Source organism: Cyprinodon tularosa, unplaced genomic scaffold, assembly GCF_016077235.1.
Source record: "Cyprinodon tularosa strain WSP-4 unplaced genomic scaffold, ASM1607723v1 ctg478, whole genome shotgun sequence".
Taxonomy (NCBI): domain Eukaryota; kingdom Metazoa; phylum Chordata; class Actinopteri; order Cyprinodontiformes; family Cyprinodontidae; genus Cyprinodon; species Cyprinodon tularosa.
The window spans coordinates 295,417-570,453 of NW_024039205.1; the positions used below are offsets into that span (position 1 = coordinate 295,417).

The following is a 275,037-nucleotide window of genomic DNA, read 5'->3' on the forward strand; positions in this document are numbered from 1 at the left end:
AATTGAAATTAGTTGATTAAATGAATACAACTTTAGGTAATATAGAGCAATTCTGTGTGCGGTATGCAGATGGAAGAAACCGCAAACATCAGTGAGAATGGTAAACATCTGGCATTAATATTGTTTTGATGGAGGCGATGGCATAAACAGACAAATATAACACATTTTCAATGTGAAGCAGAATCTGCAATGTCATTTTTTACTATGTTCATTGCAGTTCTTATATGAGTAGAATAGCTAACGCAAGCTCTTTTATTTTGAAGGGACAAACCGGATGTAGCGCGGCTTAGCCTCTCTGACCTGACAGTGTTGGGGTTTTGCGGGTGCTGAACGCGGTGGACAGCAGCAGAGCGGATAAAAATCTGCAAAGGTAGGCTTTAATACCCTTTTTGCTGCTGCACTGCTACGGCATCATTATTCACATCTGAATAAGAAACGTTACATTCACTCTGCACATTTTGATTGATCTAAAATCAAAATGAAATGATTCAGATAAAACCGCTGGCATGGAAACGTTTTTGCCCTGACAGCTGTTCCCATTGTGGAAAAGGAGCAGATATGTAAGCGGTGAGATGCGTGTTTAGGATCCCAGAATGAATGAATAAATGAAAGCTGTAATGGATCTCTGCTTGAGCTCAGGGCCTGCCTTGTTCTGTCCTGCAATAAAAAAAGGCGTTCCAAGCCATCCTATGGTTTGGAAATGGATCTTAAAGGGTCGCAGCCAAGACTGATATGAAATTAGATTAAATGCATTATGAAATTAGACTAATGTTATGGGGTTAAAATGTGTGCATGCAGTTAATGGCAGATCATACTAATATTTCACAAGATCTTTTTGTTTAAAGGGTTTTTTTACACATTAGACACATTGAGCCATATGGAGTGTTCATGTGATGTGGTAAACATTTAGTAAAGCATGTCTTATTGCATAGGATACAAATCAATAATACATTTAGCAATATGTTTATAATGGGGCATGCTTAGAGGTTGGCAAAGAGGGATACAAACTAGATAGTTGAGGGAGAAAATGGCTTTTAAAACGTGCCAGAAAAAGATAAATTAAACTGTACACTAATGCATCTGTTGGGTCAGCTGAGTCAGTGATTCAGAGTTGATTGATGTTTAAAAGTACAAAGACTCAGAGTTTTCACATGGGGTTCATGGGAATTTGTTGCTGAATCTGAGCACAAGACATGATGGTATCTCTTAATTCACAAGCAGGTTTTTTTTTTCTTTTATCTCACACTTGAATGTGTCTGAATGCACCTCAGCATCAGCAGTCTGCATATCCAATCTGACCAAATTCAAACATTAGAGGAATGAGTGGCTGGACCTTTGAACAGGAACAAAAGGAAGCCCCAGAGGCAGAAAGTGCAAAGCAAAGCTGCACCAAATGCACTAATGAAAAAACCCAACAATCTGAAATAAGACATCTCGCCTAAAAGCAGCATAAAGCGTTCCTCAAACAGAAGCAGTTGATGTACTGAATTCACCTGCATACTGCATAGGCAAGAAATAAAACATCCTCCACATCCTGCCTGCTCTCCTCACTGCTTTCTGTTTTAGGAGTAAGACTGAGTGAAAAATGAAGGGATTGCTATTTATAGCGCCCACTTCTCTCATCTGCATCCCCGTGCTTCCTAGAAGAAGGAGGAGGAATGTGATTGGAGGGAAAAAAGGAGGAAAATGCCATCTAAGGCTACTGTGCGGCAGGATAGCAGCTGACTAATACACTCACTGTCTCCTTGCATTAATCAGTAATCACTGTTTCACAAACACTGACATGCTGGTAAAGGATGTATCAGAGGAAAATCTTTATATTACACTTATAAATGTACACTATAACCAGATGAGGTACAGCAGAAAATTTTGGTGGAAGATGCAAACACTAGCAGGTGTTTTTAGGTCAGGCATTTACTGGATATTATATATATTCACAGTAAGGAGGTTAAGAGTCTTGGTTGGAGTTCTACATTGATTTTTGGCCTCCATGTATCAGAAAAAAAGACTTAAAGTGCAAAAAATCTAAAATTTGAAATGTATTTTAGCATTTAAAACTTAGTTGTTTATTCTTGTCCTACTTCAAACTAAACGTTAAGACAGTGCTTCCGCAGTGCTGCTAAAGTCCCTATCTTACATACCCAGGGGCGGAGCTAGATGGGGGGCCAGGGGGGCCATTGCCACCCTTAGCCAATCATTGGCCACCCCTACCATTTTTTCCCCTCAAATACAGACAGTGGCAGCAGTAATACTCTGAAGGGGAATGTTCAAATTTATTAAACATTTAAATTTTTCATATATTAACAACTACTTGACAACAGAAACACTGTGGTTAATTCTGCACATCAATATACAAACATTAAAGATGATAAATACAGAATTCATGCTCTTTTCAGAATTTTTTTTTTAATTATTTGGGGTAAAGATAAAATGATATGCCTCTGCAAGTCATCTGGGAGTCTTCAGTGAAACCATAGATAAATAACTACTTTAATAATAAACAAAAAATCCATTAAATGTGGATATTAGTAGATTTTAATATATATTTTTTGCAGAATGATTATTGATAAAAGTAGGTAATGACAATGTAAAATATGTTCACCCCAGAACTCAAATTTGAGCGAATTTTGTCAACTGTGCCTTTTATTTACACAGCATAGATGTTTAAATATATTCCTCTATTTGTTAGCAAAGGCTGCAGGAAAGTATAGTTTGTCTTTATTTAAAAATATGGATGTTGTGTTCGTTCCTGTTGATACAGTGTAGATTGACCCCGAGGTTCTGGTGTCTGTGGGCCACCCCTCAATGTATATTGGTTATTGACTGGCCACCCCATTAGGATTTTCTGGCTACGCCTCTGGACATACCTGCTTTTTGCTTCAATACAAATTAAGTTCAAAGTGGAATTGTGTTTTAAAGATGGACCCTATCCATCCACAACCCATCTAAGCTACATAACTGATGAATCCAAATATGGTTGATTCACTGGTGTTTAGTCCTAAAACATTTAAACAAATTAATCAATTATTAAAATAATCATCAACTAATTAAGTAATCAATTAATAATTAACTGGAGTGTAAAGACTATATAACATGCCTTACCTGAAAGAGCAAACCAATGTCAATATGCTCTATTCAGAACTCCTGGTAAAAAAAAACCTTCTTTAAGTAACCTTTTCCTATTCGATTATTAATCGATTAACCGAAAAAATAATCAACAGATTAGTCGATTTGCAAAATAATTGTTAGTTGCAGCCCTAGTACCGTTATTACTGCAGCCTTCCCCCAAAGACTATTTACATAGTACACAGTGTCACGCTTAAACTTTGATCTAAATCATCTTTAGACGGTATAAATTTTGATAATACTTTCTTTTCGAACTGTACAGGAATCCCCAAAACACATTTTTTGTTTTTTTGATTTGCCTGATGTTAATTTTCTAGAATATTCCTGAGTCCATCGCTAATGAAAATGCAAGCTTTGTCCATAAAAGCTGAGTTAAGGCCAGAAAAGCAATTTATTTAAACACACCCTAGTCCTGATGCTTAAAGGAGTGGCTGGACAAATACAGGTTCAGTACAACAGAGTCAATGAGATGAGTAAATGGGTCTAGTTTGTTTGATTAAAAATACCTTTTGAAAACAAAACAAAAAAAAATGTAAACTAATATTTCAGTTTTAAGAATGAATTCTTTATTGTTTGACGCAATATTATATGATCTTGAAGGCACTTTTTTTTCAAAACTGTAAGCAGAAATTCAATTTAATCAACTAAAAAAGGCTTTAAATAGTTGGTCTTTGTAATTATCTATGTGATGTGTTCTGTTTCCTGAAGTTACTGAAATAAATTGTTTCAAAAATATTTAAATTTGCTGAGATGTTCTTGTATTTAGCCAGGTTTCTCTGAAGCTTGATCAAATATTAGTGAGCATCTACAGGTTTACTAGGGTTGTAGAAAATCCACAATAGATTTCAAGCTCATCCTCAGTATTATTCTTTGTAACATTTAAAGTCTCCTATCTAGCCTGACGTGGTCCTACTCAATTCTTGTCAGAATATGAGTCTGATACTGCTCCATAGAGATGTGATTATGGGGCGTGTTTTGAACGAACCAGGAAAAAAAATGCCTCTGCACTCAATTGGATAGACCTACAACCAATAAGAGCAACGGAGTGCGTGACGTATGTTAAGTGACGCATAGTTGTTGTCAACAAAAATCAAAGCGTGCAGTTTCACGCCTAGAATAAGATGGGCCTTGATCGCGTTTCTCTGTTCCTCTTTTAAAATTAATTTGCTGTCGATATCTTCTAGAACAGACCTAATAGCAGAATCTACTCACCCCAACTCTCCAGCGGCAGCCATTGTTGTTGTCACCCATGCGCGCTCTGGTGACGTGGTTGATTACGTTACTGTTGATCATCTGTCCATCATCGTATAAAGCCCGCCCTGACAATTTGATTGGCCTGCCAGATATTGTGCTAGCATACTCGCGCTACTGTTGAGCAATGCCAGACCGAACTTCCTGACCTCAAACGTTGTGGGCGGGACTAAGTTCGGAATGGCACCCAGGCTATCTCCTATCCATCCTTACAAGCCCCAAATTCATCACATTAACAATAAAAACTGAATGAGAAACATATAGTTGTACTGTACAGTTTGCAAAGTGTAAACAAGTTCCTGTACTAAATTATGTTTTGTGTCTTAGAGGAGTTTTAGAAAGCCTGTTAGACATACTATGAATTAAAAAGTTGAAGGACACAGAACTGACAGGAGATCAGATGGTGGAGGACGGCAAGATAATGCAGAGGGCAAAGTCAAGAGGCAGATCCAGGTTCAGTCCACAGTAGATTCCAAAGACAGGTCAGGTAGAAAGGTCAGAGAGGGGCAGGCAGGCTCAAGGTTCCGAAGACAGAAATGGGTCAGAATCAGGCAATCAGAACACAATAAGTGATTCTAGAAATGCTCTCACACGAAAGGCTCAATAATAATCTGGCACTGATGGCTGGGACCTAGTAGTTTAAGTAGAAGCAGGAGCAGGTGGATCGGATTAGCAGTGATGAGAAAACCGGGCAGAGTTAGACAGGTGAATGGAATGAGCAATTAAACCAGCCATCAGCGCCATCATATTTGTTAGTAAAACAAAATGTAGCAGTAATATGCATGAAAATCTCAATGTTTTGACATTTCCTGTATGTCTGTAACCATAGCTACCCATCAAACTGAGAGGATAGAGACAAATGCAACTGGCCAATCAGTAGACAGATATTTTTTTAGCTCTTTGACAGTTTTTTCTCTAAACTGCAGGCCATCAAACCCCAATACTGAAATAGAGTTGAGTTGCTGATATACAGGCTACTTCATAATACCAGAAGCTCATCATAGCTGAGGGAAATCCTTCCTGATTATACAGGTGGGAGTTTTTCTTTGGAGAACTAAAGTCGAAAACTGAAAATATACATTTTCAAAGGATTTTACAGATCTTTTTTTTTTTTTAAAGTCTTAAATTCTTAGATTTGGAAAGTATTTTTTCATCATCGTATAGAAAACATAACTGTTTATTTCCCATTGACATGTCAATGAGGACAGGGATTAAAGCTACAGTGTGTAATAATTACAGGGATATACAGTCAGAAATGTAATATATTATACATAACTATGTTATTTATCATCATCTACGAGCTCAGCCTTTTAACCTTAATATTTGCGTTGCCTTAGAATTCGTTATTTATAATTACATAGGAGCGGGTCTCACAGCCATGGAGGCAGACATCTTTGAGCTACGACAGCGCAGAGCCAACAAACTAGCGATTGCAAGATCGCCCATTACGCTCGAAAGTAACTACGGCAAGTTGAGAGAGATGAACTGAGACGGTACTGAACAATAGATGGCAGTATTATGCCTGAGAATACTATCTGTAAAATTATCTATGTAAACAAACCTCATCACTTGAGAAGGTAGGTGATGCGGACGTCGTGGAAGACATTTTGTCCCGTAACGCTCGCCGTACTGTTGGGGGGGAGAAGCGGTGGGGGGGAGATGTTCATGTTGCTGCGGTCTGCAGTCTGGACGTTAGATGCCGCTGAAAATTACACACTGTAGCTTTAAAAATTGAAAAAAATAACTCCAGTGTTCACTATTGGTAAACTTCAGCAAAGAGTAACAGTCGCCATATTGAACTTTACTGTGGACAGCAATTGGTTAACAGACTAGTTAACAGCAGTTTCAGTTTATTAAAGCCCTGAGCATTAGTCATTGTTGTTTTAGGGATCGTCTGGTTCTTTTTCAGGGATTTCTTCAATGTGCATCAATCAGGCTTGGTGCTAATAACTGTCACTATCAATTCATGATTTGACAAATGGTCAAGTTTCATACTGTGCGTTGGCTGACTTGAGCTAACTAAAATAAGATGGAATCAAATCTGCAATAGGGTGTAGTACCTTTTTTTAGCATTGAATCACTCATAAATCTGTCACTGATGAAGACATCTCTGCCATGCACAGGAAAGTGTTGAGATGATCTGGGATCAGCCTGGGATTAACTGTATCTGCAGAAACAGCAGCGGATTCTGATGAGCTAAGCCTGACCAAGCAGCAGAAGCTCTATTGGTCCAGGATCAATCCTGTAGGACTTCAATCTCCTTTAGGTGACAGCTTTAGAGGGGAGATCAATGATGACAACATCCTGCTGAGAAACAGCACTTGGTCATAATTGGATTAAGATTTAAAAAAAATAAAATAAAATAAGATAAAATAAAAGGACTTTCTTTGGTTAGAGAGGACAGCATAAAACAATCACACATGACTAAGAAGAGGTTTTAAAGATGCCTGCTTGATTTGTAGAGTGTGAAATAGAAATGTCTCATTTTAATGGTTCATATAAAAATGGAATTATTTAAACGGGAAAAACGAGGTGCTTACTCTAAAGAGAGCTGGTTAAACTTTTTTAGTGATGAAATAGTTTTTTTGCAGATGGATGACTTGTCGGGCTTCTTAGAATAAAAGCTGCGGTTGTTTTTAAATGTTTCTGTGCCCCGATAAAACACGACCCACCTCTTCTTGTCTCTCCTGGCATTCCAGTGATAAGGCATTCAGCAGCGACCGTCAGCGTCCACTTGGCCGTCCAATTCCACTATCATGATCCTGTTTGAGTGTTTGGTTGTGACTTTATTTTGTATGTATTTTTCTATGATTTATTAGCTGTTAACTCTATTATTTAGGTCTTTCTCTCTCAGGTTTATTTCCCTATGTTATTATTATTATTGTGTGATATCTTCCTTGGTTTTTTTTGTACATCTGCAGTTCTCTGGTTAATTAGTTTTCCCTCAGGTATAACCACCGCAATCTAGTAGATTTTGCTCACTATTACCATTTTATTTTCTCCTCAATCTGCCAGTCTGTTGCTTTACCCATTTAAAGTCTCAGTTTGTCTTGGGTTCCTGTGGGATTCTTCTGTTTACTCTTCTGCTGAATTCATGCTCCATGTTTTCTACGATTCCTTCATTCTCCACTACATTACTGGACTCTGTTTTCCTACTGATCCATGCCCAGTCCAGATCCTGTGCTTTCTGTACGGTTTGTTTATTTGCATAACTCAAACACTGCGTCTTACTTCAGTCCTATTTTGCATTAGATTCCCCTCCTAACCAAACATGATATTTAGGGTTTAAAGTCTTCCCCCACATCTTTCCTGGCATTTGGACTAATTGTCTTGCCTTTGCTCACCCCTACAGCACCAAATGACATGGCTGCAGTCACTGTCAAGAATAAAGGGTTATAAAAAAGAACTTTCTGTATAAACCTACACAACCTATTTGTAATTTGCAAACCTTGTAGTGCTGGAAATCTGCCAGTTTTTTATTTTAATTCATTTTATTCAAAAGAATAATCATACCAACACAGTGTAGTTGTGCCTTAAATCTCTTCTTCTTACCCTCTCATAATTGGATTTGGGTTATTAAAGTACTTTGTTTTTCCTCTTCGTCTTATACTCAGAGATGCTGCTTTTAAGTCTTAACTTTACTATAATGTTTTGATTGGTTAAGTCTATATCAAAAACTGTATAAAAAGAAAAACATTTTTTTTTTAAATATTCATTGATCTGAACAGGATATGTGTAACAATAACGTAGGAAAAAAGTTCGTAAAATGCTTTATTTTGTTCACATTTCTTTTAAAATCTAAAACTGCTTCAAAAATTAATGAGAGATCCCGTATTTGTTTCTTTCAATGTGGTTTTACTAGAAGCAAAATGAAACAGCAAAGTAACAACTCAAACCCCATTAACCTCTTAATATCCACCTCATTTTTGTAAATTCTCGCCTATTTTGCACACCCAAATGGAAAAGGAAGTAACTTATGAACTGTAAGCCCAAATTACATGTATGATACATTATTTGAAAGCTAACACTTTCTAGTCTTCTGAATGTATACACGAAAATTGGGTGAGTAAAACACCCAAGTTGCATCAGTTCAAACAAGACTCAAAGTTGGTTTTCTTATTCTGGAAAATAATCTTTTTTGAACAGTAGCTATAAAGACATGTTTGCTTGTTGTGGCTGCTTTGTCATGCTACATATTGACATGCTGCTATATCTGTGTTAATTGTGCTTTGGTGCTCGCTGTGTCCATAAAATGAACTTGGTGGTTGAATTTTGGAGAATCTAAGCTTTGCAACTATGTCTAACATGTCTATATTGGTAAACATTTTATCAGTGTAATTTTCATGTATTCTGAGTTATTTGTGAAAGCTTTAAAATGGGTTTTGAGAGGTTAAAGAGAAATATTTGTTCCTGCTTTTTGTTCTCTTACAGTGCTGAAGCAATACTGCCAAAAAATAATCTGTTGTACGTCCACGATTTTGTTGGGGCATCTCTAAAAATCTCTGGATGAAAGCAAACTGGCCCAACTAAAGGGGTGTATTTAGAACTGAAGCAGCATTAATGGGAATATAGACCATGAACTCATCCAACTTAACAAAAAAATTGTTTCCATCTAAAGAAAAATAAGCAAGATGTCCCAAAGTCAGTATTCTAAAGAACAACGTTTTACTGCAACTACAGCCTACATCTCTGCTAGCTTTGCACATCAAAAGACTAAAAACATTGCCAATATTACTATACCCCATAAGTATAGCAAGACTGAATGGAGAACATGTCTTGTCTTAAAGTCTTACCTGTGGATTATTATGGTGTCTAATAAAGCACTAAAAAAAACAGCACAGAATATTATTTATGCTCTAATCAGTCAGACTCAGAATATATAATAAAGTGTCAAATTGTAACGGTGTATTAAAAAAATCTAATCAGATTATATCACTTTATTGGGAAGCAGAGTTATATTTCTATAGATTAGAATTGAATACTACAGTACAAGAGGTATTTATAAAAGTAGTTGACATTGATGGATCCTTTATTTCTTAAACTAAAACTTTAAGGGGTTAGGTTTAAGATTTTTGCACTTCAAAAACATTCTAAGGCACAGACATGAAAAAATATATATGTATTTGTCAGATAATATGCCTTTAGGACAAGACATTGGGGAAAAAAAGGTTGAAGTAATGTTTTTATCTGAGTAAGAGTTAAAATCAGATTAAATAAAGAGCCATGTTAATTTTTCTTTTACTCTAAAGCTGCATTAGTTTGATGTGATCATTGCAATAAAATACTTAATATTCCATTTTGTGGTTGTGACATGACATCATGTCAATAAAGTCAAAGGGCTATGATTTTTTTTAACAAAGCACTTTGGAATCAGTGATAATATAAATGCATAAACAGTGAAATAAAGATAAATCATTTAAAAAAATCTGTATTGCGTTTGGTCTACATTCAAAAGTCGAACAAAAGCAGCTGCAGCCTAGAAGTACAACAGCATGTTGAGAATATATATGAATTACTTTGCAATTAGTGAGAGAAGCGTCTGAGTGTTCGCTTCTGTAGGAAATTATAGCTTCCAGCTCTCTTCTTCACAGCTTATCACAGTGAGGCAGAGAAAAGGTAACGGTAATCTCTCTGTACGCCACATGCTGAACAGCCACTTCTGCCTGCAAAAGTCTGAAATGCTGTTAGACGACATCCAGACTTGCAGGAGAGACCAATTATTTCTAACCCCCTTTAATCTCTGCTTAGCTTTGATTTTCAAGCCAGCACTTCTGTCCTGAGGAATAATTTACCAGTCTGTACCGCAGGCTGTAGATGTAATGCCAATCAACAAGAAAGTGTTTGGTTTCGATCTCCAGTTAAGTTTGAGCTTCAAGTTTTTTTTCCTGCAAATACAGAGTAAGCTGAATGTCTGTAATTTAAGAGAAAAAGATGCTGAGTCATGTTAATGGAAAGTATTCCTGAAATATTGCTCAATTATTTAGAAAACATGTTTATAGACATTGATTAAAGGGGTTTAAATTTAGTGTGTATTTCTGACTTTAAATGTCTAATTGTCTACTGTCTCTATGACACCATGAGTCGGCTCAATAGGCACTTCAATAAAAGAGTTTAGATGTTGGAATATATGCAGGGCTACAGTAACACAAGTACATAGATTTCTAATAAAGGTGGCCAAAGTAGAAACTAAACACCAAATGCTGAGTGCGATCAAATAGGACCTTGATTCCAGTAAAGTTGTTTCTCAGAAACGTCACTGGCTCATTGTAGATTTGGTTTACTCCTGTTAATGCAGTCGAATGGAAAGAGATGTCCCCTGATTGATTCATCTCACCATTAGTAAAGTGCATAATTTAGAAATAGAAACTGATAAATGTTCCTTTTTTATTTTGTGTTTCCATTTCTTTTTAAAGAATTTTCATTTAGTTAGGGTTAGTAACCTTTCCTACATGCTAACTGAGGCTTATAGAGCCTGAGATGGAGATTCTGGAGTTTTAACCATGCAGTCCCTCTCAGCATTGCATGGCCTGACCTTAAGATGATGGGTCAGATGCCAACTCCTACAAGAATGGACTATTCCTTATTTCACACGCAAAACCGGCCTGTAGCCAGCATTGAGAACACAGAGGTCATGCATTTTCCTTTATGTTTTTTTATTATTATTATTTTCTTTTTTATTCAGAGAAATGTCAAACTATATGATGAAAATTGTTCTGATTTTGATCGGTGTAAAGATCAGCATGCATTATCATTTGTTTAAAAAAAGTAAAGTCCACAATATTATTGCAAGTCATTTGATTCATTTAGTGGGCCAAGCACATGCATGGTGATGATGGTGACAATAATAATAGTAGTAATAATAATTAAATATTAAGAACAACAACAAGAATAATATAGTATAATGATGATAATAATAATAACGCTCACTTCAAATGTTCTAATTTTGTTAGTGCTGGAATTTTTATAATAAACATGTTCATATTCACCTCCTTGATGAGCTTGTGATTTAACTCTCTTCATTAACGTTTCCAAAATATATTTTAAAAAGTCACCATATTAGGATGTTTTTTTGTCGAGTAAGATTTATCGCAATATGGTTACGGCCATGCGTAAAAGTATCCATTCCTTTGTAAATTATACATTTTTTTACCTCATCTTTCATTGAGTCAGTTCCAAAAATATACTCTAGACTGACAGCCTGTTTAAACTCCTCATAGTTTTCATCTTTGCTGATGATGAGCCAGTAAGAAGCATTGAATTACTCTATTGAAGCAGCTTTCTCAGCTGCTGAGTCACTCCTGGTGATGTGCCATTCTTTCCGTCCTTTTATATATATATATATATATATATTTTTTTATTTATTTCCTTTACAGTCTGCATTGTTTAATCTCATTACTACTGAGTGCAGCTGTAATGCATTGCCTCAGAGCCTAGTTTATGTACTAGTATTACCACTTACATAAAAGAAAACTAAAATAAAATATATTAAAAGGCAGTTCCTTGTATTTGTGAAGGATTTCACTTATATAACAGTTTTCTAGCCCCACTGTTCAACTGTATCAACACATTAATTTAACCAGCTCATGATAATCAGGACACTGCTTTAACCAAACAAATGTGAATAATCTCTTTAGGGCCGACTAACTTAGTTAGGATCAGTTAATGCAAACACAAGAAATATTTAATGCATTAAGCTGTAATTCTAACATCTTTCTTTACATCTCGCTGTAGTTTAGTCTGTCAATGGTTGGTTGTTTCACACCTTCATTCACCCATCCTCTGTGCCTCAGTGTGTCAGAGGAGGTTGTTCCATTTTTAACAAGCTCTTCCCTGTTCCTTCGTGTAAGCTGATAGGCTGTGAGGGGGGAGCTGTTGTTTTGTTTCTGCATTATTGTCTGTGAGTTTAACGTTCCTCTGCAGCAGAGCTGAGATAAGAGTCTAAATATAGAGAAGATTGGAGGGTTTCTCAAAAGTTACCGACACTCAGAAACACTCACCTTCATGTGAATGTATTAGTAAAACCCACCACAGCAACAAAACACCTAAAGCTTCCTCGATTCTTATTCCAACTCAAAGAGCAAAGTTTAGTTTTAGTATTTTGTGACAAAGAGGTGTTTCTTGATACTAAAAATTTTTTTTTTTTTTTTCAATTCAATTTTCATTTCCAGCAGTTTGAAGATGACTGGCTTGTTAAGAAATAATGTTTACAATAAAATGATAGCATTCTAAGGTCAAAGTGGACTCTGCCTGCAGTAGGAGGGATATCACACCATGGGTCATAAGGCTTTGTTTTTAAAACATATAAATATAAAAAACATAACCGCGGATGTTTGGGGGACAGTGATTCGCCTACATGTTATGAATGCTGGCGCATGATAAAGAATAAATTATGATCAGTTTAGTTTGTGCCTTCAAGTCCTTTGCCCATAAGAAGACGTTAATTGGATCTAACCTAACAAAATATCTTCAAAACAGCTCCAAATGACACAAAACTAATATGGGTGAGTAGAACATGATGTAATAATGTAAAATCAAGGGCCCAATGTAAAAAAAAACGGCGTTCCCCTTTAAACTCTAAATTGATAAAAAAGAAAACCTCAACAGTTTCAAGAAAGCTTAAAAACTGTTGCCTTTAGGCTGAAGACTCCCTGGGGCCTTTTCTCTGATCAGACTCTTATCTGCATGGCCTGTGTGAAATAAAAAAGTAACTGCTGAAACATTCCATCTGGTAAAGGCATCATTCAAACCTGAGACAACTGGAGCAGTTCTTTTATAAGTAGTGGACTAAAATGCCAGCTGAGAGGTGCAACGGTCTCATGGACATTTATAGGAATTGTTAGATTGCCTCAGAAAGTTGTGAAACTAAATATTAAGCTAAAGTTACCATAATTTTCGGCTCTAATTTTCTGAATATGTGAAGCTGTAGTCACATCTACTTTGATATGGTCTTATAACCTTTACCTTTCACATGCTTGTCTATTATTTTCTTTCTCTTTCTACCTCTCTTTCCTTCTTTTCCTCTGGTCCATGTTGAGTGTGGAATACACCATGTCACCAAACAGCACAGTGACTACCTGTAGCCCTATATAAAGGCTCATTGACTGTTGCAATATTTATTGGACACACCTTGATTTAAATGGTGCGTTTGGTCATATTATTTTCATAGTTTTCCAGGAATGCCATCATTTTTGTCCAGGCCTGATCCACAAGTTTATTTTTTAAATCATTTTGTTGAACAAGAAAAGCAATGTCAGAATTTTGTTCAACCATTTTCATACAGATTTTCCTCAATATTACTAACAATTTTTTTATTTATTTTTTTACATCTATCTACCTTTTTTGCTGTGGTGTGATGTAAGCTACTGTCGATTGGACAATCTATGAGTTTGGTCACTGAGTTTCTCATAAACAGTGAATACTCAAACTTCTCTTCTTTTTCTCTCCACCACAACAACAAGAACCAGTTTCTCTGTTCTTGCGTAGAATGCAACAAGCTTAATACTTACTAACCCATTTTAGTTACATCCAAACATAGGCCTTTAAAAAATAAAGGGCTTGGTCCCTGACACAAATTTGCTTCCTGAGTAATGGCTTCTTCCTCTGACTTTATGTTAATGCAGGACCAAGTCCACGTCCCTCCCAAATAGATTATATTTAAAAAACAAGCCAACCACACAAAAAGAAAAACATTGGACTTCATTAACCACAGAAGAAGGGTCTGTAGCAAAAGTTTTTGTCGTAATATCTTTTTAAAATTTCATTTAAACAAGGGGCACCAACAATGTTGTCCACGTGTGTAGAGGAGATTATTTTTCAGACTACCAAAAAGGAAGTGCTTCTTACAAATAGTTACTTAATCCTCAAAACTGTTTATTAACTATGAACATACTCTGATCTAAAGAAGGTTATACTTTCAAATGAGCCACCATTCCTCCTAAAAAGTCTCAGTTTTTAATACACAAAAATCCTCTGCTAAAAAATATGCAACATAATACATTTAGCATACATTGCAATTAAAGTTCTAGACACTGCGAGAACTGATGTCTGATTATTAATGGGAAATTACTAAACTGAATTCTGGTGTTTAGAGAGCTGGAAGGTAAACCAACTTAGAAGAACATAGAACCAGAAATAAAAGAAAAAACAATATTAAAACCCCAAAAACCCTAAAAAAAAAAGATACAGTCAAGTAATGGTTGGAAAAACAAAAACCAAGGGAACTTGAGACGGTATTTGAATCAGACACGCTGGATTGTGTTACAGTATGAGGGGCGTATACTTGCTGTTTGACCAATAACTCTTAAGTTACAACCATCACATAGGTTGTTGTCAGGGGTGTCTTTGTTGGTGCAGTCATCAGGCTGCAGCTTTAATCAACTGTAACTTAAGATGCATGCATGGAACTTCTTCCTAATAGTTTGTGGAAGAGCTGAATGCAAACATTTGAAAAACCACGTTTCCGTGTGCGTATGAACAGTTGGCCATAATCTTCTGAAGTTTACAAAAATATACATTTCAACTTCTGTGTGTAAATCTCCTAACATGCTCTCTGAACAGTAAATTGTGTTCCTTTTTCTCCCAGACATTTTGACTGATTGTCTCCAAACTTATTCCAATAAAATGCAAAAGCTGTTTTTCCCTGACTCTGCAATGTGCTGCTTTGATTAATATCTGAGTAGCATATGAGCAACCTTTAAACCCAACTAGTTAATCAATGCCACTTCTTCTGCTGAGTCGGACAGGTGCTGCAGGAATCTCAAACCTTAGCCAAACCCAAATGGTGGGAAAATATCTAAAGAAAATGTGTAACAACATAAAACCGCTATCTGCCCTGCTTCCCTGCTATCAGAAATGAACAACTCCAGAGGTTTTCTCTTATTAGGACTTTATTGTGCACTCCACATGACAATCATAGGAACCGGGGACATACACATTTTGCTATGGCTGTAACCAGGTTCAAAATATAGGTTCAAAATGTAAAAAGTAGAATCAAGCACAAGAAATAACCAGTAAAAAGTGGAAGGAAAATTACTGTAAGGTTACTTTAGACTCAAAAACTTAGCTTATTTAAAATATGCTGCTTAAAATGTCCAAAGGTGAGTATTAATGTGGATTTTATTTCATTTACCATGAAGTTAAAAGGTAAAAATATTTTCTTTTTGACCATGGCATCATTGAATGATGAAGAAAGTTTTATTCTGCAATAAGAAAGCATCTCATTATGAAAGATGTAAACATTTTACCAATAGATTTTCGGAATCAAAATGAAAGAAAAACTCAAATACAGTAAAATTAATTAACCCTTCCCCAGGTCTAAAGTATTTGATCAGGCTTGTGTTCTTTTACTTCTTAGAGGATTAGAGAGTGTTTTAAAATGACATCCTATCCTGCTTTGTAAATAACATGATGAATAAACTCTCAGCTATCTTTGAGCTAAATGACTAACAGGAGTTTCAAAGTGCAGCTTTTCTAACTTCCTGTTAAAATGAGCTCTTTTCTGTATTTTTAATAAAAGCTTGACACATCCAACAAATTAAGTTTGTATGGATTATTTTTTCTTAATAAAGATTAAAAATTGTTTTATTAGAGGCTCTACCTGTTTTTTTCTGTTAAACTAAACTGTTACAGTCCATTTATGGTTATTAGCCCATTGATGCCAGTCGATCCTGTCTTAGATTATTGTAACATCCATCAGCCTAAGTTCATCAAGGTTTTTCTCTGTTTTCATTTCCCCCAGATGGCCTCAGCAACAGCGACCTATGGACAGAAAGAGTCTTCAGACCAGAACTTTGATTACATGTTCAAGATCCTCATTATTGGAAACAGCAGTGTAGGAAAAACCTCCTTCTTGTTCCGCTACGCCGACGACTCATTTACACCGGCCTTCGTGAGCACAGTGGGGATTGACTTCAAGGTGAAGACCATCTACAGGAACGATAAGAGGATCAAACTACAGATCTGGGTAAGCCCAAGAAAAAAAGGATGCACAATTTAATCAAAAGAAAAATTCTGTTACAAATTATTTGTTTTAGAATATGTAATATTTGATTAGAGCAGTGAATAGGCTCCCACAGGTTGTATAGAAATGTAACTAAGTCACATGTGTGCCGTCTCACCTTTTCACCTCTACCTGAAAGCAAAAACAGTAAGGCTGAAATCAGAGCTCCACTCAGTGGTGTGTTTAGACCCACTGATCATTTGGTAAACCTATTTATGTGGAGGACTTAACTCTATGGATGATATTTTTAAATATTGTTTCAGTATTTCTCATTACACCAGATAAGAGTTGCACAAAGAAAGCCACACAGCTTGATGCTGCCACCTCCGCAGTTCTCTAAAGTGTTTTTGGAGTTGCAAGATTCTGTCTTTTTCCTCCAAATTCTTATCACTAAATGGTTAGTTTTTGATTTTTCAGAATAAAGGACAGAGCTTTGTCCTTCTGTTCGTTAGCGAAGTCGAAGCTGTCTTTGTTTTTGCAGTGGCATCATGGCTAATTCCTCCCTGTTGGTCATAGATAATTTAATTTGATCAGGTGATATTTTTCTATTTATAGCTCTGTAGGGGGTACTCTTGTCTTGCAGGAAGGTCCTGGGTTTGAATGTTGGCCTTGGGTCTTTCTGAATCAAATTGATATTTTCTTCCTGTGCATGCATGTGTGCTCACTTGGCACTCCGTCTTCGTCCTACATTGCAAAATCATGACTGCCAGGTTAATGGTCTGGCTAAACTGACATAGGGTTGAGTGTGTTTGTGCATGGATGTTTGTTCTGTCTATGCATCTCTGTGTTGTCCTTTGATGAGCTGGTGACCTTTTAATATCGTACCTCTCACCAAATGGCACCTGCAGAAAGATACCAACCCTCCTGTCAAGTGAAGCAGGTATAAAAAATGGATGGGTGGATATTTCTTTTTTCATTTCCCAGTTATTCCCCCCCCTCCCCCTTGCATTTTAGGAAGATCCTGCAAAACCTGTTAAACAATATTCCCTAAATATGCATTCTGTCTGAATTTCTATTATCCTCTCTTCTATCAACAAAGGCTATTTTATGAATGCATCTGTGTTTGCTGGTGATCTGCTCAGAAAGGAAAAATAAAAAGTTTGATGTACACATAAAAGGAAGTTGATTGACTATCCCTGGATAGTAATCCCAGCCAAATAGACAACTTATGATGACTGCCTCTTTTAATCATATTTCAACAGGTTTCTGGTGATTTAGAAACTAAGATCTCATGTTAAATTTCACCATATCAGAGTAGCCTGCTGTGAGGCAAGGCCCTATGTTGCGGTTCAGCTGTGCAAACCGTCCTCTGATTACACACAGATTTTTCACTCAGGTAAAATGGGTAGAGAAGAACAAATTAGTCCAGATATAATGACACAGCAATTTGAGCTGACCTGCCTTCGGGAGCAAATAGAATGTTTTCTCTGGCGTTTGGTTGCATTATATATGTGTTGGTTATAGGGTTGTCACGATACTAAACTTTTCAACTCGATACCGATACTATGGAAAATATTCGATACTCGATACCATTTTCGATACCACAAGGATAAAAACAGACTCCAAAAGTCTACAGAAATATTTTCATTAATAAATAAAATATAATAAATAAACACAATAAAGGTTGTATGCTGTGCATAATATTAAGCAAGCTTGATAAAAAACTTATAAAATTCAAATTAAGTGTTCCTTCCTTGGCTATGCTTTGCACACATAACAGTGACACTAGCCAAACCAGTTAAGAAACAAAAATAATTCTCAGCAGCTGCAGTTCTTACAAAAAAAAAGTCTGAAACTGAAAAGTGCGTAGAATTATTCAATCACACAGTGTTCTGAAAGTGCATTGTTCTCTATTCTGCACTTTAGATGAATGACTGCTTAGGTGCCACTGGTGACGGCACTGTATCAATACTTTTAAAAACGAGTATTGTATCCAGATACAACATTTCAGTATCGATACTTTTTTGAGTTTCGATACTTTTGACAACCCTAGTTGGTTATAAAGGTTCTTGTGCAAATAGATTAGAGGCATTTAGGAGCCTCTTGCAGAGAAAACTGAGGTGAGCTTAAATGCATTAAGCTATTGTTTTTTAAGATTAACAATATGCTGTGATGGTGAACAGAGGATCATAAAGGTGTGTTTCTGCATTTCTCAGGCTGACTTTTTTTAACCATACTTCTCTCCAGCCTAATAATCCCTTACACCAGGCTTCCCCTAACTTGGTCCTCGAGGGCCGCTGTCCTGCAGGTTTTAGAGGTTTCCTTGCTCCAGCACAGCTGCTTTTAATTGAAAGCTGATCAACAGACTTTTGCTCTGCAATCATTGTAATCAGCTGTGCTAAAGCAGGGAAACCTCTAAAACCTGCAGGACAGCGGCCCTCGAGGACCGAGTTTGGGGATGCCTGCCTAACACTATCATCCCTCGTGGGTCTGCAGCTTTTCAAATTCAAAGATCCATTTTACCCTGAGTTCCACTAAGCTTAGTTAGATGCAAATATTATATAGTCTTTTAATTAGATCAGATTTTTCTTGTAGCTGTACCTTCAGTTGCATGGTATCTCACTGAAACAGCACTCTGTGTTCGTTTAGCATGTATAATTGTTTTAACGGGTTTAATGAAATGCTAAATTATTATTATATCGTATCATGTATATTATATCATGTATATTATGGTTACAGAGGGTGTTTTTTATATTCAGTTCTTTATTTTTTTAATACATTAATATCTTAAGGTGTTCTCCTCTCCATGTGTTGGTTAAGGTTTTCCTTTTAATGTTATTTTCTTATGTTTTAGTTCAGTAAGATCCCTTTGGGTCCTGTTTAGGGTCAGCTCCTTTCTCATTGTCTGATCCCTTTACTGTGATACCTCTAAATAAAAACCACTGAAACTAAATGTCTTCAATACTCTCCTCATTAGCAGATAAAACCAGTCTGTATATAATTTAAACTTTATATGACTGCAGCTCTTCTGTTAAGACCGCAGAGGTATGTTAAAGACCATTAATGAATAAACAGCATCACAAAGACAAAGGAACTCAGCAGAAATATCAGCAATAATGCCAACCCACCTAACTTTAGTTTTCTAGCCTTTTTAAAATCTCTGTCTGCTTGTACATTATGATTAGAAACTCTGACAAAGAAACACTGGAGCCATGGGTATGATCCTGCAGCCATGTCTCAGTAAAACATAATACTGTATTCCTGATATTCTTTCTAGGCCCTTGCTAGGGGGGAATTTGTATGACTTGTTTCCTAAACAACTCATAATGACTGATGGAAGAGATGGCTTGAATTTGCTGTTCCTCTCTCTTCTATTTCTATTTCCGGCTCTGAATCCTTGGTGCCTGATTTTCTACTCAGTTGGGAACTGAGAAAGTAGCAAAAGTATTTAAGCTTTAAAGATGAGCTGCTCCTGGGTTTAAATGAGCAACTTGGTTGCCAAAGGTATGCATCATAATGTGCAAAGGTCTAAAGTAATTAAAAAAAAAAAGTCCATCTAGCTGCACATCGTCCAACTACAAAAGTAAAACAAAAAAGGGTTAGCAGAGCTACTGCAAGGTCCAGCCACCTCGAGCAGTGTAATTCTTGAATATATAAATACCCGCCCATTCTGAAAAGAAAAGAATTATAACCTGTTCACCTTCTAGCAGGGTGACATAGATTTCTACCAGTGTAACATCAAAATTGTTTAATAAAGCCATATTCTTGTGTTAGAATAGCCTTTTAAACTCAAGTAAAGTCAGTTTTAATGTGAAACAGAAATGTTCAGAATATATGATTCAGTTTTTGCTTAAAAAAAAGGTTAAACATGCAAACAACTGTCTTTCTCTTTTAACAGTGATGGTTGTAAATGTGTGTTCATTTGTCAAACAAAATCCAAATAAAAGAAGCTGATGTTTGAAAAAAGGAAATGATAAAATGGTGCTTATCATCAGGCTGCCTTTATCCATCCATTTTCTGTCACACTTATATCAAGCAGGGTCGCGAGGGGTGCTGGTGCCCCTGCAGGCGACAGGCGGGGTACTCCCTGGACAGGTCACCAAACAAACATTCACACACACTTACACCTAAGGACATTTTAGAGAAACCAGAGTACCCTGAGAGAACCCATGCATCCTCAGGGAGAACATGCAAACTCCATGCCGTAATCGAACGCGGATCTTCTTGCTGCAAGGTGCTAGTGCTACGTATTGCTCCACTGAGCAGGAGCTGCCTTTAACTAGGGCAAATTACAACATCTATTGTCTAAAAGTTTTTCTATGTCCTACTGTGGCCTTCCTTCTATCTGCTTACATAAGTGTGACTCATATCGAATAATAACAGGCTTCAGTATTTCAAGAATAAAATCTCAAGGACTGTCGACTTTATTAAAACCTAACACATCTAACTAAGGTCCTTTTTAAACCTCCCTCTGTGACAGATGATTTAGTTTGCTGCCTGTATTGTTCAGAAATCTTTTCATTTAGTCTTATTTTATTTATCTTTCATGCACTTTTTGGTCTTTTTATCCCATTTAGCGATAAATGGTCTACAGTATTGCTTTTTTTCATTTCATTGAAATAAACCCATTTAATAGGGCCTGTTGAGGCAGGAGAAAGTTGTCGCCAGCATTAAATCATCATCCTTTTGAAAAACTGATTTATTTGATCTATTTTCAAACACTAAATACTGTATTGATATTGATGCAGTATTTTCACCTCTCAGCTTGCATTCTGCACTCATGAAATGTTCTGCTTATAAGAGGAGTTTATATAACACCACTCTGTGCTACCTACACTTACTATTTAGATATAGTACTAATGCTCTTATCCCCGGATTTCTTATAGTGAAATCCATATCAATGGCGTAACTATCGGTAAGCAGAGACTGCAGTTCCTTAGGGGCCCCTGAACCTCTTAGGGCCCTGTCACTGACACCTTGTTGGCCCCCTACGCAATTGTGGACAAGGACGTAGATGTAATGGTGCCACAAATTCCTCCTAAACCCACCTGATACTACATTAACCGACCAGACCTTATTTATACTAGCCTGACGTAGTCCTACTCAATTCTAGTCAGAATATGAGTCTGATACTGCTCCATAGAGCTGTGATTATGGGGCGTGTTTTGAACGAACCAGGAAAAAAAATGCCTCTGCACTCAATTGGATAGACCTACAACCAATAAGAGCAACGGAGTGTGTGACGTATGTTAAGAGACGCATAGTTGTTGTCAACAAAAATCAAAGCGTGCAGTTTCACGCCTAGAATAAGAAGATGAGCCTTGATCGCGTTTCTCTGTTCCTCTTTTAAAATAAATTTTCTGTCGATATCTTCTAGAACAGACCTAATAGCAGAATCTACACACCTCAACTCTCCAGCGGCAGCCATTGTTGTTGTCACCCAAGCGTGCTTTGGTCACGTGGTTGATTACGTTACTGTTGATCATCTGTCCATCATCGTATAAAGCCCGCCCTGACAATTTGATTGGCCCGCCAGATATTGTGCGAGCATACTCGCGCTATTATTGAGCAATGCCAGACCGAACTTCCCGACCTCAAACGTTGTGGGCGGGACTAAGTTCGGAATGGCACCCAGGCTATTTATGGCGGTGTTCCTAAATTGTAAGTTAACTTACTCCTATGAATCAAAAGCATTTAACACCACAGGATTTATGGCACCATTATTCTAAAGCTGTTAACCACCTTAAACTGTCAGAAGTAGGATTCCCTACAGAAAAATACAGACAATCACTGCAGCATTGACCCGTTTTTCGCACATAGGGACATAAGAGAAATACTATAAGATTTTTTTCTTCACTGCCATTGTGGATGCACACCTACTGTAGGCACAATCTGCACCTCAGAAGAGACTATCTTGATCTTTGCTGAAAAGTTTTTGGAGGAAAGCCTCAATAAATACAATTAAACATTTCAATATGAAGCGTTTACATCTCTAATTAGTTCTTTTAGATATAATGTTTTTCAACACAGGAAGAAGAAATTTATGTAACTCCTTTTATAAACTGGTAGAGTTTTTTTTTTATCTATTTCAGCTTCCTCTTTTCACAGCTTCACTTGCTTATCATCTTATCTAACAATTTGTTAATTTAACATTTAATAAATATTCTCTGTGACCTAACAGAAGAATTGTACTTTGTAATTGTTGTTTCCAGGACACAGCAGGTCAGGAGCGTTACCGCACCATCACCACAGCTTACTACCGAGGAGCCATGGGCTTCATCCTCATGTATGACATCACAAACGAGGACTCCTTCAACGCTGTCCAGGACTGGTACGTTTCCAGATGAAGGACTGAATTTTTCTTCTTCTTTTTTTTTTTTATTGATAAAAGTGTATGGTAACCACTACTTGTTAAAGGGATGTGTGTGGATCAATGAAATGTTATCAGGATAGTCTGGAGATTTGGCTTTTAACAGAATGGATGCATTTTTATGCTTAAATGTTTAAGTTAAAACCATAAAGATCCATTTAGAATAAGGCAACATTTCTTTCATGTCAGTTAAACAGAAACAAATATTTATTCCCAATGTCTGCATTTGATTTTGAATCAGGTCTGATGATTGACTTAGAAAAAAAAGCATAATTTAGAAAGAAAGAAACATTCTGGAAAGAAATTTGTTACTGTTGCAACAAATTTAATCTCATTGAATAAATCGTGCCTCTGTGATGGCAGTTTTTTTACTTTTGTTTTTGCCCTCTTCCGTTGCTTAGACTGAGAGGAAGAATTTGAACCTTTGAATTTGAACAGTAAGCTGGTTGTGTTTGCTCCCAGGTCGACTCAGATTAAGACATATTCGTGGGATAACGCCCAGGTGCTGCTGGTAGGAAACAAATGTGACATGGAGGACGAGAGGGTGGTGAGTGCCGATAGAGGCCGGCAGCTTTCAGAACATCTTGGTAAGTTTAAACTCCTTGCACCGTTTGTGCTGCTCCAATTTTAATTTTAAATATTAGCATGAATAAATCGGATTTGTTAAAGGTGCATCAAAGCTATTATTCACTGAGGGGTTAATAAAGATGAAATAAACAGTGTCAGTGAATTTTTAAAAACAAGAGTTGGTTCCAAGCTCTTAAAATGTGTTAAGATTTTCTTAAATCCGCCCCTAGACAAAATTCATACATAAAGCTTCTGATATAAACACCCCCAATAATTTTGTCTAAATCTATCTAAACAAGCTGAAGAAATTCCAAATTTTTCTGAGCTTTCATTAAGCTTCTGGACTAACTGGTTAAATAAGTTGACCATGAGGCTTTTCTGAAATGTAAGAGTTAATTTAGTTTTATAGTTCTTATTTTGGCACAGACCCAACTTTTAACAGATCAAATTTAACAGGAGTACGATCTTGACCCTTTCTAAAAGCTAAAAGTTGGCCAACTTATTTAATTTCAAAGCCTGTTGTGAACATCAAAGACCTGATAGAACATCAGTTTGAAAGTTTTACACATATGACCCAGACTTGCCCTTAAAGAACAGAAGAGGTGCAAAATCGCCAGTCCAAACCTCTCTAAGAGTTGGTTTAGATGCAGCGGCCACATTTGTATATTGTATACTGGATAAATGATGTAACAAATAAATGTGATTATTATAAAAGAAAAGATCAGGACAATCAAGAACAACCCTAAGACTAAAACTTATAAAAAATGTGAACATACTGACACCAATCCCACTGTGATGGGATTTCACCTCCAAATAGATTGAGAACAAAGAAGCCTCTGCTCACATGTTTATCTGAACAAAAGAAAAAACTATTTTTTCTTAGGGGAGAAGTTTGATGGTTAAGATGGGAAAATGGTTTATCTGTTTTGCAACCACTTGCAAAAACAAAAAACAGAAAAAAGGGAATAGGGCAAGGTGAAGAGTACGGTACCAAGTGTAAAACATGGTGGTAGCATCATTCTAAGGCTCTGCTATGCTAACTGTGATATTGACGTTCCATAAAGATGATGATACATTCAACAATCAGCAAAATGACAATATTAAACACAAAAATGATGTGTAAATTAACCTATAGTGATTTTACAGCTGTTAACCTCCTGGAGGGGGTCCCGACCTCAACCTTTCGCCTGTAGCAGGTTATCAACCTGTTTAAAACAGCTCTACTGTTTCTGAAAAAAAAAAAATATTATTATTTTGCATCATCTTGAAGGCAAACATTTTGTTTTACTAAAAGAATCTCTCTGCCCTTGTTTCTCCTCCAGGTTTTGAGTTCTTTGAGGCCAGTGCTAAGGACAACATCAATGTGAAGCAGACCTTTGAGCGCCTTGTCGATATCATCTGTGAAAAGATGTCAGAGAGTCTGGATGCTGGAGATCCTGCCGTTACAGGCGCCAAACAGGGGCCCCAGCTGGCAGAGCAGCCTGCCCCTCCCCATCAGGACTGTGCATGTTAAAGCTGACTCATTCCCTAATCCCTTTTTTTCCTGCTGTTTCTTTTTTTCCCCAGTACTTCTTTAGTTGGACCCCAGGTCCTTGGATCCTTCCTCCAGCATCCTGTTCACCCCTCTTCCTGCTTTTTTTCTTTTTTGGGGGGCTGATGACCACAAGACAAGGGCTGGGAAGAGTCTGAAATGCTGCAAGCAGGTGGTGTTCCCACATTTTGAATGTGTTTCTGTAAAGTATCTCCAGAAACAGGAGATTTATAGGTGTTTTTATCAGTCCAGGTGTTAATTTGATGCCAAAGCAAGCCCATTATAACCAGTGCATTTATGACTTTTTGCAGCCCAGGCTCTTGTTGGTTCTCTTGATCCTCAGTATGGTTTCACCAGAAGGATTTGACGGCGAGCATCCTCAGAGTGCCATTTAAATCCTTCTAAAGTTTACAGTCGTTTGTTATGAAGAGTTGAAAGCCTTGGATTTGGTGAGCAAGAGGTCAACGGTGGATTAACACATGCTATGATCCATCAGAGAAATATTCAAAACCGGTATATTACATTTTGAGATCCATATCAGTTTTGTTTTGTATTCCCATCTATTTACACATGAAAACACGACCTTTTCCAAAGCTCCTCCAAGCATCTTTTATCCTTTATCCTTTTATTCTATATCTTTTATTCCTTTAGAAATGTTTTATTTTGTATTTTTTTGGCCTTGTTTTCATAACCTAAACCACAGAAAGGGTAAAAAATGAAGAAGCTTTGGTGAGCAGATAAAGAGAGAAGAACCGTATATAAAAGAAGATAATTTTTTATTTCAGTATATTTATTTTAGATGTACATATAAATGTTGTGCAATATAGACATATAATATCTACAGGTATGCACTTCTGAGGAAACATTCTAAAAAGTATGATGTACTGCAAGGTTAGTGTTAGATAAAAAAAAAAGGTGTTTTGTTGTAGGATTGGTTTCTTTGCTCCTCAGGGAGCTACTTTCCCCCCGCTTGTGGCATCTTTCAGGAATTATGCAAATTTCTAAGTTTTCACTTCAGACTGAAAAAGATCAGATCAGAGAGGTAGGCTGAAGAACTGTATGTAGTTTCATTTCTCACTTTTTTATTTTACTGATTGAAATTAAAGGTAACACTACAAGCTCTGTATGGGCTGCATATAACTTGAGTTTAATGGTGGATTTTTAGGATAATTGATGTGAAATATATAGATCTGATCCTAGAGGAAGACATTTGTGCTGTTTATCAGTTGGAAATAAACTCTATACAGGTAGTAAATAGAAAAGTTATTTCCAAGGCACAAACTCATCCAAATTTTCAGTAAGATTGTAAGATCAATGAAAGATTTACTTTGTTCTACAAAGTATATATATAAAAATTTTCTAAAACATTTAGAGATGGATTTTAATAATGAAAAAATTCTCAGTTTTTTCTCATTCTGACTTTATCTTGATCATCTCTGTTGTGACAAAATAGAAGGAGAATAGTGCCGTCTGAGTTTGTTGTGGTTTCACTGTATTTATATGTGAGGTTTTAGGTAATTTTTTGGTTTAAGTCCCACACAGGTTGGACACTACAGCCTGCTGCTTCTGCTCTGGCAATGCTGAACTTACCAGCTTTGCATTTTCGCTTCAAAAAGATTGAACCTAGATAAGTTTAATCAGAAATGTATTTTGTATTCCACACCAACAAGCAGAAGAGTTTAGGAATAAATTATGCGATGCCCTTCACATTTATTGGCACCCCTGGTAAAGACTGATCAGAAGGCATTACTATAAAATACGTTTGAGATTGTTTTAGGGGAGCTTCTTATTATGGTTTAAGATAGAATATGAAGATGAATACATCTACATTTTCTTTTTTTTTCTTGTCTTTATCATATTGAATGTTGGTTGAGTAAAAAACAGTCTTGAGATTTTAATTATGGCTCTTGTAAATCTCAGACCTGCAGCTATTGATTTGGTCAATTTAGGTGATTCTCTAAGTGCTCAATTAAAATTACATATTGCACAATTTAAATAGTCTATTATAATTTCTAATGATTCAAATAGTGCCCAACTTACCGTAGTACTAGCGAATGGAAAAACAAATCATTTTATGAGTCAGTCAGTCATATTTAAAGAGTTATTAGTGCACATTTAGAAAAGGGCTGAAACAGTTAGTCGGATTATTTGTGATTAATCGATTATTGAAATAATCATCATCTAATTTATTAATCAATTAATTGTTATCTGTGAGAATAGAGACTTTAAAATAATCCTTTAGCTGACTTAGAGCACCCACTTAGAGCAGCATTTAAGTTTAAAAAAAAGTTTTCATCTGTCAATATCCTCTATCCAGAACTCCTCAAGTGGAAAAGTTTTAGTTTCACCTGGTTTACTTTTGTAAAAAATCTTCAGTTCATTGTTTTTTTTAAAGTAACTGGTAGTAGAGTTATTAACTGGTAAAAATCAGCTATTTCAGAATTCATTATTTTCCTGGAATATGGAGTGAAGTTAAAGGTTGTTCTTTCTTTAAAGTTTGTAATGTAGGATTATGCTGCTTCTTACAAGTCTGCACCAGGGGTACCAAAAATGGTGAAGCAGTCTGGACAGGTATCAAACACTTGGGATGAGGGTTCAGTTAAAACCTCCATCGGCTTTCTGTCTACATTTGAATTCTTAAGCCTGAACTAAAGTCAGTTCAGCATTTATTGACTGATTTTTGCTTTTACTCACATCTGCAGCGAGGCTTCATCAGCTGCAGTGACTCAAGTGGCTAAAAGCACTTTAAGCGCTTTTTTTTCCTGTGCTTATTAACAAAATGCATCCTGTAATGCAGAGCAGCTCTACTGGACTGTTGGAGGCTAATGTTTAAATGTTGGTGTTTGTCTGTTTTGGAGAAGGTTGAAACTGCTGGAGTCAATACTTTAATGGGCAAACAAATCCTCAAAGTATTTACTCATTTGTTTTGCTTCACTTTTCAAAGCCAAAAATGGTTTTCTAGGATTTTAATTCATCTGATGCTGGATTACTGTAGAACTGGCTGATAGGGGCATTTCATTAGCTCCAAGTTGCAATGAAACAGGTTTTGGCAGAAAAAGAAAAACAAAAATGGGGTTCTCTTAGGAATTTATGGAAGAAAATTACAAAAATTGGGGGGGAAAAAATCATTAAAAAAAGACTTGATGAAGTCAATATTTCTGTTTTATTTTAAGAGCCTCTGAAATGACAGCTGAAGTAACAGAAAATGAATCCCCAGCCAGCGTTTAGTGATTTTTCTCCCTGTGAATATTTTACTTCTTATTGGTTGTGACTGTTCTAAATAAAACCCAAACTGATAAAAATGCTCTCCTTTCTAATACGTCTTCCTCTCCATATAAACCATTACCTGTAAATACTGTACCTCCCAGTCATACACGTAAATTGTGTTGTGCCGACTCAGGCTTGCATCCAAAAAAAAAAACAAACCTAAAAAGAGCCATGTTGTACTGTATCTGCAATCATTTCTTGGCCTACTTGTGAATGAATGTGTCTCTCAGTTATGAAGCAATACACACTCTGCAGCATAAAATACAAGAAAATAAAACCCTTCAAGCTTGGTAGAGGTTGCTGACTATAGATCTTCTACTAGCACGCAGGAACGTGTATGTTTATTTCTTTTTGGTCTTGTAATCACTGCCTCTTCAGATACCTTCAGTTTGGGCCACTAAAATGAGAGAACATGCTGTGGATGTTTTTATCTGTACTTTGTGGTAAAACAATAAAAATAACTGATTTAAAAGTATTTACTTGTTGATTTTACATAAAAACCTGCTTTTATGTTTTCATCGCTGCTTCTTGAAAAGCTTGCTCAGGGAAAATCCAGTTTGAAACCTTCCTCAATTCATGCAGCAGGCTCAACTAACGTAGAAGAAGCTGCTATGGTCAGAGGAGATCATTACGAAACACGTTTACGCCTAAAACACAAAACAGTTATGGAAAAAAATCTGAACACTGCATTTAAAAGGCACATAAAACCTCACAGTGAGAGAGAAAAAAGTGCTAACAGTTTTTTTTGGTTTTGTTTTTTTTAACCCTGTCCTCATTTCTAATTAGAGAGGACAGTGCAGCAGGCATTAATTCAATAACTTCATAAATACAACTAAAAACACAATAAAACACCAATAACATTATTATAAGTCACAAAGAAATCTGCTTATTCTGTTCTGAACATTAATAAGATTGATATCCTGGAAAATATTAAACATATTAAATGTCCAATTACCTGGCTTGTTCATCATAAGTGTTCTAAAGTTTCCATGTTGCTGTACTATAAATGTTTTCAGAATATCAAAGATTTAAAGCAGAAATTGTCGTGTTTATAAAGAAAACCTATTAACTAATCAATTATGCTTTGCCTTGATGTGCAGTTTTTAGCTTAAAGTCATCCAGTAGATGACAATTATGAGTAACCTGACATGACAGTTATCTTAATAAGTTTTATGTTCGGCTTTAGAAGAAACCAAACAACCTCTAAAGCCTTTTGTATATTAAAGTCTGTTTAGTACATTAAAATATGTTTTGTATATTAAAGTCTACAATTCTTTTTTTTATTATGTAATCTATACAGCAAATATTATCTCGCAAAAGAAATCTGAAAATTCGGAAGACAGGAAAATGTTTATCTAATCACATCCAGTCATATAGAGCATTGACTCCAAAAGTTAGGGTGAACCTTGATCAACCAGCATAGTGTCTTCAGATCTACTATAGAAATTATACTAAATTATCAATGTTTATGTTCATAAAGATGAAAAAGCATCACTCAAAAATAGACAAAAAAAACTTTGGCTGTTTGTAATATTATTAAACCCATGGTTAATTGATTTTGTAAAAATGTCTGTGTATTGCACCAATAGTTTGGAGTCATGGGTCTAGTCTGGTACCATTTTGTAGGTCAGAAGCTAAAAAGTTTGGGAAAAATCCAATATAGATGGATTCATTTCAATTCTTTCCAAAAGTTGTTACATTTCAAAATCTATTTTTTCGAGGATGCGCTTTCAGTATCACTTCATCTTAAACTCAAAATTAGCTCAAAATAAAGTAAAGAACTTATCTTTTGATCATGAATCACTGCAAGTAATGAAACACCAATTTAAAAGATTACTAAAAATAATTGTACGTAAAATGGCAATATGCAGCCAAATGCTTCTTTATCAAAATATTTGTAAGTTAAATAATGTTTCCTAACACTCGTTTAATCAAATTGTTCCAACAGGGGTGTTTGACAACCTAATGTTAAACTCAACCAGGGCCCTGCTGTACTGGTGTTATTTCTGCATTCAGCCACCAGGGGGAGTAATACTCCTATCTGAATATAAGGACAGTAGACCAGAGGAGGAAATAATGGGGGTCAAAAGTTTATTATATTGGCTTTTCTATTTAAGGTGTTATAAGATTATCTGAATCAGTTGTATAAGATATTTACCTGAGGTTCAGAAAAAAGTTTAATTTCAAAATATAACTTTATACAGTCTGTAACATAAAGATACAGAAGTTCTGTTTTTTATTTATTTTTTTTTTTTTTTTAACAGCCAACATTGATTTCCAGTTATCTTTGAGATCTGGTCTGTTGATTTTTTTTCTTCTTCTTCAAGGTAAATACCAAAAAAGTTAAAAGACAAACCATTGGAGTTGGTTTTCCAAATTTAAAAATTTCTCTTCCCATTCAGGAAGTTTTTTTTTTCAATTCAAAATGTCAGAATTAGCGTCGAGTTCCAAGCTTTGTTGGGTAGCCCAACAAAGCCTTGTTTTGGCTTAAAAAAAAAAAAAAAAAAAAAGAACATGCAATTTCAAGGTACATAAAACAAAGGCGACAAAAAGAAAGTACTTTAGGTTTTCTAATAGGAGTTCTAGTTTTTAATGAACTAGAATCTGAAAAATTGACAAGATCATTTCTATTTATCAAAGCGATATCTCCCTCTGCTTTGTGATGTACTGATATCAAAAGTATTATGCATATTGAACACATCCAAGGTAATTAATCAGTACGTCAGCAGCAGTGACTGCCTATTTCTCCCCCAATGTCTGGTTTAAGAGTAACAAAACAAATGAAGAGCAAAACCTTTATTGCTGAGCAGCATTTAATTCAAAACACAGCATTAAGCCCAAACTAACTGTAGGCTACAGGTGATAGCAACAGTCTGTGCAACAGCAAAGTTGCAGCTTTCACATTTTTTTATCAGTACACAGAGAAATAAGGACACAGAGTAAAAAAATCAAAACAAAAACATACACGTGTAAAGGTTTATAAGATAAACACATAGAAACATGTTGCCTAGAAGACACAGCTGAGGGCAATGTTCCAGTTTATCCAATACATGCAAATCTTTCTTTACAGAAATACAATATAGTAAATAGATTATATAGTGAGATTATCTCATACAAACCGCAAGTATTTTTTTTTTACTTACAAACACCTCCCTTATGAGGGTTAATTGTGCATATTAATGTAAAAATATCAATTTGGTCCAGCGTCAAGACTAAATACAGCCAATAAACACGTTTAAGGACTAAATATCAAGATTTTTAAAAATAAAGGTGCCCCGCTCATACTATTCAACACATACGAGGTAGAACAGGATTACGAATTAAACTCATTTCTCTTCTTTTTGGCTAAAACAACAAACCAACAAAAAATTCTGTAGACAATAGGGATACAAAGAAATCCTTTTAAAATTAAATTATCCCAGTTCTACATCAATGGCTGAAAACACTGAAAGCTTTCATCAAGTTGTGTTCTACCACGTATGCTTACATTTGATCAGTCTTACACAACATTAGCACTCAGTAAGCACACGAATGTATAGGGCATTACCTGGAATTTGGTTCAGATGGCCACTTCCTGTAAAACCCACCACCCGGCACACAGCCTATGGAAATCTGGTTCAATTAGGAAGAAGGGCTAAAACTGAAGTGATTATACTGAAAAACAGCTCCAGACAATTCGCAAGTATCTCTTAGCCTCGTTTGGCGTTCCTCGCTAAAAAGAGAACCCAACTTCAGACACAAACGACAGAAAAACGGAACCCGGAGCATGAATTAGTGAATATGTTACCATACATTTCTTTGTATATTTACAAGTAGTACATTCACCAATATCTTTAAGTTCAACGTGTAAATTTTTAACGTTGAAACCTTTATAATGAGCTGAAACTGCCTGTATATAAAAGAATGGCAGCTCTCTGATTGGTTCCTTACAGCTGCTTGATTCGCTTATGCATTGGGCCGGCTCTGTACAGACCGGTTGATGTCGCCTGGCAGAGTGGGAGTGGGGGGGCGCATCTGGGCTACATACAGAAGAACCAACAAGAATGAAGTCCTCTGAGCTTCTCCCTCCCTCCCATCAGTGAACCTGGACTTCGTGTGGTAACATCTGGCAGCCGCTGCTGACGTGGGTGAGGACCTTCTGCTTCAGCTGGGCCACCTGCTCTCTCAGCAGGCTCGCGGTCGAAGCCAAGTCGGTGTTCTGGGTCTTCAGCGTCTTCACTTTATCCTCCAGCCTGGAGATCCGCTCCAGTTTGCGCCTCCTACACTTAGAGGCGGCAATCCTGTTTCTCAGCCTCTTCCTCTCGGCTTTGATGCGCTCCTGCGTGTCCATGTCGACCGGAGACAGCGGTGGGCTCTCCCCGAAGCTCTGGACGTCTGGGACCGTTTGAGGCTCCTCCTTCGGCGGCTGAACCCGGGAGAGCTCCGGCTGCAGCGGGGCTGTCCCCAGGTGATGGGAGGGAGGGGGCGGGAACGGTACAGTGTCCGTGGCGTAGTTGACAGTGGTTCCCAGGGGCCCACTGCCGTAGCTGTTAAGGTTAGTGTAGACCGGTAGGTCCGGCTGAACGGTCACCGCCGGGATGTTAGCCCCGAGCTCCAGGCTGCTGTTCGTCTGAGCGGTTCCGTTCAGCTGGTTCTGCTTGTGCAGGTCCTCCAGCGCTTTCACGAAGCCCTCGGCGAACTCCTGCTCGTCAGTCACCGTCTTTGGATAGAGGAACTGGGAGCTGGTTGGTGTGGTGGTGACCAGTCCGTTGGACTGGATGATGAGCCTCTCTAGCTCTGGGGAAGCCAGCTTGAGCAGACCCAAATCCGGGGAGTTGAGGAGGCTCTCGGCGTCGCGGAGATGCGGTTTGAGGTCTGCGTCGTCCACCAGGGTCAGACTGATATCCTTCTTCATCATTATTTCCGAGTGTTCGCCTGTAACCTTAGTCTGTTCCACACTTCTTCAGAGCAGCGTCCTGTCCATAACCTCCCAAAAAATAAGCTGTGGTATTAGATATCTGCGGGCAAATATCTGTCTGATGCCGTCCGATCAATAAACTGAAGCAGAATGTTCGCTTCACGCTCCGCCTCGAGCGTTTTTACACGCTTACGTCCCATTATGTAACGTCACAGCACGCGCATTGGACAGAAATTACGTTTTCCCATAACGTTATTAGTCTAGAGCCAACCACAGCCTGAGCATAAAAAATAGAGGTCTCACTCCGACAATAATTTCAGAATACTCCCCAAATATTCTGTTCTGTGGAACCATTTACCTCTTCAAATTAAATCTGCCGACAGCCTGGATCGTTTTAAATCGCTTCTTAAAACTTATTTTTATTCTTTAGCTTTTAATTGAAGCAGTGTTTCACATTCTGTTTTGTTAATTGGTGTTGTTGTCTTTCCTGTAAAGCACTTTGGTGCAGTGCTATACCTGTAAAGTGCTATATATAAAAAATTGACATTTGACATAGAGAATAACTTTACATTAGAATCACAAGTGTTTTAGTAAAAACTTTCACATACTGAACATTTTGTCTGGTCCAATAGTTATTTCTATAAATCAGTTTCTACTTTTCTTTAGAGGACAATTTTACTATAGTTTAAAATATTATTACTTATTGTCTGGAAACTGAATCAAACAAAGCTTTTCATGTCAAAGGTCCATTAGGGCTGAACGCCAAAAAGGATGAGTGTCAGCACAGCAGCCTAAAACCTGATTTGTTTCAGTGGTTTTGTCGAGAGGAATGGGCCAAAATAAAACCTAAAAGCTTTAAGGTTACAATAAATATTTTAGCCATTTGAAGGCCTACATAAATCTCTATTTTTAAGAGCAAAAGAGAGCTAAAACTGGAAAAATCTGGTCGGATTTAGTATCAAATTGTAGGAAAATTTTGGCTTTTGATTTTCCTGCGTGTATGTAAACTGCATGCCTTGGTCATTTGTAAGCTTATTATCATTCATACTGGTTACCACAAACTTTATATTTTTTTTAATGTCTTACAATTCAAATTTCCTATTCATAGTAAGATTTTTTTTTCATTCTGTTTTAAAAACTCTTTAGAATGACTTTTCTATCACTTTGTTTCTTCCTTGCATAAATAAAGTACCTATCTAATCTAATTTTAGCATTCTGTTCATTTTTTTATCATTTCAGGATGGAATATCTGACAGAATATTTACAAAACTTTTATGTGGGCAGTCAGGGTCACAGTTGGAACAGCATTAGTCTAACTTCTAGTTACTATCTCATTAACATTTTAAAGAGAAATCCTTTTTCTGTTTTAAACCCCTTAAGAAGTCAAAGTCATACACAGATCATATTGCATTCTGAAAAATAACAGAAACTAAAGGCAAGCCTTTTCTATGTACTATTACAGTTCATAAATATTAATGGTTATAACAGCTTTGAAGTATTTATTTGACAAAGTTGTTAACATAGTTTACACTAATGTTTACATACAACATATATATTATTTTGTATTTTACCGTTTTCACAATATCTGCACACAATTCAAACAAAATAGCCTAACTTTACGGTCACTTTATGACATGGGATTTTTTCCAGTTATGCCAAACTATTCATTTATCTTTTTAAATTCATGCTTAAATTGTCTCCTTACTAATGACACTCATTGTAAATAAACTAGCTATATAGGAACTGATGAAAAATAACCCATTACATAGACTACAGGCATGTCTTGAAAACATAAAAATCAGGATGACTCATAACTTTCTGCTTCTGAATGCAGATAGAACAGAAGTTATTATCTTTGGACCTGAGTCTTATAAAAAGATGCCTATTAATCAGTAACTTCTGAGCTGAGAAACTAGTCTGCACCCAGAGTTCTGATGAAAATTAAAAATAGATCAAGTCTCTCCTATCCTAGCTTCTCTTCATTGACTTCCCGTTAAATCTAGAATAGAATTTAAAATCCCCCTTTGCACATATGAAGTGCTAAAAAACAATCTCCATCTTACATCAGACATCAGATTGTTCCTTATGTTCCTAACAGAGCACTTCGCTCTTAATCGGCACGTTGACTTGTGGTCAGAGATGGGAAGTAACGAAGTACAAATACTTCGTTACTGTACTCAAGTAGATTTTTCTGATATTTTTACTTTACTTTACTACTTATTTTTATGGCGACTTTTTACTTCTACTCCTTACATTTTTACACAAATATCTGTACTTTCTACTCCTTACATTTTAAAAAATTGGCTCGTTACTTTAGTTTTGAATCATTTTAATGGAGTTACCGTTATTATTTTTCACGTCATCAATACCAAATTCAATCTAATTGGATGGGAATCTATGTTGCATTTGACGCACCACTACAAGATGAATCGACAGATTCGGCGGTATCCATTTGCGGCAAATCATTGCAGCTTGGTGGCGGTGGCGTTAGCATAGTAGCATGGACGATGAGATGATTGAAAATGAACACAACGGAGATCTAGTCCTATTGGCAGACATCCATTTAAAATGTAGGCAACGGCATGAAAAAAGTGGTTTCTACTTTTACTTTTATATTTTAAGTAAATTTACAAGCCTGTACTTTGTTACTTTTACTTGAGTAAAGAAGTTTAACCAGTACTTCCACTTTCACCAGAGTATTTTTTAACACAAGTATCTGTACTTTTACTCAAGTACGGAAAGTGAGTACTTTTGCCATCTCTGCTTGTGGTTAGTAGCATTTCTAAAAGTATATTTGGAGGCAGATCTTTTAGCCATCAGGCTCTGGTTCCTGTGGAACCAACTACCGGTTTTAGTCCGTAGGCAGACACCTTGTCTATTTTTAAGGCTAGTCCTGTTTCTCTGACTGTGACTAACTGTATTTGCTCTTTTTCAGCCTCTGACATGGGGGTTGGCATGGAGTTGGCTCTACTTCTGTTTGTCTTCTTCTTTCTCCTTGAACCACAGTCGGCCTCGGCAGATGGCCGCTCACACTGAGCCTGGTTCTGCTGGAGGTTTCTCTCTGTTAAAAGGGAGTTTTCCTCTCCACTGTCACTACAAGCAGGCCTGGTGTGAGGGATTGCTGAAGAGTCAATGAGTTGATGCAATCAGCTAGTTTTCCTTTGATAGAAAATTTGAATCAATCTGACTGTATGCTCTTGTTGAATTTTCTCTGTAAAGTGCCTTGAGATAACATGTGTTGTGAACTGGCGCTATATAAATAAACTGAATAGAATTGAAATAAATTAGGATAAAAAATTTTTAAAGTAAGCCGTGCACTAAGCTTGTCCCTAATATTTATATTTCTGTCCTTTACTTTTGGACTATCAGGTTTTTTGTGTGTGTGTTTTCCCAACACAGAAAATATATCAACTGCATAATTTCCAGCTTTTTTTAATTATTACTTTTTATTACTGTAATGTGTAATGTATTTTTACCTTTTATTCTTTGTTAACTTAAGTTATACCGTAATCGAAGTGCGGCACAGAGTGTAGAATGATCTTATGAGGAGTGACGCACATGTCTGTTATAGACAATCTTTTAATAATGTCTCTGTTGCCATGGAAAAGGAAAATAAAGTGAAAACAGTGAGCATGCTCAATGTGGTTTCATGTTACTATGGAAGAAAAAAAAAAGCAACACTTGATTGTTTGACAAATAACACATTAAAAACAATTTGTTGAGCCCAAAAGAAATACATATGAAGTAATTTATTTCAATCCATTCATATATTGCAAAATCACACCACCTGCCATCTTAAGGAACCTCACATAGTTCATTAAAACAAGTTGGCTTAGACAAAATTCTGTATGGAAACCCTGCAGAATGCATTACATCTACAGGCCAATGATGCTAATGCCGAAAAGCTAATTTATAACAGTTTAACTCAAATTCTAAAGTATATTTTTATGAAAAACTTTTAAAATAACTTTGGGAATGAATGTTAGTAATTTCTAGTATTTGCTCTACTTACATCTTAATTAAAACAAATAAAGGAAACACAAATGCTTTCAATGCTTTGACATGTGTGAATGTGACTTATTACACAATAATCTTAAATGTGAACAGCTGCAAACCGTTACATGTCTATGTGGAGAGAGTTTACTTAACAAGAATGCTCATTTCTCTTTTAAAGCTCCAGTTAATCCGTTTTGTTTCTAGACGTCAGCATTCAGGGAAGTTGAACATGAAACTGGTTTGGTTTCAACACTCCGTCTGGTCAGTGCACAACAATATTGTTTTCTCTTTTTTTATATGACGTGGTCTCAGATCCAACAGGTAAAACTGTGTAATGGATTACTATATTTTGTATTTTCCACTCAAGATTTTCCAAGTTTCTGTTTCATAGTTATATAATTTCTAATGCTAGTTTAGAGCAAGAAATGGCATCCTCTTTTAATTTTAGTTTTCATTAACATGGGGAGATCTTAATTTTCATTGGTAAACTTTATTTGGGCACTTCAAACTAAGAGAAGACCTCTGTAAATGCATTGTCTGTGCCATCCAACCCAGATAATCAATATTCATTTGGAAGTATAGAAGGAAGGCTCTTGTTTTCCACCTCTAATTTTCACCCATCAAGCAGATCTGTGCGTCACAGGTAGGCCCCATCCATAGCTGTAAAGCTTTGTGCGGGTGGATCACATGGTACAACCTGTGATGTCATATCTGTGGCGGAAATGGAGGTGGTGTTGTGTGTCTGGGGAAGGGGGGGGGTAACCAACAGGAGAGAGATATTTTTGTCTAAAAGCTGTTTCTCGGAGTAGAGTGGGGGTGCTGAGCCTGCAGGCGGTAGCTGGGAAACCGTGTACTACTATCTCTGTCACACACACACACACACCAAATCTCATTGTTTCCCCTTTTAGATGTACAATAGATGAACATAATACTACATAGATGCACTTAGATATACATAATACATAGATGTACATAATACATAGATGTACATAATACATAGATGTACATAATACATAGATGTGCATAATACAAATAACAGTTTGTATAAAATAGAGAAAAAGACAAATCTTTTAGATTGACAAGCATGAACTTTCTGAATAAATCTTGTGCTAAAATAAATATCTAGTAACACAAACCCCCAAAGGAAAATAAAATATTTTTATCTAAATAATGACTGTTGAAACAGTGAGAGAATAAAGGATGGTTCTGAGATAGGGTGGAAAAAAAAAACTCTCCCTATATATATCTATATATATCTATATATATAGATATAGATATATATAGATATATATAGATATTTAATGGAATTAACTGCTGCCAAAGGTTAAAGAGCCCTTTACTTAATACTTCAGGGTATTTTACTGGGATGTTATGAAGTTGACAAACAAAAACCTTTGTACAAAGGGGTAGCTGAAGAAACATCATGACATATTTTTAGAGGTTGTTAAAAATAACCAAAATATCTACTGAAGTTGGCATATTTGTCCAACTGACTTGGACTTGGATGTATAGTTTGCAGAACCACCTTTTGCTACAACTGCAACTACTGTACAAATATAGCTTTTAGGTCTATGTCATTACCAGCTTTGTACATATATTCAAATGTTTCCCCATTTGTTCTGAGAAAAGGCTCAAGTAGAGTGTTTTTTATTTTTATTTTATTTTTGATTTTTTATTTAAGTCTTGTTGCAAATTCTGAATTTTACTTAGGTCTGGGCCTGCTCTGGCACATTCTAATGCATGAATAGGGTTTAATCTTAACTCTTCCTATTTCAGCTCTTGTGTGCTTTTGGATTTATATAGTTTTGATTTGGTTAATTTATATAGCTCCAATTAACAGGATAAATCATCTCAAGAAACCTTACAGAGATCATTCGATTAGAGTCAGTTTAGTTAAAAATTTACTATCAAAGGAAAACCGGCTGATTGCATTGAGGACTCCCTCCTCTTAAATTAACATATGGCGACAGTAGATATTTGCTAGCATGTGGAATGACTTACATTGACCATGCATACAGCAACAGTGGAGAGGAAAAACTCTCTTTTAGCAGGAAGAAACCTTGAGCAGAAAAGGGCTGGGTATTCAAGGTGACAGAAGCAGAGATACCAAAGAGACATAGAAACAATGATCCATAAAGTGTCCATAAATGTGTTGTTCTGTCTAGGAAAGAAACAGTCAAGCAAACAAGCTTTTGGTCAGTTTTCATGAAAAAAATAATAAAAGGAGCACATACAGTTAGTCACTGTAAAAGCTGGGCTTATAGCCATATCTCAGAGAAACAGGACTAAACACTGAAAAACAGGCCTAACTTTATCATATATTATCCCAGTGGTGGTTGCAGCCAAGCTAATTTGTCCATCAAGGACGATATCGCAGCCAAACAAGAATAGACCAGATGAAGCTACTATGATGAGAAAAATAAGAAAAAACCTAAAGGTTGAACCAAAAATTTTGCAGAATGGGAGAAAAGAGATAGAATGAAGCAGAATGATGAAAAGTGGGCCATACATACTCCAGCCGTCTAAGCCTATAGCAGCATAGTTATAGAGATAGTCCATGATAACCTGAGCCAATTTAACTATAGGCTTTATCAAAACATTTTAAGCTTCAACCTAAAAGTATACAGGGTGTCTGCCTGACAGATTAAAACTAGTAGTTGGTTCCACAGGAAAAGAGCCTGATAACAAAAAGATCCGCCTAAGGATGAACAAGAAGATGAGGAAGGATCAGATCCTTGATATTAGATTGAGCTTGGTTTTTTAGGGCATTATATGTGAGGAGGAGGATTTTAAATTCTGTTCCACATTTAAATGGAAGCCAATAAAAAGAAGCAAGGATAAGAGAGATATGATCTCTCTTTTTAAAATTCTGACAGCAGCATTTTGGATCAGGTAAAGGCTTTTAACTACATTTTGTGAACTTGAAGTAAAAATGCATGCACAAGGCTCAGCATCCTCCCTGGACTAATTTCTAAATTTTTTTTGCAATATTTTAAAAGATGACGGTAGGAAATTAGAGAAAATTGTTGAGCGGAAAATTTTGGGAAAACGGTCCTGATCAAAAATAAGAATTTTTATGTTATTATCTGAGATCAAGTTAATCCCATCCAGATGAAGTGACTGACCTATCAACTTCTGCTTTGTCTATGTAATGGGTTCGTTTCATCAGGACATACAGACAGATATAGCTGAATATCATCAACATAACAGTTGAAATTAATCTCAAACTGTCTGATAACTCTTCCAATTGCTAGCATAAATATAGTAAGAGAATTGGCAGTAGCACTGATCCATGTGGTACACCACAGGTAACCCTGCAGCTTGAGGAAGGTTTATCATCGATATAAACACATCCTAACCCTAAACCAGCCTTGTTCAGTTTCCCTAATTCCTACAAAACAAGTCTTTCTTTTCCACTGAAATCTAACCGGATAAATACAGATACAAGTTTATTATCGACAAAGGTAAGGGAAACAGACCAAGACGTAAACAGGCAGGCTCAGAGATCCAGGAGTCCAAAGTCAGGTCAGGCAAGCAGATCAGAACAGGAACAGGCAGGCTCAGTGGTTGAGATGCAGACCAAGAAATCAGAAATAATCAAATACGCTTAAGCATGTACTACTGGGTTCAGACAGGAACAGGCACGCTCAGTGGTTGAGAGGCAGGATCAGCAAATCAGAAACACAAAGGAACACTAAAACACTCACCACTTGTTAGAGAGAACAGGAATAATCTGTCTAAGATGACTGGATGGAAGCACCTTGAATAGAGTCAGGAGCAGGTGGATCAGATGAGCAGTGATGAGAAACCAGGCAGAGTTAGACAGGTGAATTAAATGAGTAATTAAGCCAGTCATCAGCTTCATGAAGCATGGCACTATTGTCTTTACCTCTTTCAAAACTGAAGAAATTGGCCTTTGTTTCTTGTTTTATTATCAACTTTAAACAAGAAATTACTATTAAAAACCAAATAACTCCTTCTATTCACTACTTCAGAAAAGTAAAGCATGATAAAAATAATTGTTACTTCTAAACTATAGGAATTGTTAGGAGTACTTTCAATTGCTAAGCTAAATTAAATTAGATAATTAAAAGTTAGAATTTAAAAAAGGTGAAGGATGATCTCAGTTCAAGACAGACATTTATTTTAGGCTTTCAACACATTTTTATCAAGGGTGGAGTCACATATGGCAGCTGCTGTATGCAAACAGAATAGACACAAAAAAACAACAAAGCAAAATATTTAGATGTATGGAGTTGAATGGAAGGTGCAGCAGCAACATCCAGCTAACAGTGTTCAGTATGTCATATGACAAAGGAATTCTTTAAATATGAGTCAGCTTTAATTTGTGGAGCACACTAAGATCTCCAGAAGTATTTGTCATCCAGCACTACGAATAAGAGCTGCATGTTCAGACAAATTGTAATGAAGTATAGTCAGGAATGCTTGGCATCTGTTGGAATGAATCAACTTCCACCCTACCCAAAGGAAATGCTTGTTTTGTTTTTTTTATCTGTACTTGATTAAGCAACATGGCACATGGTTTAAAACCCAGTGTGCATCTGTGTGCCTCGCCTAATTTAATTAAAATACATGAGCAGGGTGAATGTGAAATATTCTGGCATGTTATAAAGTACAGGAATCCATCATCTGTTTCTGTAAACTTCTTTAGAAATATTTGGAGGAAAATGAAGCTCACCAAACACCATGCTGTTTTTATTGCTGTGCTGAGACATAGTTTAGTAAATGAGCATGGGTATGATTAGATATCGTAAAACATTAAAAGGCCTTGAAAGCTATTCTCTTAATTACATGTTCAGGCTTGATCTTAAACATAGTTGCAGTACCTGAATAAAAAATAAGTAACTCTAAGGGTACAGAAACAAAACTGAAACCTTTGGTCTTATTTCCTTTGACACGGTCACATTTACACATAAGCTCTGTGGATTCATTGAAATATTTTCCTCTGTTATTTAGTTGGTAAATTGATTAGAGTGGTGCTGCAGCTATTGCAACTTTTTAATTTAGTTTAGAAGGTATGAAAGAAGCTCAACATACATTTGAATGCTAAACTGTATCCCTGATAGTTATTTGACACCCGAGCTTAAACTGCTCTTTTAAAAGCCAATGCTACATTCAAGTTTCCCAAGATGTTGTTTTTTTCTTCCAGACCACCACAGAAGGAATTTCTTCCATAATCTAAACTAATCTTTACATAGATATTAAAACTACTTTTGACTTAAAGAATGCCATTATCAGAACACCTCTGATGTCATCACCCTAATCACAGGCTCCTCTCATGTCTGCGTCCTGAGCCCCCTGCTGTTCACCCTGAAGACACACGACTGCGTTTCCAGGTTTACCACAAATTGCATCGTGAAGTTCACAGACACCAGAGTGGTGGGCCTCATCAGAGAGGACAACGACCAGGACTACAGAGAGGAGGTGGAGCAACTGTTGGAGTGGTGCAAAGACAAAAACCTGATCCTGAATGTGGAGAAAATGAACAGCTCAGCTGTGGAGGTGGTCAGCAGCACCAAATCCCTGGGGGTGCAAATCACAGACAACCTCACCTGGTCTGTAAACACCATTTCACTGGTCAAAGGGTACAGAAGCACTTGTACTTCCTGAGGAGGATGAGGAGAGTCCACCTGCCCACACCCATCCTCTTCACCTTCTACAGAAGCACCATGGAGAGCATTCTGACCAGCTGTCTCACTGTGTGGTGTGGAGGCTGCAGCACTGCAGACTGGAAAAAGGCGAGGAGACTAGTGAGAACTGCAGAGAAGATCATCAGGGCTCCTATTCTCTCCATAAATTTCAATTCATCCCAGCGCTAGGTGTCCCAAGCTTGTAACATTATGAATGACCCCTCACACCCCCACCATGGACTGCTCTCCCTGCTGTCCTCTGGTAAGAGGCTTCGAAGCATCCCCACTGCCATTAGACTGCTGAATGTTGAATAAAATGGAAAAAAAACTGAATGTTGGAAAAACTTTAAATCATATCTCAGTCTTGTTTACATTTGATCACAATGTTTACATTTTATCACTGCAGCACATTAAGAAATGGAAATGTCTGGAGAGCTGAACTGAACCAAATTTTGTTTTGTATACACCCTGTGTGTACAAAATGAAAAATAAAGTTTGTCTAAGTCTAAGTCATTAAATAAGCCCATAAACAGTGGGGGAAGTGAGTATGTAGCAGGCCCGTTTTTTCACTGTAAAAATATTTCTTATCAGGCAAAATACACAAGTTCTGCACCAGAAGCCAGAAATAACTTAAGTGATCCACAAATACACAATATGAATATATATTTGAGTTATTTTAGATAGATGGCATAGGGGAGAAACTTTTAAAATGCAAGATGAAATGTGAACAAATAGGAGAAATATATATAGCAGATGATCTCCAAGAGAGATTCTTATAAGATATTGCACATTGAGAATTAAAGCAAAATACTTTTACTAAAATAATCTTTTCAACTTATTTAGACAAAAGACAGTATTCTTTGTTCATGTCTAATTAATGAATATGTTTGGGGGAAATATCAGGAAATAATTTTTTTTTAAATAGATAGATAAACGCTGAGGTAGAATAACTACGTTTAAAAGAAAATGCCATCTACATGAAGAACAGAGCAGACTATTTTTTTTAGAAGACGAAGGTCTTTCAGTGTTTGCAGCAAGATGCTTCACATCCTCTAGAAGTCTGTCATGGAGCGTGTGATCTCTTCATCCATCATCCTTTTTGGTAAAATCATCAAATCCAATTGCTTAAATGAGCTCAAAAAGAAAAACATCATGAACCAACCTGAGCACACTCTTTTTTAGACATTCATACAAGTGTTTTAGTCAGAGGCTTCTCCAGATTCTCTGTAAATCAGACTCCAACAGGAGATTCATCCTGCCCACAGTGATTAAGACATACATCAAGTTAATTAATACACTACCATATTTCATCAAAGCTGAATTTCCCTTAAATTATCATTTTCTATATTGAAATGAAACAGTTAAGCATATTTCAGCATTTGGTGTTAGCAGTATTCATATACTTAAAAGAGATGAAAAACAAGACTTTTTTGATAATACTCAGACACTGAGCCAGAAAATCTCTCAAATGGCTTTAAAGAAAGTATATTTAGCTATTAGTATGCCTTAATCAATTCACAGCTCTGAAACCGTTTGGGAAGAAATTAAAATAGTTCCTTCAGAAGGTTAAACATTTGGACACAGTTTGTTTTTCTCACCTGAGCAATCACAAATAAAAAAAGGAACAGCAAATGGTATTTTTAATTTTTTTTTAAATCTAGATAAGCACACCCTTTGACACTTTGGAAGCACATCTTTACTTTGATTCAGTGTATTATCAGGATTATCAGAGATTAAAAAAAAAAACTTTCCACATGGAAAAATAAAAATTAGGATACAGAAGCAGTAGAACTTGTGAACTTCCGCAAGGTTCAGGGTTAAAACCTAAGCTATTTATTATTTATGTCAATGGTATGTGAAATAATTGTTTTAAATTGGCCATGTTTATTATGGAAACAGATTAAATTGGTTGAGGGATGGATATAACATAATTTCGGAGAGCAGGAGGACAAGATCCAGATCAGAGATTTTATCTATTTGTATTAAAGCTACATTTAGTAATATTTACAGAGTTTTACTCAAAGAAATGTAATGCATTTCTACATAAATATGTTATATATTATCATCCAAAAACTGTTAGTTTAAATCTTTATGCTTTCATTGCCCTAGAAATTGTTATTTATAATTATATTAGAGTGGTTCTCTCATTTGTGGAAGCAGACAAACTAGAGCTGATAAACTATTGAGTGTAAAGATCACCATTACCCTCGAATGTGACTAAGGCATCAGTAGCTTTACTACATGAATATAATGATAAACTACATATATATAATGATAAACATCATCACTGTTAAACCACAAATGCTACCTGGTCTGCACACTGAGCTGTCAGGGTCTTGGAGGATTAATACATTCAGCCAGAATTCTACGAAGAAGAGCCTATGAAATATGGATAGATGTAATCTATTTGAATCAGACTAGGTTTTGCCTACAGAGTTCAGCAAATATTTACATAGCCTACATTATTTTCAGGACACCACCTAGACAACGGATGATTTAATAACAACATGCGGCTTAGCATGTCATCACAGGTCAGATCAGGAAGAGATATGGAAATAATAAAGCAAGTCTCCTACAGTTAATTTACAGGTCACCTTTAAATGCTCCAGGTCTTTCAAATGTTTAAGAAAATATATATTCCAAAGCATTTTGATTTTTCATGTTGTGAGTAACAAATGTCCTTAGTATATGAAACTTTTTTAAATATAAAATTTTTAAAATGATAATAATTCAAGGGTCATGTGTACTAGATAGAGGACATGGAAAATTGTCTCTTATATTAGGTAAATTTTCGGTGTAAAGTTTCGTATATTCATTTTTTGTCGTTTTCCTATAAATTTTACTGCTTTATAGTTCTTCTTTGAATAAACCTTTTAATAGTCTTTCATTCATTCGTACCTATTCCTTAATATTACACATAATTTACTGACTAATTTCTTTGGATTTTTTAATATTATTGTTTTATATTGACAATGTGTTTCAGTGCTATCAGTAATAAAAATAAGGGATTCTGCAGTCCTAATTAACATAAATCTGTATGTGTTTGTGTCCTTCAAAGCTGCTCCACTGAGCCTAATGACGTGGTTTCAAAGAGTGGGTGAAGTTCCACAGTGACGAAGGATGTTGGAACCCTATGCCGTGACAGACAGATGTCTTGGTGTGTGCAGTGGTGGTTTTTGCACACCTGTACACACAGCAATACACCCCGACAATTTTAAACTCTTAACCACAAAACCTCAGTAGGCCCACGTTTTTTCATTGTTAAACATTTGCTGTTGCAGACAAAACACATGTAGTATTTTCTGAATATTATTTTCCATGTGACTTTTACAATACAATGTTGATGTTTTTTTTGTTGTTTTTTTATCTAATGGCAAAAAAACATGTTACATTGAATATTTGTACATGCTCCAAGAATGTGGAGATTTATTTTAAATATTTGGCTTTACATAATTAGTTTGCTGAGACAAGACGATTTTAGCCATTTTCTCCCCTAAATAACATACTTCACACTACATTTAGCTTTAACATTCAATTTTTTATACAATTACAACTCAGAATACAGAATAAAAAGCCATTCTGTGATGTTGATCACTAGCTCTGTAGTGATCTAATCTAAATGTTAAGAGGCATGCCTCATTAGGCTCAAATGGAGATTTTTATGCATTTTCCTTCAGTATTTGAAACTGAAAAATGTAAATTATATTTGATGGAAAATCTTGATACACTCTCATCAAAACTGAAGTAATTATACTAAATGTGTTACATGAGACCATTTAAACACACCGTTGAAGTTTCAATTATCAATGTCTACAGTACACATTAATGAAGATTTTATTTTGTTAATAGGTAATGGGAAACATTTGGAAAGCATGTAGGAGAAAAACGTGTTGATATGCCACATCCGAACAGAAACCATGCTGCTGCTGCAGTGGCTCAGTGGTTTTTATTACCACCCCAAAGCCTGAAAGTACTGCCTGTGAATGATTGTTTCTGCAACACATGAGAGTCTATGTTGTGTCCCCACAATTCACAAAGTTTCAAGTCAGGTTATCTGAATGCTATAGATTGCTCATAGGTTGCTAAACAACGACCAACAAAACTTTAAAATTACGAGTGTGGGTTATGAGGTTAGCAAGGTAATCGGAAACTTTTATTGTTCATTTTAGCTGTGATTATGCCGTGTGTTACTCCGACGTGTACAAGTGTTTTTTATACCTAATTGCACTAAAAAAGTGTTACCAGGAATAAAATCAAGAATTTTGACATTTTTGTTCTTTTTTTATGAAAACAAAAATAAGAAAAATTTTGCTAAAGCAGAAAGCCTATAAAGTACTGTAAATGACAAAAAAAAAAAACTATTGTTAATGGCATGCTCTTTTAACATTTATTAGCTTGACTGAATAAAATATGTATTTCAGATATCTTATCCCCTTTACGCCCAAATTTATACACATTCACGTATTTATACACAAATACATGCAATTGTATGAATCTGGGCATATATCTATTTAGGTTTTTTGCCTTTAACTAGTTCCCAAATTTAAATTTCAATCTGGTTTGATTAGGAATACCATTATATAAACATATTTTCTAATCATTTATTACATAAACCTTATAAAGTGTTATTTAAAGTATTTGTTTTGGAAGATCTCTTCTAAGGAAAGAATCAGGGAGGAGAAAGCTTAAAGTGATAAACACAGATCTTTCCTTTATAGAGCACACGTTAGATTCTAAGATTTGTTAAGTAAAACCTGCAGAAAATGTTCACAGGAGGGTTTCTTCAATGGCATGACATGTTTGACGGACTAAAGAATTAGTTATCTGAATGGTTTTAACTTGATGATGCTGACCCTGTTAGTCCTTTTAGTCTTTTAAAATCAAGCTGTGCCTGTCATGATTTTGGCGCTGATGCCTGGACTGATTGCTCATTTAATTCACCTGTCTAGCTCTGCCCTGTTTTCTTATCACTGCTCATCTGATCCATCTGTTCCTCCTCTTATTTATACTGCCTGGTTCCAGCCATCAGTGCCAAATTATTCTTGAGCCTTTGTTGTTGATAATTATCAGGCATTTCCTATAGTGTTCTGATTTCCTGATCCTGATCCTTTTCTGTATTTGGACCTCTGAGCCAGCCTGCCCCTGTCTGATCTGTTTGCTGGCCTGTTTTTGGACTCCTGCTAGATTCTTCTGTGGACTGAACCTTGACTACCTCTTGACTTCGCCCTGTGGATTATCCTGCCTTCCTTCGTCTGCTTGGATCTGATCTCCTGTCAACTCTGCAGCTTTCTAGGCTTCTGCATCTGGAACTCTCTGGCAGAGTCCGCTGCGTCTCGTCAGCTTCCCGGCTGGAATGATCCTTGTTCTCTAAGCACGGACTGAACTGTCAAACCATGTTAGAGACTCACGCGTTCATAATCATCCTTTGTCAGATTATCTTGATCACTAACCTGTGTTTCTCTCTTATAGGCGTTCCTGGTAAAAACACCCTAGCTGCTGATATCGTGAATCCACAGCCTGTTAGTTAATGGTAACTTATTTCACTATCTGTCTTACCAGACTGTAGGTCAGCTATATTGACACATCCTATCATTCTGGCCAGGCTAGATTTTATGCATTTTCCCAACAATGGGCGTCAAAGGTTATAAAAAATTCTTCCTCTAAATGCACAGTACAGGCATCTTAAATATGAGATTTCCGATAGATTAAATATAATTCTCATGACTAGCTCTAAATAAAACATTCTCATTTCTAGAGATGCCTTCTGGTGAGGTTGGTTGGTTGGCTGCAGATGAAACACTTCTTCGTAACCCATCTTAGAAAAATAGGTAGAATTTCGTAACCTCGTAAATGATTAAACTTATTTTTATTGTAATCCTTTATTTGTTTACATTTATGTCAAGGAGTTTAGGGAAGCTTTTGTGTTTTGTTTCATTCGTTTTATCAGAATATTGCTTTGTTTTTTCCATCATTTTACTATGTCAAAACTGTTGCTACATTACTTACCTTTTCTGGTACCAAACATTTTTTACCATCATATTATTGTAATCAGCAGATAAAGCATTGAAATACCAGAGGGTTGCGTACATGTATTACAGTGTTTAGTTGATTTTGGCGCAACATGACAGCAGTTGTGTGTTTCAATGATGTGCATTTGTGAGAAGTGAATGGAGAGAGAGCTCCAGAGTATTTGCAGTGGTGTTTTCTAGCAGACAGGGATTAGATGAGCTTCCATAAATATGCTTGGCAGCCTGGTGTTCTCTGTGCCCACCAGTAAAAATAGGCCTTCTTCCCAAGGGAGCGATGACGTCTGCAGCCTGCCTGCATCACCAGCCACAAGTCAGCTTCATCTTCATACTGGAAGAGCGGAGACACAGAGTGTGGGGGGAGCATCAGTGATCGCCATGGTAACATGAGCAGAGTGACGCAGGTAAAAGCAATACAAAGGAGGAGAGGTGGTGATTGGCTGCCTAGAGCAGCGGCGTTTGTATGTGGAAGAGATGTGTGGGTGGAAAAGAGGAGGATGAAAACTCAACAACCCAGCACAGAGATTAGCTCCAGCACTGCATCACAAACAGACACAGATACCAAGAATTTTAGCATTGTTAACTGCTCAGTCAAGAAATTGAAAAATATGGGATTTAGAATATTTGAAGGGGGAATACAGACCATATATCTTTTTGATTTCTGCACAGATACACAGTGTTATGAAAAAGTACTTTCCTCAGAGATTTGTATTGTTTTTGGTGTTTTGTGTCACCTAAATGTTTCTGATCAATAGGAAAGATTTGATTACACAAATGAAGGTAAACAGCAGTTTTCAAAAGATTATTTAAGTTGTTAATGAAAAAAAAATTATGAATATCAACCTAGACCTAGTGTATGAGTAAGTAACTCTTGGTGTGATAAGCTACTGTCATGATCTGCCCCGATAGCTGATCTAATTGCTTACTTCACTCACCTGCCAATCCCTCTTATCCACTGAAGCATGCCTTGTTCCAGTTCCGGCTCAGTGGAGGGAGCCAGTAAAAAGTTCTGCAGTTCTCCTTGTACCATGCCTTGTCTGCCTCTCAACTACTGAGCCCGACTCCTGCCTGTTCATCGGAGGCTGCTGCATCGGGGACAATCTACACTGCAAAAAATAGAAATCTCAATAAGTTATTTTTTCCTAAAATAAGTGTGTTTTTCCTTGATTTGAGCAGGTAAGTAAGACACTTTGCCAATGGAACAAGACAATTTCCTTTTAAAATAAGAAAAAACTATTTTATCGTCTTATTTCAAGTAAATATTATCTAACTATCTTATTTTAAGAGTAAAAATACTCATTCCATTGGCAAATCATCTTATTTACCTGCTCAAATTAAGGCTAAATATACTTAATTTAAGCCATTTTTTACGTATTTCTGGATTGTTTTTGCAGTGTAGGCGGCTCTGTGCCGCATTTCGTTGGCATTGCATCGGCTGGATCCTGCCTCACCTGAGAAGATGGACTGAACTGTTAAACCAGGTAAGTGACTCACTTAGAAAATCATCTCCTGTCAGATTATCGTAGTCACTTTACTTTACAGAGTGTTAGTGGTGGGTGGTGCCCCCTCTTCCCCCTGCGGACTCTGAAGATCCACAGCTCCACGTTTCGTTCTCTGTATTCTGTTTATTTTATTAAATGTTTTGAAACTTCCCACTGTCTGTCTCGGCTGTACACTGGGTTCCTCTGTCCCCTTCAACTGCTCACTTTCATTAATGATCTAATTGTCTTTGTTCCTACATTGGAGAGTTAAAAAAAGACTAATCAAGTTGCTTTATCGTCTAAAGTAGTGATTCCCATGAGGGGGTACTCATGCATTGCAAGGGGTACATGAAAATATTTTATTTCTCAGGTAATAAAATAAAATATGACTTGGATCTGTTCTATTTTGACAACTAAAAGGTAAGTTTGTCTTATATGTTTGAGTTAACCTTCAGCATTGCCCCACTCAAAACCAAGCAGGGTGGAGGTGGAAAACAGCCATTTTCCCAAATCTGAAACAAATTAAAACAAATGAATTGAGTCTGTCAATATTTTTTGTTTAATATTTTTTTCCAAATTCCTCAAATTTAATTGTGATTATTGGGGAGGTACTCAGAGGAACTGCGTTTTTTTAAAAGGCAGATTTATTTTTTATTCAAATTCATATCAATTCCTTACTAACTTCTTGGCAGCACGTGTGTGTGTATATATACACATATATATATATATAAATATATATATATATATATATATATAATTTTTTTTTATTTATTTTTTTTATTTGGAAAGAATAACATTCTAATTAACTGCTCAAGTTAAAAAGATTAAATAGAATACTGATCATTTTATAATCAGTTATTGTACATTCCACCTGGACAATCATCAATACTGTCAAGAAAAAATGGAAATGTCTTGAGAGCTGTACTGAATTAAACATCTTTTTTGTATACATTCTGTGTGCATAAAATGACAATAGAGTCTGTCTAAGTCACAAAATGCCCAAAGGGAAACACAACTCAAAAAAGGTTAGGAACCGCTGGTCTAAAGCACAGGCTTCAAAATTTCCGTGGACAAATTTGTATTTTCTTCCAGTTTCCATGTGATACTTGGGACATATTTTATCCAAAGACGGTGTGGGAGCAGGTGGCCAGTCCCAAAGAACCTTAAAAAACTTTCATTCTACTGTAGATTTACTGGATATTGAGGCTACTCGACCAATGTGAAACAATTCACCTCAAGATATCCACCTTCAAGAAATCAGCTAAAGCATAGCGTCAAGCAAGAACACTATTTCCTCCCATAGTGGCGATTGTTTGTCAAACCAAACATCCAATAAAGTTCCAATAAGCCACTACTTAGGCACTGGGCTCACGTTTTCTTGACGCAGGCAAAAGAACTTGTAGATGTTCAGTTGATTTATTTCCTATATGTTTAGCAACATTACAGAGTTTAAAAATTCCCTTGCTCTGTCACCTCTCTTGCACTGGTAAAAACCCATAGGCCCCTAACCCAAATGCCTGCTGGTCCTTACCAGACTCCTACATTTATAAAAGGTGGCCCGCCCACATTTCTTCCTGTTTTACATAATAAAGAAAGAAAAAAATTATAAAACAACAAAAAATAAATACACAAAATTCAACGATTAACCTATAAATAAAGTCTGTAAACAATACAAAAAATATATAAGTTTAGGAATTAACACAATTCAAATGGATAAAGAAATAAAGAATAAATAGCTCCAACACTACCCTAAAGAACCATTGGTTGGAGGGTAGAACAAGGATTGCCTGACATAATTTAAAATGATTTAAGACAGACCTACATCCTTTAGTACAAAATGCACTACCAAGAACACGCATATAAATATATATATCTCTGTGATTGTTAAAAAGGCATTGAGTTTGCTGCGTTAATATATATTTAGTTTAAATCCGGTCGTAGGGAGCCCCCTTGTGATGAAGAGCGGTGCTGTGCCCTTTGCTTTATTCACTCTAATTGATGCAGTGTTTGATGTTGTGGTCCTGTTTGACATAGGTAATACGAGTGCTTAAACTTAAGCTGAAAGTTAATTATCCTATGCAGAAGGTGAATTGTGATTGTATAAGTATTTGATTAGGACTACGTAAAGTTTCTTTTCTGATTCTATTTGGGTTTTTTGCAAATATATATTGCCTGCTGTATGTCATCTGATCAGAGTAAAGAACTCAGATGTTATTGAAGCATCCTGTCTGTGCTAATTACCAGCAGATATCAGTATCAGATATAGCACCTTTACAATGCTGCATAAACCTCATTGCTTTCGAACAGTGAGACTGAATAATTGCTCTCTGAAAAAAAAAGGAAGAAAAAAGTTTCTTCGCTCTTAATTAGTGGTGAGTTTTTCTTTGCATTGTGCCTTAAATACGGAAGTTTCATTGAGTCACATCAAGGCAAGGCATTGTGAATTTTGTTTTGTTAAACCACTGCTCTTTATTGCGAGATTAAGTAAAGTAAGTGTATATTTAATGTTACTGTGGTATTAAACGTTTTTATTTCAATTTGGCGATAATGTTGAATAAACTTGTGATGGGTTGATAGGTGAATTGTAAGTAGTAATGCTTCATAAAATAACACAAATGCATGTTACCTTTACGATGTGTGAATAACTTAATGAGAAAAAACAGTAGCGTTGCTATAATTAAAGTGTAACCTTAACCCAACTAAACACAATGCATATAATTGTTTATTGATTTATTTTCCATCAAGATTTTATGAACGTTTCTGTTGACTAATGATTGGACTATAATAGTGTTTGTTTATGTCTTATATTTGACCCTTTGCTTTCAGGTTTCAAAATTATACTGAAAGTAACTGAAACTAAACTAAATACGTTCACAGGTTCACAATTGAATTGAAACTTCTTGGAGAAAAACACTCTTTGAAATGTATTTGTTAATTGAAGTGTTTTTTTTTTTTTTTTTTTGCTCTTCTGGTTATTTAATACACTATCCTTAAATTACATTAGTTGGTTTCCATGTTATCCTTTAACCTGAAAGTTTTTCTGTTTGTTAATAAAGTCATTTATCTATTACAATAACTTTAGCCTTTATGAAAAACAAAGAAAGGATTACAGGATACGCTTGTGCTTGTCCTGTTATGGCATGTTTTCTGGAATTATGACATTTCCAGAATTGCTCTGCACAGGAGGCTGCAAATTATCCATCCATCCATTCATTTTCTTTCACACCTATCCCAAGCGGGGTCACGAGGGCTGCTGGTGCCAATCTCCATCTGTCTACAGGCGAGAGGCGGGGTACACCTGCTGCTGCCATCAACACCTTTGTTTATAGATGTTGGAGATCGGCCTGTTTTGTAGTTTAGTCCTGTTTCTCTGACTGTGACTGGCTGGATGTGCTCTCCTAATCCTCTGACATGGGAGTTGGCTCAGAGCTCGTCTGCCTGGCTGTGTGTTTCTTGGACCGGGACTGCCTTTTACAGCTGCTTTTTGTATCTCTGCTTCTGTCTCCTTGAACCCCAGTGGGCCTCAGCAGATGGCCGCTCACACTGAGCCTGGTTCTGCTGGAGGTTTCTTCCAGTTAAAAGGGAGTTTTTCCTCTCCACTGTCGCTACAAGCATGCTTAGTGTGAGGGATTGCGTTCGAGTCAATGAGTTGATGCAATCAACTGGCTTTCCTTAGATAGAAAACTTGTGAATTGCCTTGAGATTATGTGTTGTGAATTGGCGCTATATAAATAAGCTGAAAAAATACACCCCAGAAAGGTCGCTAGTATACTGCAGGGCAACACAGAGAGAAACAGGATAAACAACCATTCACACACACACTGACACCTAAGGACGATTTAGAGAAACCAATTAACCTAGCAGTCATGTTTTTGGACTGTGGGAGGAAGCTGGAGTAACCAGAGAGAACCCACGCATGCTCAGGGAGAACATGCAAACTCCATGCAGAAAGAGCCGGGAAGGAAATCGAATCCGATCTTCTTGCAGCAAAGGCAGCAGTACTACCCACTGCGCCACTGAGCAGCCTGGCGGCAAATTAAATTATATAATTTAAATTACTGAATTTAATTAAATTTATTTGTTTTCACCTTTTTCATTTTAAGTTTTTTTTTTCATGAAGAACAAGAAAAAAAAAGTGTTTACTCTTAAGACATATTCAACTTCATTGTAAAAGAATATTTTTAAAATAAATTCTATAATCGACCCTGCTACCTTTTATTTCCATATTTAAAGTAAAAACTTCAGATTTCTTTATTAAAAAAATACTATTGGAATTTTATTATTGTTTTTCTTTCATTTTCCTTTTAGAGGAATTAAAATTGCTCTATTAAAAAAAACAAAAAAACAATGTTGGGTTTGAAGAACTACTTAGATGCAAGAATACCACAGATTTGCAATTGCTCTGAAATTGATGGACACAAAAATCCCCCAAAACAAAGATATTTTCAGGAAACAAAAGCACTATCACAAAAGTTTTTTTTAATTTTCATGTTCCGAACATAAATTAAAATGATGCATTTTGTTACAAAATCAGAACAAAAGTAAGATTTTTTCCATCTGAAGAATTGAAAATCCTTTTCTTAAAAAAACAAAACAATTTTACCATGCATCATTATGTGAATGTTTAAAAAAAAAAAAAAAAAAAAAAAGTATTTAGCTGAACCCTTACAGCTTAAATTCTGCTATTTTAACTGCTGTCATCATATCAATTGCAAAGGGAAAATGTTCCAACTAAAGACATAAAAAAATGTGAGGAAATACTCATACAACAGATTTTGGGACTGGCTGCTTTGTACTTTTTTAAAACTATCTGAGAAAAAAATATCATAAAAAAAGCCAAAACTAAGTTGTTACAAGATAGGAACAGATTGATCTGTACTTTGATATAAATGGAAAAAGATAAGGTTGCCAACACCGTGTTAAAAATTGCTGACTCATAATTAAAAGAAGAGAAAAAAAATTGTGCACAGCATTTCTTGCAGACCCATTTTCTACAACATCAAACCAAAATCAAACAGCAAAAGGTTAATTGTATCCTCCTGTTTGAAGCAGGGATCACTCAGTTAACAGCATGTTGGCATAAGTGCAGGACTGTTTGTCAGTGTTGGTTCTTCATTCCCTGTGGTTTTCCTGGTTTCTTATCAGATGGCTGCTGTTGACCCCGTCCAGGCCCAGACATCCCTCTGCCACGGCCTCCAAACACACCTGCAGAAGGGACGGCAGACAAAAAGATAACACTTGTTAAAATTCTGGGTTGACAAGGAGTACCGTATTTTCACGACCATAAGGCGCACCGTACTAAAAGGCGCAGTCTCAGTTATGTGTCCCATTTCTGTATTTAACACACACATAAGGCGCACCGGACTATAGGGCGCGTTTTTTATATACAGGTACATGTCCTCTACTACCTTTAAATACCTCTACTGCGTATTTAAAAATACAGCGGGGGCAAAACTGAGTGTGACTGTGCTTTATTCATGTATTTATTACAAAGTATTAATCAAACCTGGGTGCTGGCCGTGAGACAGACACATCGCAGATGACACAGCGCTGTGATCGCTCCTAAATTAACTTAAAATCCTGAAACCTGCCGACGGAATATGTTTGCTTTTATTACCGGTATCCTGGTGCCTGCAGTTTAAATTATTTAGATGAAAAACACCTGCCAGCAGCCGCGGTGAACCTGGAGGCTACCCGGCCTAGAGGCTGCTGATGAAAGGATTTCTACTGTCGGCGCACCGCTGGTATGTGGGGGTCTGAGCGCCTCCGACAGAATTAGATAATCTGGATGAACTGACTGCAATTATTAAGTTTTCAGGTGGACTTTCTCACTTAAAAACATATTAAAACTACTTTATTCCCACTGATCACAGCAAATATAGCTGCAAGATTTAGATTATTTAGATGAAAAAACACCTGCCAGCCACCGCGGTGAAGAGGAGGAGACCCGCCCAGAGGCTGCTGTTGAATTAAGTTTTCAGGGAGAAAAATACAGCGGGAGCAAAGCTGAGTATGATTGTGCTTTATTCATGCATTTATTACAAAGTATTAATCAAACCCATCAAAGTCATCATCCTCTGTTTCTGAATTAAACAGCTGTGCTAAATCAGACATGCCAATTTCCCCTTCTTCGCTGTCAGAGTCACTTTCCGTGCAGCGCGGCTCCTCAGAAATAATGCCGGCTTTTGCGAAAGCTTGAACAACAGAGCCAGCAAACACGTTAGTCCAAGCATCTACAATCCATCCGCAAACAGTGGCGTAACTTGCCCGGCGCTGCCTTCCACTTATCCTGAAACTGTGGTCTCCATCTGTCATCCATCGCTCCCACGCCGCTCGCAGCCTTACTTTGAACGGCCGCTTCACACCGATGTCGAGCGGTTGAAGTTCCTTTGTCAGACCTCCCGGGATAACGGTGAGCACAGCATCCATTTGATTCACCATGTTTTTCTCATCAGCTGTGAGATGGGCACGCATGGAGTCACAGATTAACAGCGATGGTGATGCGTGGAAAAAAACACCTGTTCTCCTCACATACACCTGCCTCAGCTGCGCTTTCATCATCTCCTCATCCATCCAGCCTTTTTCATTTGCCTTAATATCATGTCATCAGAGCGCTGTGTCTGTCTCGCTGTCAGCTCCCAGATCAGCTTCTCTGATTGGTTGATGAGGCGCGTCCAGCAGCAAAACTTAAATTTTTCCATCTCGAGCAGCAGCAGCGCGTTGGCAGATGCTTAAACGCTCCTGCTGCTCAAAACGCGCTGCGGGACCTTTTGCTGCACCTATACGCGCGTCAACCATTGACTTTGCATGTAAACTTGCTGCTTCTGCTGCACCTGCTGGGTACGGTTCACACCGATGTTGAGCGGTTGAACAGCGAGCACAGCGTTAATTTGTTTCCCCATGTTTTTCACATCAGCTGTGAGATGGGCACGCATGGAGTCACAGATTAACAGCGATGGTGATGAGTGGAAAAAAAACACCTGGTCTCCTTACATCCAGCCACTCTTTCATCATCTCCTCAATGAGGTGGTCTCAAAAGTCGCAGTTACAACACACATAAGGCGCACCGCACCAAAGGGCGCACTGCACATTTTGAGGAAAAAAAAAGACGTTTAAGTGCGCCTTATAGTCGTGAAAATACGGTAAAAGGAATCCATTATCGGGCTGCTCTCACAAAATCTACAGTGTGGCCGCAGTGCAACTGCATTGCGGACATGCTGCATAAAAGTCAGTAGCACTGATCGCTGCAACCAGGTTGGTCCAGCTACAGCTCAGGCTGCAAAAATAGCACTTGAGAGAAAAAATATTAACATGGGTTCAAGCACTTTCTGTGAGTTTTAGGGCAAAAACTTTTTATCTGTTCAAAAAAAATAATTTTTTTTCTGTTTTGTTTTTTGTCCTTGTCTCAAGTGGAGGAGTTCAAGTATCTTGGGGTTTTCTTCATGTGTGAGGGGTGGATGGAACCTGAGATCGATAGACAGATCGGTGCGGCGTCGGCAGTGATGCAGTCACGGATTGTTGTGGTGAAGAGGAAGCTGAGTCAGGGGCAAAGCTCTCAACTTACTGATCAATCCACGTTCCCACCCTCACGTAAGGCCATGAGATCTGGGTAATAACCGAACAGACAATATCACAATACAAGCAGTCGAAAGCAGTATCCTTCGCATGATGGCTGGGTTTACCATTCAAGATCAGGTGAGGAGCTCAGTTACCCGGGGAGGAGCTCATAGAGTCGTTGCTCCTCCACATCAAAAGGAGCCAGCTGAGGTGGCTCAGGCATCTACTCTTGATGACTCCTGGTCACCTCCCTCGGGAGGTGTTCAGGCATGCCCTGATGGGAGGAGGCCTCGTGGAAGACCAGGACACGCTGGAGGGATCATGTCTCTGTGCTGGCCTGGTGTCGCCTCAGGGTCCCGTAGAGCAGCTAGGGGAGGTGTGTGTGGATTGGGAAGTCTGGGCATGTATGCTGAGAATGCTGCCTCCACGACCCAATCCCGTATGAATAGGGCTAGGTACCGAACTTCGGTTCTTTTATGGTACTGACCGAAATGCTTCGTTTCTACAGAGTATCGAAACATGCCTTGGTTTTTCGTTACCAAGTTTCGGTGATTGGCTGTAACACTTAACGTGATTGCGTCATCCAGGAAAAATACACAGGTGGTCACGCCTACAGCCAGGGTTCATGTGTATCTGTTGTGAACTGGTTGCAAGCGTCGTGGAACCCCTTTAAAATGCCCCCCAGGTCAAAAGTGTGGCTTCACTTTATTAACACTGATGCTAATAGTGCGCAATGCAATACATCGTGCACGGAAACAATTTAAGAGCAGAAAGTTGCTCGGTGTTTGACTGCAAGAAGAGCGGACCGGCGCGACCATCCTCCTCTCAGCAGCACGTGGGCAGAGCAAAGCCAGAGCGGAGTGAATCATGCTCCTTTCAAACTGGAGCAGCAGGAGCTGCAAAATCACGTCTGCTGCTTCCTTTTTTGCTGCTTGTACCAGCTTCTGACGCGCAGCTGAAGAAGCTTTGCTGCTCTGGCTGCGCGGTCGAAAAGTGGCTCTGACGCACGTTGGGCGGAGCTACTCTATCCTTTATTTGCCTTGCAGCTATATTTGCTGTGATCAGTGGGAATAAAGTAGTTTTATTATGTTTTTAAGTGGGAAAATCCACCTGAAAACGTAATCAGTGCAGTCAGTTCATCCTGCCTTACAATATTTCTTTTTTTTTTTTTTTTTTTTTTTTTTTTTTTCAGTGTCCTGTCTGGCAAGGTGGCAATAAGAATAATTGTCTTGATGCCAAAAGGAGCCCAACAGATTTTACTTTCACAAGTGTAGCGGTATCGCAATTGCCATACCGCTCCACTTGTTTCATGTATATAAATTGCTTTATTATAATTATGCAGGGAGTTTTACAGTTCATATGGACACTGCAATGTAAGTAGAGCAGAAAAACAGAAGAAGAAGAAGGAAAAAGAAAAAGAAAAAAACAGGACAAAAGATGAAAGAAAGAGGAGATAGGAAGGAGACAATGACAAAACATTTTCAGTCTGCTTCAACACCTGTAATGAGATGGAGAAAAAAAAAAAAAAGAAAAAAGAACAGCACAACCAAAAAACATGGTACGAGATATACAATAAAGCAAACACCTTGAAACTATCACTAAAGTAATATTATTAAGTCTGACATGTACTCTGTGTTACCTGAAGATATGAATGTGGGGTTTCTGTTTGGAAGTGAATCTCTAAGTACCTGAAGCCTAGCACCTGTAGTTGTTTGTGAGGGTGAACTTGTGCATGTAAAGTTTTAACCATAGAAAAAAATGCTCAATAGTGGTTGTGGAGAGCCGGAGAGGCACACCCCCCAGAGCACTGAGTCCAGCGCCGGGAGACCCAAAGCCCCAGGCGCCCAAGGGGACCCCAGAAGCGAAGGCACCAAGGCGGGGCCAGCCCCGGAAATCAGACCCCACCAAGGCAGGAGGAGAGACAGCCACGAGGAAGCCCCCCAGCCACCGCCATGCCGGCGCCCCGGGGAGCCGCGGGGACGAGTCCGCGGGCCCCGCCGGCAGCCGGCCACCCCGAAGTAGGGCCGGGCGCCGAACACCAGCCCCCCCACGGCGCCGACCGAAACGCCCCAGCCCCACAGAGCACCGAAACACGCCCCGCCCCCCAGCACCAAGCCCCGGCGACCGGCCGCAACACCCACCGCGACCGCACCACCCAGGAAAACACTAAGACGGCCCCCGCCCCATGCGCATCCGCCGCGAACCGGCCACGAGCGCCGCGGGACCCCCCCCAAAACGCCCCCCCGGCCAAAAGCGCAGCCCCACCCCACCAAGACCGATGCCAACAGCGCGCAACGAAACACACCGCGCACAGAATCAGCCCGAGAGCAGAAAAGCCGCCCGGCGCAAAACCGCAAGAGGAGCAGACCGCAGCCGGCGCAACCACCCCCCCCAGCAGCCCGAGGGGCAGCACAAAGCCAGAGCGGAGCGAACCGCGCCGCCCCCCCACCGGACGATGCCAAAGCAGCCCAGCCACGTCCGCCACCCCCCCCGCAGCCCGCACCAGGCCCCGACACGCGGCCAGAGCAGCTCCGCCGCCCCGGCCCCCCACCACGCGCCGGTCATAGCCACCCCAGGCCCACACCCGCCCCGCAGCCCCACCCGCCGCGATCAGTGGGAACAGAGCAGCCCCGCCATGCCTCCAGGAGGGAAAACCCACCCGAATACCCAGCCAGCGCAGCCAGCCCGCCCAGACCGGCCCCCCAACACTACCCCCGCCGGAGCCGCCCGGACCCCCACACACCAGCGGCGCGCCGCCAGCAGGACCCCCACCCAGCAGGCCCGCCTGCCCCCCGAGAAAACAGACATGCCAAACCCCCCAAAGAAAAAAAGAGAAAAAAAAAAAAAAAAAAAAAAAAAAGGGGCCCCCACAATGCGACAGCGGACACCAGACACCGACCCGCCCGCAACCGCTCCCCCCCACCGAGGAAGAGAAAAAAAAAAAAAAAAATAAAAAAAAATAAAAATAACAAATAAATAGGTAAATAAATAAATTAATTAATAATTACAATTAAAATAAATAGGCAAGAGGAGAAGTGCGAGCGGAAAAACCGGAGCCCAAAACAGGACCCAAGACCCGCACCCCACCATGCCGCGCATCTCCCCCCCTCCCCGAACCGATACCACAGAACCGGCATAGGAAAGAAACACCGCCCAGGAACCGGCATCGTAGCGAAGGCACCGGCACCGACCCCGAAAATCCCCGAACAACACCCAGCCCCACCCCGAAGCGGATCCAGTCCCAGGCCCCAGGGATCCGAGGCCCCAAGGGCACCCCACCCCCAGACAGGAGCCCCAGCAAAGCCCCGGCCGGCCGGGGCCAGCGGAGAGGCCGCCAGGAATGAGCCAGCAGTCCCCCGGGCATCCACCCCCAGCTCCAACAGTGCACCGGTGAGCCCCGACGCCAGCCAGCGGAGGGAGAGCAGGACGGGGGGAATGGGCTCCGCACTTAGCGGAGACTTGAGATGTATTTGGGAGAGGGTGCGGTTGAGACCCCAACCTGGGAAAGAAAAAAAAAAAAACACACCATCTCAATCATGCCTTCCCTCCCTAGTGCCCCCACTCGTACCACAGGAAAAAAAAAAAAAAAAAAAAAAAAAAAAAAAAAAATTTGAATAAAATAATAATAATAATAAATAAAGAAAATAATGCAGACACACATTCACACATAACACTCACATCCAATAATACCAGGACCAAAAACCCGGTGACACCGGTGGTCGGTCCCGGGACTATCGGATGACCCCATAAGTGAACCTAAAATCCGGATGTGAGGGGAGGGGAGCGGCGACACCGCCACACCAACCCATCTCTTTCCTGCTTCAAGCCCGGCCCCCCACCCCGCACACGGACCGGACCACCCCCCGCAAGAGCCCCCCCCGGGACCGGGGCCCACCCATCCCGCGCCGGCCACCCAACCAGAACCGCCCCCCCCCCCGAAAAGAAAAAAAAAACCTTCAACCAGGCACTTCATGCCCCTCCATCCAACCTTCTTTGGGGAGAGCAGAGGTGACAGCCCCGCCACCAGCAGGCCACCTAGGCCCCGCAGCCAGCCCCAGCCAAAACCACGGACCAGGTGGCCCGCTCTTCCTCCAGGCCCCAGACTCCAGGCGGCAGCCGGAGAACAGGGGTGTGAGAAGACCCCGATCCTCACTGCGCCCGCTCGAATGTGGTGTTGTTGCGTGTTGCTCTCAGATGCAATTAAAACTGGGAGTACCAAGAGGGGGTGTCCGGCACACTCCACCCCCCCTCCAGGAGATAGACGGTGCCAGCACACCCTCCCCCTTCGACAACCCTCAACCCTCAACCTGCCTTACAATATTTCTGTCGGAGCCGCTCAGACCCGCTCAGACCCCCACATACCAGCGCTGTCAGTAGGATCCCATTCAACGGGCTTGTTTGTCAGACATGGTAATTTTTCTAAAGGAAAACTGCTAAGTAAAAAGGTCCTCACAATGTAACAGTGAATATTAGACACTGATTTTTTTTTTTTTTATGTAAGAGGAAAAATGTAAATGGAAAAATCAGAGCTTAAAATAAAACTCAAGATTTGTACTTTTTTATGTTGTGTAATCTTCTTTTTCTTCCAATTGATATTATAAAACTGGTATAGAAAAAAGTATTGTTCAGGAACCGGTATCAAAGTGAAGGTACCGGTATTGGTACCGGAACCTAAAATTTTTGAACAATACCCAGCCCTACGTATGAAGCAGAAGAAAATGCATGGATGAATGTTTTGTTTACAATGGACTAGTTAACCCTTACCATCTATGGCCGGGCTTTTCTTATTTGGTTAGCAAAATCCATGAGGACCTTGATGCAGACGTCGCAGCAGTGACAGGTCAAACTTTCTAAATCTTTTCATTGAGCAACACAACCTCTGTTACCAGATCAGCACTACAACCAAGGCTGATGTGAGCATACACATTGATTTAAATGATTTAGGTTCTACATGGCACCTGCACCACAGCTGCAGTGTATTCAGTATCAGCATCAAAAAGAGGACAGAGCATTTTTCAATAAAAAAGGTTCAAGCTGTATATTTAGGGATTAGAAAACAATCAAGAAAAAGAGCTTCTTTTCACCTCGGCCAGGTCCTCCTCTTCCTTTGCCCTGCTGTTTATTCTGCTGGGACCCTCCACGCCCGCGCCCCTTTGACATCACCTCCTCCTTCACCATATCGATGATCTCATCAGGGATTCGGAGGTACTTGATAGTGCTGCCTCTGATGTAGCACTCAGGCATCCTCCAGAACTTGTCTCCATCCTGTGAGAGGGAAATAAGAGTCTTCCTTTATTTCTCAACCACAAACTATCCATCACAAAGAAATTCTGTGTTCTATATCAAGACTATAGTCGACAATGACTATGAGAAAGAGACAAAGCTCAGTAATCCTGAAAACATTTGGAAGTTGGAGACATGAAGATGAAAACAAGATAAGTAAGTTTCTTTTTTTCAAGCCTTTATAGAGGAACTTTGTTTGGTATTTTGAAATAGGTTTAAGTGGGTTCAAAGATTTTTTTCTGTTTCTGTTTACAGACTTAAGATTTTACAAAGATACAGGCAGTTTCTTAAAAGTTAAAATGTGAATAAAATAAAACAAAGTTGCATACAACAGCTGTTCTACTGAAAGAATGTCATGTACCAGTCCTGCACCAAATAATAGCTGGATTTTTTTTTTAAGACGTCAATGTCAAAATACTGAAATCGGCTTTATACATCTCTTTAAGGGTTAACATTTCCCTAACTATATTGATCTTTAAGCAAACACTAAAAAAAAAAAAAAACGATGTCATGGTCAGGTAGTAGTGTAGACTTAAACATATCAAAAAGCAGTGAGTCCAGACAAACTTAACAACCTCTAAAATTTAAGAATCAACTTGTAAAAACCTAACCGTTCTTATTTTAGACATCAGGGCACTGATTGCCACGGATGCAGTGCTTTCTCTATGTTTACATGTGTAAATTTCCTTGATCAAATGATAGTGTTTGGATTAAAACTAATGGTCAGAGGTACTGGTGGCCAAAGTGTACAGCTGTCTCACTTCTCACAGTGCAGCTGTGGCTACAATGTAACTTGCAACCATCAGTGTGAGTGTGTGTGATTGGGTGACTGACTGGATGCAGTGTTGAGCGCGTTGGTCAAGTAACCTGACAACAGCCAGATGCATGTCTCGCTCCGCCTAGCTCCACTCACATACATCTGGGAACCCGCTCATTGAAAGTGATTTCCCCAACCGAATTTATGGTCTGTCCAATCAGGACGCAGGGTGGGTGTGTCTTGGAGTGGAGAAGCGACCGTGAGATTCCAACAACAATGGCAGCTCGCATTGAGGAAGCAAGCGTTAGAATTGATGCTGCTATTTCTTCTGTGTTGTCCAATCTATCTGATATTGTTTAATTAAAAGAACATCAGAGAAAGGCTTTGAAGGCTTTTGTTGGTGGAAACGATGTTTTCGCCCTTCTCCCGACCGGATTTGGCAAGAGCTTGATCTACCAAATGGCTCCTTCTCTCACAGCGTCACGGGTTAGCTTCGGTGTGAGTGGTTGAAATAGCACGTCAATAAAGATGACAGACAAGTGGCTTATCCAATCATATGCAAGGAGTTTTGATAAGGCCCAGCCTTCAGTAAAGGCAATTCCTATGGCGGGTTATTGGTCAAGTCCTCTGACTTGAAAAAAAACGATATACACGTACAGGGCATTTACCATTTAAAATAACAGTTTCTGGATAGAAATCATCAGTTTACTACGATTGCTTATGCGAGTGTGAACATAACTATAGTCCTGTTCTCTTATCTACATAAATTATATGTTTATGACACATTGCTTTACCCTGGACGTGCAGATGACTTCTCTCAGGTTTATATTCATCCAGTTGTCACAGCTCACCAGGTGACCGTTGTAGGTTTCCCCATTCTTAAGCTCTACCAACTAGAACATAAAAGAAAGAGAATTTACCCAGATCTGTCTTGCAAATAACACAAACCGAATGAAAGTCAGCTGAAGACACTGCTGACTTTCATTAATAACATCATCATGTGAATATTCAATCCTCAGAACACAAAATATAGTTAATATGATTACAAAAAGGGCTGATAATTAAGTGAAGTTTGTCTTATACTCCATAGAAACAGCCCAATCCATTGGTTTTTCACAGCCAAAGATGTACATTTATGGATAATCATTAAATGCTGCAGAGGTATTGCTGCACTGTATCTAATTACCATGGGATGATTCTGAGCAGTTTTCAACAGAGACAACGGAAGCTGATGAAAAAGGAAAAAAAGATACAATTAAGAATATTATATGTGTCTGCTGCTTAAAACACAGAGAACGGGTTTTTCCATTAATGCCTAGAGACTCGTGTAAAATACATATTACAAATAAATCTGAAATATAAACTTTATAGAACTACACTTAATATTTATAAAATTGCAGACAGCTCTTTAACAGAAAACCCGCTTCTCCGCTTAACGAAAACCAAACTTAGCTTAAGATGCTAATATAGGCTAGCTGCCGTCTCAACAATTTACTGATTTACACACCAGAAAAGACGGTTACTACGAACTGAACTGAAGCTTTACTTTTTAAATAATCAAAGCAAGCCACCATTCAAACCTCTTTGTTGTTTACTCACCATGATGGTTGATTGGCGTTATATTTTTTCTGTCTCTTGCTTAGTACAACACGATTTTAGCACCTGCAATTCTTCTTCTTCTTTCCTTTGATTGGCGAATTGCAAGCAACTGACATGTGCATACCGCCCCCTACTGTCTTTTCTTGTCGCGTTTGATGGCGGTTGGCAAACAACTTTTCGGTGCGCATTACTGCCACCAACTGGTGGGGAGTCAGAATGGCCCTATTCATAAAGACACATTTATTTATCTATATATCTGTATCTATAATATTACTTTAAAAATACTGAATCCTCCTAATTATTCCTGTTATTTTTAAATATTGAAATAAATATTGATAACATTTTTTTTTACTTTTTCTGCAGAATATATATCAAATCCAATCAAACTTTCTCCTTATTTAGGTCTCTAACCAAATTCTTTCTTCTTTATACTTCTTACAATGCATCACTACTTGTTCTACTGTTTCATCTTGTCCACAAACTTCACATTTGCCTGACACATGTTTCCCTATTTTGAATAGTGTATTATTAAATCCTGTATGCAGAAATCTAAGTCCTGAAATAACTGTTTCCTCTCTTCTGCTTCCTTCTACTATCCTAATTCCTCCGACTTTCCGTTGAATCCTATAAAACCATCTTCCTTTCCTTTCTTCTTCCCATTGTTTTTGCCACCTTTCCTTCATCCTTTGTTTACCGCTCCCGAGAGGAAACGTCTATTGACTGTGTGCAAGAGCATACATGAGCCCATTTCTCCTCATGCACACTGTTTTTAAAAGTTGCTGTTTGTATCGCTCAAGCTTACTTTCCAAAAGAATTTGCAATTTTTCCACTATGTCAGACTCAACACCAGTAACACCAGTGAAAATGGGGACAAGCACATAGGACAGCACTTACGTAAACATCTCACCAGAATGATTGACAATTCGGAGGACCACTTATTTAGATGATCCACCAGGAAAAAGAACCTCCTCCACCATAACTTTAATTTGTGCTCTATGGAAGAGCTATCTCCATGTTTCCATCTTAGCCTCTTTGATTGTCTTACAAGCTTCCACCCTTTTCTTCTTATATTTTAGATTTTCTTCTATCAAATTTGTCAGTAACATTTCAAAGGCTTTATTTCGTTCTTTAATCAGTCTTCTACAATCTTCATTCCACCATGGCACAATTTTTTTCTTTCCTTGGTAAATGGTAAATGGCCTGTACTTATATAGCGCTTTTTCAAGTCAGGAGACTTGACCAAAGCGCTTAACACTACTTTCAGTCATTCACCCATTCACACACACACACACACTCACACCTTAATTGTTGCTTTTGAAACAACTGCAGCATTTAGTATATGTTCCGTTACCTGTTTAGTGCACTCATCAACATTTCCCTTCAGTGTCACTAAATGACTTGCTTGATCACTCACATTTAAAAAAAATTACCAATTAGCTTTATTAAAGCACCATCTTGTAAACTTTATTTCATCTTTTCTAAATAACTTATCTTTAATAATTGTGCTAACTGGAAACTGATCACTTCCTATTGTGGATTCTCTCCACACACCACACTCACAAGAACTAATGATTGAGCTGGATACTAAAGTTAAATCAGGGCATGACACAGCACTTTTATGCATTTTATTTCCTGTCCATTATTAAGAGACATCGATTATTTCTTCCACTATACTACCGTTATTGTCTGCCTGTCTGCTTCACCATAAGCCATTACATGCACTGAAGTCACCATACCAAATTTCTTTTATCTTTATCTTTCTCGAAATTTTATTAAATACCTCACTTTCTAACATTTTGCATGGATTAAAAAAAATTTGAATTCTTATATTTGCCAATTTCTTCTAATTTTTATTTCTACACTGAAACATTCATACTCTCCAGGTACATGATTCTCTTTATACGCCTATCCATCTTTAATGAAGTTTGCACAACCTTCTCCATTGCTGTTCTTATTTTTGTCTTTTCTGATTGAACTGTAACTGGGAATTTTTAAATGTAAAGATGGTTTTAACCTAGTCTACTGGACACATAAAACATCTGTAGGTGTTTCTAATTCATTTAAATATTTTTTAAATTCTTGACCATTTACTATGAGACTTCCACTGAATTGTATGTATGACTTTTTTTTTTTCAATTATTCCTTTTTTCTTGGTAATTTCAAGCTAAACTCAAAGGTTGGTGAATTTGCATCTTTAATGTCAGGAAACCTTCCTGCTGCTTCTACAATTGTTTTAATTTGATGAACTTTTCTTTTTAATGTGCACTGTAAAATTATTAATTGACAAATAGATACCACAAAGTTATCTTTTTTTTTAACCATCATTGTATTTTTATCTACATTACATTACTGCTTACATACATTACATTCATCTGTCGTACTGAAAATGGTTTTCTTCTTTTTACTTTGTGAGTCATTGGTTTTCTGACTTGAATCTTCTTGATATTTTTATTCTCTGTGCTTGTCTTGTTTCCCTGTTTACTATGCATCCACCATATGCTGCACTATGTTCTCCTTCACAATTACAACATGTGTGTGGAAGTGTGGCATTTTTGTCACACTTCCACACACTTTGCACAGCTTTGCTATGTGCTCCGTACTTTGACAAACAAAACACCTTTTTGGATCAGGAATGTATTCTCTAACCCTGAAGTTTATGTAACCAATCTGCACAGACCCTGGAACCACATTCTAAAGAGGTAAAATTATTGCCATAGTGTCTTTAACAACTCCATCTATTTTGTGTTTTGTCCTTGTTGCATCAATAACTCATCCTCCTTTAATTTCTTGTTCGACATCCAATTTCCTTCTCAGTTGCTCTTTTTAGTTTAACTGGATGTAAGGGTTCTCCTTCTTGTTTAAATTCAACTATCCCTTTCTCCTCCTCTTGCCCCTTTGCTCGCTCTCCCAGCACTTGTTTTATCGGGTTTGCATTGGTTTTTGTCATTTTACTTTGTTCCTCTCTTATTTCACTACCATCTGAATAACTTCTACCTCTTTCTTTTCTTGACCTTATTTCTTGTTTTTGTGACTATCTAGACGTCATCCTTACCATTTCCTTTGCACTATTCCCACCTGATGTGGAAGCCATAAAGCTATGTTCAGATTACAGCTTATGCAATCCGTCAAAACTGATCAACTCCTGATTTCCTCTCAGCATCCTCTGCAACGTGCTCACTGAGCTCAGCACTATTTTCTCCTTCGAAATCCTTTGCTTTTATGCTTAATATGTTGTTCCAGCTGGTTAAAATAATGTGTGTATCTTTGTAAATTCTTGCGCAGCTACGTGACAAGAGGACAGTGTTTAGATCTCTGCAGTTCAAATAGCCTCACAAGGTGGACAGTTGTGGTATAATATTTCCAGGATATGTAAATATATACTTTCAGAGCTCTGACATCTACAGACATTCTCTAATAATAATAATAATAATAATAATAATAATTATTATTATTATTATTATTATTATTATTATTATTATCCAAGACAATTGTACATGTCCTGCCTATAAAGTTATGGCACATTAGGGCAGATAATGAATTCAAAATTGCAACCTGCATTTGGCAGATGCCTTAATTTTCTCTCTCTCTCTCTAATTTACTTACTGGACTCTGACAATTAAAGAGTTTTGTCCGTATCTCTAGGATGTACAAACATTTAAGAACATATTAAGAAATTGGACTGGAATAAAGAATAATTCCCAGAATATAAAATATTGGACCAAATTAAACTGTTTAAGATAGCATAAGCACCCAAATAAAATTTCTATATTTGTTATTCAGTGTAAGTAATTAAAGCTTATAGAGCAGAGGAAAGAAGCACCGTTTCAAAACTACAAAATTTTCTATGTTAAATGTTAAAACAAGAGTCTGAATAAGGGCCAACGGCAGCAGTATTTTTAAAGGAATAGTACACCCAAAACATGATTAGCCTTCATTTTCTACTCACCCCCATGCTGAACAACACTCTGGAGTACTTTTTTGATATCTCAAATGCATCTGGAGATCTGGGAGGCTTCTTGCTGTCTGCTGACATTCAAATAATGGAGGTCTATGGTGCCCGAGGCAGAAAGGTCCATAAAAGTCCACAAAAAACGTGTCAATATTTCTCCATACTGCTCGTCCAATGTAATCCAAGTGTCCTGAGTGGGTAGCATCCAGAATTTACTCGAAACGAAGTCATTTAGAACGTTTTAGAGCCTAAACAGTAGTGTATAGGATTTCCTAATAGCGCCCCCATGCGCGCTCACGATTCTACGGAAGCCGGCAGACCAAACCAGCGCATTCAGCTCGGCAAAGAACTCATGCTCTTCCTCATCACTGAAGTCCTCAGACATTTTTCTTTCGTTGTTTCTTTCTTTGCACAGGTAAACAGCACATTTCTTCTTCTACGCTTGCATTATCGGCAGAGCAGACGCTGAATGCGCACTTTCTTCCGGTTTGGTCTGCCGGCTTCCGTAGAATCGTGAGCGCGCATGGGGGCGCTATTAGGAAATCCTATACACTACTGTTTAGAATCTAAAACGTTCTAAATGACTTCGTTTCGAGTAAATTCTGGATGCTACCCACTCAGGACACTTGGATTACATTGGACGAGCAGTATGGAGGAATATTGACACGTTTTTGTGGACTTTTATGGACCTTTCTGTCTCGGGCGCCATGGACCTCCATTATTTGAATGTCAGCAGACAGCAAGAAGCCTCCCAGATCTCCAGATGCATTTGAGATATCAAAAAAGTACTCCAGAGTGTTGTTCAGCATGGGGGTGAGTAGAAAATGAAGGCTAATCATGTTTTGGGTGTACTATTCCTTTAATATATATTTTTTTCTTATTCCTTATCTTTCGTTCGCACTCCAGTACAGTGGGAGGCGGAATAACTAACAAAGGTTGACAAGGCAACCGCTTACCAAAAACAGAAGAAGAAGAATGCGACGTGTTGACGCGGCTTTTGACGTAGCACGTAGACGTAAGGAGGATTTCTCTATTCCTCTGATTGTGGCAGAAGGAGCAGTCAGCTTAGGGGGGCTTTGACTCTCTGTGCGGATCTGCTTCAGTTTACAAACCGAGTTAGTTGAGGATTCTAGGCGACATTTTAGGAAATGGATAACAACAGCCGGACTGTGTTGGTGACAGGTTGGTGTTTCATCTCAATGTTGTTTTAGTAGTTTTGTTTCATGGAGGCTCTGGCAGGGGAATAAAGTAAAGGAAAAGTTGGCGAAGATGACAGCTGCTCTGCCTTAATGGCGTCAGGTTCTCCTGAGCTTCACTTCCACCCTGAACCAAACGCTTTCTTGTTATCTTTGGTTTATACTTGCAGTTATTTACATGCTTCTAGACAGCTGCTGAGTATTTCATTATTGTCTCTTTATAAACGTCCACATTGAACAGGGCAGAATTGTCTACAAATTATTACTGCTGTTTAAAAAAAAAAACTATTAGATCTGTGTTTGTCTAGGTTTACTGTTTCTTAGAGTTTATTTGTCTATAATGCGATACTATTTTTTTTTTAATGACTTTATCTCGATTTTTAAACATTAGTTAGAGAGTGATCTGTGATCTTTATCAATAATAATAGCTGTATTTTATTACTAATTGTCGACATCAAGAAAATATAAACATTTTTTTTGAATGGGCAGTTTTCAAATACATTTCTGGTTGGTCTTATTTTTAACTTTATTTTGATTTTTCAGGGTTTATCTGATGATTTGACCTCTTTATGGCCGGAGAAATCACTCATTAATAAAATTATTATGAGTAAAATATGTCCTGCCATGTTTGTTTTTAACTGCAATATTTTGCCTGACAGTGGAGTTAAGAGGATTAAATCCTCTTAATTTCAAGCAGCTTTTTCTTCCTTTAACATCTGTTCAGTCACTATTCAACAAACTGAAGTATTCTGAAGTTACTACTGATTCTAATAAGTAAAACATACATGTTTTTGATTGTTTTGCAAAGAAATATTGCAATATTTACAGTCCTAATAATTCATTTTCAAACTAGAACCAGACTGAGATTTTGTGTAGTCAGACACAAAAGATTGCAGAGACGTGTCGATTGCCTGGGAACGGTTCCTGCACAATAGCAGGCCGGCTGGCAGCTGCTGGCCCCTCGCTCTGCTCCTTTTCAGCAGCCTGTCAGACAGACTGATCCTTTCTCCACCCAACCCCCAGGGACCCACTGACCCTGGGGTGGGTGGTGGAAAAAGGGGGGTCAGTCATAGATCCCTGTATAAACAAGTCTGAGTGAGTAGTAATTAGCTCTTGAGATGTTTTTCTTAAGTTTTTTATTTAATAATTCAGAGCATTACAAAATAATGATTACCCATAAACTTTAGAAAAGCATATCTAGTTTCCAGTTCATTAAAAGGAAAACACTTTATTTTTAAAATCTTAAGGCCTAAAATATTTTAACGGTAAAATGGTTACGCTTTCCTTCTATAAATTAAATAAAATAATATTTACAAAATCATTTCCCAGTAGTTAATCCTCAAGTAAAGTGTTTTAACTTTTACACAGTGATGATAATAGTCTTAAATGGATAAAATAAACATCGGGTCTCTTGCAGGTTTTGGACCCTTTGGAGAACACACTGTCAACGCCAGCTGGGTAGCAGTGCAGGTATTCCCTTCATCTGTTTGATTTATTGAACATTATTACAATTATTTATTTAATGGTAAATGGACGCGGAAAATGAGAATTGAAAATGGTTTTAATGTTTCCTGCAGAGTCTCTCTTAGTGCGGACATGCAATAACAACACTTGATGCTAGTAAAGTTCTCCATGTTGTATCACAGGTTCTTGTTCACATTTGAAGCTGTTGTATGGCAGACAGTTATGTGACACTTTAATGGCCGTCGCCCGGCCGGCTTCACACTGTGCAGCGCTGTTTGCTGGAGGCTTTATGTGGGGGATGATGGTGGTTGTCAGGGTGTCTAGACGGACTTGATAAGGATATTAGAGCCCAACAAAAGGCTGCATTGAGGCAGGGTCACAGACATGACCTTTTATACTTCTGTGTGTGTGTGTGTTGGGGGTGGTGGGGTGGTTGACTTGACCTAAATGGAGACTGAGGGGGATCGCTGGCTGTGAATTTGACACAGATTTGTCTTCCTTATGAAATTTATGATAAAATCTTTGTTGCTTAGCAGCATTGTTTATGAGTTATGGATACCTTGGGATGGGTAATCTGGGACGGCAGTAACTTTACAAGAATCCTTTCAGAAAGTAAAAAAGATGTGACTGACCTGCATGAAGGTTATCATCAAATAGAAGTTTTTTGTTTTTTTTAAACTGTTTTGTGCTGTAATACCTGGTATTGATATTAAAAAAAAAATTCTGATATATTAAGGCAAAATCATAACATAGATTTTTAGGTTTCTAAGACATGAAGTGATCTTTGATAATATTTCTTCTGATACCTGGAGTCGGAAGAAATATGCCTGGAGATCTATTAATGTTTTATTAGTAACTTTACTGCTTTTTTTTTGGTTCCTGAACCTTATATTTTGTGGTTTAATTGCTCAAAATAACACTGAAAGTGGACAAATAGGGATAGAAAAAGTTTCAGATCTGAATACAAACTAAAGCAGATGGACTTGAGCTAAAGGTAATGGTTTTAAGTTATAGAACACAAAAATCAGTCCAGCTTTCTTGTTTTTAGTTTAGGTTTAATTTTTTTAACCATAGAAATTCAATAAAAGCCTTTCCGTTGGATGTAATCCGAAAAATATCTGCAGTAGCAATCAGACACAAAATCTTAGGCCAGAACACACTGAATTTGATTTTAGTGCTCATTAAAAGTGAACGGGGATGATCACACCTAACTAGGGCTAGACCATAATTCAATAACAATATATATATCGATTGATAGGCTACAATGAAAAGAAAGGAAAACTGCAGCTTTCTATTGCGCCACACGTCTATCTATCATGTAGGCTGATGCTACAGTCATCAGTTCCTCCCAAACAATTGCAAACGTGGACCTAGGCACGCCGTCACTAAGCACCAGTCTCTCAAACCACAACACAGAGCAGGTGAAGATGACGCAGCAGGAGAGGTGGAGGAAATTGTTCCAAAGAAGGGCTTTAGTAGCTCGCCAGTTTGACAATATTTCGGCTATTGCAAGTCATACAAAAAACAAACCACAGTGATTTGTAAAATTTGCAGGGAACTGGCAAAGTCTGATAACACAACAAACTTTTTTTATCATCAAAGCCGCTCACACCCAATGGAGAACGAGCTGTGTCGGCCCCGGCATGGTTCTACGTCATCGGATGAATCTTCAGGAAACAAAGCAGGCAAAGCAAGCTAAACTGGGTTTCCTCCTTTGTGATAAATATGACAAAGCATCCAAGCAACATAAGGACATCACCCATGCAGTAACATGCTTCATAGCGATGAAAACCTTGCTTTATATATATATGAAAATCTGGGCTGCAAGTTTTTCTCTAACCCAGCACTCCTTCATCTGTGCAATGAGTTCAGATAATCATGGTAAAATAAGTTGCAATCTGTGTCTCACTACGCCACACCATCGGAGCTCTGGTCAAGTCGCACATCCAAGTGCTACCTCAGCCTCTCAGTTCACTACATAGACAGAGAATGAAACCAGAGAAATAAGTGTCTAGAATCTTTTAGATAATTATCAATATCGATCAATATGCATTTTTTTATTGAAATGCTTTTTTTGTATATCGTCCAGCCATACATCCACCACAATTTTAGGCAAGGGGGCATAGCTCTGACTGAGATTTTGGTTGTACTACTCAGCAATTCAGCGCCAATTTCATGGTTGTGAAAGGAAGAGAGAGCTGCGGTTACAGAGTAAAACACATCCGCTTTGGGGGTAAATACTAAATAAAATCTGTTAATCGCACAAGGAAAGAATCAGTTTTGGAGTTTATTGTAAGCGGGACGGACTCGTGCAAAAACAATGAATGAAACATTAAAAAAGAATACTTTACCCATGATAAGAGTTTAGGAGGACAGAAAATGGTTAAAATAGTGATGCTCTTTGAGCCCCACAAAAACAACCAGGGACAGAAAGTGGAGTTTATAACTGTCCTCGAAAAAAATAACTTCAGGAGAAGAAAAAACGGAAATAGTAAAACAGTGATCCTGTTTGAGTCTAACAAAAAATGAAATAATGAGGGTCTCAGTGCAGGTAAGCGTGGCATATCTGTCTCATGAAAAAAGAAAGATAAACTTCTCTAATTGCTTTTTGAGAATCACCTCTCTGCCTCAGTCAGCATATTAACCCCCCCACCCCGGCGTTTATTGCTGTTTTTCTTTTCTTTAGATGTAGATCTCTTTAATATAAGCATATGAACATTGTCTGTCTTATCTGGTTTGAGATGCTGAAAGGACTTGCTTTGCTTTATAAAATGTGCTGTTGTTTTTTTTTATTACTCTTCATAATCTGTCCAAGTCAATTGATGAAATGGTTTTAATTTGTTTGGCACAGAGGTGAAGAAAATCTGTGCAGGTCTGCCCACCACTGAGCTGGTGGTGAACTAAGGTCTTTAATTATCAATTTAAATGTTGCCTATGTCAGTGACCATGTGTTGGGTCTAGTTGTTTTTTAAAGTATTTGATTATTATTAAACAATTTGTATCGAGAAGTGTCTGGTGTTAAAATGACTTTTGTTTCAGATCGCTTGTGTTTTCTGCCAATCCTTGAATACATTTTTGGTATTTTTTAGTCTTCTTTTGGCCTGTAGGCCAGAATACATTAAATACATTTATAGTCCTGCTAGACTAGTATGGGTTAAATTGCAACATTAATGTTATGTACTATGAATTTTAATATTCATTTAACTGGGGTGGCTTCTGTTGAACCTGCTTTGCAACACAAAGCATAAAAGATGTTGTAAGGAGAATCGTGTTGGTTGTTCGTTTAGATGAAGATGGCTTTAAATATCAAGAATTGGAACATTACTTTTCTTGAAAGTTCCTCTTTCTTAGACTGTAAGGGTCCAGTTTTATTTATCACAGAACATTGGGTAATGTTTGTACGGTTATAGAACCGCAAACTTTATCGGGATCATGCACAGAAACCAATGTTAACTGAACTAAATGCTAACTTAAGGTGCTAAAAAAGGGCTTAAGATAACCACACATTTAATTGTTTTAGTTTGAAAAGATTACATAATCAGGATTTAATGTACAGCAGTCTAGCCTCAATTTCTGCTCTACACTTATTTTATAATATAATCTGATAAAATTATAAGTAATGATCATTGCTACAACATGACAGCTTCTTTACTGGTAAAATAAATTAATAGTCTTTTTATTCTCACATATATGAAGTTGGATGTAGCTGTTATTGTAAATGGATCCAGAGAAGGCATAATATAATTCATGCTAGTTTTATTTAGTCATAGATGATTTTACTATATTTGCGGATTTTCAGTGAAGGCTTTGCCACTTTTGACATTCACCTTTCATTCATGCAGAAACTAAATAAATATGTTATCTGTAGTTCTTAAGGAAGATCATCAATAATTAGTGTTCTGAGCTTTAAAAGAACTGTTCACTAAGGAACCAGCACCAAATCTGTCATTGATTAAAGTACATCTTTAATAAATTAAGAAAGAAAATTTATTTTCTGGAGGTTTATTTTTTTTTATATATATATAAAATGTCTGCTACCTTGAAAGTCAAATTACCGATGGATAATTTAGGTACAGGGCTTTTGTTTTGCCACAGGATGATTAAAAAAAATCACATTTAGTAATTGATCCCCTTTTAAATTTCTTTAACAGTAAAGCATTTCTTAAATCCTTTTATTTATTTATTTTTTTTTTAGGAAATGAAGAAGCTTGGACTGGGCAATAACATTGACCTGCATGTATACGAGGTTCCTGTGGAATACAAGAAAGTCGAGCTCATGGTTCCAAAGTTTTTGAAACAGTACCAACCACGAGTAAGAACTAAGATAATCATTTACCATCCCACATGACCTGGTTTTTAAAGGTTAAACTTTGTGCTGCATGTGTCTTAAATGTTAGGTTAACTGGTTAAGATTTTATCTGTTCAAATTGAAATACGTTTACCTGCAAATGTGGCCTTGAAACAACATAAACACAGTTAGCTCCAATTATTTCTTGAAGTCATCACAATGATTTGGTTTTGTCATGTATGAAGACAATTTTATGTTTAAGACTAAAGTTATAAGGGTTTAGCAGAGAAGGATGGGAAGCTGTTTCAGTTCTTCTAACAGTGTGTTTGTTGTTCAGCTGGTAGTTCATGTCGGAGTCTCAGGGATGGCCACCACTGTGACACTGGAGAAGTGTGGCAGAAATCACGGCTACAAAGGCCTGGACAACAGCAGCTTCTGTCCGGACTCACAGTGTTGCATTGTGGGAGGCCCAGACTGCATCAACTCAGTTATTGACATGGAGTCAGTCTGCAAGAGAGTAACTGCATCCGGGCTGGGGGTGGCTGTATCCGTGTCCAAAGATGCTGGAAGGTAACTAACTATTTCTTTTCATTTGTTTTCCATAGTTTTTTTTTTTAAAATCTTTTCTTGCTTTTATTCTGTTTAGATAAATGCAAAAAAAAAAAAAAAATTATTTCATCAACAGTATTATCTGTATTCTAATTCTATTCGCTTCACAAACTAGTTTTTGGTAAACTGACTAGATTTAATATGGCTGAGGACATCTGAAGTACGGCTGTGAATTACTTGTTTATTTATTTTTCTTTACAAAAATTGCAATTGGGATTTTCTTACTATTCTTCTCAGGGATAAGCAACAAATATACTCTATAGATATATGTGTTTGCAGAAAAAAAGTCTAATTAAAGCAAGAAATTTTTTCACTGTTAATCTTCACTTTTTTATTAAAATGACTAGCTTGTTGAGCTGGATATCATTTCTTGTTAAACATTAGCCCCATTTACTCTACCCTTTTGAAACTGTAGAGGCAGCAGAAGCAGCTAGTTTACATCCAAGCTAATGGTTGACGCAAAAGGTCCTGCGATGCATTTTGAGCAGCAGGAGAAGTGCATCTTGATGGGTCTGAGCACCTGAATAAGCGGCTCATGAGCTTCCGAGCATCTGACGTGCAGGACGTGTGTCACAAGCATCATTAACTTCTGCTGCTCGATTCGTCACATCAACCAACCAGAGAAGCTGATCTGGGAGCTGGCAGGGAGACAGACAGTGCTGCTAATGCAGATAGCTAGGATCACTCCCCTGAAACAATTTATCAATGCCTAAATTAACTTAAAATGTCGAAACCTGCCGGAAAAATATGTCCGCTTTTATTATTCTGGTGCCTGCAGTTTGGATTACGTACATGAAAAACACCTTCAGGCTGCCTCCAACAGTAGCGGAAATTCCCCAAGAGGCGACCGGTGTAGGTACCAGATTGACTCGGGCTGCCAGATTGACTCGGGGGCCTGCGCCTTTTGATGACGTCACAATACATAATTGTTTTAACGTTTGCACAATTGCGCAAAACATTTTGATTGGTCTGGACAGCTTACTAAAGTAATTATAGCGGGGTGTAGGTTTTATTCGAAAGCGGGATTGCGGTTTGTAAACGGACAATTTTACGAAGAAATTCTCCATGGTCCCTGCGCCTTCCGATGACGTCACCGAATTCGCCATGGGCCTTGCGCCTCCCGATGACATGACATTATGGCAACGCCACTCAAACAAACTACATTGAGCCCGCGGTCTGCATTTGTAACGACAATAAATTCAGGAGAATGAAGCTAAAGGGATACAAAAAATAAACTTGTAATATTACAAAACCAAAAATACTACGAATACAAAGTATATTCAGAGATTAAAGTCCCTCTGATACTGTTTAAGTGACTGAGAAACTGCAGATTTGCCACATTTAAGATGGCGGACGCTCTGACGCATCTCAAAAGGCGCAGGCCCCCGAGTCAATCTGGTACCTACACCGGGCCAAAGGCTGCCATTGACGGCGCACCGCGGGTGTACGGGGGTCTGAGCTGCTCTGACAGCGAAATATTATTTGAAGGATCGTAATCTTAATGAACTAACTGCACAAATAAAATTTTTTAGGTGGACTTTCTCACTTAAAAACATATTAAAACTACTTTTTACCCACTTATAACAGCAAATATAGCTAAGTAAAATATCAAGTAAGTTCACCAAAAGCTGTCTTCTTTGCCTGGCTCTCCACAGGCAACAAAATATCACAATTACAACCAAACTCCCTGAATGTTACGGGCGCCGCCATGTTGATTTGCTTGTTTCCCACTAGAGAGCAGTAGTACCGTAGATTGTCACTAGGAGGCGAGGAACTGTGCCAGTGTGATGTGTAAACAGTCTTAAGGAACTGAGCTCGGTACAGTTCCCTGATCCAAGCTTGGTCTGAACTCAGCATGGATCGGTTTTCAGACGGTGGTGGAAATGGGGCTATTGATTGTAGAGTGCAATTAGCAAACAAGTCTGGTGCCCCTGTGAGTTGGAAATTGCCATTTTCAAAATTGCTAATACAATAAATTCTCTAATCCTAATCTGAAATTAAAGGGAAAACATGTTGCAGTTTAAGATAGGCTAATAGTAGGTTAGTTAATTAATCAGGCATTACAATATTACTACCAATGGGTATCATGAATAGCTTTGAATATTGTTAGGCACTTTACAATTTGATTTAATTTTGAATTTTTGGGCCACAATTAGTTTCAGCATTGATTTAAATGTTTCAATAGGATTTTGTAATTTTGTGTAGGTTTTTTTTTTTTTTTTTTTTTTTTTATTAACTAATGATGCATCTCAGAAATGTACTGATTTTTTTCTTTCATATAAACGACCATGGTAGACCTATATCATTACGGAGGACAATAGCAGAACCATTCGATTACTGTATTGGAATTAAAGTAAAGTGTGTATAGATCTAAATTGTACTGCTTTCCTAAAATCTGTAAATACAAAAGCACTAGCAAACTAACACCGGTGATGCACATATTTACTCTCGCCTGAATTGGGGAGAAAAGAGTTTCTGACAGATTTACCCAATTTCATCTGCTGGGTTGACGTTTTGTTGAATATTTATAGCATAAGTAATGTTTGGCTGATGAATATTATCATCAGCTGAAGTCACAGCACTGCTGGTCTTCTTGAGTTATGAGAACCACAGCGTTTGTTTTTCTTTCCATATGCTAGGGGGCAGTGGCGGCTGGTGAAAAATATATTTGGTGGGGCTGATATAGCCTAGTGTATGTCTCCAACTAATCCGGAATAAGAATTCGATTAAACAATTGGACAATACATACAATTTAACAGTAATGATTTAATTTACTATATAATAACAGTAACAGTGATGATTTGGGTCACTGTGACGGGGTTCTTTGGCCTCCAAGAATCCAGGCTCAGTCGGGTTACCGGTGTTGGTGATTTATTGAGCTCAAAAAATCAAAACAGGGTGCAAAAGAAACTAAACATATACAAGATACTCTGGGCCTCAGCCTCCCACCAGTTACCAGTAATGTAACAAAGAAACAGAAAACAAAAATTGCCGCTTTTCTTCCCACAGTTTAAGCCCCTCACCTCAGGCTCTCTTATTTCTGATTTCTTCTCATTAATCAGTTTTGTCCATATATTACCTCCACAAACAATTGATGTACAAAAACAAATAATTTTTACAACTTAATTCTTTTACACAGATTCATTGACTTATTCAATTACACCAAACTGGGTTTGAACCCAGCAAAGATGCAGCCAGACTGAAGATGACAAGTCCCCATAGCATAAACACGTACACACCCACACCCACCACACACACACACACACCCACACCCCCCACATACCACACACACACACGGCTAACCCCACTGAAATATTAAGTTTGCACCCTCAATACGCCAGCAGGTAACCAGGAACAGCTTGTTTGTTTTAAGTTCATGGAGCTACTGGTCTCAGCGCGAGTGTATTGGTCCTCACAAACACAGTATAACAGGAATGTGTGTGTGGCGCGCAAAGTTAGAGAGGTTGTTTTAAGCGACGAGGTGGATTTGTCACAGTCACAATAACCATGACATGAAATGTTCATATCCTACAACAGGGATGTTCTTCTGGCAAACGGGTAGATAAATAAGGATCTCACCGAATTTGGTGGAAGCTGCATCTCGTTCGTTACATTCGCCATCGTCCCTCTCATTGTCTGCACCTGCGCTTGGGTTCAGAAGCCTGTTAAAGCGCAGTATTTTCAGCGCCCCAATACCATAAAGTTCCGAGACGCTGATTGGCCATTAAATTCACCTAGCAAAAGTACATGATTGACAGATTCTCTGCAAATGTGGGGCTGTCTGATCACAGCCCCCAGAACAGAGACGGTAGGAGTCTGTCTGTGGAAATCCACAAATTAATGACAGTAGATAGGGAAATGTAGTTTATATAATTTGTTTTGCTTATAGGTACACAGTCTAGAGAGTAAAACTGACATTTATGGGTTAATTTCTAAAAATATATTTTACGTTTCTCTCTTCTTATCAGGGAGGGCGGTGCCCCAGCGCCCCCTATGGGCCGGCCGCCACTGCTAGGGGGTTTAGGGCAAACATTTGGATCTCAGCAGCTCAATGCCTGCTGGTAGTCGCTCATGTAGAGGTCCCCCCGGCGGTCACACCCTGAGCAGTTAAGCCTAGCTGGAGAGCAGGATACAAAGATAATTTCTTTGAACTGTGGGGCTACAGAACAACAGCGTGATTACAAGGTCAATGGCGACAGGACTTCATGTCCTAAACTTCTGGCCCACCAGGGAATATTCCTGATAGTCCCATATGCCCATCCGCGACTGTATCAACATAGCAGTAAAGTTATCTACATGATTTACGTTGCATTCCTTCAGTAAGATGTAAATCACACAAAGTTTTAAATCAAAAACGGTGAATCCTTTCAGAGGGTGCTCTGAATCCATATTGAATTCTGAAAAACTTATTTGCCAATTATCCAATTAATCAATTAATATTTGAAGTTTAGCCAGATGGTCATAATGCAATGCCTTATTCATATTGCATTTGAAAACCAATGGCGGGGATTATACAAGCCTATGTGTAACACATTCAAACTGTATGAACATGTGGATTAAAAAGTCTGAAAAGCATTCCCAGTACCTGCCAGGTTGTATGTATTTATGGCTGCAATACTTTTAAACATTTCTATGAAGTTATGAATAAGTTCCCATCTCCTGCTTTTGCACAAATCCACCATAAACAAATTGTATTATCTTATAACCATAATTCTTTGGGATCAAGTAGTTTTGAATTGAATTGAATCTCCTTTGGAATCCATATTGGACCTGATGTTTAAATGCAAAGACCAGGATTTAGCTGCATCTGGAGTTGGAAAACTTTCCATTATTTGAATGTTTTTATTTGCCTTAATATTAATTCAAAATCTGAAGAAGTATAACATCAAATAGTAATATTAGGATGTAAGAAGAAACTCTCCTGCCCTCTGGCAGGCGTTTCAGGTGCCTCCGGACCAGAAACAGCAGACAAAAGAACAGCTTTTTCCCCAGAGCTTTCTCTTTACTGAACTCTGACCCTCACTGATAGACTCTGCTCTCCCTCCTCACACCTACCTGCATTTTGCTATTCTTTTTTTTACAAGACTGTAATGTTCACCTACACTCCTGACTGTTACTATTGTGACAACTTTTTACATGCATCTTGCACTACTCACCTTGACTGAATATTAATTTGCACTGCCGACTACTTTTTCACAGTACCAATTGTTTACATATACATTTGCAATACCGTACTTTAACTGTAATATGCAATTACCTTCCACTGCACTTTAATTTAGATAGCTTCTGTCCAAACTTTATTTATTCATTTTAAAGTAAAAGCCATCTGTATATTATGCTATTGTACATAACTGTAAAAACCCTTTTTATAGTAATATCCACCTTCAATTATATTCGGTACATATCCAGCTGTAAATTTAGCTCATAACACTAGTTATCTATATATTATATTCATAGGACAAATCTATTAGTAAAATTCTGTTTATAATGGTATTCATCTCTATACGTTTTCAGTAGAAACCCATGACCTGTATTTATAGAACCATTATTTATCCTGCACTTGCTGCTATTGCACTTCTGGTTAGACCTAAACTGCATTTCGTTGCCTTGTACCTGTACCTGTGTAATCACAATAAAGTTGAATCTAATCTATCTAATCTAATTAATTAATATATGTATAAGCAAACATACATCTGATTGTCTTACTTTCATATAACACTTAAATTCACTGGAAAAAATGTAAATCTAAATAAAGTAATTTGATCTTAAAATAAGTGCATTTTTTCTCTGCTGCCAGTTTGCAGTCCACAGCCCATTATTCAGCTACTCCTCCTCGTCTGCAGCAGAGTAACACAGAGGTCTGGCGCAGTTTTCTAGGATTATATTAGGGCTGCAACTAACTGTTCTTTTGCAAATCGATTAATCTGTCTTTTTTTTTTTTTTATAATTAATCGATTAATAATCCGATAGCTAAAGATTTCTTAAAGAAGATTTTGTACGAAATACCAAGAGAAACAAAAACCTTTCCACTTGAGTTCTAGATAGAGCATACTGACAGATGAAAAATATTTTCATCTAAAATGCTGAATGTTTGCAAATTTTTATATAATTGTAGTATAATTTCTGCTCAAGGTGTGTTCCTCTATCAGCTAGAGGCATGTTTTAGAGTCTCTATTCTCCAGTTATTGATTAATTGATTACTAAATTAGTTGACAGTTATTTGAGTAATCGATTAACAATGATTAATCCAGTAAATTGTTTCAGCCCTAAATTATATGATAAAAATAGCAACATATTGCCTTTGTTACTGTATCAAGATAAATTGTATCTAAAAACATATTGTGATACATATCATAGTCAGATACATTATTTAGTCATTTTAAAGGATTGGGCAGAAGTATAAACCATCCATCTCTCATACCGTGGCATCATTTTTATGACTTTTTATTTTATCAAGTCTTAACTTTAACTAAATAACTAAAAATGAGCAAAACTATTTAATTTATTCTATTTTTTCTCTTTAAGCAGGCTTTATGAAACTTTATGTTGGATGAAGATGCTCTTTATTGCCTAAAGCTTTATCTAATGACTTTGGACATTAATTGGGTCTGATGCTTTCATGGTCAAATAGTATAAGGTTGCCAGAGTCCAGAGATTTGATAAAACATTTAAAGGCCTAAAGAATGAGGGATCAAGGTCAATTCAAGATAGAAAGGAGTCTAGCTCTTTGAAAGGAAAGTGTTTCATACTGCTTTAAATTATGTTACTCATGTTCTGTGAGAAACGTAAAATCTGATCCAGTTGTATATTTTAAATAATTATTGTAACATTTAAAGTGTGTTCAGCCTTCCAGTTGTTTTTGTTCTGGTTTGCTGGATTAAATCCCTATATTTATGCTGTTTTATGCAGATATCTCTGTGACTTCACCTACTACACATCTCTGTACCTGAGCCACGGTCGCTCTGCCTTCATTCACGTGCCTCCTCTCGGAAAGCCTTACAGCGGGGAGGAACTGGCCCGTGCGCTGCAGGCCATCATCAGGGAGATGCTGGAGCTCCTGGACCAGGCTGAGGAGAAGATTCACTGCCAGCAGCACATTCACTAAGTGACATCAGACCAGCCTCTCCAGCCCCTGCCACACAAGACAAATTGCACTTGACCACAAGTAGCCAAAACTTCTCTTTATTGTTTTTTCTTTTTTTTTCTTGGACATATTGAACTTCTGAGACATGGCTTTTTTGTAGCATTTAAATGTTTTTTTATGATTAGGTTGTGTGATTCTGAATTTCATAGATCTTCTTCCGTTAGAGTTGCAGACTGAAAGCAATTTTTGGTCACATTTATCTTTTATCCTGTTAAACTTCCTGGTTTCGGAAGTTTTATCAATATGAAAAATATCCACTAAGGAATTACATGTAAAGAGTCTCCACCGTGACGTTAAAAGCGATCTAAACACCCAAATGTGACTTCTATTAATGCACCTTATAGGGTTAGGGTTACTGTGATGACTATAGAAGGCACATTAGGGAAAATGTAGCATCAGAACTTCTTTACGTTTCCACGTTGCTTCATCCCAGTATGTTGAAGGTAGCAGGTGTTTACACCTAAATGATTAGACGTTCATGTACATAATATATGGTTTAAGTAGAAATGTTTAGCTGTAAGCTTCTTCTTCCTTCACTCCTTTGACTCTAAACTCGTCAGTCTTTCCTTTTTGATGTTTAATTGTTTCTGGGTCAGTTTTCTTTATAAGAAGTTGTGAATTTACCTTCCTTTACAAAGGTTATTTAAATCAGGGAACGGGTTGGTTCCAGCTCAGACTTCCCCAGTTTGTTGGCCCAGTTCTGACCGAAAAAATAAGTAAATAATTCTACCCCACTGAGATCTGGCCTTGGGCTGTGCAATGTAATTTTACAGATCTCGCTCAGTGGAATCTGCCTGAAAGTTTTATCCTGATGATTTTTTTCTTTTTTCTTTGTATGGCTGCACAGCTGTTGAGAAAATATTAAAGCTTTTATATTTCCTGACAGATTAAAACAAAAGGGTTTATCTTAAGGTGTAATAAACGGATAAGGTTCTGGGGGAAAGTACTTGCTCTCTTAAAGGTGTAGTGGAGGATTTTTGTGAATTTTTGAAAAGACCCACCCTCTTAAACCCATTTCTCCTTGTGCACACTGTTTAAAAGTTGCTGTTTGCAACTTTTAAACAAACAAAAAAAAAAAGATTTACAATTTTTCCACTATGTCAAAAATTATGGAAAATAAGGGAAAATGGGGACGAGCACATCAACAGAGCATATCACCAGAACGGTGGACAATTAGGAGGAATACTTATTTTGATTATGAAAAAGAAACTCCTCCACTATACCTTTACAAATTCCTGCTTTTTTGTTCCCCTTCAGAGTTTCAGATTATCAAATTAACTTTAATTAGAGATAATCTAAGTAATGAAAAGAAAATTGGAAGTATCGTTTCATTATTAGTAAAAACAAGCTACCCTGTGTAAAGTGAGTGGAAGATACTTTTTTACTTAGGTCCAGGTTTTTTTGGAAATCTTTTTCGTTTTAAAAATTAGATAATCTTATAAAGGGTTTGGGTGGCACATAGGTTAGTGGTAGAGCAGGCAAACCGAATGCAGATGCTACGGTCATTAATGGGTTACATTTTTTTTCTGTATCCTTCCCTCCTCGCTTCAACTCTTCCTGATCAGCTAATAAAGGGTTTAATGCATTAGTACTACAAAACCCATGAAAAAAAAACAGCATTTATTCTTGATCTATCTCTACAATAATACAATTCATTTGATATTCTGAAACATTTAGGCATGACAAAAAAGCAAGAAATTGAACACTCCCCTGCATCTGGCTGTATTAAAGAATCAAAACCCTTTTAATTACATTTGTATGCAGGAAAGTGAGGTGGTTTTAGATCTGTATTATGGAATAATCAAATTACTCAAGGATGCTGTATGATCAGGTAATTTGTTTCAATTAAACTGTGCAAAGATGCTTATGGATGTAAACTGAATTCACCAAAAAAAATCTTAATCTGTTTAGAGAAAATAAATTAAGTCAAATGTTTTTTTTTCTCATAGTAGTGCAGCCATTAGTTTTGCTCCAAATTTTCTGATGTCCTCCTCAGTAAGTCAGAAATATTGTTGTTACCGATTTTAAGAGAGAAACTGATTTACTGAGGTTAAATGCAGAGTTTTCAGTCTGAACTGGGCCTTTTTTATTTCTGTTGCACTTTCTGATTTTGTACATTTCTTTTCTCTGTTCTGAAGTGGCATTTGTCAAACATTGAGGGGTTGTATACTTCTATTTTCCTGTCACTTTAAAAGGAATCATGTAGCTTTCCACAACTATTTTAACTAGTTTTTCTTTTTTTTTCTTTTTCAAACAAATGTGATGATGTGAGATTTGTGTAACTTTTGGTGAGTTTTATTTTTTTCCTGGAACTTTAGAGCTTTTGTTCTGATTTATTTCGCAAACGGGATTTCCTTTATACTGTCTTAGGCTTGGTTTTACTGTGTAGACCAGACATTTTAATTCAAGCTGCAAGGACCCAGCTCCTAACTGCATTAATTTTGTACAGATTAGATTAAACAATTTTTTGTAAATTATAAATTTTTACAGGTCAGCTTATTTTTGACTTAAAGGAAGATTGGTGGTCACAAAAAAGGATAATGAATTAAGTTAATGTTCCTGTAACCCATCAAATTGAGCCTGCCATTGTTATGTTGTTTAAAAATCTTTGCAGTTGAGTTTGTAAGTTCATTGTCTGGATTTGTGAGGGTCGTGGAGAAGCTGTCTGAAGAAATTCTGCCTAACCTTCGAGGTGATCCCTGACTCTCCTGTGCCTTGTTGCTATTGATGTTCTGAAAAAGGCCTTACTAATTCTCCATGGTTCATATCCAAGATGTATTTTTGATGCTGTCTGTACAGACGTATGTCTACCTCACAAATACTTTTTTTTTGTATCTCCTAGTGTGTTTAGTTACATACCTATAATATTGCTCTTTTGCTTTGAGTGACTGTCCTCTGAAATGTCTGTCATTATGCACTGTTACAGTCTTCAATCTCACCTTGTAAAAGAAAGGCTTTAAAATAAAGGAATTAAAAGATTACATAAAAAATATTTCTGCAGTTTTTTCTTGCAGCTTATTTGTTATGATTCCTGAGAGCATTTATACATTTGAGTAAAAGTATTCACACCATTCAAACCTTTGAATATTTTGTCAAGTTACAAACACAAATTTGAAATTTGCTCATATAGAACCTGGAGAATTTGCTTCTAAAATTATTCAAATTCACAGAGAGTGGACAGAGGTCTGAATATCAGTTTTGAAATACAGCATAGATTTATTTTTGGACTTTGACTGGACCATTCTGACATAAATATTGCTTTGGTCTTAACAGTCTATTGCTCTATAAGTAAATAAACTATTTTTGATCTCTAATTTACAGCTAAATTTATACTGAGAAATAACTCGTTTTTAATGTTTTACTGTCTTAGCAGCAACCAATCCATATTGAAAGTAAAAAATGTGGTTAAACCTGCATTTCTTCATGGAAGCCTAGGAATCTTCAGCCTCAGAGATATAACTCTAGTTACACTTTTGATGTACAAACCCTCGGAAATAGTAAGTATTATCAAATGATGGGGAATACGCACTTATCACTTGATAATTTATGTTTTGCGCATGTTTCTATGCTTTATTGTTCATTCGAAACAATTTTTCACAGAGTGAGTGCTCTTTCACTAACCTATCTGTGTTCCCTCCTTGCTATCTCCTAGTTTCGTCATACGTCGCGCGGCGCAGGGAAGTCCGTCACCGTTGCTGTCGTGCTAAAGCTACCGCGGTTCTGATCGGTTCAAATATAGGCTCTTGGTGACGCTTCCTGAAATATACATAACATATTATAAGCGCTCATTATTTAGTTGTTCAATACAAGCACCGGAAACCTCGGACTAAAACGAAAGTTAAGGGTCGAAAATGAGTGTGGAGGCGTACGGGCCGAGCTCCCAGACCCTCACCTTCCTGGACACCGAAGAAGCGGAGCTGCTCGGAGCGGACACTCAGGGCTCCGAGTTCGACTTCACTGACTTCACCCTTCCAAGCCAGACGCAAACGCAAGGCCAAACCCAGAGCCAGTTGGACGGACAGGTTTGAAGCTTTCATTTTTAACCATAAGGCGCGGTGCTGGCGTTAGCTAGCTGCTGCTAGCCTGCTATTATTAAAATACTAGCCTCCTTAGCTTAGCATAAGCTAACGTTAGCAAAGACCGTTGGCTACATACTTCAAGTTGGTCGACTTGTCTTATCTCTATCCGTTACTACCTAAATCAATCTCGATAACGTATATAATTTTTCAGTTGTATAGGATGACGCTACTTCCATCGCTGACAATCTGTCAACGTGTTCACATCCTCATCGTGCGCCTTCCTCAGCCGCTAGCTGATCTGTTAGCGCTGAGTGTGTTTGATAATGCTCGTACCTTCCACAGGTGTACGACTTAAATTGTATCCAAAAGTAAAAGATAAGCTTGTTTGGAGTAAAATTGACTTATGTACATGTAAACATGCTTTAGAAGAGTTCAGGAAAATATGTTTGAACGACAATAAATGCACTGCTGGCAAAAAAAACTATTAGATGAAAAAAAATAACTAAATAAAGGCGCAGATATGAGATCAAACCTATACGTATTTTGTTAATTCCTGCGTATTTTGCAGATAAATGGTCCTGATGAGGGTCTTCACAATGGAGGAATGGATGACTCTGTTGCCAAATCCAGTCAATTGTTGGGGGAGCTCAACTTTGAGGAGGATGAAGAAGACACCTACTACACCAAAGATCTTCCAATACACGCATGCAGGTAGCTGACACACAAAAAAAAAATAGATCCAAGCTGGGATGTATTTGTTCTTTCTAAATATGTTCTTTTTTTCTGGTATGTTCTCTTTCTATGCACGTTACTTAAGTAAGCTTATTGTTTGAAACATAATGTTTTTGGTTGCATATTTTGATGAAAATTTTGTTGTTTAACAAAACAGACTAGCGACTTCAATCAATCTTTGATCTTCACATGTTCCTTTGTATTTATTACAAGTGGAATGTATTGTTTAACTTCATCCATTATCATATATTATTGCTACTGTTTCAAACTTGGACGGTAGTACCCAGCATGTAAGAGCTTTACTTTGCTGTAGAGGTAAGACAGTGTTTGAAAGTAATTTGATTCATAGAGAAGGCGGCAGCAGCACAGTTGCAGAGACAGTGGCTGATCTTCCACTGTCTGTCTATAGACAGTTGTAGTAGAAACCGATGCAGATAAACTGTTGATTAAAAAGCATCCAAAAGCTTTTATCTTGTTTTGGATACCGAGTACATTATGTGCTGCCTGAGTGGTTATCAAGACAAGGAGACAGACATGGGGAAATCCCTGACAGACATCTTAAAAGTGCGCTCACCTGGGAGTATTTCCTGTTAGTTAGAAGTATGAAAATATCATAGAAGAGCACTTGGACTGATCAGTCATTTCTTTTGATTTAGCTTAAAAAAAACATATCCCAGTGTCACTGGACAAAACATTGTGTTTTACATCGTCTTATTTCAAGCAATGTTTATGAAAATGTTTCTTTGTGGCCTTGAAAATGCCTTGTTGTATTCCGAGAACAGAACTTTTATTTTCCTATTACGTTACACAGTAAGAAAAATTAAACTGCAAACTATTTGTGTGTGTGTGTGTGTGTGTGTGTATGTGTGTGTATACATTTTATATATGGGTTTATAATGGATCAGGGATCTAAAAGAGGTTGCGGTTGAGTTTTAATAAAGACAGGCAGATCAGACATGAATTATACAACCAAGTTGTAAGCAGTTTTGTGAGATGAGTCCGTGCTTACATTTTAAAATAACATATATTGTATTTTTTATTCAATTTATTTTAAAATACATTATACAATATAATGCAATCTAAAGAAAATAGCTCTATAATGATGAACATATAGATTTCTGTGTTTAAGTACAAAACACATCTCTGACCTGTTGCCTGTTTTTTTTTTTTTTTTAAACAATAAAAAAAAAAACCCTCAAAGGTTGGTCTTGGCCAGGAAAAGTCTAAACTATTAATTTCAATCAGGAAACCCTTTTTAATGTTCTTTTGCGAGTATTGATTGATAGAAAGAACTCAGTCCTGCCTGTTCCTGCAAACCTGTAAAGAAATGTCCTTGTCTATAATATTTTGTTCTTACAATATTCTATGCTTATCTCCCCTCCTGTTGTATTGCAGCTACTGTGGTATCCATGACCCAGCTTGTGTGGTGTACTGCAACACTAGCAAGAAGTGGTTCTGTAACGGCCGTGGTAACACTTCTGGCAGGTTTGTGGTCTCATATTCCTCTGATAATCTAGTGTACTGCAATATCATCGACATATTAATGTTTGGAACTTTGGAAACATTTGCCTTATAGCGATCTGGCTGTTGGGTAATTCTGATTGTCAGATGATGTTAGCTGTATATAATAAATAGGATTGAGGCTGCACATTTTCTCCTTTTCTTTACAAGTGGAGACCTCCTTAATGTGGTTTAAAATTCAAGGGTGTTTTAAACTTAAATTTTAGCTATTTCACAGTTTAAAGTGGACAAACAATAATTGATACATTTGTAAAAAAGATTTTGGCATAGTTTCTAATTGTATCTGTTCTTTTACTGTAAAAAATGTCCCCTCCAGCCACATTGTGAACCACATGGTGAGGGCCAAATGTAAAGAAGTGACCCTCCACAAAGATGGGCCTCTGGGGGAGACTGTGCTGGAGTGCTACAACTGTGGCTGTCGCAACGTCTTCCTGCTTGGCTTCATCCCAGCTAAAGCGGACTCTGTGGTGGTGCTTCTTTGCAGGTAAGAGAAACCACCCACCGACTAGCTGCTGTGGCATCACTTTAGCAAAATTCCCTACTTTCGGTGAAATTAAACTCCTACAAACTACATCTGAGAATCTGACTTTGAAGATCGAAAAGAAATCTACTGTAGGACTTTGATTTTTTAATTAATTTTACAGGCCTGTAAATAGTTTTTCACAGATTCTGTGTTTCTGGCCAACTGGTAAAATGTAGTTTTAACAAGCAACTTGTTTCATAATGGGTGATCAGTTTAAACATATTTATGAAATTCCAATAATTAAAAACAATCCACTGGACTTTGCTTCCAAGTTTGAAGATGTTTCACCTCCCATCCAGGAATTCTTTTCAATTCAAAAAGCTTCCTGGATGCTCCCAAAACTAGATTTGATTTGAGCCAAAATATTCATGTCCAATACTTGATCATCTGCCATGGTAAAGAATACTAAAAAAAAAAAAAATAAGGCTGGAAACTAACACCAAAAGCCAAATGGAAGCTGTCTTTTGCAATAAGACATTGTTGAGGGCTTTTATTTTATTATTATTATTGTTTATTTATTATTTTATTTGGGGTATAAATGGCCAGGATTGATTCATGTCAAAGAAAAGGGAGCTAGTAATGAAGCACAGTGTGAAACCCATAATAAATCTGAGAAGTAATAAAAAAAATTAAAGAGAACTTTTTAAATGAATTAGGTTGTTAGAAAACTATTAATTGAAGATAGATCAAAGATTAGTTGGAGCCTTCAGATTACAGACCAGTGTGCTGTCTACACATAATTGAGGGATGCGGCCTCCTAGCCACCTGCCTCAGCTGCAGGGTAAGCAGTCCTTAACAGGTGCTGGGTTGATGGAGACCAGTAAGTTTGTGTTGCCAAAGGATTAGAAAATATCTGCAAAATTGTTCATTTAATTTAATGGATTATGCTTTAAATGTTTGAAAAAAATATTTTAACAATATATTTTCTTGGTCATATTATTGTTTCAATGTAGGCAGCCTTGTGCAAGCCAGAGCAGCCTGAAAGACATCAACTGGGACAGCTCACAGTGGCAGCCACTGATCCAGGACCGCTGTTTTCTTTCATGGCTGGTGAAGATCCCGTCAGAGCAGGAGCAGCTCCGAGCCCGTCAGATCACTGCCCAGCAGATCAATAAGCTGGAGGAACTCTGGAAGGTTAGTCAGATTGCTTCTCAGTGGGGAGATGAGTATTTAAAGCATCCTGTAGCTAGAGGCAAAACATGCCATCTTCCTAGTTTGAAAAGAAACCATGAGGGGAAAAAAATATTAATTGGTCTGCTTTAAATTTTTAGGACAATCCTGGTGCTACCTTGGAAGACCTGGAGAAACCTGGAGTGGATGAAGAGCCTCAGCATGTGCTGTTACGCTATGAAGACGCTTACCAGTACCAAAACATCTTTGGCCCTTTGGTCAAACTCGAGGCTGACTATGACAAAAAACTCAAGGAGTCACAGGTGACATAAGTGTTTGTCATTTTGTCAACTGCATGTGGAATTCTGAGTTTTTTTCTTCTTTTTTTTTCTCCAAAACATAGCCTTACTACCTTCTGGATTCATATTTTCTTAACTTCCAGCTAATATTAAAAGTTTTGTGGCCTTAAGACATTATCGATAGGACAGCAACAATTAGTTGTTTACTGAAACTGAATAATTTTCCCTTGATCTTCTCAAACCAAGTTTAAAAAAAACAAACAACAAAAAAAGAGTCAATGATGATGGGAAAAAAATTATCTGGAAAATTTAATCTGGAAAAAAAGCCACTGTAGGCCTAATTGGTTGGACTACTAAAAATAATTACAATATTCAAATAAATTACTTGGATAAATATATTTAGTAGAGCATAAAAAAAAGTAATGCTTGTTAATATCAAGCAGTAACCTTTCTTGTCTGGTTTTAATCAATGTAGTGAAGACCAAAAATCTACAGTGAAAAAAGATTAAACCAAGGATTTTTATTAAGGTGTAGTCATTTTCATAAATGCTGAAACTCATATTTATCCACAGAGCTTATAGATTACATTATATTGGGTCCAACAGAGACAAGAAGTCTTGTACTTTAATGTATTCTGTAGTATTTTCACAAAACACTCAAATTCTCATCATCATCATTGGTTTTATTAGCATTAAGAAAAAGCGTGTTTTGAGCATCAGGGCCGTCCAGTTTACTTGCAGAGTCTGTCATAGACGTGTGTCTTGGCTTCCTTTTCCTTGTGTGGTGCACTTTGTTGAAATGTTTCAAGCATAGGACTCGGTACGTGTTAAGCTTACAAGCATTGATGCTTTCCTAGCTCCAGATCCTGGGATTGAAAATTTGGAATTTTTGCAACTTAATACAGTGGGTCAACCAATCAGAGAAGCTGATCTAGGATTCGGGCACTGCATCCAAGCCGTGATCTCTCTTCCTGCAAAGCCATCAGCATGAAAGCACCAAAAATGTTTTATTTTAATTATCTACAAGGAAAAGGGAGAGTGCTCTGCTCACTTCGCTTAATTATGTTCTATAGTATAGTATAGTACAGTTGCAGTTTTTGCCCTAGAGTGATGGCCTCGCTTGAGGGAGCCGTCACCAGGGATTCCCAGTACTACTATCCGCTGGTATGCAGGGGTCTGCTGCTCCAAACAATGAAGAAGTATTTAAAAGTAGAAAAATTGTCTTGATAAACTGACCTCATGGGGGATGTTATAAAGTCTACATGCTTGCTTGAAACATCTTGAACTACAATTTTCTCACTTATTGCAGCAAAGAAAGCAAAGGTTTTCTACCCATTGCATCTGCCATTGTACATAAGAGACCTAAAACACATGTCAGATGCTTCTGAAAACTGCAGTGTGCACAAGCGTCCATGATTTACTCATTGAGTGTTTTTTGATGCTCAAAACATGTTCAGTGCGAATACAACATTATGCTGTTTTTTTTTTTTTCTTTGTTTGTTTTTTAGCTGTTTATTGAAGAGACAATCCATATGATTAAAATTAGTCAACTTTCCAGAGTATTTTGACAGTTACCTTTTATGGCTGAGTTAGGTAAAATGTAGTTTTTGAAAATGAAAGTTTGGATCTTAGTAAATAAATGTATGTAATTTATAAATAAATGTTTCATAAAAAAACATACCTGATAGTAATTGTCTTTTCAAACATTTAAAACATAATTGTGCTGATTTTAAGTTCTTTTTCTCTTCTAGACTCAAGACAATATAACCGTCAGGTGGGACCTGGGGTTAAACAAAAAGCGGATTGCATATTTCACCCTTCCCAAGACGGACTCAGGTGGTAATGCTTTCAATGTTATTTCCTCCCAGTGGTTCTGTGGTGTCGATGTAGCCCCTACCTACCTCCCCTCAATCATGAGAGTTGCATGCTGCCTCCCTCCTTCCTGCATTTTTTGGTGGCATCCCTACATTTGTTTTTTTTTGTTTTTTTACCAGTTTGCTGTCTTACATTTTCAGACATGGTTGACTTTTTTTATTTTTTATTATTATTACTTAACAGCATAAACAGTTTAGGAACTTATTTGGTTGTTTTTGGTCAATCCCAGATATGCGGCTGATGCAGGGTGATGAGATCTGCCTGCGGTACAAAGGAGACTTGGCTCCTCTGTGGAAGGGCATTGGTCATGTCATCAAAGTCCCAGACAGTATCCTTTATATTTTTTACAGTTGCACATCTTATACTCCTTCCTCAACACAAGTAAATGTTTAAAACTGGTTGAAGATAGCATCTGCTTTTCCTTAACAACTTTTTTTAAAGACTATGGAGATGAGATTGCCATTGAGCTGCGCAGCAGCGTCGGAGCGCCTGTGGAAATTCCACATAATTTCCAGGTGGACTTTGTCTGGAAGTCAACTTCCTTTGACAGGTTTGTGCTGATATTTTAAAGTTTAATTCATAAATTGAATAATGAAAAGTTGATTTCACCTTGGAAAAGTCTCTTGATTTCAGTCTTTATTAATAATGGGTAAAGAAAAATATTACTATCCAGAAAATTATTTGTATCGAAATATTTGGCTTTATTCCAAAATATTTTTCTATTTTTTGCTTTTTATTATTCTTTTTTTAAATAAATTTTTATTGTTATTTGCTTTTTATTCTCTATTAATTTCTTTATACTTTTTGGTGTCCTGTCATGATTTCTTTGTTGCAGCATCTTAAATAAATAATAAATAGCTGAGATCTCAGGATAGTTGAGTCTGAAGAAGGATATAATATTTACTTGAGATGTGTAGAAACCCTCATGACGACTATTTGGAAACTATTGTTAACAGACAATAACTTGTTTGAAGCTCTAGTGAACCCAATTACATGAGAACAATGTACAGTAGATTTCCAAAAACTGGTATTAAAGATGCCCCTGGGTCCCATCGTACATTCCTGGCAGACCTATACACTTCATCCTTATTGTTTGTTTTTCGTGTATCATTGATGTTGCAAGGTTACATTTCCGGGGAGGCTGCAAATCAAACATTGTATTGCAGATCTTCTCTTTAAGAAGCAACCATGCAAAGGGACTGAAGGGAGATGTAGCATTCTGCGTTGACATGTTGTACTGGTTTGCATCCATCCCTGTTGCCAACTGTTGGGCGACTTTTCAGAGCCCTCTAGCAAGAAGTCTTAACAATATTTTGTGTTATTTGGGACTATGGTGACAACGAGTAAGCACTGCTCACTCTAAGGTCTTCTGCAAACAGCGAGTGTTGCTGTGATTCCACTGAACACACAAACAGGCATTCAGTCTCAAACATGCAAAGCTATCTCTGATCCTGCACTAGATTACAGTCCAGGATTTAAAGTGAAGGTAATTTATTGTCAATAAATCCTTAACAATACCCATCCCTGTAATGACAGACGTTTGTGTGTGACTTTTTGCTTTTAGCCGATTGAACCTTAAACAAAATCAAGCAAAAGTCTTCATGCACAAGGTCTTTGTTTTAGAGCTAATAATCACTTTGCAAATATTAAGTATGTATCATTGACATAATAGATGTGGAGGAGCAGTTTCCATTGCCATCTAATATATTCACCCCACTATCAGTTTATGCTGCTGAGGGTCTAATTGGTGTACATAGAAGATGACCCACCTCACTTTCAGTGATTTCACAGCACTGCTCTACAATGTCTAAATATGTACTGCCACAAAATATTGCTCAACGGTCTCAGTGTCTGCTCCACTATATCTTTAAAGTGCCAGGTTTCCATCTATAATTATAGTTCTAAATTTTAACATCAGTCAATAATAACAGGCCTTAGCAGATTATACAGATTTAAAGCCACTCTTCACTCTATGTAAACATTGGCTCGGTCCAGAAAAGCCTCGCGTCCTTGCAAAACAACAAAATATCTGCACTCTCTCTGTAGCTTTGTTTTTACCACTTTACATTATCATCACAATCTTTTTCTAATAAATGGTCACTAAAGAACAGTCTGTGATTAAAGCTGTGCACAAACCTGATTTAAACAGCGCTATAGTATTTCAGTACAACAGGGATCTTCCTAAAACAGCCTGATCTTTCTATAAACAGTCTATAAATGAACTTTGAACGGGAACTTTTCCTGAATGTCCTAATATGTTTTATGTGCTCGTTGTTGTCAGGATGCAGAGCGCTCTGAAGACCTTTGCTGTTGACGAAACCTCCGTGTCTGGCTACATTTACCACAAACTTCTGGGCCACGAGGTTGAAGATGTCACCATTAAGTGCCAGCTGCCGAAACGCTTCACTGCTCCAGGCCTGCCTGACCTCAATCACTCACAGGTCCGAACCAAACACTGATTATCCTCCAAATCCTGTTTCTACAGTCAGACCAGATGTGACAAATGCTGCAGCTTTAATTTTATTTTTATTTATTTATATTTTTTGTATAGTTACACAGTTTTTAATTAAAAATGACCCCCCTCTCTCTCTCTTTAGGTTTATGCAGTAAAGACAGTGCTGCAGAGGCCACTCAGTCTCATCCAGGGGCCGCCGGGCACCGGCAAGACTGTCACCTCTGCCACAATTGTGTACCACCTGTCTCGCCAGGGCAATGGGTCAGACAATTCACCCTTTTATTTATACTTCCGCCCATTTATTAATCCCTGAAGTAGTTTTACATTTCTTGCTTCATTTCATCCTACAGGCCAGTTCTGGTGTGTGCTCCCAGCAACATCGCTGTGGATCAGCTGACTGAAAAGATCGACAAAACCGGCCTGAAGGTTGTGAGGTTGTGCGCCAAGAGCCGAGAGGCTATAGAGTCTCCAGTCTCGTTCCTGGCTCTCCACAACCAAATTAGTAACATGGACAGGTCAGTGGCAGAAAGGAATGGCAGACACATACAAAAAGATCCTCAGCTTTATGTTTGTTCATGTGCTTGTGGTTGATTTGGCCTTTCCAAAAAATGATAAAGACGATTGGCATATATGAATCTATAATGTTGGTAGACAGATATGTCGGCTGGTAGTTTTCCTGAGTGAAGCAATCACGTTAACGTTACAGCCCATCATTAAAACTTTGCACCGAAAGACAATGTTTTGATACTCATAAAAAGCACAGAAATTCGGTACCCTCCCCTAACCATCACATGAAGGCTTTTATATCAGGAACAGCAATGAACTTTAAGTGTGAAGCTTTTATTTTTTTTTAGACACTGATGGGTTTTAGCTTTTCTTCATCTCTAGCATGCCGGAGCTTCAGAAGCTGCAGCAGCTGAAAGATGAGACTGGAGAGCTGTCATCTGCTGATGAGAAGCGCTATCGGGCTCTGAAGCGCACCGCTGAGAGGGAGCTGCTTATGGTAACTGCTCAGAATTTTCACTGTATAAAAAATATGATTATGACATCCCTTAAGCCATAAAACAGTAAAAGACGTGGCTTTGATACTTTCAGTGAAACTCTGTTTTGTCAACAGTGTAGGTAACTCATGTGAGTTATTTCTTCCAGGAATTTCCCCACACACCAATCTACAGTTCACAGAATGCAGTAAAACTGCTTTATGTCATAAATAAATTGAATGTCAAAAGAAATCAAATGCTTCTTTGAAGCATGTATTTGGTGACATAATATTCCACTTTTTAAATACTGTGGTTTTTATTCCTTTTTGTCCTTTCAGCCTGTTTTTCCCTAGGGTGATCTGTTTTTTTGTTATTTTTATTTCTGGTGTGAGAATCTCAAAAAAGTATTAAAACACAGCAGACTTTGGAATCAAATAAAGCTTTTCTAAAGATGTTTTAACAGTCTGCTTCATGTCCCTAGAACGCTGATGTGATCTGCTGCACCTGCGTTGGAGCTGGAGATCCCCGTTTGGCCAAGATGCAGTTCCGATCCATTCTGATTGATGAGAGCACCCAGGCTACAGAGCCTGAGTGTATGGTGCCCGTGGTGCTGGGAGCCAAGCAGGTATCATCATGGCCATGCAGCATATAAATGCTGCAATGGCATCTTTACATTTCCCCTCATTAAGGTAGAATGTAAGGTATACATTCTCAATGTATACCTTACAATAAGAGTTTTCTTAATGCTTTGATGAAGTGACTCAGCTGTCTGACCCGTTACTTTTCTAGCTGATCCTCGTGGGTGACCATTGCCAGTTGGGTCCTGTTGTGATGTGTAAGAAAGCAGCCAAGGCGGGTCTGTCTCAGTCTCTGTTTGAGCGACTGGTGGTTCTGGGGATCCGGCCAATCCGCCTGCAGGTCCAGTACCGTATGCATCCAGCTCTGAGTGCCTTCCCCTCCAACATCTTCTATGAGGGCTCCCTGCAGAATGGCGTTACTGCAGGTAAAGCCAAAATGGTTTGGTTTTATCAGGTGTCTTTTTTTTCTTGTGTGTCTGTTATCACTTGTCTATTGGAAGGTTAAGGAAATCAAATCTTGTTCTTTTTGCAGCTGATCGCATCAAGAAAGGTTTTGACTTCCAGTGGCCACAGCCGGATAAGCCAATGTTCTTCTACGTGACCCAAGGTCAAGAGGAGATAGCCAGTTCTGGAACATCATATCTGAACAGGTAACTTCAAACATTTTCTGTGGTAACTTTTTATATTTTAATCAAAATTTTGAGATATGTAAACAGAGTTTAGCCTATTATTGCTTAAAGTTCAAATAGTAAACATATAATTATTAGTGCTGTCAATCGATAAATTTTTTTAAATCGCGATTAATCGCATCAATGCCTGAGTTAACTCGCGATTAATCGCATTTTAATCGCAAATTTTTTTTCTGATTGAAAATCATTTAAATACTCTCGATGACATACAAAAAATACATACAGGCTAGGTTTGTGCCAATGTTCTTTTTTTAAAATGAAAACAGGTCACAGACACTGATTTATGCCATAGAAACATATGGCAAGAAGATGGGGAGGCATGTAGCAAAAAATAATAATATAAATAATATGTAGCCAAAAAAAAGGCCCTGAAAACAGGCTGATGTAAAAGACAGTCTTTACAGTTAATACAGTCTTTTGAACAAAGACAAGCATTTTACCCTACTTCTATAAAATGCAGTAGAGTTAACATTAGATGTTAATTAACCAAGATAATAATGAACAATTTTCAATCAATACATCAAAATCAATAGACCGACATCACTAGATGGAGGTAGTCTATGCTCTAGAAAGTTACTTTTCAGCCTCTTAACAAAAATGAGAACACACACACAAGCACCCACCCACCCACACACAGACACACCCACCCACACACACACACACACACACGATACCGACCTGTTGCGTACACAGACAGCAAGTGTGCCGAAGCAGATTCCATTTCACCTCAGTAATCTGTTTTCTCAGCGTATTTCAGGTTGCTACTAGTTACCAGACACTCAACTTGTTTGTCGGTGGTGGGGCTTAAAGAAAAGGCACTAGCGTCACCAAGTGTATGAGCGTCTTTTTCCCTTGAGGAGCTCTCCGCTCTAGAAGCCTTTGAGAAATGCATAGACTGGGGGAAAATAGCCCCGCCTTCTCGCAGGCTGCAGCGGGATGTACTTGGAAAATTGTACCATAAAACCACATAGCGTTAATCTCACGTTAAAAAAATTATCGCCGTTAAAATGGCCTCGCGTTAACGCGATAATAACGCGATAATTTTGACAGCACTAATAATTATAGTTTCTCATTTGATAGTATGTACAAAATTAAATGCATCACAAGTGAAAAAATGTCCAGCATTTTGTTGTTTATAGCATAAAATAATTCACAAAGATAGCAGATGAAGCTAAATTCCTCATTTGACCACATGACCCACTGAGACGCTCTAGGATGCTGTGACGTCAGTTTAGTTAGGAAGTGGTCATTTTACATAGCGAGTCGATAATTATTCACCTTACTGAGTTCTTTAGCGAGGACGAATACGAAGCAGTCAGTCTTAGTGGTTTTATTCATGCTTGCTGGTTTAATCACTGCTGCTAAATGTTATTTGGCTTATGCTGAGCAAGTGGAAGTTCATTAACTTTCAGAACATTTTCCAGATGGTGCTGTGCTTTAATTAGGTTAAACCAGAGTCTAACCTTTTGTTTGAAGAGGGGATCACAGGATTCGGATTGGTTCTGTGGTGGCTGGGTTCGGTTCAGTTGGCTGGCGGTTAGTTTTGGAGCCCTGTGTGCAGTGCTGGATAGCAGGCTGTGCTCTGCTGTTGTGCCTGGATGGGGAAAGCAGTCCCTCAGTAATCGATTGCAGCGAGCGGTCCAAGCACTGGGTCCTTTCTGCTGTCCGGGTCAAAAAAACATAGCACTGTGTTCAGCTCATGACTCTGGGTGGGTGGGGTTCAAGCTGTTGGTCTCCGCCTGCCGCAACTGACTGTTGTCAAACGTGGTTCCTGTTTTTCTGGAGCCCGGACCATAATGATATGGAAATCCGTCTGGAGCTGCGGCTATAATAAACTGTGCAACTAGCTTGGGTTTTGTTGTTTTATGAAATTAAAAAATAAATGCTTAAAATCAGCTGTATTGCCATCAGGCACTTTATTAAAGCTTTACAGCAGAGAAAACAAGCCGTTGCAACTTTGGTATATTAAATTCCAACTGACGCTGTGAGAGCAGGATTGTTGATTATAGAATCTGCCGTGAAGAGATCTGAACATAGTTTGCTTTATCGGTTTGGACGCCACTGTTGGTCCTGTTGATTTTTGTCTAATCTTTTTACTTTCCAAATCGAAATTTGACGCAAAACTTTTTTTTTTTTGATGATTAAACTTTTTTTTCTCCAATCCAAAGCTATTCCTACAATTGGTAGCAATAAATAGACTATTGTAGTGACATTTTAACAATCCTTTCAGAGTGCTTAACAATGTGTAAAGTAGTGGTTCCATACAACAATCTGAGGACGTTTGACTACTCTGACGTCACAGCTGTGTCTCGTCATGTAACTGTGATAGAGGCGCCCAGCATACTGTAAAATCGTCTTGATTTTTGTGACTTGGAGCATTTTTAGTGTTATTAAGACCAGCCACATAGAAAAAGGAAAGGATAATCTAACATCACACACAATAAAACTGCTCTAGATACACTCCTTTGTATTTAAACATTAAAGAAAAACATGAGGCCACAATTCTGGTTCTGCTAAACTCTTATCAGAGCTGCTGTTGTTCATATCAATCGAGGTCTATTACTTGGTGGCAAGAAACAGGAAGGCATGACATTTAACATTTATTTTCCTTTTTGGCTGTTAAAGTGCAGAATTAAACTGATGCTGATGTTTTCAGGACTGAGGCTGCAAACGTGGAAAAAATAACCACAAGACTGCTGAAGGCTGGAGCTAAACCAGATCAGATTGGCATCATCACGCCTTATGAAGGGCAGCGCTCCTACCTGGTTCAGTACATGCAGTTCAGTGGCTCCCTTCACACCAAGCTGTATCAGGTACAGTTTCTTTAAAGCTAAAACCTACAAAACAACCTTATAATTTTACTTAGGTTCATATTTCCATGTAATTCTTGGATGGTTTTATCCAACAATATATATTCTTTCATTTTAATCCTGCAATCTTTTCTTTATTTCTCAACAGCAAGTGGAGATTGCCAGCGTGGACGCCTTTCAGGGCAGAGAGAAGGACTTCATCATCCTCTCTTGTGTTCGAGCCAACGAACATCAGGGCATTGGCTTCCTGAATGACCCCCGTCGTCTCAATGTGGCACTGACCAGAGCAAAGTAAATATCACTAGAGAATGAAAATTAGAGCTTATACTTAACTGATTTTTAAGTCGGTATTTTTTCCCAGCTTTACTAAGTCAAGTATTAGTTTGAGTTGTTATATTTAGGTTACATTCATTCCTAGATATCACTTTGGGACTGGAAAAAATGGTTTCATATGAAAGGCTCTGCTGCAACCTTGGTCCATTGTCCTGTGTGTCTTTGAAGGTATGGTGTGATCATTGTGGGGAACCCTAAAGCTCTCTCCAAACAGCCCCTGTGGAACAACCTGCTGAACTACTACAAGGAGCAGAAGGTCCTGGTGGAGGGACCCCTCAACAACCTCAGAGAGAGCCTCATGCAGTTCAGCAAGCCTCGCAAACTGGTCAACACCATCAACCCTGTTAGTACCATCCTGGATTTATATAGCAGGCTGACACACATTCTGGATGTTTACATTTCAGAAATAAAACTATAGTATACTTAAACTTTAGCACACTCTTTTGCATCAAATATAAATAGCTGATGGTAAAGACTATAACGTTTTCAACCCTAGTTATGTTTAATTAACTTTATTTGTCTGTGAATGCCCCACACTGACCAGAAGCTGCTGAACCATACAGTTGTCTGCTCTTAAGAAGCTCCGTAATCAGTCGATACAGAGAAGAGTAGATTTTATTAATCATTCCTATAAAAACTTAATCTCAAAAACTATCAAAAAACGACCTAATTGTTAAGTAACGAAAGTAGAAAAGACCCAAATATTTCCAGATTCAATACCAAGGCTTCTGCTGCATATTAGAGACACTTTTATGGGTCATAACCTCAGTCTTAATTATATTTTGATCGCCCAACTAAAATTGGAAATTCCAGTTGTCTTTAAATTTGTGGTGCACTTACATTACATTTATAGTTTCTTCCTTCCATTTGTTCCTTGAGCTCAGACTACATGAAAAAAGGCCTGCTTCTTAAAATATATTTGAGTAATTTAAGATAAAAACCTTGTTTCTTTTCTTTGGCTTCGGTCCTGGTCCATAACTATCATTCAGCGGGTTGGGTGCTATTTTAAAGGTCTGAAGTCTTGTGGGCTCAGTATTTAAAACTTGGAGCTTAAATGCCAAAGTCTAAAACAACCCACTAAAAATGAGCAAGTTATATTTAACCTGCTTAAGATGTCTTTATATGATTAGGGTGTTTATTTAATGAGTGTAGGTATTATGTTGATATCCTGAAGATGAAAAACAGTTAGTTTTGGATGTTAAATACATTTCCCTCATGAGGAAAAGGATATAGATGCAGTCAATAGATGCCAGTAAACAGAGTTGAACAGAACCTCTGAAGGATTTCACATTAATGCTAAAATCCGCCCTGCTCAGATGTTTGTGTTTTCTCTTTCTTCGATTCATCAACTTTTTTCTTTTAATGAAATAAAATGGATGTTGTTTATTCTCTCATACTGTGAACTTTAGGGAGGACGTTTCATGAGCACCGCCATGTATGATGCCCGCGAGGCACTCATTCCAGGCTCCGCCTACGACCGCAGCAGTGCTGGTATTTATTACTATATATATATATATATATATATAAAAGCAGGTGCTACAGTTGTCTAAGTTTTGCCTCAACTAATTTTTTTGAATTGTCTTCTAGCTGGACGTCCATCCAACATGTACTTTCAAACACACGATCAGATTGGGATGATTGGAACCGGACCGGGTCAAATGGCTGCGATGAATATCCCTATACCCTTCAACCTGGTGATGCCTCCAATGCCTCCACCCAGCTATCTGGGTCAAACTAATGGTCCTGCTCCAGGTACATTTTCACGTTTTTTTAAAAGCTAAACATGGCTGCTTATGCTACTACTAGTGTACCAGACATCTTTTATATCGGTCTACTGCAATCAAAGAAGAAAGCCTCTCCTATTTAAGAAGAAATGTGTCTGAAAGTTGAAACTAAATTTCAGTGTCCAAAGTTCTGTTTATGTACGAGTAACGCCTTGCATTTATGATGACTTTTTGTTTTATAATGGCTAACTATATGCCCTCACGTGTTTACTTACTTGGGATTTATTTTTTTTTTGGTATAAATGTTATTCATTTGGATAATTAATTTGGTTATCAAGTTGTAGAAGTTTTCTTGTTTCTCCCCTTCTTAAAATTATATTTTTTATAAATCAAGGCCGTGGTGCTATGAAGGGCAAGCTTGGGCGTGGTGGAAGACAGAGAGTCCGTGGCTCGGCGCACCAGGGCACCAGTCAGGGTAACGGACCAAACAGCCAGGCCAGCCAGGATGGGGCCTCCCAGTCCTTCTCCCAGGGGCCGCTGACTCAGGGTTACATCTCTATGAGTCAGCCCTCTCAGATGAGCCAACCTGGCCTCTCCCAGCCAGAGTTATCCCAGGTAACACACAGTCCCATACAGAGATTAGTCAAATATTTCTGTTAAATAATGTTTATGTTCTGCTAAATATCTCAGCTTTAGTTTTTTCCATTTCTTTGGTTTTTTTTGTGTGTTTTTGGATTATATTTCTCTTCAACTTAATTTTTCAAAAATGTAATGAAAATATGACAAAAATATGTAAACCATTAGTTAGGGCTGCAAAATGTATGGAAAATGTTTCATTAATACCACTAAGAGGTTCTTGAAGTACAGTAAGTGTTAGCTGATTATTTTAGTACCTTCTAAGCAAAGCTTTGTTGAAATGGAAATGTATTTACAAAGTTATTTTCTAGCACCTAGAATAACTGCATTATCTGGATACTATGTCAGCATTAAACAAAGGCAGAATGACATTAAATTTTGTTTTAATATTTATGAATAAAAAGTCAGTGATTTTTAGCTAATTAGGCCTCATAAGAATTGAGTGTTTCTGATGAGAGCTGTTGTCATGTTATCCAGGATAGCTACCTGGGCGATGAGTTTAAGTCCCAGATTGACGTGGCTTTATCCCAGGACTCAACTTACCAGGGTGAACGTGCATACCAGCATGGCGGGGTGACTGGACTGTCACAGTACTAAAGTGTAAGTATATACAGCTCTTCTGTTCTGGGCCAAAAGTCACTTATTATTGTGTGTTTATTTAATCCTTAATCCTAGTAAAAGTATAAGCCAGCAAGGGGAGTGTTGGCCTAGTGCGGAGGTCTTCAACTGGGGGTCTGCGACCCCTAGGGGATCCGCAGAGGTACTGCATGGGGTTGTGAAAGTTTTGGTTGATTAGACTTTTTTTATATTCCCCCCTGCAATTTTTTCCACTAATTTGAATGTCTTTAAATACACATTAACATGAATTCAACACACTGTAGAAAACGGATAAATGGAGGCAGAAGATGTCTTTCAGTCATCAATGCACACATTCAGCGACACACAGGATCTCTTTTAAGCTGGGCACCGTTTCATTCACAACATCTGTCCCATTAAGAATTATTTTGTTTTTAACTAGTGCAATTCAAGAATTACACAAACTGATCTACTCAGGGATTCTTTAAGTTTATCTTTCTCCATTTTCTTTCCCACCTTAAATTTGAAAGTAGAAGAGTTGTTTTAAAGTGCTATAAAAATGTTAATTTCTTAACCTGCTTGGTGTCTTCCAGGTTGCCTGAAGAGGGGAGCTAGGCTTGAGCTGAGCTTAGTTCATCAGCTTTTTAATCTGGGAAATAATACAAACATAAAATGGATACCTGTTTTCCTCTGCTACATCCGAAGCACCTCCAAGTGAAAGCGACGGGATAGCGAAACCAAACCGATGACCAGCAAGAGAAATGGGAGGGTAAAAGAAGAGAGCACTAACAGACGGGCAGCGAGATGGAAAGAGGCCGCGTGAACAAGCGAGAGGCAGGAACCGATGCCCGTGCTGAGTGAAGGAGGAAAGTCGAGGATCTGGCGGCATCTGGTCGGGCTGCTGAGGGAAACAGACGAGAGATCTACGGTCTCTCCTGAGAATCCAAAAGAGGTTCAGCTCCCCAACTTAAAATCCACCTTTTACACTTGCAACTTCTGGGAAAGCTCCAGGATTAAAGCCAATCAGTGGAATTTTGAAGAACTCTCAATTTGGACTGAAATGGTGTGCGAAGGCTTTAAAACCAGCAGCATAAAACAAAAGGAGAAAAAAAGTTCCCATGCTGGAGGTCGGTTGTCTGTCAACCTGCCTTAATGTCCCAGAGAATTCAGAAATTCGGTTCATCCACTGGGCCCAAAACCTCGGCAGCCTCTAAAGGAAGCAGCAGGCGACCCACCCTCTGAGAGAGGACGTAGGAACACTGGTTTCTGTTCTCAAGTCTGATGTTGAAATACCTTCATTTGCCTTTAGAACCACTGGCTCTTTCACAAGGTCTTCAACGAGGTTGACCGTGTGTCAGCGGTGGACATGGCACACAGGTTTCAGACAGGTTTTTTCCAGGCATGAGATGTAAATCCCGCCGATGTCCTGATCATCACGGGACAGTTCTTCTTCTCTGATACCTTTCTTACCACAGAGCACAAAATTGCAAAAAAAAAAAAAAAAAGAAGTTGAAACTATCAAACATGACCAGCAATGAATATTTGGCTCGGTGTCATTTGATGTTTCAGCTAAGGCTTTTTCCTATGGTAATCTCAAGACAGCAGGGGTTGTTGACGTTTTGCTGTGCTTCATGACCAGATGTCTTTCCTTTTCTTTTTAACTATACTCTGTATGCTTAGATGGTAAAATGCTTTGAGCTGAGGGATTTCTCAGGGGATAGTAGGGGGTTTTTCCACACCCATCAAACTAATCCCTGCTTGAGTTGGGAGAGGAATGAGCAACCATAGAAAAGGCCCACTGGCTGTCGTGGCAATCAATCCACGGAGAGGTAGAAAAGGAAGGTGGCTCAAGGAGAAAAAGAATAGAGGTCAGTTCATTGCCAGAGTTGGAAATTTCTTTTTTTTAAAGACAATGTGTTTTGTTTATTTGGACTAAAGATCCAAGAAACAGAGTGCTGTATTTGTTTATCCCCCCCTCCCTCCCTTTTTTTTTTTTTAACACGAACAGCCACACCAAACAACCTTGTAGTTGTAATTGGGTATGAGTAACCTTATAATTTATAAACGCCCTGAAGGATCATTGGTCTACATCTGGATACGCAAAGCAGCAGGAATCAGCCATCAGCACTGATCAGATGATGGCAGATAAGATATAAATGAAGTAAAATCAGTGCCTGAAACCATTCAACCTTTAGATTAAACAGCTGCAGCACACATGAATGTAGTAAAGAGTCAAACTACCAGCATACTACAACCTGTTGGAGCATGTAACTCAGAGCTTTCGTGTTGGTAAATCAGAGCTGGTGACGATAAATCAGCCGCGTTAATGTTGGTTGTCACTAAAAGCCACCTTCCTTCTCTGGAGTAAAATTACAGGCTGGTAGAAGTTATTTTACCTTTAGTGGGTTAAGATTTGTGCAACGCTTTTGTGCTTTGCTTTATGCATTTTTAGATTTATGTTTTAGCTTCCTGAAGATCAGTGTGAACCTGTAACCTTATGCTTTTGTTAAATTGGTTGCTGCTGTGTGCATCAGGATCAGTTCAATGTTTAATTTTTTTGGTCTTGAGTAAGGAAAAAAAAGTCTTTAGTAGCAACATGCTGACTGCGGAACTGAGGCTAAGGCCGTCTCCTTTCCTCACCTGGACTTCTGTATCCTCAAACTATCCGAGAGGTTGTAGTTTTTATTTAAGCAACACTTTCTGAACATGGTAAGAATGTAGTCCTCACCTGCTTCTCATGTCTGCACACACGTGACAATCCTGCTCCAGGTAGATGTTTTCTGTTGACATCCTGTTCTTATTTGTGCTATAAGTTATTTTAACCTGCTCCACCCAAGGTCTACCATATTGATAGCTTTAAAAGAAACTCTGCCCTAATATTTAATATTTCCATCTGCTGTGAGGTCGGTTGATTATTTTAGAGGTGATTCAGTAGATTTGTTCAAACATCTGCACCCAGTCTGAATACTCAGAAATTAAATTTATGGATTTAACGTGATGTAAATAACATTTGAAGCAGTGAATATTCTTTGCAGTGCTGTTCCATCATGAGACGGTGGTTTCCCTTGTTAAACTGAATCAATAAAGGTGGTCAATTTGAGCTTCAGCGGTATCAAGTTTATTTGCAGATATTTTACAGAAATAAAACTTATGTACATCAGGCAGCTTTTATGATGCTGCCGACTCTGCCTTTTTGCTTTTAGGTCGGTTCTTCTTCATCTGTCCATGTCTTTGTCTCTGAATGCTGTCCTGGATTTTCTGTTTAAATTTCTTCTTTTGGCTCCTGATCTTCTCCAGCTCTGCCTTCCTCTTGGCTTCCAGGTCTGGGTCCTGAAACGACACAAAGATGTGAAATCAGCAGCAGGAACTGGTGTCAAATACTATTTTGGTTTAGATTAAGAGAAAAGACATTAAACAACATTCTACATTACATCTACTGATAGTAGTACCGAGTGAATAAAAGCTAAAGTACAGCAAAACATGTTTATCTAGGCCAACATTTCTGTGGTAAATACGACCACATATCATTGGTTTTAGATGTTTGACTTTCAGAGTTTATCAACTTTAAAACACAAAAAAAAAACCTTAAATGAGTGAAATGAATTTATATACATGACTAAATAATACCCATTTGTAGTCCAATTTATTGAGAGGCGACTGCTAATCCACAGCAGTAAAAAAGAACAATACTCTTACCTTCCCCTCCAAGATCAGCTGTTTCCTCTTGTTAATCTCCTTTTTCTCATCAAAGTCTGTCGATTCAAGTCTCTGAAGAACAAATTAAAGTATAAATAAAACTTCAGTTTGTTTATATTTTTTACTATGAAGTAGCCATCAACAACTGAAGAATGCTTTCTTTTGGACATAGTTTTTTTTTTTTTGGACATTCCAACCTTTTTAAATTATAAAGCGACAAAATATAAATATTTTAAGGAAAGTTCATACAATTTCACACTCGCGTCGAGTCACGTTGACTTGAGTCAGGATCTTTAGGACTTCCTTCTCCTCCATAGGATATTCCTTCAACTTAGTTTCTAAAAGAAAAATAATAAAATAGGTTCATGAACAGTTTTGTAGATTTAAATGACAACAAAAATCCATCAAATCCAAACAAATAGTTGAAGGATGAGATCAAGCAGACCACGGCCGAACTAATGACCCATTCAGATTACTGCAACTCATTGAGATCAGGGAAACAACTGCAAAACTATTCAATAATGCAATATGAATGAATGAATTCATCTCATCTGCTATCCAACATCACATCATGGCCAATCAGTCTTTCCAGCTTGAGCAGCTTCTCCTGATGTGACTTACTTGTCTGTTCCTCGATCGAATGGACCAGATGGATGTCGTACTGCGTCACCAGTGTGATGGACACTCCGTTTCTCCCTGCATAACAAGTTGAAATGTTCTTCAAAATAACATTCATCCAATATGAAAATTCCAGAACCGACGTGTGATTTCAGAAAAGTTCTCGCTTTCTGTAAATTCCCCCAACAGGCTGCAGATTCCTCCCTGTACCTGCTCTTGCGGTTCTCCCCACTCTATGGATGTAGATCTTTGGAAGCCCTGGGGTGTTATGGTTAATGACGACCTGCACAGTTGGAATATCCAACCCCCTGAAAACCAGAGGAAGGAGAGAAGAAGAGGAATTAGAACAAACCCCCTACTGAATCCTGAAAGGTGTGGAGTCTTCTAGAATTATCTACCTGGAAGCTACATCCGTCGCAATCAAGATCTTATAGACGCTGGCCTTGAACTTGGCAAGATTGGCGAACCGTTGTTTCTAGAGAACGGAAAGGAGAGGCATCTGTTTTAAAGGCGCTCGGGTCTTCCCCGAATTAGGTTTTTTTCCGTTTGAAGATTCAAATAGAGGTTTGTATTGCTAAGATGTCACAATCAAAAGATTGATGTCTCCAACCCACTGGGCTGTTCTGATGGATCCTACCTGTTTCATCATTGAGTGCAGAGAGATTGTAGGAAAGTTGAAAGCCCGCAGCATCATAGTCAGAATCTGGCAGCTCCTGAAATCAAAAGAAGCTCCTTTGTTATATGAAGCTCCATTGCAATGATGCAGACTGCTTAAAAGAAACCAAAGCTGCACTTGTTTAATGGATCACTGAGTATCTTAGTATGTTTCTAGGCTTCTCACTTGCACGTGTTGGTGAAGATGATGATGGACCAGTCGTCATGCTGGTCCGTAAATGTCTGGATCAGATGGACCAAGTAAGCGTCCTTCACCTTCTCTGGAGTGAGGATGTATCTCTGGTCCAGCTCCTCCACTGTCCTCGTTCTAACAATAATAGCAAAAAAATCTTTAATACCAGTCACTGGACAAGCTGCTGAGTTCACCAAGAGGAAGGTTTTTTTTTTGCATGTTAGACTTGAAATGTATTCATACATAGTCAAAGCATCTAAAGTGTTCAAACTTTTGTAACTACAGATAAAGTATCCAACAGGATAGCTTAACATAAAAAATGGTGCATAACCAAAGAGTGTAATGAGAATAAAAGGATTTATTTTTTCTAAATTAAAAGTTTGAATTCAGGCTTTCTAAGTCAACTCTCTGTATAACTACATTTCTCATACTCAGATTTGTAAGCATCTTGAATCTTAATTATTTTTTTTTTTTTTAGGAAAATGGGGTATTCATGGCAGGCTGCAGAAGGTAGGGATGAAGGTTCAACCTCCAGTATAACAAAAGCAGCAAAAAGTCAAACCTATAATGGAATATTTTAGATAAAAGCATAATATTCATGCATGTTAGTGCAGCCCAGGCAAAGTCTAGACAAAATGGAAAGTGCAAACTGAAATGTTTAGGTAAGTTCTAGCACCTAAAACCATACTCTAATATTTTATTGTAAAAAAAAAAAAAACATGAGAAAACCCAAGCTTCCTTTCTTCCACCTCACAGTTATGCTGTGATTTAATTTGCTTTATTTGCAAGCAATTTAGCCGCAGTGTAAATAAAAAAAAAAAAAAACTTTTATACTCCTCCCAGACCTGTTTTATTTTAACAAGTAAAACGATTTAGGCTGAGAATGTTGTTGAAATCCAAATATCCAATTTAAAGACGAAGACAAATCTGTAGAGATGGAAACTATCAGGTTTACTCACTCTGATGTGCTCTCCCAGAAGAAAGGTTTGTTCATGGCGATGCTCTTAAGCTCCTGCAGGGTGTCTGTCAGCGTGGCGCTGAACAGCAGAGTCTGACGTTTGGCTGGTAAGACGCCCAGGATCACCTCCAGGTCTTTGGTGAAGTCAGTACAACCCTGCTCCAGCAGCCGGTCCGCCTCATCAAGAATCTTTGGGGGGGGAAAAGGCAATAAACCACAAAGAAGACACAGGGGGGTGGTCAAAAACTGAAAAAGGAGTAAAGTGCTTCTGATTTAGGCTGATAAAGAACTTTTTTTTAATTCATTTAGTAAAATATCCACGCAAATTAATAAAAAAAAATGTAATCAAGTTCTATAAAGCTGAACAAAATCTCACCAAGAACTTGATCTTGCTCATGCTGAAAGTGTTGGAGCTGCGGATGTGATCGGCCAGCCGACCCGGTGTTGCTACGACAACATGAGGCTGATTGGTTAGCTCCAGGGCCTGGCTAACCATGTCTGTCCACATCATTAAAACAGAGGAAACAAGTCACTCAGGGTTAAAGCTGCAGAGAACCATGGTTTAGACAGGAGTAAAGTTGGCTCCAAATAAGGGGTAAAGCTTAAAACATCTAAAAAACTGAAAGTATTTTGCTAATTAATATGTTTTTTTATCAATATGTTTTAATGTGTGAAACCTGCTCTGTCTGAAACATCAAACAAACACAGGATGTAAGGCATACGTTAACAGTCTGTCAGTGATGCTGCTCATTTAATTACCCATTCCTCCAACGATGATGCACTCTTTCAAACCCAGAGGCTTCCCCAGAACTCTAAACTGCTCTGCAATCTGATAGGCCAGCTCCCTGCAAGACATCACATGACAAGCTTAAAAAAAGAATTCTGAGAATATATGAAAACTTTACTCCTTTTACTTTGAAACAAACAAATCACATTTCAATTTGGAGGTTCTGGTGATAAAATCTCAATTTAAAAATATCTAAAATTAAAACTGGTGCAGATTTAAAAAGCAGATGGAATCAATAAGAAAACAAACAAGGGAAGAACATAAAAACAGAGGGAGGAACATGACATGAGCAGATCATTTAAACCATCACGAAACAAAAACGTTACAAAAAGCAGCATAATGTCTAGGGGACACAAACAACTGCTAGTAATGTTCTTAACTAGTTTTCAAGTAAATGCATTTTCTATCGAGACATATGGTGCAAATAGAAAGTCAGTTTGTGTCTAAACTATTAGGGTTAATTGTCAGCAGAGATTATCATTTTAAACGGGTCATACTGATGTCATAAATTCAATCTGGAATCCATAAAAAGATTTAGATCAACTTACAAAGGAGCCTGGTTGTGAAGGACCAACTTTACAACTCCCTTGACCAAAAAGGCGCCAGAAGTAAAACAATACTTTATTTATAGTGAGGCAAACAAAAGAAGATAGATTCAGTTTTTGAAATCTAATCTCTCTGTTTATCAAGTCTGGACTCTTTTATATCACAAGCCTTGTGATTGGAAAATCCTAAACAAAGGGTTCCCAAAATGCAGCAAAGCTTTGTTAATCTGTGGCATCCAGTACCATCATGTTTTTATTTATTGTGTGGTTTATGCACCTATCTTCTATTGAAAACTAATACTTTTAACTCTGTTTAAAAATTTATTTTTTTTCTTCTTTCCTACTATATTAAATTTTTTTTTCTCATTTAAGTTTCATGATAAAAAAAAAAAAAAGACATACTTGATTTTAAACATCCCCTTTGGGAGGTGACTTTTATATGAAAGCATGTTATATAAACATATTGGTAAAATAATCATGTTTCACAAAAAAAAAAAACAAAAAACAATTAAAACATAACATTAAACGTTTCAGTTATAGTAAAACAACACTTTTAATGAGAGCTGAACCGATGTCACTCTGAGCTAAGGGAGACCAATAAGTTGTTTGGAGAAAAAAAAACAACTAATTAGTAATTATATTTGAAGTTTTTTTTTTTTTTTTTTTTTTTTTTTTTTTAAGTCTACATAGTTTTAGCTTCCATTTTGAAAACATTTGTGTCCATCAACAAAACCCTTTGACCTTTCCAAGCCCTGTGTCTGACCTGGTAGGAGTGAGCACCAGACAGAAGATGCCATAGGGCTCCTTTGATAGTTTCTGCAGCACGGGCAACACAAACGCCGCCGTCTTTCCACTTCCAGTCTTGGCGCAGCCCATACAGTCACGTCCTGAGGGAAGAAACACACCATCTGCTCTTAGACCCAGTACTAAAGATGCAGGAACATTTGCTAAAATGTGCAGAGGTTTTTCTTTTTGCTTATCTAAAAATAAATAAACGGGGGGGGGGGGGGGGGGGGGGGGGGGGGGGGGGGGGGGGAGACAAAACATCAATCATGTCAGAGAAAAATCAAGAAATAGATGGCCACTGATAAAGAAAACAAACTTTTCAGCCATTTGATCTTTTTTTCCCCCATTTAGGGTTGACACACTTTGTCTTTTTACTTGGATGCACAGTTGCGAAGTAGAAGGGAAATTAAACAAAGTTTTTAACCTTTTAACCAATAAAAACTTTAAAGTCTGGCGTGCTTTTTTTAGCTTCCTTTATATGATTATTTCTAAATTAAATAAAGTTCCAGAGGGTTAAATTCCAGCATTTTTAAAGGCAAGACATTAGTACATCCTGAGCTACGGCAAGTGGACTAATCCAAAAAACACCTAAATCTAATCAATCCATGAAGAATTAAAATTTACATTAGTGGACACATTTGATCCTTTAAGACAAACCTGGATCCATTTACTCAGAGAAGAATAGACTAAATTATTAGCCTCTAAATAAGAGGAAGCGAGAAGAAAAACACGTTTAATGAATGAAGGTGAAAACATATACATGCCACACTTTTCAGAGGTATCTTCTTTCTAACAGTAGAGCAGTTCTTGGTGTTGTCGTATAAAATGCAACAACAAAAACAGGTCTAATTTTAACGTGAGGAAATTAGAAAAATGAGCTTTAAACCAGATCTCAACGTTTCATTAATAAAACCTCTTAATAGGGCTCGGGATCCACGTTGCATTGTGGGACGTCGCGGTTATAATTTTAATGCCTGATGGCCCATCTTTTGCCACGTTTCGATTCACTTTCTAATTGCTCTTTAAATTCTAAACAAATAAAATCCAGCTACAGTTCCTCCAGTTAAGGCGAATAGCAGTTACCTTCCAGGATGGCTGGGACGCAGTTTTCCTGAACAGGAGTGGGTTTGTTGATTCCCAGCTGTTTACACTGCCTCACCAACCAGTCTGACAGACCCAAAGACGACAGGTCGGCCATTTTCAAACTATTTAAAAACGAGAAAACGACACTGAATGGACAGGCTGACCGCTGAGATAAAATACTCTACATTAGCGTAAGGTGACACATGCTCGTGTTGGCTCTACAGCCGCCATGATGTTACGTCAGAAAGTGCCGCTTTACGGAAGGAGCGCTCATTCTTCTTCTGTGTTAGATTGGCAGATTGTAAACAACTTATAGCTGCATGCCGCCACCTACTGTACATTAGTGTGTAGCCCTATAATTCCATCTACTATATTATATTTTTTTATTTTTGTGTTATGTAAAAATAAAAACAATAGTTTATTTTCCTCCATATCTCCATCTGTCCCTAAAATTCCTTTAATACTCCATTCTCTCCCTTTTTTCCATAATTACTTTCCTCATCCTCTCTCTTTCAGATGCATATTTAATGCAATCCATCAAAACATGATCTACATTTTCTTTTCTTTCACAGCCCTCACATAAATCATTATTTCTCTTCCCTAGTACAAACAAAAACTCATTCTAGTAGGTATGTCCAGTTCTTAATCTAGTATAAATTATCTCTTCCCTTCTGCTTCTTTCTCCATAATTTTTTAACAATTACAGATTTTTTAACCCTATATAATCTTCTTCCTTTCTCATCTTCATCCCATATTGTTTGCTATAATTCTGTTTCTTTCTTTCTAATTATTGATTTACCTTCCCCTTTCCCAAATGGAATCTGATCTATATTCTGCTTTCCTAAAGCCTCTTTAGCTTTCTTGTCTGCTATTTCATTTCCTCTCACTTATTCGTGTGCTGGAACCCAACAGAACTGAACATCTATTCTATACCTAAATAACCTAAACAAACTCTGAGGAATATCTAATATAAGGTCTTTCCTATTATTTCCTCCTGAATGAATGCTTTTTATTGCAGCTTTAGAATCTGTGCAAATCACCACCCTGTCTGGTCTGACCTCCTCCACCCACTGTAAACTAATAATAATTGCTACCATTTCTGCTGTGTATATAGATAAAGGTCTGTTAATCTTCTACATATACCATGTGTGTACATTTTTAAATAACTATACTACATTCTAATTAGTGCCTCCTGCTGGTCAAGTGATTAATAAGAATATTTCTATTAAGACAAAGAGGCAAGGAGGGTAAAGTTTCCAAGGCACAGGTGTAACCTTCTGAAGGACTGGTGGGGACAGTCCCCACCAATAATTTCAATAGATTTTGGCTCTCTGCAATATGTGGGACACATTTCTAAATTTCATTTTGGTGCTTTGAAGGAGGATAATCACTGATGTAGCTGTAAGGGAAAATATCCAATCAACCAATCCACATTTTTTCTGGATGGATTGATGAATTAAACTGAAATTGTGTGCACTGCAAAAACGAGCTAGAAATAAGTACAAATTTCTTAAATTAAGTATATTCACCCTTAATTTGAGTAGGTAAATTAGATAGTTTGCCAATGGAATGAGTATTTTTACCCTTAAAATAAGATAATTAGATAATATGCACTTGAAATAAGAGAATTCAACTGTGTTTTCTTATTTTAAGTCTAAATTGTCTTGTTCCATTGGCAAAATGTATCTTTTTACCTACTCAATTCAAGAACAAATGCACTTATTTTAAGAAAAAATGACTTATCTAGATTTAGATTTTTTTGCAGTGTAATTACTAGGGAGGCATGATATATTGATGTTGGCATCAGAATTGGCTGTTATTCATCCTTTTTTTAAAAAAAATATACATTAATGTCTAACTACCCATAAATATCAGTTTATTTTGGTTGTATTGTGTTCAATAGGAAACAATAGGGGAAAGCATTCAATAAATACATGTTTGAGCTCAATTTTGGAAAATACAAACCCTATTGAAAGCGTTTGTGTCGACAAGCTGTCGGTCCATCAGCCACCACTCTTTCAGTGTCCCCACCAACTTTCATCACAAAGTTACACCCTTGGTCCAAGGACATGATGAACGAGACAGAGGGAACAGGGGTTCGAACCAGCAACCCACTGGCTACAGGACGGATAAATAAAGTAAAACAAAAAGTGGTGTAGAGAGAATGAAGTTATTCAATGAAGAATCTCAGTTTATTTCCTGTATTATTGATATTTGTCTAGGAAAAGCTGAATGAGAACAGCTGTCAAATCAGATATTCATTTTCTAATGCTCAAAATGACCCAGATTAGTGTGCAGTAAATGGTGTAGTCACTGAATACTCCTCAGCTATTTATGCTTTGAGGGTTGAAAGCTTAGCATCTGCTCTTGGCAGCTGTTATTCCGTCTAAATACTCTGTTTTAATTGTTTATTATAATTTACAAAATTTAACTGTATTTCTGTCTATTTCTATATTTCATTGTTTACTACATTGGTTCATCTTCTTTTTGGCAACATTGTGTTTTACTCATGCATTCTCGCCAATCTTTTATGGAGGTTAATGATAAAGCGACAAAGAGCCTCAGATCAATAAGTCTTCTATTTTTGTCCATGTAACTGTAACACTATTTAGTTTTGTCATGATTAATGATCATCTATTTGTCAAAAACCACACACCAAATACCTGGTGGTTTCATCTTCTCATAGCTTTGACTTATGTTACATAAAATGTTAGTAACCTTTATTTCCCATTTTATATTCAGATTTGACTTATCTGTGCTGTCCTGGATTTTCAGCCTTCTGTTGATCCCCATCTGCTATGAATAAACCTTCAGCATTTCCTCTGCCTTCCTGCAGCTCGAACTGATTTATGCAAGGCTATTCTAGACTTAGACTTAGAAAACCTTTATTTTCATTTTCTATACACATAGTGTATAGAAAAATGAAATGTCATTTTGTATATCTGTCAGACAGTAAATGAGCAGCAGCTCAGCAGTAAAGAAATATGGTGAAAAATGCAACGATATGGAAGTTCAGAGCATTTAAGAAAAATATTTACGAGACGAAGGACTACGTTTTTAAAAGAGTCTGTCAAAATCAGATTTTTTAGCAATTTTAGATTGTATGTAGATTAATTCAATTCAATTCAATGTAGATTAATGTCATCTCAAGGTACTTTAAAGTTCACCGTATCATACAGTCAAATTGATTCAAAGTTTTCTATCTAAGGAAAACCAGTTGCATCGACTCATTGACTCAAATGCAATCCCTCACACAAAACATGCTTGTAGCGACAGTGGAGAGGAAAAACTCTCTTTTAACAAGAAAGAAACCTCCAGCAGAACCAGAGTCAGTGTGAGCGGCCATCTGCCGAGGCCGACTGGGGTTCAAAGAGGAAGATTACAAAGGGACTTTCTCAATTTTCCTCCTTTTTTTAAGAGAAAAAACAATGGTAATGTATTCTGCAAGATGATGTGTAAAAAGACAAAATAGTGTGATTTAATGTCCTACATGTAAAAGGGAAAGTCAGGTTTACTATCAATAATTAATTAACTGTAATAATAAATTAATTGACAATAATATGTATAATTTTGGATTCTATTATTTTTACATTACATAACTGGTTATAACATTGCCATACAAACTTTTGAAAACAGCATATTTTGCTTTTCAGTATAGTTTAGACACATACTGATAACATAGTAAAACTATATCAACACCAGAACATGGTCAAAATATGTAATCTATAAATTTCAGTAAAGTTTACATAGTTTTAAATGGTCAGGATAAACAGTCAAAAAAAATTATTGGTATTTTTCAAAATCATTTTATGGTTTCAAATCAAACCACAATATCTGAAGTATACTCTGTAGTTTTGATCAATAGCATTCAAATGACTGAAATTATGTTGTGCAATGATTTAAAGATGCCATTTATGCTCAAGACCTACCTTTATAGCCTAGCTTTTAGATTGAATTTAACTAGATCTTATTTTACTGATTTTATATTTTATTCCAATGCATTTTACTTATGGGTGGCTCCTGGTGTGAAACGATCCAACTTTTATGATTTTTGTTAAGAGATGGCAATCAGGGTTCATGTCATGCGTAGAAAGGGGTGGAGGCAAGTATGCAGGTGTTTGTAGGTGTGTGTCTCTTGTGTGTACTTGTTTGTATGTAGGCTTGTTTTTTTTTTTCAATCTGGACTTGCTTTTGTTTTTAATACTGTGTAAAGCATTGTGTATTGCCAATGGCATAAAAAGCGCTTTATAAATAAAGTTTGATTTGATTTCATTTGTTATTATCGGTTTTAGCTATCTGACATTACTGGAACCCCTTGAGAGTTTGTGACAATAAACTGAATTAGCAGTAAATGAAAACAGAGCAAAGAGATAAGTTCCTGTCATATGATAGTAAATCAAAAGAATCTGTACATTTTGCTCTGACTTTCCTTTTCTAGACAGAAATGTATCACTTTTACAACAGAAGAAAATAGAATCACAAAATATAAGAGTTGCAGGACAGGTGAAGGATGCAGCTCTGCATAATATATTCGCTCTCTATCCAATTATTTAAAAAAAAGATCATATAGGGTATTTTTTTAAGTAGAAAACTATATTCTTAATTTTTATGGCTGCTTTTTCCTCTTCATTTTGCAAGGATTTCATTTTATTTCCATACATTTCTAAATCTACCTAAATTAACATTTCTGCTCATCTGTTTATTTTAACATTACCTGTTTTTGAATTTTAGTAAATTATGTTGTATTTTTAAACAGCAATTAAAAAAATTATATAAATAAATAAAAGAAATAAAATGTGTTTTTGTTTTCATCACTAGTTTTTTCATGACAAGGTGTCATGTACATTTAAAAATAAAATATGCAGTGCAGGGCAAAATACTCTGGGCTGATCGTTATCTATATCAGCCATAGAGAGAGAGCTTTTCACAAGAGAAAATTCAGAAAACAACCCCACTGGGTAAAAAGCCTTTATTAATTACAAAACCTAGAAAAGATAACTAATTAGAAACACTAGAATGGACTCTGATAGGAAGATAAAAGGACAGAACTAAAAGGAACAGGCTTCAGTGAATCAGTCCATGGATGCATGGAGAGCATCATCTGGCAAAAATGACTTAAGCGCACATGGATTCCAGATGTGTCGGGTCAAACATGTTTGCTGATGATGTGGGATGAGCAGATGGAAGAACGCTTACGCATACGGAGAGTCATCCAAATATAGGAGAGTCGACAAGACGGCTTTTTGTCAAACACATTGAAATTAATTGAAAACACTCAGTGACCCAGGAGATTTTAAATGTAAAAAGGTAAAATATCTGCAGGTGAATTCAGAGCTGATCTCTATAACCTTATAGGCCATATAATACTGAAAAAAAAATGCAGTATGAAAGACAGATAATCAAAGAACACAAATTCTCCTCTTTATTAGATGGGATTCGACTGAGTGGCTTGAACAGAGAAATGAACTATAGCTTTTCTCTTTGGAAATCTGCACTGGACCAGAATAGGCCGTCTTATCTCATTAAATATTTGAACAGAGCATCGTTTCTCTGATTGCACAGATCTTTGTTTCCCTCTGCATGGTGTGCATGAAAGCTTTTGAATATGACTCATCAGCTGTTTGACTGAAGAGGGATCAGAATCCCCTCTGAGATGACTGATCTCAGTCGGCACACTCAGACTCCTGGATGAGATTATTTCCTGTATGTTTTAGGCAGAAGTCTAGACTTTCAACTATGTCATTCTCTGAGTTCCCAGCTGTGCAGCAAACTGTCCAAAAACCAACCAAGAAGCGTATTTCTACAAGCAAGACACTGCTTTAGTTTCTTGTTTGCGAGACAGAGATCCGCTGCTCCCTATACTGCCTCCCTGCAGCCCAGAGGAGCAGTCAGCTGCATCGCTGAAACAGGCCACTGAGCAGCACGATTACTGCTCCCATAGCTCTTCCACTACATTTGAGCCTCCAGAACTTAACTGCAGCTATTTTAAATCACAGTTGACTTTGCTGTTAACCAGAGCCTGCACTCTGTAACTATAAAGCAATGATTTGAACTCATTTGATGTACAGAGAAGAAAAAAATAATGATGTGAATTCTTTTATATAAATTTGTCCTTTTTTCCCACCGGTTTAGAAGCTCTGAAAATGTTTGTCATCTCTGAAAACAACTCCAAAAACCACCTGAACTACGTGTTTAGTGATTGAAAGACACACAGTCCTCAAAGGGATTAGGTAATTCAGGAATTCAAAGTCTGATTGGGAGGAGGTGCCCTTCAAAAAGGTAACACAAGCTGCACGTTGTTGTTTAGTTTGACTTAAGGTTCCTAGAATCAATATCTTTCTTGTTCTTAAATCCGCTTATACAGACATACAAAACCTAACAGAGAAATGTCACTGTGTTAGTCTGCTCATGGTACTAAAATAAACATACTATGACTTGTATTGTTCTCCTTAATTAGTGACTAGTAATTAGTTGCCTATTAGTGAAGTAGGAGTAAAACAATCTGAAAACATACTTTGATTAATATAAATAACTTAGATTTAAATAGTGAAACTCGTATGTTGTATAGACTCAATAAACATATGTAGTATTTAAAGGATTTATCTATTTATAAGAATTTCATGATTGTGGCTAACTGCAAAGGAGCAGTGTTTCCCAACCTTTTTTGACTTGTGTACCCCTTTGTTCATTTTGTCTTACCATTAGTACCCCTCTCAGTCAAAAGTATTGCTGATTTTCCAAAAGTGGAACGTAAAATAAATAATATAAATAAAAACTATTTTACTTAATCTTTTAATTTGAGCATTTAATTCTTAGGCATTTTATGTTTTACATCTCTAATAAAAAAAAACAACATAAATATGTTGCCTAGAAGATGGTAAGGAATCAAAATAAATGCAAAATAAAATCATAATATACACCTGTATTTATAAAACCGAGTAACTCCCTTATAATCACATGTAAACTGCATGAATTGGAAACAAAATACAGAACAGAAATTATAACCAGACTGACTTAATTAGTTTTATTTGTTTTCTTCAGGACACCTGAGCTGCTTTGATGAGCTTTGATAGCTCAGCGTGAAAACCAGCTGATCACAGGCTGTTCTCGACATCCAGGATGTTCCTCTGCTTGGTTTTGATGTGTCAAAGCAGTAGGTGAACTTAAAGAAAAATATATTTTTTGGTTGATAAAAGCTTGTTTGATTTTTCAACTTCTCACAAAGCAAAACAGATCGCAGTCCTATTTTATTTTACTGCCTAAGAAATAAAATATTTCCATGTACCCCTTGCACGGACCATTAGGGTTGCATCGGGTGGAAATAACTGTTGTATAGGACCAATAAAAACATCACTTTCAAAACAGAAATGTCTTTCTATGGCCAGTCATAGTCCACACTCTCAGAGCATAGGTGCCTGACTTGACTATTGTCCAGCAGAGTTACTGACTTGCTATCCAAGGAGGCTAAATCGCACAGGACCTTTGCATTGCAGAACAAACAGGCTGTAAATCTGCTGTATCAAAGGATATTAACAGAAAGTTAACTGGAACAAAAAAGGTATGTTAGGAAATGAATCATAAGTAAGGAATAACCACTGCCATGTCAAACCATCCCTGATCCAGATATAACCACATGTGTTCTACCTGGGCTAAGGAGAAAGAGAATGACAGATTTTTGTCCCCCAGGTCTGAAATGCTCTTTGCAGATATAAAAAAAACATTTTATATTTCACTTAGAAGTCAAGTTCATACATTTTGGAGAAATAGTGGTTCAGCACAGAGCCAGACTTTAATCAAATCCAAAGTCATCTACCAGGAAATATTACAGCAATTTTTCCCACCTTTGACGACAGCTTTATGGACGCTTTCATAGAGAAGCTGGTTTAATTTTCCAGCCAGACCTGGCACTTGCCCACATGGCCAAAAGCACTAATACCAACATTATTTATTGTGGAATCACTAAATACTGGCCTGCAAACCACCTTGACCTACAGTTTACCACAAAGAGAATCTATGTGGCTTCTCAAAAAGAGTAGAAGAGACACAAAACCCAACAATTCAGATTAGAGGAAGTCTGTTGTCAAAGCAACCTAGGCTACGTCATTAGGATCACAGACTGATGCCTCCATATCATGCCTCATTGATGCAGCAGGGTGATAACCTATAATTTCCTGAGAAACTGAGGATTTAGGTTATTATTTCTAAGTTATAAGCATACAGGGTTCAAGGTCTGTAATAATGAACTTAAATTAATATAAAACTAATGATATTTTAAGTCACTGAGCTCCCTGCAATTGTATCCTAAAATTATCCAACTAGATAATCTTTAAATCATGGAGTCAACTATTTTATGCTTAATTGTTTACAGATGCTTTAATGGTCAAAAGGGCAGAAAAGTGCATGTACTTCCTGAGGAGGATGAGGAGAGCCCATCTCCCCCCACCCATCCTTACCACCTCCTCAAAAGCACCATAGAGAGATATCTGACCAGCTGTGTGGTCTAGAAGCTGCAACGCCTCAGACTGAAAGAAGGTGAGGAGACTAGTGAGAACAGTAGAGAAGATCATCGGGGCTCCTTTTCGCTCCATTAAAGACATTTTATCCCAGCGCTGTGTGTCCCAAGCCCGTAATATCATAAATGACCCCTCACACCCCCACCATAGACTGTTCCCCCTGGTGCCCTCTACTAAGAGGCTTCACAGTATTCGATGCAGGTCCAGCAGATTCCAAAAAAAGCTTCTTCCTCACTGCCATTAGACCGCTGAATGTTGAATAAAATGGGGGTGGGGGAAACCTAATTATATACCAGTCTTATGTTAACATTAGATCACCATGTTTACATGTTGTCACTGCTGCATTTTAGAAATGGAAATATCTTGAGAGCTGTACTGAACGAACTTTGTATATACTCTTTTTTTTAATAAACTATATTTACAAATACAAAATATACAATTGCAAACAGTCGTATGCTTGAGGTGCTGGGATATCAAATCAACATGATTAAACCATAATTAAACAGTTTACTATTCTCATTAAACAATTGTTTTACAAATATAATATCATTACCCACCCAGATCTTAAGAAATGGGGATTTATACTTGAAACATATATTTTGCTTATTCCAAATAAAACAGTTATGAGGGGAAAAGTTATGCTTATAAACTAATGTCCAGGATAAAAGTAGTTGTTTGTGAAAACTAGATAATTTAACAGGGAGCTTTTCTATTTTGTTACATCTTAATAAAAAGTCTAGGCCACCCAAGGATTTAAAGACTTGTGTAGGAATCCAATGCCACATTAAATTAGGAGTTTTCAAACAGGGGCGTAGCTAGATGGGGAGCCAGCGGTGGCCATGGCCACGCTTAGCCAATCATTGGCCACCCTTGTGGCCACCCCTACCATTTATCTCCCTCTAATACAGACGGTGGCAGCAGTAATGTTAACTAATTAAACATTTTAATTTTTCATATATTAATAGTGGGCTGATCAGTGGAACGGTGGGTAGCACTGGTGCCTTGCAGAACAGAAGGTTCTGGGTTCAATTCCCGGCCCGGGGTTTGCATGCTCTCCCTGAACATGTGTGGGTTCTCTCCGGGTACTTCCTCACACAGTCCAAAAACATGACTACTGAGTTAATTAGGTGTGAGTGTGAATGGTTGTTTGTCCTGTTTGTTTCTGTGTTGAACTGCAATGGACTGGTGACCTGTCAGGGTGTACCCTGCCTCTCTCCCGTTGACAGCTGGAGATCTACGTAGAGATAGGCACCAGCACCCCTTGCAACCCCACTTTGGATAAGTGTGTAAGAAAATTGATGGATGATATATTAATAGTTACTTGACACCTAAAACGCTGTGGTTAATTATGCAAATCTAAATACTATCATTATGGTTTATATGTACAGAATCCATGCTCTTTTAAGACCCTGATTTTGTGTTATATGGGTTAAAGAGAAAATGATGTCACTCTGCAAGTCATCAAGGAGTTTTCAGTGAAATTGTAGATAAATAAAATGGAAAAGATGCTTGCCCCAGACATTTTGTCAACTATACCTTTTTTTTAGACAGCATGGATGTTTAAATATATGCATCTATTTGTAAATAAAAGGAAAATAGCAGGACTGTATAGTTTGTCTTTATTTAGGAAATATCCATATTTGTTTTGCTCGTTTCTGTTGGAACACATGGACCCTTAGGTTCTGGCACCTTTCCGCTTTTGGCCAACCCTCAGTTTACATCGGTTTTTGACTGGCCACCCCTATTAAAACTTTCTGGCTACGCCTCTGTTTTCAAATATATTTGAATCCATCTAACTTTGAATGTAGAATGTAGGTTATTAATGTCCAGGATGGTTTTGTATACACTCTGTGTACAAAATGACCATAAAGTTTGTCTAAGTCTCTAAGTTTAATGATTAACTGTTTTATCTCTCTCAGTCTATGTTACCCCGCACCTCATAAATTAGTACCGAAAGAAGGCAGTTGTCACTGATCTTATTTCAGAGTGACTTTCTCAAGGGTTGGCATGAGGTAGAGCGTTGGAAGAATTCACATTGTGTCCGTCAGATGGCGCTGAAGGGGCCCCTCGGCCCCTCGGAGGAAGCTGAATGGGATCCCAGTGATCGGGCTCAGAAGCGGGAGGGGAGGACGGCACACAAGTTCTGGAGGAGGTCTGAGCCAGAAGCAGTCCGCTGCCCGACTTTCATCGACATTCCTGCCTATGTTCCGCCCGTAGAGCTGAACCAAACGTTTTTGGTGCGTAATTACGCACGGGTACGACGGGATCCGCGCTGTTCCTGGCCGTGGAAACCCCACGGACAAAGGACGTCAGGCAGGCACACAGGCTGGAGTACAACTGCCTGACTTCAGAGGAGAGAAGTACCGTTTGGGGGGAAACGACGGGAATCTGAAGTCGGAAGTGATTTGTGATTTCACTCTTTAGAAATGTAACATAAGAAAAGGATTTCAGGAAGAAAGTCAGGCTTTTCTGGAGAGGGGAAAGCGGGCCAGACAGACTTCTGAAAGGAATAAAATCAGCATCCAGATCATCTGAGTATGGGGTGAGTATAGAGATCTAAAAGCAAAATAGTAAATGTCTGAAAGTGAACTTTGTGGCGGGTCTGTTTTTGTTTTTTTCTCCCTCTATGGATATGTAGATAATTTATCCAGATTAACTGCTGCATTTTGGAGTAATTCTAATCAGTCCACATGTGACACTGCTTTTTTTCTTTGTTTATACAATAAAAGACATCTCAGAGAGGGGGATCCTTTATGCACAGCCTGACCTAGTTTCCTCACACGTCTGTTTAAACCTTAATGACAGTTGTGACCGCAAGAAGGTCACAATTTAATTAATTAACTGCCTTTGCAATCGCTCCCAGGCAGCGTCTTCAGCTCTACCTGGGACGGTGATTTTGATTAAATTTATAACCAGAGGCCAGTTAAACACACTGAAAATAAATTGCATTTTCTTGCTTTTCATTTTGCATCATCTTCACAGATGCACAGATTCACTGAGATGCTGCTGGCAGTTTTGATCTTATTCCATCTGAGGTCTGTGAAGGGGATCCTGGTTGGGCTTTTGCTTTGGAAATCACCCAGTGACGCTTTGCCCTGCCTCCTTAACTCTGCATGAATTTTTTAGCTGCATGCGTTTTATATGTTGACCTCCAGAGTGGGAGTCTCCAGAAAAGGACTCCAATTACTCCTCCAATAAGTTTTTTTCTGTTGGTTTTGCATGGATACCTGTTTTCTCTCTTATTTCTAGAAATGAAAATCATTTTTTTCCAAATTTTCTTAGGGATTTATTAGATGTCTTTAAAATAAATAGATTTTCTTTTTTTTTTTTTTTTTTTTACAAAAATGAACATATATATTTTGATAATGACAGAAAAACGGGTTAATTTCTTCTTCTGCACGTTCTAATTGCTCCTGAAAATAAGCAAAAAAGCTAATATTTTGTAGTTTTTGGATAAACTAAAAACACTGTCAAAATATTTATAGCAAAATAGACGTGTAGAATTTTCCAGATTATTGAAGAGAAGCATCCATACCTATAAAATCCATCCTAACAGATCTCCCTTGCAACAGGACTCTTTATAGCTCACTGGTGTTTTCCTTTTTGTTTTTTTGCACACTTGGAAAAGCCAGACACACTGAATACTGTATGCAGTTTTTCTATGAGAAGAATAAAAAGTTTTTTTAGGTCCATAAAGTTTGCCAGAACACTATTTTTCAGAATTTTAGTAGGAACTGAACTTTTTCATTGCTTTTATTTCTGTTATGCTTCTATATTAGCCAACAAAATAAATCAATGCACACAACTCTAAAAGAGACAAATGTAATCCCTTGTTAAATGAAATCTATAGTGAATTATGGAATTCTGGATATTTGGAGGTTGATGGTTAGGCCTGTGTTTATTTTATAGTAAATTCTGTTTTTTTTTAATTGATTTATTTATCATCATTGTGAAATTGTATTTTAATGCTTATTAAAAGCATTATTACTTAATGCTTTGGTCACTTTACTGTGTTTAATACGACTGCATAAATAAAGATTGATTGATGGATTGATTGAATGATAGAAAAATAGGTATGGCAGCCACCAACTTAATAATAGAGAAAAAAGGGCTCTTGTTCACTGTTAAGTGATGTTAATTCATATATTGCAACTAACAAGTTCTAAGTTGCCTTTCTATTATGAGTGATTGATGACAGTTTAAACGGGGACAGGTGTTGTTAAAAGGGAAGGTAGTTGGCGTGACACACAGCTCTGCAGCCACACTGGTTTTAACTAAGTTAGAAAACCAACTAACTGTGCAGTAGAATCCTGGCATCATAGTTATTGAGGTTCGCATATCTTTCTCTCTCTGTGTGATGTAGAGTAGATTTTATGTTAACCCATGGGCTGAGTATATTCAGATTTCAAACATTGAAATTAATCAGTTCTCAGGATTTAGAATCTGTCAATCTGATCTGATTCATTTCGGTCCGATCTCAAATTGGATCACTGGTCTTATATTTTTCATGACTGTGTATTTATGCAACATATTGATTATTATTAATATTCTAAAGCCAACTAATAAAGTAGTGGTAGTTAATGCTGGCTGTAAGCACAATTTTGAAACCATTGTTTTAAGAGTCAATCTTTGGTTTCATGAATGGCTCTTTGGAAATAAATATTAGAATTGATTCAGAACTGGAATTTTTTTTTTTTTTTTTTACAGATTCCAGTTATCGTTGACAGTTCTGCAAGCAATACATTCAAAAGCCAATATCTTCCAGACGCAATTAAACCAATAAATAAATTTAAAAAATCACAGATTTCTAAGTGATTCTCTGTTTATACCGTAATTAAAGATTTTTTTGCCTGACTTTATTTTAGGTGATAATTAAGGTCTCAAGTGGTGGGCAAAATGGGAAAAGCTAACATTTTTTAATAAAATCAAAATTAGGAGAATTTTTCTATGTAGCTGAAGAGGAAAATAAAAATATACTTGTTTTATATATAGTTGGTAAAAATAGAACAAAAAACAACAACAACAAAACACTGAAAATACTGAGATTTTGACACATTCACAACTTTTGTCAAGTATAATTGACATTTGATAACTTGGAGTTTGGTCTGACTGAAAAAAATCTATATTTAACCTTCCCCCAGCTAAAATGCTTTCACCATATCTAAAACCTAAGGATAACAAAAGGAGTCATAGATTAATCTTAATTCATCTTTAAATATTTTGGTATTTTAGTGATGGTTATTTAAGGATAACAAAGAAAAAACGTTTATGCATTGTATGCATCAAAGTCATATTTGTGCAAAGTCTTTTGATTCTTTGAAACATCTGTACAAAATAGATTTCATACACAGGAATAACACTGAAAATACTACAGCTTAGTACTAAGTACACCTCAATATCAGTGTGCCACACCAAGTGCAAGTGCAGGCATCACATCAACACAGTAGCCCTGATCCTGTGGTCCAGTACCAATAAAAACCCCTCTGGACTCTTATCAGCTCAAATAATAACAGCATTGATCTACATAGCAGAAGGAAAATTTTTTAATGCTTAACATCCAATCTGATGGCCCCCATTTGCTTTTACTGAGTTTTAACTCTGTATTTTTATCTGGATAGGTCCTCTAGTCCTGGTGAAAGCGAGATTCTGTGGAAATGCTTCCTTTAATTTCTGAGCCGGTACCCTGCTGTCAGCCTGCAGCTCTCCTTAAAACTCAACACAAAGAGGAAGTCCTTGAGTTAGAAGGGCTCCAGTTTCATAAACAAAGTGGGATTTATCTGCCAAGATGCTTTAATGCTCTGAGCAGATTTCCACACAGTTCTTATTAAAGATGCACACAACATCATTTTGCTGCAGATTTGAGTTTTCTGTAAAGTTTTCTGTGGCCGACTCCCAAATTTTAGATTCTGATTTTTATAATAAAGATTTAGAAACTGCAATGATAACAGAGACGTTAGCAAGTAAACACAAAGGATTACGCACAGTAAAGCTGGTTTCATCCTGATGCTTTTGTGAAACTGTAAGATTTACAAAAAGACCTCACCAATTCCATATGACAAAAAAGGCTAAAAAAAAAAGAACAGAACCATTTTGAAGTACTCCATTTAACTTTCCTATTATCTGCTGAATTCTCTCTCACTCTCTGACAGCCTGGATCGGCTGGAGGCTTGTCTTGACTTGCTGTGGTAGAACAATTTAAAGTGAGGAAAATAAGTATTTCAATACACTGCTATTTTGAGTGTTCTCCCCGTTAGCATGGAGAGGTCTGAAATTGTTGTCGTAGGTTCATGTCCACCATGAGAGACATAATCTAAAAAAAAAAAAAACTAGAAATCACAATGTATGCATTTTTTAACCATTTAATTGTATTATACGGCTGCAACACCTTTGAAAAGCAATGTTAAAATTTGGTACATGCTCTTACTGCGAGAAGGAAGTTGTTCCCCCAAATCTCACAATACATGGTACCGAGCTATTGGAGGTTTACAATTTCGTCTCAAGTGTCTTTGGACAGCTCTTTGGTCTTGGCCATGTTAGTGGTTGGATTCTTACTGATTGAATGGGAGACAGGTGTCTCCATGCAGTTAACAACCTCAAACAGGTGCATCTAATTTGGGATAATAAATGGAGTGGAGGTGGACATTTTGAAGGCAGACTAACAGGTCTTTCAGGGTCATATTTCTAGCTGATAGTCTGGCGTTCAAATACTTATTTACAGCTTTATCATACAAATAAATAGTTAAAAAAATATAATACTAATTATAAATTGTGAATTCTGGATTTTCTTTTAGATTATGTCTCTAACAGTGGTCATGCACCTACGATGACAATTTCTGACCCCTCCATGATTACTAAGTGGGAGAACTTGCAAAATAGCAGGGTGTTCAAAAACATATTTCTCACTGTATAAGAAAGTGAATGACATCATCACCTATTTGGTATAGCTGCCATTAAAGTTGTTATTTTTGGTGCCATAGGAAAGAGGAATCACACCCAGGGATGAACATGTTTCCTGTCCAACACTGTTACTCTCGTCCATCTGCACCTCACAGATATGCCTTGGCATATTGAGAAAATAGTGTTATTTTGCTCTTTTCACCTCTGTGTATCTTTTCATCTTTAACACCTAAGGGATACAGAGAATATCATTTAGTCACTCAGAAACATGCAGTTCCACACTCTGGAGCAGGTAACTTCAAATCCAGTCCTCCAGGTCTGTTCTCCTGCACCTTTTATACGTGTCCCTGCTTCAACACAAAATCAAATAAGATAAAATCAGTTCACGAGCTGAACTCTGGAGGACTTCTTCTTCTTCTTCTTCTTATGGGGTTTTATGGCGGTTGGCAGGCTTGTGAATTGTGCATTACCGCCACCAACTGATATGGAGTAAAGCAAGAAAACAGAAAACGATTCACCCAAAAAAAAAAAAAAAAAAAAAAAAAAAAAAAAAAAAAAAAAAAAAAAAAAAAAAAACCTGTGTAACTTAAACCAACATAATACTAAATCACATTTGCCCATATAATTTTAATTTACTCTAGGTCATCTTAACTCTGCCAGTTTCTGATGGTCCCATCGGTCCTCCCATCATACTTCCAACCATCTCCCAGTTCAAATCTTTAATGTCCAGGTATTTTTCTGCAGCCTTCACTATTATTTTGATTTTTTCCGTTTTTTTTGTTGTCTGTGCAGTACAATTAATTACTTCTACCATGAAAAGAACAAAATTTGTCTTTTTAACAATAAGTGAGTCTTCATCAATTTTTTGATTCTCTAGAGGTTTGGAATTTGCCGTGTGTTGAACTGTAGGTTTGGGTTTTTCTGACTGAGATGGGATCCTTTTTGCAGCTTCAGCGTAGGTTATTCCGAGCTCAAATTTCATTTTTTTAATTTCCTCAGACCTTTTGCTTGCTTCACAGCCGCGATAGGCAGCAGTATGTTCTCCACCACAATTACAGCATTTTATTATAGCTTCTTTTCCACATTTTCCGTACTCATGTTCTCCTGCACACCTTCCACACCTCTGTTTCCCTTTACAAACTGCTGCAATGTGACCGAATTTTTGGCATTTGAAACATCTCAATGGTGGAGGATTGTAGATTTTGACATTATAGCTTATGTAACCGATGAATACTTTGCTTGGTAATTGCTCTTCCTCAAATTTAATTAGCACTGATAAACTGTCAGATCTTTCTCCGTTTCTTGTTGTTTTTAACCGTTTTACTTCTTTTACTTTTGCACCGCTTATGTTTTCCAGAATCTCTTTTTCAGAAATTTTTAGAGGAACTCCTCCAATGACTCCCCTGCTGATCTTTTTGTTCTCCATTAGGCTGCACTGAACTCTTATCCCGTCAATTTTGTTGATCCGTATTGCTTTGCCTTGCTGGGCGCTGTCTCTGCAGTTAATTAGCAGGTCTCCACTGTACAGAATTCTGGCACCTCTGACTTCTCCGACAAGTTTATTGATGGTTTTTGTTAAGTGAACCGGATTCCAATTTGTAAAAGAGTCTGCCTGATTAACGACTTTGATCTGGAGGACTTCACTGCATACTGAGGAGGTAATTCAGCCTTTTGATTCAGGTGTGTGGAAGAAGAGATGCATCTAAAATGTGGAGGACACCAGACCAGGAGGACTGGATTTAAAGACCCCCATCCTAGAAAGTTGTTGTCACTGTTCAATCTTAGTCTTTTGTGTTCAGTTGTCAGATAAATATTAGATGCCTTTCAAATTGAAGGGACTGATCTATAGTTCTTATGTTGGTCCGCTCCAGCTGCTGCATTTAGATTTAGGAATCACTGGTGCAGTTTTTAAGACTGTGTTCTTATAGCAAGAGAATGCTGGTTGGTTCCTGGAGTCCTACTTTATGGAGTTTGCTGCTGCATGCGTGGATTCTCTCCGTGTACTCCTGCTTCCTCCCATAGTCCAAAAACATGACCACTAGGTTCATTGGTTACTTTAAATTGCCCTTAGGATTGTGTGTGTGGGTGTGTGCATATGTTTGCATATGGATGTGTGTCTCTTTTTTTTTTTTTTTTCTGTGATGACTGGTGCCCTGTCCAGGATGTCCCTGCCTTTCCCCTATAGACTGCTGGAGATCAGCCCCATGGCCCTGATGTCTAAGCAGGAGAAGATAACTGTATGGTTTAGTGCAACTGACTTTTTTATTATGAATGATTTGGCTAAAGATATATGATAGACCGATATTATTATTTTGTATGAGGTCAAAGAGGTGTACCTAAATGCCATTGGATACATTTGCATATTTTTAAACTTAAACTGCATATCAGTGTAAGATTTGGTGGAGAGTTCGAACTGAGAACCACTACTTCAAACAGTTTGTTATGTAGAAATAATCTGTAAAAATAGCCTGAATTTTGAAGAGGAGCTTTCATTTTTATTGTCTGATCCTTTGGTATTTATTCTGATATTCTGAAAGACATCAAAGAAAAGCTATAACTGTATTCTTTCTTACCTCAAAGTTTTTTCACTTTCTAAGCCTATCTGACCTAAATCCTATTAATGCCACTTAAAAATGCGAAGCAGCTCTCTGTGGGAAAGTTAGGGACTGATGTGAAGATTTAGTGCCAGAAAACGTATAATGAGTCTAATGCTTTGCTTTGCTATACGGATTTACCATTTAACTTATTAATGTGAACTTTCTTTCTTCTGGTTGTGCTGCAGAAGTATCTGAGAGCTGTAAAATGTACCCGCGACACCGTGAGAGGTATAAACACACCATCGTGTCTGTGTCGTGGCTGTTCATGTCAGGGATGGGCATTAACCATAAACCTGTAGCATACCTTGGAAATTATGCTCTGCTTCAAGTCATGAAGTGTTAAAATCTTCTTCCTTAAAATGTGTACCAGATGTTAACGACCAAGTTGCTGATGTATAATTTATTAGGGAGTTATTATAAATTCAATATTATTAGGTTGTTCAAAAAGATGGGATCATTAAATAAGCTTTGTGTTTTATTTGGTATTTGGGGCACAACTGTTATTGAAAATGTCAACAACACCAGCTAATCTTAAGAAATATCTTTTGAGTATTAAATTTGTTGGTTTGATACTCAAATGTGCACCATCAGGTATTGCTATATTGGGAATAATACGCCCATCCCTGATTTATGAAACATTCATGAAGAGAATCCATCATCATTTCATGGCTGTAATGTTAATCCTTTTCCGAGTATCTGTGGAAACTGCATCAAAGTGTGGCTGCTATACGCTGCAGAGCCTTCATGCCTGTCGTGACGTGAAGATGTTGTCAGTACTACTCCTGCTGTCGTCGTCTGATGTCCCTTTTATCATGTTTCGTCCTTCTGTCACTGGTTTTCCACTACCACTCTATCTGCTGTTGGTTTCTTTAAGTGGATCATCAGGCCTGCTGATTATATATATATATATATATATATATATATATATATATATATATATATATATATATATATATATATATATATATATATATCTGATGTGCTGAATTTTGAAGTAGCACTTTCTTCATTTGTCTAAATGAAAACACAAGAATTCTGATATGATTTTAACCTAGGGTCTGTTACACTTTTTCCCTATATTTGCAGATTGAAAAAAAAAATATTCCAGGCCCGTAAACTCTGTCAACTATCAGGTTCAGTGATGTATGCAGTTCATTCCCCTTACAAACCAGCTGTTTAATAAAGATTTTAAAGAGCTTCTGTAAAAGCTTAAGCAAACAAACAAAGTCAATAAGAGTTTGAGGCAGTGTATAAAACACAATCCCAGGCTTCTCACCGAGGCACGGCTCAGATGGGGGAGAATTATTTAGAGAAGAATCCAAAAGACCAGTTGGAACTCTGGAGGAGGTGCAGAGATCAATAGCTCAGCTTGCAAATAGCACCAGGAAGCTCAAATACTTCACAAAGCATCTAGTAAACAGAGTGAACTTTTAAAAGTAGGTGCCTTGGTCAGATGTCCCCAAGTAAAACTAGATGCCAAAGTCTAATTGGATAAAACTCACATAAAGAGCATAGTACAACTAGCACAGTAAGAAAGCCAAGGAAGCTGTTAATAGCTGGTGTGATAATTACTGAAGCTAACTACTGATTAAATATTTCAGACATTTTGCAAAGAAGCACGTGCAGAATTGGCAGGTATATATCTGCAGCTGTAGTTGGAGCCAAAGGTGCTTTCTACAAGTTATTGACTTACAGAGACTGAATATAAATAAAATCCTTACTTTTGGGATTTTTATGAACTGAAAAGTTTAAAAGCCTCATTTTCCATCCCTTAACAATGGTGCTCTATTTTGTTCTTGTCAGTAACACAAAACCACCACCATCAAATAAGCTGAAACTAGAGATTGACAAAATGTGGGAAAGTTCAAAGGATATGATTGCTTCCACAAGGAGCTTAATATGGTTAATTTTACATCAGTTAACTTTGATTAGGCTTTTTCTACTCGATCATATAACTAAATGTTAAAACAATAAATTTCAGGAAAAAAATATACACAGGAACAGTCAAAAATTCATTAGCAATCTAGTTTTCAAGGTACTGCCGTGTCCTCAAGAGGCAGTAGAGAGCATGCAGTTGTGGTGGCAGTTCAAATGGAGATGTACTGTTCCAGGTCTTTCTGCATGGAGTTTGCATGATGGAGTTTGCATGCTCTCCCTGAGCATGTGTGGGTTCTCTCCGGGTACTCCGGCTTCCTCCCACAGTCCAAAAACATGTCTGTTAGGTTAATTGGACTCTCTAAAGTCTCATTAGGTGTCAGTGTGTGCGTGAATGGTTGTTTGTCCTGTTTGTCTCTGTGTTGCCCTGCGATGGACTGCCGACCTGTCCAGGGTGTACCCCGCCTCTCGCCCGTATACAGCAGGAGATAGGCACCAGCACCCCTTGCGACCCCACTTGAGATTAAGCGTGTCTGAAAATGGATGGATGGATTTTCCAGATAGTTTCTGGAGTCTCCGACAGTCACAACAGCTAGTGAAGAGGCTGCATTAGACAGCGTTACCCTCACATGACAGAGTTGGATGGAGGATTCCTCGAGGGGTTGCTTCAGGCCTAGTCCTTGTATTGTGCTGTTGACCTAAATGTGGAACATATAGCCGTGAAAGTGGACCTTGTCTGTTGATGATGACCTGGGCCGGCCAAGTAATATGATTAGAGGGTTGGTATTTTTGTGTGTTGAGCATTGCAGAACCACATGATGTCTGCAGCTCCCATCCACACTCTTTGGACTCTTTATATCCTTTCCCTTCTATGACTTGACTCCTGATTGAAAGAATTAGACTACAGATTTATTAACACCTCCATCAACATCAGAGCAGAAAGCTGTGATTGGATCATTGCCATGTCTGGGAGGCAAGGAGTGAAGATGAGTGGCATTGGTTCCTGTTCAAAAGGAAATGTCAGTTCTGAATCAGCACAGATTACCACCATGGTAGCATCCAGTGGTAAGGCCAAATTTAGCAATGCTGTGGAAAGACACCGCCTACCTTACTTTTGGGGAGACAAATGTGAGGACCTCAGGTCGCTTGAGAAGTGACAAAGCAGCTCTTCTTAATTGACAGCTCGTGTTATCTCGTTTTTATGGAGCTAAATTGGTCTCAATATTCACAAATACACATATGTGATTCCTACATGCACAGGACAAGCTCCACACACACACAGCATGATTCATGCATGCATACAAGATTCACACATGCATGGCACATGATTCGCCAAAGTGTTTCTGGTCCATAAACATTAAATTAAATTAAATTAAAATTAAATTAAATTACAAAGTACTAGTGGTCTTTAAACTTCACTGCATTTGTGTGCAAATTTTTAGACTCTGCTGATGTGCTTCGATACACAAATGCATTTTTTAAACGGGATGGTTTGCAACCAATCACAGAGCTCCCTAATATAAGCCAATCTCAAGAAACTACTCCTGTGGGATAACTGACCTCCATCTTCCACATCCTGTCACCACTCCGCTTCAGACCTCCTGGTTAAAGAAAAGCCATCTTGCTTCACTCCGACTTCCTTGGAGTTTGAGGAGAGCATGCGCAATATTATTATTTAATTCAAAGGAGAAAAACACGCGGTAATGAACACTTAATTTAATATGACATATTAAAACTCACCATCAGCGTCAATCACATTTTTCTGCCCAAACATATTTTTTTCGTTGTGGGTCTTTGTAATTGGAATAATCATCCAATATTGGTTTGTTCTCCACCTCCAAATTCAGCATCTCTGCATCCATGCCTGCAATAAGACGTTTGTTTTGAAGTTGATGGACTCTTGGAAGCTGTTGTGACAAGATTTGATGAAACTTTTAAGCCTCTCAGTATAAAATAAAAATTTTGATTGAGATGAGAAATTTGCTTCCTGGTATTTTGAAGTACCGATAAGCTGCATCCAATAATTTAATTAAACGGTCTTAGGTTTTGGGAATATCTAGGAATTATTCTCTAATTTGTAGTTACCGATGGTTGCCATATTTTAATTTGACAAACTGGATCTTCTTAATGTTCTTTTTCCAGTTTACTGTGATTACAATTGCGGATCTTTACGTGGCTGGTGTTCTGTCAGCTCAGCATACCCCGTCAGGCCGGCATACACTTAGTATTGCACATGCAAGCACATGATCGTTATTAGTGGTTATCAGTACCATAGAATGTCTTCAGATTGTGCCAGTAGGCTCATTAGGTTGTTATCACCATGTGAACCCTAATCCTAACCCTAAAGTCATTCCCTTCCCCCGGCGAAATAAATTAATCTATTGATGTTTAGTCTGAAAATAATTTCAGTAGTTTTTGATGTACTTAGATATAACTAAATAAAAATAAAATGATCCGCATGTCGCTCATATTAAACAAACTAAAAACAAGTCAATCTCATATCCTGTTAACTGAGTTGTAGAATCCTCTCCCTATAAATGCTTAATTCTCACATGCAATGATTGTTTTAAAACCAAATGTTTGTAACAAACCTAGTGAATGACTTTTTTTCTTGTTTTATGCACAAACTATGACAAAAACCCGACTAAATTGTGAAATAGAACATCGTGCGGAGACAGAGGAAACTCTATGTAATGCATATTACTAAGGGTATGCTGGCCTGACGCAGTATGTCGAGTTGACAGAACACTCGGACACGCGGAGCAAATAGTTATCCTTCGTGAAGTAGTTTCTTGTGATTGGCTTATATATGGAAGCGCTGTGATTGGTTGCAAACTATCCCCTGTTTAAAAAAATGCATTTGTGTCTCGAGGCATGTCAGGAGAGTCTCAAAAATTCACACACAAATGCAGTGAAATTTAAAGACCAATGGTACTTTCTAATTTAATTTATAATTGTTTATGAACCAGAAATACTTTGGCGAATCATGTGCTGTGCATGTGTGAATCTTGTATGCTTGTGTGAATCGTGCTGTGTGTGTGTGTGGAGATTGTACTTTGTGTGTATTTTTTTGTGCTTGTGTGAATCGTGCTGTTTGTGTGTGGAGCTTGTACTGTGCATTTATGAATCCCACATGTGTATTCATGAAAATTGAGATTGATTTAGCTCCATACGTTTAACCCTCCCTGATTCAACACCTGCTGCAGTTTTTTAACAAGACAACTTCTTTGCCCTGTGCTTATGCTCTGGACCATTAAATGTGTTGGAAATCTGCCTAGACATGATCCAGATCTGCTGGACCGTAAGGATGAGTCGACCTTTTCATACTCTGTTGGTGTTCAAGCGGTAAAAAACTGTCAACATCCTGCAAAATGAATAGTTTTAAAAGTTTAACATGCACCTTACCTTTCTTAAAAGAGTAGTTCAGTGTTGGGCTCCATTAAAGTATTACCACTGACAGTCAACTAGCAGAACATGGATTGGTTCATCAATTTAAAAATAATCATATTCTGGATGCCGTCAGACTCCCTCAGACATTTTCTGTCTCAGGTTATTTGAGTAATATTGGTTTTATTTTAAGCCATTTTAAGGTCTGGCCTCAGAAAACAGAGTCACTCTGCATTTATTTATAGGTCTGGAATTAGAATTTTTTTTAAAGTCTTAATAATGGCAAAGGGAAATTTTAGCATAAAAAACATCTGCGTTTCCAGACTTTGTTGCATATTTTATTATCTTAAAAATATTAATTTTTCAGAAAAAAAAAGTACTTAGTTTGTTCTCATTTTGGTTTGTTTAAGTTGGTGATCAATACCACAGAGAATCCAAACTCATTCATAAAACTAAAAAGCAAAAAATGTAACCTTTTTGACCTTGAGATTAGAGTTTAACTGTTAACAAAAAGCAGCTGCTTATGTTTTTATGATGGCCCACCACCTGCTTTACACAGCCTGCATCTCTTGGACTTTGAAACAGCTGAGGTGGCTGAGATGCTAAAGCAGGGTGTGTAATAGCTTACATCACATTGCTGAAGTGAAAACAAACGTCTAAACCCTTTTGATTCCTGATTTGTGGAACATGCACATGATAAATCTAAACTAATCTTTTGTTCTTAAATGCCAAAACGTTTCATAATAAAACTGCCATTAAACTGAAGGAATAGGGCTGCAACTAATGATTATCTTGCAAATCTATTACTCTGTTGATCATTTAATTAATAATCATTTAATTAATAATTGGATAGCAAAAGGTTTCTTAAAGAAGATTCTTACAAAATTAAACTGGTCGAAACGTAACTTTTCCACTTAAAGAGTTGTAGATAGAGCATATTTACAGACAATTTTTTTTTTTTTATCATAAATGCAAAATGTTTACATATATTTTTTTTTTACAATCTTGGTATAATAACTGCTGTAAGTGGGTTGCTAAAGGCACTTTTTAGAGTCTCAATAGTCCAGTCAAGGATTAATCGATTCCTAAATTAGTTGATGATTTTTTTAATAATCAATTAATCACAATTTATCTGATTAATTGTTTCAGCCCTGAAAAGGAAACACATAGGAATGAAAAATGTAGGATCTGCTGACTGCACCCTGCTGGAACACATGGATTCCTCTCTCCTGATCTGGGGAGGTAAATATGTTTTATAGCTGGAATAGAAAGTAAAGGACCCCTTAGAACTAAAATCATCTTTTTTTATTACAATAAAGTTTAGCTTTAGAAACAGCACTTTGTTGGAAGAACATAAATCACTGTAGTTTAATTATATACAAATTAGGCAGGCTAATTTAATACATCTCTAATGCATCTCAAGGTTATAAAAGAAGTGGAGTTATTTTAACTAAACCAGCTACTCTGTGTGTGGGACATCTGTAATTACTGCTTAGGAGACATGCAGAGTAATGTGTAAAAGACTTCCTGGCTGGCAAACTGCCTTTTCTTGTCCTTTCTCCTCATTTTATCGACATAGAAGTGTGGAACAAGGTGTATCTCTTCCTCACTGACCTTTATTCTGAATATAGTAAATGCTTTGTCTTTTTTGTCACCTTTACTATCCACAATATGAGCTAGTTATCAGTCGAATGCTGCAAGAAGAGCTGACCTTCAGATCTGTGCAACAAATCTCACATTTGGACATTTTTTCATTTTCAATCCAAAAGGAGGAAAAAAAATCTACTCTCAGATCCTTCCAAGCGTTCCTGTTATAGTAACAGAATGTCAGACATAGCTTGTTTTGGGTTCTGGTCTTTGTTGCCAATTTGGTGACCTGCTGGGCAGCAGCACCATAAGCTGGCTTTCCCCTCACTGTGCTATTTTAATCTCTAGTTGAAAGCAGGGCGTGTTGTGTTGCCAAACGGAGCCAAAAAGTAGACCCCGGGCTGCTGCCTGAGAGGTCAGAGGAAGTGGACCCTTAAAGGAGAAGTGTTGTCTTGAAGAGCAAAGCGGAACAGCTTAAAAGGAAAGCAACAACACTCACGTGCTTCAGGAAGCCTGAAGTTTGTTTGAACGCACCAATGAAGCCCGGCTGTAGTTGTTTGGATAGAGTTACTATTCTCTGTTAGATGCAAAAAAACAGGGTCTATGTTTATGGTCTATGGTCCAAACACGCTTGTTTTCAGAATCCTGAATTTATTAGACTTTGACTCTCAGCAGCCTTTAAAGGTATTCATGCACTTTCACCACAGCCTTCAATGTATTTCATTGGAATTTGATGAGATTCACCCTTTTGGAGTTATGCTGAACACATATATTTCCTCTTTAGTCTCACATCCCAAAATAAAATAAAATAGACCCCATCTGAGCTCAGACGTATCCTCACCGGCTAATACAATCCTTATCTGTATCATTTAATCTCTGATTAAATACTGGCATTCTTCAAGGACTGAGTAGTTTGTTAAAGAACAGCATTATCGGATCCAGAAAAACAACAGACAGGCGAGGGATTTACTGGATTAAAACAGGGTTAGGCTGCCAAACAAAATGAAGAGTAAGAACCAAAACAACTGAAATCCCACCAAAACATGGATATCCACCTAAACTGACAGCCTGAATGAGGAGAACTAGTGTTTTATTCAAGACCACACCAACCAAGTCCAAGGAGTATTGAGACAAATCCAAAACCTTTAGAGGCCAAAACCAAATAAATGGTCTTAGTCTTAGTCTTGGCCTCTAAAGGTCTTGGCCTTGTCTCAGTCTCTGTACTCCTTGGTATTGGTTGGTGTGGTATTTACTGCAATACTATGGAGAACATTAGGAAACAGCCAAGTGACCTATGGTAAATCTGGAGGAGGTACAGAGACCAACAACTCAGGTCCAAGAATCCGTTGACAGGAAAGCTACATGCAAAGCAGTAAATATTGTGGAAAACCTTTGAACACATTATACCCATATAGGGGTGTATATAATAATAATAATTTGTATCGATGCATCGATCCAACAGGAAGTTGATACTGAATTGAATCGCAATGATGGGTGTGATTTACACCCCTATATCCATAGCGAAATATAGTGATGGCAGCATCATTCAGTGGGAAAGATTTTATTCAGAGGTGCCAGAGAAATTCATCAGAGGCTGGAAAAGAAAAACAGGGAAGCACTAAACCCACCAAAGAAACAACAGAATGATTTATTTAAACATCTTCTCCATCCATCAAGGGTGCTCAGACTGGAAGAGGTTTAATATCCCTGATGGCCCAGTCAAAGGCCAAGTCTGAATCCATTTGACAATCTGGGTAAGACCTAAAAATGTTTTTAAATAAATACTTTCTGTCCAAGCTGTCTGAGCCCATTTTAGAGCAAGGACTGTTAACAAAAATAGTTAATGCACAAAGCTGGTAAAGATCTTCCTGAAAGATGTTGCTGTCATTGCTGCTAGAAATGCTTCTATAAAGACTAAAGGCGGCTAAACACAAGTTTAAAGCTTTCTAAACAATATATGAAATACTATGAACCATTCCCTTACTACTTTAAGGATATTTTGTATATTTCTACAACAAAATGGGCAAAAAATATAGCATGTATAATTACTCTACTGTCCTCTCTACTGGATACATTTAAACTGCATTGCACTGAATCACAAGAATGACTTGATTTTATCTAAAAAAAAAATTTTTTGTCCTGGATAGTCCTTTTTATTTCACAGAAGTGAAATGTCCCTATAAAGCTATTTCTGCTGATATTCACGGAGCTGGTTGCAGTTTTTATTCCAGTCCTTGACCTTAAATCACTGGCACAACTATGCACACAGCATGTCGAATAACCCCTTTTCAAGTTCCCTCAGTTCTCTTTTTAAGCAAAAACTTCACTTTTTAAAGTATACTCAGAGTAATTTATGACTTCAGAAACTCCACCCTCCCTCCATGCTCTTTAACAGTTCACAGAACTAGTAGATAGATATCCATTTTTTTCAATGAATGGGTGTATTTGAATGCATGGTAGCTTTTAGGGGAAGCTCAACCCGTAAAGAGAAGAAACAATTTTGGTGTTATGGATTGGTATTGTTTGCAGATTTAAGCACTAATTCAAAATAACAAAAGGAGCTTTAGTAGACTCCTGAAAACACTACTCTTGTTTTAAGCTCATATGAGTTGTAACTATTTTACAAGTGGAGGCTGTTGTGTTTTAAAATGCAGCACGGGTAAAGCCTTGAAGGTCAGAGGATGTCTATAAGATTCCTTGTTTTATAAGAGGGTCCCTGTTGAACCCTCAGTGTTCCTGTTGCTTGTCGTCCAGGTTATATGGATGGATCTCATACGCTGTGGTTAAAGATAGTAAAGAAAATTAATATTTTTCTCCCCACCAAAAAAAAAACTACGGTAGGCAGGAAAAAAATGTCTGACTTGCAGGAGGAGGAGGATGTCTGTTTGTCTAACCTTGGACATTTCATCAGATCTCTGAATCTCTATGTGTATCCATGCTCTTGAACTTCATCTGAACACTCATGCAATAGGTTTATCGAGAGGGAGGAATGTAGCTGATAGCCGGAGTGTTTCGCTCTATCTTGTGTCACTGTTGTGATTTGGGAAGGTGTGTGAGCCCAGATTAACCTTCTAAATCCAATCCCCTCCTCTCCTCATGGCTGAATGACTGGAACAATGTTACTGAGGCAAACTTTCTGACATTTTCTTGATGAAAAGTGCGGTTTGTAAGGTAGCAGTTGGTAAATCAGAATATATGAAGGGGAAATGTCTTATAAAGACAAACAAAAATCAAGTCTATTCAAGTCTGAACTTAGCTGTGTCTCCCTAAGGCTCTTATCTCATATGAACTTTCCCCTTCTTCAGGTTCTTCCCACATTTTTTTCCCCTCTCACTGTCAAGTAAAACACATGTTAAACAGCACTTGTTATTCAGTAAAAGAATATTCTAAATATAAAAAGCTGTTCTGGATGTTTTCTACTAAACCAGCCAAGTTTGTCTCTGGTTGCTTCGAGAAATGTCACGATGAAGTGATTTCACAAATGGATTGTTTAAAATTGTGTGAGCAAAACTTCGAATTACGGAAACACGTTTTGTTAAGCAGCTAGGCTCTGGCAATTAATTGCATTTCTAATGTAATCACATTTTAAGAAAATTTAATTTTCAAATCACAGAGGCTCTCAATTTTGGTCACATTACATTTAAAAAGAATAAGAGGCAATTTTTTTCTCACTTTCAAATTTGTGGCGAAATCGTTTAGGACATGTATATGAAAAAATAAAAACTGGGCTTGCAGGATGCACTTTGACTTGTGGCAATATGTACCTAGAATCCAGTCCTATCACAGGGCCTTTCTGCTTACGGTATATGGGTTTTCTTCAGCGACTTAAGTTTTCTTTCACATTCTAAATCATGTCTGGTGAGGTAGAACATCACCTTAACTGGTAAATCTATATTGCCATTAGATCAGCAACCAGTCCACGGTGTACCCCACCTCTTACTCAATGGTCATGGACATTGCCAGCCCACCCCTCTTCTAAGAGCCTGCAAAATTAAAGGGAATGGACAGTTGATGAATGATAAAATATTAAAGTTTAAAATCAACAAGGCAAGTAAGACCATTTTAACTATATTTAAGAAGTATTTTAACTAACTGGTACCTGTTAACCAAATGGGTTATTCTGTATTACTATTATTAATACATTGGGTGTTAAAACAGAAGGAAAAAGTTAGATTTTTTTCAAAGTAGCTTATTGATTTGTTTTGTTATTGTTCAAATTTGTATGTAATGTCCATCTGTCCAAATATAATAAAAATAGATAAACTTTAATGGGATGTTCTCTGTATGACTAGACAAAACTAAAAGGCAACATGAATTCAAAAAGCCCAGCTTTTAAGTAACATTCATGCTGATTGCTTTAAACTGAACTGTTTCCTGAACTCTGCTTTAGGGAACTTAAAAATCTAGCTATGTATCATAAAGCATAACTTCCAAATTAGAGCATGTGATATGGTAAATGGCTGCACAGATGTATATTAGTTAGATAAAGTTTTTCTTCATAAAGTAAAGCTTTGTAGATCTGTAGACTTTCCTATTCTGCCTTACACTGGATTATGCTTGAACAGGAGTCTGTGACAGGCAGCTGTGCTTACCTCAGGAGGACGTTAATCCAGCTTTAATCTGCTCATTTCATCAAACTTCGGCATGCCGCTTCCTGTCTGAGCTGATTAGCTTGTCGGGCATTTTCACTGTGACGTTGCAAGCGAGCCAATTAATTTCTTTGACGGCTGTCGAGCAGTCACTCATCGCTTCTCATTAAGATGTGAATATGATAGGAGGGAAATCCTGACAAAAGCTGCTTTACTCTTGATGATTTCCTGCTTATTCTGGTTTATTTGTTTATTGTCGTCTTTATTTGTGGTGCAGCCAGAGTATTACTTTAATTAAGTTGAAAAAAGTGATCAATTCAGATCTATTGTTTTGAATTCAGGCATAATCTTTGTTCCCATGAAAACTGCTTTTAGAGAACACCATGACCTTTCCAGTTTTATTCATTCAATAATTCATGAAGCGAATATTTGAACAGAATGCTCCTATTAAACTGCAATGTATGGGTTTTGGTTACAATTACCTCTTAAAAGCCAATAAACGTTCCCATAATTAGCTTCTTTTAGTTGTATATTAGCTTTTTATCATTAGAAGAGATTATCTAAGTGGTTTAGCAAAAAAAGACAAATAAGTGCATTGTATTTTAAAGTGCGGCATTCATCTGTTCTATCTATTCACTCCTATTCCTAAGTATTCCAGTTCCACTGCATCTTGAGGACACAAAGAGATGTTTGATGATATTTCTGCTGCTCTGGGTCTAATTGCAGTGAATTGTTCTCCTTATTGCTTTGGATGTTGTTGTTCCTTATTGGTGATTCGGGTGTGATCATGCTGAGAATGGCCTCTAATGTTTCCGGGCATACACACACTGATACAACATCGGGAGAAGATTAAAACCACATTTCAATTTCTAACTGCATGAAACCAGAAACCATAAAACTGACGGAAGAACAAACACAAAGTGAACTTGAAGCTTTAATGAACAGAATAATATATAATAAATAAATTGCACATTTTTATTTGTCCTCCAAGTATTAATTTTGTCTTTCTTAATTGCTTTTCTGTTCATTGTTCAAAAAACTTTCCTCTAAAAAAGACTGTGGTTAATTAGCTGCAGGAGCTACATGGTCAGTTTGGTATGATTTGGTACTATTTGACCGTTAACATGATAATATTTTAAAAAATATCCAGAGAAAAGGAAGGAAGGAAAATAAGGACATTTAGCTTTGTTTGTAAGAAGAAAATTGAGACAAAGAATATGTCTCTTCCTATCTCTAAGTTACGGCATCCCTGGGCATCACAGGATGAACAGTCATTCATACATATGCATACATCTAGTGGTATTTATAATCCTCATTTCAGAATCAGATATCCAAATAATTTTATTGCCAAATAATGTTTTACACATTGGAGGAATTGGGAATTACACACGGACAAACATAATGTTTATAAAAATAAATTGGGAAATATATCATTTGCAATAAACAAATGAAAGTGTAAAGGAATATTATGAGAAAAGAGACGAGTAGTGCAGCTTATGAGAGAGGGAAAGGACCACAGCAGATATTAAAAACATACAACTGCAATAATATAAAGATGTGCTGAGATGTTTGTGTTTATTTGATTTTTCCAAATGGGATAGAGTCTGGTGGACCTGGGCCCTGGGGGTCCGCTTCAGTCTTACCTGATGTGCCTTCTTGTTGAGAGAGGTGGATGGAGTCCATGATGGCATCTGGAGAGTCACACAGTATGATTGGGTGGATGGATCTATGTTCTCTCTAAAGCATATAACCAGCACTGTTTTCACAGTGTTGAGCTTCAGACTGTTCAGGCTGCACCCATATGATCAATCTCCCACCTGTGGGCTGACTCATCACTCTCACAGTTGAGCCCAATGGGGGCGTTGTTCATCCTAAAACTTCAGGAGCCTAACAGTGATGTGAGGTGCAGCTGTTGGTTTACGGTGAGAAGAGCAAAGAGGAAAGAAAACTGCCATGAGGCGACCTGGTGGGGTCAGAGACCTTTTTCCCAAGCTTCAAGTGCTGCTTCCTGTCTGTCAGGAAGTCTGTGATCTGCATGCAGGTATAGTGAAGCTGGCTCAGTTGGGAGAGTTAATCCTGTGGCAGGGATGGGATGATGGTGCTGAAACCAGAGCTGAAGTCCACAAACAGGATTCTTTAGGTTCCAGAGGAGTCCAGGGGCTGCAGGATGCAATAAAGGGCCATCATCTACAGACCTGTTGCTTCTATAGGTGATGCAATGGAGCCAGAAGTAATGTAGTCTAAAGTCCTGCGACCCTTGGTTTTTGAGAAACAGAATTGATGGTGGGTCTTGGAAGTAGGCCCTACATTGCCTGTCTTCAATGTTATAAATTTCTGTAAGCATAGGAGACAGCACTGTGCCTCAGGGTGAGAGGGGAGACACAGTCCTTCCAAATGCTTTTGTACGGTTTTGTTTTTTACCTGACTGTATAGGTGTAGTTTTTGTCATGAGCCATAAAGACTCAATGTTGTTAAGACTTCAGTTTCTCTTCATTGGACTCCAATAAGATTTCATTTCTTTATATCATATTCAATTGCTTGAATGTGCCCAGCTGTGGTGTTCACAGTGGGGCTGAAACAATTAATCGGATTAATCGTGATTAATAGATTATTGAAATCATCAACTAAATTAATAATTATAAATCGTTAGAGATGAGTGTAGAGACTCTAAAGCATGCCTTTATTTAATATTCTAACTTGTTCTGATAAGTTTAAAGCTAAAAAGCTTGTTGTTTTTTTTGTTGCAAAGGGAGTATTTGTGATGATAGAGTTTGCTTAGTTGTGTGTTAAACTGCAGAAGGAGGAGGGCTCAACCAGAAGTATATTCATACAACATCAACACTTTTGTGCAACTTGAAGCCATTCTTCCTCAAAGAGCCAAGGGAGAACAACCAGGCCACTGCACCACCCTGAAACAAAAATAGCTAATAAATAAATTACTTACACTTATAAGAACAAATTTGTGTATGTTGAGTTCAATAAATGTAGCTCTAAAACATGCTGCAAATTTCCTGAACTCTTTTTTTAATGGAAAAAAACTAAATTCTTTAAAGGTAGATATGTCAACAACTCTGTGCTTTTAGATAACTTGCTGGAGTTCAAACAAAACATCAGAATGAAGATGAAAGGTGAATTAAGAGACTTTAAACATAGCCTGGTTTTTGGTGCCAGCCTGAGTCTGTCAGAAACTACAGGGATTTTTCTTCAACAATCATATCTCAAGTTTACAGAGAAGAATGGGAAAAATATAAAATATCCAGTGAGCTGTAGATGTCAAAGGTCAAAAGAGAATAGGTAGACTTGTCTGAGTCTTTATTATCTGAATAATCACATCACGCTGGACCAGATGGGCTACAGCTGCAGAAAAACTCACTGATTAAACAAGAAACCAAGTCGACAGTTCCCACAAGCTTAGCCCCATCCTATGAGTTGTGACTTAATATTAAGATAGCAGTGTTACAAGTTTTAGTGAAAGAAAAGCATGCTGGTATAACGTTGGACTTTAAGGGTTATGAGTCGTTTTACTCAATGTGCATGAATGCCTGAGGTTATTGTTTGGTAGCACAATGAGACAAGACAGACAGCCTCTTGTTTCTATGTAATTATTGGAGGAAGTTGAATGAACTGGTATCAAAAGTTTGTTATATTTGTTATTCCATGGCTACAGCTGTGCTCAACCTGAATAACACCATCTAAATCCGTTTTCTTGGCTCAGTTGCTATTGTCTATTGTCAATTGTGACAGAAACAATAACTACTATTGTTTAAATGCAAATGAGCTGTAATTCCTATGAAATCTGCCTCGAAGGATTCCTTATATAGGCGGTGCTGACCCATAAAAACTGTGTTTTCTCCTCCTCAGTGGAAGGACGCTTCCCAGTTCATATTATCAGCCTAATGTTGGCACATATCTGTAGCAGAAGAAGCTGTGCCTCATTGCATGCATTGACATTGTGCAAACACTATTAGCTGTGTAATGTTGCATGAATTCACCAGAGGGCCTCTGTGGGTCCTTCAGTGTTCTGCGCATCTCTGGATATCGTTCATCCCAAAGCCAGTGTTTGTAGTTGGTCTTAATGTGGAGCACAGTGGCTAATTGGACTGCTAGAGGTTAGCAAAGCTTCTCCGCACCAAAATAAACAATTTTTTTATCTTGCCTTCAATAGCTCAGGGTCATTGGAAAACATTAATGATATTGTGTTAACTTTAAATATGAGCTCTGATGTGGCAGCCTGTAGACTGTCTTCTGTGTGCTTAAGATAATATGACACTGTTAAGGCAACTGAAATAGGACTTTTATTATTATAGTATTGTGTTTAATTTAGTTTTTCCAGAAAATCTTAATAAATTATTTTATTTGGATGTAGGTTGTTCTGAAATCCATTTTTTTTAAACATATAAATATAGATTTTTATTTATTGAATATGCTGTCTGATGACAATATAACAGGATGATCCAAAGCTTCTTATATACATGTGGTTTCTTTGCATTCCTCCAACATTTGCCATGCTAGCCTTTATAAACTGTGACATGTATTCATCCCTGTTCTTTAAAGGGAGCAGCCCATCTTCAGCACCCGAGCCCATGTCTTCCAGATCGACCCGGCGACCAAACGTAACTGGCTGCCAGCCAGCAAGCATGCTGTCACTGTGTCCTTCTTCTATGATGCAAGCCGCAGCGTCTACCGCATCATCAGTGTGGGCGGGACCAAGGTGAGAGCCCAGCACATCATTAGCACACATAGACACTCATAACATGCATTTATTTATCAGCAATGTTATTTTATATTTTATTCTATTATAGGCTAATTTTGTTCTCCTCAAACGGTAGGAATATACTATTAGGATATACAGGTTATCAAAAGAATATTTCTAACCTACTTTCTCTTAGTTAAAGCATCTATTGCGATGGTGTAAAGCACCTGAGACTCCAGCAGAATGTCTTCTTAGTGGAACATGGAGAAAACAAAAGACATTTGTGCCAGTTTTTCTCCTCTGAGACTAGAGGCTTTTGGAGTAGAGACTAAAGAAGTTATTTTGGCAACAAATCCATCTGAAATGACTGAATTCTCTTGAGGATTTTATAGGGGGGAAAAAATATTTTTTTCTCTCCCTTTTTTGCATCCATGTTAGGTACTAATGTCTGCTTGCAGCTCCTAAATTGTGATGAACAATTTGATTATCATTATAATGCTATGTACCTGGGACATGCAACACATTTATGATGATTCTATGATTCTCTAGTCTTTTTGGGGTTTATAACCAATTTGATAAGCAACAGGGGATACACCAAAGATAAATAAGGTCTTGAGAGGATGGTGAGAAAAATTCCATTCAAGAAACTAGTGTAAACTCACAAGGTGTAGACTGAGCTTCAGCTGTACGTCAGCTACAGCTGTTGCATTCCTGGTCTTTTAGCCTTGCCTTAAGCCAATGACAATGGTGGAATCATCACATCTTGCCTAAACAGAAGAAGTAGTGGAATTTTTCTCCATTGATCTAAACCTTTCTTTTTTAAATGAAAGTAAAATGAATGCTTTATATGAATAGTATAGACCCACATTCTGGAGAATGTAGAGCACTGCAAAACATGTAAATCTAAGTAAGTAATTTTTTCTTAAAATAGGTACATTTTTTCTTCAATTAAGCAGGTAAGTGAGACACTATGCCAATGGAACAAGACAATTTACATTTGAAATAAGAAAAAACAACAGCAGTCTCTTATTTCAAGTGCATAATGTAAAATTATCTTATTCTAAGATTAAAAATGCTCATTCTATTAGCCGATCATCTTATTTTCCATACTCAAATTAAGGGTAAACACACTTATTTGAAGAAGTATTTACTCATTTTCAGAATGTTTTTGCAGAGTACATTCAGGGATGATTTCAGGAGCCATGGTATCTGCTAATATTGGTCCACTGGATCCTCAAGAAACAGTGCAGGAAACCTCATAGCACTACATGCTGGCCCTACTGCAACCATTTCTGGAGATGCTGATTGTATTTTTCAGCAGAACTTGGCACCCTCCCACTCTGTTAAAGTGCAGACAACCATTTTAATGACTAAGGTATCGCTGACCTCAACCTCATATAGAGTCTATGTTCTATTGCCAAGCGGAAGATGAGAGCATAGGGTCCAAACAATGCAGACCACCTAAAGGCTGTTATCAAAGAAACCAGAGTTTCCATTACCCCTCAATAGAACCACAGGCTGATTGCCTTCATGCCACTCTGCATGGAGGCAGTTAATCAAGCAATAGGAACTTCAGACGTGCTGATTGCAAAGAATGTGTCGCCATTATACAGCCATTCTTTCTGTTTCAAAAAGGATGATTTATATGTCTTTAATAATCAAGTTTTCTGAGAGACTGACATTTTTAATGAACAGTGAGCCCTAATTATCAAAATAAATGTACTTTTGGCCATCAAGAGAAAACGTTTATGAGTCTCTGGTGTGTTTAACTTTAATTTGTTATTTTGCTTCTCTTCTCTACGGATATTATATAATAACATTGACATTTAAATATGCGTCAATAGGCCATCATCAACAGCACCATCACCCCCAACATGACGTTTACCAAAACATCTCAGAAGTTTGGCCAGTGGGCAGACAGCCGTGCGAACACCGTTTATGGCCTGGGTTTCTCCACAGAGCAGCAGCTGCAGCAGGTATTGATGGACACGCTTACTGCTGAACCTGTAACATTGTTTTCACAAGGACTGTGGCAGCATTTCAGGAGACTCACCTGCTGAAAATATGCCTTGTATAAAAACATCTTGTAGACATATAAGGTCTGTTCCTTTAAGGCATATTTTATGTTTGAAACTTGACCTTTTATTTATGCCAATGTCCAGTTTTTCCGAAGGAAGTTTCCCTCTAGGTCATTAATTTATAGTTATGATGTGACCTTTTATATTTTACTTCTGCTGCAGAACCTGGATTTTAATCTATGTGATGCATAAGCACAAAGTTAGCACAGATTCCCCATCAATACAGTAGTCTCGTTCAATTTTAATGATTCAGAGATTAACTTCTTCCTCTCTTCCTACTCCCCCCTTAAGTTTGCAGAGCAGTTTAAGGAGGTGAAGGAGGCGGCTCGTCTTGCCAGAGAGAAATCCCAGGAGAGGTTTGAACTGGCCAACCCTGGACTCAACATTGCGGCTCCTCAGGTAAAGGATTTTCTCTTTTTATGGATCATTAGAGCAAAGCCAACCAAAAAAACAAAAACAAATTCTGTATGTGTTTTAAGAAATAAAACCCTTGAAGTTACTACTTTAGCTATACCAGTCAGACAAAAATAGCAATAATAGCCATATACATTTATTAGACTAATCAATTTAGATTTTTAACTTACCTTAGAAAATATTTCTTCAAATAAAATTAATTAATTTCCCCCCACATGGAAAGTATATGGTGGTAAATGCTGTGTATCATGAGTACTTAAACATATATTCATGAAAGGGCCCTTTTCATAAATAGAGGTCATCTTGGTTGTGATGAGAAATCAGTGACAGCCGTTTTGAGTTTGTGATGGTTTGAAGAAAGCATTACACATCTGATGCAAGGTTGTGGTTGCCTGTTATTACCATGGTAGCACTGGATTCGGTGTCCTTGGTGCAGCACTGTGGGTTATGGTGAGGAGGTGGCAGTCTCTCCTCTTTATATCTTATTGTTCTGTTTTTTTTTTTTTTTATAAACTCACATGAATTAAATCAGTATATTTCCATGTCTAGTGGATGTATCATCCACATTCTTATGGTACGGTCTCTGAGGCAGTCTGCTGATGTTATTGGGTCAACTAAATATAACGGACTACTTTTTCAACTGAGTGTTTGTTGCAAAAACTTTTCTTTTTTTTATCCTTGCAGTCTTATTAAAGTAGGAACAGAAATTAGGGTTATTCTCCCCTTCTCTGAGAACAACTGCATTACTGCTAACAAGTTTCATCTAAGTGCTTTACAGGAGGTTTAATGTTATTGTAGCTACTTGCATGATGTGAACTTCTAGCAGTGTGAAAGTTTTTTTTTCCTCCATGTTGATGCAGTTAAATGGGACATTTTATAATAACTGATTCTTTGATGTTTTGCAACCAATAAATTTTTATTTTTTTTTACTAGTTATCAGTTGCACACTGGTTGTTGACTTTATTATTTATGCATCATGCTTTCAGATTTTTCTTTCTGTGTGGTCGTTCCATTTATCCATCTATGCATTCATTCAAACATTCATCCTTTCAGATTATCCCGTGTGTCCATTCATCTTTCTATCCTCTTTGTGTTTTGTATCTGAGGCTGAGTAACACTTATTCAAGTCAGGAAATTATGGATCCATAAAATCACTTTGAGGGAATGTTTTTGTTCAGAAGATGGACATTACTATTGTCTGATCTCAGGTCTTGGATAAGGTTAAAGATGAACAGTATTTTCCAAGTGTTTCTGCCAAATGATCTTAGAAAGACGTTATGGTCTGCCCGTTTAACCCCTGTTTTAATCTGACAGCAGAGCAGTACTATCCAGCCCATTGGTTTCTATTTGAAACACACATAAACCCACCAGGGATTAGAACAATCCCCATCTGGTTGCTCCATTATTCCCTCTTCGGTTAACTCCATTAAAATAATTCATGCATTACAAATGGAGGTTTTGAGTTGGAAAATGTCAGTTCTCAAGGTGCGCAGATGGGCAGTAATGATGAAAACTGAAAGAAAGAAGAATGAGGTAACAGGCGGAGGGAGGTTAAAAAAGGTAGCTGAATCATCTATAATTGAAAGGGATCTGGCGTCTGCTGTTGGAGCTATTGGCAACTTTCATCCTGCCGGAACTGCTGGTTTCTTGGTAAGGTCCAAGAAAGCCTTTTCCTCAAAATCATTCCACCTTCACAACGGATAATAACCGACACAATTGTGTTTCTTGTTGCAGAATAGCACACAAACACTTTCAAAAAGTTAGAAGGACTAGAATTCATTCTGCAAAATTGGAGAAATACATTTAACAAAATAGACAGGAAATCCCAGAGTGGTTTTTGTTTACGAGCTACTTCTGCCAAGTATGAAACTCTGTTTCCTTGGAGTTTTAACATGGATTCAAAACAGAGCAGTGATTGTTTTTGCACTGAGGTTTGTGCCACAGTGTAAGTCTTAACAAAGAACCACTCAGCAGGTCTGTGAGAGTGCAGAGTCAAGCTGCCAGCAGCGGCCTCAGCTCTGAAACACTCAGATAAGAGCTGATGGTTTGTCTCAGTCATTTATTTATCCCAGCTGAGAGAAACCTCTTCTGGACGCAACAACCCTCACAGCATCAAAACCGATAAGGTCAGCTTCCCAAGACAGCTAGAGCAGAATTGGAGCAATGTTTTATCACTGTGTGCGACATTTAATGGACACCTTGTAGTAATAATAGTTTAAAACAAATCTGGCAGTTTTTTTTCTGGTTGTTGCTGCAGAACTCAGCTGCACAGAAGTAGTTTAGAGATTACCAGGTTTGGGGTTGACTTATCTTTTGATAAATTCTTGCTGAATTTTCATCTATGATACTATATTACCTCGATGGATAGAATATGATGTCTTTATTTCAATTGTGGTTTGATATTAAGAAAGACAGATAAACTTTCAACTAGGGCTGAAACAATCGCGATTAATTGATTATTTAAATAATCGTCAACTAATTTAGTAATCAATTAATGGTTAAATGGAATACAGAGACTGTAAAACATGCCATTAGCTGACAGAGTGACCCACTTAAAGCAGTAATAATACCAAGATTGTAAAAAAAAAATGAAAACATTTTTCATTTAAGATAAAAAAAATAAAATTTTTGTCTGTCAGTATGCCCTATCCAGAATGTTTTTTATTGTTTTAGTTTCACCTGGTATTATTTCCTATAAAATCTTCTTTAAGGAACCGTTGGTTATCCGATTATTAATCGATTAATCTATAAAATAATCTACAGATTATTTGATTTGCAAACGGTCATTAGTTGCAGCCTTGCTTTCAGCATTATTGGCCCAGATAATGGATTTGTGGCAAATGCTCTAAGTGAGTTTTCTGGAGACGGACCAGTAATAATAACCCCTGCCCCTGATGAGATAATTTAGCATGTTGAATGAGAGATGCAATGGGTTGTTGTTGCTACTAATATCACCTATGGCACATTTTAGCACAGGCAGGTTTCTATTTAAAATGTTATGAATGAAGCTATTTATGCTAGCTAGAAATGCACTCATGAGGCTTTTCCTGCCTAAAACCAGTTTCCACCTAAGACTTTCTTCTTAGTTGTATAAAAATGCTGCAGATTCTTTTTAGGTTGTTGGGTTATGAGTTAAACTGAATATTAAAGAATAACATGATTGTAATTTTTTATGCTTAAAATCATATGGTCCTAGCCCTTAAACCTTTCAACAAAACAAAATTTCATTTTTTATATATTCAAGGAGCTGATCAGGTGAAATTGTCTCATTCTGATCATTGTGGGTTCCTCTGTAAAACAGCTTCTAGTTTTCATCTTGGTTCTTATATTTTCTATCATTCTTTCTACCTGTTAATCTGCTGTGGTTTGCTACAAAAATACAAAGACTCATTGATTGCATGTGTAGTAGATTCACCTTGATGTTCGAACTTCTGAGTTTCAGAGGCAAAAATCCTTGAAAGTTTCATCTTAGACTCCTTCCTTAAGTCACCTGTAAGAAAGTAAAGTTCATGACAGCTCTAATGAAAAAAGGATGAATAAAACATGCAGTTTTCAAAAACACAAAAATAACAGCTTTGTAACTTTAGACTTTGGTAGAGATTAATGATAAACTGATTCCCAGTTTTCATTTGCATGATCACATTGTGTAATATTTCTAAATAGCTATTTGTATGCAATTATTGAAATACAGTTTATTACAAAATCCTGTTCAGTCACACTCTGCATGCCATTTGACCAGTCAGTTCAACCATTATTGCTCTTGCTGTTTGCAAAGACTATAGAAAGATTTAAAACCCATAAAGAGCAGAGGAAGCTGCATGATTAGGGTTTGGTCACATGCCTTTCTTAATGACATATATCCTACGTGGAAAATATTTACGTATGTTATAACCTTATGATGAGGCGGATATGTAGTGATTACTTGAAGTAATTCTGGCTAGGTTGTGATTTTTGTTAAAAGGATTTGTTTTATTGTAAACTATAGAACTGCTTTTACATTGAAAAAAGAAATTTTGAAAGAAAGCATCCAAGCAATGCAAAAATACATCTACTCTAAATTTAGATGCAACAGATGGAACAGACCCAAATCCAAAGAAAACGGACCATTTAACCCATTTCTGTTTTTGCATTTCTGTCTAAATAAAACAACAGTGTAAAACATTTCAATTTACTCCCCATTATCACACCATGATAAACATGCGGATGGGCCTGCATTCAGTGAACTGCAGGACTTCTACAACATCGTTCAGGCTAAAGTGGAAATGCTTGGCTCTAATCTACTGCACTGTGTTAGAAAACTCTCTTACACAGCATGATGGTACAAGCCTCTCATATCAGCTGTCAAGCGTTTAGGTATAAATAATGACTAAGGATTTTTTGCAGCATGGGACCTGGAAACCTTACTGTTAATATGACTGCCTAAATGATTATGCAGAAGAGTTAAGTCTTCCCTTATTTCCTAAAATGTCTCTTCATTTGACCCCAGTTTTTTCCCTGTTTTTGTAAATTAGCTTTGATCTGTATGATTTAAGGTTCTTTTTATTTAAATCTTTTGTTCAAATCTGAAGTATTGCAGCAAAGCTACAAATGACTGAATAATAAGTTGTTGTTTGGCGAAAGCACAGCCAAGGTTCAGACCTGATTTTAATTTTAATATCTATATTTCAGAGATCTCTGCAGTAAAAAAAGCTAACAAACAAAAGCAAGTATAACCTTAATGAAATGAAGTAGTTTAAAACAAACAATTTCCATAACTATCTTTCCTTTGTCTTAATCAAGACTTTGTCAGCATCACAGCAATCATATTTATGAGTTTGATGGGATTGATTTTAACTGTTCCTGTTGTGATCCTAACCATAAAAAAAAATCAGAAATTCTTATCAAAATGCTGCTTCAGAGGAATCCAAGCTGTGAAAACCAATCTTACAGGAGCAGCCTCCTGCTGTGTGCAGCATGCAGAGAAGGAGTGGTTATAGACGGCTGCGTTTGTCTTAATTAGTTGGCTAACAGAAAGGTGTCTATTGCTTTTACAGGGTGGAGAAAAACACTGATCAGAACGGGAATAAAAACAAGTAAACTGAAACCTGATCTTAGAGTGAATGATGCCGTGATACAGAATTTCTGTGGTACATAGGTAAAATAAAATGCCTGTTGTTAGAACACAATTATCAAACTGCATAAGCAATTGCAAAATGTGTGAAAGTAGTTCTAGATGTCTTAACTCCTCCCTAACATATGAGTAGTCATTTTTTCCATTTTTTCTCCAGTTTGAGCTTTTATGTGTCTGTTGTCTGACACATGTACAGTTATGTGAGGATAATCTGAACTACCTACTGAATATTCATTCTTTGTATGACGAAATGTTCACACATCGATGATTGTTAAAATATAAAGAATACAGCATAGAGTGAACAAATATTAATCAAAATAGCTGAAGGTAAGGAAGCAAACCCTCTGCTCAGAAGCAGTCATGGTCAGTGTGGGGGGCTACAGCTATGCAGAGCCGTATCTTTGAAGCCTCAAGCTTCGCAGAGTGCATGTTCTGCCTCTGATAGGCAAGCAGCAGCAGGGGATCTGCCGGCAGTAAAGCTCCAGCTTTCAGCCTTATTTACACAGCTCAAACATGAGATGCAGGACTCAGTCAGATGAGAATGAAAAATGACAAATTGTACCTCCAGAATACAGGCAGAAGGACAGTAATTAGATCTTCAGAGACCAGTTTAGCAGTTTTAAAAAATTCTGGTTTTAATTTGTCTGGTAACAAAGTTAACCCACTAAAAAAAAGAGAGAGAAAAAAAAGCAGCTTCCTTTTTTCTATTAGTCAAAATTAAATCAAACTGAAAAACAGAACTTTTGAGGAATTTTGGCAACAACTATTGTTTGCATATGTAACTTTAAATTTCAGCAAAAAGATTGACAGGCTCCACTATAGAACCTAAAGTAGTCAAACTGATTAGTTTTATTGTAAGTGTAGAATTAAGCTTCTTTTTCAGGGAAAGAAGCAGCTAAAAACCGCTGCGTAAATGTAAATACCCATCTCCAAATTATAAAAGGCTTCGCCTGGTATGCCTTTTGTTCCCTCCTTACTGTACATGGGTAAACCTTTGCAGAGGCAGAAGAAGAAGCAAAAGCCAACATATCAATATTTCAAGTTACTAACTCTAAAGGCTTAAAAAAAACCTAAAGGAGCTGAATCTGCATGTGACTGCAGTGTGTTGTTTGGTGGGCAGGACAGGTGAGTGAAGGGAGACCCTAGCCGATGCATGAATAAGTAAAACGGGTCTCATTGAAACACAGGATGTAGAAACGGAAACTTTGGAAAGCTGAGGGGACGGATGCTGGGATAAATAAGTAAAGAACGTGGATGTACTTAAGCACTGCAGAGACATTGTGATAAAAGCTATCAGGATGGTTGTTTAAATTTTAAACCAGCAGGTTACCATCAGTGTTACAGTGTGGATTACATTAGGCCTGCACAGTAGTAAGAAAAGAAGCGGTTGTGATGCTATTTTTGAATACTGCAATAATATGACAATAGTAATCAGGCTTCACTTTCTTTTCAATCAACATTCATTCCCATTGCTGAGAGGCACGGTGGGGGTGGGTTACATAAAACATATTTTAAGGGCATCTTAATTGATAGTTACAAAAACTATCCAAATTTGCCTTCTAATATTTTTTAATCATGAATATTCTTTACATAACCTCCTTTGGAAAGCTGCCGTTTTTCATTTAGTCACACACATCCCTGACTACTGCCTAACAAGAACCTGTCTGACTACAGGAATTAGGCTAAACAATTTCAAAAAGCAACACATTATGCCCTGATCTAAAGGATATCCAGCAACATAGGACAAAGTCATTGATATTGACTGATCTATGAAAGGTTTTTGAGCCATTTCGTATAGTGTGGTTTTCTGGGAATCATGCCGACCACAGTGATGTTTATTATCCACAAATGCAGAAAACTGATAAAGTGGTGACATATATTCACAGAAGTGAACAAGTTAAATTTGCACTTGGAGTTAAATTTGTATTTCCGGTTAACACATAAAATGTTTTTGTGGAGTTTAAAACAATTTTGTAATATTTACAAGACAAAATAAATATAATCCCATAGAAACGTTTAGTACCTGTCCTGACTCACGTCTTTAAGCGTAGAACAGCTGTAGTGCTACCAAAATTGCTCCAAGAGTACGTGGACAACTCAATATATTATTATATTATTAGACTATTATCTAATATAGTGCAGAGCTAATGCTACAGCACCAGCATAAGATATTGTAGGCGATGTACCTATGAATGCTGGTCTCCAGAAGCAGAATGTCCAGGCATTAAGCACACTTGGAATATGGAGCAGGACAATGATCCAGCTGCCTATATAGGGTAATTAAATAAAAAATTTGAGATTCTGAAAAAAACCATGGATACGGTTTTCTGCATAAAGAGCAATTGAAAGGAATCCTCAGTTGCTGTCAAAGCAATCGATAAAGCAACATACTATTAGGCCTTAAGCACACATCGTGTATAGGGATGGTTACCGTTCACATTTAAACGAATACGGTACTGATTCCTGATACCTGGGAATCCGTCTGTACTCAGCAGGGCTGATTTTCAGCACATGCAAACATAATCTAAAACGCTAGACTTATTTACCTGAAGCAGACAAAGATGATGCTGCTGCCTCATGTTGTTGGCTATAGACAATGAGCTGCTAATGGCTGCTTACTGTGCTATATGCAGGTGTTGTGGCTGTGGATCCGAGGCTGTTGAAAACTGTGCACTCTTTAGCCTTGTGAAAAAATGTGCGCTTAAGTCCTCAAATTTAGCCGTGCTTTTTTTGCTGTAGGAGCGGCTTTTCATCACATTCTTTTACGTGCAAAGCTGTGTTCATGGAAAATCGACCCCTCTTCCATTTGCTCTGCCTCGTCGTGATGCGTTTGGGTGCTGAAACATGGTACTATTTGATTTTACATGAATAGGTGTTTGGTAGTATCGATGGAATATGGTCGGTACCAAAAAAAGAACAGAATTCAGAACTATCATGTCAAGTTATATTAATGGTTCAGATAAAATACTCCAAAAAAGGGCTACAATATTTATTTATGACTGACTTTAGGCTTTTTATGCTGCAAGTTTACCTCTCAGTCAAACAGAGAAAGTTAACCATAGCTCTAGATTTACATGAAGAACAGAATATTTCCAGTGCAAGACAAACAGATGGCTCCCTGTGTTTTTAAAATGCTTGTTATGTTTGTTTGTTTTTTTTTTCTTTTTTATCTAATTCATTTTTCTGTCTTATGTGTTTTCCCTCCTGCTGCGGCTTGGGACATGTTCATCCATCTCAGCTCTCGCAGGTGCGTGACGGCCCACACTCCACACAACAATCGAAGCAATGAAAAGATAAGCCGCCAAGAGTTTCACTGGAATGGCAGTGTTAATGTTGCATGGCCTATCAGGCTCAATATTTCATCTTTACTCTGTTCAAAGTGATTTCAGAGCAAAGTTAGCTATGGCAAACAAGTAAGAGATGGAAGCAATAACAGCAGTACAGGATGTGAGTGTATTAGTGATTTATTATTTAAATATGTACAGCCTTTAAATCATACAAAGGCAAAAAGATGCCTTTCTCTATGAATTATTGGTTTTGCAAGTCTCTGCTGTAAACCATTTACTTTGTATCTCAGTCTCTCAGGGAGTGTGTGTATATAAAACAAGTACTTTAAATCTGTAGTGACTTAACTTAATCTCTGGTATGAATAATTCATTGATAACACCCCGCTGATCTGTCTGCTTCAGCGCTGGACCAAAGTCGTTTTTTCCTCCCCTACGAACCAAGAGATTATCCACAGGACTTAGCTATGTGTTTTACTTCCACAACCATCCACAGAGAGAAAAAAAAACATAAACAGAAAGCTGCTGAGCTAAAAGAAAATCAACTTTAGTCCTCTGGAGAGTACAGCCATGCTCTTTCATATGAATAATAAAAGCTCTCTCTGCAGTGCAGGGTTGTAACATTAAGAGTTCAAGTTTAGGTTTTATGCAAGAAAGAAAAAAAGAGATAATTCATCTGCTCGGTTTCACAACACAGTGGCCAAATATGATGCCCGGATACAGCTTTTTTCTTTCTAGCTTGGAATGAATATAGTAAAAACCACTAAAGGGAATTTTGAAAGCATTAGGTCTAAAATGGTGATTGACTTTTTTTATTCCATATTTGGAATTATTAATTGCTGAATATCCATTAGAAGCTGTATCCTGACCATATTCTGGCTGGATATTTGATTTTTCATTTTGTCAAAGTTCCTCAGGTTCATATAGGTGGGTTAGTTTAATGGGAAAGTTTTAATTTGTTTAGTTTTTTTGTGGAACCAATGTCTTAATTAATCTTTTCATTGTGATTTCAATTTTTTTCTTTCCCTTTTAACAATAATGTGCTCATTTGATAAACACGTTTGAGCTTGATAGAAATTTGTGGGGGTCTTCTTGGATAAGCCATTTACCCCCTGGAGAAAACATAGATTGAAATTAATAGGCCCAGTAAAAATAAATGTTTGTATGAGGTGATGCGAGGTTTTTAAAACCCACTAGAACTGTAATATTTCTAAGGCATGGTGGTGGTAGCATCATGCAGGGGGGTCTGTTTCCCCCAGTGGTATTTGTTAATTACACAAAGTGTTTGATATATAAAAGACAGAGCATCTAAGTTCATTGATAACTCAACTCAATAGTTGTATTAACCTCTGGTTTAGTTTAATAAAGATGGGTATACTAATGAGATAATAATTCAATGACATTAAACCATGTAACAGCTGCCTATGTTTAAACGATGAGACAGCGATTAACAGTCAACTAGTGTAAATGAACTCAAACATTTCTGCAAGGAAGACGGCTAAAATAGCCACCCAGAGTCATGCCTGAAGCTTGTTGATGGTTTAAAAGTGTTTTTTTCTACACAGTTTGCACATAAAATTTTAGTCATATATTACTGGGGAGTTTGTACACCTACTATGTATTTGTAAGCAACTCATTCTAAGCTAAGTTTACACTGTCATTTATTTAAGCAACTGTTATTAGGCTTTAGAAAAATATGTCTTTTTGATAGCGACACTTAAAAAAATTAGCTACACTGTCGCTTTAATGAATATTAAATTCTAATAAGGTAGTGAATGCTCTGTTAAAATAAATTCATCTTTTAATTTCAATATCAAATTATTGTTTCTGTTAAAAATTGTTTATTTTGAGTTTGGCCCGTACAATTTTTTATTTTGTTCCAATGTTGAGGTCCTGACTGCTGCTGAAATGCTTTAAACGTAAAATCTCATCAGACCCTCAAGCTGAGGTGTGACAAGCTTAAATACATACTTTTATTCACACAAACACCAGATGAAGCCACGGAACATGAATCAGCACATTAATTATTTCTTGTTGAGTCCAATCAAACCTGCAAGGCTGTATAAAGAAAAAACAGCTGGGTTGCACACATGGCTACTTGTTCTGCTTAGGGCTTGTTTACAGGAGCCCAGATGGGACATGTGCTGCACCAGCAGACTGAGCTCACTCCTATGTTGCTCTCCTGCCTTTCTGGATACAATATTAAAGACTAAGTTTAGACTTAGACACGGTTTAAGACAAATAAATGATGAAGCAATCTTTTTATATTATTAATTTGGCTTTAACAATCTAAATTAGTACTTTTTCTTTATAGTTATTTTTAGAATATTCTTGTTAATGTTCCCCAGAATGTGTGGAAAGTAAAAAATAAAATAAAAAATTTACTGTTCATACTTATGTTTTTTAATCAAGCTGTTAATCTGCTCAGGGCCATGCATAATGATTGACATAATTTGAACATTTTTAAATTCCAATCTCAAAATTAAAATAAAAAATGCTTTGACAATATAATGTGCACAACTGTTGAGTATGTTTTTTTGTACCTTGTTTTTACCTTCTTTCTGCATTTATTACAAGTATGTTTTAAATGGGTTTAAGATTTTCTCTCAATCATTTGTGGTAATTATTGCAACCAACAATGATTTCAATCATGGCTTAAATGTATTGATATAATCTAAATTAAATAAAAATATAAAAAAATCTAGTCAAATAAAAATAATTGGTATTTTCATAGAAAATACAACAAAGTATGTTTTTGTGATGGAAAATTATTGAAAAATATCAAGGATTATGACCACTTTTACTGGCACTTTACCCTACAGGGACGTTTATATGTTTATGTGGAAGTTTTACCTATTGTGACTCATCATAGGACATCATAAGATAGAGTTCTGCTTCTTATTTCATGCTAGCAACAGAGCTGGTGTCATAAGAATAACTTTTTGTTTTATCAACTTCATGTTGCGCCGCAGGAGCTGTCAGAGGAGCGTCACTCTCCACCGCTGCTGACAGTTAACGGGCCCGGCGAGGAAAAGCTGTTTCGCAGCAGGAGCGCAGAAGTGGAGCTGACTGTCGAGAAGGAACGGGTTAAAAAGATGCTGTCTGAAGGGTAATAAAAGCCTTTATTTAAAGGTCTGGCTTTTTATAAACCAGAGCTAATAAATATCTGTAAATTTATATTTGTAATACTATGCTGGGGATGCTGCTGATTCTGTTTTTCTTTTTTTCCTCGCATAAAAAAATTTCCATTCATAAAACTTATTTCAACATCCTACTTAGATTCTTTGAACAAATACAAAATGGCTTTTTTTAAACATCGATTTTATTTGTTGGGGGTAAAATGCTTTCCAAAGTAACCTGAGGTTTTATAAAAAAAAATCATAACTTTCTTGGTAGCTCATCTGGTGTGATTACTGCCAGACAGGAAGAATCAATAAATCAAACACCTATCTGACAACATGACTGGTTCTCAAGGTCAACCTAGTTCTGTTGGATGTTTCCTCCTTTTAAAAGACAGTTTTTGCATTCTTGGTGTGAGGGGGTTTCTGTAATGTGACAGCAGACTTTTCATCACAGTTTTTTAGATGTGTAATATGAAGTATCTTGTTTAAAGAACTGGATGGGAAAAGCAACATTTTAATCAATTAACTAAATTTCCAAACATGTTTTTTAAGCAAACTTAAGGTAGTTAATGACTTTTTCAAAAACATGGATCACATCACTAATACCAGCTGAGCCTATACCTGATCTGTAGTCCAAGCTAGTTTGCTTCCTCTAGTTCCTGTCTATTCCTTTTAACCAATCCGACTGTATGACTTGATTGGATTTTCTCTATAAAAAGCCTTGAGATTACAACTGATACTATATAAACTAACATTTTTGATGATAAATATTTGTCTGTTACAAAGATATCTCAAAGGCTTTGCAAATCCATCAGACCAAAGTGAGAGCTGTTATCCAAAAGGGGGAAAGCAGGGAACAGTGGTGAACCTTCTCAGAAGCGGCTGGCTAATCTCAAAGAGAGCATCAAAGACTCATCCAGGAGGTCACAAACAAACCCAGAACAAGTACTAAATGTTTTGCAGACAAAAAGAAGAAGAGAGTAAGAAAACATGATTGATTGTTAACAATCTAAAATAAATCAGCTGTTTCTTATATTCATGGCAGCTATCAGCTAAGGAAAATCAAAGATTGGGGGGAGATTGAAGAAAAAACCTGGAATAATCCTTTACAGAGTTACATGAGCTGGGCGATTACCTGGGTTTTAAGCTGATTTAGTCCGACTACACTAGTCTAGCCTGCTTTCACATAGGAAGAGGCTGCTGCTGCGCATTTAATGTGAAGCCTTTGACGCTGTGTGACTGACCGCTTCATCTCAACTCGGATCCAGAGTTCAGCAGACTGAATGGTGCTTCTTGCATGGCTGTTAACCTGTGCACTTTAAAAATAACACTATCTTAGTACCAGTGATGTGAACGTTTTTTTTTTCACACCACAAGTTTCTGTTCAGCCAGTGTCATTTTGTCCTAAAAACACTCTGGGAGGAACGACTTAAGAGTAAAGCTGCATAGGCAGCATTAGAAGCTCTACAGAATTTATTGGGTTATTTTATCTCTTTGCTGAAATCTGCATATAAAGAAAGATTTAACAACAAAGGCTGATTAATGACAAAAAAGTGTCATTAACGCATTTATTACTCCAATGGCAATAGAAACTGCAAAACAATAATTGCCCTTTTGATTTAAATAAAAAATTAAGAACAGTTGGGTTTAGAATCTCTATTTTAGTGCCGTTATATAGGAAAACTGGGACGTTTTTACTCAGAGCTTTGTACATAGAGAAATGAGTACCAGCTGGGGTCTAGTTGGGTTAAGATATTCCTGTGGCTGCAGCCCATGAACTAAAAACAATAGATCTGCCATACAGACCCCCAGGAACCAATTATTATAGTATGCTGGTTTAGGTTGTCAGTCATCCAGTTTATGGACGGATGGGAACTGAGGACAGTCTTCTGATGAAGAACGAAACGTCTTCAACTAGAAGAACTGAAATACAGTTGTTTTCTTAATTTACCTTTAGTTGTTTTTTTTCACCAGAAATTCTCACCTGATTTTACCTCTTACCAGACAGGGACGCTTTGTAGATTAGCCGTCATTTTACTGAAAAAAAATAAAAAAATCTTTTTTGGGTTTTCAGCTATCTGTTTACTTATGATTTATTATTATTTATTTATTTATTTTTTGTCCAGAACCCCCTTGCAGAACCTTGTAACTTGTTGAGGGGCTTTAGGTAAAATAGGGTAATGCTGCTCACCTTAGCAGACAGTAAGCTTCATTGTGGTGTTCATTATTAAATACTAAACCCTCCATGTGAAAACAGGCCACAGAACAGCCCATCTCTGTAGCCTTGCAGCCCATTATCCCTCAGACTTTACTTTATGATTTTCATAAGCCTAAGCAGACTCTTCCCTGGTGTTGCTATGGTTTTATGAGGGCCAAGCTGATTTGTCGTCAAGACAAAGATATCCTTCTGGACTGCATCTTCTCAGCTGAGAGCTCAGTGCTTTATTAATTATCCCCGCTGAATCCTGACCTTTATCGGCACACCAGATCTTTCCCATTTAATAATAAAGCAGAACACATTTGTTGCCTGGTGTTGGTTTTTATATGCGACCCAGATGTGTAATTTTCCACTCCTGAAGACACATGCTGACCTGCTTTGGTTCATATTAAAAATCTGAATCCTTAAAAAAAATGACAAAGGCTATCACTGCTGTACTTTAATACTGATTTAATTACTTACTGGGTTGTTTAAATGCCAACTGGTTGTATTAGATTAGATCATCAACACAGCTAAAAACGTATGTAGTATAGTACGATATGCTGGCCACATTTTTTGGCACCCCTAATAAAGTTTTTGAAATAAAATAAAACATGCAGTATATTAAGGAAGATAAAGCTGAAGTCAAAGGATTTTTGCAAGTTTTTGAATAGACCAGCCCTCTCACATGTTCAGATTTGTGATGGTAGGATAGAAAACAATATTTTCTTGCAAAATAGTTTGTGTACAATCATAGCATGGTTATTTTTAAAATTAGCTGTCCTCAAATTGCCCGTCTTTCCTCATTATGATTTCATAGATATTTTATTTAGAAATATTTGTTTAAGTGGATCCTAGGTGGAAGTTCAAATGAAGAAACTCTTTGTCTCCTACATCCACCTACGACACAGCCAATCAGCTTTGAACCACACCTCCACGAAAGCCAATCGGCATCCAAAGTTCATCTTAAAAGTCCTCCGATATGCACCTGTCTGCTCACGTGCGCAGGTGGCGGATGCGCTGTGACTTTATTCAGATGACCCCTTTTCAACCCGCCTCCAGCCCCTCCTCCACATTCGTATGTAAAGCTTCATCAGAGTGTCTTTTCTCCCAGACTCTTTCTGCGTTCTCTGTCTCATCTCAACCGGTCCAGCATAAGACCGCCATGTTGAGCCTGGTTGTGCCAGAGGTTTCTTCCAAACGGGGAGTTTTCCTCTCCACTGTTGCTGCATGCTTGCTCATCATGGAGAGGTTCTCTCAACCTGTGTTATCCAAACTGGCCTTCCATCTTCCAGGTCCCTGAGTGAAGCTTTAGTATCAGCTCATGCAGTTCACTGGATCTCCCCATAAAGCTCAGCATACTGTCTCGCTAACCAGCAGTCTACAGCCTGACCAACTTAATCTATCTCCACTCCACCACCAGTTTCAGGCCTGGGGGATACAGCCCTATTCTTTTCTCCTGTTCCTATCAAAATTAAGCGCTATGTTTCCTGCTGAGGTCTGAGCGCCAAAGAAAAAGTAATTGTATCAATAAATTTCTCCTTATTGTCTTTTCTCTTTGTGTAAGCTTTTCAGATTGAACTATTATATCACCAATAATTTTGTTAATAGCTCTATATGTAGGATTGTTACCCCATTTAATAAATGCACTCTAGGTACAGATATTCATTTTAAGGCTGTTTCAACATAACCGCGAAAACAGCCTTTGTCTCAACAATGATCCACCTTGAAACTGACCTGAATAACTAAACTTAATAATCAAGCACCTAAACAAATTTCAGGTGACTGCTAAGGAAGACAGATTTGGGTCAATTTACTCCCTCATCAAATGACACTTTCTGCAAATATGATGTCATTTCATCCCAGATTTCCCTCAATTCATTCCAGGAAACTAAAAATTGTATTTCCACACTCAAATAAAGGATATCAGTTTATGCATTGCTTTAAAGTTACAGATATTATTTATATATGGTATATTAAAAATGCAAAAGAATCTAGAATTTTATTTCATTTTATAACCTTTACTTAAGAGTGTATATTGCCAACATCAGTAATAAAATTTGAAATATTACAATCGGTTATCAAAGTAGATTGTCTCTAAGTAGCCCTCTGTTGGTCATCTTATCAGGTCCATGTGTGAGATCAACTTGGAGGCTGAACTCTTCACTCTGCAGGACAGCAATGCCAAGCTGGTGTCAGCGCTTCAGGAAGCCAACAGCAGCGTAGAGCAGTGGAAGAAGCAGCTGGCAGAATACCAGGAGGAAACCGATCGTCTCCGAGACCAGGTGACCACCGTTGTTGCTCTCGCCTCAGTGTTTCAAACAGACCTAGTCTCAATTTCATAGCAATAACAAATTCATGGCAGTATATATGATTTTTTTTAGCTGAAATACAACAATGTTAGTTAAGTGGCAGCAAACAGAAATATTGGCCATAAAGCTTAAAGGTGAGAAAATATCTTGTTAAAGTCAATATTAACTTGGTTTAATAACAGAAGAGTTTATCGGTATATCTAACAAAGATGCCAAGGGGAAAGGAGGTGGTGTTTACAAAAGGCTATGGTAATTACATTCTCAAGAAGCCTCTGTGCTGCTGCTATGACTATGGCTTTTCTAATTAAATGTGATTGTTTCACATTTAAAAACAGGAAAACATGTAACATTTGTCTGCAGGGGAAAAATTGATTTGACCTTTGATTTTTAACAAAGAAAATGGCCAGAAAAAGATAAATTTGCATCTTAAAATATTGAGAATGTTTTGTAGGTAAAATATCTAAATGGATTATCAGCTTTAAAATATTGAGCTTCTAAAGCTGATCCACTTCCTATTTTAGTTTTTCAGCCCGTTGCAAGGATCTTGGGGATTTTCTTTTTTTTTTCTTTATATAATTTCATATTTATCCTGTTGAGTTGAAACATGGTCACTGCTTTAGGACTCTTTACTCCAATGCATTTGAGAGTATTTGGGTTTCTTTAGAGCATGCAGTTAGTTTTTATGATCTTTAAAACAAATGACACTGAAATGTGGAAAACAAAATTTTAATTAAACATCAAGACAGCCATAATTGTCTTGCACATCACTTTAAAGGAGGCTTTCACTACTATCCTGACGCTATGCTACAGCTAAGGGTAATAAAACATATATACGTTTTCTAAGAAGCTTTTCAGTTGTATGAGAGGATGCAGTTCATCTCCAAATAATCCAAAATCATTTTTAATTTGACCTAAACAACTGGGCCTTTATTGTGAGTTTATTTGGAAGGAATAATTTCCTTCAAATTCCATAATCAAGGTTTTTAATTTAACAATTTTTGTCATATTGCAACTAATAAAAGCCAAATTAGTCTTAAATTTGTTTTTCTTTTTCAAATTTTCTTTCTTGTTACCTGACCATGTAACAACAAAGTACAGTCAGTACTTCTCTCTGACTGTACAATGAAGACATTTTGTGTCTGAGCTTGAAAACATGCAACTGGCCTTGTTCTCCCTGGCCCATTATACCATATATTTGCAGTTTGGAGGTGGGGCTTTTCTACTCTTTATCTGTGAGCAGTTCAACATATATCATTCTGTATGCACAAGGTTAGATCAAGCCTCTTTTTGTCTCATCATTCCCAGGATAACATGATGGTTTTTAAATGTATCCCTTCTTCCTTCTTTGATAACCGAGCCTGGTTGGTGTGTGTGGGCAACATGTCAACATGTTGCTGCAATAATCCACGTAGCACTCTGCAGTCAGATGTGTTGTCACCACAGTAATGTAACACCATTGCACTGCAAACATTTTTTTCATAATAAAAGCTATCTGGAAACTGTCAGGCTCCATCAACTTTGATGGGGTGCTCTCTGCATCCTTGATGCACCCTAGGTGGTCCACTCTCTAGGCAATTCTTAACATTGTGGTTGAGATTTATGTAGTGACTTTAATGCATCTTATAGCATTGTTAGCATATAATTTATCAGATTAATTCCAGTTACTGTAAACACACTTTAATTGTGCTTTTATTTGGTTATTAAGTTTATATTGTTCATACAAAAACTTAAATGATGTCTATACTGTTTTCTTATATAGATTTACCATTCACCATTTACTCACCGATTTGATTAAACATGACTTGACTTCCTGTTTCATGGCAGCACACGTGTGTTTTCACACTAGAGCTGCAACATTTGATGCTTTTTCATGTTAGTTCAATCCCAGAGGATTTTCTTTCCCATTACGTTTCTGTGGAAAAAATGGCACTTTTAAAACATTTCTGCCTGTTTGAGAGACATTGTTTTGTTGTGGCATTTCTCATATGTTAAGTAAAAAAAAATCTGACTTAGAATAAAGCAAGAAGAGGAATGAACAAACAGGTAAAGTGAACTCAGTTCTACTCTGCATTGATAGTCCTTTTTAATTATTAGGACAGTAACTATTATTCAAATTTTTTTTTTTTTAGTTTCACTTATATTATGCATGTGTCAGGGTAAAATATCCCCAAAGAGTGCTTCAAACTGCAGATTCATTTTTCATCCAGCTCCCCTCTCTCTGGCATATTTCTGTTGACAGGCTCCCGTGATAATAGCAGGGCCAGAATGCAGACATTTCATCTTTAATTTACAGAGAGGAAATTATGCCCCTGGTCAGGCTTAACAAATCGTCCTTCAGTCGCACAGTTCAACAGTGTGGAGTGAGATGTTATCACCGCTGACAAAAGTGGCTCTTTATTTTTAGCTTGAGGCATTATTCCATCCATTTTCTTTTCCATCTGCACATGTCCAGGTGAAGGTTACCCCTCAAAGACACACAATTACAGGGCAATACACGCACACACTGAGCTGCTGCAAAGTCAACCAGGTGGCTGGAAGTAGAACAGGCCTCCAGGGTTTGGTGGTAGGGTATCGAGAGGGGCAGGAATAGTTTTTATTTATTTTTTGCTTTTGGGATAAGACACCCCCTTTTGCCCACCTCCTCCTCCCCACTGTGCCCCAGTTAGAAGAAGAAGATAAATCACTGGAGAAGCAGAGGGAGAGCGGGGTTGGTTGGCTTTTCCTCACTCGTCACACTCTCAGCTCCTGCCACACTGGTGTTCATCCACCAGAGAAACGCTCTGGGTTTATTTTCTGGGTTTCTGGCTTTAACTGCAACCTCTGTTCAGGTTTAATGAGAGTTGACACCACAAAACGGTGTGAACTGCATTTTAAGATGCTTTTTAAGATGCTTTAAAGTTTTCTCCTCACCTGGCTGTGCTTGAGGATGTTTATCCTTTTGCAGATTTAATTACCATAATAAAAAAATAATATATATATATATATAGATAGATAGATAGATAGATAGATAGATAGATAGATAGATAGATAGATAGATAGATATATGTATGTATATATATATCTATATATATATTTAAATATAGATATATATATATAGATATATATTGTCACTTTTCAGTTAAACAGCCACCAGGAAGAATGTGTTTCAGAAGTAGAAGAAATTTGTTATTGCCTATACTTGTTTATGTTTTTCTTTGAACTTAAACTTCATTTTCCAATATGATGAGTAAGCTTAGAGTTCCAATTTGATAAAGGTTGTGTAGATTCATGGATTCACATTTTCTTTTACTTTCTTGTGTCTTGTCATAAAATATGGTAGATAGTTGTGTACATTTGCCAGAGCAACCTTGCTCTGTCAAAAGAATATCCCAAGAGAGTTTCCTAATTGCCTTTATTCAATCAGGATTCCCTCCAGTATTAAAGTAGACAAAACATATATCCGTTGATATCCTGTCAGTATATATATGTCATATATGTCTGATATTAATAGTTGGATGAGCATATCTATAGAAATAGGTGTGTTCATGCTGAGTGGGTGTATGCAAGTGTAAGTTAATCACTTGGAGGTGTATCTTTGTATTTCTCACTCACTGTTTTTCATTTTCCATCAACCCAGTGGCCCTTGTGCAACAACAGTTACGTATTCTTGTGGTAAATGTCCTCTAATTTTTCTCCATCCGAGGGCTCCTACTGTACCAGTGCACCACATCAGATTCAACAAATGTTCTTAACTTTGGATAACTTCATTAAAGATCCTCGTAAACATGAGGCATTCCACCTGTGCATATATGAGTGCGCCATGTATAATTATGAGTGCACCATGTATAATTATGAGTGCACCATGTATGATTACCGCTTTGATAATTCTATATAGTGCTACGTCTATCCAGCACTTGTCAGACAGTGTTCATTTACAGAAATGGCCAAACTTGTAAACGTTTACTTGAGAGAAGATTAGAAATATGGAGAATTTAGGTAGCAACATGGTGAATATAACATTTTCTCCTGAATCACTCCTACGCTGCAAAAGTGAGACAGCAATGGAACAAGACAATTTACATTTAAAATAAGAAAAAAACAATTGTATTGTCTTATTTCTAGTACATATTATTTAGTTATCTTACTTAACCCTTTAAAGCCCGATCCAAAAATAAAACAAAACAGAAAATTACTTTTTTTTGGTTTGAAGTCCTTATTTGGCCTTTTAACAAAATATGTAAAAAGAAAAAACAGAAATAAATTTTTGATATTAATAATTTATTACTATGCAATAAGTCAAAATTATTTTTTGTGTAGTCTTCTACTGGCTGTTATCAGGTATATCTGATTGTGTACAATGAGATTTTGAGCAAAGTTTTTACCATTAAATTATGCAAAAGGTGTCAGACGTAAAACATTTCAGAAACCGTATGTATCAAATACGATACATTTGGCATTACAGGGTTAAGAATCAAAAAAACAAATTCCATTGGCAGATTATCTTATTTACCTTAATTACACTTAATTTAAGACATTTTTGCTTATTTCTACATCGTTTTTGCAGTGTACAAAAGATTTAGGAACAAATTTATTCATGCAAATATATCTTGAGAGGCCAAATGTTCCTACCAGTCTTCCTGACATTCTTGATTTCTGTCACTAATCTGAATATCAGTTGGGGAAACAAAAAGATGAAAATGGATTAGATATCATAGACTACTAAATCCTTTTTTCTCTCCATTTTTTTTTTGTTTCTACAAAACTCAAAAATCTGATGACGATTGTAATTCATCTCACTATTTTAGTTTTTTTATTACTTATATGTGCTTACATTTGGGCTTTCATTGCTTGAGAAGTTTTTGGGGAATCTTGTTGCTTCTTTGGCACCAGAGGCATCTATTACCTCTGCTCCATCAACCATTTAGTTTTAAGATTTAACTGTTCTAAGGAACATTAATTGAAAACGACTTCAATGTTTTTCCTGCCTGTAAAAGTTTGTGTGGAGCTCAGGAATGAACTTGTGCCTCTTGGGACAATAGCTGTGGTTCACACACACAGTCACACACACACAGAGCATAATGCAAAGGGACTGAAACTTCTAAGACTGTGGACAATCCTTTCTCTCCACCTGCCAAGGTTTTCTGGAGCGAGGTGTGGATGCGGCGGAGAATGGTGAGGAATCTCTAAACCGCTCCTTTGAAACCGTCTGTGGAAGAGAGGGGGCAAATTTAAAAGAGAGAGCAACTGGAAATGTTGGCACAGAGAAAAAGAAAGACTCCATACCTTGATACACAATGAAGATTTTCACCTAATCAGCTCAGGGAAAACTGAAAAATGACAAACTGGTTATAAAGAGGTTTGGATTGAATCCAGCTACACGAAAGCAGTTTTAGTTTAGTTTTTTGGAGATATGGAGGTGTATAGAAGTAAATAACCTTAAAGATCAAATGTAATAGATGGAGATCATATTAAGCACCTTCTTAATAAAAAGGTTTGTATCCTTAAATGATTCAAAATTGATTTTAAAACTGAAATACTCAGTTCTTGATAGATTATTTAATTAATTATGTAAATATTCCTAAAATCATACACGTGACATGTGTATGATTTTACACATAACACTTGTAAATTCTGATCCAAGAATACATTTCTTTTTTTCAAAAAAAGAAATAGAAATCGGAGGATTCAGCTGTTTTTAATTAAAAAAACAAAAACTCAATAGTTATTACCTTGGCTGCTAAAAATAATCTATTGTATTGATTATTTGTAATAATATTATATTTTACATTTATCTATTTGTATTCTTAATTACATCAAAGGTTCTTTGATATTATTAAAAGTATATATATTTTTTTCAGATCATGTTGTACCCCTAAAATGATAGCCGCGGTGTGAGTTATTATGAGATCACTTAGCTGAAGGTTGCAGTGAGATCCTCTGCATGTTTTTTGTTCTTTATATTCTGCAGATAAACATATTTCTCAAATCAAACAAACATTAGAGAATATCAAGTCTCCATTAGTGCATACACTTCAAAAACGTAAAAAGTTCTTAAATTAAGTTTATTTACCTTTAATGTAAGAAGGTAAAAGCATATTTTTACTCTTAAAATAAGACAGTTAGATAATATGCACTTGAAATAAGACAATGCAATTTTTTTTTCTTATTTTAAATGTAAATTGTCCTGTTCCATTTGTAAAGTATCTCACCTCCTAAATTCAAGCACTTATTTTAAGAAAAAAATTACTTCTATAGATTTTTTTGCAGTGTAATCACCAACAGACTGGTTATGTAGTCATCTTTGCTTTTAACTTAATCACCCTTTTCCCACAATCAATAGTGTTTATTAGCATCTCTTAATGTGGTGCAGAGCATAATGATGACACGCCCCTCCCCTCTTCTTGTTAAAACCCTGCAGGTATAATAAACACAAGTTAATCAATAAAACAAGGAGAAACATTACCCAGCTTATAGCTTTTTGAGCATGACCTTGTTGGGGATAAAATACTTCACTTATTTTAAACTTTATGATGTTTTAATAGAATCATCTAAAAAACTGGATCAAATCGCATTTGTAAAAGGCTGCTGAAAACAAAATGCCCAAAAAGTCTAATAGAAATTTGTGTCTGCCATTTTTCCTTGTGTCACATCACAACAAAGACTGGGTGGCAAACAGCCCTTAACCTTAAAAAGCATTTAAAGTAAGAATAATTCAAAGGTCAGAGTTTAAAAGACTTAACAAACCATCAAAAAGAAACATTTTGTAAAGTATGTTGGGTATAAAAAATAAAATTATTAGTTGTTAAACATGATGAAGGCCTGTGAGGTTACTGATTCTGACCACTTCAAAATAAGACAAATGGCTTATTGGGACCTAAAGGGTTATATTGTTTTTTACCAACAGAATTCAAAATGTATATTTTTGGTCACTCTTGCCTTCATTGGCCATAAATTATATATGCTATGATTATATGATAATTCTTCTTCCTACTTCCTTTCAATTCATGGGGTGAAAAGATTTATTTTTATGTTTAATTGTTACTTTTAGCATATTGAATTAAATGAATTTGGTAAAGAAAACTAAATAACTACACGTAAGGAACAGAAGGAACGACACAACTTAAATAAACAATAGAACAATTTCTAACATCTTTATGCATCTTCCACACAGTTCCTCATATTTTTATTTTATTTAAAGCTTTATCTAAATTAAATTCTTTTTCTGTTAATTGCTGCAAATTCAAACTCTGTAAACACTTGGGATCCAATTAGTTGAACATCTTAAGCTGATTACTGCCACACAGATCTGCGGTAACCAAAGACAAGAGGGATTCAAACCCCCAACCCAGTCAGAGGGCTCTGATTGCAGGTTCTTGAGTGATGTCACATTGTGAGGATGTAGAGCTTGTCCTTGTTTTGTTAAGTTGTCACTCAGATTCTTCAAAATTTTCCATTAATGTGTCAAACTCAGGGAAGTGGGTCAAATTGGGCAAATCAGTTTACATGAAAATCTTTTGCCAGGTCACATCCCTCTGTTAGAGAGGTCTTCTAGGATTTGGTTCTGAGCCCTCAGGCAGAAAGGCTCTTTTTCCTTTGAATAATTTCCATTGGTGTGTGTGTGTGTGTAGTGTTGTTTATCTGTATATTCAAGTAGAGGGTAAAAAGGGATGAAAGCATGCATGAAGAAAAAAAGATGCCCTTGATTTTTTTTTGTTGTTGCAGATTCTCTATGGAGTGTGCCTGGATGCAGCTAAGTGATATTCAGAGAATAAAAGGTGTTCATCACATGTGAAAATCCCATCAGTAACATTTTTGTGTGGGATTAGCTGAGTAATTCTTTAATAATGGTTTTATAATACTAAAAGTTTTCATTTTTTACAATTTATAGTAGTGTGTGTAACTGCAGTATGAATGAATATTATTAGTTAAATTAAGTGTATTTATATAGCACCAATTCAGAAAACGTAATTTCAAGACATTTTCCAGAGACAATTCAACCAGAACAAACTCTATTCTCTATTTAAGGAAAACCAGCTGATTGCATCGCATCACAATCTCTGCAGGAATTATTCTTCCTGGATGATCATGTGATGGCAGTAGGCGTTCGCTTGCATTGTGTCATTTACGCTATAGCAATCCCTGAAACAGAACATGCAGTGACAGTGAAGAGGAAAAACTCCCTTTTAACAGGAAGCAACCTCCAGTAAAATCAGGCTCAGGGTGAGCAGCCATCTGCTGAGGGGTTCAGTATGACACTAGGTCTTTAAATAAATCCCTTTTAGTGAAAATATTATACAGTTCACACTCACCTCAGTTTCATTTCCTCCATTAAATGGTAATCATAGATGTTATGTACTTGTTTACTAAAAAGCATTGTATACTTGATATCCAATATTTTGGATCAAGCGCTTTTTGCGAGGAGTTGAGGAATCCAGCAGTTTAGAGCTGTCTGACAAAGGCTCTTTTCAGTTCCAGAACTAAACTCTGGCTGGTTGGTTATAGCTGAGAAAGGGATTTTTCCAGGTTGTATTCTTTATTATTTATTTAATTCAGCTTTTCATTTTTTAGCTTTTTTTCTTTCTTTTTTTTACTTTTGCTTATAGCACATTGAGATACATGTATGTAAAACGGACTATAAACATGATTCATAGTTATTGTCATTGTTAAAGGAATAGTACACCCAAAACATGATTAGCCTTCATTTTCTACTCACCCCCATGCTGAACAACACTCTAGAGTACTTTTTTGATATCTCAAATGCATCTGGAGATCTGGGAGGCTTCTTGCTGTCTGCTGACATTCAAATAATGGAGGTACCCAGCGCCCGAGGCAGAAAGGTCCATAAAAGTCCACAAAAAACGTTTCAATATTCCTCCATACTGCTCGTCCAATGTATTCCAAGTGTCCTGAGTGGGTAGCATCCAGAATTTACTCGAAACAAAGTCATTTAGAATGTTTTTAGAGCATAAACAGTAGTGTATAGGATTTCCTGAAAGTGCGCACATGCGCGATCACGACGCTACGGAAGCCGGCAGACCAAACCAGCGCATTCAGCTCGGCAAAGAACTCATGCTCTTCCTCAACACTGAAGTCCTCAGACATTTTTCTTTCGTTGTTTCTTTCTTTGCACAGGTAAACGGCACATTTCTTCTTCTACGCTTGCATTATTGGAAGAGCAGACGCTGAATGCGCACTTTCATCTGGTTTGGTCTGCCGGCTTCCGTAGCGTCGTGAACGCGCATGTGCGCGCTTTCAGGAAATCCTATACACTACTGTTTATGCTCTAAAAACATTCTAAATGACTTTGTTTCGAGTAAATTCTGGATGCTACCCACTCAGGACACTTGGAATACATTGGACGAGCAGTATGGAGGAATATTGAAACGTTTTTTGTGGACTTTTATGGACCTTTCTGCCTCGGGCGCTGGGTACCTCCATTATTTGAATGTCAGCAGACAGCAAGAAGCCTCCCAGATCTCCAGATGCATTTGAGATATCAAAAAAGTACTCCAGAGTGTTGTTCAGCATGGGGGTGAGTAGAAAATGAAGGCTAATCATGTTTTGGGTGTACTATTCCTTTAATTTGTTTTCAATGATTGTAATTATTATAATCCTTTTGCTAAGAACATCATCTTTCTTTCAGAGCTACTCTTAATCATGTGCAGTGTTGTTTTCATCAAGGATGACGATGAAGAAATTATTTTGTTGACGTTCCTTTTTTTCATGACGATAACGAGAACTGACAAGCTAAACAAGGATCTTTGTTGATGAAAACTTGAGAGTTATAGGTTTGAGCATCATTGTGTTGTAATCTGCTAAGCAGTATCAGCCGTGCTGCTGTGTCCTGTTTGAGCCCACCTGCCGTGCAGCGGTGCTCATTCTGTATGATAACTGATGTATCTCACTGCATTCTGTTTATTTTTGGATAAAGAGCCAGGTTAAAAGGTACATATATTTTTGAATAATTCTTTCTCTTAGTTCTCATTTCTATCTATTCAAATATGATGTAAATGTTTCCTTGAAAGGTCATTAAAACATTTTCTCTGTTTCCTTTAAATATTTCAACATTTTAGTTCACATATTCATACAGTTTAGGTCTGGATTGCCATTGAATTACAAGGCAATTATGTAGGTTCTCTGTGTATTTTGTTATATCCGAACCCTGTGAATTTAAATCTACTTTGACCCCTGAGCGGTGGTAACTAAGGGGCAAATTGAAGAAATAAAACCATAATTGCCAAAGTAGAAAGAAATATTTTTTTGTTCTTTGCTTTTTTGGAGCAATAAAGATTGATTGATCTGTGTGTAATGCATAATTCATAGTAGACCAGAAAGTGTTTGCTTTTGAATGGAAACCTTTGTTGTCTAAAACCATTCCTTTATTGTACATTTCGTCAGCTTGTCTGTCTGCTATATTAACCAATATGATGTGTTTAACTAGATCTATGCATTATTTCATAAAAAAGTTTATTTGAATTCTATAAATCAAAGTTTTCTGCCCCACAGCAATGATGAACTGCATGGCAGCATTCTATACCCAGCAATTGTAGTATCTAGGCAAGAGCTTTCAGTCTGGTAAAGAATCTAGTTGTCATTACAAATTGTAAAGGTTAACTTTTTTGCAAAGGTTAACTTTTTTTGCAACATAAAACTGTCTAAAACTAGACTAGACCTTTTTAAGTTTTAGTAGACTAAAACCGACTAAAACTATCACATATCTTAATGACTAAAATGTGACTAAGACTAAGACCTGAGTTCCTTGCACTTTGTGGTTTTGGCATGTTTGGCAGAAGGTTTGGACACCCAGTGTAAACCAATCTAACTTAGCATTACAAGTAACTTTACTGGGAGACAGCAAAGTAGCTTTTGAATGGACATTCTATAGCAGTTTAACTGAATGTTATTTTATTCTTTTATGTTAGTGTTTCAAAGCTGTGCAACTAGGTTCTGTCTTAGAAACATCTTTTTTTTATTTACAGTCATGATTTGTGCAAAATATAACTGATGTGTCCTTTGATCTTTTTGCTAATGACAAGGTTGTGTCATGCAAGCTGCATTACAGTTTTTTGATCCCCAGGTTGTTTGACGTTTCTGAGTCAAAAAAAAAACTGGTTGCTTGATATTGATTATTAACTTCTCCTCATTGAAAACACCCATAGTGGTTTGGTTTCTCTATTATTATTAAGTATTACATGTAAAATTTCCTACAGAGGAAAGCAAAAAATAAGTGAAAGTAAGTTAAATAAAATATTTTTGCAGCAGAACACAGGCTGCCTATGGTGAGATATAAGAGGGGAAAAACAGAAGAAAATAAATGCCTAAGAACTTTTGTAATGCCAAATGCCACTGTGCCAAAATGGCTGTCTGTTTCCTATCAACACACATCTCTACTTATTTTAACTTTAATATGAACTTTAGTATAGCAGTTGGTCAGATTTTTTGAAAAAAAATTTTTTACTTTCTGCTGTGTTCTTGTAATCCAGTGACATGAGTGTGGATTATCAGACCTGTAGATTATTATTTTGGGTGTAACTTTCATTTTGGTATTAAACAATAAACTTTGTAGTTCCTAAGATTTATTCAATACATTTTTGACGTGTCATTTTCAAGCAGAATTATTAAAAACAGGCCCAGAGAATAAAAAAAGAGAGCAGCTCACATTCAGTGTTCAGCAGTACAAACAGAACCTAAATTGAGCTTTTTCACAATGCTTTTATGTCCAACAAGGTATAACTGAACCTGAAGCTCCACAGGTCAATTGAACTGAGAGTTGTTTAACATACTTTAAAGACGCTGTTAACATAAAGTTCCTTATTTTTTTTTTATGAATTCTTCTAACCAGTTTCTTTTAACATTTTGTTTTGTTTAAACATCCATCCATCCATCCATCCATCCATCCATCCATCCATCCATCCATCCATCCATCCATCCATCCATCCATCCATCCATCCATCCATCCATCCATCCATCCATTATTTGGCTTAAAAATTGACACCTTATATCCTAATAATCTTTGCATCTATAAATAAAGATTTTCTAAAAATCAATTGCCATCAGTGAGGGTTCTCAGGCAGGTGATATTTCAACGCATGTCTTTGTGGTGTTTTTGTGTTCCAGGTGGCTGAGTTGGAGGCCCAGCTGGGGCGTCCTGCCGCTGGTCAGCCTGGTAAAGAGGAGCTGAGTCGGGCGTTGGAGGAGCTGGAAGCCTTGCTGAGAGCCAAAGAGCAGGCAAGAAACCAATCCCTCCCCCTCCACTGCATGCTGTCCAAATCTATTTGCCATCTTATTAAAGAAAATCTAAGAGTGGAAAGCTAGCCCATTAATACAAAGGCATACATAATACCCCGCCAGCAGTGAGCTAGATGAGCAAACCTTCATCTCCTCCCTGTGGAAACATCTCCTGAAACATTCATAAATCAATCATTTGTGAATGCATAGGGATAGAAAAGAGCAAGTGTCAGTTTGAGTAATTTATCTCTAAATCATCCCTAGGAAAAAAAAAATCTTTCTGGGTCAATAGTAATACAATTAATCCGGCAAATAAGTGTTTGTAAATGAACTTGGACATAAAGTAAAGGGGAATAAATGAGTTTTCTAGTTTTAATGTTATTAGAGAAATTGATCTATCTGCTGTTTAGAACAAACCTGTAGGTGTTGGGTAGTTCTGTCCTGAAAACATTGAAGAAATGTCCCGTGAGCAGCATTAAATGTTATACTAGGTTAATATCTTTTAGTTGTTTAGCTAAAAAAATAAAAATAAGATGTGTTTGATGAAGCGCAATAACCTTTAGAGCTCTCAATTTACCTGTCAGTCTAAGTTCCGACTCTCTCCTATGGTCATGAAATCTGGATGATGACTGAAAGAATGAGATAATGGATAAAAGCAGCTGAAATTAGCTTTCTCTGCTTGGCTGAGCACTCCCTTAGAGATCAGGTGAGGAGCTCAGTCAAACAGGAGAGGTTCTAAAGAAAGCCATTTCTGCTTCACATCAAGAGGAGTCAGCTGAGGTGGTTCAGACACCTTTGCTCCCTGGACGCCTCCCTCAGGAGGTGTTCCAGGCACGTCCTGGGAGGAGCCCCAGAGGTCGACCCTGGAAGGACTATGTCTCTCTGCTGGCCCTGGAACACCTCTGTCTTCCCCCAAAGGGGATGGAGGAGGTATCTACGCCGAGGGAAGTCTGGGAGTCTCTGCTTAGAATCAGGCTTCAATCATTTACTATATTCTTAAAGTAATAGCTAGGAACTCCACCCGCCTTTAACTGCCAGGGTTGTCAGATCTGTGTGTTTCCAGCTCTAAGTCAATGTGAAACATCACCACCTCAATAAGAATAAAAAACAAAGCATCAATTCCTCTGATCCTTCTGTTAAAACCACAAACCTATAAAACACCTAACATAGAATGTAGAGCCATGTTATTATCATGGTATTACCAATGTTCTGACTTCGGTATTACAGGAGCTAATAACAGTAAGCTTTGCATCATCATCTGGGACATCAGTTATTTTTTTATTTCTCTCCCCTAAACAACATCTCGGGTCGGATATGGAGCTGGAAGTGGAAGTGCTATGAGGGACATTAGCAGGTTTTTGATAACAATCCATCCTTGTCTGGCTCATCCCCGCCAGAATTTGTATCCTCTCGCCGGGAGCACAGAGCACAGAGTAGGAGCTCATTGAGTTAATTCCGCCTTAATTCCATAGGGTTAGTACAACATACAGAAATTGTAAGTTAATATAAAACACAAATATAGATTTAAGCACTAAATATAGGATAAAGTAATATTTCTACTTTGTGTAGCCTATAATATGTGCATGTACACTCCATTTACTATTTGATTTTTATTATAAGAATGTGTTTGACAACAGTTTTCAATGAGATGAGAACATTTAGACAATGTGAAACGATGAGATCATTTTTTTTTATGGAACATTTTGAAACAAAGGAGTTGTTGGCTTTTAGAGAAAGGAGTTTACACTGTTCCCAGCGTCCTGTTTTTGAAGCAAATGCTCTCATATATTTTTTTGAAACAATATCGCTGGTGATATTCTGCTATAACATGTGACGTGAAGAATAAAATAATAATGCTCATCTTTTATGAAGATAAGACATCTCACGTTTAGTAGGTTGGAATTGAGGCGGAGTGAACTGTGTGCGTGTTCCCGGGGAGGGGATACAAATTCTGGCAGGGATACCTATCTTGGCCCGATACCAGCTAATGTTCTCTCTCTGCTCCAGGTGAGACACTCTAGATATGTTCGCTGACAGCTTCTCCTAGTAGTTTTTACTGAACAACCAAGCAATGAGGGAACAAAATAAAAAACACGTACTTCTCAAAATTTTCCAAACACAGTAGAGATGCTGTGGAGTAGTCATACCTTTCCCGATCTAGTCTGTCCTGCTTCACCCACTTTAAAGGGATAGTTCGGGATTTTTGACATGAATCTGTATAGCATCCCCATCACCAGTGTCATGCAATCACACTGACTTACCCCTGGCAGCATCCTGTGAGCAGAGTTCTCGTCCAGCTTTGGTCAAGTCGAAAGTAGTCCGGCAGGTTTGCTAGACCCAGCGAAATAAAACGTTTCTCTTCCCAAAACATTATGTGTTCAAAAGAGTGATATTTTTGCATCCCAAAAACATTGTAGTGGAAAAAGTCACACGTCGTTATCACTTGGTCCTATTTTCTCTCTGTTCGTATCAGTGCGCGCCGTCATTCTGACAGCGAGCTCAACTTTTCCAGCTCATTTCAGTGCTTTCAGTGATGCAGACAGCAGCTTCTGCAACTCCGACATCCTCATCAATGGAAAGGTTCTGTATCTCGGGCATTACTAAATCCCACTCGTGGCAACAGTAGCATCCACCTCTGTCTGCATTAATTCGCACTTGAAACAAGTGCACCATGATTTGTCGGCCACCCTGGATAACGCAGCTCCAGCTGAGGCTCCTGCGGCTCCGGCTTCAGCTTCCGTCACTTCTCTGTCCACCCTCTCTCTTTCTGCCCGATCTAACTCCATTTGTCGAAGTTCATCGTCAGTGTACTCGGGTTCATAAAGATATCCCTTTGGCTCTAAGTGGAAGTCGATGTTTTCCTCGTCGCTCTCGTAGTCAGACATCTTCCCCAGTAGTAAACAATCCCGAATCAAACAGGTAGGCCCTAGCTGGCAGGTCATGGTGTCGCGCGCACTGATACGAACAGAGAGAAAATAGGACAAAGTGATAACGACGTGTGACTTTTTCCACTACAATGTTTTTGGGATGCAAAAATATCACTCTTTTGAACACATAATGTTTTGGGAAGAGAAACGTTTTATTTCGCTGGGTCTAGCAAACCTGCCGGACTACTTTCGGCTTGACCAAAGCTGGACGAGAACTCTGCTCACAGGATGCTGCCAGGGGTAAGTCAGTGTGATTGCATGACACTGGTGATGGGGATGCCATACAGATTCATGTCAAAAATCCCGAACTATCCCTTTAAAGTTGGTGAAGCAGGACAGACTAGATCGGGAAAGGTATGACTACTCCACAGCATCTCTACTGTGTTTGGAAAATTTTGAGAAGTACGTGTTTTTTATTTTGTTCCCTCATTGCTTGGTTGTTCAGTAAAAAACTACTAGGAGAAGCTGTCAGCAAACATATCTAGAGTGTCTCACCTGGAGCAGAGAGAGAACATTAGCTGCAACAGGTGCCTTTGGGCACTTTGGGCAAGGCACTTAGCCTAAAGTTGCCTGTAAATCTTTGAATTGATATATGAAGGTTTGTATGTTTGTGAGTGTGACTGGATGAATTTAACCCTAGTGCAACTTCTACCACCACAAAGTTTATTTAATTTCACAGTTCTGCAAATGCAGATCAGCTGGAGGTGGAAGCATCCAGGAACAAACCACTTTCCCAAGAGCTGAGGGGGGGATTTTGTTTAAGTTTACTTTAGTTATTTTGTCAACTTTATCAATTAATTGTGCTAAGTGAGAGTTTTATTTATGTTTTAGCTTTGTATGGACTTTTTTTTATTTATTGCTTCTCTTTTATATTGTGCCTCCCTCATGTGGAAAGTTTAGGTTATTCCACCCCTATTTAAGCAGCCTATGTACTTTATCAGAAGGTCAGTTTTTTTGTTTGAGTTTGTTCCTCTTCAGTTGACCTCAGTCGAGTTGGGCCCAGATCCATGTTTTTTATTATTTAAGTTATTTTGTGTTACTTTTGAGCCTTTGTTAACTATTTTTGACACTGGTAAATCAATTTTTGAACACTTTTTATCCTTATTTAAGGCCCCGTCCACACGAAGACGAACCCTGGCCTAAACGCACAAATTTTTCACCAAACCAGCCTCTCATCCACACGAAGCCGGCGTTTCGGGGGTCTGTAAACGATCATTTTTTTATTCACCCTTCAGAGTGGGAAGATTCTGAAACGCCGTTTTCGCGTTTCCATGTTTACACCCTAACCGCATTTTTTTTTTTACACGCATGCGTCATAGCGTCGCCTCTAAACACGCAAGCGCGACACATCACAACAACAATGGCGCCGTTGCTGCTAATGCTACTCACCCTGCTGTCGGGCTGGTCGGGCTTACAACAGAATCTTCTTCTTCTGGAATATCTCCAGGAAGAACAGAGCAATATCGACCACATAGTTGAGCACCTGAATTTGACTTAACCACGAAAATAGACCCGCAGGGCAACCATGTATAAATATTAGTGCGCATGCCCTACATTTCGTCGCTTATTTTTGCTTTGGCACCACAACGCCACTTACAGGCCTGGCATACATTTTGCAGCGTTTTCATGCATTCGTGTGGACGCTCACATTTATTTTACGTCTCCGTCTTTACGGCAAACGTTTTGGAAAATATCAGCGTTTCGTGTTCGTTTTGACTTCGTGTGGACGGGGCCTAAGTTTGGTCCCTCACAGCAACTCACTTTGAGTGGTTGAACACTAAGAAATCTGTACAACTTCAGTCCATTTAGATGGTTCATTTCCTCATTAATGGTTGCTTTGGCAATGTTTTAATATCATTTCTGTGACTGCAGGAGATTCAAAATTTACAGAACAGGAAAACAGATGTGGGGGAACTGGAAAAGGAGAAGGATGAAGTCATTCAAAGACTTAAGGTTAGTTTGATTATCGTACAAGTTCTCCTTTTAAACTTCTGCTTATTTATCAAATTAAAAATGTTTATGTATTTCTGGTTGAAGTTTTGGTAATTTGATATTTGAAGAGTAAGAAAATCAGTTACAGCATAATTTGTATCACTTCACTAAACAAAGGGAGGTTCTGTAATCATGCTTTGCACCATCACACTCTCTCTTTGTTATAGTGTCTGTGGTCCATCTTGATGCTCTGAATGTATTTTAAACCAGACATTGACTCACAAGAAACTGTTGAGAATTTAAAAGGGTAAAATAAATGGTTTATGTTGTCTTGAATCAGAGGAGGTGATCTGAGGGCTTCAAGGACAGCATATTATGCTGAATTTCCTTATTAATGTTGCAGACTGCAACTGATGCATATTGCATAGTCTCTATTAGGTCGTCTGTCTTTCTTAGCTGTGTGTCAGGTATGAATTATGGATGATCGCTTTCGACCTCTGTAGTCCTTGTGTTCAATTGACAATTTATTCTGGGCCATATTTTTAGACCCTCATTCCATAAAGCACAGCTATATAAACTGTTTTAATAAACCTACTAAACAGGGATAACTTTATGAAAACAGTTATACTTTGTTCTTATACAGCTTTGGCCTTTCGTAATAATATTAGCTCAATTATTTTGCATAATATTAATCATTGTGATCAGAGTGACTAGCATAAAAAAATGCAGTTTTTCTGTGTTTGAAAGAGAATTTAGATTATTATGTTAACTGATTTACTAAAGCTTCTAACATTTCAACATCATTACTTATATAATATATATATCTCATATTATGAGAGATGGAGTTCAGAGGTTGAATGGCTTAAAAAAATGTATATGTTACCTGATACAAGTGTTTCTCTTACTCACAGACCAAATAAGACATAAATTTGATATAAAATATAGCTCCCTTTTATTAGCGTTGTAGTTTTTGGTTCCTTTTAAAATAGCTGTTTATCTTCTTTCCTCATTAAAAGCATTTCACATTTAAGAGAGTTGTTTAAGCACACCGTAGTTGCAACTAATGCAGTGTTAATTGATTACAAAATTAAAGTGTTTTTTTATGTTCTTATCAGTTTGCCTGTCACTCACCAGGGTCAATTGTTGTTACTTTTGTTTTTTGTTTGTTTTAATTATATATATATAAATGTGTATATATATATTATAATTATGTTAATTATTAGATTATTTTCTTGAAGCAACTCTAATGTCCATTGATTAGATCTTACCATAAAAAAAGTCTTGAAAGATGTCTTTCTTTCTGTACAAATAATGTTTCTGCAGGATCTGGAGAGACGAAACACCGAACTGGAGGGTCGTGTTCAGAGCGCTGAAAAAACGCTGGCCACGAATCGCGAGGAGCAGGAACAATCAGGAGTTGAAATCCACCGAATCATTGGGGTTCTGGATGTCAAAATTGGTGACCTGAAAGGCCTGAGAGAAAGCTTAGCAAAACTGATCGATAAGTAGCCACAGCTGGAGCTGGGATGCATCTCCACAGTCTGTGCTCATGTCCTCCATGGAAACCTTGATTAGTGCTGAACTGGAGCAACAGAAGAGCAAAGATCAAAGAGATAGGGTGGAAATCAGACTGAGGTTTTTTTCTGTTTCTGGGAGAATGAGTGATTGACATTACCTTTTTCAGTGACTCACTGTCCTTTGTATTACCTGCCACTACTGACTAGTCACTCTGAGTGATGAAGATCTGTCAGATAAAGAATGAAAGCCTTTATAGCTTTTGATGCTGTAGTATTAAACTAAAAAAAAAAACTAAACTGGGGCCTCATTTACAAATAACAGACATATAGTTATACTTGCACTCAATTTTAAGGTACTTTTAGGTGTTAATGATGACTTAAGAAATATAGTAATAATATCAAATCTGGATCACCTTACCCCTTATTGGAACAAACAATCAAACTTAAAAATCAAACTATTTACTGTAAACAGAGCCTGTAGTTTCACCAACTGTGTTTGGTATCTGTCTACAGTGTCTTTCCTTTGATTCTGGTGGAGAACAATCATTGTGAATCTGGAATATGCACACTCTCATGCTAGTGTCAGTACAAAAAGATTTTTTTTTCCTCCATCAAATTTCACTTCTGCAAATTCCTAAAAACATTTGCATTTCAATTTCAAGTCTTTAAACCCTCTGTGTTTAAGTTATCAATATTTTAACAGACAAGTATTATTTTGATTAAATATAACCAAACCTTCCTTGAAACACCAAATAAACATTGTATGATAATGGTCACGTTAACTGACAATTATCAAGTATATTAGGAATACAATTTGGATGAAAATGGGAATTCGGGTTAGGGATCACTTTGAAAACGAATCAAGTGCATCTAGTTTTTAGATATTTCTTATCACTATGTGCACTGCTTAATGTGTTTGCATCTGCATGACTCACTCAACAACAGTGCCAACTCAAATTAGCATTTGGAAAGAAACATCCGTGAACTTTCCTTTGAGATAAAAATCACTCCAGCATCAAAGAAGTTCGTACTGTTTTAAATCCTTTTTATAAGTGAGGCCCTTTAAGAGAGGTTAAAGTAAAATGAGGAACTAAGGGTTGACAGCCTTTTAGCTTAATATGTTCACACTAATCAAATTAATGATCCGAAATTAATAACGTGAAGCCTCATTTACAGAAAATAATGGAAAATATCTTTTTAGAAGATTACATGTTAAATTTCCAACAAACGGTAATGATTTTGCTTAAACTTCATTGATGGACCTTGATGTGTTGGTTTATTCTCCATAATTGAGAGCACAGAGTGATAATGAAACTCTGTAATACACAAAAACCTTGAGTGTGAGTTTGAAACGAGGCCAGGGAAAGCGCAGCTCTGTTTTCGCCAGTGCTGCATGTACACATTTATACCAGTCGGGCATGTCTGGACAGACAGTACAATAACTCTAAGGGTGAAAGTTACATCAGTGCTTCATCAAAATTCAAGATGTGTGGTTCAAGAAAACTAGAAAGAGAGTGAAATGCTTTTCTTTCTCATACTGTAGCTTAGACTGATGTCTTCAGAATATTAAAACAAAAGCCTGAATTCCTTATATGTGGTTGTAGAAAAACAGCATTTAGTTTTAAATCTACTTGTTTCTGTTAGTGAATTATAGGAATATTTCAATTTATTGATGTATATAAGTGAAACACCTGCATTGCCATGACTCTGTGGAGATGCACCCAGCAGAGAGTCCAGTTTGGAAACATGAAGGCAAAGACCTTGATTTGAAGCGGCTCACCACCATCCACAGGCAGCAGGATCACACCAGCCTGAGCATCAGCAAACTTAGAGATGCAACCCATTCAACTCCAGCTCTTTCTCTTCTGAGGACCGCCAGCACAAAACTGTTTATATTTTATAAGAACTGCTCTTTCTCACCACTTATTCTATTATTCATGTTCATCGATGTGTTGCTTGCACAGCCGGGATGAAAAATCTGCAGCACTAAGCATCCAGAAATCAAGAAAGATTTTATTTTCTTTTAAGTGCTGAATTTAAATTCAAGCTGCAGCTCCTTCACAAACATCTGCATGAGTTTGCTTAACTTTTGTCTAACCTTGATGTTGAGTTCATCTTATTGCATTTCATCATGTCTGTGCCAAGTTTAGTTGTTTACATTTGTCAGTATTTACTGAAATAGAGAATCAAGCTTAACTTTATGTATTTACTTTAACAAACACTATTAACAATATGAGTAATAATTGTGAGGATTGCTCTGCATCAGCTCTGCAGAAACCCTTTACCTGCCAACTAATGTGAAGCTGTGCGTGAACAGCCCCAAACTGCTTGAGGTAGATGTAGTAAACTGGTACTTGGCTGACTTGCTTGTCAGAGTAAGATGTGAACTTCAGATGCACAAAATGCATTGATTTTTGCTTCTCTGCAACTGATGAGTTATTGATTTGTTCATGACAGTTGTATAGGTACAAATAGGGTGCTGCTTTTTGCAGCTGATGGAGCAGTGGTGACCAGAACGCCGATCAAGATGTGAAATCAGCTTATGTATCAAGCTGCATAACAAATCAGTTGCACCAGTTACTGCATACACTGGTTTGAAAAATTCGTTTTTACATCTTGAACTTTATTTTTCTCGGCAAAATTTGCAAATTTCTTTTATTTTAATTTCCTTTTATTGAGATTTTACATAATACACTAACACAAAGTAATGCAGGATTGTGAAATGGAAGACGAGCAATAGTTTTTTTCCAAATCTAAAATTGGACATGCTTTTGTATTTAGCCTCGTTTACTAAGATATATTGAAATAAAATATAGTGCAACTAAATCCCCTTAAGAAAACCTGTTACTCGTCAGCACTATTTTGAAATTCCATCCAGAGTTCTTCCATCAGTTGGATTTATGATTAATTTATATCCAGCTGTTCTGTGAAGACCTTGGTGCAGTGGTCTTTAACTGCAGTTCTTCAGGGTGAATGTCCTGAGACTTTTTATCTCCCTGTTTAGAGCTAAACTGCTGGCTTGTGGGGCAATTAGTGTAAGGGATGCCAGCCCTGAGCTTGATAGGCAATGACAGCATGAATCAGTGAACCAGGGTAGGGGCCTGCAGTAACTTAAGAGAAGTTGCAAAGATTGGGAGATAAGGTGGGAGATTCCTTTACAAAGAATGACTAAACAGAAATAGTTGCTAAAAAGGGCTGCACAGTGGTTTGCATTTTCTCCCCGTGAATGTGTGGGTTCTCTCCAGCTTCCTCCCACAGTCCAAAAACATGACTGTTAGGATGATTGGACTCTCTAAATTCTCTGTAGGTGTGAACAGGTGTTTGTCTCTATGTTGCCCTGCGATAGACTGGCGGCCGATCCAGGTTTTACCTCCCGCCCATGAACAACTGGAAATAGGCACCAGCACAACTCACGACCCAAGCAGGGATAAGCATGATGAAAAATGAACGGAGTGGCTAAAAAGAAACTTCATCAGATATAAGGTTTATCAAAATCTACACTATATTGCCAAAAGTATTTGCTCACCTGCCTTGACTCACATATGAGCTTAAGTGACATCCCGTTCCTAATCCATAGGGTTCAATATGACGTCGGTCCACCCTTTGCAGCTAGAACAGCTTCAACTCTTCTGGGAAGGCTGTCCACAAGGTTTAGGAGTGTGTTTATGGGAATTTTTGACCATTCTTCCAGAAGCGCATTTGTGAGGTCGCACACTGATGTTGGACGAGAAGGCCTGGCTCTCAGTCTCCGCTCTAATTCATCCCAAAGGTGTTCTATCGGGTTGAGGTCAGGACTCTGTGCAGGCCAGTCAAGTTCATCCACACCAGACTCTGTCATCCATGTCTTTATGGACCTTGCTTTGTGCACTGGTGCACAGTCATGTTGGAAGAGGAAGGGGCCAGCTCCAAACTGTTCCCACAAAGTTGGGAGCATGGAATTGTCCAAAATGTCTTGGTATGCTGAAGCATTCAGAGTTCCTTTCACTGGAACTAAGGGGCCAAGCCCAGCTCCTGAAAAACAACCCCACACCATAATCCCCCCTCCACCAAACTTTACACTTGGCACAATGCAGTCAGACAAGTACCGTTCTCCTGGCAACCGCCAAACCCAGACCCGTCCATCAGATTGCCAGATGGAGAAGCGCGATTCGTCACTCCAGAGAACGCGTCTCCACTGCTCTAGAGTCCAGTGGCGGCGTGCTTTACACCACCGCATCCGACGCTTTGCATTGCACTTGGTGATGTATGGCTTGGATGCAGCTGCTCGCCCATGGAAACCCATTCCATGAAGCTCTCTGCGCACTGTTCTTGAGCTACATGAAGTTTGGAGGTCTGTAGTGATTGACTCTGCAGAAAGTTGGCGACCTCTTCGCACTATGCGCGTCAGCATCCGCTGACCCCGCTCCGTCAGTTTACGTGGCCTACCACTTCGTGGCTGAGTTGCTGTCGTTCCCAAACACTTCCATTTTCTTATAATACAGCTGACAGTTGACTGTGGAATATTTAGGAGCGAGGAAATTTCACGACTGGATTTGTTGCACAGGTGGCATCCTATCACAGTTCCACGCTGGAATTTACTGAGCTCCTGAGAGCGACCCATTCTTTCACAAATGTTTGTAAAAACAGTCTGCATGCCTAGGTGCTTGAATTTATACACCTGTGGCCATGGAAGTGATTGGAACACCTGATTCCAATAATTTGGATGGGTGAGCAAATACTTTTGGCAATATAGTGTATGTAGGACATACAGTCCACATGAGACCATAATAACAATTGTTTGGCGTTAAATAGAAAACAAAGTGTGGCTGAAAGCTAATGCAGTACGTCTCCAGGATGAGACATGGTGGCAGAATAAAAATACAGACGCCATCAATGTTCAGATCAAAGCATATAGATATATAGGTAATGGCCTAGTTAAAGAAACTGAGAATCACTAAGACGTTGTTTCTCTTGCTGGTCGTTAAGCTATTAGAAAGGAATTAAGTTTTCCAAATGTGCAACTGTATGAGGCACACCAAAAAAATTACAAAGCTAGGGGCTGAATACAAATCATTGCATTCCTTTATAGTAGAGTACAAATTTGTGTTAGTCTATAAAACAAAATCCCAATAAAATCTGGTTGTTTTAAGATAGAAATGTGAACATTTCAAAGGACATGGAAGTCGCTTTAACTTGACGTGTCTAACAGGTTTTCATTTAGTTATTTGGGACAAATATACTTGGCGAAAAATCTCACTAGGTCAAATGCCATGCTTTATTAATCATACATCGCAAATGTTTCACATTCGAATGGCAAATTAATGATCCAATATGGTGCATGTGACTGTCTCTGATTTAGCAATACTTCTATCACAGTTGCCTGTAGAATTGAAATCGTTTGTAAATTAATACACATTTGTTTTGTTGTTTTTTTTTACCATGGAATGGATTATGAATTGCCTTTTGCACGGAAAAGCCCATCAAAGTCAAGGCACAACACAACAGCCTCATTTCTGTTTGACTTCTGCACAGTAACCTTGAGAATAATATATTACACTGAGAAAAGAACAAGCAGGATGCACTATTACTGGACTTTTTTTTAGGTTTGGTGTTGACAAGGATTAGGTTTAACTGTCAAAAGAAAGTGAATATTTTTGTTTTGGTAATTTTATGCAGCAAGTACAGTAATTACCATTTCTGCCTATTTGTGATGCTCTGCTTAAAATAAGTCCTTTTACCATCTTGTTCTCAAAAGCTGCACAATTGAAGTAGCACACATTTATTATTTTTATAGATTTTTAGAAACCATTAAGAGGCACAAAGGATGTTGCCGCCATGAATTATCTGCAGTAATATAAAAGGATTTCCTCTTTCATACTTTAGGATGAGTAGAAAGCATGCACTAAGCTAAGAAAAAACACATTACCAAAGAAGTAACATTAAAGTCACATGAACTGGAACAAACTTGGCCAGAGGGAAGCTGATGTTCATCTCCATAGTTTTGTTTTTCCATGTTCTTTCCTTCTGCTAGAAATTTGTTCAACCTCCAAGTAGGACTCCAAATACCTCAGAACTGTTTATCATGTAGTAGAGGCCTGTCTGACTAAAGTATTTTCCAAGAAGTGAGCCGTCGATGGAACCATCAGTGTTAAAAGAGGACTTTTGTGGGATTTGAAAATGAGATGATTCCATATTTGTACTGAGCTGTTTTAAACATTAAAATGTTGCCCTGCAATAGCCCTGTTTTTATTATTTGGTTTTGTCGTTAAGCAATTTGGCAGTCCAAGTATAAAGCACATTTCTCAGTTCTAAAGGACAATTTGTTTTATTTACTTTGAAGTGTTGGATAGGAAATATTCTGTGCTCAATTCCAAAATATGATCAAACATGCTTAGACCAGATAATATTTTTAAGTTGGGAAACATTCCCATTAAACAGCTAAATTTCCAGGAAAATGTTTGAGTTATCTAGGATAATATATTGTGCAGGTTTCTGAAAACAGAACTCTGATGCAAACTCCTCAACCATCTTTAATCTTTATTTGAGAACATCTGGTAAACACAATGATTCTAATGCAAAATCTTATTCTAGGTAAATACATCACCTTCATATGGCAGGTAAAATACTGAATAACACACACCAGACTGGCTTTGTCATTTTCTCATATTTATTTTAACACAACATGGCACAGAATGCCAATCCAACCGAAGAATTTACTTCAGCTTCTTCTTGGGGCGAAGGTTGTTGGTGTGTCCGCATTTCTTCTTGCGGCAGTTGACGGCACGGGGGTGCAGACGGGCATAACATCTGGAGAAAAGAAAAAAAGCGTTCTTTATCAATCTTTTTAATAAACAGATATTTAATATTTAGAAAATAAAACTTTAAAAACATTATTTAAGTCAGGGCATTAAACCAAACATCTGTTTAATAAAACTTAAAGGTAAAAAAACGAACGAAAATTTAACAGTTCTAGCTCAGTAAGTTTTAATTCTGAATATTTACCTCCAATAATGCCATGGGTTTGAAAATAATCTCAATTCTTTGAGTTCAGCCTAAACAAAGCAATGTTTTATGAAAGGCTGAACTTACTTGCGACAGATCATCTTGTCACAGTTGTACTTCTGGGCCAGCATTCTGAGTGAGGGTTCAATGATGCCACCACGCAGACGGAGAACCAAATGGAGGGTTGATTCTGGTGCACAGAAAAAAACAATTCAAACAATTGAACATCTTGGTAGTTCCTTTATTAGAACAATACATTTGATTTTTAGGAGGAATAACAAATCTAAAAGGTTAATGCTTTCCTTTTTTGTGATACCTCTAGACAATCATGCTGTAGATTAAATGATTGACAATTACTTTCCCCCCAAAGTCCTAGAGCTCATATTGTGATAGAAACGCCTTACCTTTCTGGATGTTGTAGTCTGACAGCGTGCGCCCATCCTCAAGCTGTTTTCCAGCAAAGATCAGACGTTGCTGATCAGGGGGAATACCTGCAAATGCAAACACACAGATAATCCCATTTAAACAAACTGTACAACTTAACTTTAGAATCAATAAAATCAAAAGACTGCATCATCAAACTAATCCAAACAGTTTCAGGTAAGTGAAAAATGTGGATACATTAGGTCAACTTTCCTCTAAAAACACATGAACACCAAGGAGACTGATTTTATTTATTTATATATTTATATATATATAAACACACATCTCAAATTCAAATCCATTTATCCATCTGTATCTGTCCACAATTTTCTTATAAATTAGTAGCAATACCTTTTCTAAGCATTTCCAATTCCATTTAGAATTTTTACCTTATTTCTTGACTGTATTTAAAACAACAAAATAAAAAACATTTAATTAAAAACTGCCCCTACCCTTGTTTCACTGAAATTGAGTTTTTGCCAACAACTTGAATATTGATTTACTTACTTGTTATGTGTTAAAACCAGGCTGAGGGCTTAAGTGACCATATAAGTAAGTAATTTAAATACCAATTACTTATAGTAGGTCTGCTAAAATTGAAATCTGTAGCTGCCATCTTCCCCCGAATCTGGATTAACATTGACCATGTCATTCATCATTCCAGCAGTGCTGTACATTCTTTAATTGGATTTTCTTGAAGCTGACTTTGAGAATTTGAGCTCAGGCTTTCACCTCCCAATTTAGTTGTTTGAGGTGTATACACTGATTCAGTAAGAACTATAGGATGGGTCAGCTAAATGTTAAAATCAAATACTGACCACAATTACGATAACTCTATTATTCTATACTTAATTTCTTGGCAAGACCTGATTAATGACAAAAAAAATATTTCCTAAACCAAGTTGGAACCCTGATTAATTCCTCACACCTAGTGATTTAAACCCAACTTAACAAAATAATCCCTAAACCACCTCAGAAGCCAGCAAATAAAACAGCACTGTAGATTGTAAGAGAAAATGCAGCATTTCAAAACAATAACACATACTTACCCTAAAATAAATGCAGCATAGTTAAAGCAACGACCTAACAATGGCTTTCAGTTTGGTGGTTACAATTTTAAAAACAGATGGGTCATTAGTCATAGCTTTACCCATTTTTATTTAAAATGTAATCTATTTTTCAGAGAAAAAATTGTACCATTTTACATCTTTTGAAATATTGCTAACATACATACAGTAATTCTATAGAAGTAAATGAGCTAGCAACTTTTCGACTCCAAGAAGAATATTTTTTTTATCCGACCTTCCTTGTCTTGGATCTTTGCCTTGACATTTTCGATAGTGTCGCTGGGTTCAACCTCAAGGGTAATGGTCTTTCCCGTCAACGTTTTCACGAAGATCTGCATGTTTGCTGACTGGGGGAAACAAATATGCCTTAGAATGTTACAGGCAACCGGCTCTTCTACTTAAGTACTACGGAAATGGCAGCAGTCATATTATTAGTACACACTACTGACAAAAAGTTAATGAGGCGTTTTGGTCACACAATAAATATAAAACAACAGAAGTTAACTAAATAACTTGTTTGGGAAAAAAGGAAATGTAATTTTAGCCATTAGCCAAGTTAGCTCGCTGAGAGGCCGCGCCACATGCCTACCGTTAGCGGGCATTTTAGATACCATAAACCCCCTTATTTGCCCAAAACACATGATATATAACTACTGAAACAGTGTTTTATTCTTTAATATGCGACAAAAGTCATTGTTTTATATATGTATCATTTCAAAGTGGCTAAAAACTATAAAATTATACTCGGACAAAACGTGTACTAACCCGGCCACTAGCTGAGCCTCAACGAAAAGGGGGCGGAAAGGGCTGCTACTATTTTACGTCACTTCCTCTTCTTCTTCTTTGTGAGGTTGTCAAACAACTTGAATGTCGTTATCGACACCTACCGTTATGTATTGTGAAAAAAACTTAACTGTATTCTAGTTAATATACCTGCTATACAGTTATATCCTATATATACAATAATCAGTTTATACTATAATATATCTTTATCTGATATAAAATATTATTATTATTAAACAATATCCTAAACTTTTATGTTTTTTTCTTAATTTAGGAAGTAAACCACATCCTCTTACTATTCCTTTAATCTATCAATTCTATTTTCTTTTCTAACCTCTCCTTATATTCATCAAATCCCTTTTCTCTACTACTAAACATTATTATTTTTTGAAATAATATTAACACCTGTAGGCTACTAATAACCGGATGCCTCTGTTCTTCTGTCCATCTCCAACCTCCATACAAACGTCTAATGCAAGAACCATTCATACAAAGAAATATGTTATTAAATCGTTCATATGAGTGACTTAGGAGAAAATGTTGCATTCACCATTTTTCTCCTATTTCTAATCTTCTCTGAGGTATGAACAACTTTCATGAACGCACCAGACTTGACATGGACTTATACAATCAGTCAGTTGTTATCCAAACTAGTTTTTTACTAAATGTCTACATTTGTTTTAATTAGAAACAATAATATATATAATAAGGCTACATCATTGTATATTATGTAACTCTGCAATTATGAAATACATTTATTTGCTGATGTCAGTACTATTGCTCACTACACCTGCAGCTGGTATGTATCCATAGGAGACTGGTTCAATTTAGTTCATCAAAAGAAAGAACAGTCAGAGATCAAGTTACTATTGAAATAGCATCTAGAACAGAAAATGGATAGAAAGTTCAGCAGCATGGTAACACTTCATTTCACTCCATCACAGCTCCTTCGCTTTGTTATTACATAAAATGTGGAAATTAGAGTTTCAACATTGACATTTGTTATGTGTTGTGTGAGAGAGCTGATAAGAGCGATGAAGGGACTTTGTCTGGAGATGTACTGTGCACATGTGCTGTATTAAAAGGGAATTAAGCAGAATGTTTTGTCATGTTGGTTGATTTTGAACTCACGTTTAATCTACAATGTGACATCTAATGGTCAGACTGCAGACTGTAGAGATATGAACTGCACCCAACACTGTCTCTGTCCAACTATATGGAGGCCGTCATGGTACAAAATGGCTTGTGCCAGGTCTGCTCTCCTATCTATCCTGGCAATTAATTACAATGTTGATTTACATTAGATAACAGCATCTAATCCATTATTTCTTAAACACTGTTGTGTCAAGTATATTAATAAGTATACAAATTAGTAGATGAGAACATACCATGAATTAACCACTTTTTATTGGGACAAGATTTTTTAAATCAAAACGGAAAAAAGAGAAAATAATGTGACAAAGGATAACGAGGAGAATGCTCGTTCACTTAAGCTCAGGTAGACTGCATTGTGTCTAAGATAATTATTTACTTTAATTTATTGAGGTTAAAGGTATATTGGAGGATGTTCTTTTGCAGGGTGGATAATCCAAATAATTGGTCCTACTAATTGTCAATCATTTGTTTTTTTCTGTACTCAGACCCAATCTCACCCCTGATCTGGTTCAGCAGAATGTTGCAGGTCAGCCTCTATGAGAAATCCCCGTTGAGGTTTGAGCCTCTGTCTATTGAAGTAACCAATGAAAAACTAGAGCCCCTATTGGGTAGCACGCCAAAATATGTCACTTCCAGTGAGGCTAAAACTCTTAGGTGGTCCATGGAGCAGGGGTGGGTTGTGAAGCTGGCTGCTCGGTGCAGATTGGCAAACATATCCTAGGATATTTGACTTACAGCACCTGCGAGGAGGTTGTCCTTATGAGTCAACAATGTTATCATTCAGTCAGAACTGATCTAGTTCTGAATTCTTGCCGTGGTTTCTGGAGTTTATTATTTCAGAGCGCTCCACAACAGCAATTTTCACCCGTTATATTGATGTGTTTTATGTGTTTCAACATTTGTCAATGCAATAGCTGACTTTTGGATTTAATACAGTAATACTATTGAGCCCTCCCTATTTAAGAGAGCAGCAGCTGCTGCTGCTTTCATGTATCTCCTGCCCTCATTGTAGCCTATTGTAGCCTATAATTAAAGCAGGTCCTGTAGCTACAGGCTTTAATCGAAATAAAGCTATCTATTGTGTGTGAGAGAGATTTATAGGCCAATAATCTAATGAGGTACATTCAGGGCAGGTATTTTAAATAACCAGCAGGTGGCATCATCCAATAATGGGACCATATAGTAGAATATGAATTATTATAATATTTACGCCTGAAAACAAGTGCTATTTCAGCACAGAGAATGGAGCTTACTTATGTAAAACTTACTCAATAAACAAGTAAAGTTCCAGGTAAATATTAGCTGTGTACAAGATAAGTGAGGATAGGATATAAAAAATACGCATTAGAATATGCAATTCTGGGGGATAAGTCAAACTGAAAAAAATGCTCGGAAAATAATGGCATTTTCGAAAAATTAACTACTCAGGTATTTGATAGCATAACTTCCATAAAGTTTTTAATGTTTTCACCGCTTTGATGGAGAATTAACTAAAAGTCAATTTTTCTAATCCCATTAAATAATTGAGGTGAATAATTGAATTTCAGGAGGTTTGGCTTTGCAATCTATATTATACTGTAATTCAGGACATCTAAGGCCATGTTTATTTAGGTTGGTTAAATAATAATATATATATATATATATATATATATATATATATATATATATATATATATATATATATATATATATATATATATATATATATATATATATATATATATATATATATATATATATATATATATATATATATATATATTTATCATCTTATAAATCTTTAACAAAAAAAAAATTCTTGACTAATCTTTAACAAAATTCCATTTGGTTTTATTGCAAATTATCCCCTGGATGTTCAATAACAGAAGCTTGTGGAGGAGAATTATCGATTGAATATCAGATCTGTTTGTGATTTATAGGGAATTTTATGTTTATTAAAATCAGTTGATTTACAAATCATTATGAATTAAACATTAATGAATAAATGCTTCATGTATTACATTATCATGCATCACATTTTATTTCTGTTTTTTTTTTTAAATTAAGGAAATTCCTCCCCTTTTTCTCCATCTTACTTTATTGATTTAAACAGTAGGAATAAACAACTTGACTGTGTTGATGGCTTTTAATTTGACAGGTAATCAGACACCACAGCTTCAGTTTGTAACTCTTCAGGGTTACATCCGCAAGATCAGGGGTGTCAAAGTGGTTCCAGAAAGGGCCATGTGGCTGCAGGTTTTCCTTCCAACTAAGCAATAGCACACCAGACTGCAGTTATCTCATCAAGTCATCATGTTAAGACTGAACTCACTTGATAAGATGACTGGAGTCTGATGTGCTTTGCTTGGTTGGAAAGAAAACCTGCAGCCACACGGCCCCATTTTGGAACCAGTTTGACATCCCTGCCAAATATGGATGTAATTTTGTTTTTGCACCCACCTTGCTCTGTTTTAGGCTCTGTCTCTAAGACTGGATGCTGCTTCCTGATTCTCATCCCAATCAGTGATCACCTGCATGCCATTTAAAGCCTGTGAAGCTGTGCTTCATGGCCTCTGGGCCATTTGTCTGCCATACACCTCTGTGGCTGTCTTAGCATCTAATGGGCTGCTAATCTTCTGCCATGTAAACCTGCTCAGATTGTTTACATTGCATGGAAGAGGAAAGCTGCCTTTTGTTTAACCCCAGTTTTCTCCTGTTTATTTTTTTTGTTAGGTAGGTTATTTTGTAGGTTTGTATATGTTGGTTTTAGTTTGAGTAAGGTATGTCAACTTTTCTTTTTGGGTTCTTTTGTTTGTTATTTTGGCCTGAGCTTTCCTTGGCGCTTTTACCATTATACATCATAGTTTATTTAAAAGAAATGGCAGAATGAACTTTAAATTATATGCCTTTTTGACTCATTGAATCCCTTTCTAAATGTATGTTGGTCCCTTATATCTCCTAAACCCAGCCAGCGGACATAACACCAGGAATAGCTGCCTATCAACATTATCAAGTTCCAAAGCACAGAAGTTTCCATGGTAAAGCTCCGTAGCAATTTTGAAATGCTCCAGAACCACTTGGCTTAAGCAAAGAAAGATTCATTGCTACAAGGATGATCAGTGACATGTATCAATTTTGAAAACATCATACTTCCTACACAGCCAGAAATCATCAAATTTGTATGAAACCTATGTGGAGCCCTTGAAGCTTTCAGCTTTGCAGAGAGCTCAAGAGTATCCTCAATGACTCAACGATAAGGTACCCACAAAAAACCTGAGGTAAACCAGGGACCTCTTGTTAGCCTATATTTTGCCTTTGAAAACCTGCATACAGATAACTTCAGAATGCCAAGAGAAGCTCAGGAAATGGTAGATTGTCCCACAGATTCCAAGAAATTGAGGCCCCATCATCTCCAGCCACCTTCACCAGGTTTGAACAAGCAAATTACAAAGTTTGGTCAGTGGAAAGGATTCCTAAAAGCTCTACTCATGCAAACTTTATTCCCCATATTGTATCACCACTGGTGAAGTCTGAAGTTAAGCATTTAGGTATGTTCTTTGCTTTTATGCTATTCAAATTTACTGTATTGTAATAAAAAGGCCAAGTTATGAGGTAATGCAGTCACAGCTGGTTTATTTTTATTTCTTCTAGATTTTGCTGATTTGATTTCCAGAAAAAAGTTTAACATTTAACTCTGAACCTTTTAACCCCAACTCTCTTATAATGAATAACACATCTTTGCTGTGAAGGTTCATTTCTTGACCCTGTTGGTAATATTTAACAAAAATGTCAAATGTTGTTTTTTCACTCTGCATAAGAAGGCTTTTCAATAACAAAAGGAGACCGGGGTATTTACAACTTTGCCTCCCATTAGAATGACGCGTTTAAGAGCCAACCAGCAAAGCCCATGGAAATGGTATAATGTTGGAAACCATTTTTTTTTACTTTGTTTGGCAGTGTTTTAGTAACTCCATTATAGATGTACCAAACGAGTCTGAGTTATTTATGTAACTTGCATCATAAATGTGAATCTGTTAAATAAGCAGGTGACGTGAGTTTTTCAGTCCTTTAAATTAGGTTTTAATTTCTCTATGAAGTTCTATTGAATAGTTAATGATTTTTATTTCTACTCAAAGTATAAACACAAATCTGACACACCCCATGTGTCTTAATCAGTCTTGAAAATGGGACATATAATAGACCATTCCACTCATTTAAGACAGATGAGAGTCAGTGAGGGAATGTCTACACAAAGATGTGTACACAAAGCATTCTGTAGTTTGTATTTTAAATGAATGTGTGTTTAAGCTTTTGCAAAAATTATTATAATTCACGACTTACATCCAGATGTTTGTAGCACAGATCCTGTAAATGCACAGCTTTTTCAAATGTTCCTGAGCAACACTTTTGCATTGTAAGCTTGCGCAATACTCTCGAAGTTGCACTTAGTCCTATGGGCTCCATGGAGCTGAGTCGATCAGTCCAGAGGCTGCTGTCGAAAATTTTAACGTGTTTAACAAACAGAGGTCATTGATAACCAATGAGTCAAGAGGTCTCTGCAAATAATATTATTGCCCTGTCCTAAGGTTTTGCAATCCAAACTTTCTCCTTTAAATATACACCACATTGCCAATATTATAAGCTGATACATATGTCTCACTCTTAAGCCATTTGGATTTATAAAATGTCGTCCCAACCTTCGCACCTATCGTAGCTTCAAGTCCTGTTTGAAGATGTGTTTGGGAAATTGTTTAAGGGAACTTTTGACTACTCTTCTAGAACCACATTTATGAGGTGAAATGCTGATTTTAGGCGAGGAAGAATAGGGCACAGGTTCAACTCTGATTCATCATGGATGGAGTTTAGGATTCCAGCCAGTCAAGTTCTCCCTCGTCCAGATCTTTATAGACCTGGTTTTGTGGACTGCTCATGATCACAAATTTTGGAGTGTAGAACTGTCCACAATGTTTCGGTATTTTCAAGAACTAAGGGGCTGAACCCAAATCTTGACAGATAATAGTGAGTAGTGATTTTAATAATTAGACTAACAGCATCGGATAAACAATTAAAATCGCTAAAACCACTCATTGGGTTGTGAAATGTAATAAGCAATGCTAAAGAATGGATCTAATGTTGTAACTAATCATTTTCAAGTGAGTACTGGGTCAAAAAAACAGCCTCAATAAATATTCTGGCAGATTTTATCTATTTCTTTAAACATTGTGGGTTTTTGTTTCATGAAACAAGGGGTACCAACATAGCATATGTATATATATGCATATGTATAACTAAATCCACGTAAAGTGATAGTAACGTGCAAAAATAGTGCAAGGAATGAATAAATGTCAATTACGATTGCATCTTTTACAGTTGGTATTTAAAGTTCTACATGTTCCAATTAGCATTACTGGGGCCGTGATCCAGAACTAAATAATAAAGAACATATTTTTATCATAGAAAAGCAGAATCTCCAAAAGAATTATCTGATGGTTTAAAAAATTACCAAAAAAAGATACCAACAAGCAAAGGAGGACTTCCAGTTTTCCATTAAAGCCATATTTCATGCACAAACTCAGCCTCGCTTCTATAAATATTCGCCTCACAAAACTTTACTGCAAAGTAAAAGGATGGCGAGGCATAAATCCTGTTTATAATCCCTACAAAATGTCAAAATACACCTGTAAAATGCATACTCAAATAAATTACGTACTGTCCTTCAAACGTTTGGAGCACATGCAAAAGTCATATCTCTGTTATGGTAAAACTCAGAATCTCTTTACGCATATTGTTTCTGTCGCTAGCTTATAGTTATTAAGATATGAAGAGATATATTTTCCTTTTCCCTTGCTTTGATCTTTTTAGGTGCTTTTATATATGACTGTACATGAATGGTTGAAGATATAGACTTGAAACTCAAGTGATGTGACTGTTTACACCATTGAAGGAGGAACTCAAAACCCCAGAAACCTTTACCAAAACTAAAGTCTGGAGGCGGAAAAATAAAGTGAGCTATTTTTTTTAAGTCCTATGTTAAAGATTAAGAATTTCTCTAAAACATTATTTATCTAAAGATGAAACAACGGGCGGGTTTTAAGATAGACACCTAGCCATGAAAATATTAATACATTTCAAAAATATAAAATGAAGCTGGCGGAATTGCCCAGAAAATCACCAGTCCTGAACTTATGGATATAAAGATTATAGGACATAGAAAAATGACCCAGGAGCTTTGAAATAGGAAAGCAGTTTGTGTGAAATTCTGGGAGAAAATAATGGCTGAGAAATGCATGCAACTGCAGTTTTTCTGTGTAGAGGAATTATGGAGGTGGATTTATTATGATATTCTATTTATTTTTATGACAAAAAAAAAAAAAAAAACTACAGTAAAAAGGATTTTAAACATTACTGTAGGTCATCTTTAGACTGCGAGATACTGCAATCAAAAACTCTACAATCTCAAATACTGTTCTTAAAAAGACAACAGGGATCAACTTGCCGGTTTTAAAAAAAGGGCACGTCAGTACACAAGTAACAGAGTAAGGACATTTATGATTAAAAAGCTAACAAATATTTCCTTTTATCATATTTTGAGATCTATAGAGCCAGATGTGAATGATAAAAAATTCAACAATATCCCCCCAAATTCACTCAAAAATATAATGAAATGTTTATAGTCTTTGTTGTGCTGTTTGGAAAGCAATGAGAGAAATTTGCTGGCAAAACAAAATTTTGTAGGTTATAAATGGAATGGTTTATTTTTGCGTTGGTTTAATTTGAATGATTTAATAAACTTAACAATAGATAGAATAAATAAATAAAATATACGGAGCATAAATCTAAATTCTAAAAACAAAACTATTTGCAATAATGATATAAAGTTAGATAATTAAGACCCTCCCAAAATGCTTTAACCAAACATGGTTTTTCTTTTGGAGTTTCTCAGACAGAGTTCCTCCTTGGTCTGAAAGAGAATCTGTGTGCTGGGTTAAAGATTACGGAGATGGTAAGGAGGCCTTTCATTCTTAAAGACTGGAAACTCGTCACTTAAGACAAATCTAAAAACAGCATTAAAAAATGAAGAATCCATCATAAGTCAGATTTCATAGCTGTATTGTTAATAGATTTTTTTTTGTGATTTGTGTAATTTTGAAATTTCTCAACAACTTTCAACATTGAATTTTGTCATTTACATTTTATTTGGTTTGGATGTATTTTGACAGGTGTACGTCTGACTTTCCATGGTTTAAAGGAAATCATATAGGGTAGACTATATTGCCAAGCCACTGATCCTGGAGAGTCCCAGTTCTAAAGCCATTTAGTGACGATGAATTAAGGCGAGATTTTTTATATTCCTCCTAATGAATGTTTTTTAGCTGTATTATTGCCCAAGAACAGCTTTACCACATTCTGAAGCAAATACAAACAGCAGTGCTTTCCAATGATTTCAAATCTTCTGCTATTTTCAGTGTAAACATAATGTTATATAACAGAGTCCAGGTCTGGTTTACTTTAATGTCATTGTGTATAAATGTGGGCTTGAAAGATGCTTGTCTTTGTATGAGTGCTGTAGTCACTGTCATGGTGTTTTTTTGTTTAACCTATACAAATAGTTGTTAAATATTAAAAAACGTTAAAAAGCTCATTACATTTTCAGTGTTCGGAGATTCTCCACATTTAGTTAGAATGATAAATCCTTTACAAGTGAATGATGCATCTAACCAGCTTCACTAAATATATCTTTTCTGGTAAACTGCAAGCAAATTCTTGTAATCCTGAAATGCTGATAAATGTTTTCTCAGAACAGTGCTATGTGAAATATTGAAGCAGAGGACAACCACTACTCTAGCTGTTAAACATAAACCTTTAACATCGTCTTCAACAGAAGCAGTTTTAAATCTCAATGTTTTACTCCCTTTCATGCAGAAGTGCTAAGGTTACTGTTTCGCAGAAGAAACCGCAACCTCTCCTGACTGTCCTCCTTCCACCCTGTTTACACTGTCAATTAAAGGCACCATGAAGGTGCTGCAGAAACATACTCATAGCCTTTGCATGACTGACCACAAAGCCCATTAGACCAAAACCATGTTGTTCCTTAAACAGAGCCCTAAGCCTTTGATGATCAAAAATTGTTGGCAGATAAGATAAAATAAACTGAACATGGAGATAAAAAACTTGGTAAAACAAAAAAACCTTAAAGGCTCTGGCCACGATGCTGGCTCTCCGTTTATGAAAGAGTCTGGTCTACAGAGCATACAAAACTTTTTTCAAAAAAGGTGATTTGTAATGGAAATATTTCATTAAGCATTTAAAATGTTTTAAATATTTCTGGCATACCCTATAAGCCTCCCTTTTGCAAATAATCACATGTTCAATGAATAACAACAACTGAACTTATCTAACAGTGGAGAAATTCACCTCTGCATTTAACCCATCCCCTCCGGGAGCAGTGGGCTGCCATTGTGCGACACCCAGGGAGCAGTGTGGGGTTAAGGGGCTTTGCTCAGAGTATCAGCCCCTGGGAGTGGGGCTTGAACTCAGAACCTCTGGATTCTAGATGCAATGTCCTAACCATTAGGCCGCCCCTCCCCTAAATGTGTTACAATTAAAGAAAACTTATGGGTCATTATGTGTTTGTGAGGGCCCAAATTCATTGTGCCCTTATTCAAGCCAGTAAGCGGGCTTTGAGTCCCATTGGTTTGGGGACAGAACCTATTTGGTTTGCAAATTACAATCTATTTAAAAAAAAAAAACAGTTCTATGTTTGTCTAAACTTGGTCTCAAAACAGGAGTTTAAGACAGTCAGTTTGAATTAGAATACATTTAGGACCTCAATGCATCTCATTTTATGTTCAATTTGTTGGTCACTTGAATCTTCAGCTGAAACCAAACATATATTAAGGTACATTTTTATGGTTAGACATTAATTCCGATCAAATGTTTCATTAAATGCTTGTTCAGATTACAAAAAAAAAATTTGCATTTGTTCATTGCCAAAATCATTAAACAATACTATGACGATTATTGTCTTCAGAATAAGAGGTTTATATTCATGCACATTTTGCAATTCATAGGAGTGGCTGAAGGGTTTTGGTTAAGGGTTTGCATACATTTTTGCTGATTCTCAGTTCTTGTTGATCTGGCTTTTATGCAGATCTGCTTTAAAACACCTTCTCAGCTCTGCCTGCTAGTATTCCATGGGACTGAGATAAGAACTTTTTGATGGCCTCACCAAAACCAATTGGGTGGTATATTTAAAATCTTTTTCTGTCTTGAATCCCAATTTATACTTGTTTCCAAATAAGGAGGATCTTTCTTTTCTTTAGAAGATTCTTCTTTTACTTATAAGAATTGTTCTTGTAACCATAATTATATCTGTTTTTTCTGTTATTATTTAATTTATAGATTCTTCTTTTCCAGCTGACCTTTCAGCCCATGTCAGCATATGACTCATTTGATTGTGAATAACAAACTCTCCAACCTGAGGCTTCATCTTGACGTTGCCTGATGTTTCATTCTTTGGGTTGATTCATTTAAAAAATAAAATAAAATACATAAACTCTGCATACTGAACTGTATGCTGTTATGTATATAAAACTTATCAAATATTTTTGACATTTGGAAGATACCTGGTTTAAGTTGCATTGATGCCATTTACAAATTAGTCATTTTTTAATATGGACACCTACATGTTCAGATTGGGTAAAATGTTTTTGGAGGAAATGGTTCTTAAGACACTCAAGAAGTAGTGTATTGTTTAAAAAGGTTTGTTTTATAAACCATTTAAGAAACAAGGACAATAAAAAAGTACAAAACCTTTCAGTTTTCATCTTAATACCATCATCAAAAACCTGAATGAGAAATTTAATGATCTCAGAAATTGATTTTCAGTTTTAACTTCCTTTGATAATATAATATCCATATAATATATGGAGAAAAGGTTGAGGTGATAGAGGAGCATAAATACCTTGGTGTTCACCTGGACTACAAACTGCGCTGAGGATGCAACTGTGAAGCTGTCTACCAGAACGAGAACAACAGACTGCATTAGGGAAGTGTAGGTCCTTTGAAATTTGCAGCAAAATCCTGCATATCTTCTATCAGTCTGTTGTGGACAGTGGGATCCATCATCTGCTGGAGTATCAGCATCTGAGCAAATTGCTTAAAGAAGCGCAACAAGCTAGAAGGCCTGCTCTGTTCTAGGAACTCCTCTGGAGATTATTTCATAGTGAAGAACACTGTGTACAACAGTGAGCATTGTCTTCAGAAAATTGTTACACGACAACCACGTCTTTAGAAAGCGGCCTGTCCTGATCTGCTGTAAGCAGTGGTGAAAATTAAAAAAGTTAATTTACTTGATTACTGTACTTAAGAAGGTTTTTCTAGTATTTTCACTTTTTTTGGGGCAGTACTTTCACTCCACTATATTTCAAACTCAACTATTGTACTTTCTACTCTACTCCATTTCCAGGAAGCTGTAGTTACTTGTTCGTTTTAGTTCAGTTTAGCTTTATAATCCACTGTTGCTATTTTTCTCTCTTGAAATGCTAATTTAACATGCAAGCTAGCAGCTCTTAGGACTAAATCTGGACACCACTGTTTTAGACATTTGCATGACGTTCCACAAATGTGAGAAACTCAGAGCAGATATTATTTGTAGTTCCTAAATTTCATTAAGGCATTAGTAGTCACCATGCAGCCAAGTTGTTCAGAAGGATGAGAGATGTAGATTCTTTGTGGTAATAGATTGAACCTAAACCTCTATCCCATAGTGAAAGTCTTAGACTTAGACAACTTTTATTATTTTCTATACACAGAGTTTATACAAAAGGAAATTTCATTTAGTACAGCTTTCCATACAGTAAATGAACCTCTCCATTCCATACGGTGCAGCAGTAATCAAAAAGTGTGAGGAGAATCAGGACACTACTGGTTTTTCTTTTTTTGGTTTGATTTTAAATAAGAATTTTTTGTGCCATTTTTATCCTAAAGTTCTTTACAGGCGGTCTAGAATCTGTAGCAGGTTAGCCTGATAAACCAGACTAAATGTGAGATTTAAATGTGTAATTTAGTCTGGCCCCGATGAATGAGACATCTGAAGAGTGTTAATGAGAACAACCCATTGTTTTTTAAACCGCTGTCTGTGCTCTGACCAATGAGCGCAACTGACTGTGACGTAGGAAGCGCGACAGAAAGCTGGTTGGTGAGGGTAAACAACAGCCTGTCGGTAAAACAGCGAATACATCCTTATTAAAAATGAGCATAGAGCCTCTTCCTGCTCACATTTCAACGAAAACCCCAAGTCTAATCCTTCCAAAACTGATTTACAAAGCTGAGTCAAAAATCACGAGAGAGGGCTGGTGTAGACGGGCTGCGGTTTGCCCTGGCTGCTATTAGATTCGGAGCTCCGCTGGTTACCACGGGCCTTTTAACCTAGGAAAATGTTTTTTTAAATTACGCATTGAATCGGTAAATGGACCATATAGTGACGCTTTAAAGTATGATATTGTCGCCTCAAATGATCTTAAAACGTACTTTTATTGAAAGCTGCTACTGTTGTGCTTTTCTCCAGGGTCGCGCAGCTTTTTCGTCACACCCTCTAAACCCCGCCCGCTTTGCATCCAAAAATTCAAAACACATTTCTGCGTTGTGATTGGCCCGCCAGTTCTAGGGCTTGGGCATTGATCGAGGCAGGCAAAAATGATTTTGGCCACCGGTGGGTGGGGCTATTTTACTAGGCTTGTAGCAGGTGGTTCTAGGCGTCAATGCATCAGGTGGTTTCTGACAGTTACTAGGTTCTTTAAGAATACTTAGAAAATAAGACAGAAATGTACTGATATTAGAAAATTTCATTTGTATTTTTAAAGAGTCAACTACTTTTAAATGCATGTACTTTTGAATACTTAAGTATTTCCTAAAGTGAGTACTTTGATATTATTACTTGAATAGTCATTCGACCAAGCTTTACTTGTAGTTCAATAAGATTTGAATATGAGTATCAGTAGGCTGTTCAGTGGCGCAGTGGTTGGCACTGCTGCCTTGCAGTGAGAAGGTTCTGAGTTTGATTCCTGGTCTGGGGTCTTTCTGCATGGAGTTTGTGTGTTCTCCCTGAGCATGTGGGTTCTCTCCGGGTACTCTGGCTTCCTCACAGTCCAAAAACATGACGGTTAGGTGTGTGTATGTGTTTGAATGCTTGTTTGTCCTATTTGTCGAGTCCTGCGATGGACTGGCGACCTGTCCAGGGTGTACCCCACCTCTTGCCCATTGACTGCTGGAGATAGGCACCAGCACCCATCGTGACAGGAGTATCAGTAGTTTTACTCAAATACTACTATTAAGTACTCCATCCACCACTGACAGATCCCAATAGAAAACCCTTCCTACTTGCAAGGAATATCAACTGTAACAACTTGTTGAAAAACTGCCCATAATTTACTACAAAATGTCATTTCCTTTAGGGATTAATGTTTTTTTTTTTTATTGAATTGAATGATAAACTTAGTTTAAGTTGAGTAGAATCACTAAAAGGCTAAAATGTTCATTATAAAAATAGTCTTATGTTAAAAAGCCAAAACATTGGTAACGAGGTGAGTGAACCTGAGCCCACTCCGCATGGGTCCCATCCCCCCTCCTCTCTCTTTTTTTTTTTTGGGTGGGTGGGGGGTGGGCGTGGCCACTCTAAAAGCTCTCTTTCATTGGTGTAAAACAGGAGGGGGGTCACTGTATGTATGGGCGTTAAACACTGCTGCCTTTGAAAGTGAGGAGCCACTGCCATTAGAAAGCCACAGCAGAGGAGACAGGGAGTGGAGTGTTTCTGCAGGAAACAGCGTCCGCGTGACGACCCTCACGTAGCCCACATCTGATAGGTGAGTGGTGAGGTTTCATTCATTATTTCAGCTGTGTTTACAAACCGAAAAGGCCCCTTTCTGCTGCCTGATTGGCTTAGATTCTTTCCAAGGTGTTTCAGCAAACCAGGCTTTAAAAAAAGAAACCAAAACAAGACAGTAAAGCAATCTTAATATATTGCATTGGTGTATACTAATTTCTGTTTTGTTATTTATGTTCTTTATTTAAGAAAATAAATGTTATATTTAATTACAATTTTATAATGGGACGTATCACAGTACTGACACTATAATTTAGCTTGCTCAATTAATTTAGAGATATTCAAAGTTACTTTACAAGACAATGTTTATCAACAGGCAAACGTTTTTTTGTTTTGTTTTTTACATTGTCAGCATATTTCAGCTGCAAATGAATTCTCCCTCAGGAAATATGTTTTTAAAGTGAATTGTGTAGTTAATGTTGACTTTGAATATATATATATACAGAATCTGGACCATGAAATAGAAATACTGGTATTTAGCCTGCATTCAGTAGATAGTGAATAGACTATTAGGAATCAACTCGAGCAACCCCACCCTCCCTAAAAATAAACGTCCAACAGAATGCAAGACATTTATGAAAATTACCTAAAATCAGATCAAAACCATTGAAGTTAATCATAAAAAATCTTCATTGTATTTCTTGTTATTAGGATTAACACAATAGTTTTATTTTTTATTTTTGTAGCTATTCAAAAATTGAAGTCATCAGCTCAGGGTGTCAAGTGGCATTCATGGCTGTAGACTGGGCAATTTACTCCTCTTGTTTATTAAATCTTAGCTGTCCTGAAGTTTTACTTCTATTGACCACAGAATTTTATTAAAGGTTAAAACACATGATATGAGCTGATGTAGATGTCCGGTAACCCTCAGAAAGGTTGACTTTTACTTACTATTATTTACTTTATACTGTAGAATGTTAGAAAATGCTTGATCAACTAATATCACTAATAACAACTAATAACCAATGTTAAATTAACCAATGAGTTACAGAAACTTTTAACAATACCAGAGTGTTTCTATCAGCAGGAAAGTATCAGAGTTTTAGATAAAATTCGATATAATTATTCAGCTAATTGGACCGATATCGGATTGGGACATCCCTATAATATATACTCCCACATAAACAGATTATACAGAAATTTAGCAAAACCACATGTATGTGGATGATATCCATCTTCTCTGCTTCCTTAAGGAATCTAAATAACAAACTCCTGAGTTAACTATATGATAAAACAATTACTGTATTTTACAATTCTACCCCTTTCTTTTATCAAAACATGAATCTAATTGATTTCCTCATCTTGTTTCCTTCCCCTTCAAAGGAATGTCTCTGAGCTCCATCAAGACGTTCAGCCTGAAGCTGGAAAGTCCTGCAGATGCAGCCTTCACGGTTGGGGAGATGGTGTCTGGCCTGGTGGTCCTGGACCTCTGCAGGGCCACACGAGTGCAATCCATGAAGGTGCAGGGGAGAGGGGTGGCCACTGCGCACTGGCTAGAGAATCGTGGCATGAACTCGGTGTATAATGACTACACCTCCAAAGTCACCTATTTTAGGAAGAGGCAACATCTGATCAGAGGTCAGTAAAGGTAGTAAATAATGAAGGTGCACAAATATTATTGTAATTTCAGTTTATATACATTCTTAAAGGGCTACCAGACTGTCAGTATATGTTAATATTTCAGATGCATGTATTTAAAGCCCACTTACGGTACCTTAAAATATTTGACCAGCTAACTGGACTTTCCCTGCCTTTTATGCTATCAGCTGATTTTTGTCTTACATGCAAGGTTTGCAAGCAAATGGCAGCTTGTCAAATATATAAAAGCATGTTGGTAAAAAAAAAAGTAATGCATCTGAATCTATGCATCTGAACAGTGTTGTAGTCCCCGAGGTTTACAAAGAAAATTTGCTTGGGCCAAATGTGTTCTATGGAAACTTAGGAGAAAGGGCAGAGAGATTTGCCAGATAAGACAATCGTTGACATCGAACACAAATCTATGAGTGCAGAGTCCAAATACACACCATGTGTTAAAGACTGAAATTCCCCCAGTGGAGAAGGCTGGGGCTTAAAATAATGCAATCGTAGAATATAGGCAATAGAAGCTTGTGAATAAACTGTGGCAGGTTTAGTGTTTGGCTGTGTCACCTGCCAATATCCCCCCCTATTTGGTAGGTGACAGATATAAGCTTGATGTTGTAGCTTTAAAAAAATGTGTTTATTAGGCAATAGTCAAACTGCATGGGATTTTTTGGACTTTTTGACATCATTTAGGAGAAGAAAAGCAGTTAATATTTATCTGCATCATATTATTTTTTTAGGTGTAGAGGCTATTTGTTTATGTATTCTTCAACAAAAATCTGTTTGATCTTTTAAATGATTTTGTGCCACATCTCTAAATAAAACAGAATAATTAAGTGACTCCAAAAATGCACATGACTCCTGATTATTAAACTGTTGTAATATGAATTATGCAACATGAAATGGTAATTCTCGTTCATTGTTGTCATGACCTGCAGCCATAAAGTTTTTATTTTATCACAGCGGGTTAATAAGTATATAAATGTACATTTGGAAAAAGGTGAATACTAAATAGAGAGATAAGAACTTGGTTGTCTCTGTCAGTTTGGGCTAAAGCAGAAATAAATGCAGAGTTGACACAGGAAACAGAGTGAGCCAGTTTTTAAAAAGAAACAGCCTCCGTCACCGTGGCAACAAAGAAAACAACACGTGGTTCTCATTGGCCCCTCCCCCTACAGATATGGCAAGCAGATCTGCTCATTTACTTTACAAAGCTTTTGTAAATACTTTTACTTGTATTATAAGAAATTAATGCTGTTTCCAAATTTCATTTAATGTCAAGTTTTATTTATATTTCAGTTTTAGTAATATTTTATTTGAAATGAGGGTTTCAATTGAGACAGACTCGCTTGTGTGAATGCAGCTACTTTCCCCTGGAGCCGCAGCAGAGTTAAACTCTTTTTCAGCCACAGAGTGGGGTTAATCTCACCAAGACATCTGCACAGTCAGGGGGATTATCTCTCACTTCAAGGGTTGCAGGGACCACATCGTGGGGCTCTTATCTGTAAAGTGACAAGGAAAGCTACTCTGCAGCTCACTGTCTCCAGCAGGCGGCATGCTTGCTCTGCATCAGATCTGTTTGAAGAATTTTAAAACAAAACATTGACACAAACGTTGGTAATGATCTTAATAGAAAAAGATGCACAACTTAACAAATGTTTGGGAGTTTTCTTACAACATTGCTGACTGCAAAAATCCCTGTAAACATTTCAGAATAGTTACCTGCCCCATTTTAGGGGATTGCTTTTGGGAACTTTCTTGAGTATATATTTTGTTTTTTGTTTTTTTGTTTTTCTGAGAATGTCGACCCTTATCCTTACTATCAGTCGTTTTTTTTCCATAACAAAAATTCGTTACTTATCTGCAAGGAATCTTGATTGTCATGTAGCTTCCCCCCCCCCCCCCCCCCTTTTTTTATAACAGTTGGCCAGTTGGGGGCACTAGAGAGCCACTATCCCAGGAACAAAGGAGTAAACAACTTTGTTTTTCACAGAAAAGACGCGATTTATTGGAAGAGTTGAACTGAAAGGACTTGAGCAACAGTAGAGCTGAGAAAGATTTCGATAAAAAGTTTAGAATTAAGAGTTTTATCTAGGATGTTGCTTTGCTTTTGTTTCATTCATTGTAAGTTTATATCAGTTTGATTTCAGCTGATACTCTAGATGCTGCAGCCTTTATGCGCAAAAACAATTGTGATAGTTTCTGTTTCGCTTTATTATTACACAAGGAATTGTTATAATTAGTTAGTGCTTTGTCGTGTGTTTTTATTTAACAGCCGTTTCGCACTATGAAACAGAAGAAGTGGAGAAAACAGCTTTAGTCCAGAGTGAAACAATTTTCCCCTGAGCTCTGCCAGACTGGGGCAGGCTCAGTAAGCCTGTTTTCTTCTAAGAACCTGTAACCATCAATCATCACCCTGTTTTCCTCCTATACTTCCACACCCAGTCTGCATGTTTACTCTGCTGCCTTCAAGGACACTCCGGAGTTTCATGTGGAGCTGCAGCAAGTGACTTTTGTACGAATTTAAAGTGCCTAATAGTTGTTCTTTTTTTGTTTTTTGTTTTTTTTTTTTGTTCTTTTGTATAAATTTCCTGTTCAAAAGATTAGCTTCTTATAAAATCTGGTTTTATTAACTTTGATTACTCTAAATATTTGGTTTGGTAAAATTAAAAAATTTCTAAATGTGCATCATTGAAATATTTTGCACATTTTGGTTGGTATGTTTTTAATTTCTAACAATTCAACCTATTTAATTCTCCCTGTAAAATCTTGGGGGACAGACATTACTGTCAAAATAAGTAAAATTTATAATTATTATTTATACCGTTATCAAATATTTTTTTCTTTTATGATAAAAGTTGTCAAGATTGAAGTAATATTTTTTTCTTTCTTTTTTTACACTTATCAAAATTATAAGTTGAAGGTTGGTGGGAAATATCTGAGTCTCCTGCTTGGAATTACAGTTTTGCAGAACTTTTCTAATAATCTTATATTAGCTCATTGTATGACAAACTAAAAAATCTTAACTCTAGTTTAGATTAATGCTTTAGAAATATTATAAACAATGTTTACTGATGTGATACTAGTTATGAAAAATGAGATTCACCTTGTTAGGGAATGTCGTGCTTTAGGACTTTAGTACTGTGTTGTCTGTGCCAAGGAGGTGTTCCTGAACGCGGCATGGCTCAGCCTTCAACCCTCTCCTGAGGCCTTGCATAATAAATGTGAAGCCACGCCCACCGAGCAGTCTGCAAAAAGGCTGCCCTCGCGCTTAGCTGCACACTTTGAGCTTTTTCGCCAGCAGGGAAGCAACTTCAACTGCGACATTTAAACTTCCTTCGCAAAAGAAAGACTGAATTTTCTCTCAGAAGAAACATTACCAAACCGCGGAAATGATTTTCAACAAGTTGAAAAAGTTTCTGGTGATTTTTGACTCTCCGGAGATGGACTGTCCCCCGGTGTTCAGCAGCGGGGACGTGGTGTCCGGACGGGTGGTTCTAGAGCTGCTCAGTGAGACCAAAGTGGACTCCCTGAAGCTGCACGCCGAGGGGTTCGCTAAAGTCCACTGGACCGAGTCTCGGTCCGCCGGCTCCAGCACGGCTTACACCCAGAACTACAGCGACGAGGTGGAATACCTGAACCGGAGAGAGGCGCTGCTGCAGGCAGGTCAGTCCGCAGGTGATGGGACGGCAGGCAGGGGAGCTACGGTTCTGCTTTGGCAGTCATTGATTTTCTGCTAATCAGAGTTTGGGTTTCTATCCAAGCTGGAGCAAGCATTGAAATGATCCAAATCCTTCTATAGCAATAACTTATGTTAGTTTTCTTCTTATTTGTTGCAAAGAAGTGTCAGAAAACCTTTAATGCATGTATTAGTTTAGTAATAAGGTGTCCAAACACTTGAGGAGCTTCCTCCTCTTTGGGAAACCATCTGCTGTTGCAGATTCTGAGGTTGTTTTTCTCTACAGAACAGGGAAGCCTCAGGTTTCTGCCTTCATTCATCGAGTACAAAGCTGCTTCAGTTTAAAGGGCAAAGCAGGAAGTCTGGGGCTTTGTTTTTCTAAGGCTGAACTTTCGATTACAGTATATCATCTTTTAATAAAAACAACTTTTTTTTAAGTTCCACTTGAGGTATCCTTGTATATTACAAACCACTTTACTTCTGAATCAGTTTTGCAAATAAGGCTCCAGTTAAACAGAAATGCATCTCAAGATGGGTGGCCAGCCTGTTGAGCCCAAACATGTGTTATTGAACCTATTCTGCAAGAATTGAATAAAGCTGATGAAATGGGCTGCATCTTATGGCTTGAGGGAGGAAAAACATCTTCTCTGTCAGCACAATGTAAGAACCTCCCCTTCGAACAAAAACAAAGACCATGTGATTGCTAAGAAAAGCAAAGAGGTTATAGCTGAAGTTTAGAGTTAATGCTTGAATCTGCAGAATTGATGTGCTTCATATTAAATCTCTCCTCCATTTAGATGAAGATAATGTACAACTTGTTAACTAAACCATTTTTTTCCCATCTTTCTTTGCATCTCTGCAGATAATGGTGAGGTGACTGTCCTTCCTGCCGGCAGACATGAGTTCCCGTTTAGTTTCCAGCTTCCAGAGGAGACGCTCGTCACCTCCTTCGAGGGAAAGCACGGCAGCATCCGTTACTGGGTCAAAGTAAAGCTGCACAGGCCTTGGTGTCCCGTCAGGAAAATCAAGAAAGAGTTTACTGTCATCGAGCCCATCGACATCAACACGCCAAGCCTGCTGGTGCGCAACTCATTCCTAAATTTGTATATGTCTGCTTGGATTAACCCAATAATTACTAGAATTTTTTAAAGCTTGTGATTTATTGAATTGTGTTTTATATTTTCAGGCTCCACAGGCAGGGACAAAGGACAAGCTGGCACGGACCTGGTACCACAACTTTGGACAGGTGTCTGTTACTGCAAAGATTGACCGCAAAGGTTACACTCCAGGTAAGGAAAGCCTCCATATGATCATCTTTAAAGGCCCATTAAAGCATCTGCAGGTTTTAACATGCATCTTCTCCCTGCAGGCGAGGTTATTCCTGTATTTGCGGAGTTTGACAACGCCACCTCCAGATCAATAGTACCCAAAGCCTTCATCACTCAGACTCAGACGTTCATCGCCCGCGGCACCATGAAGCAGAAGCGCTCCGTCGTGGCCACGCTGTGTGGCGACATCGTGAGCGCAAGGACGAGGGAGACGTGGCACGGTCGGGCCATCAAGATCCCACCTGTGGGTCCATCCATCCAGCAGTGTCGCATCATCAAGGTGGAATATATGCTGAAGGTAAGTTCATCTTCCAGAAGCTGGTTCTGTTTCCGTCTTTTCATATTCAAAAATCACTTTTAAATCTGTATCAAAAAATGCTAACCTTTTGTTTCCTTTCAACAAGGTTTGCGTTGACGTTCCGGGGACATCAAAGCTGTGTTTGGAGCTTCCCCTTGTCATCGGCACCATCCCGCTGCATCCCTTTGGCAGCCGGACGTCCAGCATCAGCAGCCACTACAGCGTCAACCTGGAGTGGCTGCGCATGGCTATCCCAGAGCAACCTGAGCGTGAGTATCCTTTAACGATCCAAAGAGAGCTTGGTGTTTATATAGTCAGATCAGTTGGATAACCAGCCTGTTTCCCTGCAGCTCCTCCAGAATACAGCTCTGTGGTGACAGAGGAGGAGGCAGAGCAGCGAAACAGCACAGCGGTTCAGGAGCCGGCGGAAGACCTGAGCGGGATATTGGAGCGACCCCTCAGGGATTTCCTCCAAGAGTTTCGCTTCCGACCTCCACCTGTTTACAGCGAGGTGAGTGACGCAACACTATTACTTTATAGTAAAAATATTAAAATTAAATATTTTTTTCTGGTTACTTAAAAGAAAAAATTGCCTGAATAATTTCTAAAAAAAAAAATCTTAACTCAAAATTCATGACAACTTCTGTGGGCGGCGTAGGCTGGAACTTGGCTGCCTGCCTTATTTTCTGGTTGCCTAACCTTAATTGCATATTTTAATGTATGTTTTCTGCCTACAGATCGACCCCAACCCTCAGCCCCTCAACATCAGACCTCGCTGCATGACGTGTTGAACCATGAGCCCCACCTTAGCGACAAGCTACGTTTTGAGCTAAACAAATCAAGAGATTTGTTGTCTTCTGGATTTATTCCTCATTGCTGAACGAGCACCTGGTTCCTGCCTGGGTGGTGAAGGCGGACTGGAGCGCCACGGACAGGAGATGGGGCTCACAGGAGCTGGAGGCTTGCAGAGATGAAGTGGACTTTTACTGGTTCTGCATCAGTTCCTGTGCTCCACAAGTGATTTAATGTTTCTTGCTCTCAGAGAAATGAGAGACGAAATACCTCCCAATCAACAATTTCGTTCTTTTTGTGAGACGTAAGGAGTTTGGGTCAGATTGAGGGGGTTAGGATCACTTGATATTTATCAGGCAAAGTCTTGCTCTGAGTGCTTTTGATAAGCTGTCATATTCAGAGGCACCATGTCAGCTTTGATTGGCATGAAAATTATCCTCGGTTCAAACTTTGCCTGATTGCAGGGAAGATGTTACATGCCTACATTGCTATGCGTTGTTACTTGATGGCTGTGTAATGTTGCATAAGCATATAATGTACATGATTTAGCTGAGAAGTCGAATAATGAGAGGCTGATGTTCTTAATGCATGCAGGTTAAAATATGTGGAAAAAGAACGACGTACGCCTTTAATAATCTGCAGTTAAAGGTGGCATGAGTTTTAAGCCTGGTGTTCTCTGTGAGCTGGGTAGAGCTGAATGTTAGCAGAGAGCAGAAAAAAAGTTAAAGTCAACAAGAAATTTTGTGTCAAAGCAAAAGCTGAAAACACTGAAAGTGGGGAAAGCTGTGGTGTTTGGTTTAAGAGGATCGCCCACAATAAGGATGTTGAAGTTTGCCACAAAGATGTGCTTTTAGGGCTGCTAAACGGAGGAAAGACCTCTGAGCCATACGGACTGAATTCTCCGGTGCTGTACGGTCAAGCTTTAAAGCTGGAGATGCCACTGAAATGTATGGACTAAGACCATTCCAAATAACTGACTTTGAGGATTATGTTTTTATTTTCCTAAACTTCCAAAAAAAGTCAGTCTGTATCAGTTCAGGGTCAGGTGTGTGATGTCAGGGCACACTCTGAGGGGGAAAAAAAAAACATGACTCAAAGATAAATGTATTTTTTTACAAATGCAATTGTTTCTGATGTATACCAAATTTTTCTATACCTTTTTAACTAATAAAGATTTAAAAAGTATGCATATTGTTGTTTTTTTGTTTTAAGTTTTCCAATGATATACAAGCACGTTGATGAGCTGAAATGTTATCATAGGCAAATTCAGTTCCATCAGGGGACAGAATAATAATTTTATTGATTCTTTAAACATGGTAATGCAATGTCGTTTCTCTGGATTACATGTGATTTGATACAGAGCCATGAACAGCAATAACATTTTGTGGCTTGTGACATGGATAAGCCACAAACTTGCACCGTGCATGCTTCTGCTCTAGAAATACTTCTATTTAAAAAAAAAAAAAAAAAAAAAAAAATCTGAGACATTTGTCGGAGGTACTTCTAGAAGAAATTCAACCACATTCTGAATCATTGCTGCCTGTGCTTGGTCATCTGCACTTTTTCCTTTACTTATTTTTCCAGTAATATTTTAGGATACATCTTTCTGACCAGCTAAGATTTCTCAGAGTAACATGGGCTGAAGCAGTTGTGCTTTTAAAATCTTTCAGTCTAATACAATAAAGTGACTTTTGCAACAAACCAAAATGTTCATCTGTTAGGCATAATCATGAAAATATAAGAAATGAGTACTTATTTCACTATTATTCACAGAATGAGTGTGATTTTTAGATTGAGTGGGAATTAATTATCTTTTCACTTATGTGAATTTGTAGACATGCACTTGCAAGGTGCATACTTTGTCATGAACATAAATGCCAGGCACTTTGTTTTTGTTGCATGCCAAGAAACGGGTGTGCCATGTCCAACGCTTGAGTTAACTGGAAAAACAAGCTGCACTCAGTGAAAAAAATGACCATAATTACAGACCAAAGTTACAATAGTTGCAGATTAAATGTACAATTTTCTGAAAAAACAGAACAGCAGGTCGGGTTTAATCATCTTCAGTTCAGTTTGTTTACATGGCTATACACAAAAAAGAAACCAGTCATGTAGATTCACAGAATGAATGAGCTGTCTGGTAAATTGTAACATGCAAACTTCAACGCAAAGCTGTGAACATCACTGGGAAATTCTTAATTTTTAAAAAACTGTGTTGATGGAGGATGATCATCCAGATAGGAGGCAAATGGGGGCAAAGACACCTGTGGTAACATACATGTATTAAGATCAGCAAACATAGTTGAACATTTTTAAGAAGCAGCACATTTAATTTCAGGTTTGAAAATAGACTTTTTGGAAAAAATTGACAATTGAAAATAACAATTCTCATAAAATGTATTAATTGAACATTTAAGCAACAAAAATAATATTTAAATGCAGAAATTTCATCTAGTGTTCTTTTCCTAAGGAAGATTTCTGACTTGACAGTTTCCATTCTCTTCAGAGAATCTAAATAGCACCAATTCACAACACATCATCTCAGGGCACTCTAATGAGACAATACAGTCAAATTGGTTTTTGACAAGGAAAACCAGTTGACTGCATCCAGTCATTGACTTGCAAGACATGCTCCTCCTGGATGAGCTTGTGGCAACGATTTTCACTTGCAATTTGTCGTTGATTCTTAGCGATCCCTCCCACTGAGCATGCATGTAGCAACAGTGGAGAGGAAAAACTCCCTTTTATCAAGAAAAAACCTCCAGCAGAGCCAGGCTCAGTGTGAGCAGCCATCTGCCGAGGCCGACTGGGTTTCAAGGAGGCAGAAGCAGACATAAAGGAAGAAGCAGAGATAAAAAAGGTTACTATTAACCAGCTACACAGCTGGCCCTGTCTAGGAAAGACAGCCAGGCAGAAGAGCTCTGAGCCAGCTCCAATGTCAGAGGATGAAAGTGATCACATACAGTTAGTTACATTAAAAGAAACCTGACTACACTAAAAAGCAGGCCAAGCTCCAACATCTATAAACAGAGATGTTGATGGCAGCAGCAAAGCGGATATTTCAGGATGGATGGACAGCCAAACAGGAACAGACCAGATGAAGCTCTAAAGCAAGAAAAAGCATAGACTGCATAACGTTGTGGGTGGAATTTAATAAATACTTTAGAAGAGGAGAATCGAGATAGAATGAGGCAGACTGAGGAAAAGTGGTCACTATGTCCTCCAGCAGTCTAAACATATAGCAGCATATCTTGGCTAGGGAGTAAAACAACTAGACTGTAACTATCATCCAAACTCCTCATTTAGTTTGAATTTTTCTTTTCTTTTTCTTTTATTTGATCTCCCTGTCTAGAGGAGGAGAGGCGACAAAATACTCCCAATTGCTTGATGTCACATGTGAGGTTTCCATAGTGAGTGGGAATTTGGGGAGTTATGTTATCATCTGGGCTTAGCTGGATCAAGTCCAATGTCATTACCAGAAGGTTTTGGCTTTTGTTTGTTCAAAGAACAGCAGGCTGGTTCAGTGTACATGGTATCGTTGTGCTGAATTTACTGGAGAACTCACCTAAACTAAACAGTGCAAACAATCTAAAGAGCATCATCGGGAGGAAGATAAGGGGGAAACAGAACCAACCAAGAACATCAGCTACAGGTGGCTATTAAAACAACCAGGGAATTTACCACTGCTTCCCTTTTTTTTCATTATTAGTCAACACTAACATTTTAATGTGAAATAAATTCAAATATCAGACATATTAACCTGATTAAATCAAAAATGTATTATTTTAACAAATCAATTTATTTATGTGGTAAAAATGAATTTCCAACCAACCTTGCCCTATATGAAAATAAAAATGACCCAATTAACTGTTATGACTTATTATTAGGTTAATATTCAGCTTTACCAGCCACACTCAGCCTTATTTACTGTTAAATTCCTCCATGTTATCCATGGAGGAGTATAAAGTTGAACAAACTGTATATACAACAGACAAAAAAAAAGGCCAGAATCTGCAAAAAACAAAACAAAAAAAAAAAACTCTTTAGGATCCCCCAAACCTTGGGAAGAGAAATCTGTGTTCTGAGAAGACCAAAGTTTGGGGCACTTTTTTCACATTTTGTTTCACATTGTTAAGTTTACTTGTCAGGTTTTTATTCCATAATGATATCAAAAAGCAGGAACCCTTGATGACATTGTTGTTTTCTGTGACCAAAGCATGGTGGGAAAAAGTACTGCGATCTTACCAACATTTACATTTGGTTGAATTCTGACAGATGTTTGTGGCTCAGTTTAAATACATTAACCTATGAGCTTTTCCTCAAATGGTTTCATGAGTGACCCAAAGTTTATGAAAAAAATCAACAACAATTCACTAGCAGGAATAGCAACAAAAGTTTAGATTTAAGGCCCTAAGGACAAACAGAGTCGGGAATTAAACCCAAATAAACAGTTCATATCCTCCAGTGTTGTAAATACATGAAACAACAGGCTAGATTGTTGTTTTTTTTATACTGCCAACACAATGTTACCATGTCTCTCTTTGAGGGCTGTATATTCAGGGTGCAATGCAGGGCTAGTTTTTCAATGGACATAGCACTTTCTACTGTTGGCCAAAGGCTTGCCCTCATTCAGACTCTGGGTTCAGAGAGTAAAAAACTATTTCAATCTCAGATCTTTGAAGTGTCCCACAACTTTTCAAATGTCTCTTTCCCTTCATACTGATAGTAGTTTAGCCAATCCAATGGCTAAACTACATAACCAGCATGCAGTCAAGCTAAGGAGAGAGCTGTTCTGCAAATGAACACGAAACACAATTATGTTTTATTTTATTTTACTTTTGTTTATAACACTTTATGATAGGCTAGGATGTGCACTACAATAATTATTTTTTTTATTATTATTTAATATTATTGTTGGTGGATGCACAGTGCAACAGTGGGTAGAACTGCTGCCTTGCAGCCAGAAGGTTCCGGGTTCTGCATGGAGTTTGCATGTTCTCCCTTTGCATGCATGGGTTCTCTCCAGGTACTCCGGCTTCCTCCCACTGTCAGAAAACATGTCTGAAGGGTTAATTGGCTTCTCTAAATTCTGCTTAGGTTTGGGTGTGTGCATGAATGTTTGTTTTTCCTGTTTGTCTCTGTGTTGCCCTGCGATAGACTGGCGACTTGTTCAGGGTGTACCCCGCCTCTCAACCATTGATAGCTGGAGTTTGGCCCCAGCACCCGTTGGGACCACAGCAGGGATAAGCATGACAGACAATGGATGGATGGATGGATGGATGGATGGATGGATTATTGTTTAAATAATTATCAGTATTACCTCCATCTCCATGACGTTGAATCTCATTTTTCTTTTATGATTACTCTCAAACCCACAACGCTCCGACCTATTACACATACTAAAAAAAACATTCACATGAAATTTAGTCCCTCTTATTTGGAATCTTTGAAGTTCAAGCCCATGGTATCTGTAAAAATTATAATAACACCAACAAGGTATTTGCCCCAAAGGTTAATTTGAGAACATGCATTTGCTTCACCCTTTATTTCCTACAATACAACACTTCTTCCCTGCAATATAGGTCATCTGTCCATCAATTTGCAATGCAGAGACACACAAAACAGACAATCATGCTAACTCTGACACACTATAGGCAGCTTCCAGGGATCAATTGACCCCCGAGTCATGCTTATGCACTGTGGTTGAAAGCCAGAATATCTGGAGAGAGCCAGACTTGCTCCAAATGCTAAACCTTCTTGCTTAAAGCTAACAGTTCGTTCTAATCTCCACTATGTGATAATATGATATTTCTATAGTTGTGATAAAATGAATATGCTTCTCAACATTTCTAAATAAACTGGCTCAGTAACAAGTGAGTCTGTGAGTATGTAACAAGAAGTTTTCATGCTCTCTATGCCTTGTGCCCTCAGGTTTACAGAACAAATTAGATTTTAGTAAACATCCTTAAAACTGCAGGGATTTCCAAAGTCTTTAAGTGAACAAACTTTGTTTGGATATGGATCTTTCAAAGTAAATAAAGACTAAGTTTTTTTCCTAAAAAGCAGAGCTCAGTGTGGAAAAAATGGATTTGTTCCCACAGAGGAATCCAGTTTAGACTCATGCTGATGCAAATTCCAGTTATCTAAACAACCCATGCTGAAAAATGTTTTGAAGCGCATGTACGTCATACAATTTAACACAGCATCTCTTTTCATATTTATGCTGGGAGACAATCTTATGGTTTCGTTTATTTTACAACACTGAAAATGACGCAGTGGACCTCATACTCTATTCCAACTAATAGTCCTGTCTGCAAACTGCACCCCCATCACCTCCTCAAGCAGCCTTTGCCAAGAAGTCACAAATAGACACTCAGTTTGATGTAACTGTAAAAAGTTAATTAACAGACCTGTTTACATAAGTTACATTTTTTACAATTAAATTTATAAGAAGAAATAACCTTATTAAAGTTTTCATGTCTCACATGAAGCTCAGTTTGATTGCAAACCATCATTCATAGGATTTTCTGATAGATTAGATCGCTTGCCTCATGCAGTAAACTATTTGGACATCTTAGTTTATAGCAGGGGCAGGTTATAAAACAATATAATAATAGTGTTGAATGTTGAAAGTGCACTATTCAGTCAATCTGAAAGTCAAAATTTACATAACAGACAATTATTACATCCTGAACTAACTGGCTCGGCTAACAGAGCATTAATCAGAGAACAAGCTAAGAGGAGAGGCCCATGGCACCTCTTGAGGAGTTGCAGAGACCCATAGCTAAGGGGGGAGGATCTGTGACCAGGACAACTAGCTTTAATGGAGGACCGACTAGAGGAAAGTCATAATTAAAAAAAGTCATAACATGTCCGACTTAATCTTTTCACTCACCAAACTTAAAAAACAATTTAAAAATTAGTAAAAATGCATTACAATAAATGTATTTACCCCCAATTTGAGTAGCTAAATAAGATGATCTGCCAGTGGAAATAGTATTCTTATCCTTAAAATAATATAATTAGATATAATGCACTTTAAATAATAGACTGCAGTTGTTTTTTCTTATTTTAAATATAAATTGTCTCATTCAATTGGCAAAGTCTCACTAAGCTGCTCAGTTCATGAAAAAATCAATTTAATGTAAGAGAAAAATAATAACTTAGGTTTCGATTTTCAGATGCTGCAAGAGACACTGGGATGGAGGCCCACTTTTCAGCTTGAAAACAACCGTAAACATACAGACCGTATTCTGCATAAAGGAATATCTTTATATCTATTGTATAAACAGAGCTACAATGGGAGAGTTTAGATCAAACTCATATCCTCAGAGGTGATGTGATACACCCCAGCACAGCTATCTAATCAAAGCCTGAGCTGGTTATTAGTCATTGGTTTAGATCAAGCATGGGAAATCAGGGAAACATCTAAAATATCCTTTACACTTGGCCATTTGGAAACCACTTCTCTAGACCAAATCATATTTATTCCAATGGCCTAGTCAAAGTCCACAAATTAATACATCTGAGAAACTGTGATAAAAAAATGTAAAATGTTATTCAATTTTTATTTTTATTTTTTTATCAATTTCTTCTAAAATTTTGGACACTTGGTAAAAATATTATCTCTGGTTTCCTATTGCCAGTAGAGACATAACAGTATAGGCTTGAGGCTGGAGGCTTGAAGGCTGTAGCTGCAGCGAAAGGTGGTTTTAGAAAGTTTCTAGAGTGGTGGAATACAAATCTATGCAACATTTTTTATACAGAAAACAGGTTTAAGTATTATCACACCAATGTTTTTGTTTATGTACGGTATTTAGCTGATGCTTTTATCCAAAGCAACTTACAAAGTAATGTCACAGTTATCATTAATATGACAATAAGTTCTCTAGAGGAAAAAAAATATCCCTAGACAGAATCAGTGGTGAAGGCAAAGAGATAGAGGGAAGTGCAGAAAGAGTAGTAGAGAGGTACTGAGCTACAGGTAAGAGTTAGTATAAGAGATTCTCTTTGACGAGGTGGCTCTTTAGAAGCTTCCTGCAGACAGACAGGGATGTTGCTGTTCCTGTAGCGCTTGATAAGTCATTCCACCATCTTGGGACAACCCATGAAAACAGTCTGGATTGTCTTTAGCATGGTGAAGGCACTGCTAAACGACAATCCATTGATTACCGGAGTAACGAGTTGTGACATAAGCCTTTGCTAGAGGGTTCAAGTAGACGGAAGCCATACCGTTAAGACACTTTGCAGGCTAGCATTAGGGACTTGAATTTGATGCGGGCAGCCAGGGCTAACCAGTGAAGCTCAATGAACTGAGGGGTGACAAGAGACTTTTTGGTGACTTTTGCTGATTGAAGACCAGACTCACCACTCGTTCTGGAACATTTGTAATGGTACAGGCTGGGAGACCAGTCAGGAGTACGTTACAATAGTCAAGGCAGGAGATAACTATAGACTGCACCAGGAGCTGGGTATGTTGGGTTAGGTATGGTTGGGTATGGGTTAGGTATGTTTAGTAGTGTGAAGCAACAAGATCGAGAGATGGAGGTAACATGATCTTTAAAGGTCAGTTGGTCATAAACTATGACTCCCAAGTTTCTTGCTGCCTTTGCTGGAGTCAGAGACGGATCCAGTCTGGATGTGAATATTGTGGTGTATGGTTGGTCTGGCTGGGAAAACAAGCAGTTCAGTTTTTGAGAGATTCAGTTGGAGGTGATGGGATTTTCCTCTATTTGTCAAAGATACAGTCTGAGATGTGTGCTGAGACATCAGGTGGAAATGACAGATAGAGCTGGGTGTCGTCAGCACATTTTAGGCACACAAAAAAGTTCTCTATTACTGCATAACTGGACCATAACTGTTGATAATTTTTACCTGAAGGAGCTAAAGAAAAGACCATACCCGCTTTATTTAAACTCTGTTGGCTGCTGGGCTAAAACTGTTCAGCGATTTAAAATTAGATGTTTGTGGTTTGTAAAATAACATGATGTAATGGCAGCTTCTTAACCACTGTGAATCATTTGTAAATGTGTGCAGAATTACATGTTATGGCACCCAAACTGTAATTTGACACATTGCAGCGACTGCACATGTTTATGGTCTGATTTTTGGACAGCATACTTATGTTACACCTGCACATTTAATAAATAGTATTCTGTTTTTGTCTTGGCCATAATGAGCAACCACAGCTGTTTTCCAGACCATGTCTGATCACGTTTCCAGACACAAACAAACTGCATCAGAAACTCTAAAAGGACATGCCCAGCAACTGCAAGCCAGCTAATAATATGCTTCACCTGAAATTTATGATATAATGAGCACTTAGCATGTAAACTATGTTTACTGCGACAATGAAGAACATTAAGGTTGGGAAGATTTAATAACATCTTGAGTTTTAGACACAACCAGTCAATCAGGACTGACAGCTCCAACGAGTTTACAATGACACCCCACAACAAACTCAGAGTGCCACTTTTAGGTGACTCAAAACTATAGTCTTTAATTCTATTCAATTCTTTTATTAAGGGATAGCCCCTTGAGATGATCCATCTCGTTTTCGAGGGGGTCCCAAGAACAACAGAGACAAACAATACACACAGTCACACATCCATACCAAAGCTCTTCATCACTACAAGCTAAACAGTCCAACATCTCTACACAAATATATTTATGCAGGTAAACAAACAAATAGAAAATATATGTATCTATATATATAGAACACTAAGCAGAAATAAAATAAGAATAAAATACAAGTAAAGTACTCAGGAGAAAACCCACAATTGGAAAATCAGTTAAATAAATAAAAAAGATAAGAAGGAAAAATAAGCATGTATATATGCACAACCGCACACATGAATATAGGTACAGCAGCAGGTACATAACTTTTTGTTTTGTTTTGTTTTAAGGACCACGGCCAGGAAAGCAGGTGCACTGGTCTCTTGAATGCAGAAAACTTAATAAGGATGATTTAAAGTGAGGAAAAGATGAAATTGATCTCAGTGATCTGGGTAAGCTATTCCAGTCAGAAGGGGCTTTAAATCTGAAGGCACGTCTTCCTATTTCTTTAGATATTCTTGGAACAGAAAAGAACAAATGATCAAGATGTCTAAGTCCATAAGTAGACCTATATGGATTCAAATGGTTTTGTAAATAGGATGGATAATTAAAGAAAAAACATTTATAAATAAACTGAAACCAGTGTAACTGCCGTCTAGTCTTAGGTGATAAAAGGTTAAGTTGCTGATACATGTGACAATGGTGGGTAAGGTATGGGCATCTCAACACAAATCGACAGAGACTGTTGAAAACAACATTTAGAGATTTAAGGTGTGATTCTGTTGTATTCATATACACAATGTCAGCGTAATCAAGGATTGGAAATAAAAGCTGTGTTACAATTCGTAGTCTGATCTGTTGAGTGAAACAATTTATAGAGCGATATAAGAGTCTAAGATTGAAATTAATTTTCTTGACAACGGAGTCAATATGTGACTTGAAGGAAAGATTGGAGTCAAGCAGTAGGCCCAAATATTTAAATTCTTCCACATTCTCCATAAGAGTATCATCCAGAAACCTTATTGACAGAGTATGATCTTGCTTAAAACGGGTTGTCCTGTTGTCAAAAAGCATACTGTAAGACTTAGTCTTATTAAGTATGAGCCCATTCGCTGTAAACCACTTCTGAATATCATCAAAGTCTGATTGCAATGAAGACTCAATCAAACTAATGTCAGGTTTAGCAGAGTAAATAACTGTATCGTCAGCATACAGCAGGATATTACAGTTTGAGCATACTTTTGGAAGGTCATTTATGAATATAGAGAACAACAGAGGGCCTAAGCATGAACCTTGCGGAACCCCATTTTCCATAACTGTGTACTGAGAAAGACAGCCATTGAAAGCCACCGACTGACGTCTTAAATGAAGATAAGAATTAAACCAAAAAAGTGACTGCTTACACAGACCGATACCATGCAGTTTGTCAAGAAGTAAATAGTGATTGACCAAATCAAAAGCCTTGGTGAGATCTATAAATATTGCTCCAGTAGGCATGTTATTGTCTAAAGAGGATGTAACATCATTGACAAACTTTGTGAGGGCAGTAGTGGTAGAGTAGTTTGGTCTGAAACCTGATTGCATCTCAGAAAGGACAGAGAAGTCATTGACATATTTAAACAATCGCTTAAAAATAATTTTTTCAAATATTTTTGCCACAGTATTAATAATCGAAATTGGTCTATAGTTATTTGGGTCAAGTGGATCACCACTTTTATGTATAGGTGTTACTCTAGCATACTTCCACATGGCTGGAACTTCAGATGTGGATATGGATAAATTAAATAGATAGCATAGTGGAAATGCCAGGATGTGAGATGCAATCTTAATAAACTTAATTTCCAGACCATCAGGACCAGCACTACCAGATTTAGTATCAGAGATAGCCTGTTGCACTTCAGTAGGAGTTATTGTAGTTAGTGTAAAAGAAGTATTGGCTACTGGTGAATTTACAAGATTGGAATGGAATAGATTAGATGGGCATAATTTGCTTACAGAGGAAAAATGTTGGTTAAATGCATCAGCCACAGTAGCAGGGTCACTACTAATTTTATCATTTACACGAAGCGATAGAGGAGAATTCACAGCAGGTTTATTCAATAAGCTGTTAAGTTTTTTCCAAAATTGTTTTGGACTAGTGAAGTCATTAGACAATGCTGTCTTATAGTAATTTGACTTTGCATTCCTTGTTTTCACAGTACAGATATTACGTAATCTCTTATATTCGATCCCATCAACCATAGCTTTTGTTGATTGGTAACGCTTCCAGGCCTTATCCCTTTCCTTAAAAAGATGCAACAGGTCACCATCAATCCATGGTAGATGCCTACCCTTGACTTTCACCGATACCCATGGTGCATGCTTGTCAATCACATTGTGTACCTCAGTATGAAAAAAAGTCCAAGCATCCCCAACATAAGGAATAAGTTCTAACCTAGACCAATTGATATTTAGCAAATCATTAATAAAGGAATCTTCAGAAAAGTTTTTATGTTGTCTTACTTTAATTATTTTAGATGGCAATCGTGGCAATCTTATTTTCCATACACAGAAGATAACCGAGTGGTCACTGAAGCAATCTGATAAAATACCAGAATCAGCTATTCTGTTGGGATGAGTGACCAAGATCCAGTCTAAGAGAGATCTGGAACTCCCAGCCACTCTTGTGGGTTCCTGTATTATCTGAGTGAGATGCAGGCTTTCCAATAAACTCTTCTCCTTAGCTGAAGACCTGTCGAGCCAGTTTCGGTTGAAATCACCCAGAACAATAAGTTCATCAGAACAATTAAGTGAATTAATAGTGGCAAGAATATTATTAATAGATTCGGAAGGAGAGTTAGGAGGCCTGTAGATATTACCAATAATCAGTTGTTTATGATCAAAACGTAGTCTCACAAAGAGGCACTCAAAGTGCAATGGGCTTTCATTTGGACTAACAACCTCTGAGGTCAAAGTAGAAGATATATAGGTAGCAACACCTCCACCACGACTGCCTCTATCTGCTCGATATAGGGTGTAACCCTCTAGGCTTATTTCAGCATCACATATTTTATTTTGTAACCAAGTTTCAGAAACAGTAATGACAGCAGGTTTGTTATAAGAAAGCCAAGCTCTTAGGAGATCAATTTTGTGAGGTAAGCTCCTGATATTTAAGTGAATGATAAATAAACCTTTACCCATATTCAAATAGAACCAAATAAGAGAGAGCAGGACACAGCGTAGGATAGAAGAGCAACACACACATACACACACATCTCACCACACACACACAAACACACATATATAGCCTTGACCGAAAAAGAAAGTAGACTATCTGCCAGCATACACAAAATATTATGATTATTCTTTTACTTCTTAATTTCCCATTAAGTCCACAAAAGGCAGCATCTATCATAACTAAAACAGAGAAAGGCCCGTTGTAGGGCGCACCAAAACAGCACATAAATGTGCAATCCAATAATAGGCCTATATGTCAACAGAGGGCTGCTTATCATACCAAATGCAAAGTATCTCAGTTTTGAGCAAAGGGACAATTAAGGAGTGTCTTTCACGAGTATTCAGTTTTCCATATCATTCATTGCCTTCAAAGGAAAAAAAAAAAAAAGAAAAAAGAAAAAGAAAAGAAACAGAAGAAGGGGAAAAAAGGTATGAAACAATTGCAGCATCTTCTGAACTCATATACAATAGGCTAAACTCAAAGTTGAGTCAGTCAGCATTTCCAATTTCCTGCAGAAACTGAAGTGCAGCGTTGGGTGTTTTAAACTGCACAGGTTTCCCGTTGATATCGACTACAAGTATAGCAGGGAAAGTCATGTGATAGTCCAGTTTACGTTGCTTAAGCTGTTTTTTAATGTCATCGAATTCACGCCGTTTGTTGATCACAGCCGCACTGAAGTCGGGAAATATATGAATCCGCTCACCATTGTAGACAAGTTGCTGCTTTTCTCTGGCCAGTCGAAGGACTTTCTCTCTGTCCTGAAGACTGAGAAATCTCACCATGATCACTCTTGGCTTGACGTTGTCCTGTGTTTGCTGTGTTGGATGGCGATTTGCCCCCTTCTTTGCTTGCTGCGCCTCGGAGCGCTGCGCCTTCACCTTGGGTTGCTGTTGCGCAGGGGAGCGATGGGCCTTCTCAATGGCCGGGGGTGTAGGGAAGTTTTCACTCCCGAAGAGGTGAACAATCAGGTTGGAGATAAATCCACGAGTATCCTTTCCCTCCGATTTTTCCGGAACGTGGACAAAGCGAAGATTGTAAGCCCGGCTTCGGTTTTCGATATCATCCAGCTTGGCGCGCAGGTATGCGTTTTCCTTTTCTAATACTTCCATTCGTTTCCCATAATCAGAGATGTTGTCCTCGTTGCTGCTAACTCTCTGCTCAAGCTGCGAGACATGCTCTCCTAAATTTGAAAGCGAGAGCTTTATTGTTTCCAAGTTACTCTGGATAGTGTCCATTCTTGCATCAAAATGACGCACCATTTCGGACTTTAATTGCTGGAGCGCGTCCAGGAGAACTTCATTTGCACCTGACTGCATCTTAGGGCTTGCTAAAGCGTCAGAACGTTTCTTGAAACAAAAAGTCGGCTGCAATTTTCATATAACTTTAAGTTCTACAACATGTTTCAGTAATTAGAGATAATTGAAGGCCATATCTTTCGAAAAAAGTTTGTTTGGCAGAGCAGTCTGCAACACAAAACACTCACGCAGCCGCCATCTGTCTGTCAGAAAAAAAACAGCAAACTTTTTTGAACCGATGACCCTCAAGGTGTAACAGTTATAAAGAGGGTTTGACTTCTGAGGTCAGTCGTGATTCTAGCATGAATATGGCCATGGCAAAGGCCCTTCCCTGTTTCTACAATATATTATTTGACCCTTCACTAATCAACTTTGTAAACAGATAAGATCACTTTTTTTTTCAATTCAATTCAACTCAGTTCATTTCTATAGCGCCAATTAACAACATGTCATCTCAAGCCACTTTACAGAGACAATTCAACTAGATTATAAAGATTGATTCAAAGTTTTCTATCTAAGCAAAACCAGTATATTGCATCGACTCATAGACTCAACAGCAATCCCTCACACCAAGCATGCTTGTAGCGACAGTGGAGAGGAAAACTCCCTTTGAACAGGCTCAGTGACAGCGGCCATCTCCTGACCGAGCCATCTGCCCAGTCTGCCTTGGCATTTGGGCTTATACATATTAGTTTTAAGTTTACAAAATCTGTTATGGTTTATGTTAATTTCATCCAATTCAGGTCCATTGATCCCTATTTTTGCTGGTTAAATAAAAAAAAAAAAAAAAAACAAAACAAAGAAAGGTAACATATAGAAATGCAAGCAATATGAGTGTGAACCATAAGTATTTACCTCTCACACACAGAGATTTAGTCAATATTTGCTGTTTATATAAAGTGAGCTGCCTGTGTACAGTAAATACAGTATGGTTTAGGGCTCTAGTTTTCGTTTCCTTTTCAGCTGTTTGCTTTTTAGCTCATTGCACAAACTAATGTTACCTAATACTGTAGAAATATTGAGGCAAGTAAGCCAATACAATATTAGCTGCTACTGGACAAGACCATTTGACATTACAACCCCAAAGCTTCTCTGCATTTTAAATGGTGACAAGCAGCGTCTTTTGTTTGTTTTTTTAAACATATGGTTTTGAAATTGGTATCCCCTATTAAGATAGTAATGTTATTATTTTATGACTTTTAAATAGGTTTCTCTGCTAACCTATTCCATATTTCATGCCGTACATCAACCAAAAAGCTCTCTCACTAAAGGCTTTTACATATTTCAAGAGAAATTAGACATTTTTTTTCCTCCAGCAAAGAATAATGTCATTTTGTTCTCTCAGCCCTCACTCAATGTCTGCTCTTGAAACATCTGGGTGTTTCTCGCTGGGTTCCTAACTGCTGTGCTGTGATTGGACAGGATTTAGCCAGAGCGCACCTTGAACTCCTATTTTTTCTGCTCCCCTACTTGTGGAATATAAACTCTTTGAGCCAAAACAAACTTTTTTGTCATCCTTGCAAACTATAGGGCAAGAAAAATGGTTTCAGTTTTCATGAAGTATGAATCAGCCTTAAAAGTCTTCTTAACATTTGTTCACTCTAAGAACTCAATCAATCTAAGAATTTAAGATTTTCTGGAAAGCTTTCTCAAATGCGTTTGCAGAAATGTCATCCTTATTGAATATGGAACTAAATTTAAAAAACAATAACCGATTCACAAGAAAGTTCCCTAGGGAATCCACTGTGCACCCAGTAAACAGATAATGATTTGCTAATTATATCTCCTAACATAAAAGCCCACAAGGTGGTGAGCAATGTCGCCCATTTTAAAAACCATCACCAGCTGTGTTAATACCAGAAACATCGGCCACCTGCATCTAATGTTCCTCAAAGGTACAGTGGAAGATGCTCTTTTTCCGGGTGGATCATCAAAATAAGTGGTCCCCCTAATTGTCAATCAGTCTGGTGATATGTTTACATAAGGCCGTCCTACGTGTTTTGACTTACTGGTGGTGAGTCTGACATAGTGGAAAAATTGCAAATCTTCTTTTAGAAAGTAAGCTTGCATGAGCGATGCAAACAACAACTTTTAAACACGTTTAATAGGAGTTCCCTCTCGGGAGTGGCTACAGAGTTGTGCATGTGCATTTTTTTTTTAAGTGGAGAGGAAGGGTCTTGTCAAAAATTTGCGAGAATCCTCCACTATACCTTTAATTTCTTTTGCTCAAAATTTAATAGAAAGTAAGGAATTTGGAAAATAGAAAAAAAATGTCCAGATCTCAAATAAAAGGTTAAATATTCTTTTTGAAACACATATTGCTTTTAATTCTATTTCATTTTAATGTCAAATAAGGAATTTTTCACTAAGCTCTATAAACGCGTTCATCTTTTGGAGCTAATTTGCACATAACCTGAACTTATCAACATCAACCACAGTTAAAGTGCCAGATCACCACATTAGAAGGTTTTTATGCATCATTTTACAGTGTTAAATGATCTGGAAATGGTTTGTTCTGGGGGTTATATTCAGGCCATTCTGTAAATCCTGAATGTAAAGTGATGTGAAATGAGATGTAAAAATCAAAAACTATATCAGTCTTTCTTCTTCCGCTTATTCCATCAGGGTTGCAATGGGTACACCTCCCTATCTCTGGCAGGTGTACCCCGCCTCTCACCGGCGAGAGGCGGGGTACACCTTGAACAGGTCGCCAGTCTGTAGCAGTACAACCATGCACCCAAAGCTCACAACTAAGGACAATTTAGAGATGTCTAAACTTTAGACTGAAGCTTATGTACAGCATGTCATTAAGATCTGAAGCTATTTGATCCAGACGTTAATCTCAGCTGTTGAAGAAGAAAATAATGAAGTTTCGCTGCATGTGACCTACTAACCCTAACCCTTTTCAGCCATCTTCAAACCTTTTTATGCCCTTACCCTAGAACTAACCCTAAACCTAACCATTGCCAATGCATACCTCACCCTAACCCTAACCCAACTGACACCTTAGCCCTAGACCTAACCGTTTGAGGATCAGCACAATGCCCTCACTTTGCAACAACTGGTCCTCAGTCTGATGGTGAAATTGGAAAAATGGTCCTCACTCTGAAGGCTAGAGAGGTGCACCCACACACACACACACACCCACACACACTAAGTAACAGTGCTGTTTTGGCTGCTTTTTTTTTTTATCTTGGTAGTAACATTTGTTAAATATATAATTATTTCTTGTTTGTTTGTTTTTTTATATCAGGATTTTTTTTTGGGTAATTTGCATTTGTAACTTTTTATCACAGAAGTTTTTCCTGTTATTGGAAACAAAAAGCAGAATGCCGGTCCTTTTCTTCTTTCTTTTGTTTTTTTAAATTGCATTTTTGAGATTACTGTTGATGTTGAAAGTTATTGTTACTCTGAAACACAGTGTATCTTCAACCGTCACAAACCAAGGACTCCTGATAACAAACTTTCTCCTCTTCTTAATAGAGTATAGTTTTTTATCCATGTATTAGAGCAAACTTTCCATCTTAATTACTATTTTCTCTTGCAGCCTAGATGAAATTGAGCAAAACAGCAACATCATTAGAAAATGCCTTTGTTAAAGAAATTATTAGGTTTGCCGGAAGCAAAATGTCCAGAATTGTTTATCCTTCCTCCATTAAAAAATATGTGCTGACGTAAATTAATTGCAGACGACACAACCAGGGTGGCAGACTGATCAAAACAAGTTGCTTTCACTGTCTCTCCTCTGCTTCTGCATAGAAGGACACATTATCTTTTGGAAGAGATTAAAATGCTTTGCAATATCATAGCTGGTTTGAGCAAACTTTGAGAGCAGTCTAATCCAAGTGTCCTTTAGTGTCCTTAATATCTTTGTGTTGTAACAATTGAAAAAAAAAAAAGGCAGTCAGTGCATAGGATTATAAAATTTACTAAATGCTTGCTACTCAATATGAATTCTGTTTCAGAGGTGGAATAGTTTTCTAAGAAAAGATTCGGATCTAAAGGTTTTGACCTCAATTAATATTTTGTCTAATTTGCAAAGGTTAATAATGTTGTTTCAGGTATTTTTGGGATACACGCCTCACAAAATATCGGAAAATGTCCTGTAATAAGCTGCATGCTTATTTGCAGTTAACAAGGTCCAGAGAGGTCGGACTGGATATTTGAGCTCCTGTAAAGAGGGGGGACTATTCAAACTGGATGGTTACCTGGTTTCATTTTCAGTAACAAGCATTTAGTAAATGAAGTGATTTGTATCACTTGTATATTTCTATATGCCTGCTGCTCCCACTGCCTGCTAACATCACATCCATGCTGTTAAGTGCATGTAAACTCCTTGTAAAGTGTGATTGTTTATTGATGTCTGTGTTTTCTAACTTGGACATTGGTAGTGTAACACAAGAACCCCAGCGCTGATTTGGATCAGCACCTTGCTGCCTTTAAAGGGATGGGGTCGTGGGGTATTGATTTGCAGGCCTCCCTCAACGGTTTTCAAGCCTTCATGGAAAGCAGTGTAACATCATAGGGGTCAGGGTGCAGACAGCAGAGAGCTGCTCCCCAAAATATTCTAGAAGTGGAAAAATACTACACTGGAGCAAACAACATGCAGTGAGAGCAGCTTTGTCTGTCCCTGCTCCTCCTCCAGTCGGGAATCGAAGGCCCCATGAAAATCGACTTTGTGGTGCTTATGATCGGTCTCTCTTTGTTTCAGTGTTTCTCTACGAAGCCCTTTGTTTTGTGAATCCTCCTTGATACAATGGAGGCTCGGCATAAAGAGCAGGAATTTTGTCAAATAAATCCATCCTGTGTTCATAAGGAGACGTCACCAACAGGCACAGCTGATTAAATTAAACACATTGGACAATAAAATCAGTCTAAATCAGGTTAATCAACTTCTGTGGCCAGTAGGAGCAGGTATCGTTTCTTAATTCATGCCTATGTTTGCAATCATGAGTGTGCTTATTTCATGCAAAGTAATGAGAGGCATTTACATCTTTATAGCGCTCTGTTCATTTGAGGAAACATCTTTTTAATGGCCAAATTAGGTATCTGAACATTTAGATTAAACAAATAAATGTAAATAAAAATATACAGAAAAATAAAGTTTGTAACAAATGAACAGTATAAACTGAATTGAATCTTGTCTTAGTTTGGTGTGCCCCTTTGAAGCACAGATAAACCAGGCCCCAAGGTCATTCAGCTTAGACTGCAACCATACTTTGTCAGATTGTGCAAATGTATTTTTCCCCCTGTGTTTTGCAGACCTATGCATATAAGTGGTATCCCCTTTTGTCCCGAACAACTGAGCACATGGCCTGGCTGTTTGGCTCAGAGAGAACTGGCTCGTGGCCAAGTCTACCAGGCAGAACTGTTAAATGCGACAAATATTAAAGCAGTGCTGCTGAGGAATGTGTTTTTCTTGGAAAGGGAACAAGATTAGCACATTGTGTAGCTCCTTCAGAGAAGGAAAAACAATATTCAGGGATAAGCTGAAGAGAGAAGTCAGTTTTGACTTAAACACATTACCCAATCATCTTGCATTTCACGGCAGAAGGAACATCATGTCCCGTGAAAGCAAAATAAGTCTGATGTAAACACTCTTGAAAGAGAAAAAAAGGGGTGTGTAAGTGTCAGATATTGGATCATATGAAAATGTATGGGAGAAGGAGGGGCTGTAAGACAAACGCACGTCTCCAATAGCAGCTGCTCTTTCAGTGCTTTTTCTCACTAGCACGTGCTTCAAGTGCCTCAGACAAAGCTTTCCACCATCCGTATTTACATTTTCAGGCGTTATTCTTCAACTTTTACCTGAGGATTATTGCTTCTTTTTTTAATGGTGAAAGCAGTCCCATGAAAAAGGCTTCACACTTTAAATATTTTCACATTTGACAGAGTAATGGCCAGAAACTGTCATTTAATTTATTGGGATTTCATGCTAATAACAATTAGTCTGAGATAAAGTTATGCAGTGTTCAAGATTTTTATGGGAAAAAAAACAAAATATACAGATGTTCTTGAAAGTTTACATACCCCTCCATTTAAGATTCTAAAAAAATCAGCTGCCAGTGAAATATAAATTGACAAATAAATGAGAATTAAAAAAAATCTATCTATAGATATCTATATATCTATCTATATATCGATATCTCTCTCTTCTCTCTATACACACACACACACACACATATATATATATACTAAATTATCATTTAAACTGTCAAGCACAATTGTAAAAGGTTAGATATACATTTCAATAAACCCTCTTCGGTCTGATGCACTGAATTTACATGCAGTGCAACAAACTGTTTGAATCTACCTGTGTGTAATTAAAGCTCAGATGTTTGTTAGAGAAATTTAGAGAAAAGCATTTTCAGTTCTTCACTATCTAACAATAAAGGTACAGTGGAGGATTTTCATAAATTTTCTAAAAGATCCGCCCTCTCCACTTTAAAACAAATGCACATGCACAACCCCGTGGCCGGTCCCAATAGTGAACGTCTATTAAATGCGTGTGCAAACCGCAACTTGTGAGGAAAAATGGGCTCGTGCACGCTCTGTTTAAAAGTTGCTGTTTGCATCGGGCATAGAAGCATACTTTCCAAAAGAAGATTTGCAGTTTTTCCACTATGTCAGACTCTGCACCAGTTAGGGAAATGGGGATGAGCAAGAAGGACGACCTTACACAAACATATTACCAGAATGAATGACATTTAGGAGAACCAATTATTTTGATGATCCACTCAGAAAAAGAACATCCTCCACTATAGTAATGATTGTCCACCTAAACTGACAGACTATGCATGGAATGCCTTTTTCGTTGAAGAAGCTAAGCAGCATGTGATAACCTTTGAGAAGCTCCAGAGTTTTATGCCTTAGATGGACAAATCTAATAGCACCTTTTTTTTTTTCTTTTTACTGAAAGAGTGGAACACATGTAACCTGTTCTATAGATCGACATAAGAAGACACAAGAAGTCCTATATAAAGTTGGGACTAAACATTTTGAAAAAGGTGATCAGCTGACCAAAATGAAAAATAATAACTACATAAAATCCAACACAGCACATCACCAATAACACAAAGCTTGATGCCATCTTTCAGCTTTATGCTGTAGGATAGCAAAGAAAAGGATATTCAGAGAATACTTAGGTTTGGGTTGGTGGTTCATCCTCCAGCATGACAACGACCATAAACATACAACCAGAACGATATTACAAATGTTTTAATTATATCAGCTCCTATCAAGTGACCTAGTCAAAATCAGGACCTTAAATCATCTACTCTAACTGATGTTGAGCTGTTTTGAAAAAAAAAGGGTGAACATTTAATCTCTAGATTCACAAAGCTGGCCCCAAAAAGGAGACTATAATTGGAGCTAGATGGAGTTCTGCAAGTTGTATACTCAGAGGGCTTAATTAGAATATTACATCAGGTCAATAAAAAAAAAATCAGTGACAAATATATGGTTTTACTAAAGAGTATATATTTTAATACCAGATTAAAAGCATTTTTTCTGACAACTGTCTGTCATCGAACCCAACTCTTCTCAGTAATCTTAAAAATATGGAAATGGGTCAAAGACATCAGTTCTTATGCATGTGCCACTATAAACTATTTACACATTTTTAATGCTTTACAAAAAGTTAAAAAAGGTATTGTTTCCTGAATCTAATTCTATTTTCTTATGGTACTTTTAAGAGAAAGCAAAAGACAGTAGCTCTCAAACATTGCTGATCAGATGAAGGAAAACAGGGAAATGAGTTAAGCTGCCAATTGGATCATTTGAGATCCAAAACAGAAACTATAAGGTTGGTAAAATCAAAACTGAAGGAGAAAAATCTAAAAAATACCAAACAGATTAACAAATAGCTTTGCTCTTTTAAGTAAAGGAAACTGAAAATAAAGTTTAAAATCTGCAACTGTATGTCTCAGTTAAAAAGACATTTTCAAATTGTTTTTCTTCTCTTTCATTCTATAAGGACTTTCAAATTTAGTTCAAACATTACAAAGGACATTTTTACTTTATTCCTTGTATAATTCACTCAATGTAACTGTCATTTATGGAGACAAATAGTTACAAGTGATTTTAAAAGCAAAGCACAATAAAAGAAGGAGAAAACAGAAAAATAATTATAAAATAATATTAGCAACACTGTAGTGTCTCCCAATCTGCCCAAACATATTTTATTAATAAGCAACATATACATATGATATACATATGAAAAAATATGACAAAAGAAATATTATCTTTTGATAATAATACTTTGGGCTCCTTTCAGATTCCCTAGAAGTTTAAGAAAAACATCAGGATCATGTTGATTGGTACATTCTTACACCACTGACCTAGATAAATGACTTTCTTTCTAAAGGTTAACTTAACTTCTTCTGGTCCTATTTCACAACTTTCCTAAAGTCCTCTGAGATAAATCTCTGCTGGTCAACATCATGATCATCTCTCGTTTCCTGTTTTCTGCAGGTGATCTCCTGCATGCAGCGAATGACTGGATACGGGTGTAAGCTGAACACCTTAAACATCAATGTTTTTCAAAATGTAATTTGATTCGTTCTGTGCAGGACTTGTTACACTTTGTGTGGACAGATCTGATCTGGCGGACTAAAGAAACTCCCTGCAGAGATTTTAGCGTGAGCACTGGGATTGTTTGAGACATTATGAGTCAATGTAGGCTGTCCCTGCTGCAGTAAACAAGACATGATTGAGAGTTCGGCAGAATATCTGTTGAGGTATTTACATAGTTTCACAGCATTAGGGTTACTGACATTTAAGACACCTAGGAGAAACAGAACATATTTTTGTTATGGACTAAGTGAGTAAGCTACAAACCTGACAATGTTTATAAGCAGCATAATGAAATAATTATTTGTCTAGTTTGTTTATACATTACTGAATGGAGCTTTGGTTTTATTTGTATTTATTTTACAGTGTCCTGTCTGGCAATGTGGCAATAAGATTAGTTGTCTTGATGCCAAAAAGAGAGCCTAACAGATTTTGCTTTCACAAGTTGAGCAGTACGACTATTATACTATCGCTGAAGTATAAGTAGCATTATTTAATCAGACATCTATACTGTGGTAGCTGAAGATCAGAATATGGGCTTTCTGTATGGAGGTGAATCTCTAAGTACCTGGAGCCAAGCGCCTGTAGTTGTTTGTGAGAGTGCATTTGTGCATGTAAAGTTTATACAAAGGAAGGAGCTTTGGTTTTAAAAGTTTATAATTTATAATTTTTACTGGTCAATGTCTTGTTGAACTCCTAATTCATCGTCTCTTACTTCCTGCTTCCCTGAAGCACGAATGTTATGTGACAATTGAACCCATTTCTCTTTGCTATTCTACAAAACAGATAGATGTTTATTGATCACAGATGTGTAATGATCTTCCTTATTAAGAAAATGACTAAAATATTGCTGATCTACTACGATAACCCATATCTGCAGTCAGGGCAGTGATGAAAACCATGATAAAACTGCTGAAACATTGAGGAGAAGGTTGCTGGTACAACATAGTGAGCACGATGATAACAGTGGTAAAAACAGTTTCCTGCTAAAGAGTAGCAGGAAAGATAAACATAACAAGGCTGTATAAAACCCACCATCAATGAGGAAACCAGTTATTTCAGGAGGCATGACAGGATAATCCTTACATATGTTCACATTTAAATATGTAAATATAAAAAAGGTTGCTCAGATCTATTGAGATAATATTGCCTTTAGGAAGAAATAAATAAATAAAAGATCAATATATTGAAAAGCAGCTTTCTTACTTTTATTACACTGATAAGTAAAGTGGTGAATTTATGCCTTTGTAGGCTCTTTCTCTGCAAAACACTGGAAGTTTTTTAGAGTGCAGGGTATCATAAAGTCAAATCAAAAACCTGGTGAACTCAGTCAGAAAACTGGAAATTTTAGAATAGCAATGCCTGAAACATAGGGTTAGATCTGCACAGAGATGGGAAAAGAGGCTATTCCCTGGTTCTGACGTCAGCCTTCATGAGTAAGTCAACAAAGCCCAATCAGGAAAAGATTCTTCATATAAACAGAGCTGTTGTCACTGTCAATAAGATATAGATGAAGAGCCAAACATGCACCCGGGTCAAGTTTGGAAAATGTTCCTTTAATTTCTTGCTAGGTTTATGTTGCTCTCCAACGGATCAATCTTTATGGCTGACAAAAGCTTTGCACTTTTATAATATAAGATGTTACTTACTGTATTGTGTGAAAATATTCACACCCCTTGACTTTTTCCTCATCTGGTGACTCCACAGCCACAGTCTGTATTTTGTTAGAGGTTTTCGTTATAGAAATTGTTTTTTGTTTCACCCCTGAGTCGATACCCCCTTTCATTGCAATTAGAGCTAAAAGTATTTGACGTTAAACAGCATGTTTATGATTTGATGCTGTATAAATAAACTTTGTTGAACACCGAATTTATCTGTATTTACACATATGACAGAGATTGACATCATTGCAAAATTGAAAGATATATAAAAAACAATTTTGTTGCTACTTTGCTTAAAATCCAACTTTTCCTAACTCCAGCTTTAATCCCAAATGATGCTCTGCTCTGTCCCACGAGTCTCTTTAAAGTTCTTGTTCCCACAAGAAATATTTCCTTGAAGCCGGATCTAGATTTTGTTCAAATGTTAACTTCCAGATACTTATTAGCTTCTTTCTAATCTGTCTGCTGTCTCTCCTCTATTATCAGCTGGACTCATTATTTTCCTGCCAGGTTTTGAACTCACCAGCAACTGTAATCTTAGGCATGGCTGTGTGTCACATTTCTTTTTGCTCCTAAGTTTCTAAAATTTGTAACATTTCCAAAGCCAGACCTTTTGCCATAGCTTTCTCTTATAATTGTTAGATTTAAAAAGGACCAGGAATGCCAGCCTGATTCTTGCAGATACATATGGAAGAAATAGAAGTGTAAAGTTATGTGTTTCTTGTTTCAAAGGATGGTGTATAAACCCTGAAATATCGGGAAACCTAATCATCAACAGCATATCATTTAAGCGGTGCACCTTCTGCAATTGTGTACTTGTGCAACATGCAGCAATGCATATCCCTCTGCAGCTGACCTCTGCTGCTGTTCTGCAGCCCCAGCTCACCCTTTATGCTCTGTTACTGCCTCTAGTGGACAATCAGAGGCATACCAGCAAGGGGGTTAACTTCAACATAATGTCAGTCCTTACATGCACCAGAGCCATTTGTAGATGTTTACATTTCAGTGCTTTCTAAACCTGCATGTCATCAAGAGCTCTGTCATATCCTAATTTTGCTGACTGATGAATCAGTGAAATCCATCCTCTTAAAATATAAAAAGTGGCTGCCAGCAGTTATCTAATTTAGTTGGGTGAATAGAAAGGAAAACTATTTTGTCTCTTAAAAAGTTGCTTTGCATTCTGGTGTCCAGCTCTCAACACAAAATAAACACAACAATAAATTAACAGATATTGCTATTAACAATCTCAGAGATTTTTTTTCCTAGTATGTCCGGTATTTCCCTCAATGAAATCATAGATAGATAGATAGATAGATAGATAGATAGATAGATAGATAGATAGATAGATAGATATATAGATAGATAGATAGATAGATAGATAGATAGATAGATAGATAGATAGATAGATAGATAGATAGATAGATAGATAGATAGATAGATAGATAGATAGATAGATAGATAGATAGATAGATAGATAGATAGATAGTCAGTCAGTCAGTCCCAGGCTTAATATGGCCTTAGCATCTACAGCACATACTCCACAGCTTATATAGGATTGATGAAGACCTTCCTGAGGGCAAACTATGTGAAATTACACAAATAATCTCAAACTGGTTTCTTGGCAGCAGGAATAAAGCTGGTTTAGGATGTGGTGCAACATTGAAGTCGATGGGGAGAAGAATCTATGAGGAATGTTTCCGACACCTTGTTAACTCAAAAACATAAATTGTGGTTCCAAAGACAAAAGGTGGTCCAAAAAAATAAAGCAAGCTGCTCCTAGTAAAGTGAACATGATGTTCTGGCACTCAATAAAACAGTGAGGCAAAAAGCTGGGCTCAGACATTGTACAATAAATTAGAATGATTAGAATGTAAAGGTGAGGGGAAATATTGTAGAGGATTTTTATCATTTCCTCAAAGCTCTGGACTCCTCCACAATAAATCTTCAAGTCAAAAATGGCTTCAGACATATATGCATTTTTTTTAAGCAAAAAAAATATATATATATATTTGTTTGTGATTAATGCAGTAGTTATGCAACAACTTTTCAGCACTAGACACATATTTCCAGTCTTTTTTTTAGTGCATAATCCTTGGTGCTTTACCACTTTTTGGAGGCATACAGGTTGTTATCTAAGCTTTAAAAAAAAAGCTGTTAAGTTGACAGAGTTGTTAAAGTTAAACAAAAACAGAAGAAGAAAGAACAATAAGAAAAGAGAAAGTAAATGATTTAAAAAGCCCTCCTGTCAAAGGTCATGCTCTGAAAAGAAACATCCCTTCTGTGTTTTATCACTCCTGAACCACATCTTTGAGGTTTAGCCAACAGAGAACGTGCTACCTAGAGTATTTAGGACGAGAAAAGCAGTCTATATCTGTACATTCTGTTCTGTAACCATCTGAGGAGGAAGTGAAGATAGGCTTTATCAAACTTACCTTCTCTGTTTTGTTGACTTTTTGAAGTGGTGGGAAGACAGACATCAGATTTGGTTTAATTTCTTTTTGTGACACGTTGGAGAGTCGTGGAGTCTTTACAGAAAGGCAACTGATATTCACAGCTGCATTTTCTTTCAGTGACACCTTTCAGCAATGAAATAAAGAAATACTTGCTGCACTAATTTGTGCAGCAAGTATCTCTGAATTAAAAGAAAACTAAAGAAGGGTAACACAAGCCTTAACTGCTAAACAGATTGCATATCAAAGAAAAGCTAAGTAAAAGGAAAAAAATGTTGTATTAAAAGATAAACAAGAAACAGGTTTAAGTATATGTGTGGGAGGACTGCAGAATAACTACATCTGAGTTTTGTGCTCTTGTAATCCTTCATTTATTCTGGTCCTGTAACAGATGCAACTTTAGAAGTAATTGGACTAAAGAGAATAAGGGACTCGGCTATGGCCTTTTCTCAATATGTCCTGGGATATTGTTCTAGCCCCTCCCTCTTTAGTAAGCATGCATCATAGCAGACTAGTCCGATCTCGAGATTTACAGCTGTCCAAGAATGCACTGCGGCAGCAGCAGCTTCCAGTGGTGCGCTCACAGAGCTCAGATTATTAAGTCAAAAGTTCTCTTTTCTGTTGCCATTGTTCTACTAAACTACATTTTAAGATAATTTGAGGTGAGGAAATTATACTTTTAAGCGTCACTATATGGCCCACTTACTGATTTAGTGCATATTGTAAAAAAGATCCAATGTTGAGAGGACTGCGGCTCCGAGGCTAACCACAGCCAGGACTAAAGTTAGTCCCTCTGCAGCAGCCCTTTCCCGGCATAGCCTTGTGTGAGGTAGCGCTGGCTCTGATGGCGTTTAAACTGGTTTTATTTGGCAAAACGTTCATTTGATTTCTATTTTTATGACTCTGTTAATTATTACCCCCCCTACCCAAATGAATAAGGTAAGAATTTATTATTATCTAGGAGATGTTAACTTTCTGATCTAAGTTGAATTACTCTAAAATACTATATTCAACCCAGCCATTGACAAAAGGCAGCTATCTATAGAAGGGATCACATATTCTACCAATTGTGGGTTTGTTAATATTTCTAACACCTCAGTCCATATGTGAAACAAAAGACTTGTGCATACCCAACAATTAATTAATTAAAACAATTACAGATGTATAGAGCAACAGCTGTCATGCAGCTTAACCGTCTCATGAGATTAAGAGAGCTTCCCATGGAATGCATAGGTCCAAATGAATCCCAGATGATCGTATAAAGCCATTCTTTTAGGGTTCAACACGCAACATGCAGCATGTTAATGTGCATCTGCTTACTGGTATTAACATGCAAGAGAGGCCAGGAGGGAAATGGAAAGCAGGGAAGATAATGTTTTATTTGAAGTAACAAAAAATAGCCTAATGCAAGAATATTTTTGAAATTCTAAACATATCAATCCCAGAGAGTCTTAGTTTCTGTGCTTTTCTAAACCAGACAAAATGCTGACGAAAGACTCAAAGAGATCAGAGCAGTGACCTCCATACACAATCAGTTAGGCAGATGGAAGCTTCCATCCTGTTGCACAGGACCCAAAGAATCAGCTACAACCATTGTGATGCCTGCTACCACAGGATATTCCCACATGTTCAGTGCCAATTTTGTCTTTGAACATTTTAGGAAGTATGAGGAGAATATAAACAAAACCAGGTAGACAGTAATTACTTTAGTGTGATATTTTCCTTTAAACCTTTGTTTTTGCCTGTGCATTGCCTGCCACCTTTGCTGTGTTCTACCTTGAAATAAAATTATGCATGCTCGTTCTTTATCTTAGTTCAAACACACTGCATCATTTCTGTACAAATGGACTTAAATGAGGTATCCAATTGATTCTACAAAATAAAAATGTAGCTTCAATTCATCTATTCTTAGTCAAAAATAAAGATTAGATAAAGCAACAATCAGTACAACCTAAAGGGGATACTCGGTGTGATCTATCTAATTTTATCCCCATCTGAGGTACTTTTCGTCACTGAGAACAGAAATAAAAAAGCTTTTAGTTAAACGCAAACAGCATAAAACCACTGAAGTAAATTGGAATGAAATGGGTTGATTGCCTGTCATGAAATCATATTGTGGTCTGAAAGGTGCTTTTGTGCAGCGAACTGCAAGTGATGAGTCACACTGGCCTCTGGTTGACATTATCCACTACCAAGAGATTATTTGCTGCCATAAACACAGAGGTGTAATTTGAATGCAGATTGTTACCTCAGGTAAAGCAGATACCATCAGTTTCTCTAAAGTACCACCAGTATGGCTCCAGGGTAAGTTTTTCTGTTTATCTGTCTGTTACCCTTTCGGCAAACTGCCCTGATACTGTGAGTTTTGATCATCTCTAATGAAGGACCATCTTTAGCAGTGGGGTGTTTTATGTGAATGTTGCCCTAGGTGAACCTCTAACCCCCATATGAAGAAATGTTATTGGGTAAATAAACATAAAATTAATTAACTTAATTTACCTCAGATTTTAACCTTTAAATTAATAAGGATTATAAGTATTCAAAGTGTGGTGCAGAATCACCAGGATATTTGCTCAGATCTGTCTGCTCTGACAAACTCGTAGGATCTCTGTTATGCTATCCTGGACAGAGAGCCCTATAGGCCATATCAGAAACAACCGCTGACTATTTGCATTGTCGGTTGATGTTTCAGCTAAGTCATCTGACTACTATGGAAGATCCCCCCTGCCCCGTTTTCAGTTTTTCTATCCATACGGAGCCCTGGAGCTGCAGGAGGAACAACAGCTGGGTCTGATGTTACGAGTGGCGGACTGGTGTTTTTCTTCAGCTCATCTCCCGAGAGAGGATACAGTGTCAGGGGTTTTGCACAAAGGAACGGGGTTGTTTTTGACAGACCAGAGAAGAAACCTCAAAACAGCTGATGGAGCATGATGATGGTTATATAATTTAATCTGGTTTAAAAAGATATAGACTGAATCATGAAAACAAAAATGAAATATCAAGGAAGTTAATATAAAACACAAACAAATCAAACAAGTTAATGTCTTTACTAGATAGCTATTTATTCCTGGATCTCCATCATCTTTATTCATCATATTTCATGTGTGGTTTTCAACCAATGCATGTAGAAACGCTGATTTATTTGACCAACCCGTCCTCCAACTTTTAGAAAGTGGATGTGACTTTGTGGAATTATGAGCTGTTTGCTACCAAGAGGAAAAAGGTCAAACAGTGGACGGACTCCCTCCTCCTTTACGGCAACAGGCCATTGGACCTCTGTTTTTCTCGCCTTTCTAATGCTCCCACCCCCTACTCCCACCCGCAGGCTTGCAGCAAACTGCTACTTCAGGAGAAGTCCTGCTGGCTCTGTGTCGAAGGCCAACAAACAGGCTCCTTTCTCAGATGGTGATGAGGCCAACCAGCTCCTCGTCGTCACGTCTCTCTCTTTCCTTCTTTCTATTCATCCTTCATACAGGAGCCTCCGTTTGGGATTTTTAATGCACAGGATATGTCAAATAAATTGTTCAGCTTTTTGCAAAACATGTAGCGAAATGTTTTGTTAAACATTGTCTTACAAAAGTGTTCACATTCTTTAACATTTTTATCACAAACCTTCAAAACTTATAGGAATACATCTTTGCAGCAGGAACAGAATTAGGAAAATGGGAAACTGATCATAGTAGTTTGGAAGCAAACTTGAGACTAGCATTAAGACTTCCAAGAAAGAAAGTGACCCAGTGACACATAAAGGAAACAGTTTAGGTCAGAATATCACTAGATTGGTTTGGTCAAAGTCCAGACCTAAATCTAAATCACAATCTGAGACCATAACAAAAAAAAAAAAATATGGCACAGATGCTCTCTATCTAATCTGACTGAAGTTCACTTAATTTAAAAAGATTGAACTAAGTTTTCAATCTCTTTTTGTGAATATTTGGCAGTAACTTTCTCTATATTTCTTCTGGGTGACTGAAGAATGCAGCATATTTTCACATTATAGTTAAAAAAAAGAAAGACAAAGAAAACAATTTTTGTACCACTAAAAAATTATGAGTGAGTTTCTGTTGCTCTATATAATTCAAATTCTAATAAATTACATTAAAGGGTGTAGTTGAAGTAGGACAACAGTGGGAAAAAAAATCACAATCACTTTTTACATTGTACTGTGGAGGTGGATCAGAGTGTGTAGGAAGTATCTCTCTGATCTTCTGATGAGCAAATTTAAGGCTAGTCTGAAAGTGTTTCTGCCACTAGCTAAGCAAACAGCATTCTATTCTTATTGGCACGTCATTTGTGAAAAAGAAGGTATTTTTGAAGTAAATATATAAACTTTGGAAAATTTATTCTCTACATTTCCTGAAAGAAAAAGTCCAGAAAAGAAAAAAGTCCAGAAAGAAAAAGACTGCTTTAACAGTCTAAAACTTTCCCTAACACTCTGCAGAAGTTTCTCTGAGTGTAAAGATTGTTTTTGTTTTTAGCTGTTCTAAGACACGCTCTTGCAGTGGTGAATATGGCAGTGCACCTGATGAACCCTCATAACCTGCCGTGTTTTCCAGCCGGAGCAGGCGAAACATGCGATTGTTCAGACAAGCAAAGATATAAGTCACCCACACATTTGTGATTATTTGCTTTTTCATGAGTCAGCACTTATCAAACATTTATGTTTTTATATTTTCATACTTCTGAGTCATTTGTCAATGAATTGAACCAGAATTGTGTTTCTAAATGCGCTGTAAACATTTTCTGAATTAGGTCATAGACTAATGATGTGTTCAGAATTGTTTTGGAAGATTTGAGCTGGATCTGGGGTTGACATCACATCAAATTAGTGATGTTTAGATTAGCTAAATAATAGTTTGCTAAACAGTAGTAAAAGCACTTGCCTATAAAAACAAAACATATTTTCGTGTTTTGAAGAATCTCTTCACACATAGTTGATATTCACTCTTTGACATGCATTACACCATGTTGGATTTTAAACTTGGGGGTGATTAGATACCTTTGTCTATTTAAATCTCAGTATTTCAAAAGAACAGGACAGAAAAACTCCTTTACTTCCCATATTAGTGAAATGTTATTTACCAGTAGGAAAGTAAAACACATAAGAGAATGCAGGTACAATACAGGATACAATGCAATGAGACGAAATGAGACGGTGTAAAGTAACAGCAAATTTAAAATTAATGAAAATACATAATAAAAAATAGCATATGCAAAATAGTAAAATGTGTGGAACTTAGTGGGGTAATGTAAAAATATAGTAAAATGTGTATGGAAAATCATGCAAAAAAAAACACTGATTATTAAAAAAAAAGGCAAAAAAAAGAAAAAGGATGCATAAACACAGAGCAGACCTTCCTGACAAGCTGATCTATTCCTTCTCTCATCTTTCTAAAGGCTGATGCTCCAACATACTACTTCACATTATATTATTAATGCCGCATAGATTTAAAATATGCATTTGCATCAGCATTTTTTATTATATGCATTTTTTAGTATCACATTAGAAGAGTTTGATCTAAATAGCAACATTTGAATAAACTCACTAAATTGCACAAAAATGTTTTTTTTTAGGCTTGCTGGAGGTGTTTTTTGACTTAGTTTTTGACTGAGTAAATGCTTTATAAAGGGGATAGAAACACATTTGTTGCTAAATCTTGATGTAGAAAAAAATACCTCACATGACTAATCAGCTGTTTCCGCTGCTGGCTTCCTGAATGGCAGCACTAGAATTGCATTTCTCTCTTGACTTCTGTGGTTGGAGTGCAACACTGGCTATACTAAGAGAAATGATAAACTAAGTACAACTTGTCCAATTCTAACACATTTATTTAGTACCTTGCCCATTACTGATCTGTAGTCCCTGCTACTTTGCTACCTCTACTTCCTGTTTATCAAAGCCCTGACCCTTCTTGTAAAGAGCGTCAGTACTATGACTTTAGTCCAGTCTGTTGTTTAGGTAACACATAGGCGAGAACGCGAATACGTACTCGCGTTCTCGTCAAGTTCGTTCTTGGCGAGAATGCAGGAAGATCGGACTTGACGAGAACGCGAGCACGCATGCACATATGTGTATTGGAACAGAAGTGTACTCGTGACGTCATCACATGCAACGTTCTTTAGCATTTCTTTAACAGTCAAAACTATTTATTCCCTACACAAAACATTTTGAAAACAATATTTTTAATTTCTAAAGCTTAAAAAACATTTAAAAAATTACCGCAGTCAGATAAACACAAAACAAATGGACGTTTGGCCAAATTAAAGCAAAAAAACACCATCAGAACGAGCGGTAGTTCACACATAACTAGACCGAGAGAAGTGCACTACAGACGGGGTAACATTAGCCCTGGCTGCGGTTACCCTCGGAGGTCTGCTGGTCACTCTGGTCCGCTCAAAGTCAGACTTTTTTTTTTTATTTCGCACTAATTCTGTAAACAGACCACACAGGGAGGCTTAAATGTATAATGTTATCGCCTCAAATGATTTCAAAACGTACTTTTGAAGAACAACAGCAGCAGAAAAGGGAATGTTTAACTTATCACTGTGAGCGCTGTCTCGAATCAAGCTGTGGCCACGGGACATTCTGGGGAAGCGGTCAGTCTGAAGAACGCACAAGTCTGCTCTGATGCATGCTCGATAAAGAGGGCGGGGCGAGAACAACATCCGGGGATTTGGTGCGTTCTTGATCTGGCATTCTTGAGAACTGGAACGGTACTCGGGCTGAGGCTGATGACGTGTCACGAGTACACGAGCACACGAGAACGCTCAAGAACGCATATTGAGAAACGGCTATAGTAACTTATAACAGTCTGCTAATCTCAATGTTAAATACAATTGTTAAATTAAAAACAGTAAAAGAGCTAAAGATTTAGCAACTCTGTGGTCTCCCAAAGCGTTAAAATGCTTTGGGATGACCTTCCTTTGGAAGTTTACAAAAAGCATCTCTCTGGGGTGCAATAGGCTGATGAAGATTCTCAGTCATAGTCATAGTCATTCCAAAGTGTTGGAGAACTTACTTCATGTTGTCTTTAATCACAGTTAATATGTCTGTTTTCCCAATAATAACAGTTTTAGATTCATGTTTCCATGTCAGACAAGAAGCTTTAGTGATTTAGTAAACAGGATTAAAGTAAAACGTATCTTGCGACATCCAAGAGTATGATTGACATTCACACACCAGGGTTTTATGTCAGTGTTAGTTTCTCTTCCTTCTTGATATAATCCCATCTAAAGATGATTATTTTTAAAAACACCAGTAGACTTTTATGCGCTGTGAAGTTAAGGTTAAGGCAGAGAAACATGTGATTTTCTGTAAATGGTGATATAGAGGTAGCCTGAGAAGGATTTCCCCAAAAGTACAGGAACAAGACTGAACAATCAAATCAAAGGAATTTCCGAACAGCTTTAGTAATAGATTGATAACAAGCTTATGTTGTCTGACAACATGACTGTCAATAAAAGAAGTAGAGAAACAAAAAGTGAAAGAAAAAAGGGGTAGAGATGATTTGAGAGCTGTTTTTAGATAAGTAAATGGCAGTCACAGCAGGACTGTGTCACTGACAGTCTGCTGAAAAACTTTTCTCAATAGGGACTCTTTTATGGAAACAAAGCTGGGGAAACATATTCAACCTCTGATGTCCCCCTTTGCACTTGTCAACCGCAGCGCCATGGGAAACCCCATCATCTCCTCCTGCAGCCAACAGTCCAGCTGGAAAGTCAGGAGGTCACTCAGCTGATCTAATCCCTCGCTCAGGTCACATAAACACACAGCAGTGGGAAAACCACTAATTAAAGCTGCCAAAAGTGCTTTGAGGGGTTTTATGGAACTTGTATTAATCATTTCTGGCAGGATAATTTGTTTTCAAAAGGCCAGTGGCATGTGAAGTGATCAGTAAGGGTTTAGCCTTTAATTCGCCTGACAGTAAATACCATGCTCCATAAAGACATGTTTGTATGTTGCTTTATATATGTACTGAATAAACCAATACCACACCCTAAATCTTGGCTCGGCATATACATAGTTTTTTTCTAGACAAATGCAAATTGTATAATATAAAGATTTTTTTTATAAAATGGCTTTAAATAGATAAGCCAAAACAATCTGATTGAAGCTGAATTTACCCAATTAGTAGGCCTAATTAGACCTGTGGTTAATTTAACCATGGTATAACTTTAGGTATTCTATGAAGGCATCAGCAGAGCTTAGTGAATTACCAAATAAAGCAGGATGTAGGCAGACAGCAGACAGATCAATGATAAACATGACATTGGTTGAGAAATTTAAATCAGCATTTGATTACAAAAAATCATCCTAAGCTTTAGATTCCCAGAGCTCTGTTGAATAAATCCATCAGCTGGAAAAAGATCATGTTACCTATAACAGCACACCTATTAAAACATGAAATTCCATCAAAGCTGACAGACAGCTTTAAAAATACCAAGAAGCTACAGTAAGAGGAGGAACAGAGATTCACAGCTCAGGTTCAATTACTTGCTACCAAAAAAAATCCTTGTTGAAAGGAAACCATATAAACTAGTGTTTGTAGTTTTGCAGGGTTTCCCAGATCCTCATGAGCTTCCATCCTGCAACTTTTAGATACATTCCTTCTTGAACACACCTCAATCTAACAGCAGACTCCTCCTCAGGATGTAGCAAAGCAGAGACTTGGTAAAGAGACACTAATTTGATTCAGGGATGTCGTAGGATGCATGCATCGCAAAGTTTCAAGATGGCAGCTTTCTATGACAAGTCTTGGACTCCTCTTGGTCTAAGGCTTTAAAAGGGACCTAGGAAACCAAAGACAGGTTGTTCTCTGGACATAAGGTAACAAAACATTTTTGGCCTTCATGCAAAATAGAGTGTAAGAACAAAGCTATCACTGGACATTATCCTGAACATATTACACCAACCATGAATCATGCTGTGGACAGGATCCCAGAAGCTTCATGTCCATTATACACCAGTACATTTCCAACCAAACAGGACCCTTGGACAGAGGCTGGTGCATCCTAAGGACAAAAACCCCATATGTAAGATGAGCGGAGTGGTGTATGCAGTTTAGTGCAATGAAGAATGCTCTGATATTTATATTGGAGGAAACCAAACAACCTCTCCACAGACGCATGGCTCAACACAGGAGAGCTACCTCCTCTGGACAGGACTCTGCTGTCAACCTACAACTTAGGAACAAAGGACACTCGTTTGAGGACCAGAATGTTCAGATTTTGGACAAAGAAGACATGTGGTTTGAATGGGGTGTGAAGGAAGCCATTTATGTTAAGAGAGATAAACCAACCTTAAACAGAGGAGGATGACTCAGGTTGAAGCTCTCTAAGATCTATAATGCAGCGTAAGATTTGATTCCTTCCCACTATCACCTCAATCCTCATCGCCATGCAGTTGGTCAAAACATTCCTCCTGTTAGCCAGGCCAAAAATGACCCTAACAACTCACCATTACAAGGGGTGGACCAGTTTCAGTTCAATTTGCCCGTTTTCTCAGCCATCACAAGGCTTTTGTTGGGCTATTCTATAAAACCTGGATCTCCACGCTACTTCAGATATTTTGAATTAAGAACGCTTTCTGGATGGGAAGCGATTCATCTTCAAATTTGGAAAAAAAGACCAGTGGTTGTTTTTATCTTTTTTATTTTGGAACATCGTATTAGTCTTTCTGTTCTTTTTTGGCTAAGAGTTGAGACATCTTTAGACAACAAGACAAGTCAAATTGGCTTTTACTTAAACAAAATAAACAGTTACAGACAGCAAAGGTCTTATGACTCAGGTCACCTATAATCACAGTGACCCTATGATACAACCAGTGACCAATAACCAGTGATACTATTGAAAGGTTACGACAAGATTTTTAAAACATATGTTTAGCTCGGCTCTTCATACAACTGGACTCAACCTTTGACATTTAGCAAACACGAATTATCAAAAAAACTGTCAGTATCACAATCCAATAAGAAATGTTTGTGGCTGTATTATATCATGCTTAATAAAAGGGATATGAACACTTGTGCAATCACCCGTGCTTTTCTGACTTAAACCTGCCCCTTTACATTTGTCTCATGTTAAGAACAATGCAAGAGTCATGTCTACCAGAGAAAGCAGCTGCTTTGAATCACACAATCTCTATGTGGTCACGCAACTTCATATCAGAGAACTGAATATTTATGTTCTGATTGTTCAGAGATAAGACAGGTCAAGGAGTGTAAAGAAAAATCTCTGAAGGAGTGGGAAAGAAATGAGAAAACGAACCTATGGAGGTTTGGGAAACAACACAAATATTGTGTTCCTATGAAGAAAAAGTTAAAAACAAATCATATTAGAAAGAAGGGAACTTGGAAAAAGAAGACATAAGAGAAGTATAGACGAAATATTTAACCTTTAATGGCTATTTGAATGAAGATCAGTATATGAAAGCAGCAGAAATCAATCCTGTTGAAGATTAAACTTGTTTGGTGACACGTGGTGGCCACAGTACAGTGAGGACTGCCCGTACCTGAAACCAGTGAAGCATGAGAATACCTGCAACACAGTAGGTCCATTGTGCCATATCTGATCAAAATCTGCAAAGCAAGCAGTTGAGAAGAAAGGGAGACTGCTGCTGGATGGATGGAGGAACAAAGCCAAACAGACAAACTTTTTGACTGGATTTGGGAACACACTGTACCTGCTTTCCCTGCCTTGACTATAGGATTAGAAGCAATCATGGAAATAGCTGCATCATCAAGTCCTGAAGATGTGCTGCATACATTGGAGCAAATAGGCGCAATGCTGGTGCAAAGGTTCAGGGGAATCCAGAAAACCAGCTGTTCCTCGTCATCTACTTGGGCAATTTTTGGAGATAATTGTTGATCAATGCAGCGTATGGCAAGTCAAAACAGGTTTGAAATAAGCAAACCTGTGGCTTAGTGAAGGTAGAATAAGTGACTGAAAGCTAGAAGGTTGGCTGTGGTTTATAAGACACGTGTTTCAACAAAATCTGTAAGGCAAGAGACTATAAATAGAAATAATCAACAATCCATATTGTTGAGTTGAAGAAAATCTGTACTTAGTGTTCTTTTACAGTATATATTTAAAAAAATTGTCTATGTCTATGTTATTTTTGAAGGACCTTTCACTTTAATTGCACCTTAAATTTTGCCTTTGTCTTCCATATCAATATCCAATGTAAGAACTAAAAAGAAATTTGTCATAATAACAAAGAATACAAATAAAAAGTTGCAAAACAATCTTTATTTTCTCTGGTAAGAATACCTTAGATACCTCTGCATTAATTACCATTAAAAACATAAAAAGAACACAACTCTTACTGGATTCAACAGAACAGTCCAAGTTTGCTTTAAGGGCTTCTGACTGTTTAGGTTAGAGTGAATGCCAGGTTGAGATCTGTTTGTTCCGCCATCCATCCAGCATCCCTTTATTTTGGGACAATAAAGGGATTTACATTTACACATCATGAGCTGTCTGAGGACTTCTAAAAGAATACCGCAGAGTTTGCCACCTTCAAGATGGTCTGGTCATGCAAGCAATATGCTAAAAGAAGTCTGCAGATACTCTGCATATCATGAAAGAACCTACAGCAGGCTTCTTTGTGCAATAAAATATACATGTCTGTAATATCAGAAAAAAACACCTTAGTTTAAGTTTAATGGCAGGTGTGCAAGAAAGAGATCACAGTGCAATCAGATGGTCATTAGAGATGGAGTGTGCAGCAGTCAAAGCAGAATGTGGGGAGTGCACCACCAGTTCCTCAGGCTGATGTCAGGGACTTCTGCATAAATACAAGAAGCGTCACATTTCCTTTAATTAAATTTGAGAAAATCGGTTTTACTTTAAGAGGCTCCTCTGCAAGATTTTTGGTTTGTGGAGCTCCTTGTTAAGAAAGATTAATTTTCCTAACATCCCACACTGATAAGGTAGTACGTATATAGCTGATGTTCATCAATATCTCTTTTTCTATCATCTTCTTTCTTTAATTAAGTTTAAATGATATACTGATGGAAGTATCACCTGGCACCTTTTTTATTTATTTTTTTCTTGTTTTTGAGTGTGCGTTTGTATGGGCTGAGGGAAAGAGGTTTACATGTATTTAGTACTGTGGTCCTTTTTATTAATTTTTTAAAATCTTTTGATGTATCTGTTTCTGTCCATTTACTCTGACTTGATCCATTTGATCTACTTTGTGTAGGTGTATATATGTGGTATGTTAAAGGTACAATGTTAACTAAATAACTATTGCATTGCCTTTATATTGTACCTCATGTTTAATACATTTTTGAGAAGGAAAAAAAAGACATTTCAACCTGATGGGATGAGACTAGCTTTGAATCGGTAGGGTGTCCCTAATGCTTACTCAGGGTGGAATTCACTTTCACGTATTTTTATTTATAAGTGGAGCCAGGTTAATTTTTAGTGTTTACAGTAATTAAATCACTTAGGTTTCCAGAGGAAAAAAAATAGACTAGTTATTGGCATATATATTTGCTAACCTAAACTGAATATATAATGAGATGATTTAGTTCAAATTTGTTTATTATAGGTGAAAAAATGTGAAATGTTAAGAAGGTATGAACATGTTTGGGACGGTTTAACCCTTACAGGTTCACCTAGGAGCTGTTGGCCATCACTAATGGTTACTAGATAAGACACCTTAGAGAGGTCATCAGATGATCACCTATCAAGCCTTCAGGGTTACAAGTAAAGCAACCAAGCACACACAAGCACACACTACCATGCATGTTTCTGAAGGTGGTAAGTAAGAACCTATGCATATGGAGAACATAAACAAAAAACATTCTATAAATATATTGAAAGTCGCTTGTTAGTTCGGACCCTTTGCCCTGCAAGGCAACAGTGTTAAAACTGCACCAACATGCAGAATTAAGCACATGTATATCAGAATTTTTAATTAAGGGGATTATATATATATTAAATGATAAATTATACAAGGTTTATCTGGGAAATTTTAGTTTGACAGAGAAAGTCGACAATCAAATAAAAAAAAATAATTTAAAAGGTAAAGCAAGACTCAACTCCATCCATCCATCTTAACTTCTAGATCAGACACATGAGTCAAGCAGAACCAGAGACAGAACACTTTGTTCACCTATTTGAGGAAGTCACATAAGGCTCACCCAAGACTGGGATGGTACCACTGTGCAAAGATTACAGGTGTCACAAGTATAGCTAAGCTCTCTTCAAGTTTGTCTCTTCTTTCTGAGACGCATCCTGTTGAGAGCATAATACAGAAAAATAACCACATTATGCTGCAATATAACAGGCATGCAGAATGATGCAAAATCATGCATAAAAACGAAAAATATAAATTGCCAAAACTTTGATTGACAAAATCAGAGAGGCTTGGGCTGCTTGTGAACATAAGGCAACCAACACATACACACTTCCTCTGTTCAGCTCCAGCTGTGTTGGGGCTGCAAACAGTTAAGTGTAACAGCATATGGAGGATGTGCGTGCCTAACTGTGTGACGGTGTACAGAATGTGCAGAAGCGTGTTCCTCTCATGTGGGCGGCCTTCCTGGATATTTTTGTTAGTTAGATCTGATGTGGGTCTATGCTTCTTTGTATAGCATAGGAAAGCTCTTTGCATGCACAAAAACAATCCTTATATATGATAGGTGCCTTTAAAAAAAACACCTCAGAACAACAGCTGTATGTAGAAATGACTGTCAGACAGCTGTGACAAAAAACACATAATGTGCTTTTTTTTTTCTATAATGTTCAAAGATATAGACATATTTTTTTATTTTTGAACTTTTCTTAAAAACATGGAGCATTTTATGACATTTTTTTAGACTGCAGCAGCTTGCAACAAAACAAGTCTGACTTTTGACCTCCTTTTTAAAGACCTCCCATTTCATTCTTCAGTCACATAAATAAACGTTTTTATATGCAATTGCCTCAAAAATAAGACAAACAAGAGCTCAAAAAAACCCAAATAAAAAAATGATTCTGTGCTCCACACTTTGACTTTCAGTTTTCCTCCAAAAGCTTCAGTTTTTTTATTTTTTTATTTTTTTTTTAGTAATAGTGTGGCACGTTTTTTTTTTTTTTTTTTTTTTGGAAAGCAGAAATATTCTTAGTGAAAACATTCAGTCCGAATGCATCATGTTCTTTGCACCTTGACGCATTTATACGGGACAATATCTGCATCAGAATTAGCTATCTTGTTCTAAAGCTGTAAAAACCACAACTTTCGTGTTGCATATTAGTTCTCAGGGCTAACTTGTTAAAACTTGCTGCAGCACGCGGCAGAGAACTCGGCAAACTCGCTTTCAAACATCAGCCTCCACAACAAAAGGGGAAGTGAAACTCAAGAACGTGGGTGTGGGTGTCTGTGGGTGTCTGTTTGTGTATGTCTGTAAGGTCAGACAGCTGGGAACATGAGGTCACACCCACTGCTCGGCTTCTCATTGGCTGGGCTGTCGTTAGGCACATTTAATGAAAAACAACTTGGCTGCTCTGCCAATCACAAAAGAGCAAGAATTTCCCCTGATCTGCCAGAGAGACTTGTCTGTGGTGACATCACATGGCCCTTTAAATGCAGAGTTTAAATGGCCTAAAGGGACAAAAAACACCTACAGAAAACAACCGACTCAGACTGCTGTCTGTTTTAGGAGCAGCATGTTTGCAATTTGTGACAATGACACCTTATGGTGTGTTCGGCGTTTTAAATATGTTTTAATGGGTCATCAGATAAACTCTCAATTGTAAAGGATTGGAGCACACTTAAAGATAGTAAGACATATTTTGAGACTAACTCGACTGTAGGCAGAAAAGATTATATGTAATCACATCCCTAATAAGTTTTTTAAGTTGTTGGAAAAATATCAACACCTAACTACTAAAATGTAGCTTATTCAAAACATTCATTTTACTTTTAACTGTAACTTTTGTTGGAATAGGAAATGTAGGTGTTGATTAAAGACTAAAGCAAGTATTGTATCACATTTTTAAGCCTAGAAAACAGTCTGAAGATCTTTATACTGACTCTAAATAAACACAAACTTCTTGCACTTTCTTCATTTTTATTTTAAAAGAGTTTTAAAACTATTAATAAGAGAATTAAACATCTGAAAATATCCTTAGGTGTGTCACTACCTGCTTTGCAAACAGAAAAAAAGATGGAAAAATTCTTCTTTATCTTCTTTATCTTTATCTAAATGAAGCTCAGTCATATGCAGAGCATTTAAGAAATGAAGTTAACACCTTGAATCAAGTTTTGCCAAAGATTATCAGATGAATTTGAACTGACTTGGATTAGGCCATTCTAGAACTTTAACATTCTTTCATGGATGTCCCTTCTATTTAGCTCTACTGTTCCATCAAGTATTCTCCATCCTCTATGTGTCTTCTAAAGGAAAAATGATGATGCCACCAACACCATGTATTATAGTGGGGATACTATATTTAATCTGCAGAGTTGTTTTTCTTAAACATGCAGACATATTCTGTAAATTACACTGTGCATACCGATGAGGATTGTTGTCAGAGTACAACTTCCATTTGAAAATATAGACCTTTAAGCATGTGTTGAACACTTTTTTTCATTTAGCCGATATCAGTCTATGCGTGATCAATCTATATGATGTGCTCCACTAAATGAATTGAGTTACAGACATAAATGAACTTTTGATAATAATACTTTTATATGACTTTTTAGCCCATAGGGGTTTAGACAAAAAGTTCAGATACCCTCTTCTCCCACATGTTTACTGTAGTGTGGCCCCTATTTGGCTCATGTCAAACTGCAAATATAACTTCTAATAGCTTTCTCACCTCTGGCCTCGACAAAGGCCAATTTTGACTAATACCTGTTCTATCAGCAGCTTCTTCCAGCTGAGCTATAAATCTCTTTGGTAGTCCTGTAATTGATCCTCTCCTTGTTTAGCCAGTTACCGTAGTCAGTTTTGGCCATTTCCCCCCTGGGTTTTAATTGAGCTTATTGTATTTTAGAGGACTGGAAACAAGGATATGCAACTGTTCTCAGGTTTTTCTTTTGCATGCAAGTGTAGGGGCATTTATGAGTTATTTTCATTTTTGAAACTGCATTCTACTACATGAGCTGTAAATTCAAAAGAGGTATGATGGTTTTTGCTTTGCACTGAACAAGAATGTAGTTATGCCAACTCCTAAAGGTGGGTAGAACATATACATACGGTACATTTCAAAGGAGAACAAAGAAACAAATAATATATATTCACCCTTAAAATGAAATGTGATGAGAATTTGGGTGCAGAAGCAGGCAGGTAGTTTATGGTCTTGCTGAGAGGAAGCTCTGATCTCCAGCAACTAAGAAAAGGTTGCATTTGAGCTCCACAGTGAGGCATTGTTCATCCGGAGAAATAATGGAACTCCTGAGCAAAATGTTAAAAGTACAATAATATAATTGTCATGAAAATTTTGCACATATAATTTTTTTAATGTTCCTTTACAGCAGAAATCTATGGCCTTTGTCAAAGATGTCTGTGCCACTGGGGTTGCATTGGCAGATTGCCATGTTGTTCATCTGTAGCAAGCCCTAATATCTGACGTTGTGCACATGCTTGAATTTAAAGCCCTCAGAGTACATCGGAATAAGAATCTTTTTTTTTTTTGTGACCATTTGAACTGACTCCAAAATTCATCTTGAATTTCTCCCAGCAGACCTTTTTCCTGTTTTGTTTTGGGTTTTTTATGTGGGCAGAGATACAAATCCACTATATCCGCCCCATGTGGTTAACAGACGCACATATCGGACCACACATTGCTGCTCTGATACATCTTTAGAGAGGAGAAAAGTACTTCCTGTGTTCCATTGAGTTTTAAACATGTGACTCATCAGCTTGCTTATGCTGTAGGAGCCCCTCCTCCAGCCTGCTGCAATACGGTATCAACCCTCTCACACAAAAACAGGCTGACGTCTCCCACTTTGTTTTTTTCCCTGGCTTTGTTGAACCTGACTTACAAGAAAGTTCACTAAAGAACATGCTGCAGCTTCTTGAAATCAGTACATTAGCTAAACAGCATCACGTCTTAAATTGCTACATCTGTCCTTATCACGCATGATGCACTGTCATGATAAAGGCGAGAAACAGCATAAAATAAGTTTTTTCAAACCTCCTTAAAAATTATAGAAACTGATAAACACATTTTCAGGAATTAGAGCAGATCTGACTCTAGTTTTGTGCATGAGGTGGAAAATGCATTCGTTTTGCAGAATTTTAAGTTATGACAGGTAATCTTGCACAGCCGGTACATGCATAGGATATGGCTGAGGTGGATAAATGAACTATTCAATTTACAAATGAAGAAGGAGTGATTTATATTATTCTAGACCGATGTAATAAAAATATTCTTGATATTCTTTTAAATAGAAGGTATTTTGTGTTACAAAATAAGGGTTACACCTTAAAATCATGTGTTACTAAACATTATTGATGCATTTTAAGCTGGGAACCTATTAGACCTTTAATAAGAGCATCCTGGATGGTTTTGCATTTAAGTAGCAGCAAAGAAGTTCACTGAGATGGGAGGCAAGTGTCCTTGGCTGGTATTTAAAGGGAAGTTGGCTCCAAAAATACTTCCAGCTCCCTCATAACAGGAAGAGGGTTTATCAACTTGGATCTGCAAAACAGAATGTTGTTTTTTTTTTCCACAGAAACAAAACCCATACTAATGGAAAGACGTTTACATCCCTTTTTCTTAACCGATTCCTTTTTTTCCTTTAAATATCACATTGAGAATTTCTGGAGGACAGAAGAGGAAGTGTGAGTTTAGATCAGTGTTACAGACAAAAGTTTTTTTTTTCCTATTCTTCCAAAGCAGGAAATATTTAGGTGAAAGCTGTTTAATTAAAAAACCAAACATATGATCTATTGATGCAGGTCCAGAGAAAGAGATTATAAATATACATATAAAAATTGATTTAAAAGTAAATGTTCTCATAAGACTGAATTAGCCAAGTCGTGCTGGAACCAACCACAGGCAAGAGAAAGACACAGTCATCTAACAAAGATAAGGTCAAGTAAATGGGGTTCCAGCCCCATCTGGAAAATAAGGTCAGAATAAGTATAAGTAAAAGAAAATAGGGTTAATAATGGTACTTCCAGACTTTATTTACTCTCCGATAAAAGTGTTTATTACATATCCTGTTCATTCCCTATGGCAGGGGTTTTTACTGGTTTTTCTTTAAAAAAAATAGAAATTTGACTTAAAAAAATGTGTTATTACCCTAAATAAATAAATAAAAAAAAGAATAGAATTACAGTTAAAGAGTAAAAACTGGTGACAGTGGACGAAAGTGCTACAAAACAAAGGTGTTATGCAAAGAAATGTAAACAAAAGTTAAATCCAAATTACAATGATCATAAAAGCATTTTGAAACGGGTTTGAATTACCGATAAGTTAATAGACTTATCCTTAATGACTGAACATGCTAAACAAAAAAAACATTTACAACTAAAGTTTTTTGAACAGTTTAAGACAGTTTAACAAGTTTATGGTTTGTTTAAGATTTTGAGGAAATTCTAGCAGCTTTAATTAGCTTTGAGAAGTTAGAAAGAAGCAGCATCAAGTCATCATAAGTACAAGCATCGTAATTTTGTGTGTGCAGACATTGAGAGGAAGAAGTCATGAGGGCTGGAGGCGGGGGGGAGGGGGGGGTTGATACAGCTCCCAGCACTGGCTCACACCGGTTTGCTCCGCTTCTTGCTGGCGCAACACAGCAAATTTGGAGGGGGAGGAGGGGTTGATTCGAGAGGAAGGGGGGATACTTAGAGCCTCGATTGCCCTTTGCAGCTCTGAGGTTCTTGGCATGGCTGCCTGATGAAATGTGGGCCAGCTATCTGTGTTATCTGAAAGCATGCAACAGCCATCACCCTTGCCTCTTAGCAGATTAAAGGCTGACATCCTTAGCAACGATATATTCCCGGTTATGCACCAAACCCTAGGGATAGAAAGAGAAAGAAAAATACAGAAACATAGTGATAATGTCAACATCCCATCACACACATTTAACCCATCACACACACACACACATATATATATATATATATATATATATATATATATATATATATATATATATATATATATATATATATATATATGTATATATATATATATATATAAAAAACCAAACTTTGTCATAGAAAACAGATCTTAAGAGCCATTAGCACTAGTGGTTCGGGTCTGGAGACTTGGCCTTTAAAGCCTAAACCATGAAATAATTGACAGAACATTCTAATCTTTCTAAATTTGAATGTCATTGAACTTTTTTAAAATAAGATCATTTATTTAATACATTATTCACATTTCTGTATAACCTATTATATATCTTCTGTTCACTATACATGTCTGAATGTTTTCTTCAGTGTTTCAAGAACAATGATGCAGAAGTCGCAAAAACTCATGTACCAAATATGATATCCTTGGCTTTAAAGGGTTAAGTTTAATCTGTTCATAGTAATTTAACTGTCTGATAAATGTGAGATGCTATGTCATCACTGCAAACTACCTCAAATTAACATGAATTATGTCAAGAAGTCATTCATTTTATTCATAATTTATAAATTATATTCGGAGCTCGTCTGCCTGGCTGTGTGTTTCCTGGACGGGGCCGCCTTCTACAGCTGCTTTTTGTGTCTCTGCTTCTGTCTCCTTGAACCCCAGTCAGCCTCAGCAAATGGCCGCTAACACGGAGCCTGGTTCTGCTGGAGGTTTCTTCCTGTTAAAAGAGAGTTTTTCCTCTCCACTGTCGCTACAAGCATGCTTAGTGTGTGGGATTGCGTTTGGGTCAATGAGTCGATGCAATCAACTGGTTTTCCGTAGATAAAAAACTTTGAATCAATCTGACTGTATGATCTGGTTGAACTTTAAAATGCCTTGAGATGACATGTGCTGTGAATTGGCGCTATATAAATAAACTGAATTGAAATTGAACTGAATTGAATTCAAGCATACAACCTTTCTGCACATTTTATTCACATGGAAGAAAGTGGAGAAGACTAATTTGGTTACAGGATCTGTAACAAGCAAAATTCACAATAGAAGGAAACAAATTTCAGAACCATTTCCACAACCTCAGAATTTGGTTCTAATGCAAATTATTCAATCTGATGCCTTAACAGGTGTTTAGAGATGTTTACTGAGAAAGACAGCCCTGAAAGAATAGATCTACAACAACATAAGCTATCTTTATGTTTCTACGAGTGTCCGTGCACATAACTGTTATGTGTTGAAATGTTGAGTGCAGGGTCCCTTACACAGCTGTTGAAGTCAAACACTGCACAGTGTAGCATCCTGTGTATACAAGGCAAAAAAAAAAAAAAAAAAAATGCTGCCCCTCATCCGCTCTTTGATAGACAAATACTAAAGATTGTAGACTGTAGAAATTCTACAGGATCTGTGTTAATTAGAGGTCTATTTATAACATAACTTTAAAGTAGGCTTTAAGGCAGTGCAAGCTTGTACAACACAAATAGGTACCAGAGCAAAAAAAGTGCTTTCAATGAAAAATGCAAGAAAAGAAAATGCAATGGGTAGTTTGACAACAGGAAAGGTGAGGTAAGTATATTTATTGAGCACATTTAAGTTGCAACACAATTGAAAATGAACATAAAGGAAAGTTACATTACAGTGGTATAAAGATAGATAATCAAGAATAAAAAGGAAAAATTTAAATTAGATGATTATAATACTACCTGAAAAGAAAACATCTAATCAAGTTTTGATACCATAAAGGCCACTTTAAACATGATGTTTTTGATCTCGATTTAAAGCAAATTTAGAGTTTTCTGGTAGTTAAGTAAAGATTAGTGGAGCATAGAATCTAAAAGCTGCTTCTGCTTTAAAATATTTGATAATTAATAGATGATTTTGGGTTTGCATAGTGGATAAGATGCAGAGGACTTGAGAGGTCCGACCGTAAATACACTGACAACAGACCTGTAATGTATTTGGCGCAAAGCCATTCGGGGATATTTAGAATAACAGAAGTCTGAGATACAGAAAGCCAACTTTATGACTTGGGTGATGTTCTCCACCTTCTTAGTTTTAGTGAGGATGCAGTCCACTGTTCACCAAAGGGGACGGGTTAAATGCAGAGCGTTGATTTCGCCATTGTGAGATCAATAAAGTTCAATTTATTTATTATTTATTCATTTAGTCCTTTAATCCTAAAGATGTTCTTTAGGTGATGGAAGGCATACTTTGTTCCTATCTTTATGTCCCTCTGAAGGCTCACTGTTGAGTCCATCACTAAACCCAGGTTTCGACCCTGACAGGTGTTTTTCTCCTCTAATCTCCCAAATGCTGCTGAATGTTGTTCCTTTTAACATACATTCAACTAGACATTTTTGTTGTTTTTACTTCAGGTAAGAAATTAGATTTGAGAGGCGACTTCAGGTGGTGTTCTAATAACTTTAAGATAGCTCATCTGCTTTAATGTATTTGTTAGTACCTCCATTTGAATAAAAGTTGGATTTGAATTTAGTATGCACGTTATTTAAAGTCTTATAAAAGTCACTCAATACACTTTCTTCAACCCTTTTCTGTAAGGCTTTTTAGGACCTATTTTTAGGGTGGAAAATTCATCTAATTCCTGGCAAACTGGAAATATAGAAACATTTCCTTTTGGAAACAAGTCAAGGTTGCCAACAATTGCTGAACATGGAATGGCATCTTCAGAGTAGTAAATAAGATGCAGCTGGAGAGTTATGCAATGGAAAATCTAAAAGGCACCAGGTCACCTTGTTACAGGTGGGATTGATTTTCTGCTCTGGCTAAGGGAGAAAGTTTTTATAATTCCCTTGACTGCACAGCTCAGTTGTTGTTTTTTTCCTCAAATGAGGTCAGGAAAAGATCATTTTGGTTTCTAAAATCATTGTTTCAACATTTATACATATTTACATAGTCAATAATTCAATTATTTGATTTTCATGTTTTTCCTGAATGTTACATAATGTTTTGTGATTCAGATGCGATGATTACTACTCTGTTTTAACCTTATGATAGTCTATAGTTTACACTGTAAACCTAATTACATTACCAGAATAAAAATATTTTAAGGCAAATAGCCATAAATCTTTAAGCCTGAAAAATTTCAGTTTAATTGTAATGGGTCAAAACCCAGCCATGAATAATAGTTATATGAAGTTAAGTGTTTCAACTATAAAGACACTAGATTTTTTGTTTCATATTAGAGTTGTTTTAAGGACTCTCAGCACAAGGTTTTACTGATCATCCAGTCAGAGGATAACAAAAGTTTAACATTTAACACCCTGCTATTCAGTAATAACTCAATTCAGTAATTAAAAAAGACCCTAGCAAAGGTCACAGCATTCTCATTTCTCATGGATGTGATGGATAACTTGTTCTTTACAACATCCTGGATTACATAAATGATGGAAAGAATGTAAGATTGTTAACAAAACCCTTTTCTATGGCTGCTGTGGACAAAAAGTAAACACTTCAAACATCCCTTGGCAGAGGTTTACAGGAAGAAGGATCAGTGGTGGTGCCAGTGAATAAAACAAAGATGAGTTCATTGCTTTCTGGATTGCTGCTCCAAGCTAATAAAACCTGTGAGTCTGCACTGACGAGCCAGTTTCAGTTACAATGTAAGGAAGTAACGTTTGCTTTACAAGAATCTATGAATCTTGGAAAGGTCAGAGTTCACGCTGAGCTTTCATGCTTATGACCAGAAACAGTATAAACTCATGAATGTGATGTAGATAGATTTTTTATTTGAAATGTTTTATGTGATTAAGAATACTTTAAGTTGAAGAGGAATTACTTATAAACAAAAAATAAGGGCTTTGTCTTTGTTCAAAATACAGTTTGGTGATATTCTCTTACAAATCTTTTGAGATGCAGAAAAGGGGCTCACCTGGGCAGGGGTGCCAATGTAATGCAGGATGTGACCCCAAAAGTAGGAATGCAACGGACTGGAGACACAACCTAAAAACACAGACAACTTCTTTGCCCTTTTATTTATACATATAAAGTGTGGTAATAATATTCATACTTAAAAAAAAAGCATTTGATTATCTAATTAATTATTTAGATGTAATGCTGCTCAGTGGCGCAGTGGGTAGAACTGCTGTACTGCGATAGACTGGCGACCTGTCCAGGGTGTACCCCGCCTCTAGCCTATTGACTGCTGTAGATAGGCGCCGGCACCCCTCGTGATCCCTTTCGGGATAAGCATGCTAAAAAAATGGATGTATGGATTTAAATTAAATTATTAAAAATAACATTTTATTATTTAAATCTGAAGTTTACAATTTAATGGCGTATCAAGTGTTAAAACATGTATTAGATGCTAAAATAAATAAATGTTACATTCACTCATGGTATATTTACTTATTTTCTGGGACATTTTTGTTTTTTATATTTATTTTTCTGCACCAAATCTCAATCATTGTGGAAAAATATATTATAGCAAAGAGAAGTGATATAGGCTAGCTGTGAGTAATAAAAGTTCTCCAGATCAAAAAGGGAATTTGATCAACAGATCCTTGTACTTTGCTATTTCGCTGTTTGCAGAATTTGGTTAGTCTAATTTTTTTTTTCCACTGTACACTTCATCAAAAAGCTGTCTTTCATATGGTACCCAGTTTGGTCCAAATTATTACATGCTTCATTCCGATACCATTTCTTTATTGCTATCTATCTATCTATCTATCTATCTATCTATCTATCTATCTATCTATCTATCTATCTATCTATCTATCTATCTATCTATCTATCTATCTATCTATCTATCTATCTATCTATCTATCTATCTATCTATCTATCTATCTATCTATCTATCTATCTATCTATCTATCTATCTATCTATCTATCTGTCACATATTTATTTTAATTTTCTTGGATGTCAATTGCATTAAAAACTTCAAATAAAATAAATAAATTAAAGGCTGCTAAGAAAACAGCTTAAAGTTACTAAAGACTGCTAAAGGAATACACAAAATGCGAATATTAGACATTCTGCCACCCCACAAGGAGGTAGTGATTGGAAACTTATCTGAAGATTTACCTCGGTTGGATGCAAGAACTTATGGTGTCCAAAAGCACTACCTTAAGAAACTGAACAAAAGGCCCCCTATAAAGAAAAGCTTAAAGTAATCTTATGTGATCTCAGTGTGTCTGCAATGTATCATACTTGCAAATAACTGCTTGTGAGAATTTCAAAAATTTAAATAACTCTTATTTTGACAGCACTTAGATATATGCTTTGTTGTAGTTTTGACCACCACTGTTGTTTTTAAAGTCATTTGGGAAGCATAGTGACACCGTGTTGAAGAAGCCGGTCGGCTCAGTTATGTAGCCTGTTTTATTGGTGAGGGTTTAAATGCTCTACAGAAATATAGTTCATTCATGTTGCAAAACAAACAAGCTTTTGTATGAAATGTAGTGTCACAGCAATCTTGATGTGCATTTGTGCATTTAATGAGATCATGGTGCAAGCAACAACCCCTGATAGCAGGTAATGGCTTAAATGATTTATGACATCTGTGAGCATTTTTACAGGATTGGAAATTGGTTCCAGAATAGAAACTGGGAGGAGAGATAAAGGATTGTTTTTAGGACTGGATGCTTAGTTCTCTGTTACACAAAGATTTACTTTAGTAGATGTTAAAGATCAAGGAAAGAGATTGAGTAGGAGTTGGCAGGTTGGATATGTTTGTGATATGGATTCTAACTCTGAAGTTCTCTCTCTTTCAGTGGAAAAGGAGGAAACACGGTGGTGGATAATTAGTAGGTGGACAGGAAGGTGAGAGAATGGAGGGGCTGTGGCGACACAAACAGCAGATCGAAAAGAGAGCGGCCACAGGAGTGGCAGGCAGGTGTTACGGAGGGTTTCCTTGAGCTGCTATTAGAAGACTTCACAGAGGATTTCCAGGAGTAAGGACACTAGCGTTCCATTCAACAAGGTACTTTAGAGCAGAAATGAACAGTGAGAGAAAGTGTGACTTCCTATGGAGGAAATACAAAGGAAGTATCATAAGACCTTGGAAGGCTTATGAGAGAGAGGGACCCAAATTACCAGGTAAAGAACTATCTGCCGTCTGTCCTAAAGGATCCATTACTTTTTAGGCTACCCCCAATTAGTTCAAACAATCTTCAGCTGCGTAGAAACACCTGCCTCTCACATCCTGTAATCAGAGGTGGGGAAGCACACACACAAAATCTTACACAAATCTTTGGAGACATAAAATGCAATACTAACATTTGGACTTGTTGATATCAATAAACATTTTATTTTAAAACAGGATACATAAAAAGTATAAAACAAACCAGATTATTTGTTGTGCTTGAACAATAGTTTGGCACTCTAAGATGGGCTAAAAACTGACTGACTCACTCAGAGCAGTCTTGCCATTGGAAAGTCTGTTTTTGCCAAGAAGAATAGAAAATATGTTTTCCGTTTATAACAATGAGCTCAGTGGTTTATGATGCAGTACCAGTTATGAAACCATTCGCATGTTTCTAGGATTAGGCAAGATTGCTCAGAAAGTATTTTTGTTTCGAAAAAGCCAATCTTAAAAAACGTAATATTAAGATTTTAATTTATTTTCCTGTCTCATAAAGCTGATAACATTTTCCATGAAACTTTGACTAGTTATCAATAACCAAATCACCCAGAATGGAAACCTAGACGTACGGCTACAGACTCACAGCAGTGCTCCTGTATGCGACGATGAGTGAAGACGGGGCTGAAATGTGTATTAATAGATCGCCTCTGATCTTGAGTGAAGACAGGAGCCAGTCTGAGCCGGTCCATGAAAGCAAGTCGTGAACTTGGCAGAGCCAGGGAACGCAGTCGGTTCTCATAACGCTTTTGACCAATAGCCATGTTACATCAGATGGAAATGGTCCCATAGTCCTAGACACAGCTGTCTGTGGACCATCATTGAGGTCTCATGTTAAAAAACTGCTTTTACTAAACAAGAACAAGTAACAGTAGCTGAAAGTTGTTTCATTTTCCTAGTTTTAAATTATTGGTTTAGAGCTTAGTTGATCTGAAATTGTGGTAGAAAAAAAGACAACCGTATGAAAAGAAACAGATAAAAAAGTCTTATTAATCAAAACTGAGAGTTACCTTATATTGTGCTTGATCTCATCATTTATAACAAACACATTTTCTTCTTTGTGCTCATCTTAAACACATTCTTTTGTAATATACTATACAAATATCCATGGCAACTCCAATCAATTCTTAATTTCCTAATGTTTTCCATAATTCTGTGTTGGTAAAACAAAACAAAAGGAGAAAAAGAATGTTGAGTTAACATATAAAATGCACTAAATCATGTCAGTCAAGTCTTCAAAACATTCAAATACTTTTTGAAAAAATGTCAGTCCTCCAGCTCGTCCTACATAGTACCTAATTTTAGACCTACAACTTGTACCCAGAAATAGAGATTACAGCCGGTGTAGCTGGGGGGAAAAAATCGCCCCACCAAAGTATCCAACAAATCCCAGACATGTTGTCAATATTCAGTGCTACCAGCTTTGCTCCCTCCAGACACCCTCTGGATCCTTACATAATGAGTGGGGGACACCTGCCCATCAGGGGAACATCACCCCTCTGCCCCCACTCCCTACTCTGGATCTCCTTTCACTTCTTGGAAGTCTGCACCCCCCCTTTTTTTTTTTTTTTCGTGTGACAGCGAGTGCATGACGGAGCTCTAAAAGAAAAAGTTCATCCCGTCTGAGTCAGAGGAAAGACGGAGAGGGAGGGAGAGAGTGCGCAGAGGAGGAGGAGGATATAAAACCCCACAGTCAACTGGATCAGACCGGTTTTTTGCTCCCTTCTTCTGCACTCTTCTATAACCTCTGGCTTACTTGCTTTATCACTGTTCCCCTCCTGTTTTTTTGTTCCTGTCTTATTTTGGTATGGTTCACTTATTTCTTTTTTTCTTGTTTTCTTTCCTTCCAATGGCCACAAGACAGGAGATAGTGAAGCTGCCTTTAGCTAAATAGAAATACTCCAACAGTATCTTTACAGACAATTTTCCTGTTTATATTTCTAACACATGGGAATATCTAAAATAAAAATGTCACAATAACACATTTCCACTATAACTGTATTCTAAACAGCCAGGAGGAAGCATGAACATTGATTAAACCTCCTTTACCAAACTCCTGCTACTGTCTGTCACATCAGTTATCCACTAAAAAACAAATATCTGTGTGGTAATTTTGTGCTCTTTATGAGAGATCATCATCATATAGAAAGTAGATACTGCTTAAGTAAATGAATAAATAACTCAATTTAAGATAGTGGAGTAAAAAATGGCAATTTTAACACAATATGAATGATCAAAACTAGAAATAAACAATCTTTCCTATTTGTATTTGTACTTAGGAGTCCATACTACTCCAAAAGACTGTTACGTAATCAATAAATAAATTTATGGACACATAAATATATGTGTTTATACATTAATATATGCCAAAACATATCTTCATTCATATAATTATCACTGTTTGCTGACATGAACTGGAGCAGGTTAACCTGTTAGATGTTTTTGATGAGTAATAACTGAAAAAAGGAATAAACTATCTCATAATGGATTAAAACCTAGGATATATTAGAAGGTAAAATGCAAATTATTACACATAATACATTCATATTGTGGTAAATGCAGGTATTAAATTGCATGTTTAATAAACTCTACCCATTTTGATAATCATATGGGGGTCAGCTATAAAAAAAAATACTGCATCACTCTTTTTTGTGTGCTAAATGTTTATTTGATCAAATACTATTTTGATGATAATGAATATAAAGGCTTATGTATAACATTTTAGCTGTTAATATTGCGCAAAGCTTCTAAGATCAGCAGACAGATTAGTCATTGCCTTTGACTTTACTTGAATATTCTATATAATGCTGTTTAAAGCAATCAAAAGTTGACTTCTTTGATTATGTCTTTGTTGATACAGAGTATTATTCTTATGAAATATTAGTCGTTATCTGGTGCTATTTTTAGAAATGGAAAGAAAGACACCTGCGTTCACTGAGACACTGTCTGTCCCTGTGTGGCTGCCCATGCCGTGACATCACAGTAGAGGTGCTGTTACATGTTATTGCACTACTTTTGCTGATTAAGCTCTTCTTAAGGAAGGCGAAACAATGTCCAAGACCTTCCTGGAAGTGGTTGAAAAAACACTTTATCCCTTCATTGGACATGACCCCGAAAACAGAAAAAGTGCCACTTTTCTGCCTCTGGCCTGCCTCAGCGGCTCACCGATCGGAGAATGTGGGCGTGTTGTTTACTGTGTAGGCGCTGTACGGTGAAGGTATGCTTACTGGAGGGGGCAGGTAATGTCAGCTCCAAGTCGGCCTGTCAGGGTAACTGTATTTCCATGACAAAGACTAGCTGCTGTCTAGAGAACAGGAGTTAGATGATTATTCAGACATTTGTGATTTTCATTCTAACACTAGGATGATTTTAATAAAAGTATAGCATTATAACATTAGTGGCACAATATAGGCCCCAACACAAAGCAACAGCTCAGCCAACAGGTATCAACTAAACATACAAAGATTTAATTTTCTCTTTCTCCTGCACCTTATATTCAAGATCAGGTCTGTTTATTTGCATTATCTTACTTAATTTTGTTTTATCAATTCAATAAGTTTAAACAAATATTTTTTAAAGTGCTGCTATGTTATAAGCTATTTACATAATATATTTGAGTATTTTGTATCAAAGTTGTGTAATAAAACCAAACATTTCAGTGGCAGATATGTCAGCCTATTTCACTTAAGGAGGCAGCATTATTGTTAAGCAGCACTGCCTTAGCACCTGTGAATCTCTTTGGCCTGGGACACAGAGTTCAGTACAAGAGCTTCTTGTTGAACTCTTCATGATGCACCCCTGAATTTCCACATGAAAGATTATATCACTTGGCTTGGACGTTGTCTTGGCAGTTTGTGGACCTAAGAGGGTTGTCTTTCAATATGACCCACAAAACCTTTTAGAAATATGTTTTTTAAGACGTCAAAAAATGTTTTTTATCCGATCTGTTTCTCCACAAACACTTTGACATATTCCAGTCTACTTGTTAATAGGGTGCTAAATATTCCAGAATAAATACAAAGATACCTTTAGTGTATCCAGTGGACTGTGCTGCTTCTCCAATAAAAACAACAAAAAAAGGGCAAACAAAACAACAAGGTAAGTCAAATCTAGAAAAGTATAGTAAGGGGTTTCTATTGTGGTGTTGCAACATAGCTTACAGAAATGAAACCTCTGGTTTGGAAAAAACTGGTTCCCTGACTGCAGTCAGCTGTTGACTAAAAGGACCTCAGGCACCCAGTCCCTAAGTGTTTGTGAGTCACGGGCTATTTGTCCCAACAAAGTAGGTAATACATTTTCAAAAAAAAAAATATCAACAATGAATCACAAGGTGTTCAAGCACTGAAGTCTGCCTGAGTCACTAACAATAAATCTCCTCCCTATTAAACAGAAAACGAGTAAATGTCTCAACAAAGCATCCCAATTAATGTTTTCCAACTGCAAGTAGATGTGAGTAACGTACAAGAAATAAACACTCTTCAAGTATGAGTAACTGGAAATAGAGATTTTAGCAGAAAACAAAGATTTACTCCGACTAGAAACTGAATAAACAAAAAAAAGATGAAAACAAAATTACACAAGCTTTCAGAATGCATCCCCATTGAGTGCATAGTGAAAGTTTAAATTCACTGTGTAAGGTGAGACCACCTGTTGACTCCATGGACAACAATAGTGTTACGTTTACCTGTATTCATTATTTAAGGAGCTGAAGACTATATTACCTGATACATTTACAGAGCTCTATCCAGCCAATAATCACTGAGATCTTACTGGGTTGTTTTTTTTTCAATTCAATGGAAAATTCAGCAACTTTTACGCAACAACAAAAATGAAAAAACTTTCCTTCTAATGTGACTAATGAAAAACCATTTGGATGATAAAACCCTTTAAGCTAAAAAAGTTGCAGCCCAGCAAACAAGTTAGAGCCAAACAGAGAGTTACGTACACAGTCACACTAATAGCTGAGAGGAGGCCTCAGGAAACACTGAAACTCTGTCTGCTTTATTCTTAGAGAACGGAAAAATAAAAAAATACGTCAAACATGATGGAAAAAAAAAAGTTCTTCTTTATATGTTGTCAGCTGATGGGTAACCTAAGGCTGTTCAGTTTTTATGCTCATTTGTAGGAAATCTCTCTTGATATTAAACTGTGCAAAAGTTTTGAGTCGGCCCTCTTCTTTGTCTATATTGAGCCTCCAGGGAGCTGAAACCCTTCTTCAGTCTGTCAAGGTGGATGGAAAACAGTTCTCCACGTTTGCTGTCCTCCATTGGAGTTTAGTCACTTTCTGAGTTATATTAATTTCTGTTTGTTCTACTTTAATATGAGGCTATTCATGCATTTTTCTTTAACTGCTGTATGGTAGCATGAAAAACAATTAACCACCAAATAAATAAATCATTATGTTTAATTTTGGATGGTGTGAGAATAACACATGAGGTAAACGTCATGAATTCTACAATTTAAAACAACCTTCTTGAAAGGAAAAGCATTATCCACTGCTGACATCTGATGCCTCTAAGAATCACTCATAAAATGATTCTAAACCAGGGGGTGAATTGGTGTGGTTACAAATAATAAATGACAAAGCAAAGAGTCCATAATTTGTATTTTAAAGTTTTGTTGAAATGAAAAATTTAAGTTGGACAGAGCTGTAATGTTATTTTATTGCCAACAAGGTGATTCTCAAAAGAATAACTTCTTAATACTTGACATCCATATAATCAGATGAAAGAAGATCCATCTTTAAAGTCCTGCATGTGATGTTTTCGGTTCAGAAAAGTGGTATAACTCTCCTCCCCTGAGTTTGTTTTTGAATGCATCAATGTCAAACTTTCCACTAAAGTCACAGATGTCAGTCAGGGCACAGAATGTCAATATTAGCAATAAAACAGGAAAAAAAAACATGGTAGTGAAAATGATGAAGTTCAAAATAACTTTAAATTTTTAACCTTCACATTTGTGGTACAAATCTAATCATAAAACTAACTGAATAAGGATACAATTAAAGCTTTTAATGACCAAATTAAGTCCAAGAATAAATCTGTTACTCAGGGATGACTTTGGGAAAGAGACATACCGGTAGCTACCCAATGAGTTTCAGTTTCAGTCAAGAGCAGGCATCCCCAAAGTCGGTCCTCGGGGGCCGCTGTCCTGCAGGTTTTAGAGGTTTCCCTGCTCCAGCACAGCTGATTTACATTGATAGTTAATTAACAAGCTTTGAACTGCAATTATCAGAATCAGCTGTGCTAAAGCAGAGAAACCTCTAAAACCTGCAGGACAGCGGCCCTCGAGGACCGACTTTGGGGATGCCTGGTCTAGAGGGTACAATTGAAATGTATTTTCGATGTTATTAAATACACAAGTGTTAAAAAAAACCTAAGGAACATTAGAAAAATCTAACTCTAAATGGAGATTGAACAAAAAAGGAGGAAAGTCTGGAGAAAATTTGGAAAGAGCTTTTAAAGCTTGGAGAACTACTGATGCTAACTGGTTCTAAAAGATTAGACAAAAGCCCAGCTTCTAATAGGCAAAGTAAAAGAAAAAAATTTATAAAAAAAAGAAAATCCTGTGTCCTTTGCATTTTTAAAATAATGACATGAAAAAGGAAATAATATACGGATAAAAACTGAAGATTTTTTTGACGAATTAGTTTTTGAACGTCACAGCTTGTCCTAATTATTTGTTCATTAATGTTCCATGTACATCTGTTGCTCCACAGCCATAGCTGTCTAGTAAACAGCTTTTGAGTTGTTATTCTGAGAGCCCTCTTCGCTGCTCTGACCTGTTCCATCCAGATCCCTGCAGCGCTTTCATTTCCACCCTCTCTGCACTTTGGGTTACAGAGGTTGCTGGCAGGCTACAGTCAG

The 275,037-nt window shown here is 37.3% G+C and overlaps 9 protein-coding genes across 12 annotated transcripts; 5 read left to right on the forward strand and 4 right to left on the reverse strand.

Moving 5' to 3' along the window:
• Positions 1 to 269: 269 nt before the first annotated feature.
• On the forward strand, positions 270 to 28,523 carry LOC119794387 (ras-related protein Rab-3A). Its single transcript, XM_038301922.1, has 5 exons — positions 270 to 370; positions 16,115 to 16,339; positions 22,528 to 22,646; positions 23,148 to 23,272; positions 24,575 to 28,523. The coding sequence occupies exons 2-5, from the start codon at positions 16,115 to 16,117 to the stop codon at positions 24,763 to 24,765; spliced, it is 660 nt and encodes a 219-aa protein (XP_038157850.1). The 5' UTR covers positions 270 to 370; the 3' UTR covers positions 24,766 to 28,523.
• A 2,308-nt stretch (positions 28,524 to 30,831) lies between these two features.
• Positions 30,832 to 33,132, reverse strand: jund (JunD proto-oncogene, AP-1 transcription factor subunit). Its single transcript, XM_038301921.1, has one exon. The coding sequence runs from the start codon at positions 32,945 to 32,947 to the stop codon at positions 32,126 to 32,128; it is 822 nt and encodes a 273-aa protein (XP_038157849.1). The 5' UTR covers positions 32,948 to 33,132; the 3' UTR covers positions 30,832 to 32,125.
• Positions 33,133 to 54,560: 21,428 nt separating this feature from the next.
• Positions 54,561 to 65,438, reverse strand: lsm4 (LSM4 homolog, U6 small nuclear RNA and mRNA degradation associated). The gene is made up of 5 exons (XM_038301920.1): positions 65,298 to 65,438; positions 64,885 to 64,926; positions 64,493 to 64,591; positions 62,743 to 62,923; positions 54,561 to 55,306 (listed from the first exon to the last, which is right to left on the reverse strand). Exons 1-5 carry the CDS (start codon positions 65,298 to 65,300, stop codon positions 55,200 to 55,202), a joined length of 432 nt encoding a protein of 143 aa, XP_038157848.1. The 5' UTR covers positions 65,301 to 65,438; the 3' UTR covers positions 54,561 to 55,199.
• Positions 65,439 to 70,272: 4,834 nt separating this feature from the next.
• On the forward strand, positions 70,273 to 86,930 carry pgpep1 (pyroglutamyl-peptidase I). The gene is made up of 5 exons (XM_038301933.1): positions 70,273 to 70,428; positions 71,860 to 71,912; positions 76,102 to 76,218; positions 76,532 to 76,764; positions 83,713 to 86,930. Exons 1-5 carry the CDS (start codon positions 70,395 to 70,397, stop codon positions 83,906 to 83,908), a joined length of 633 nt encoding a protein of 210 aa, XP_038157861.1. The 5' UTR covers positions 70,273 to 70,394; the 3' UTR covers positions 83,909 to 86,930.
• A 662-nt stretch (positions 86,931 to 87,592) lies between these two features.
• upf1 (UPF1 RNA helicase and ATPase) lies at positions 87,593 to 107,906 on the forward strand. Of its 2 annotated transcripts, none has more exons than XM_038301940.1 (24): positions 87,593 to 87,969; positions 88,535 to 88,677; positions 90,094 to 90,183; positions 90,536 to 90,703; positions 91,696 to 91,876; positions 92,014 to 92,175; positions 93,902 to 93,989; positions 94,255 to 94,353; positions 94,467 to 94,575; positions 96,307 to 96,466; positions 96,623 to 96,741; positions 96,831 to 96,995; positions 97,369 to 97,483; positions 97,942 to 98,085; positions 98,250 to 98,463; positions 98,571 to 98,688; positions 101,384 to 101,540; positions 101,686 to 101,828; positions 102,039 to 102,213; positions 103,280 to 103,361; positions 103,458 to 103,622; positions 103,989 to 104,209; positions 104,708 to 104,830; positions 105,400 to 107,906. In XM_038301940.1, exons 1-23 carry the CDS (start codon positions 87,799 to 87,801, stop codon positions 104,825 to 104,827), a joined length of 3,309 nt encoding a protein of 1,102 aa, XP_038157868.1. In that variant the 5' UTR covers positions 87,593 to 87,798; the 3' UTR covers positions 104,828 to 104,830; positions 105,400 to 107,906. The 2 variants fall into 2 exon arrangements, with proteins under 2 accessions (XP_038157868.1, XP_038157869.1); XM_038301941.1 differs by having other exon boundaries at positions 87,799 to 87,969; positions 93,902 to 93,986.
• On the reverse strand, positions 107,902 to 114,379 carry ddx49 (DEAD (Asp-Glu-Ala-Asp) box polypeptide 49). The gene is made up of 13 exons (XM_038301942.1): positions 114,127 to 114,379; positions 113,021 to 113,144; positions 111,685 to 111,770; positions 111,302 to 111,423; positions 110,927 to 111,114; positions 109,962 to 110,102; positions 109,758 to 109,833; positions 109,519 to 109,595; positions 109,331 to 109,428; positions 109,124 to 109,198; positions 108,752 to 108,840; positions 108,503 to 108,574; positions 107,902 to 108,136 (listed from the first exon to the last, which is right to left on the reverse strand). Exons 1-13 carry the CDS (start codon positions 114,239 to 114,241, stop codon positions 107,975 to 107,977), a joined length of 1,425 nt encoding a protein of 474 aa, XP_038157870.1. The 5' UTR covers positions 114,242 to 114,379; the 3' UTR covers positions 107,902 to 107,974.
• Positions 114,380 to 124,713: 10,334 nt separating this feature from the next.
• On the forward strand, positions 124,714 to 187,700 carry homer3b (homer scaffold protein 3b). Of its 2 annotated transcripts, XM_038301926.1 has the most exons (11): positions 124,714 to 125,181; positions 132,319 to 132,361; positions 148,126 to 148,282; positions 150,109 to 150,240; positions 150,634 to 150,741; positions 159,105 to 159,113; positions 162,123 to 162,259; positions 166,598 to 166,754; positions 178,878 to 178,988; positions 183,788 to 183,868; positions 185,171 to 187,700. In XM_038301926.1, exons 2-11 carry the CDS (start codon positions 132,339 to 132,341, stop codon positions 185,354 to 185,356), a joined length of 1,101 nt encoding a protein of 366 aa, XP_038157854.1. In that variant the 5' UTR covers positions 124,714 to 125,181; positions 132,319 to 132,338; the 3' UTR covers positions 185,357 to 187,700. The 2 variants fall into 2 exon arrangements, with proteins under 2 accessions (XP_038157854.1, XP_038157855.1); XM_038301927.1 differs by lacking the exon at positions 132,319 to 132,361 and having other exon boundaries at positions 124,715 to 125,181.
• Positions 187,701 to 191,992: 4,292 nt separating this feature from the next.
• On the reverse strand, positions 191,993 to 194,710 carry uba52 (ubiquitin A-52 residue ribosomal protein fusion product 1). Its single transcript, XM_038301928.1, has 5 exons — positions 194,601 to 194,710; positions 194,071 to 194,182; positions 192,750 to 192,836; positions 192,433 to 192,535; positions 191,993 to 192,150 (listed from the first exon to the last, which is right to left on the reverse strand). The coding sequence occupies exons 2-5, from the start codon at positions 194,171 to 194,173 to the stop codon at positions 192,057 to 192,059; spliced, it is 387 nt and encodes a 128-aa protein (XP_038157856.1). The 5' UTR covers positions 194,174 to 194,182; positions 194,601 to 194,710; the 3' UTR covers positions 191,993 to 192,056.
• Positions 194,711 to 208,475: 13,765 nt separating this feature from the next.
• arrdc2 (arrestin domain containing 2) lies at positions 208,476 to 217,498 on the forward strand. 2 transcript variants are annotated; one of them, XM_038301930.1, is made up of 8 exons: positions 208,476 to 208,615; positions 209,959 to 210,213; positions 214,758 to 214,975; positions 215,082 to 215,184; positions 215,265 to 215,521; positions 215,628 to 215,790; positions 215,872 to 216,032; positions 216,259 to 217,498. In XM_038301930.1, the coding sequence occupies exons 2-8, from the start codon at positions 209,961 to 209,963 to the stop codon at positions 216,310 to 216,312; spliced, it is 1,209 nt and encodes a 402-aa protein (XP_038157858.1). In that variant the 5' UTR covers positions 208,476 to 208,615; positions 209,959 to 209,960; the 3' UTR covers positions 216,313 to 217,498. The 2 variants fall into 2 exon arrangements, with proteins under 2 accessions (XP_038157858.1, XP_038157857.1); XM_038301929.1 differs by lacking the exons at positions 208,476 to 208,615; positions 209,959 to 210,213 and adding an exon at positions 213,431 to 213,882.
• Positions 217,499 to 275,037: the final 57,539 nt, after the last annotated feature.

Excerpts from the sequence above, each read along its gene's own strand:
- jund (XM_038301921.1), bottom strand. The coding sequence starts at position 32,947 with ATGATGAAGAAGGATATCAGTCTGACCCTGGTGGACGACGCAGACCTC.
- arrdc2 (XM_038301929.1), top strand. The coding sequence starts at position 213,609 with ATGATTTTCAACAAGTTGAAAAAGTTTCTGGTGATTTTTGACTCTCCG. Across the intron at positions 215,522-215,627 it reads AGGTGGAATATATGCTGAAG|GTTTGCGTTGACGTTCCGGG; the intron begins GTAAGTTCATCT and ends CCTTTCAACAAG. Across the intron at positions 216,033-216,258 it reads CTCCACCTGTTTACAGCGAG|ATCGACCCCAACCCTCAGCC; the intron begins GTGAGTGACGCA and ends TTCTGCCTACAG.
- uba52 (XM_038301928.1), bottom strand. The coding sequence starts at position 194,173 with ATGCAGATCTTCGTGAAAACGTTGACGGGAAAGACCATTACCCTTGAG. Across the intron at positions 192,536-192,749 it reads AGACTACAACATCCAGAAAG|AATCAACCCTCCATTTGGTT; the intron begins GTAAGGCGTTTC and ends TCTGTGCACCAG. Across the intron at positions 192,151-192,432 it reads GACAAGATGATCTGTCGCAA|ATGTTATGCCCGTCTGCACC; the intron begins GTAAGTTCAGCC and ends TCTTTTCTCCAG.
- upf1 (XM_038301940.1), top strand. The coding sequence starts at position 87,799 with ATGAGTGTGGAGGCGTACGGGCCGAGCTCCCAGACCCTCACCTTCCTG. Across the intron at positions 87,970-88,534 it reads AGAGCCAGTTGGACGGACAG|ATAAATGGTCCTGATGAGGG; the intron begins GTTTGAAGCTTT and ends CGTATTTTGCAG. Across the intron at positions 90,704-91,695 it reads GTGGTGGTGCTTCTTTGCAG|GCAGCCTTGTGCAAGCCAGA; the intron begins GTAAGAGAAACC and ends GTTTCAATGTAG.
- ddx49 (XM_038301942.1), bottom strand. The coding sequence starts at position 114,241 with ATGGCCGACCTGTCGTCTTTGGGTCTGTCAGACTGGTTGGTGAGGCAG. Across the intron at positions 113,145-114,126 it reads CGTCCCAGCCATCCTGGAAG|GACGTGACTGTATGGGCTGC; the intron begins GTAACTGCTATT and ends TTCTTCCCTCAG. Across the intron at positions 109,834-109,961 it reads ATCTTCACCAACACGTGCAA|GAGCTGCCAGATTCTGACTA; the intron begins GTGAGAAGCCTA and ends TTTTGATTTCAG.
- LOC119794387 (XM_038301922.1), top strand. The coding sequence starts at position 16,115 with ATGGCCTCAGCAACAGCGACCTATGGACAGAAAGAGTCTTCAGACCAG. Across the intron at positions 16,340-22,527 it reads GGATCAAACTACAGATCTGG|GACACAGCAGGTCAGGAGCG; the intron begins GTAAGCCCAAGA and ends TGTTGTTTCCAG. Across the intron at positions 23,273-24,574 it reads GCAGCTTTCAGAACATCTTG|GTTTTGAGTTCTTTGAGGCC; the intron begins GTAAGTTTAAAC and ends TTTCTCCTCCAG.
- lsm4 (XM_038301920.1), bottom strand. Across the intron at positions 64,592-64,884 it reads CTGCTCAGAATCATCCCATG|TTGGTAGAGCTTAAGAATGG; the intron begins GTAATTAGATAC and ends TTTATGTTCTAG. Across the intron at positions 55,307-62,742 it reads AAGAGGAGGACCTGGCCGAG|GTGTGTTTGGAGGCCGTGGC; the intron begins GTGAAAAGAAGC and ends TCCCTTCTGCAG.
- pgpep1 (XM_038301933.1), top strand. The coding sequence starts at position 70,395 with ATGGATAACAACAGCCGGACTGTGTTGGTGACAG. Across the intron at positions 71,913-76,101 it reads CCAGCTGGGTAGCAGTGCAG|GAAATGAAGAAGCTTGGACT; the intron begins GTATTCCCTTCA and ends TTTTTTTTTTAG. Across the intron at positions 76,765-83,712 it reads GTGTCCAAAGATGCTGGAAG|ATATCTCTGTGACTTCACCT; the intron begins GTAACTAACTAT and ends TGTTTTATGCAG.
- homer3b (XM_038301926.1), top strand. The coding sequence starts at position 132,339 with ATGTACCCGCGACACCGTGAGAG. Across the intron at positions 150,241-150,633 it reads CAGAGCAGCAGCTGCAGCAG|TTTGCAGAGCAGTTTAAGGA; the intron begins GTATTGATGGAC and ends TCCCCCCTTAAG. Across the intron at positions 162,260-166,597 it reads AAAAAGATGCTGTCTGAAGG|GTCCATGTGTGAGATCAACT; the intron begins GTAATAAAAGCC and ends TCATCTTATCAG.